Genomic DNA, 279,279 nt, shown 5'->3' with positions numbered 1-279,279 from the left:
TTGGAGACAGTGGGGACTGTCTGAAGGTCTACAGGAAATAGCGGAAGCAGCAAATGGTAATTGACATGAGTGAGCTGTAAACATTTCCACAATGAAATAGAAAGAGGATTATAAACTTTTCTGTTCATTTCTGTTCAGACTTCACCCTCTCTTTCTGTGACCGAGCCTTTTACTTTATCTGTTGCTTGCACTTCTTTCAATGTAACCAGTTATGTCAACTGGCAGTTGCTATTCCCATTATTTCCTCTGGAATTTTGAATAGTTCCCATTATTTCCAATGGTCATTATTATCTTTTAGAGCAGTTGTTTCCAAACTTGTCTCTACAGATGTGTTTGGCCTCCAGGACCCAGTAGTCCTAGCCACCACGGTCAATGGTCAGAATTTTTTTTTTTTTTGAGAGATGTAGTCCAACAGCACCTGGAAATTCAAGTTTGAGAATCAGTGTTTCAGTACATTTCAAGTGCTTATTACTATCTTCCTTCACCAAACAGATTCCCTTCTCTCACACAAACAATGAAGATGCCAGCCACAGATGCTGGCGAAACATCAGGAATAAACTCTTCTAGAACATGGCCACATAACTCGAAAAACCCACAAATTTGGTACCAGAGAAAGAAACAACATGGAAAGAACAGGGATTGGTCCTGTGCCGCAAAAGAGAAGAGCAGCTCAACATGTTTCAGCAAACCTTTTATCAAGAACTAACACTATACATGTGTGAAATGAAACCAACAGACAAGGTAAGCCTTGCAGAAGAAAATGAAATATTTTGAATCTTCTAGAGACCACTAGAAGTCTTCTTCCAAAATATAATCAGGGATTACAGTCGGCCCTTCTTATACACGGATTTTTTATACATGGATTCAAGCATACACGGTTCAAAAATGTTAAAAAAAATATAAATTTCAAATATCAAACCTTGATTTTCCATTTTTTATAAGGGACACCATTTTGCTATGCCATTATATTTAATGGAACTTGAGCATACATGGATTTTGTTATACATGGGGATCTTGGAACCAAACCCCAGCATATAACAAGGGTCCACTGTATTTTACCCCCTTCACCAGGTTCCATTTTTCTTAAGGTTTAGTTGACCAAATTTACATATCTATGCTTTTCAACATACTAGGAGGAGCTGGTGAGCCAAGATAAAAACTTATCCCCTCTCCCCTATTCTTTCTGTTTTGGTGTTCATGTATGATCAATAAGGGATTCTGGAGGCAGCTGCTGTTTTTATTGCCTGTTGCAGAAAGGTACACACAGCTACAGTAGGATTGGCTAGAGCAGAATCCTGTTCTTTCCCAAGTTATTGCATTGCTTACTGCAGACCTAGCACCAAAAGGCTGTGATTCTTCAGGCTTCCATCACCATCTTCGTAATGGTGATACTACTAAAAAACTGAAAACTAAACTTGAGGGCAAGAAATAAAAGGTAGGGACTAGGAAGGCACAAAATACTTTGCAAAAAAAAAGTCTTTGTCAGAGGCTTTGTTAATTGAGGAATGCTGGCAAATAAATCCACACCTAAGCAGAATTTCTATTAATAATAATGATAATAATCATAATATATTTATACCCCGCTCTTTACCCAAAAGTCTATCAGAGCAGCTTACAAATCGTTAATTAGACATTTTATTAGCCAGCTTTCATTCCACAAAAGTATGCAGATTTCTGAATCCTCCAGATCTCTTCAGTCTATATCAGGGGTTGGCAACCTCCGGCCCGTGGGCCGGATGCGGCCCGTGGGCGCCTTTCTGCCGGCCCCCGCTCCCTCCTGCCGCCGAAATCGCCGCCGATTTCGGCCGCTCGGGCCGCCATTTTGCCTTTCAAAATGGCGGCAAAGTCTCGCGCGACCATAAAGGCAGTGCGAGACTTCGCAACCATTTTGAAGGGCAAAATGGCGGCGCCCATTGGGAGGCCCGATGCGGCCTCTGGAGCCCTGAATCGGGGCTCCAGGAGCCGCACCGGGCCTTCAAATGGGCCCCGCCCACCTCCCTCCTATAAATGGAGGGGCGGGGGGGAAGGAGGAGGAGGCCCTCCCTCTGAGAGGGAGGGAGGGGAGGAGGAGAGAGAGAGAGAGTGGGAGGGAGAAAAGAGAGAGGGAGGGAGGGGAGGAGGAGAGAGAGAGAGAGTGGGAGGGAGAGAAGAGAGAGGGAGGGAGGGGAGGAGGAGAGAGAGAGAGAGTGGGAGGGAGAGAAGAGAGAGGGAGGGAGGGGAGGAGAGAGAGAGAGAGAAAGGGTGGGTGGGAGGGAGAGGGTGGGTGGGAGGGGAGAAGAGAGAGAGAAAAGGTGAGAAGGTGGGAGTGATAGGGAGGGAGGAAGGGAGAGAAAGTGGGTTGAGACAGTGGCATGCATTTTTTGCTGTTTTGTGGCCTTGCCTAGTCGCTTCCATTCTTGCAAATATTGCTCTTATTATTGTTGTTGTTCTCCTTTGGTATTCTCTTTGCAAAATCCCTCCATATGGACTTGCTTGCTCTTTTGTGGGTTGAGACAGGGGCATGCATTTTTTGCTGTTTTGTGGCCTTGCCTAGTCGCTTCCATTCTTGCAAATATTGCTCTTATTATTGTTGTTGTTCTCCTTTGGTATTCTCTTTGTAAAATCCCTCCACATGGACTTGCTTGCTCTTTTGTGGGTTGAGACAGTGGCATGCATTTTTTGCTGTTTTGTGGCCTTGCCTAGTCGCTTCCATTCTTGCAAATATTGCTCTTATTATTGTTGTTGTTCTCCTTTGGTATTCTCTTTGCAAAATCCCTCCACATGGACTTGCTTGCTCTTTTGTGGGTTGAGACAGGGGCATGCATTTTTTGCTGTTTTGTGGCCTTGCCTAGTCGCTTCCATTCTTGCAAATATTGCTCTTATTATTGTTGTTGTTCTCCTTTGGTATTCTCATTGTAAAATCCCTCCACATGGACTTGCTTGCTCTTTTGTGGGTTGAGACAGGGGCATGCATTTTTTGCTGTTTTGTGGCCTTGCCTAGTCGCTTCCATTCTTGCAAATATTGCTCTTATTATTGTTGTTGTTCTCCTTTGGTATTCTCATTGTAAAATCCCTCCACATGGACTTGCTTGCTCTTTTGTGGGTTGAGACAGGGGCATGCATTTTTTGCTGTTTTGTGGCCTTGCCTAGTCGCTTCCATTCTTGCAAATATTGCTCTTATTATTGTTGTTGTTCTCCTTTGGTATTCTCATTGTAAAATCCCCCCATATGGACTTGCTTGCTCTTTTGTGGGTTGAGATAGTGTGCATGCGTTTTTCCTGTGTTATGGCATTGCCGGCCCTAGTAGCATCTTGCAAATATTATGCAGCTCCGCCCCTGGAGGGTGGAAACTCCGCCCCTGACATGTGGCTCCACCCCCGGATAGTGGAAGCTCCGCCCTGGCATGTGGCTCCGCCCCAGAGGGTGGAAGCTCCACCCCCATGTGCGGCTCCGCCCCCGGAGGGTGGAGGCTCCGCCCCCGGAGGGTGGAAGCTCCACCCTCCGGCTTCGGCCCCCCAGTTGTCTGAGGGACAGCAACCCGGCCCCCGACTCAAAAAGGTTGCCTACCCCTGGTCTATATGATACAAAATCCAAAGGGTGAGGGAAGAAACAGAAAAGCTGCATAATTTGGGGTTATAGCCATTAGGTCTGATGTTTATAGTCAGTCTAAATTAGTCTAATGCAGCCTGATTTGGTCCTCTTTAATTGTTGCAACTGTCAAATTACACTGTCAGCCAGCCATTACCCATTTATTCCAGAATAAATGATTTGATATCTGTAGCATCTAACAGTGATTTATTCTGCCTCAAGAATTTCAGTCTGAAGCTTCATCTGCGCTACAGTACTAATGCAATTTGACACTGCTTTAACTGCCATGGCAATATGCTATGGAACCCAGGGATTTGTAGTTTGTTGTGGCACCAGAGCTCTCTGAAATGTATTTTATAGATTGTCTCTTTGTATTTGTTTTGTAATATTTTAATGATGTAATCCCGCTTCGATTCTTGGGAGAGGTGGGAAATATAAATAAAAATTATTATTATTACTATTACTATTATTAAAACACCACTACAGAGTCCTTTATCCTGAATTCTTACATCCAAAATACAGTCGCCCCTCCTTTCTCGCAGAGTTAAGATTCGCGTTCTTGATTATACATGGAGGGGCGATTTCCGTTAACCCCAATGGGGAATGCCCCGTGACGTGAGCCCCCACACTGATGGGGGCATGCCCCATTCAAGTCTATGGAGCTTGAATATATGCGAGTCTCCATTTTCACCAGGGAGGGGTCCGGAACAGATCCACGCAAAAACAGGGTCAACTGTACTCCAAAAACCAAATCTTTTTTCATGGGTGGCTGAGATAGTTACACTTTTGCTTTCTAAAGGTTCAATGTATACTGTACAAACTTGATGCATAACGTCCTAAGAGACCGGAAGCTGCGCCAAAACCATGCTCCAGTCCTCCTAAGGACTGGACCACAGCTTTGGCACAGCTTCTGGTCTCTTAAGATGCATGTGTCATTAAACAGCACACCTCCAAAGTAACCCGAAGCAGCTTTATTTTGGCTTGTCTGTTCAGGCCCTTAGTTTCATGCAGAAAATTATTAAAAATATTGTATAAAATTACTCACAGGCTATGTGTATAAGCTATATATGAAACATTAATGAACTTTGTGTTTAAACTTGATCCCATTTCCAATATAGGTCATTATGTACATATAGGCCAATACAGTTATTCCAAAACCCAAGCAAATACAATACATCTCTGATCCCAAGCATTTTGGATAAGGGAGACTCACCTTGTCATTTAAACAATATAAAAGCATTTCATAAACATAAGAATAAAAGTGAGAGCTGGTGTGGTGTAATGTTTTGAGTGCTGGACTATGACTCTGGAGGCCAGAGTTCAAATCCCTGCTTAGTCATGGTCACACTCTCAGCCTCAGAAGAAGGCAATGGCAAACCTGCTGTGAAGAACCTGCCAAGAAAACCTTGTGATAGGGTTGTCTTAGGGTTGCCATAAGTCGGAAATGATTTGAAGGTAAACAACAACAACAAACAATAAAAGTGCACCATATATACTTCATTTATTGGATGATTACACGATGGTCTATCTAATGTTAGCATTTTATTGACTATATTTTTATATTGTATTATTTTATTGATGCAGTCCCGCCTCGATCCACAGGGAGAGGCGGGGAACTATAAATAACAATTATTATTATTATTATTATTATTATTATTATTTTAAACAATCTTTGCAGAGCAGAAAGGAGAGCAGAAAGAGGGGCCAGCCCAGCCCAGCCCAGCCTCCTGTGATGAAGAATTCCACTGCCTGGGAGTAGCCATCAAGAATGTCCTCTGTTTTCTCTGGGCAGTAGTGTGTCACCTCTTTTGCTTTTCCCAATAGAATATAAAGGAAACATTAGAGGGGGAAATAGAAGGGGAATGTGAGCATTGCAAATAGAAAGAGAAATGTGCTGCATATACCCTTATCCAACATTACAGTGCACATAAAAATCGAAGATACCTACAAATCAGTGGCATCCCAAGGGTTGGCATCACCTGGTGGGGTAACTCATGGTGTCACCTCCCCATTTACCTCCTCCCATTTCACACCATACAGAGTCCTTAGCAATGCTTTTTTGCACTAATGTTACTCTAATCGTAATTTCCATATGCCACTGAATGTAATGCTAGTAGTAGTGACATGAACAACTAGCAAAATTAAAATTATACCTTCAAAATACAATATCATACATGAAAGCTAAATGTATTTACATATACATAGTGAAGATTTATTTAAAATGTGATGTTTTTAAAGAAAAATTTAAAAGATTAAAAAGATTAAAAAATATTTTAAAAAATATTTAAATTTTTTTAATTTGAAAATTTAATGTTAAAAAATGCTGGGGCCTCTCTTTTCTCCTCCCTCTGAGCTTCCTCTACTCCCACTATATCTTAAAGCATTTTAAAGAGAAGCCAATGAATGTGACAGCCCATTTATGCCCAATAGTGGGTGCTTGAGAAGCAGGAGTGTCAATGCCCCCCCTTTAGGGTGTCACTTGGTATGGTTTGCACTCCCCTACTGTAGCCACTGCTACACATTAAATGAAATGTGCCACCCTCATGAACTACACTGGTTGAGCAGAACCTCCAAAACACTGTTTAAAAGTCAAGAGGAAAATTTTTGAATGGGGCATTAGAAGAAGAGACATTAAGGCAGTGAAACAGATGGCCCCAAAGGAGCAGCTTGTTGTCGCCCCTTTGAGCAGTGGATCAGGGCTGCAGTAACCGCACGCCATAGCCCCAATCCAGCAATTTGCTGGCCCCAAAAGAAGCGGCAAAAAGCCACTGCTTTTGGAGCCTGCAAAAAGATGCCCTTGCCACGGTGGTGGCGACTTTTTCCCCTTTCTTCGGCACAACATGTCTAAACACTGCTGCAGAAACGTGACACTGCCTGCTGTCTGGTCGGGCAGTCGACATGACGCCAGCTTTGGGGCAGAGCCGGGGTATGTGGCGTGCGGTTGCCATACCCACACTTCACCCCAATGCTGGCATTTCTTGCCAGTCTGTAAATGACAGAGATTGTGAACTATCTGTAGTCCCACAGAAATCACAGTAAAGAATACAGCTATGAGTGCAGTTTGCAATGCATTCATATGCCAGTTATGTTTGTACAAATATCTTTCTATTTCAGAAATACTTCTGTAGAAGTCTCAATTGTGTGCATTTCCATACACAAGGAATTTAGGATGGATTTAGATTACTTTAAATTTAATCTAAATTATTTTCTTTTTAATATGGCTAAAGATTCTTGGAGTTGGGGGACTCTGGCAGCAAAACTGATTTCCCCAAACTTAGGTTAATATTATCTAAAAATCTCCAGACTTAAAATAGAATTAATTAAAAAAAAAGGATTAACAGGATCTATCTGGGATAGTGTTTCACCATTCATTTGTGAGAATTCTGGTAGCTCATTCCTTTCCTTACACCTAGGTTGCTGCCACACTGCAAAGTTAAGGAATCTTGACAGAGCTATAACTCATAGCACCATCCTATGGAATCCTGGGATTTATAGTTTTTGTGGCACTAGAACTCTCTGTCAGAGAAGGCTAAACATCTCACAAAACTACACATTCCAAATTCAATAGCATTGAGCCATGGCAGTTAAAGCAGTGTTAAACTGCATTAATTCTGCAGTGTAGCTGCAGCCTTGGGCAGATGGGGATCTATAACAGTCAGATGTAAGAACTTACTCTCAAGTAAGTGTGCACATGTTTCCAGCCTGGAAAAAAATAAATTCTCTTTTCAACAGCCTAATGAAAAGGGGTAGGTCTTGACACTCAGATGGGCAGGAAGACACAAATTTTAGTTTCCTGGCAGGACAATTAATAGGTGAGAACTGGCTTCAATATACATTCCAGGAAGGAAGAAATAACCTGTGAGCCAGGGAGGGTGAACTTTTGACCTAAGACAAGATTCTTTAGTACAGAATTAATACAGAAAACAGACATTGGTTTAGTATCTTCTCCTCACAATTGCAGACCCCTGGTCTGGTGGTTATCAGAGTGTATGATATAAGTACAACATTTGAACAGATCCTAAAATGTAATTGTTCTGTTATACACACACACACACACAACTTTTGTTTTCTTCTTTAAATCCTATTGATTTGAGGCAAAGGGAATTAAGGGCAAAATGAAACATGCTCTGAAATGCAGCTGATTAGAGTTAAAATGCATCTTTGTTGGTATGGTTAGTTTCAACTCTGTTTTCCCCTTTCTTCACAATAGCCTCTTGTTGGTGAATAAAAAGAGTAGGTACCTTTGACTTAGAGCCCATTCAAAAGTCAGGGCTATCAGTGTAATGACTTCTACAGATGGTTTCAGTTGCCATTCTCTTCCTTGCTGCAAGCAAAAAAAGAGAATTCTTCAGCAGCTGTTCCCAGATGGAGGAGACACATTCAGAGCATGACAGTTCCCCTAAGGAAATGGGTAAAAATCTTAGACAATAATAACAGCAAACAGCAAAACCAGACATTTTACAGCATAATCAGAAATTACCACCAGATCTTTCTATTGCTTAGCAAATAACATTTTTAAAAAATAAGAATAAAATGTTTCATTATTTTTTTAAAAGGAATAATCCAGAGATTTTAGCAGACATATATTACACCCAAACCTCACACGTCTGGCACTGGCAGAAAATAATGTCATAAATCCTTCCCTGCAGAGAACACCACTTTGCAGGGTTCTTGACTGTAAAAGTGATTTTGAGATAGAAATGCATGCATCTCACTTACCATAGGTAAATTTTAATGATGCCAATGGGATTTACCTACAAAAATGTTTTTAGAATTTGGCCTCGACTGTTATTTTAAAGCATTTATTTCAATGTAATGTTTGCTAAAATCAATCAGCATTGCACCTAAGTTAATATATTTTGGAAAGCATGAAGTGGCTTAGAGAAGAACCAAATGCCACTGGAATTTGATATTTGACAACTGAAATTTCAAATCCATACTTTTGCCAATTTTTATGTTTTGTTTTTTATGGTCCAAAACACACTGTAGAAATAATCCAGTTTGAGACCACTTTAACTGCAGCAATAATAACCAAATCCAAACACTGCAAAAGTTTTAAAAATTGATTCTGAAAGTGTTTCTACCTAGTGGTAACTGTGTTTATCTGAAGCTGTATTGAAACATTGCAGAGCAATATTTCAAATCCATGCTCAACCATGGAAACATATTGGGTGATATTGGGTAAGTCATATTCTCTCTGACAAATCATCTGAAAGAGTAGAAAGCTCATGCTGCCAACTCTTTTAGTTAGTCTCAGAAGTGCTACAAGATCTCTCTACATACTGATTTTACATACTAATAGACTATGGAGCTTATTGCATTAACAAATAATCCAGTTCCAGCTTGAATTTAGGATCCAGAACGTCCTTGGATGTTATCATATCTAAATCGCCACTGATCTAGGTGGGATGCTGCTGCCCGGATGCATCCTGGGTCGAAGCCTCGTTCAGCTGGCCAGTTGTTCGAAAAAGTGCTGGCTGAGCAAGGCTTCGACCCGGGTTGCATCTGGTGGTGGCATCCCACCTAGATCAACGGTGATTTAGGTATGATAACATCCGAGGGCATCCTGGATCCTGAATTCAAGCCGGAATTCAAGTTTATTTGTTAACACGATAAGCTCCTAGCATGGCTTTATCTTTGAATTCTCTCAAACAAAGGCAAAGGCAAATCCCATGTGAAATATCTTGCCAAGGAAATCCATTATACATTTTGCCTTAAGGTCAAAACCAACATGAAGGCACACAACACCACAAACAACAAATATACAGGAGATATTGTTGTGGGAAGGTTTTTTTTTACCTAACTACTTCAGAACACAGAAATTTAAGTCTTTCTGGGAATTGATTAAGTAATCTACCTCTGAATTGTAAGAAGATAAACAAAATGCAAGTTACTATATAAAAAATATTTATACATATAATTATTTATACATACAATTTCTAGAACAGGCATGTGGGGACCAGCATATATCCTTGCAGATGAAGCCTCACAAAATGCCACCAGACTGGACAAAACCAAATCAAAACAAACATCCAGGTTCCATTTTCAGCTGCTATTTGTCATTGGGTGAGGCACTGAGGCCTGCAAGAGTAGCAATATATCAATTTGGGGTACTTTCTGCTTCCAATTGGGGAGATGGGTTAGGAGGTTCAGGGTGGGTCTGGCAGGCACAAAAGAAATATTGGGGGCCACATGCAACCTGAATGACACATTTTTCTTGTCCCTGTTCCAAATAGCTTTTGTGGTCACAGGGGAACTGTTCAGATATTTGCCTGAATGTGGAAGGCTATAATTGGTTAGTGTGAAAGGGCACCAGAGGTGATTGATTCATGAGCCAGTTTTCAATCCCTGGGATCTTAGGAAGACTGCATAGACTGCTTAAAATGCCAATTAGTCAGTCAATCAATCAGTCAGTGAAATCCAAATGTAGTTGGAAGTCTGCTTCTGGTTTTAAAAACAATTTTTTCTTCAATGTTAACAGTGCGGGGGGGGGGGGGCGATGTTACTATTTAAACAGCTGATTGTGGAGCTTGGTGGCTTCCAGAATATGCAGTTCAGCTCTTGTTTATTTGTTTGTTCTAGTGAGTTTGAAGTGCCAAAGCAGCAATTTTGAGCCATTTTGGTTTTAGAATAATTTAATATATTTGTTATTTGCTTTGAAGTAATTTCTGACATGGTGACCCTAAGGTGAACCTATCACAGGGTTTTCTTGGCAGGATTTCTTCGGAGGGGGTTGCCATTGCCTTCCCCTGAGGCTGAGAGAGTGTGACTTACCCAAGGTCAGCCAATGGGCTTCCATGGCCAATCAAGGGTTCAAACCATGGTCTCCAGAATCCTAATCCAACACCCAAATCACTACACCATGCTGGTTCTCAATGTAGTATATACTGTAATATATTTATTGTTAATCATGCTGAACACATGCATGTACAGAGAAAAAATATGTTTAGTTAGTTTACCACCCTTTTAAGGCTTTCTTAAACTCATTACATAAATTCTAGTCCCCCCCCCCCTTAATAGTAGTTTTGTGTGTTCATCTTCATTAATAACTTTGCCTTCTTGTGGCCTGGATACATCCTTTTTGACAAGACCCAGACGTTGGTTGGCCATACATGTTCCAGTTTTCATCTGTCAAATGTTGGATGGAATGAAGTAGGCTCCCCAGATGAAGAGCATCCTGGCCCCCAGCATTTCAGGGCCAAACATGGAAAATTAGGGACGGCCCCTAGTGATATCATAGGAGGCAGGCCCACATGAAGTTATGAGGGGCAGTCTGTGGTAATTTCACAGGCAGTGGGTAATGGTGATGTTGCCAAGCCTGACGTGAGCATCAGGAATGTTCTTATTGTTGTTTATATTCTGCCATTTCCCCAGTCCACAGGGCAGTTTACAAAAGTTAATCCAGGTAGAGCATTAAAATTCACATCATACATTAGTTAATATAACTAAACTACCAGTAGAATTAAAAGTGTGATTATTAAAGAGAAAACAACAATTAAGCAGTATAACACATTCTGAAAGCCCTCCCTCCCCCTTTTCCTCTGAGTTACTCAGTATATCATTCAAATAACAGCAACAACAATAGAAGTCGAACAAAGGAGAATATAAATATTTTTAAAAGTGTCCTCTCCCTGAGATTCCTTCCACTGGATAAGAGAGTCTAGCTTAGGCTCTGAAATCTGGGAGACCTAAACCTAAAACCCAGAAGTGCCTTAATCTCTCATAATCTGACAAAAGGGTCCACGTGACTCATAGAAGGTCCAAAAGGATTTGTAAACAAGGAAGGTGGATATGTACGTAGGTGGGTGTGGGGAAGATGCAGCCTTCCCAAGTCCATCAGAAGTGTGTCTGTGTCCCTGGACCTGGAACAGTTGTCATCCCTTTCTTTGAAGGCCTCAATTGCTAAAGACTGAGATCTTCCAAAGTAGGCTTGCCATATCCCGCCTGGGGGCGGGACTTTCCCGGTTTGGGGCGGGTCCACATGGTCCCGCCCCGGTTTGGCCCCGCCCCCGGGACACCCCCCTCCCAGCGAGGGCCTGGAGGCTGGGGCTTGGGAGAAGCTCTCCCCAGGCCCCTTTGGAGGCCTTGGAAGCGGCTCCGCGATCGTGGAGCAGTCCTCCAAGGCTTCTGGGGCTTGGGAGAAGCTCTCCCCAGGCCCCTTTGGAGGCCCTGGAAGCGGCTCCGCGGTCGGAGCTCCGGCTGCGGGGTCCTCCAAGGCCTCTGCGAGGCCGCTTGCCACCGCGGCGATGGCCGTGATGACAGGCGGCCCCCACTCCTTCCCGGCCTGGGAGCAGCCCGAGGCTTCCTCCCAAGCCGGGAAGGAGAAGGAGGACAAGGTTCAAAAATGTAGGACCTTTTTTTTTTTTTTTTTAATTTCCTGGCCAGGAAATTTTTAAAAAAAGGTCCTACATTTTTGAACCTTGTCCTACATTTGTCCCGGTTTGGAGGTCCTCAGCTATGGCAACCCTATTCCAAAGACCATTCCAAAGACCATTCATAGTACTTGTTTATACTATATATTAATCTTTTCAGTAGAGATGCATCTTTAGGTGGTTGTGCTCTTTGGAAAGGAGAAGGCTAAGTACACAAGCAAGTGCTTATTCAGTCTATTCAATGGCACTCTGGTTGTTGAATGTTCACTCCAGAAAAACTCACCTATATCCTATGGTATATTTCACGCACGAGACCCCCCTCCAAATTAATTTTTCCAGCCTCTTAAATTCCCTGTATGTTAATTTTATGCTTCTTGGTGTTTGTTCCACTGACTAGTTTTCATATTCTGGTGTTATAATATTCTTAAATATTTTTGTTTTTAATTTTTTTACAGTAATGGCCACTGTCTGTACACCTGGGAATCTGTTGAAGAATGAGATATAACCCAAATCAAAAAAAGTAGATAATTGTGAGACATCCTTTCAGTAAGAAGATGGGAGGAAGAGTGAGGGGAACCCACGCGGTTTGTAATTTTACTTTTTTGACTACATCTGCTAGTGGCCAGGTTAGCTGAGGCTATTGGGAGAGCTCTTGTAGCACCTTTGACACTAACTGAAAGAAATAAATTGGCAACATAAATTGGCAACATGAGCTTTTGTAGTATATACAGTGGGTCCTTGTTATCCACTGGGGTTTGGTTCGAGGACCTCAATGTATGGTCAAGTCCCATTAAATACAATGGCATTGTAAAATGTCTGTTATATCAAGATTTGTTTTTTGGAATATACTGTGTGTGTGTGTGTGTGTGTGTGTGTGTGTATATATATATATATATATATAGAGAGAGAGAGAGAGAGAATGTCTTGGGTGGTAGAATCTGTGGATAGAGTCCATAAATACAGAAGGCTGATTGTATTGTAAAATAATGACTTTGAATGACTTTAGATTTTAGATATAATGACTATAATCTAAATAGATATAAAATACTGTACTAGAAAAGCATTTGACCAAATGACTTTCACACTGCCTCCTTTATTTTCAAAGTGTTAACTGTTGACAGGAAACAACAAGACGATATGAATTCGACACGTTTATTTAGCAATTCGTTCATTATGCTATCATGATAGTGTCTTGCTTTTTTTAATAGATTAATCAATACAACGTTCTGATGCTTCCACTGCTGGTTTTTCTATCCTTTTTAATGGAGTCTTATCAAACTTGGTAGTTCCAAGGTGTTGCTTAATTTAATTTTTGACTGCAGTAGTTTGAAGGCTGCAAGTCTACCTTATACCAGAAGAGGGGGTACATTACACAGAAAAACTACACTTCTACTGTTGTGTTTATAATGCAACTAAAATATTTGTGTAGGGGAGACTGAAATGACGTGAAAATAGAACTCCATCTTTGAGCAAAGCCTTTATTAGGATCAAACAAAATGCTACCAAAGCACATAGCCTTTGAGTTCTCCAGAAGTCTTAATCAAGCTGGGCAGGAGAAAAAATTACAGTCGGTCCTTCTTATACACGGATTTTTTATACACGGATTTAAGCATACACGGTTTGAAAATGTTCCAAAAAAGTATAAATTTACCTTGATGTTCCATTTTTTATTAGGGACACCATTTTGCTATGTCATTATACTTAATGGGACTTGAGCATACACGGATTTTGTTATACACGGGGGATCTTGGAACCAAACCCCAGCGTATAACAAGGATCCACTGTAGTCTTATAAATCTTGAACATATTAATCAGCAGCTGGATTTCAAAATAATCTAGCATGTCAAAACCCCAGAGAAATGCAATGTAGTGGCTAAGTCTGGAAACACAGACTCACACTGCTTCTTAGACTTAGTTACCACAAACAGTAGTTGAGGAGGTATACTGTACCTGTATATGGATCTCCTTGAACTGCTGGTAAAGACTATGGAGAAGTTACAGCCTAGCTTTTTCTTTTTCTCCATGCTCCTTCTGGAGAAACACATATCCTCAAATGCAAAATGTGTGTATGTGTGTGTGTGCGTGCGCATATGAATGAATGAATTTCATAGGGTTTTCTTAGGTAAGGAATACTCAGATGTGGTTTTGCCAGTTCCTTCCTCTTAAATATAGCCTACAGCGCCAAGTCCAGGTATTTGTTTGTCGTCTTCCAACCAAATACTAACAGGCTGATCTTGATTAGCTTCCAAGATCAGATGAGATCTAGTGCCTTTAGGGTGTTTGTTGTTGTTGATGATGATGATGATGATGTGTGCCTTCAAGTCATTCAGAGTTATGGCGACCCTAAGGTGACCCTGTTGTGGGATTTCCATGTGACTCAATGAACCCTGATCTACAAAGTTTGAGTCCTCAAACCATTCTACCATGCTGGCTATCTTTTAGGATATTTAGGCAAGGCAAAGTAATACAGTCCACAGTCTTTTCTTAAATCCCATATATGCATATATATAATGTATACTTTCATTTTAAATATTAATTGTACAGAAAGTATAATCAGTAAAAAAACACTCCTAAATGTATGCAAATAGTAGGAGTATCCTAAGACACGGCTTAAACATCATATTTATTTAACCTAATAAGGTTGTGATAAAATTTATACTGCAACATGGAGTCAGATATAGTAAACAAAATACATTGCACTAGAAGAGATACTGAAAATGTGTAAAAAGAGAAAATAGTATTCTCTAGTATTCTCTATGTCCCAGTCAGCAGCTTTGATGGCAGATGACATTTCTCCCCTCAGTCAACGTCTTGAGGCAGTAATGGACAGAATGAGGAAAAACAAACTCAAGCTGAATCCAGACAAAATGGAGGTACTTACACTGGGGACCCTCAAACCAGGTATTGGGCTGCAATCTCCAGTCCTGAATGGGGTCACACTCTCCACAAAGGACTGTGTTCCCAGTCTGGGGGTGCTCCTAGATCCATCGCTTCACATAATGAACCAAGTTAATGTGACCATCAGGAGTGCCTGTTATCAGCTTCAGCTGATACACCAGCTGCGCCCTTTCCTGGAAGTAAAGGACCTAGAAACTGTAGTACATGAACTGGTAACTTCATGACTCGATTTTTATAATGTGCTCTACATGGGGCTACCCTTGTGCCTAGTCCGGAAACTTCAACTAGTGCAAAATATGGCAGCCAGGCTGGTCTCCAGAATAACTAGAAGTGACCGAATAACACCTGTTCTAAAATTTCTTCACTGGCTGCCTATCAGTTTCCGGGCACAGTGCAAGGTGTTGGTTATCACCTTTAAAGCCCTACATGGCTTGGGTACAACCTATTTGAGGGATTGCCTACTTCCATATAATCCGCTACGCACATGCAGGTCATCTGGGAGTAGGGTTGCCATAACCTGGCGGCCCCCGTGCCATTCACGGTTTCGGGGGGCCCCTCCCGGTCACGGTCCGGTTTGGGCCCCCACCCGTGCCTTGTTCCCGGTTTGGGGGTCCGCTGCGGCCATTGCCGCTGCCGCTAATGCAGCTGCTGCAGTGCCGACCCACCTCCTCCTCCGGCTCTGCCTTCCTCCTCTTCCTCGGCGGGCAGCAGAAGCGCCGCTGCCACCACGCCCCCACTGGGAGGGCTTGCGTGCCGCCCAGGCCTCAGCAGGGGCAGGGGCAGCGCGCGTGCCTTCCCCACTTCCCTCCCCGCACGCGCGCGCCTCTGCCTCACTTCCCTCCCCGCGCGCGCGCGCCTCTGCCTCACTTTCCTCCCCCCCCCGCACGCGCCTGCCCTGGTTCCCCCTCTTCCTCAACGGGCCGGCAGCAGAAGTGCCGCTGCCACTGCGCCCCCACTGGGAGGGCTTGCGCGCTGCCCAGACCTCAGTAGGGGCCAGTGGCAGCGCGTGCGCCTTCCCCATTTCCTCCGCGCGCGCGTGCGTGCCTGCCCCACTTCCCTTCCTCCCGCGCCAGCCATCCTAAGGAGGAGGAGGGGGGAGAGGAGGAGGTGAAGGAGGAGGAGGAGGAAGGAGCCGGAGGAAGGTTGCCTGAAGGCCAGGGCAGAATTGGGCCACAGAAGGAGGAGGAGGAGGAGGAGGAGGAAGAGGAAAGCTGAGTCAGTGGCCATTAGGTCTGCCTTGGTATTTTGGGGGTTTTTTAATTATTTTTTAAAATATAAAATACTTATTTTATTTTATTTCATTAATTTTTATTATCAAATATATACACCCCTGCCTTGTTTTTTTTTATTATTTTTTATTATTAAATATATGCAAGTGCATTTTCTGTGTATTTATGGCGCTTTGAATGCTAACAAGTCTGCCTTTCTTGGACAATTATAGTGGTGATGATGGTGGTGGTGATATTGATATCAACAAGCCTCTGAGGCACGGCCAATGTAACTTGCTGTGATTTTTACAAACTCATGCGCAGTGAAGAAAAACCACAGTCCCTTGCCCAAGTACACACTTCTGAGAAGTAAAGTTGAACCCGAGGGCAAGTACATTTCTGCCATCTGTCTAGGAATAATGCCAAAATGTCCTCCATTTTGATCATGCCTAAAAACATGCATTTATATTAACATTTTTTTAAAAAAAAAACCTCAATTTTTTGCGCGTCCTCCATTTTTATAAAAATGTGTCCTACATTTGAAAATGTTACCCTACATTTGTCCTACATTTGTCCCGGTTTAGAGGTCCTCACTTATGGCAACCCTATCTGGGAGGAATCTATTGCAGCCTTTAAAAACCAGATTAACTGCTACCTCCCAGAGAGCCTTCTCTGCAATTGCTCCCACACGATGGAACGGCCTGCCAGACAAGATCAAATTGCCAGACAGCTTCAGAAAAGCTGTTAAGATGGCTCTCTTCCAGCAGGCCTTTCCTGAATAGAGGTACCTGGCCACAGAATGATTGCCCCTCACATCATGTGTGAGCCCACCACTTTGCCCTCATTATATTTTTATTGTTATACTTTTTTTTATTAAAAGATATTTTAATCTCTAATTTTAATTGTATTATGTTTAATTCTGTTTTAAGGGGGGAATCTGAGATATAATATTGAATGTGGATATTTTAATATGTTGTGAGCCGCTTTGATTGTCTTGTCACAGAAAAGTGGGATAAAAATAAAAGTTCTATTTATTTAGTACATATCAGTAGAGTGTAGAATAAGCTGGAAAAATATGGGCTAAATACCAATTTATTAATTGATAATCATACAATATACCGTTAAAAACTGGCAATTAGTTGAAGGTGTCTGATTCTGACCAAATCAGATGTAACCCAGATGATAAAATATCTCTTAGGCAACACATCAGCAAAGGGCAATCTTGGCTGCTGGCAGAAGCCAGACAGCATATTCTGGGTATCATGAAAGTGCAAACAAATTGCTAGTTATTTAATTTGTTACTTATATTGCATTTTTACTGATAGATAGAGGGAGAAATGCTTGAGAGATTTTCTGCCCCTGCCAAAAGAAACTTAGTTGAATTTGGTTACTATGCACCTTCATTTGGGAGTATGATTGGGTGCCATTTGCAGTTCTACCTCAAGCAGAAAAATGTCCTGGGTTGGCCTTGATAACAACCCTTATCTAAGGAGACTAGACAAAGCAGACAGGATGGTTCCAAATAGCACAATGGAACTGACTGGAGACACGCTATAAGGAAATTAAACATGACCAGAATTCAAAATTACCCTAGACAATTAGCTGAGTCAAAACTAACAAAATGAATTTCAAGAGGGAGAAATGGAAGATACTACACTTAGGGGGGAAATAATGAAATGCACAGATATAGGATGGGTGACATGTGGCTTAACAACAATGCCTGTTAAACGGATGTAATAGTAAACCACAAGCTGAACGTGACTCAGCAGTGTGATACAGCAACTTAAAAAGTCAATATGTTTCTAGACTGCATCAATAGGAATATGGTGTCAAGATCAAGAACTGAACAGAACCAGTTCTGGGGACCACAATTCAAGAAGGATGTTGACAAGCTGGAATGTGTCCAGAGGAGGATGACTAAAATGGTGAAAGGTATGGATGAAAGCCAGGCTCTATGAGGAGCAGCTTAAAAGCAGGTGGGTATGTTTAGCTGTGGGAAGAGAAGGTTAAGAGGTGACATGATAGCCATATGCAAATATTTGAAGAGATGCTATATTGAGGATGGAGAGCCAGTATATGTAGTGGTTTGAATGTTGGACTATGTCTCTGGAAACAGGGTTCAAATCACTGCTTGGGCATGGGAACCCACTGGGTGACCTTGGGCATGGCACATGCTTTCAGCCCCAGGGAAGGCAATGGCAAACCTCTGAACAAATCTTGCCAAGAAAACCCTAGGATGGGTTCACCTTAGGGTTTGCATAAGTCAGAAATGACTTGAAAGGCAGAGAACAAAACCAACAAATTGAGGATGGAGTAAGCTTGTTTTCTGTTGCTCCAGAGACTAGGATATGGAGCAGTAGATTCAAACTACAGGGGGGGAAATCCCTGCAAAACTTTAGGAAGAATTTATGTTGGTAAGAACTGTTTGACAGTGGAATACACTGTCTTGGAGTATAGTGAAGTCTCCTTCTTTGGAGGTGTTTAAAGAGAAGCAGGATGGCCATATTTCAGGTGTGCTTTGATTATGTATTCCTGCATAGCAAAGGATTGGACTGGATGGTCTTTGTGGTCTCTTTCAGTTCTATGATTAAGGTCTAGCATTTTTTGCATGCTAGAACTGAATGTGCAAAACCAACAGTTGATAGGTCGCAGTGTGAGTTTCTCTGTGTTTGTGCAAGGAGACAAATCCTTTCACTCTGATGCTGGGTCCTGCCTGTGACTTGTACCGAGCTGAGCTTTCTTCTTGTAAAATAGCAAGTGAATAGGCCCACAGTTATATTTTGCGTTTCGGTCGACACTCCTCCAGTATCTCACTGCCAAGAGCCAGTGCCCTGCCGCCACACAGATTAGGAGGAATTCAATTTACTGCATTTTGTAATCTTGCCAAGCATAGTGATTTGTTTTCTATTATTCAGAGGTCATTCTACACAGGGTGAAAATAGAATGCAAACTTTATGCCAGCTAAGCTGTGCTCAATACTTTTTAAGAGTTAATGTGAAAATTACTTTGGTTCTGCTGGAAATCTATTTTAGCTGTCCTAGCCCATTCACAATTTTAAAGGAAGAAAGGAAGGAAGACTCCACTTGCCTCATCTCTGCATGTTTTGCCTTAGTGCCACTTCTGTCATCACTGGTTAGAAAGTGTAAAGTGCTCATTAAGGGTTATAGTCCAATCACAACTATGTTTACTCATAAATCCATCCTATCGAATTCCAAGTAAGTGTATGAATCTCTTGTTTCATCTTCCAGCAAAGTTGAGTTAAGTCTGCTGGTATGTTATATTGATTTTCCAATCAGTCCATTATTGATCACCAATTACACATTGTACCTCTGTCCAGTAAGTGAAATTTTTCAATTTGGCTATTATTCCCCCCAAACAGGAAAAAACAACAACCTAGAAAAATATTTCATCAGTTTCTAAACTTTTTGTCAGAAGTAAATAATGCTTTAGACTCTACAGCTTAGACTTTAGAGGAACTGATCCAATTATAAAATAATCAGTTCAAGTAAATGCAAAAAAGCAAATAAGATTAACAAGACAATGATGAAGGAAATTGAGTTAATCCACTGAATAATAACATCATGGTCCACTACTGATTTCCTGAATGCTCCTGAGTTGGTAATTATTAGTGTCACAAAGACTGCAAATTAGTGGCATTGAATGACACAGGTATTGAATGAGAAGGCTGTCCCATCATTCAACATTGAGCAAAATGAGGGTATTTGCAAATGATGTTTTTGTTCAGTTTGTCTTATGTCAACATCAGTAAAATAAACATGTGAATTCCTTGTTAAGTATCACATCTCCTGGTATTAGACCGGCCACTTAAAAGTGTTTTAAATATTTTGCATTTTTAAAAAAGAGGCATCTGATTCAGACACTGTTTAACATGTAACCCTAGTTTACAAACTGACTGCAAAATCCACTATTATAGGATGATGATTGAAAGTTATTCCATGACTCTGTACTCACTAATAACAAGGGGCTGAATTTCCCATTAAATTCACCACTAAACTGTTTTGTATGGTATCTTTTTGAGTGAGCTCACAGAACAAATTAATGCTGGGGAAACTCTTGTTCAATGTCTTGGGATGCTTTCACACTACACAATTATCACAGGATGATTCCACTTTAACTGCCATAGCACAGGAAATCAACATAGTAAAAGATTTCTTCTATCTTGGCAAACTTATCAGTTCCTTTGGTTTCTCCTACCATCTGTACGCTGATGATACCCAGCTGTACCTTTCCACCCCTAATCTTTCGCCAGAGCTAGAGCAGCAAGTGTCATCCTGTTTAACAGCTGTCTCCCACTGGATGCACCATCGGCGTCTGAAGCTCAATATGTCCAAGACCGAGCTTCTTGTTTTCCCTCCTAAGCCCACCCTTCACTACTTTTCTATTTCTGTCAATAACGTCTCTATCCAGCCGGTCCAGGAAGCCCGCAGTCTTGGTTTCATCTTTGAGTCCTCTTCGTCATTCATCCCCCATATCCAGACTACAGCCAAATCAGAAGACCAGTAATGGCAAGGGCAGCTATGAAAGAACTATACAAGATCTTAAAGTGTAAAGATGTACAACTGAGCATTAAAGTTAGAATATTCCAAGCCATGGTATTCCTCATCATCATGAACTGAGAGCTGCACAGTGAAGAAAGCATATAGGAAGAAAATCAACTCATTTGGTGCTGGAGAAGAGTGCATGCACAACCAAGAAGACAAACAAATGGGTCCTAGAACAGTTCAAGCTTGAAATCGCCTTGGAAGATGAGTAAGTTGAGGCTCTCTTACTTTGGCCACATCATGAGAAGGCATGACTTAAAAAAAAACAATAATGCTAGGAAAAGTGGAGAGATGTAGAAAGAGAAGAAGACTGCATGCCAGATGGATAGGCTCAGTCGGAGGTCACAGGCCTGAATCTACAAGACCTAAGCAGAGCAATGGAGGATAGTAGGGCCTGGAGGTGTCTCATCCATAGGACTGCCATGCCTCAGGGCCAACTCAGGGACAGTTAACAACAAAGAACTCTTATCTGTGAATTGTAAATGTCCCTCCCTAAACTGCTATCACAAAATTTCACATTATGTTGCCATGACAGTTAAAGTGGACTCATAGCAGTGTATAAATGTGTACTGTGAAAGGGCCTTTTGTACTATTTTGTTCTTTCAGAGTTTTATCTTGCTTGCTACATTATTTAACTGTGACACAAAGCTTTCCAGGGAAGGTCTATCATTCAGGGGTTTGGGGATTATGTTTTGAAAACCCGTCTCCTCCCATACAAATTTCTGCACTTATTATAATCTTGAGAGACCTTCTTGTATGTCCCAACAGTCCCAGAAATACAACTACAGTAGTGGGGACTGGGGAAAGGACGTTTTCAGTGGCTGCACCTACAAGATGGAGTTCCCATCCAAGGTGAAACTATTCCATTTCTTTGTTGGTCATATTTTAGAGTCTGATAAAGAGCTTTAAAAAAGAATCTAAAAAAAGCATTGGGCAAGTGATTGTAATTTGATGTTTGGATCTCCATTTAGACAGACAGACAGACAGACATGTAGGCGTTGTAGTGGTGTTATTTTCTGCTACTGTTCTGATGTTTTGTTATATCTTTATTTTATATCTCGCTTTTCATCTAGTGTGGGACCTAAGACAGCTCCCAACATAGATTCAAACAAAATACAACCCAATTGAGCACACCTTATCATGAAGAACTGTCAACATATGTGAAAATACCTACTTTTAAAAACAGCACTATTTTAAAACAAGATTTTAAAATGTATAACATAACAATAAGGATAAAAGTACAGCATACCTTAGTAAAACTGTCATCTTCCGGACCATGAGGGAGGTGACCAGGCAGCCCAGCTCCATCAGGGCTAGCCTGGAAGAAGAGACACCTCCCTCCATAACTGTCATCTTCTGGCTTTTGAGGGAGTTGACCAGGCAGACCCAGCTCCATCAGGGCTAGCCTGGAAGAAGAGACCTCTCCCTCCATAACTATCATCTTCTGGCCTATGAGGGAGTTGACCAGGCAGCCCAGATCCATCAGGGCTAGCCTGGAAGAAGAGACCGCTCCCTCCATAACTGTCATCTTCCAGCCTGTGAGGGAGTTGACCAGGCAGCCCAGCTCCATCAGGGCTAGCCTGGAAGAAGAGACTCCTCCCTCCATAACTGTCATCTTCCGGCCTGTGAAGGAGTTGACCAGGCAGGCCAGCTCCATCAGGGCTAGCCTGGAAGAAGAGATCCCTCCCTCTATAACTGTCATCTTCCGGCCTGTGAGGGAGTTGACCAGGCAGCCCAGCTCCATCAGGGCTAGCCTGGAAGAAGAGACCCCTCCCTCCATAACTGTCATCTTCCGGCCTGCGAGGGAGTTGACCAGGCAGCCCAGCTCCATCAAGGCTAGCCTGGAAGAAGAAACCCCTCCCTCCATAACTGTCATCTTCTGGCTTTTGAGGGAGTTGACCAGGCTGGCCCAGCTCCATCAGGGCTAGCCTGGAAGAAGAGTCTCCTCCCTCCATAACTGTCATCTTCCAGCCTATGAGGGAGTTGACCAGGCCAGCCCAGCTCCATCAGGGCTAGCCTGAAGAAGAAGAGCCCTCCCTACGGTCCATCTGCCTTGGTCCAGGCCTCAGAGGGAGAGAAGAATGCTGGACCTGATCCCCTGCCCCCCTCACCATTCCCTTCTCCTTTTGTGTCATGTCTTTTTAGATTGTAAGCCTGAGGGCAGGGAACCGTCTATTATCCCCTCTGTTGTAAACCGCCCGGATTCCCAGTGATTGGGCGGTATATAAATAAATCCTATTATTATTATTATTATTATTATTAGACCCTTCCACAGCAACCAGTTAATAGCTGTAACCCAGTTTAAATAGAAAGGTCTTTGCCCACTGATGGAAGGAGAAAAGAGGGGGCCAGCCCAGTCTCCCTTAAGAGGGGATTACACAGCTTGGGGACAGTCACAGAGAAGGTCCTCTCACATGTCTTCACCAAACATACCTGTGTTGGTGGCACGAACTAAGAGTCAGCTCTCACCTGAGGATCTCAAAACTCGAGGGGGGGGGCTCATAGATAGGGTTTTTCCAACAGTGTAGAGACCCAAGCTATATAGCACTTTATAAGGCATAACCAGCACTTTGGTATAACATTTTCAATAATTTGTAAATGTGACTGGTGTTGTTATGGCATTTCTTAGTTCCCTTGCAGTTCTTCAAGAAAAGGCAGGAAGGACATAAAATAAAATTTTAAAATACATTTCCTATTGTAATATAAACTCACGCATTCCACTGAGATCAACTTGGGCTTCATCTACAGGTGTATCTGTATTGACAGTGGGGCTCCAAGCTTATACAAATGTTCATAGAAATCAATGGGGCTTAAATCCAAGTTGTGAGGGGGTTCAGAAATCATGTCCAGGTTTACAGATAAAGTCCATGATGCAGAGTGGTGGAGGAGATAAAATGACTGAGTGTCTCTATTCATTCGTTGGTCCTTTCACCCACCCTATTAGAAAAGCTGGTCCTTCTGGGATACTCTATAGAGTGCTACAGGTGAAGTAAGAACTCTATGGTAGAAGTGTATTCAAATCAGTTTGACACAGATCTGTTGTTCCAAGAAGGGATTCATTATGAATAATAATTGACTCACAAACAAGGGCTTATTTATTTGAAAGATAAGGTAAACAGAAAAGGTAAGGAGAACAGGTATTCCATTTTATTAGAGTGCACAGACACAAGCGAGGAGGTAAACACGTCCAAAAAGATACGTGAATAACTTCCGTCCCTTTGACTGTGCTAAAGGGGCGCCGAGATTTGCTTTGAACCACTTGCTCACATAAATGAATTCAAAGATATAGCCGTGTTAGTCTGTAGAATAGCACATAGAGAGATCTTGTAGCACCTTTGAGACTAAAAGAAAGAAATTGGCAGTATGAGCTTTTGTAGACTTCAGTCTACTTCCTCTGCATCTGAGGAAGTAGACTGAAGTCTATGAAAACTCATGTTACCAATTTCTTTCTTTCAGTTAGTCCTCAAAGGTGCTACAAGATCTCTCTACATACTCGCATAAATGAATTAGCTTAGATTCTAGCTACAAGGTGGGAATTTGTTATGCATTACAATACTATAGGACCACAGCCTTCACAATATCTTAAACTCCACCATTTTAAAGGTCCAAACCTGCTTCTTCATACTCTGATAGGTATTTTTTTAAAGACAAAACCCCCTCTTTTAACTAAATCATTGATTCAGCTAGATTAGACTGGCCATCCCATTGGTATTTGACTTTCTGCTTATGTATCTTAGTTTTTACTACCATAAGTCATGGAAAGAACAGGGCACATGTGACATATTCATTTTGACTTGAATAACAATAAAACCAAACAGAACTTAAGGCCTTTGATGCCATTCTGCTCACTGTTACTGGCTGCTCAAATACCAATGATAACTGAGGTTTAAGCAGCACAATTATATCTGTTGCAGCTCTTGCTTCTTTTCAGTCACTGGAAGTTTCTGTATTTTCTCCAAGAATAAAGAATGACTGCATAGTGCTGCTGTGTTCTGCCAGTGTGAGAATGAATCTACACAGTAGAAATAATGCCGTTTGAGACCACTTTAACTGCTGTAGTCCCAGGCTATGGAATCCTGAGGTTTGCAATTTTACAGGGTCTTTAGCCTTTTCTGCCAAAGACTGCTGGTGCCTCACAAAACTACAAATCCCAGGATTCTGTAGGATGGCATCATGGCATTTAAAAGTGGTCTCAAATTGCACTCTTTCTACTGTGTTGATGCATCCTGAAAGAGTAAATAGTACTAGTTGTAGTAGTTTCAAACTGGCATGGGTTAGTTGGTGCATACAAACACTGAGCACAACGAGATTGGTTCTGTATTAAGTACAAGATAATCCCAGAACAGTGGCAATAAGAGTAAATCTCTGGGATATACAAAACAGATCTGAAGGGCCAGTTCAGAACTTCTACAGAGGCTGGGTGGCTGTTGCTGAGAATTGCTTCTGCCTAGACAGCACTCATTCCTTGCTACAGTTTATAAGTTTCACACAGGAATCCTGTCAGAGCTGACAGGTACCTAATTGCAAATACTAGGTTATTTGTGATCAGTTCCTCAATCCAGCAAGGAAATCATAACTAAAATTGTATTATGAATACAATTTATCAAAGAAAAATCACTCCCTCAGTGCTTAAATGGTAATGATTTTGTCAGTTTAGTGTGGCTTCGCTAAATGATGGCAGAGGAATATGGTCTGAGGGGGTAGTCACACTGCAGCATTAAAGTGGTTTGACACCACTTTAACTTCCATGACTCTATCTTACATAGAATTATAGAATCATAGAGTTGGAAGAGACCGCACGGGCCATCCAGTTCAACCCCCTGCCATGCAGGAAATCCAAATCAAAGCATTCCCAACAGATGGCCATCCAGCCTCTGTTTGTAGACTTCTAAGGAAGGAGACTCCACTACACTCCGAGGGAGTGTGTTCCACTGTCGAACAGCCCTTACTGTCAGGACGTTCTTCCTAATGTTGAGGTGGAATCTCTTTTCCTGTAGCTTGCATCCATTGTTCCGGGTTCTGTTCTCTGGAGCAGCAGAAAACAAGTTTGTTCCCTCCTCAATATGACATCCTTTCAAATATTTAAACAGGACTATCATATCACCTCTTAACCTTCTCTTCTCCAGGAAGAGATCCATAATCCTGGAATTGGTGGGGTATTCAGCCTGGTCTGTCAACTCTGGTGCCTCACCAAACTACAAATCCCAGGATAATGTAGGATAGAGTAATGGCAGTTAAAATTGTTTCAAACTGCTTTAAATCTGCAGTGTGGCTACTCCTGAAACACCCGTTTCCTGTGCCCAATGCTGCTGTCTGTTGTGGGTGTTGAGATTGTGACAAGGTGGGTAAGAAGAGAGGACTTCTTAAAAAGCAAATGACAGTGGTAGCATTCATAGATATTTTTTAAAAAACAACTCAAAATACACATTTTTGTTACTGTTGAGAAATATATAAGCAAGGAGTTATTTCTGAAAAATTGTTAACTATGGTGTTATTCAACAAGCAGTTTTGTTGGACCTTGAAGCTATAATATGAATTAATCAATAATTAATAATTAATTAATTAATTAATACTTAGAAGTAACTCTTCAAATCCCCTGGATTCCATAATAAGAACTGATACACCATTCCTTGGAGACCAGTGGCACAGGTGTAGAGACAATTTATAGAAGTTAATATAAAGTTGCACTAATCTATGTAAAGCCACTATGATTCTTGAGCCAGTTAATCGCAAAAGGAATATGTATTTCTTCTTCTTCTTGAAAATTCCAGCTTGGTAGGGAAATAGTTGTCTTGTTATTAATAAGAATCATGCTACAGTGGTATTTGCACTTTATTTTGCACAGGAAAATTATTACATTATTTCAAAACGATTTGAATAATATCACAGCACATTTTTAATCTGGTAATTATTCTGATTACCATACACATCCATTACAGACCAAGCATAATTATGTACAAGAGTTCTTTGTATTTTTCCTATTTTACCATGTTTTGAGAGAAAGTATTTTTCACCATTAGAAATTGAGATTCTCTATGGGATCGCTTCAGCTTTGCTCGACGATTCTGGAACCAAATCTAAAATTTAAAGGAACAATACAGTTGTAACAACAGAAAAAAACATAATGACATATTATTTTTCAGTGTGAAATTATTTCTCAGTGTAAAGTATGGCTGCTAGGCGAAATAGGTGACAGGGCCCCTGTACTGTGGCTATGTAAAAGAGGGTATTTCAGCAAGTGTTTCTTGCATGACAAATGCCACCTGCTAAAATGTCCTCTCTTAGCCACAAAAGGTACAGGGGTCCTGTCCCTTATTTCATCTAAAAACCTAGTGCAGTGATTCTCAAATGGTGGGGTGCAAGAGTTGCTCAAAGGAAGCCTCCTCCTCCTCCTCCTCCTCCCCCCAAAAATTACACTTACCTTGCGTTAAATATTGAATTTATTTAAATAAAACTGTTCTAATTTGAATATTATTTCCTTATAAAATGTTAAAATACAATATGCATGAATGTGCATGAAGACACACTAAATAAACAAAATGTTTTTATTCATATCCTATATTGAACAGGGGGCATGATGTCCCATGTAGATGTAAAAGAGGGGGGGCTCATAAGGGTAAGAAGTTTGAGTACCACTAACCTAGTGTTCAGACATATGCATGTTATGTTGCCTTATACTGAGTCAAACCATTGGTCCTTCTAGCACATTGGTAGATGCACCAACTGGCAACAGCTTTCAAGATTCTTGAGGCTAAAGTGCACACTGCTTTACATGTGTAGCATGCAGCTGAGTTTCATTTTCTTTTGTTGTGTGTGTGTATGCTGTGTGTCTTTGAGTCATTTTTTACTTATGGCAACTGTAATCGCAAATCTATCGCATTGTTGTTGTTTTGGCAGAATTTGTTCAAAGGGTCTTTGTTCCTCCCTTCCTCTGAAGCTGAGAGAGCATGACTAATTTAAAGCCATCAAATAGATTTCCATAGCTGAGTAGATATTCAAACACTGGTCTCCCAATGTCCTAGACCAGTACTCAAATCAGTTACTGTTGTTGTTGTTGTTGTTGTTTGCCTTCAAGTCATTTTCAGTTTATGGCAATCTTCAGTGAATCTATCATAGCATTTCCTGGGGCAGAGAGGGGAAGAGGGGAATTGAACATTGATCTGATCTCCAGAATTAAGTTCAGTGCACAAACCTCAAAACCATGATGGCCTTCTTACACCCAAGTCAACATGCACAAATCACTGTGTATGTGTGTACAAGCATGTGCCTTCAGGTCACGTGTCATCTTATGGTGACCCCATTAATTTCATAGTTTTTTCTTCGGTAAGGAAAAACTCACAGATGGGTTTTTTGCCAGTTCCTTTATCTGCACTTGTAGGAAAGGCTTAAATCTTTCCTCTGCCATTTCCCCTCTCCCTATGTGGGGAACAAAAATTAAAATCAAACTCAATAGGTACCCCAAGAGGTTTTTTTTTTTTTTTTAATTAAACTTACAAGTATGTATGGGGTAGGCCCTAATTACCCTAAAGGCATCAGATCCCATCTAATCTTGGAAGTTAAGCAGGGTCAGCCTTGGTTAGTATTTCAATGGAAGATTACAAACAAATACCAGGTGCTGGAGGCTATATTTCAGAAGAAGGAACTGGCAAAACCAGCTGTGAGAATTCCTTGCCTAAGAAAACCCTATGAATTTCATGGGGTCGCTATAAGTCAACAGATAACTTGAAGGCACATGTGATATTTAAGAATACTGTCAGAACAAGAGAAAAGTCTTCCTCAGTTATGCTCCAGATCAAACCTGAAACATTCATATCTGCATAAGTTCTACTTCTGAACCACTACCACATCTGGATTCTAAATTAAAATTTGTGAGTTTCATCATTAAAAATGGGAAGCTTCCCCCCCATAAGATGGACATTCAAGTGTAGGGTAATTAGCACCTACCTGGATTTGGTAACTGTCTCTGTAAGATTACATTGTATTTTCTCTGAAACCTCTAATCCAGACCTGCCTAGACTTCTGGGGACAGAAAAGACTAGCTCTGGACACCTGACCATGTACTAAAATTCACAGAGACATACTAACATAGACTGCTGTGGAACCTAGCAAGTGAAAATGTTTAGCAGAACTTGGAAAAGTTACCTTTATTATTTATTTGTTTGTTTATTTATTTTAAACAACAACCCTCATAAATCCCCTGGTCACCGTAGCCATATGGCAACATGAGGAGATCAGATTTGGGCCATAAAAATATTGTATAATGTATACTGAATAAACTAAAACATGAATTCAGTTAGCTTGACTTGAGCATAAATAAAAAGAGTACTTTGTAGTAGGCTCAAAGTTCGATTTCAAATACAGATACGAATTCAGAGTTGGCCAATATTCTCATAAAGATAAATTGACTTTCACTATTTTGGAAATGCATAATTTTTTTAATTACATTTTTTTCTGAATAGAGGCTTGAAAAGGTACAGGAAACCCACCACAGAGCAGTGTGACAGAGCTTATTTTGAAACAAGAATGCTCAGTAGGTAACATTTCAGTTTTGCTAATATGAATGCTAGATGCAAGTCCTTAACTTTATCCTCCTAGACTACAATCCTAAATGCACCTGTGTGTATGTGCCTTCAAGTCTCCTAGGGACTTATGCAGACCCCCAAGAATTTCATGAGGTTTTCTTAACTTCTGAGTAAACCCTATTAATTTATAAATAATTCTAAATAATGTATATAGGTTTCTTAACTCATGAGGAAAAAATATAGTTTTCTGGTATGCAAAGAATGCACTTGTTTCATAATATGTATGCATTCAATTAGTATGCATTAAATTATGCAAATCTATAGGATTCAGGGGCTAAAGCGAGAGGGAGAATTTCTCCAATTTTCCTCCTATAAAACCTTCTGAACTCAGTCACATATATAACTACACCAGTAAAAGTTTTATTCTTAAACATTGGCAAAGCATTATTATTTCTATCCTGTGTGACCTCTGGCAAGCAGACATCCTATTAATCATGACAGATATACACAAATAACTATTTTAAAATGTTACCTGGATCCTGTCTTCAGCTAAATCTAGTTTTTGAGCTAGTTCTTCTCTAACATCAATGCCAGGATAAGAGTTCACTCTAAAAACATTTTCCAGTACTTCAATCTAAGTAGAACAAACAGAACCTCTATTATTTACTTATTTTCACTGTAAGTATGTGCAGACATAACATGCACAGACAAATTGGTTCAAACAAAGTTTGAACTTTCTGATAAAAATCTAGGCCAGATCTCAATCTCAAATACATCAGGTGAGTAGAAATCAGTTAAATTGTTTTAGACAAACAACCATGCTGAATATACCATTTGTAGATCTTTTAATGCAGTGAACATGCAATTGTAAAAGGATTTTTGTGAAACAAGATACTTCTGGATTCTTACCAACAAATGCCCTTTTACTAAACAATGTGCTAAGCAAAACATTCATTCTTAGTTTTATGAATAGGTTAAATGTATTAAATCCCTACCTGGTTTCGAGTGAATGCTGTCCTCAGCCTCCTACCTCTGTACCAGCTTAATTCCCTTTTGTATGAAAGCTTTTCATTGACTGCAAAGTAGTTTTCACATTTGAGAACTCTTTCTTCTGCCTCTGGATAGCTTCTTGCATTAAACAAAGGAATCGCATAGGCAATGGAAGGTAGACAAGGGTTGCAATCTGCTCCTGAGAAATCATAATGCAATATTTTAATGTGACATCTGGTTAAATTTTGGGTCATACCTTTTAAAAGCTAAGAGAGACAAACCTGAAGGATAGCCGCCAGATATTTTCTTTACAATTCAAATAACAGATGCACACTATTTGTAATCACACCAGTGAAAACAGGATTTTCAAAGTTTATAGAACAGAGAACTGAAGCTTCAATCTTACCGAAATCATTGCATTTATCCACCCATGGCCTGTGGGGCTTTGCAGCTGGAGTGCCATCTTTCTTCCGCTCTATCCCCAAAATGCTTTCAATGGAAAATGAACATGGTGGGTTTTTATTTTCCCCAAGACTGGGTTTATTCTGATGATTATGAGCAGCTGTGTTATGAGGACATAGTGATCTGCCTGCCATCCCTGTGTCCTCAGCCTAGGTACCAAGCACCCCATAGTTCAGGTTTTTCTTGCAAGTCTTCCTTATAGCTTTGTTGACTAGGGGGTTGGATTTGCCAGGCAACGTCATTAATTAAAATCTTTTATTAGAAAGTTTTAGCATGTCAATGAAGATTCTCCCACCAAGAGGCACTAGAGTTAATTGTTTATTTGTTTGCAAGTAATTAGCAACTAATGGTGACACCAGGGGGGGCACCAAGAGGGACAAAAAGTGTTATCTCCTCTAACCAGAACATCAGACTTAACTTTCTCAAAAGAACCAGTGCACAAATATAACACTTCTTTTATTTAAAACCATTAATGTATAAAATCAGGGTGTTTTTTCTCTAAAAGAAATAAAAAAAATATTCCAATGGACTCCACTTACCTAAACATAACAGCATGATAGGAAACCAGTCAAGTAATAAGTAATCTCATTTAAGTGAATTTTCTTCCAATGAAATTTAAAAAATAATCTCTTAATGCTATTAGGGTAATCCTGATGAAAAAGCTTCTGTTTTTTCATATGCATATGTAATAGTGAACATGGTCAATAAAATAACAATGGTGTTTGGCATAAGGCACACTGCAGTGGGTTGGCAGTGTTGTCAGAGCTCTGTGTAATTGTCTTCCAAGTGTTTGGATTACAGAACAGTTGAACCAAGTATTTCGAAAAGGTAGAAATTTGTTTGCTCCCTCTACCTCCCACCCATACACACTTGCATTATTTGAATGCAGCTTTTCATGCTGCAGTCTCAGAGGAGCCCAGCAAATACTTTGGAGAACAGTCCCATTGAAATGAATAAGAAAAGATCCTTCAATTTCAACAAAGCAGGATTGTACTCTGAGCTGAGGATACTTAAAGAGGCTATTCCAGGGGCAGCCAAGTTGACCATTACACACAATCCAAGTTCTGAAAGACATGCTGGTGATACCTTTAGTAGGCTACACACGCACACACACAATGCCTGCTTTTGAAGACCATTGGCTTCTTGACAAAGATGGTAGGAAGATGTCATATGGGAACACAAAAGTGACATGGATAGAATCAGAGGTCTACAGGTTTGCCTCTTGTGATGTTACAGAGAGTGTTCATGCAGCAAGAAAGCTCAGGTCCTCTCCCCCCCAGCCCCCCAAAAGGAATGACAGACAAGCAACAAGGACAAGGACTGTAAAAGAAGGCCATAAATTTCAGTTTCCCATCACAGCTATAATGTATCTTCCCTTGGCATGGGTTCTGTTCTGAACCTGTCCATTATGAAGCCTGAAGCCCCTATGCAGAATCCAGTGATCCTTCCAGGAGGGAACAAGCTTGTTTTCTGCTGCTCCAGAGAACAGGACCAGGAACAATGGATCCAAGCTCCAGGAAAAGAGATTCCACTCAACATTAGGAGGAACTTCCTGACAGTAAGGGCTGTTCGACCGTGGAACAAACTCCCTCGAAGTGTAGTGGAGTCTCCTTCTTTGGAGGTCTTTATGCAGAGGCTGGATGGCCATCTGTTGGGGATGCTTTGATTTGGATTTCTTGCATGGCAGGGGGTTGGACTGGATGGCCCTTGTGGTCTCTTCCAGCTCTATGATTCTATGATTCTGAGGTGCGTTACAAACCACCGAGAAGCAACTGTTCAGTGACTTGTTCATAGGGACAAAGAAGATTCTTATAATAACCAATACAAAGAGATGGATGAAGACCAGAAAAAGAAGACATCTCTTACGCAAGATCTGAGAAGGGAAATTCAGACCAAGGGTGGGGACACAATGGAACACATTGTATGATAAAGCAAAAATAAAAAGGTGATGGAAGCAATACACAGAAGAACCATAGAAAAAAGAGAAAAAGATGGCATTCAATTAAGGGAGAACCTTTTATCAATTAATCCACCATTTTAGAAAGGGAAGTGGCAGCCACTCAAAGCACAGGAAATAAATAATGAAAAACAGATGGCACATCAATAGAGCTGTTTCAAAGTAGAGAGAGACAGAATCCATTCAAATTCTAATTTTAAAAAAATCTGTCAACAAATATGGAAAACAAAACAGTGGCCCACAGATTGGAAATGTTTATTTTACATTCCAGTCCTAAGAAGGGAGACACCCAGGATTGAAGTAATTATCAACCATGCAAAAAAGTTAAGCTAATTTTTTAAATCAAAGCTTCTTACTTCATATGGAGCAAGAAATAGAAGGTACCCAAACTCAGTTCAGAAAAGGATGAGTTACTAGTGATCATATTGTAAATATACATTGGATAATGTAGCACACCAAACAAATGTGGAAAAAATCAGCCTGTGATTTATAAGCTATAGCAAAGTCTTTGATTGGGTAGATGATGAAAAACTATGGATCACTCTAAAAGAAATGGGTATGTCATAAGGCAGGGGTCGGCAACCTCCGGCCCGCGGGTGCCTTTCCGCCGGCCCCCAGTCCCTCCTGCCGCCGATTTCGGCCGCCATTTTGTCCTTCAAAATGGCGGTGAAGTCTCGCGTGACCAAAAAGGTCGCACGAGACTTCGCCACAATTTTGAAGGGCAAAATGGCGGCGCCCATTAAGAGGCCCGCTGCGGTCTACAGAGCCCTGAAACGGGGCTTCAGGGGCCGCACCGGGCCTCTGGGACGCCCGCTGCGGCCTCTGCAGCCCTGGAACAGGGCTCCAGGGGCCGCACCGGGCCTCTGGGAGGCCCGTTGCCTTCGCTGGGGTCCTCCAGGAGGGTTCCGGCAGCGGCAGCAGGCCCCTGGGAGGCCCGTTGCCTTCGCTGGGGTCCTCCAGGAGGGCTCCGACGGCGGCAGCGGGCCCCTGGGAGGCCAGTTGCTGTCCCTTGGGCCCTCCAGGAGGGCTCCTGCGATGGCAGCGGGCCTCCCAGAGGCCCGTTGCCTTCGCTGGGGTCCTCCAGGAGGGCTCCGGCGGCAGCAGCGGGCCTCTGGGAGGCCCATTGCCTTCGCTGGGGCCCTCCAGGAGGGCTCTGGCGGCGGCAGCGGGCCCCTGGGAGGCCAGTTGCCGTCACAGGGGCCCTCCAGGAGGGCTCCGACAGCAGCAGCGGGCCCCTGGCATCAGGGGCCAGGAAAGACGGGGAGGCCTCCAGCGCTGGCGGTCCCCGCCAGCTCTTTCCTGGCCTCTGACAGGGCCTGGGGCCTTGTCATGGGCTGGCAAAGAGGAGGTGGCCTGGACCCTGGGGGTGGAAGCCCCGCCCCCTGGGGGTGGAAGCTCCACCCCGGCATGCGGCCCCACCCCCGGGGGTGGAAGCTCCACCCCCTCGGCTTCAGCCCCCCAGTTGTCTGAGGGACAGCAACCCGGCCCCCGGCTCAAAAAGGTTGCCTACCCCTGTCATAAGGTTTGGTTGTCCAGATGCATAATCTATACTCAGGACAAGAGACTATTGTCAGGAAAGAACATGGAGAAACACAATGGTTTCCCATTGGCAAGGCAGTCAGAAAAGTCTGAGTTTTATCCACCTATTGGCTTAATTTATAGGCAGAATATATCATACACATTGGTGGATTAGACCAGAGGAAGGAGGTGTAAAAACTGGAAGAGGAAACATCAATTATACCATATAACTTCCAGAAAATAGCAGAAGAAAATCAATTAAGAAAGTAAAAGCTAAACATTAAGAAAACAAAAATAATTATTACAGATGATTTATACAACTCTAAAGCAGATTATGAAGATATTTAAATTGTCAGACTTTCTATACCTTAAGACTGTAATCAAGAAAGAAAAAGACTGGTGCTTAGAAGGACAGTTGTAAAGGAACTAGGTAAGATCTTCAGGTGCAAAAATATATAATTGAACACCAAAGTCAGGAGCATCCATGCCATCATATTTATGATTTCTATATATGGTTGTGAAAATTGGACAGTGAAGAAAGCTGAAAGCTCTAAGAGAGTTCTACAGATACCATGGTCTGCCAAAAATACGAATAAGTAGGTCCACAAGCTAGTCAATACAGAAGTCTCCCTAGAAGCCAAAATTACCAAACAGAGAATATAATATTTTGGTCATATTATAAGACATGACACATTGGAAAAGATGATAATGCTTGGTAAATAGAGAGGCAGTAAGAAAAAAAAGCAGATTGTGTTGCCAATGGCTAGATTGAATTGAAGGAGCCACATCCCTGTGCAGGGCTGTTGATGATAGAGTGTCTTGGAGGTCTCTCATTCGCATAGTCTCAATAAGTTGAAGATGACTTTATGGCAGTTAACAACAAAAATATTGGAAGATATAGCCCTGCCCACTCTTTGCAGATGCAACTTTATGTCCCACCTCAGGGCCAATTCCATTCTTAACTTGAAGCTAATTCCTCACAATGCCATGTGTGTGGAGCTCTGATGTGCAATGTGCCAGGGCTGGGGCAGAGATCAATTGTGTGTATAACAGTGATTGAGGAAAGGGGGCCCTTGCATAGGAAGGAGGTTGGGCAAAGTGCTCCAGTCTCCCCCACACAAAGCTCTGTTCAGTTGATAGCAGCACTTCCTGCTGCTTGCCATTCTGGATCTGTCTGGAGACAATGGGCAATGGACTTCGGAAAGATTTTGTAAAAATACAAAGAGGTTGGTGATTGCACCAAAGAGTAGTCTCAGCTATGCACAACAAATCAAGTGACACCTGCCTCACCACCCAAGTCCTAACGAAAATCATGTGGTTTTTTTCCTCATTATGATGTTTAGTTTTTGAAGAAACGCCAATGCACAATGTTTAAAGGATTTTGATTCTGCTCTGTTGTTGCTCTTGGTGAGATGTTTTAGTCTACACTGACCTCTAGACTGTACTTTAAAAAAAAAACATTTCCAAGCTATGGTCACCATGCAGTTGGTGCAATTGAATGGCAGGGTGGGTATATCCCTTCATCTCAAATCCTGATTGTCTTCTGTTGATTTTCTCTCTCCACCTTTTGATTTATGGATTTCTCTTGCACAGTCTCCTTGATATTTGGCAAACTGATGAGTGCACTGCCAACATTCACTTCCAACAACAACCTCTTCCATGTGTATTAGTAATCAGTCTCCATGTCCCCCAAACCTAAATGCTGGAAGCCAGGTGGAGAGCATCTGGATAAAAATGAAAGGGGAGGGAAACAACAGGGACATTATTGTGGGAGTCTGCCAAAGACCCCCGAGTCAGACTGAAGAATGGGATGATGCCTTTTTAGAATAGATGACCACACACTTAGAAAGAAGAGATGTTGTAGTAGTGGGTGACTTCAACTATCCTGATATTTGCTGGAAGTCAAACTCAGTTAAAACTCAGTTAAGGTTTAGCAAATTCCTCACTACCCTTGAAGACAATTTCGTTGTCCAAAAGGTGGAAGGGGCAACAAGAGGATCAGCTATTTTAGATCTGATCTTAACCAACAGGAATGACTTGGTAAATGGGGTGCAAGTGGTAGATCCTTAGGTGGGAGTGATTGTGTTCTTTTAGAGTTTGTTATACAGTGGAAATGAGAAGCCAGGCATAGTCAGACACGCATTCTAGACTTTAGGAGCGCTGATTTCAGTAAACTTAAGGAAATATAGGGTCTGATCCCATGGTAAGGAATACTAAAAGAGAAGGGAGTTCAGGGCAAATGGGAGTTTCTCAAAAGGGAGATGCTGAAGGCACAATTTCAAACTGTTCCAATGAAGAGGAAAAGTCAGAGGCATTTCAAGAAATCAGGATGGATGACTAAAGAACTAAAGCTAAGTTTTAAATGGGGCATGTATAAGAAATGGAAGAGGGGGGAAATCACCAAAGAATTATTCAAACAAATAGTGAGCATGTGTAGAGATAAAGTCAGAAAAGCTAAAGTGCAGAATGAGCTCAGGCTTGCTAGAGAGATTAAGAACAATAAAAAGAGCTTTTGGGGGTATGTTTGCAGCAAAAAAAGAGAAGGAAATGGTAGGGCCACTACGTGGAGAAGATGGCAAAATGCTAACAGGACCAAGAAAAGGCAGAACTACTCAACATCTTCTTTGCCTCAGTCTTCTCACAAAAAGAAAAGAGTGCTCAGCCTGGGAGAAATGGAGCAGAGGACACAATAGGGGAAATCCAGCACAGAATAAGTAAAGAGGTAGTACAGGAATATCTGGTTAATCTAAATTAATTTAAATCTACAGGGCCAGATGAACTACATTCAAGGGTAATAAAAGCACTGGCAAATGTAATCTCAGCGCCATTGGCAATAATCTTTGAGAACTCCTGGAGAACAGGAGAAATCCCAGCAGACTGGCGGAGGGCAAACATTGTCCCCATCTTCAAAAAGTGGGGAAAAAGAGGATCCCAACAATTATCGTCCAGTTAGTCTGACATCAATACCAGGAAAGATTCTGGAGCAGATCATTAAACAGAGAGTCTGTGAACATTTAGATGGGAATGCCATAATCACAAAAAGTCAACATGGGTTTCAGAGAAACAAGTCATGCCAGACTAATATTTTTTTAAAATAAAATTATCAGTTTGGTAGATGAAAGGGACACTTGGATATAGCATATCTTGATTTCAGTAAGGCCTTTAACAAGATTCCCCATGACATACCTGCAAACAAGCTTGTAAAATGTGGGCTAGACAATGCAACTGTTACATGGATTTGTAATTGGTTGACCGGCCAAACTCAAAGGGTGCTCAACAATGGCTCCTTTTACATTCTGAAGAGAATTGACCAGTGGGGTCCCACAGGGGTCTATCTTGGGCCCAGTGCTATTCAACATCTTCACCAATGATTTAGCTGGATGAACAGAGAGCATGCTTATCAAATTTGCATCTGACACCAAATTAGGAGGGATAGCTAATAACCCAGAGGAGAGGATAGAAATCAAAATGACCTTAATAGATTAGAAAGCTGGGTCAAAACTAACAAAATTAATTTAATTATGGAAAAATGTAAGGTACTGCACTTAGGCAGAAAAAAATGAACTGCATAGATATAGGATGGGGGACACTTGGCTTAACAAGACTATGTGTAAAAGGGATCTAGGAGTCCTGGTAGACAACAAGCTGAATATGAATCAACAGTGTGATATGGCAGCTAAAAAAGGCAATGCTATTCTAAGCTGCATCAATAGAAGTGTCTAGATCAAGGAAAGTAATAGTGCCACTCTATTCTGCCTTGGTCAGGCCTCACCTGGAATACTGTGTTCAGTTCTGGGCACCACAGTTCAAAAAGGATGTTGAGAAGCTGGAGCATGTCCAGAGTAGGGCAACCAAAATTATGAAGGGTCTGGAAACCGTGCCTTATGAGGAGAGACTTAGGAAGCTGGGTATGCTACCCTGGAGAAGAAAAGGTTAAGAGGTGATATAATAGCCTTCTTTAAAAAATTGAAAAAAAATGTCATATTGAGGATGGAGCAAGCTTGTTTTCTGCTGTTCCAGACAATAGGACCCAGTGCAATAGGTTCAAACTACAGAAAAAGAGATTCCACCTAAACATTAGAAGGAACTTCCTGACAGTAAGAGCTGTTTGACAATGGAGCACACTCCCTCTGAGAGTGGGCTTTGATTGTGAATTCCTGCATGGCAGTGGGATGGACTGGATGGCCCTTGTCTCTTCCAGCTCTATGATTCTAAATGCAGACCTTGCTGCTATATCATTTTTAGAAGTTCATTTTCCCTACTCAAAACTAGCAGGCTCCTATTTCTTGTCTTTAACACTGAACGCATACTTGAAACTTAATCTGAGGCTCTGAAACATGATTACTGTACTTTTATAAGAAGTACTAAAGACTTTTTGTGTCTCTTTTTGTAGTTGCTAACATCACTATTGTCAAGCTGTGGATGAACATCACTCTCCTGGTAAAACTGTTGGTTTAAAGGGAAAAAAATCCAAATTCGTGTTTAGACATCTGATAAAATGTAACAGAAATAACATATTAACAGTGCACAGATTAAAAAATTGCATTTGTTTTAAGTATTTTTTGTTATTTACATTGTTGCTAATGGTGTCATTCTGTACAGAACACTGAACAACCGCTCCATAATGCTGCCATCTAGTGTTCTTAATCTTGGTGAAGTTTATCAAAGATTTTATTAAGGACAAAGTACATTCTGTGCTAAATTTAAAGAAAACGGTTCCTTTATTTTCTATTTAAAAGAAATTAAACCTTTAACTAAAATATTAGATGGCAGTAAAATAACAATGAAATTATTTTAAAGTTAATAAACTAACTGTATTGCTTAGGGACTATTTTGTGGGAATCATTTTTGTGGGGAGATTGGGGGGAAGTTTCTCTAAGGTGCTTTCTTTACACAACAGATAGTGGTTCCCAAATTTTGGTCCTCCAGGTGTTTTGGACTTCAACTCCCAGAAGCCCCAGCCAGCTTGGCCAACTGTCAGGAATTCTGGAAGCTGAAGTCCAAAACACCTGGGGGACCAAAGTTTAAGAATCACTGCAATAATAACATTCTATAGACAAACTTGCTTGTTTTCTTTATATTGCTAAGATTAGACCTTTTCTTTCAGTGTCTACTGCTATGACTCTGGTTCATGCCCTGGTTATCTCTCACCTTGACTACTGCAACCTTCTTTTGACAGGGCTTCCTTTGTCCCACGTTGGTCCTTAGGGTTCCATCCAACACTCCACTGCAAGGACTATCTTTTTGGCCCAGCATTTTGATCATATCACCCCGCTGTTGACATCTCTCCATTGGCTCCCCGTTCTTTTCAGGATTCAGTGCAAGCTTCTTCTTTTAACCTTCAAAGCTCTGCAGTTTGCGCCCCCCACCGCAAATTTGTCAGCTCTTATTTCTAACTGTAATACTTTTTGAGTTTTGTGATCCACAGACATGGGGCTCCTGACACAGCCAAGGGTTTCTTCTTCCCAGAACGGATTTGTGCTTTCTCTCTTGCCACATCTTATTGCTGGAACCACTTCCAAAACACTTATGGACTATACTTCCCTAGTTAATTTTAAGTCCAAACTAAAGATTAAATACAATGGCATAGCAAAATGGTGTCCCTTATATAAAATGGAGAATCAAGATTTGCTATTTGGAATTTATACTTTTAAAAAATATTTTCAAGCTGTGGATGCCTGAAACCGTGGATAAAAAATCCGTGGATAAGTAGGGCTGACTGTACACATTAATTAGTTTAATAAATGTGTGTTCAGCATACAAAGTACAGCTCTAATAAGTATTCAGCTGGTAATGTAACTTCAGTATACTGTAATATTACTTATTTTCCTTTTTCTAATTCCCCTTTTTGAAAGAGAAATGGGACTGTTTTGCTCGTGTACTAGAATATCTGGCAGTCCAGCCAGTGTTATCTTTAAAGGAAAAAAGATACTGTGTAAAACATAATGACCTAGTAGCAAGGTTATGGTTAATAATTTGTTTAATTGAAGGTTTTACTTTTTCTATGGAAGTTTATATCACACTTTATAATTGATAGTAGAGTAGTTTACAAACAATATATGTGAACCAAAATCACTACAGTAGCAATGATATATATTTAATTTCAAAAGTATCAGACATATTGCTGAGTAAACAAAATATGCTTCCTAAATTCTGAATAATTTTTGTGTAACTCAAAAACTTGCAGGTAGTATTTAAAATACAAACTTCTATGTACGTCTAAGTTCTGAAACACACTGCAGAAATAATCCAGTTTGAGACCCTGGCTTTAACTGCCCTGGCTCAGTGCTAGGGAATCCTGGGAATTGTAGTTTATTGTGGCATCAGAGCTCTCAGATAGAGAAGGCTAAATGTCTCACAAGAACTACAGTTCACAGAATTCCCTAGCATTGAGCCAGATAATTTCTGCAGTGCAGATACAGCTGGAATCAATGGAATTTGTGTTAAATTTTCCCACTGATTAAATGAGTCTCCACTATTAACAATTGGTTTTATGCCTCTGTCACTGACCATAAACTAAAATCCAAAACACACTGCAGAAATTACTGAGTTTGAGACTGCTTGAACTACCACGGCTCAATGCCATGGAATTCTGGGAATTGTAATTTATCGTGGCACCACAGCTCTCTGACAGAAAAGGTTAAATTCATCACTCCTCCAAAGACTCTCCCCCTGGCCTTGGGATCCTCCAGAGGAAGTCAGAGCAAGTACAACTTTCCGCTCCCTCAGGACCACCTCCTCCCTTCTTTGGACTCTTCCTCAGAAGACCTGAGTTGGCAATAGCCTCTCTAGCTGCTTTATTACCTCAGAAAGAGAGAGCCAACTACAGGTTTTCTTTTTTCTTTCCTGTCTCTGCCATTGTCTCACCTTCTCCCATTGATCACTGAGCAGTGAATTCTCTCCCTCCCATGGCTCCACACATTTCTCCTAACCTGATCCCCATTTGGCCTCTCCCTGTCTCCCTGCTTCCCTTCCTCTGTTCCCTCTGGAACTGCCGCTCTGCTGCCCCTAAAGCAGCAGCAATCCACGACCTTTTTCTCTCCAAATCCTGCTACCTCCGCTGCCCTTTCTTTTGGTGGTCTCTCCTTCACCCACACAAGCCGCCCTGAGGCTAGAGGAGGAGGGGTTGGTATCTTGCTATCTAACTCCTGCCAGTTCCAAGTTCTATCTTTTCCCCCCAGCTATCATTTCTCTTCCTTTGAGTTTCATCCTATTAGACTCTTCTCTCCTCTACAGCTCCGGGTCGCAGTTATCTATCACCCTCCTGGTTCTGCCACCCAGTTCCTATCTGACTTTGAATCATGGCTGACATTCTTTCTTTCAGATTCAGTCCCCACTTTGATCCTAGGTGACTTTAATATCCACATTGACGATTACAATAACCCTACAACATCTCGCTTCAACTCTCTCCTAGCTTCTTTTGGCCTCCAACCACACTCCAACTCTTCAACTCATTCTCTTGGTCACTGTCTTGACCTAGTTGTTGCTGCAAACTGCGCCATTTCTGACTACCTGGCACTTGACTTTCCACTATCTGATCATCATTTAATCTCCTTCACTCTTACCTATACTCCTCCTCCTCGTCACACTGCTCAACGCCTTTTTCGTGATCTTCGGTCTGTTAACTCTAACCATCTTGGTCAAACCCTGGATTCATCTCTCTCTTACCTAAATCTTGGGGATTCTGCTGGCTCAGCAGTATCTTTATTTAACTCCACTCTTTCCTCGACTCTCGACCATTTTGCCCCTGTCTCTGTACGCACTTCTTCCTCTAAGACGAGGCCTCAGCCCTGGCTTACTCCCATCGTTAAGTTTCTCTGGTCCTGCTCTAGAGCGGCCGAGCGTCTTTGGAGAAAGTCCAAAGAGTGGGCTGATTTGATCCATTTCAAATTTGTTCTTTCGTCCTTCTCACGTGCCCTCTCTATGGCAAAACAGAATTATTACAAATCATTGAGAGGCACCCGCAGCGTTTGTTCTCCACCTTCAACTCTTTGCTTAAACCTCCCTCTCCTCCGGTCTCTTCATCAGTCTCTCCTAATGACTTTGCTAATTATTTCATCTCTAAGATTACCACTATTCGTTCTGAGATAGTCCCTCCCGATTCTTCTTCTGCTCTTAATCTTCTATTGCCCTCGCCTAAAAAAAATTCTGTGTTTCCTCCTGCTTCTTTGGATGAACTATCTACACTTCTGTACTCTTGCAAATCTGCAGCCTGTTCTCTTGATCCAATTCCTGCTCGTCTTCTAATTTCTATAGCTCCCTCTTTTCTGCCCTCGCTTCTCCATATCTTCAATCTCTCTCTCTCTACAGGCTCCTTCCCTTCAGACTTCAAACATGCTCTCATTTCTCCAATTCTGGAAAAACCTTCTCTCGACTCCTCCTCTTTGTCTAGCTATCGTCCGATTTCTCTTCTTCCCTTTCTAAGGTTTTGGAACGGGTTGTTTATTCTCGCTGTCTCGAGTTTCTTAAAGCCAACTCCATTCTTGATCCCTTTCAGTCTGGTTTCCACCCAAGGCATTCTACAGAGACAGCTCTCACTAAGATCTCGAATGACCTTTTACAGGCCAAGGCTAATGGCCTTTACTCTGTTCTCATCCTTCTTGATTTGTCTGCAGCCTTTGACACTGTTGATCACTCTTTTCTAGTTGATATACTTTCTGATCTTGGGTGCTCAGACTCTGTTCTCGACTAGTTTAGATCTTATTTGTCAGACAGATCTTTTGCAGTGGTCACAGGTGGTCAGACTTCATCTCCTGTTCCCTTATCTGTTGGAGTTCCCCAGGGCTCTGTTCTGGGTCCCCTTCTGTTTTCTCTCTACACACTGTCCTTAGGAAAACTCATTAGCTCTTTTGGTTTTTCCTACCATCTGTATGCCAATGACACCCAGTTGTATCTTTCCGCCCCTGACCTTTCTCCAAGGCTTGAACAGCAAGTTTTGTCTTGTCTCACAGCTGTCTCGCAGTGGATGCGCCATCGGCGTTTGAAGCTCAACATGTCCAAGACGGAGCTTCTTGTCTTTCCTCCTAAGCCCACCCTTCAACACTCCTTTTGTGTCTCTGTGGACAACATTTCTATTCAACCAGTCCAGAAAGCCCGCAGTCTTGTTTTTATCTTTGATTCTTCTCTGTCGTGTATCCCTTAGATCCAGACCACAGCCAAGGCTTGTAGATTCTTCTTATACAACATTACCAAAATCCAACCATATCTCTCTGCCTCTACTGCCAAGATCCTGGTCCATGCCCTAGTGGTCTCACAACTTGTTTACTGTAACGTCCTCCTGGCTGGGCTTCCTCTTTCTCACCTCTGTCCTTTAATTTCTGTCCAGCATTCAGCTGCATGCATTATCACATCCGCCCACCGCTCTGACCACATCTCTCCTGTGTTGGCATCCCTTCACTGGCTCCCCCTCCCTTTCCGTATTCAGGACAAGCTCCTGCTGTTGACGTTTAAAGCCCTCCATGGACTGGCCCCTCCTTACTTATCAGACCTTCTTTCTCCTCACCTTCCCACTAGGGCCTTCCGTTCTGATAGTCAAGGTCTGCTGTCCCAGCCCAGGATTTCCTCTGCCCCATCTCGGATTCGCCCCTTTTCACTTGCTGCCCCTCACTCCTGGAACCTTCTTCCCCCATGGGCAAGGGCCATCACTTCTTTAACCAGCTTCAAAACGGAGCTGAAGACCATCCTGTTCAGAGAAGCGTTCCCAGGCATTGCATAATTGTCACTTGCTTTTTGTTGTTCTTTTGTCGTCTGTTTTATTGAATCATTTCCTGTTTTGCTATGTATTTTATATGTATTATCCTACTAGAGAGGCCCCTTCCCCACCACCACTCCCTTCTCCTTTTGTGTCGTGTCTTTTTAGATTGTAAGCCTGAGGGCAGGGAACCGTCCAATTAAAAAGATTGTATGTACAGCGCTGTGTAAATTTACAGCGTTTTATAAATAAAGGTTAATAATAATAATAATAATAATAATAATAATAATAACTAATCTATAGTCCCCAGAATTCCCTAGCATTGAGCCAAGGCAGTTAAAGTGGTCCCAAACTGGATTATTTCTGCAGTGTGTTTTGGACCTAACTTGTGAGTCTACAGTAAAGAACTTTGAGAGATTAGAGATTAGAACAAGAGTGCTAATTTGCAATACATTAGGAAGTGCAAGGCTCAGTGATAGTGGATTTTTTAAATCACAGAATAGATTGTTAATAGGCTTAGCTGGTATAGGGATATTTGCAGTAGCAGTGAAAGTTTTGTGAAAGTTTTGGCAACAAGGTCAGTGCCAATGCCTTGTGTGTTTAATTCTACGCCTTCATTACTCATTTGGGTACAGTACTCGTTGTTGTGTGCCTCCAGGTCTTTTGTTGTTTATGGCGATCCTATCATAGGGTTTTCTTTGCAAGTTTCTTGAGGAGATTTGCCATTGCCATCCTCTGAGGCTGAGAGAATGTGGCTTGCCCAAAGTCACCTAGTGGGTTTTTATGCTCAAGCAGGGAATCGAACCCTAATCTTGAGTTGTAGTCCACTACTCCACGCTGGCTCTCATACATAACAGAAATTCTGGATATCACATTGTGTCACATATTGGCATCAGGTGAAGTGGGCTGCCATCCAGAAAAGCTGATGCTATAAAAATCTGTTGGCTTTTAAGGTGCCACAAAAGTCTTTGCAGTAGTGATAACAAAGACCAAGGAAATAGGCCGGCCAGAACTAGACTGGCAAATGTCACCCAGAGGACATTTTCATCTATATCTCTGGCCTCCTAGACTGAAAGAATTTTAGACTGGTATCCTTTAAATTTTAGTTTGGTTGATTTTAATGTGTCCTTGGTTTCACTTAATGTGTTAAAATGGTTTTATGTGTTTTATCTGCCTTAAGCCTTGGGAAGAGGTATGAAGGTTCTCCATTTTGGGTACTTGTCCTCTTTTGAGGTTAGGACATCTGGTCATCCTGGTCATACTCTCTCAGCCTCAGTGGCTCAGGGTGACTAGAGGTCCTCCTCTTTTCCAGGACATGGCCCAATTTCAACCTTCTATCCGGGACGAATTCTACAATGTCCTCCATTTTGAGCACAAATAAAAAGCATGAATTTATATTTATGTGAGTGTTTTTACTTCAGGGTGACCAGAGATGTCACGAAATGGAGGAAATAAAAGGAATAACATAATAATAGTGTCCTCCTTTTCCATTTCAACCTTCAGCCCAAGAGAGAATCCAAAATGTCCTCCATCTTGAGCAGGATAGAATCATAGAGTTGGAAGAGACTGCAAGGGCATCCAGTCCAACCCCCTGCCATGCAGGAAATCTCAATCAAAACATCCTGGCTGAGGAGGAGGAGGAGGAACACAAGTTTACATCTCTGTGTTTCTTGCTTCTGTTTTTATTCCATCCTCCATTTTGTCTCCAAGGCCTTACACTTTTTTGAAGGAGGGAGCCTGTCCTTCCTTTACGCTCAGGGGTTGTTGTGGTGTCCCCTTGGGTGTGTGTGTGTGTGTGTGTGTGTGTGTGTGTATAAGGCTCTGGAAAACAAGACTGCATCCACACTGGAGAAATAACCCGGTTTGGCCCCGCTTTAACTTGTTGTCTGACTCAAGTGCTATGGAAAATCCCAGAATTCCATAGCCTTGAGCCAGGGCAGTTAAAGCGGGGCCAAACCGGGTTATTTCTCCAGTGCGGATGTAGCCCATAGACTAGGCCTCGGTCAAGGCCTAGCGCCTCCTCCTCCTCCTCCTAGTCCCCGCCTCTTCGTCCTCTTGGGCGGCGCAGCCACTAGGAAAGCGGCGCTGCTTCGTTGACGGCCCTCTCCTTCCCGCCCAGAACTAGGCCTCTCTCTCTGACGGCGTGGAAGTACCACCGAGGCGGGATTTCCTGGGCCGAGGGCGGCAGGAGGGAAGGGGCTTGTTGTGGTTGAGGCCCAGGAAGAGGAGGAGGAGAGGAAGGAGGAGGCCGCCGCCATCGCCATGCCTGGGATAGACAAGCTTCCCATCGAGGAGACGCTGGAGGATAGCCCCCAGGTGAAGGGCAAGGGAGGCCTTCCAGATCACTCTGAGCCACCGATAGCCTCTGAGGCTGAGAGTGTGTGGCCAAATTGTGGTGGTGTTGTTGTGTGTGTGTGCGCCTTCATATATGTCTCTATTCTTGATTTCCATATATAACCACAAGGAAAACAAAAAAGTGTGACATAAACATCTATTTATCTGATTAATCTCATATAAAGACTTATGCATATATATATATATATATAAACATGCGTAAGTCTTTATATGAGATTAATCAGTTAAATTGATGTTTATATCACACTTTTTTGTTTTCCTTATATTGTTATAATCCTATATTGACTATGTGTTTTTGTTTAGAGTATAGGGTTTGAGAGTAAAGGAATAACAAAAGAAAAGGAAATCAGGAAAAGATAATACTAATAATAATAATAATAACAACCTGTAAGATATCAGAGGTTAGTAACAATATAAAGCCAAATCTTATTTGCTTAGAGACCTAGGTTAAGTAACAGTAAAAGAAAATCAGGGAATGTAACTTGAGGAAGTTATATTTATAGATAATGAATGATGTACATTTGCACATTATATGGTTTTTGATGGTTTTTGTCTGTAGGTCTATTGAGAATTGGCTTGTTGTGCATGTTTGTGATTTTTTTTTGTAATTCTGTTGTTATATGTCTAGTGTATATTTTAAATTAATACAATTTTTTTTAAAAAATCAGAATTTTCCTTATGCTCAGGAGATTATATATGAACCAAGAGCAAAGGCTTGTTATTCTAAGGTCATGCCCAATGCTCTGTTTAGGAATGTCAGCAACTCTGGAATGGCTCCAGTTTTGAGTTGCTAACCAACACAAAAGGAAGTACAGTATTGCAAGAGACATGTTTTGGGAAACATGTAGGTAATAGTAGGTAATAGTTTTGATTGATGAGTGGTGCACCACGAGGGATAGTGACATATGTTAGGTGTAATATTCAAATATCCAATAAATATATAGGGGTGTAAATGTTTTAATTCAACGTAAACTATTGAAAATACGATTTGTAGTTTTCTTTGTTCAAAATACTTTCTATAAAAACTTGGTTCACTTTGAATTTGGGGGTCCCAGTAATTTGGATGAATTTCCTACTGGGAACAATGCTGCAGCTAAAAATACAAATGCTTCCCTTCCAATCGACTCCTTGGTCTCCCTGCTGATTTCTGGTTAAAATTCTGGGTTTAAAATAATCTATAACACCATGGCCGTAATAATAATAATGCTAATAATAATAATAAATGTATTTCTGAGGCTGACAGAGTGTAGCCACCCCCTCCCCAGTGGGTTTCCATGCTAGGATTCAAACCCTGGTCTCTCAGTGTCCTAGCTCTGCACCACACTGGCTCCCCACTGCACCCCATTGACTACTCTGGAGTGGTCCCCTTCTTCCTCCTCCTCCTCTTCCCTGTCACCTGAGGAGCCTGTTGGAGGCATCTTCTTTCAAGGTTTTTAAACAAAGGCTGGATGACCATCTTTTCGGGGTACTTTGATCGTGAGTTCCTGCATGGCAGAATGGAGTAGGACTGGATGGCCCTTGGAGGCCTCTTCCAACTCTATGATTCTATGAAAATGGGTGCATCTAACAATTGGGGTGCATCTGTGCTGAAAGAGTGAGAGCCAGTGTGTTGTGTGTGATGGACTACTAGGACTTTGGGGACCAAGGTTCGATTACCAATTCGAGTACATAAATCAACTGGTTGGCCTTGGGTGAGTCACACTCTCTCAGCCTCAGAGGAGGGCAGCAGCAAAGGCAACCCCATTCCGAAGAAATCTTGTCAAGAAAACCCTGTGATAAGGGTTGCCAGAACTCAGAAGTGACTTAAATGCAGACAACAACAAAACAAGTCCATTGGGTGACCCTGGGCAAGTCACATTCTCTCAGCCTCAGAGGATGACCATGGCAAACCCCCTCTGAAGAAACTTGCAAAAGAAAACCATATGATAGGTTTGTCTTAGGGTTGCTGGAAGTCCACGACAACTTGGAGACACACAACAACAACAACACTGTAGAAATAATGCACCAATTTTGACTGATGTTGCTCCATCCTGCGTAATCCTGGGATTTGTAGTTTGGTGAGGCTACCAGCACTTCTTCTTTGGCACAGAAGACTGAAGACATAAAACTACACATCCCAAGTTTCCATAGGCTAGAGATGCAGCACTTAAAGGGGTGCCATACTATTATCCCTATAGTATAGATGCACTGGGTTATCTCTAACAGCCCCAACTTGGCTGCTACCAACTGGAGTGGCAGCGTGGCTGTGGTACATATTGGATCTTGTTGTTGTTATTGTGTTGTGTCAAATCATTTTCAATTTATGGTGACTGTAAAGCATCAAGGGGTTTTCTTGGCAAGTTTCTTCAGAGTGGGTTTGCCCTTGCCATCCTCTGAGGCTAAGAGAGCATGTCTTGCCTAGGGTCACCCCAGGTGGGTTTCCATGGCTGAGCTGGGATTTGAACCCTGGTCTCCCGAATCATCAAACCACTATAGCACACTGGGAGTAATAGTGACATGAAATCTGTGATAGAGGTGGGGGTCCTATTTTCAAGTCCTCACTGACAGACACTTAAATAATATCAGTGTGCATTGCTCGCTCTTGTGTGTATGTGGCCTGCAGAATGAAAAGGCCATTTTTGGGGAATTTTGAATGTCTTGAGTAGTAGGAATAAGGTCCACCACATCTCTTACCCGTCTTTGGGCTCCAAGTGGGTTAAGAGGAATGCCTCTTTTATGCAGAAGTGTCAATAAACTTTTGAAGCTCTAATTATTTTTTTCAAGCCCCATGATTTCAGCCAAGGAGAATGAAAAATGGCACTAGATCTAGATGAATTCTATTCCTGGTTTTTTTAAATTGTTGTGCAACCATTTAAATTGCTGCCTCAGTTTCCCTACCGCACCCTTCCTCTTAGGTTAGGTGGATTTGTTTATTGGTTGCTCTGAAACTATAATCTTAAATGCATTGTCAGCTGCATTGCCTTGTAGTGAAACCGGCTCAGAGATTAGGCTTCATATGTATCACTGCCATATATAATATATTTCTTTTTTTAATGATACCCAAATATGCGTATACATTCTTTTGAGGACAGGAATTTTTTTCTACCCTGTTGGTCTGAGAGCATAATATTAAATACTTTAAGTTGAAATTATGTGGAATTGGTATTAACCACATTCTGACTCAGACTGGAACGATGCTGAGGAATATCTTCTGGTTTCTCTGAAGAGTCAACTACATTGTGTCATCTGTTCCTGCATAGAATATTTTAAGTGGGGAGATAGTCTAAATACTTCCTGTGCTGTGATCTACAAAGCTATTTGATCACTGCTTGGCAGTCTGTCCTTTTTGTTCTTAGGCACAGGAATTATGTTAGTATGCAAATGTCATAAAAGATTGTTACAGCTCTGTTAAATTGGCCTTTACACTGCTTTTTGAGTGCAGTGGCGTTATTATAATCCACACTGACATGACAGTGTTACTGCACTGTGTGTATTATTTATATCCTGATCTTATGTATTTTAACTCAGACATAAATGGCAATTGGGATTGCAGATTTAGCTTTTAATTCCACACTTTTTGTATTGCGTATCTCAAAAGTTCTTTTGGAAACAGTTCTTAATAACATGCAGTAAATGATCATTTGTTTATATATTCTGTAGCCAAACATATTGGTAGATTTTTAAGAGATTAATTATAATCTGAGTTATGAGTAAAGGAATCCCAGGTTCATTCTCAAGTTAACTATGAATTTAAGCAAGCCTCTATTAACTGAGGATAACCTTACTAGATGGTTTAATGCTGAACCCCCTCTATATTGCAGTAAGAATGGGCACTGTGCTTATGTATGTTATTACAGTTGTCCCTCCATATTCGCTAAGGTTAGGGGAACAAGACCCCCGTGAATATGGAAAAACCGCAAATAACAAAAACACTGTTTTTACCTGAGAGGACACCTCTCTAGGACTGTCTAGGTCCTCCAGTGCAACTCGGTGCTCAATGTCCAACATACACTGACCATAGAATGACACTGGAGTAGCTACAAATGATCTTTCAGTGCAACTTTTAGTTAAAGTTGACCACAGAGTTGCACTGGAGGACCTAGACAGTCCTAGAGAGAACATATTAATGAAATCCATGAATAATCAAATCCGCAAATTTCAAAGCCGCAAATATGGAGGGATGACTGTACTTCCTTATTTACAGTTTACCATGATTTAGTATAATGGCAAGATATGTCTTTTCCTTGCTCTGAATCCCCCAGCGAAACACTGATCTGTAGGATTCAAAGATATTGCCATGTTAGTCTGTAGAATCAGAATCTAGAGAGATCGTGTAGCACCTTTGAGACTGACTCTTTCAGTTAGTCTCAAAGGTGCAACATGATCTCTCTACATACTGGTCTGTAGGGTTCGATCTGTATTACAGTCTTGGTTCATAGGACAAACACAAGCTATAGTCTGGTACTTCCCGTATTACAGCAACCGATGGTTTACCACAGACCAGGGGTAATTAAGCATAGCCAACAACAGATGAAAGAGATGCAACTTCAGACTTGGATTCTGTAACACTAAACCATAGATTGACATTGCATTTGAATTATCTCCAAGTACAGTGCGCCCACGTTATATGCAGGCAGGCCATACGCGGCTTTCAGCATACACCGAAAGCCGCACGCCAGAAGAAGCAATTGCTCCACCATATGCAGTATTTCTCTTACACGGGGGGGGGGGGGGGGGCATCCGGAACTAAGATACAACTGGGGGGAAAAACCCATATATTGTATGTGAAACATTTCAGAAATATTTAGCAGTATATGTTAAAAGTTATTGCAAAACATTTGACTGCACAGATCACAAAAAGTTATGGATAGCTCTTAAGGTCATGGGAGTACTATTACATTTGATAGTCTTGATGAGAAATCTGTACTTAACCACCGTTAGAATAAAATATGGAGAAACAGAACGGTTCTCGGTCGGCAAAGGGGTCACACAAGGCTGTATTTTATCACACTGTTCAACTCATATGCAGAAAATATCACGAAGAGCAGGTCACCATGCTACTAGCAGAAAACTTCACAGACTTGGAACAGTTACTAAGGAAGGTGAAAGAAGAAAGTGCAAAGGCAGGTTTAATGATGAACATAAACAAAACAAAAATAATGACCATGGAGGAACTACATCAATTCAACCTAGACAGTGAAGAAATCAAAATACTTAAAAGTATTCCTGTACCTTGGCTCAAACATTGATCAGAATGGTGATTTCAGTCAAGAAATCAGAAGAAGACGGGGAATGGGGAGGGCAGCAAGGAAAGAACTAGACAAGATCCTAAAGAGCAAAGATATACAACTGAGCACTAAAGTTAGAATCATCCAAGCCATTGTATTTCCCATCACCATGTACAGATGAAAAAACTGGGACAGTAACAAACGTGGCAGAGAAGAAAACTAATTTGAAATGTGGTGCTGGAGAAGAGTGCTGAGGATACCGTAGACATCCAAAAAGACAAATGAGTCCTTGAACAGATCAGGCCTGAAATGTCCCTGGAAGCCAAGATGGTCAAATTGAGACTGCCATACTTCGGCCACATCATAAGAAGGCATGAATCATTGGAGAGGGCAATCATGCTAGGGAAAGTAGAGGATAGCAGAGAGAGAGGAAGACCCAGTCAGGGAGGATTGGATAGACTCAATCAGAGAAGTCAGAGGCCTGAATCTACAAGACTTAAATGGAGCAGTGGAGGACAAGGGGGTCTTAGAGATGTCTTCTCCACAGGGTTGCCATGAGTCGGGTTGATTCGAGGGGAGTCAACAACAACATTTTGTTTTATCGAGGGAAAGAGAACAGTTTCAGTTAACAGCTATGTATCATTTTAATATGCAGTTTTATATCATCTGTATGGTTAAGCAACATAGATTTGAAAGAAAGCAAGGATTGTGTTTGTGTTGGCTGCTCAGCAAGACCAGTATGTTGTCAAAAATCATTGTTCAAGTGGCTTTCCACAAAGGTATAAGCAGACTGGTAAAATGTCTTTGAGCATTTTGATCTGCAAACTTGAATGAATAGCAGAGCACTGTGATGACAAAATGTTTCCTAGTCACTAATCTCTCAGAAGACCATGAGTAAACTAGATCGCCTATTCAGTATTAGAGAGCTTCCATTATTAACTAAGCGAGACAAACTTTCATAATTTCAAACTGGAATTGCTGGGGTGAAATAATATTTGAGCATAGTGAACATGAGTTGATAAGTGAATGTTTAGATTGAATTTGGAGTGTTTACTCAAATTGTTGGGTTTGGCTAAAATCATCTACTTTCTGGGAAATCTTTCCACACTAATCTTTCTGGTGGAAAAGATGCTGGAGCATCTTTTAGGTCACAACCTAGTAGGCTCACAAAAAAAGGTGCCCAGTACTGTGTGTGTCTGCTATCTCACTGAAAATATATCTTAAAATATGCTAAATAGTTCCCTATTTAGATGTTGAAGTGGGCGGATGACTAGAAGTAAACACATTTGGCCACCATTATTGATAGAGTAGTCCTTATAACTTTTTGAGAAACTTCAAACACATGTAAGAAATGATTACACTAGGACTTGACCAGATCTTGGCAGACCAGACTTGGATCTGATGGAACTGCCCCAATTCCAAGATAAACAGCCCTTAACGCAGGTCAATTAGATCCTTGGTTTGCCATGGAGTTTCCCAGAAACTGCGACACACCCCCTCAGGTGTTTAAATGCCCCACATTTAAACTTTCCCCTGTATCTCCTCTAGTCAGCAGATCGCCCATCACACAGAAATGAGGGACCTGGCTGCACCCACATGGTCAGGCACCCTATTTTCACAGGTGTGGCGACGGTCTGTTCATTAGTGGAAAAGCAGGGGGAATGTAAGGAGCACATGCTGGTGCAGGGACAGACATGTAAACACCCGCTCATCCTCGTGCCAGCCCAGGGACTGACCTGAGTTAGCCCCTCGGCCAGGAACGTATACGCCAAACCCATGCATTCCTGGCCCATCTGCTCAGGGCCTTTTGAAAGGTGAACAGTGACCATCTAAGTCCAATTTGGAAAGAAGACCAGCTGGAAGTAGCAAGTCACTTTATGTGTCAAGGGAAGTAATAGTACCACTCTATTCTGCTCTGGTCAGGCCCCACCTAGAATATTGTGTCCAGTTCTGGGCACCACAATTTAAAAAGAATGTTGAGAAACTGGAGTGTGTCCAAAGGAGGGCAACTAAAATGGTGAAGGGTCTGGAAACCATGCCTTATGAGGAGAGACTTGGGGAACTGGGGATGTTTAGCCTGGAGAAAAGGTTAAAAGGTGATATGATAGCCCTGTTTAAATACTTGAAGGGATGTCATATTGAGGAGGGAGCAAGCTTGTTTTCTTCTGCTCCAGAGACTAGGACCTGGAGCAGTGGATGCAAGCTACAGGAAAAGAGATTCCACCTCAACATTAGGAGGAACTTCCTGACAGTAAGGGCTGTTCGACAGTGGAACACACTCCCTTGGAGTATAGTGGAATCTCCCTTCTTGGAGGTCTTAAACAGAGGCTGGATGGCCATCTGTCGGGGATGCTTTGATTGAGATTTCCTGCATGGCAGGGGGTTGGACTGGATGGCCCTTGCGGTCTCTTCCAACTCTATGATTCTAGTCATCAACACCTAACTGGAATCATAGATCATTTTGAAGATGCTATTTCCACTGTTTGCTTCACACTGATTTTGATTAATATATTCCCCATAAGTATCATGGGCAAAAAAAAATCCATTATGGTAGTTGCTATCCTGTAGCAAATGATTCCAAAAGCAATCTATGCATTGCTAGATGTACTTCCATTCTAAGAGCTCCCTACCAATGTTTACTTCATGGTTTTTTGGTGGGTTTTTCAGCAGCATCCTCAGAGAATGCCAGCCATAGATGCTGGTGAAACATCAGGAATAAATTCTTCTAGAATACGGCCTCATAGCCCAAAAGATCCATAAAAAAACTATGGATGCAGGCCATGAAAGCCTTCAACTTCACAGTTTACTTGATGGGGTTCTGGTATTTTGAGAGGAAACCAATAGTTCATTTCTATACTGTTGCTAATTTTATAAATCTCTATTGCATTCTTCCTGGGACACGGGGGGAAATTGTGTGGCCTTCTAGTGTTGTTGCATTGCAGCTCCCAGAATTCCTTACCATTGGCTATGATGGCTAGGGCTGATGGGAGCTGAAATCCAACACAACTGTATGGCCCCATACAGACAGGCCAAAATAAAGCTGCTTCAGGTCACTTTGGAGGTATGCTGCTTAAATGATGCATGCGTACTAAGAGTCCAGAAGCCATGCCAAAGCCACGATCCAGTCCTAAGGACTGGAGTGCAGCTTTGGCACAACGTCCGGACTCTTAGTACGCATGCATCATTTAAACAGCACACCTCCAAAGTGACTTGAAGCAGCTTTATTTTGGCCTGTCTGTATGGGGCCTTCAATTCCTAACCATACTCTAAGATGTCTAACTTTTACTACGTTATGCTTCCTGCCTCCTTTTGCCTGCTCTGTTTCCTTATGAGGCTTTGGTGATTGACTTTGTCAAATGCTTTTGAACAATCCAATAGAAACGCCATCTAAGTTGCTCAGGTAGCAAGAGAAACATGTCCTAATTTTACCTTAACATAATATAAAATTTAGCATTAAAGTTTATATTTATTCTTGAACTTAATTAAGAACAGAATGTCAAGCCCAGCCTTTGTGGCAGTGACAAATATCCTACCCTTGGTTTAACATTAAAAGTAAAAAATAAACACTAAAAGAGTAGCTGCTTTTACTAAAAACTATTCTGCTACCTTTTCAGCATTTGCTTTGAAGCAGGGCTGGGCAATCGTGGGGGGCTAGTCCTGTAGGAGATCTTGTGGGGCTGCAAACAAACAAACAGGCCTCCCAAATGACCCCCAACCTCCTGTAGGGTCTATGGGGGACATTTCTGCCGTGTTTTTATGGAGCCATTTTTTGATCCATGAGAGGCCTTTCCTCAAAACAGGAAGAGTGCAGACATCATTTCTGATGATGCCTTTTCTGGATTTGAAATGGCCCAAGAGACTCCAAAATGTGGCAAAATGCCCCTCATACTCTCTTGGGGGCTTTTGGGGAAATCTTATTTGTCCCCTTTGGAGCCCTAAGGGCCACAGCTACGTCTCTGTAGGCTGCATCTTGCCCATCCCTGCTTTAAAGGGTGCTTTATGCTTGATGGCTATTGGATATATGCCCAGATTCTGCTGGCATTACATGTCAGTTCTGGATCAGCCATCCATTTGGTGATATTTGAATCTGTCTGCATTACTATAATAGCAGTGTTATGAAAATATGCATTGTCTTTTTCATATTTAGACACGGTCATTGCTGGGTGTGTTTGAAGAAGATGCTGCTGCAATTTCCAGATATGTTAGCCAGTTGTATCAAGCCATGCACCGAATCTATGATGCACAGGTATGGTAGCTGAATGCGAAATCTGGAAATTGGAAAATCTTGAACTGTATTTCCAAATTATATGATTAATACACTGTTTTGTGTATTAGTCTGTGTCATGAAAGCTCAAGGGAAGAGTTTAATTCTCAAAATTTTAGCAGCTTTGTGTGTGTGTTGTGTGTGGATGTGAATGTCAGCGTTTTACTGTAATGTTTCCATGATGCTTGCTGTTTGGTTCTGTCATGGGAAAGATTTGTTTGTTTGAAATTGCATCAAGCATCCTGATTTAGACTTACATTTCCCAGTTAAATATTATGCCTTGCAAATTCTGCAGTAATGTAGCTTTCTTCTCAGCCACTTATCTAGGTTTAGATACTGCATGGTCTAGGTTTAAACATTGTTAATATTCATTAGTTGGCAACGTTTTAAATAATTGTAGATTGTGCTTTTGTGTCTGAAAGAGATACATGTAACAGTACATTGGGTTGACATGTGAAGAAACTTCACCATAAAATTGTTCCATGGAAGTTGAGAAGGAAATCCCTTAAAACCTGGTTGTTACTCTGTAGCCCCTCAGTTGTTGAACTGCAGCTCCAAATAGTATAAAAGCAGCATACCAAATAGTTAGGCATGCCGGGATTTAGAATTCAAGAATATATGGAAGAATACATAATTCCCATCCCATGTTTAAAGTAATTCCTTGCATTTTTTTTCCAGTTCACAATTTTTGCACACTTAAGATAGGAATAAGTCATACTGAACAGGACCAGATTTTCAGTAAACTTACTTCTGGATCTGTATTCACCTTCTACATCATAGGCAAACATTCATTATGGTCTAAAACACATTGCAGAAATAATCCAGTTTGAGACCGCTTTAACTGCTCCAGCTCAATGCTAGGGAATTCTGGGAGCTGTAGTTTTGTGAGACATTGAGTCTTCTCTGTCAGGGAGCTCTGATGTCACAATAAACTACAATTCCCAGGATTCCCTGGCATTGAGCCAGGGCAGTTAAAGCAGTCTCAAACTGGAGTATTTCTGCAGTGCGTTTTGGACCAAGGTCTCTGCTTATGAGAAAGATCCACATTTACAGGGCCATGTACTTCAAGAGGATTAGTGGAGAGTATTTATTTTTTTAAAAGCCATCCCTTCTTTTTAAAACTCATCCATAAAGGCTCTGAAATCTGAAGAGTCTCTTTATTTTCCAATGATTTTTCTGGCATCAGCACTCCTTGGGTGTTTAACCCATTAAGTTGTTGGCTGTTGGTCACACCCACCCATTCCTTTTCTAGTCTTGTTGGTTCACATATCCTGGTAGATTACAAAGCAAGATCAATTCGTTGCTTTCAGAGTTGTTGGGTTGTGATTGAACTGACATATAGCATTGTGTCCCCTTCCCCATGCAAGAGACTACCCATTTATATCCATGATTTTTTTAAAAATGCCTTTTCCCCAGGAATAATTATTTTGAACATCTACTAGCAAATAAGCAACCTTCCTCTGATTTGCAGGTTTGTTTGTTTTTTAATTTCAAACCACTTGATGTGAAATTTTGCTTTCAGAAGGAATAGTGTTGCTTTCATTTCAAATGGTAGCCCAGTCTCTGAGTTTGAAGTGTGCTATTCACAATTTGTATTCTAAAAGTGTGAAATTGGTTATTTTGTGACAAATTACAAATAAACTATACCAAAAGCATATCCAAGCACCACTAATCATGATTATAAATAATTCAAAACATGATGACTTTCCTGGCCATTTGTGGTCTCATTTCATGGTGTATCAGTGTAATATCTGTCTGTTATTAGTGCAAAATTGTCTTTTTCTTTGCCAACCAGAATGAATTGAGTGCAGCAACCCATTTGACTTCAAAGCTTCTAAAAGAATATGAAAAACAGGTATGGTTCAGAGTGAAGTTATGTTTTGTAATGGTCACTTGCCAACTTCTTGCTGTGGGTCAGTTCATATGTGTTTTAGTTGTAGCCTGGCACAAATGAATTAAGAAGATGTGATATTTTCATTTTGTTATTTCCACATCAGACAAAGTTTTGTCTGCTTCATTTAATAATAATAATAATAATAATAATAATAATAATAATAATATTTATTTGTATACCACCCTTTTGTGCATATCACCTGCACTGTTAAAAAAAAGTACAGGAGTTGGATGCTAAATTTGTCATTATCATAGAGATTGCTCTAAATAAACAAATATTTCAGGTTTCTATCAACTTGAAACTATACCTGCTTAATTTAATTACAAATGGTAGATGTTTGGGAGCATGCATGTAGAATATAGGCCAAATACAAATGGCCTTAAAGGGGCTGCAATCTGGCGTTTTTCTGGTGCAAAAAGATGCGGCAAAATGCACCGCAGATGTGTTCCCATACTGCCAATCGTCTGGTTGGCTGGGTGGTGTGACTCTGGCTTGGGGGCAGAATCGGGGCATGCGGCATGCGGTTGCCACACCGTCATGCTGCCCCCAAGCTGGTTTTTATTGCAGGTCTGATTTGCCTCATAGTCTACTAAAATTAACTGACTTAGCCAAGCTAGGGAGGGAAACCCCAGAAATACTTTCTTCCTGGCCCATAATCATCCAAGGTTTTCTTCTTTGAATATGTCAGAACAGCAATGTATTTTTGTTAGTGCAAGAATTTATGGTGACTTTACTATAATAAAATATTGCAGTAAATCTTAATAATATGTTAATTTCTGATTAAAAGCTTTTCTTTTCAATTTGTTTTTGGTAGCGCTTCCCTTTGTGGGGGGATGATGAAGTTATGAATTCTACTCTGCAACAATTTGCAAAAGTGATAGATGAGGTAAGGCTTTATATGTATTGCTTCTAGATATTATTAGTTATTTAATTATTGTAGTCTTTTCAAACAAGCATTTGCCAATGTATTTAAAAATCAGACTTATTGCTTGCAATAGTCCAATTTGTTGGGAGCTTTTTCTTTAACATTGTGGTGGCATTTTCCTTTTCTGCTGTTTTTAATAGATGTTTGAATCTGATTTAGAGCCTTTAAATTAAGCAGGTCTTTTTGTTTTTTCCTGCATTTATCAAAGTTCATTTTGGAGTAGCTTCCTATTTGTCATTCACGCTTAGCCATATCATCCCTCCATATTTGTGGATTTGATATTTGCGGATTTGATTATTCACAGATTTCATTAATATGTTCTCTCTAGGACTGTCTAGGTTCTCCAGTGCAACTCTGTGGTCAACTTTAACTAAAAGTTGCACTGAAAGACCATTTGTAGCTACTCCAGTGCCATTCTATGATCAATGTATGTTGGACATTGACCACAGAGTTGCACTGGAGGACCTAGAGATTCCTGGAGAGGTGTCCTCTCAGGTAAAAACTGTTTTTGTTATTTGCGTTTTTTCCATATTCACGGGGGTCTTGTTCCCCTAACCTTAGCGAATATGGAGGGACAACTGTAATTCTATCAGAGGGCCTGCTTTACGGCTGGTCCCCCATTGTATTAAAATGCTGTAGATAAAATCCAAGGTTTAGGTCTATATAAATTGAAAGATGGAAAGTCTGTTCATTATATTCATGAAATGACATTATTTCACTATTGAAGAAATTAAGGTATAATTGTTGAAAAAGGGGTAGACAGCTATTGAACCACAAAAATCATTGTGGAACAGCTAAGAACTTTCTCACAATCAATTTTAACTAATATTTCAATTTCCTGTATTTATGAATCAAATGAAGGAGCTGTGTTGTTCATGATACAGGTAATTTTAAAAGGACATTAATAACAGATATGCCATGAAATGACTGTTTTCTTCATGATAATGCATGGATTATTGGTAAAAAGTCTTCTTTGCTGCAAAAATTACAAAGAGAAAATCCTTTAAATGACCAGACTTAAACAAAATGAATCATTTGAAGAAAAGGCCCAAATAAATGCTAGTTAGAAGTCTGCTTAATACAAATTAACTTTTTCTGTGTGGCAGTGACTCTAAATCCCATCTGCCTGGTGGTGGCAAGGGCAATGTCACTACAGTGGCAAGCCTCTTCCCCCTCACAAACCAGTTCCATATACAGAAGGAAACTGGGCGATCAGTCTTCATCACTAGAAATGGGGCAAGTGACGTTCCTTGTGCCAAAGGTTTGCAGGCCAGCTTAGGAGGAGCAGAGGATGGCGCAAGACCATTCAGTAGGTGTGATTGGAGGGGTCTGCTTATCAGCATCTGCCACCTGAAGTAATTGCTTCCCCCAGTGGTGTAGTAAAACATTTTTTTTTTCATGGGAGGGGAGCAGAGGAAAAATTGGGGAGGGCAGAAGGGTTTGGGCATCACTCTCCATTAAAGAAATTTCTGTGGTGAAATATTTTAATAGGTAATTACAAAACAGCCCCCCGTTAATGCTTTCTAATTAGAAAGTATAAAGTCATTGTGGTGCAGTGGGAGACCAGGGTTCAAATCTAAGCTTGTTCTTGGAAAACCACCGGTTGACCTTGCACAATTCCCACTCTCTCAGCCTCAGAGGAAGGCCATGGCAAATCCTCTCTAAAGAAGGTTTGACAATAATAATAGCAATCAGTGAACTAACACTCTCTAAGTGGTTTACAATGTGTAAGCTAATTGCCCCCAACAAGCTGGGTACCCATTTTATCAACCTATGAAAGGATGGAAGGGTGAGTCAACCTTGGAGCCCCTGGGATCGAACTCACAACCTTGTGGCTGCAATACCAGCATTTAACCACTGCATCACCAGGACTCCCAATAAAAGCCCATGGTATGGTCACCATAAGTCAGAAACAACTTGAAGGCACAACAACAACAACTAATGTGAAGCATATTCCTTCCCAAAGCAAATCAATTTAAAATGCAGTAACTACCCTAAAGGTACCAGATGTTGTCTTGGAAGCTAAGCATGGTCAGCCCTTGTTACTACTTGGGTGGGAGACTGTCAATGAATACCAGGTTGAGTGGGGAATTGAACTCTGATCTCTATAGAGTTGTAATCCAATGCTCAAAACCACTGCACTATGCTTATTTTTGTATTAGAGATTGAAATGTATTTTTGGCATCACTTATGCAAATTAGTAACTGAAAACCAATAATTATAGGTAGATAAAAAAGTTTGGCAGAACCTCTGAGCATAACCCCCAAATGATAGTTTATTGTGCCCTAAAGCCAGATTCATATAACAGTTTAAAACCAATTATTGTTATTGTGGTTGTGTTATGAATCTTGGCTTTCTTTCCCTTCGCAAAGGAAGGAACAGAATGGAAGTAAGCAAACTGAATGAGCACTCTGCTTGTTAAAGGTGTGGTTTAATAGACAGAACATTTGGCTTGTTGTTTTATGTGAATATGAGCATTGTGAAGCAGGAGAAATCTGTATTTCCATACAAATGTGTGTGGCTTTTCTTTCCATAGCTCAGTTCTTGTCATGCAGTACTGTCTACTCAGTTAGCTGATGCCATGATGTTTCCCATTACCCAGTTCAAGGAAAGAGATCTAAAAGGTACAGTAGCTACTGACACAATTGGGGTGCCGACACAGTAGTTTATTCAATGCCAGCATTGCTATCTTTATGGGCAGTTGTCCATCAGTTGCTCATATATACCAAGATACGGCCCAGATTTATTTATTTATTTATTTATTTATTTATTTATTTATTTATTTATTTATGGTGCCTATACCCTGCCCTTCAGCCCTAAAGGCTATCATAGCGGCTTACAATTATTATTTTTAATTAGACGGTTCCCTGCCCTCAGGCTTACAGTCTAAAAGACATGACACAAAAGGAGAAGAGAATGGTGGTGGGAAAGGGAATGAGGTCCAGTGGTTATTCTCTCCCTCTGAGGCCTGAACCAAGGCAGATGGACTGGAGGGAAGGCTCTTCTTCTTCAGGCTAGCCCTGGTGGAGCTGGGCCTGTCTGTTCACTCCCTCACAGGCTTCAATTAGAAGACTGATTTTTCATTCCTAATGTTGTGTTCAGTGGTTGTACAAATAAAAGCATGCACAACTTCTCTTTCCTTCCACCACCCCTTTAAGACCACCCCATCCCTTGGAAAACCTCTTCAGGAGGTTATGGGTCTCCCCTGAACAGTGAACACCAATCTCATACAGGGCAGTTGTTGTGAAAGGAAATCCCCAAATTGAGCAGATGGGTAAGATTGGTTCTTCCTCATAGTGTCTGTGTGTGTCTCACTGGTGTGAGTTCTGTATCTGTGTAGGGGTTCTGTTATAGAGCCTTCTACAGACTTTTTGCAGTCCTAAAATGAGACCACCAATCAGTTCTACTTTGAGTGCGACCGTGACTGAAGGCATAAGACTTTCTCTCCATGAACTAGAAATCTTTCCTCAGGTTTGGGAACTTTTCTTTGTAAAGATTTTTTCTTCTTTTTCCTTTACTTAGGCTTTCCTACCTTCCTCTGTTTTTTTTCCCCTTTTGCCTCTCTCCCCACCCCTTCACCAGGAGCTGGAGGAGATTCCACATATGGACAGGCACAGCCTCTGTTTTGTCTCCTTGGGGGAAGAACACAGGGCCCAGTTTTTAAAATGTGGGTTCCAATAGGGCTAATCAGCTGATGTCCCTGTCTGTGAGACTGGTTTCTTTGTTGGCTTTGCTAGAGTAATTGTCCTTTGGCCAGGATATTTTGGCCCATTGAACAGTTGTTAGTATTTAGGCTTTAGAACAACTTGTTACAGTTTAGACAGAACCTGTAGCTATGGTTCCTTCAGAGGAAAAGGCATCCCAGCCACCCAAAGAACCACAGATAAGCAACTGGCCTTTGTGCAAATTACCACCTACTTGAACAAACATTGGAGAGAATTCTTTAATCTTAGTGGAACATTATATCCTTTAAAAAGCTTGTTATCACTTAGTTGTTAAAGATTAGTACAAATCAGGTGAACCGAGTCGTGTTTTGTAGTTTACATTAATATTACCATAGAGAGAGTTGCAATAATATGTGTTTGCTTAAAGGCAATATTTTCATTTCAGAGATACTGACTTTAAAAGAAGTTTTTCAGATCTCAAGCAATGGTAAGTAAGACTTAAATGTTAATTTCCTGGTGTGCTCTTTATTTTATGATGTGTGATTGGGCTGTTGTGAATAGCAAGGTTTTGTAAGTCCTTGACATTTCGTGGGCAGGCATTTTCATTCAGTTGGTAAAAAGAGTAAACTCTTATGACATAAGATATATTAAAAGAGCTTTCATAAAACTGATTCCCTCCATATAGGTTAAACTGAAACTGCCATCATCTCCATATATTTTCTGGAGGTGTTGAGGAAGACATTATTAAAGTCAGAAGTTTTTTTACTTGTTTTTCTCAAACTGTGGAAATACTTCTGGAAGAACTGAAATATCAGAAATGTAGTTTTGATTTTGAGTATTTCTAGCAAATCAAGTAGGAATGGGGAGGAAAGAAAACAGCAGCAATTCCTAATTTCTGTGGTATTTTGTTTTATAGTTAATATAATTTTTAATATAATTTTACATTTAATTAAAATGAAACATGACTTCTGTGAAGGTTAATTTCATCTTGAACATGTCACTACAACTTGAATGCAGTGTAACTTTCTTTTTCAGACCATGATGCTGCCATCACCAGATATAGTCGGCTGTCAAAAAAGAGAGAGAATGAGAAGGTTAAACTTTCTATTCAATAGCTTGCTTTTGCCTTCTAAAATGGCTGTAACAGGACTTAAATTGTACTTGGAAGCCAAGAAGGGACAGGCCTAGTTAGTACTTGTATGGGAGATTGTCAATGAATACTAGGTGTTGTAGGCTATACTTCAGAGGATGGAACTGGCAGAACCATCTCTTGAGTATTCCTTGCTTAAAAAATCCCTATGAAATTCATGGGATTGTCATAAGTTGACAGGCCACTTCAAGGCGCATGCACACACATGTAGTCAATAGTTACAAATGGTTATATGCTCTTAACAATTCAGGTGCTATTGTACAGAAAACAAAATTGTTTTCCCATGTGATGTTGCCATGTAGGATATTTTTAAATACTTTACATTTGTGATCATTAAGATCAGAATGAAATACAGAAATTCTTTTTTAAAAAGATGAATGTTTATTTTAGATCTTTCTCAATTCATAAGGGAATTATTGTTCCATAAATTCTATATAATATCTTTTTATGTTAAAATGTTCTGTCATGAGTCAGAAATCCTGTTTTTCTGTTTCTCTTTAGGTCAAATATGAAGTTACGGAAGATGTGTATACGTCCCGAAAGAAACAACATCAGACTATGATGCATTATTTCTGTGCATTAAATACTTTGCAGTATAAGAAGAAAATTGCCATGTTAGAACCCTTATTAGGTTACATGCAAGCTCAGGTGATTATTTGCAGAAATAGGGCATTTGATGTTAAGAGTTACTGGATGTCCCACAGTGACACTGCTCCAGAGACAAATGTGAAAACCCTTTCATTGCATTTTGGATTTTGTAATGTCAAGAATTTCTGTAGTGTCCTTGGCAATGATACAAGGCTGTGTACTGAATTTTCATGGCACCAACATAAATTTTGATTCTATAAGTAAAAGTTAAGGACAAAAGAAGGAACAAAGAAACAGGTTTGACAATATCTGACAGTAGTGCTCTGAACATTCAAGCTTCTTCTGTATCTGCAATCCAGTACATAAACCTGCATCTCTAAATAAACCAGGAAGACTGAAGATTGCTATCCCTGAGTATCTGTTTTAGAGAAAAGTAAGCATATATAAACACAGGTTGAACATGGTTCAGTTTATCCAAAAGTGGCTCTCCCTTCTTCTACACTAGTTGTAAACAGGAAACAAGTAAATATTTTTCTCAAGTTGCCCTTTACTTATGGTCCATCTACACTGTAGAAATAATACAGTTGGACATCATTTTAAGTGCTGTAGCTCCATCCTATGACATCCTGGGATTTATAGTTTTACATGTTCTTTAGCCTTCCCTGCAAAAGAGGGCTGGTGCCTCACAATACCAGGACAGAGCCATGGCAGTCAAAGTGGTGCCAAACTGCATTCTTTTTACAGTGCAGATGTACCTTTAATCACATGCTATGGACATGTGATTAATATGTAAGCACAGTGTATTTTGTGTCTTACCTTAGGTCTAAAACTGAATTATATCTGCATGAATAAAAATATATGTTTTAATATAAATTATGTATTTTAACAATTTAATTGTCTTCTTTTTTTTTTTTTTAAAAAAAAGATAAGCTTCTTTAAGATGGGCTCAGAAAATCTTTCTGAACAGCTGGAAGAATTTTTAACAAATATTGGAACAAGTGTTCAAGAGTAAGTTATGTTTTTCCCTATAGAACCAGTGCATCAACATTTCTTTTTTAAAAGTTGTCTTACAGTTCCTATAACTGAAATTTTAAAACTTCCCCTTGTTTTTAGGGTTCGGAAAGAAATGAATCGTGAAGTAGAGATCATGCAGCAGACTATAGAGGATTTGGAGATAGCCAGTGACCCACTCTATTTGCCTGACCCTGATACTACAAAATTTCCTCCACAAAGGAACCTTACTCGAAAAGCTGGTTATCTTAATGCAAGGAAGTAAGAACCAATATCTTCTGTACAAGAGTTTCAGTAGCTCAGGGGACTAAATCCAGTTTTAGTCCTAACTAAAGTAGACCCATTCAAATAAATAACTACTATGAGCCATATTGATTTCAATGGATCTACTCTAATTGACAATAAAATGGGTTTAACCCTTTGATAGCAGTGGACAAGTTCTTGCAAGCTGTGTTGTAATTTAAAATGAGACAGGTGGATGATTTCTGATGCATTCTAAACAGATGTTATTTATATATATTACAGTTTAAAATCACTCTTTCTGTGGATAACAGATAAACATCACAGGTTTATGTAGCTGGTCTTGTCTGTAAAACCTCATGCCACAGTACTAATTTTTAGGATGCCTCAGGGTTCTCTGGCTGAGATCCAGGGAGGGGTAGGCACACATGGGAAGACACTTGAACCTTCATTTGTTATGCTTGTCACAGCAGCTAGCACTTCACAAAACAAAGACATTATTTAATTTTAAAAGTGGATTGTCTCTTTGGAATTTTATTTTATTTATTTCTTACTTTTCTTCCATGGAGTTCAAAACTAAGTAATGGCCTTCCTTCTTGTACACAATAACTTTGTGAGATGAGTTAGGTTGAGAGTTGATGACTGGCTCAGTGTCACTGAATGAACTTTAGTACTTCCTGATAGTTCTGTATAGACGTTAAATAACAACTTCAAATGAAGCAGTTTCAAAGAGAGAGTTTATGCTGGCATAAAAAGGAAAGTGGGAGGAGGGAATATGACAAACCTGTATCACCTTACAGAAATGTTTGAAGGTTTATGGCAAGTATCACAAATTGCATCTGTTTGTTTGCTATTGTACTGCAATCCCACCCCTACAACTATCTTGAGGGAGAGAGAGGCAGGCTAGCTCCAACTGTCTGCCTGGAAGAAGACAAGCCCTCCCTTCAGCCACCATCTTGAGGGAGAGAGGCAGGCTAGCTCCACCAGGCGAGCCTGGAAGAAGAAGAGCCCTCCCTCCAGTCCATCTGCCTTGGTCCAGGCCTCCGAGGGAGATAAGAACTGTTGGACCTGATCTCCCCCCCTTACCATTCCCTTTTCCTTTTGTGTCGTGTCTTTTAGATTGTAAGCCTGTGGGCAGGGAACCGTCTGTTATCCCCTCTGTTGTAAACCGCTCAGATTCCCAGTGATTGGGCGGTATATAAATAAATCCTATTATTATTATTATAACTATGTAACTGTTAATGTACCTGGATTTGATATTAATTTTGTCAGTATGCCTGATGCAGACTGACATCTATGGAAGTTCAGGTTAAAATGAATCAGTCTTAAAAGTATTTCTAGATTCTTCCCCCCCTTCGCCACCGCCGCTTTTCCTGCATGTGAAATTTGTCTGCAGTTAATCTGACTACTTTTGGAACTTGAGTGTAGGCCATTCTTTCCCCCCATTGATTTATATGGTTGTTTCCTTATCCAGATTGTTTTCTGTACTTGTAGTAGCTTTAATGAGCCTTATCACTTTCCAAATTCAACCTTCTCACTGTCTTTACATAACAAATTCTTTGAATATTTCTGACAATACTGAATTGGAACCACAGTGGGATGGGGCCTGTGACTGATATCTTTCTTGTGGCCATATTCATCTGTAGCTAGTGAACAATTACTTTTCCACTTAATGCACTCCAGGACATGGTTGAATGAGAGAGGATGTGGTAGTTATTGTATGATTGCTTCAAAGCCTTAGATAATATATAAAGCAATACCCTTTAAAATTAGCTATCAGTGATGTACATTTGTAAAAACTCTATTTGATTTTTGTACCATCTTTATGTTTGGTCACTTGGATGCATTTATTTACTCATTGTTTTTACAGTGCGCCCGCGCCATATGTGGGCACACTATACATGGCTTCCTGCTTACATGGAAGCCACACAACGATAAAACAATGGTGCGCGCACTGCACCGCCACCACATGCACATGCCCCATTATTTCCTATGGGGCGCAAGCATACGCAGATTTTCCCTTATGCGGGGGGGGGGGGGAATGGATCCCCTGCATAAGGAGAGGGCCCACTGTATTTTAATACATTTTAGACATTGTATCTAGTAGTCCAGATAAAATTCAGTCTCGTATTTTTAATGATAAATATATTAAGACAATCTACTTTCTTATTTCAGTAAAACAGGACTCGTGTCTTCCAGCTGGGACAGACAGTTTTACTTCACTCAGGGTGGAAATCTAATGAGCCAGGCAAGAGGCGATGTAGCTGGAGGACTTGTTATGGATATAGACAACTGTTCAGTCATGGCTGTGGACTGTGAAGACAGAAGATACTGCTTTCAAATAACATCTTTTGATGGCAAAAAGTATGTATTTATTCCTATTTCTTCTTAGTGTTAGCTAATGTTTCTGTTGAAAAACAGTGTACTTGTTGCTTCTTTGAGAGATTTATTTTTTGAAAGGGCTTAGTGTAGGTGGGTGGGTTAGCAGGCAGAAAGAGGTATGACATGAATTTTTGTTTTTAACTAAACAAAATGGGAAAATAGCCATTGTGTAAAACTGATAGGCTGCTGCCCTGCGTTGGAAGGTGTATGATAGTTTCCTATCCAACCTCCCCCCCGCCACCAACCTTTTCTCAACTGTAGTCCCTTGAACCCAGATATTTGCTTTGGAGGAGTTCTCTGCTCATAATATCGTTGCTGTGCATCTAGCTGTACAGAGAGTTGGATGTTTGTGTGCTGCTCCCACCACTCTCTACCAATTAAGAAAGGACTGGGTTCAAGGGGCAGGTTGGTCATTGTGTGGTAAAGAATTCATGCTCTTCAGTGACTAAAAAAGTGAATTGCAGTGCCATAAGACTGATGCACACTGTGGGTATTCACCAACAGGCTATCATCCAACATTATTAATGAAGTCCAAAGTGTTGTGTGCATAAAATAAGTCAGTTGATTAAGGCTTGACGTTCTGTGTAGGACCAAAGTCTTGTAACAATAGATATCTCATAGTCTGGGACCCTTCCTCACACTTTCATTTATATCCGCGATACTCAAGACCATAGCTCATGGGCACAGCTGGGTATGTATCACCTCTGGCAGCCACCAATGTACTGATGAGTACTCCAAATGTGAAATACACATTTGGACTGTTCCATTCTGAGTTCAGAGAACATTAAATGTTAATTATGTTTTGAATAAAGAAAAATATTGACTAAATGCAAACGATCAAAGGTTAGTTTTTCAAATTGATCAAAGGTTAGTTTTTCTTTCAAGATGCGCAGCTAAATCTTTTTGTATCTTTTTCTGCAAGATCTTCTATTTTGCAAGCAGAGAGCAAAAAGGACTACGAAGAGGTAAGCTGCTCAGCATAATGGATGTTAAATTACAAAGTGTCATGGAGAGCAGGAGAGCAGTAAACAAGCATTCCACTCTTTTAGCAATGTTTCTTAGCTTTTTGGGGGGGAGGGTTCTTCTTTGACAATATGATGAAAGCTGTGGACCTACTCCCCAGGAAAATTGTTGTTATTGTTGCATACCTTCAAATCATTTCCAACTTATGATTATTTATTGATGATGACCCTAATACTAGCCTATCAGAGGAGTTTCTTGGCAAGATTTGTAGAGAGAGGGTTTGCAATTGCCTTCATCTGAGGCTGAGAGAGTGTGATTTGCCCAAGGTCTCCCAGTGGGTTTCCACAGCTTGATCAGGGGACTCAAACCCTGGTCCCCAGAGTTGTAGTACAAGGCTCAAACCATTATTATACCATGCTGGCTCTCCTTTTTATACTTTTAGATACTGTATATTTTTATAAAGTATATAAATAATTTATATTTATAATTTTAAAATAAATATATAATTAAAATATTTTCCCTAGGAAAATAGACAGTATAAACACCAAATTGTATTGGAAATTGATTTCCTTTATGGAGACTAGTGGGGGGAGGGAGGAAATAAAATGAGCACTTAAAAAGATGAAGTTGTTACCTTAAAATTGAATGTAACAGGAAAAACATGAAGTGACTAGGAAAACAAAGAAAATATCGACCCCCCCCCCCCACAATTAATGGATTTCCCTGAAGACCATCCTAGGATCTGCTTAAGAAGCTCTTCTTTAAAGACTGACACATCTGTGTCCACCTTCAAAAGCCTATGTTGCATTTAGCAAGTTAATCTTTTAATGTCCCAATAGATTCCATTATTGTTTTCTATAGCAAAACAATTCAAATGTTCTTTGGAAGGTATAAAAACTGTTACCAAAATCAGATGTCTTTATGTGTGTGCGTGTGTGTGTGCACTTAAGTTCCACTAATAGGAACTGATATAGTAGAACCGAGGAACTTCTAAAAGCAGAGACTGTTTGAAAGGGGAGGAATATATAGAGACTCATAGGACTCCAAATTATTAAAGTTTGTGTGTATGCACCATCAAATTGTCAACAATTTGTTGGCAAATTGAATAAGTGTTCTCAAGTAGTTATATTCAGGTTAGTAACCAAGTATTGTTGACCAAAAAAGTCAATAGCTGATTATCACCTTCCGATTTTTTGGCATCAAAAGGATGTATCAACACATTTTTATCTCTCTCAAAAAATATTTTGAAATGCAACAGACATAGGAGGCATGTTATGTAAAGAAATGAGTTGAAATATATATATATATGTAGAAAATTATTATGAGCTGTTATAGACAGTTGCACTTCTTGACTTTATTTTTCAGTGGATATGCACGATAAACAACATCTCCAAGCAGATATACCTGAGTGAAAACCCAGAGGTAATGTGAATCAGTTATTTTTTAATGTCAAAATAAATGTAAGCATAGATTTATGGCTTCTGTTGTGCCATATAACTGTCAGTAAGAAGTCTTAATGTCCTAGCTAACATTCAGATGTGAGTGAAAGGAAACACTTTATTATAATGTAACATAATGTAAGGCATTTCTTTGTTTTGCTTCCAACAAACAGGAGATGGCTGCACGTGTAAATCAGTCGGCACTGGAAGCTGTCACTCCCTCTCCTTCCTTCCAGCAGAGACATGAGAGCATGAGGCCAACAGCGTAAGTTGCATAACATCAGATCTTTTAAAATTAACATGTCCTTTAAATCATGATTATCCCACTGATAGCAAGTTTCCTTATTTGGAGGATTTGTGAAGGCTATTCTAAAATATTACTGAAGATTAATTTGAGTTTGATATAAATTGATGAGTGGTGTTGTGTAGTCTGTCTTTTGGTTTTGAATTATCGTGATCTTTATGTCAGCATCGCACTTTTAGCACTTGCATTTCTTTTTAGCATATCTTATATACAGACTGTACAGTGTACTTTCTTCTGCCTTCTGTACAGTCTGTCTTACTAGAGAGCAGGGGTAAGCAACCTTTTTGAGCCGGGGGCCGGATTGCTGTCCCTCAGACAATTGGGGGGCCGAAGCCAATAAATAAATAAATAAATAAATAAACAAATTCTTTTTAAAAAAAATTAAATAAATAAATAAACCGGGACAAATGTAGGACAAAAATTTCAAATGGAGGACACTTTTTTAAAAAATGGAGGACACGCTAACAAATTTGCTGATTTTTTTTTAAAAAATGTTAATATAAATGCATGTTTCGGAGGCTTCTATAGACACTTGCCCCCCTTGCCTGCCACTTGCCCCCCATTGCCCGCCTCCTCCTGATAGGCCAAAGGCCCCACGCCCTCACGCAAGAGGCCAAAGGCTCCGGCGGCAATTGGCGGCAGGACCGGGCTGGGGCCGGTCCCAAGGCCTTGTTGGGCCGCATCCGTCCCGCGGGCCGCAGGTTGCCTACCCCTGCTAGAGAGATTTGCCTTCAACAAGGCAGTGATCCTGAAATTATTTATGATTTTTAGAGGACCATTCTACTTACTTCAGATGGAATGTGTTGGAGGTAGATGGCTTCTCTAGTATGTGAGGAGAGAATAATAATTTATGATGAGGACTAGTGGTTTCTGAATTTTCCCTTCTACAGAAAACATTTAAATAGCTGGAGAAATTTCCTTCTGGTCTTTCTTACAGGTTTTCTTCTTTTTGCCTTTCTTTAGGCAGACCCGTCCTCCCACAACTCGTACCAGTAGTACTGGATCTTTAGCATCAGATTCGGCATCTTTATCAGCACTTTCCTTGGATTCCCTTGTTGCACCTGACACACCTATACAATTTGATATCATTTCTCCAGTAAGCGAAGATCAACCCGGTCAAGCCAAAACTTCAGGGCAGGCGGGCAGGTAAGGTAACAGCAGCAGAGGATTTAGAATTGTGAGCCCACAAAAAAATCTCAGAGCAAATGAAACTGACAGACAATCTGCAGTGCCTCCTGTTGATGTCTTTGAAGCTACTCAGAATATCACTCGCAATCCCTTAGCCATGATTAAGTGATTGGGAGCAGGCTTTGTGGATCATGTACTTACTTTCACTCCATGCCTTCCTGTTCACAAATTTGATTTGCCCTTACTTCTTTCATCCATTTTAATGATGGATGAGCCCAAATGCCTTGTTTATAACTAGGATGTAAGACAAGGCTTGAGGCTGATTTTAGGTCTCTGAGAGTGAAGCCTGATTGGGGTTCATGGCTATTAAGTTAGAGAACAGATTCAAAATCAGATCTTTTCACAGTTGGGAAATTGCTTGATGCTTGAGCTTCTCTGTGCAGTGTTATATTTCTTGCAGCAGACATCTTTCACCCTGTTGTGCAAGCTTTTCAACTTTTTGTTTGTTAAAAAGTATATTTTCCTTTCCTATTGCTCACTTGCCCAAGCACCTTGGGTATTTCCTCTTGGAAACTCAAGAGAAATGTGGTAGCCCTGCCTCCAGTTGGTGATGGTACTCTGGTGATTTTCTTCCTAAGTTAAAAAAGGTGAGTGAAAATGATCTAGGCTTCTAGAATAGTATGTATTGGAAAGAAAAATTGTTAGCTGTTTCAAATATCTTTTGCTCACCCACTTCCCAATATTGCTTCTCCCCCCTACATTTAAAGATGATTTTGTTCAAATTTTAATAATAATAATAATAATAATAATAATAATAATAATAATAATAATCTGTTTATTTATAGCCCACTTTTCCTTAATAGATCAAAGCGGGTTACACAGAAGTACAGCGATGTACGAAGTTTTGAACATTCTTGTGAAGTTATTCATAATATTGGAATTTTTTTGTCCTTACAGATTATGTGGTGATATATTTATAAAATAGTGAACAGGCAGTGTGCTTTGGACGCCAGGCAATAGTGCTGACACACTTGTGACTTGGAGCCATGGTTGAAATGCAATGAGAAAGAAACTCAAAACCAAAGTATAGATATGCAGTAATACTTTGTATCCTAGTATTGTGCAAGTGTACCAAGATTTGTAATTTGAATGGGAATGGCAGCACAAGGAGAACCACTGCTTGATATTTGCAAATTCCTGTTACAACTTGCATATCCTCAGTATAGTTAATATGCTGACCATGATACAGAGATTCTGCTCATTGTGGCTGACAGTTGCAAGAGATTCCTATGAACCAAAGAATGGATGAACTTCCTTTTCTCTTAATGAACATTCTTATAACAGGGAGAGGTGTAGGTCAGGAGAGCAAATGTCCATGAGTACTGTTTTTCTTATGAACAATAGTGCTGAGATTCAGTGACCATAATGAAGATGTAAGTCAAGATATTTTTAAGCTTTGCTGTTATGGAGACATAGGCTCTTCCACTGAAAAGGCTGTAACTGAGCCTTGCTGTGCTGAGTCTCATCAGTGGAAAGGACAATAAGTTTGTTTCAGATTTTAATCAGGTAGCTTGTTAGCATTGTGTTGTAACAACTATGATGCCAAAGCTGAAAGGCTAATATGCACCTATATTTAATTCTGTTGAACAGATGCATTCCAGTGAGAACTCAGAATAACACTTACAATTTTTAGTCAGCACATAACTGAAATGTACTTTCTCTGTGGTAGGCTAAAGGAATCCTGTGGCTTCTTGTACAGTGCTTTAAATAAACAGAATAGCTGCACAGATTAGCTGATTAGTTACCAATAATTTGCCTCTTATTTTATTTCTAGAGGTGTAAAATGTGTAAAATTGCCATAGAAGTATGAATTGTTTGACTGTAAAACAGAGTGCTTCAGGATGTGATGAGCTCTCCTTTGCTGGAGGAGTTTAGACAGAGCTGATCAGGCAGCTTGGAGTATATGGGTTTGGAGTATATGACCACTAATATCCCTCCCAACTTCATAGTTCAGTGAAAGATTCACTTTTTTAAACTGTGAAAACAAGAGACAACCAGTGTCAAAATGTCCTGTTTTTACCTTTTTAAAGAGTCTTAGTTATTTATCCATTTTTTTTGTAAAGTCTTTTATTTGTGATGTATACTGGAAGCCTAGAAAATTTTCACTTTAAGTATTATTTGTAAAGTAATGATGTCTCTTCTGAGAGCCAAATGCAGCCATATTTCTCTTGACGAAGACAAAAATTCCATTAATACTTTCAGAAAGTTATGTGTGAAATAATTACTTTGTAAACAAATATATTAATAATAGATTAGTAAGTGGACCTAAATCCAATTGCTAGTCCCAACTAGAGTAGACTCATTGAATCAATCGAGTTTACATAAGTGTGGATTTCCTAATATGCACTCTAACTGAGGCTGGCAGTTATATTTAGTCATGGGCACCATGCAGTTTCATTTAAAGAGAGGATGTTTATTTGGAATGCTTGCCATCAGTGATAGACTTAATCCAGACAAGACAGAGGTGCTTCTGGTCAGTCGAAAAGTAGATCAGGAAGTAGGAATTAAGCCTGTGTTAGATGGGGTTATGCTCTCCTTGAAGACACAGGTTTGCAGTTTGGGGGTACTCTGGGACTCAGCTTTGAACCTGGATCCCAGGCATCCATGGTGACTAGAAGTGCTTTTGCACATTTAAAATTTGTGTGCCAGCTGTGTACATTTCTTGAGATGCTGGATCTGGCCACATGCCTTAATTGCATGCTGTTTGAACTACTGTAACTCACTCTACATGGGCTGTCTTTGAAGAGTGTTTGGAAACTTCCTCTAGTTCAAAGAGCTGCAGTCAGTATGCTAATTGGGGCAGGTTACAGGGACCAAACTACTCCCCTATAAAAACAGCTCCACTGGTTCCCAGTTTGTTTCCAGGCACAATTCAAAGTGCTGGTTCTGACCAGGAGTCCTGGTGGTGCAGTGGCTAAATGCCGGTACTGCAGCCACAGGGTTGTAAGTTCGATCCTAGAGAAGGGCTCCAATGTCCTTCCATCCTTCCTTAGGTTGATAAAATGAATACCCAGCTTGTTGGGGGCAGTTGGCTTACACATCATAAACCACTTATAGAGTTCTAGTTCACTAATAAGCAGTATAGAAATGTACTTGCTACTGCTATTGCTATATGATTCATGTCCACACTATCTGGCAAACTGTATCTCCCTGTATGAGTCTGCCTGGGCTCTGAGATCATCAGGAGATTGGCCTTTCTCAATCCCATCACCATCACAAGCAAAGTTGATGAGTACAAGAGAGGGCCTTCTTGGTGACTGCTCCTTGGCTCTGGAACTCCCTACCCAGGGAATCCAGAACGGCCCCCTTCATGCTGTCCACCATGGGCAAGCAAAACCCTTTTTATCCCAACAAGCTTTTACAACAGAAAGTTTTTAAGGAATGGGCTAGGATGTGCAGTGTAGTATTAAACTATTTTTAAAAATAATTAAAAAACAATTAATTGCATTTTATTCTTTTAACTAGAGATGTGAAGTGTTTTAATACTGTAAGTAGTTTAATTCTATTTTGTTCTCTTTTTCTCTATTTTTAAGTGTATTGCTGTTTGTAAGCTGCCTTGAGTCCCAATTCTGGGAGGAAGACAGGATACTATTTTATTTTATTTCATTTCATTTTATTAGTGTGGTTAGGATTGCCCATTGTATTCTGGCAATACTATATCTTTTCAAAAGGAAAGAAAAATATTCAGAGCACAATAAAGATAGATTCATTTTGTTCTGGGCTGATTTGATCTTCCAGTGAAAGAGGAGGCTATTACTACAAGATAGTGGGTTTCTCACTTGTTTTTGTTTATCTAAGGGAGGATGAGCAGCTTTGGTCCTCCACATGATTGTGGCCTACAACCTCCAACTCGCCTAGTCATCGTAACTCATAGTGAGGGATTATGGGAGTTGCTACTGGAAAACATCTGGAGGACCACAGTTGCCCACACTTATGCAAGATATCCAGTATAATTCTGTATTGTGAGGTCTGTTGGGCTAACCTCCTTAAACTACCACCTAAGAAAATATTGCATGTTTTATTTTAATATATTACTCGGTTTTATTATTGTGAATTCACATTCTGTGGTCACTGATGTGATGATATATTTTGTGTTTTACAGACGTACAAATCCTTTTGGAGAATCTGGAGGAACCAAATCAGAAACAGAAGGTAGAACAGAATTTTAAATACATCTAAAATAGAATTGAAAAGAGTGGTGTATCCATTGTTGAAAATGGCAGGCTGTGTACTTGAACAAGATGAAAAGAGTAGATCAAGTTAGGCATACAGGTTATTAGTTTTGTATGCAAGGCAGCCTAGTTGTTGCATGAGGATCTGATCATACAGTCGGTCCTCCTTATACGCGGATTTGCCATGCGCGGATTTGAGCATACGCGCATGGCAAATCCGGGGATTTTGTCCCCAATGGCGGCGCACATGCACGCGCGCCGCCATTGGGGACAACTTCCCTCCCTCCCCTCTCCTCCCCCCAACTCTTTCCTGTGTAGGTGCTGGACTAGTGTCTGAATGTTGTAATGGGTTAGGTGAGGCTCAGTAACCTGAAGCTGAATCTCATTAAGATGGAGGCTCTGTGGATTGGCAGTTGTTGGGTCTGGGAACTGAGTAAACAACATGTCCTGGAGCAGGTGCATAGATTGGGAGTGCTCCGAGATCCAAACTTGCCACTGGAGGTCCAAGTGGACTCTGTGGCATGGAGTGCTTGGTGCCAGCTTTGAATGTTGCTCCAGCTATGGCCTTTATTGAACAGATATAACCTAGCTACAGTAGTCCATACACCGGGAACCTCCCAGTTAGATTACTGCAATGCACTCTGTGTGGGGCTGCCCTTGAAGAAGACTCAGAAGCTGCAGCTAGGACAAAATGCAGCAGCTCGACTGCTGACTGGAATACCATATAAACACCATATCATGCTAGTCTTGAAAGGATTGCACTGGCTGCCTGTATGTTTACAATCTGAATTCAAGGTACTTTTAGTGACATTTAAAGTCTTGGTACCACAATACTTGAAGGAGTGCCTCTCCCCATATGTGCCTGTATGAGGATTAAGATCTGCTGGGCAGGAAGGCTCCTCTGTGTCCCACCAATGAATCAATACAATGTGTTAGGGACAAAGGAGAGAGCCTTCTCAGCTGTGGCACTCTAACTGTGAAATAATAATAATAAATTTTATTTCTATTACCCGCCTCTCCCAATGGATCAAAGTGGGATTACAAGCATAAAACCACAATAACATCTAGATTACAATAAAATATCATCACTTAAACATACAATTCAGGGCAATAAAAACATATCTAACATGCAGTATTACAGCCAAAGTAGGATTTTTCTTAGGTTCTTCATAGAAGATCAGGTGGGTAGGCCTGCTGGAAGAGATCCGTCTTTAGTGCCTTCTTAAAGGTATCTAAGGTGGTAATAAGACAGCAAGTTGTTCCATAACTTAGGAGCCTTCCCCCTGGAGGCCCAACTGGCTCCAAAACTCATATCATTTAGGTACCAAGTTAAAACCTGGCTGTTCATCAAAGCCTTTAGGTCTTACTAAACCATCTCAAGTACCGTGTACAAATTTTTAATTTTTTAAAAACTTTTAAATTTGTTTTTATTTGTTTATTTAATTATTGCATTATTTTAAATTGTGTGGCTTGTTTCAATGTTTCTTGTAAGCCACCTTGAGATCTTTGACATAAGGCAGGATATAACTATTTTAATTAATAAATAATACATAAAATAGTTCTTTTTTTTTTTTTTTTTTTTTTTTTTTTTTTTTTTTTTTTGCTTAAAATTAGTATAGATTCACATATATAGCAATGCAGCAGATTTTAGATGTATTATGCACTGGTTTTTGTCAATTAATTTTTAATAATGTATGAAAGTCCTGTCTTACAATTACCATGCAATACACGTGACAAATATGTTGTTCGAACAAAATGATTTTTACTGAAAAGATCAAAGGTGTTCACATTGTTTCTTTTTTATATTCTTGATATAGATTCCATCCTCCATCAATTATTTATTGTAAGATTCCTTGGATCCATGGAGGTGAAGTCAGATGAAAGTTCTGATGTTGTTTATGAAACAATGCGCCAAATACTAGCAGCTCGAGCAATACATAACATTTTCAGAATGACAGAATCACATTTGTTAGTCACGTGTGACTGTTTAAAGTAAGTGCTCCCCTTTTAAAGCTAATACACATGTATCAAGTATTCTTAATATGTTTCTCTTTCTTTGTACAATAACATTTAGTTTCCTGAATTATTATTTCTAGGTTAATTGATCCACAGACCCAAGTGACAAGACTCAGGGTAAGTTGCTGAAATCAAAGCAGACAAATATAGGAACTTACTTTGTGATATTTCAACATATTTTCTGCTAAGTTGTACTCAGGGTTATTTTCTATGTGCTGAAAGTTTCCTGTTTATTTTCCAGTTGTGACTTTTCCATTTGTTGAGGAGTCTCAGTTCCAGACATTATGGTTCCCCCGCTTCTAAATTTTCACTGACCAAGTGACTGATGCTAAGCAAATATTAGCTGGTCTGTAAATAAAGAAATGTACAGTGGGTCCTTGGTATACGCGGGGGATCCGTTCCGGACCCCCCCGCGTATACCAAAATCCGCGTATGCTCAAGTCCCATTTGTCCCAATGGCGGCGGCGCGCGTGCACGCGCGCTGGCATTGGGACAAAAGTTCCTTCTCCCTCCCTTCCCTCCCTGCCTCCCTCCCTTCCCTTCCCCTTACTTACCTTCACTCTCTCGGCGCAGCGGCTTGGCCTCTGCCGCCGCTGCTGCGGGGGTAGCCAGGCGGCGGCGGCGGAGGCCAAGCCTCGGCTTCCTCGCCGCTGCCGTGAAAGGGCGTGATGGCGGTGCTGGAGGCCTCTTGGCCCCCAACAGCACCGCCACCGGGCCTTTCCCACAGCGGCGGCGAGGAAGCAGGGCTGCCGCGCCGGAGGCCTTCAAGGCCTCCCGCGCCGGCATCCAGCCTCCTCCAGGATTCCGCCGCCGCGGAAGGGCCGGATAAAGGTGTTGGAGGCCAAGAGGCCCCAGCACCGATACCTGGCCCTTCCGTGGCCACGGAGGCCTGGAGGAGGCCAGGTGCTGGCGCTGGAGGCCTTGAAGGCCTCTGGCGCTGCTGCCCTGCGCGCCTCCTCTTCCAAAAAAAAGGCGCGGAGGTATCCGGCCCTTCTGCAGCGGCGGAGGCCTGGAGGAGGCTGGATGCCAGCGCGGGAGGCCTTGAAGGCCTCCGGTGCGGCAGCCCTGCTTCCTTGCCGCCGCCGTGGGAAAGGCCCGGTGGCGGTGCTGTTGGGGGCCAATTTCCCGATTTGCCATCCACGGATGTTCAAATCCGCGGATGGCAAATCCGCGTATAAGGAGGGCCGACTGTATACTGACTTTAACACTTATAACATCAAAGTCTGTTAGAATCTACAGGAGTGTAACAGAAAGTTAATATTATGAATAACTAAATGGATGAGAATTTAGCTCTGCCAAAAGAGCGGGTGTAACATGGTGGCTAAGAGTTTAAGCTGGGAATTTTCTGTTTCAAAATGTGCCTCAGCCATGAACTTTGTTGGATCTCTTCAGCCTAGTAATGTGGTCCTAATTTGGAGAGTTTCTGTAAAGTGAGGGACGGGGAGGTGCATTCCATGGGCCACATGAGGCCTCCAGACCATTATTATGCCTCCAGATACCCCAAGACTTCCCCAAAGCCTTAGACCCCTGCAATTAAAAAAATAAACCAGAGAAATTACTGTAAAATAGTCCAGACTGCTACATAACTACTTCAATTAAAAATTCTGCTTTTTTTGTTTTAAATTTATTTTCAGCATCAATGTCAGCCACTAGGGGAACTGCAGGGACAAAAATTACTCTATAATTTATAACTTATAACACACACACTGTTATAAAGATTGCTGAGAAGGTATAAATATTGTTGTTGTGTGCCTTTAAGTTGTTTCTGACATATGGTGACCCTAAGGCAAACTTATCATGGGGTTTTCTTGCTAAGTTTCTTCAGTGGGTGTTTACCATTGCCATCTTCTGAGGCTGAAAGAATGACTCATGGCTGAACTGGGATTTGAACCTTGGTCTCCAGAGTCCCAGTCCAACATTCAAACAACTACATCTCATACCAAAATGACTCAAAACTAACTCTAAAAACATATACTAAAAATAAGAGTCTAAAACAGTTTCTGATAATCCTCATGCTTTTATTTTATCAACACTTTTTAAAGAGGGCAAACAAATTCAGTGGAATTTTCACTGTGTAAACCATGTACTGTATTTATTGTAAATTCAGGGTTAAACATGTTATACAGATTTGTTTCATGATTATGTATTTTTACATTTTAAAATACCATTTAGTGTTTGGTCATTTTGTAGTGAAACTGAAGTGATGAGTCATTGGCCAGGTGGAGAAATGAAGATCTATTTTGCATAGGAAGGGGTTCATCCAGGAAATAAAATGACCCACTGTGGCAAATACTAAAAAGGAAGTAACCCAGGGACTTTCACAGATAGCACTGTCCCATTTCCTCCTCCTCCTCTGATTCATCTATCCCAGCCATCAGTTACAGTAGCAAGGAAGATAAGAATTCAGGAACATCAGTAGAAGCTCATCCTTTATCACTTTCCTTCTTTTGAAGTTTTTGACCATGACTCTGTTCATTCTTCTTAACTCCCAAGGAGGAACATTCCTTTGAGAATCCAAAACCACATAGTAGAGCCATTTCTCAAGGACACAGTAGTGACTTGAATATTTCCAATCAGCAATTCCCCCTGCTTCCCACAAGTCCACCCTCAGACCTGGAGGGATTTGGAAGAATGAACACCTGGATTACTTAGTCCCATGAAATCTTTCCAGGCAGCAACCACCACACTAGGTCTTGCCAGTTATTGCATTGACTTTAAAACCTGAACCCAGGAAACTAGCTCAAGCATGGCTATGCAGAACTACTTAAAAGCTAATCAAGACCTCAGCCTTCATTGTAGAATGAGTGAAGTTCTCTGGTTAGCTACTTGCTGTGCTGGGTAGATGCTTTGTAGCCCAAGAAAGAATTAAGGTCACATCATGGATGGAGTAACATTAGACTGTTTAAAAGTGGGGAAATTAGGGGTGAGGGGATAAGCATTGGCCACTTTATTTATAAGATCACATCCAATGATTGGAGTAGTAGATTGCTAATAGTTATTGTAACATACTACCTTCCTCCATCCCCAGAAAATATATTGTGAACAGCAGAGGAGCACAGACACTAATGAATTAGCTACCACTTGATTCTATGAGCAACAGTTTGAATCATGTAGATACATATTGCTTCCTGCGAAACTGTTTGAGTCATACTGATTCCACTGCTGCCCTCCAAGCGGCTTTTTCCATAGCCACTCATCTGGATGCCCTATCGATTAGCATAGCTCTCTTTATATTCTGCAAGAGTAGAGCTATACTCCAAACTGACATTGCTTTCATCCCAAAGTTAGTCTCAACTTCCACAGATCACAAGAACTGGCCTGACCCCTTTTCTATTTCAAGCCAACCCCCACTTTTTAAAAACTGCTGACATATACAGTAGCTCATGTCAGGAGAGCACTCAAGATGTACATGCAACATACAGAGTCATTCAAGGACGCAGACAAGGATTTTGTACCTTTTTACCCCATCTGCATATGGAAGCTATAATCTGATTTCTTCGATAAAAGCTTGTCATCTCTCTCCCTGATGATGATGATGACAACGATGATGATTTCAATTATATTTTGTAGCATTAATAGAAAGAGTGGCTAATTGCTACTCCACCAGAACAATTCCTACATCAGCTGCATGGCCCACGCATGCATCTCTTAAGGAAGACAAGGCTATCTTTTTCTCTGAGGAGTGGTCAACAAAATGATAGAAACAGGAATTCATGGGGTTTCTGCATCAAAACAGCAGGAGGAAATAATATATAGTTGAGTGGCAAATGGAGAGGAATATAATGGGGCGCGCACCACCATTCAAGCCAATGGGGCTTGAATTATGGGCAGTTTTCGAAGGGGGGATCCGGAATGGATTCCCCGCGAAAACAGAGGGGCCACTGTACTGTTAAATGCCACTCTATGCCAAACAAGATAGCATCTCCATTTTATTAATTGGTATGGTAATCCTATTATCATTTGAAATTAAGGTTTGAATTCCTGGTGGAAGCTATGGAAGCTCTACTGTTTGACCATGGGCAAGCCACTCTCTCTGAACCAAATAAGTGACAAAACTGCTTTGAATAAATCTTGTCAAGAAAACGCTAAGATGAGGTTGCCATAAGCTAGAGTCAACATGAAGGCACATGACAATGATCATTTCACCATATTCAAGTGAATGTCTTATAGTTGCTAAATGACCACCAATATGTTACTATCTCTCATGTGTCAGACTTTGAATTTTCATTCTTTTTTCCATTCCTCTTTAATAGTTCCCATTGCCAAATGTAGTTTTGTATGCCACACACCAGGAGAACAAACGCCTTTTTGGATTTGTACTTCAGACATCAACAGGGAGAGCAGATAGCAGACCAACATTTGTCTGCTACATATTTGAATCAAATAATGAAGGGGAAAAGGTATTTATGTCCCAATTAAATTTCTTGAATAAACAAAACCATTCTGAACCATTAAATGATTTAAATGTGTCATTAAATCACAACTCTTTAAAAATAATCACATTTTATTATCTTTACTGCTTTTCCATTTTTTTCCCATTTAGATCTGTGACTCTGTAGGAATTGCAAAACAGATTGCATATCATACTGAATTGGTAAGACTTCAAATTGCAATAAAATCTATAGGCATTTTATAGGCTTCATATAAACAATGAGCTGATGAAAGCTGTAGGGTACCTAATTAGATGTCTGCCATAACACACTGTTCTGCCAGTCCTTTCTCACAGGTGATCTGTTTTTGTGTGTGTGTGTGTGTGTGTGTGTGTGTGTGAGTCAAAAGCAGTTGTAACTACAGTATACTGTGACAGAGGATGCGTGTAAGGAGAAGATAACTTAGCAAAGCAGTCTGCATCCAAACGTAGTAAGAGAAGGCAGAAATTTTCTAGGATAGCTAGCCAGCAGAATATCCAAGCATTTTGAAAATATGATTTTTTTTTTTTACTAGTTCAGTTTCTCATGGACATCCCTTGCCTCTGGGCATGAGTGCTATCAACATAAAACAATAATGCTTTCTTAAGTAATGCTAAACTTGAGTAAAGAAGCTGTGAATTGCAAACTAAGACAACCCCCCCTTTTTTTTAAACTAGAGGTTGTTAGTATTGCTAACATTATCTAGTTGCCAAATTAGTTATTAGAATGGTTAACAGTTTCGTAGTCTGGTGGTGTGGAAGCGAGTGTTTCTTTTAGGTTCATGCAGGTAATTCCCCTGGTATGTGTTGAAGGGAACCAGGATACAGTTTTTGTTGAAATATTTAGTCCCTGGGTCATTATTTTGATGTGAAATTGTTTAAACGGATCATACAAAATATACCAATGTACACCTTCCCTCAGTATTTATTAGTTACTTACACATAATATTAACTTTTCAGGATCGTAGAACATCAGAAAAGCAGAAAGAAATAGAGAAAGTAAAAGAAAAACAGCAAAAGGAACTCAGTAAACAAAAACAAATTGAAAAGGTATGTAATTGATAAATGTTGATTTAATCAGAATACAGACCCAGCCTTACATCTTCTGTGACCTTGGACTTCATAACAGTAGATCAATAAAAGTTATGAATCATCTGAAGAAAATGTACAGTCAGTCTTCTCCCCCACATCACTAGCGCTTGAACTTGCCTATTGAAATTGATTGCCAGTAGATTTGGGGAAGACAAGACAAAGTACTTGCTCACACCACACCCAGATAAGCTTTAGAATTTTCTAATAGAAGGTGTGATGGTGGTCACTGATTTTGATGGCTTTAAAGGGGGAAACTGACAGAGGTGTGTAATCATGGAGTCTACATAGAACCACCAACATTCAGTTGAAAATTCCAGTTGCTGGGAACAGGCCTAGTAACTTTTTCATTGCCCTACTTTTGGACTTCAAGTAAGTCTATAGCTGGTGGTGTTGTTGGAACTGTGATGGCAGACCAGAAGGGCTTTTTTATCTGAATTGTACTCTTCCTGGGCAATTATATCTTGACGTCCTACCCTATGTGATAGATAGCATGCCCTGCTTATTCCTCTGTATCTACATTATCCCAGAATCTCAGAAATGTAAGAGCCGTGATAAATTGTTTCCAAATTTGTACTCTTACTAATAATTTTACTATTTAGTCTGGTACACAGAAAAGACTGAATGTCTAGTACACACAAAAGCCCTTTTGGATCAGACCAAAGACCTAACCATAACTCCTGTTTCCCAGTGGTTTCCCAGGTACCTATGTATTGGCCACAAAAAGCATGTGAGAGCAGTATCAACATTCTGCTGATGTTATCCAGAATCAGATATTCAAAGATATGCTGCTTCTCATCTCAGGGGAAGCCTTACCATGAGTAATAGCCATTAATAGCCTGATTCTCCACAAGTGTGTCTAATCTCAATTTAAAGCCCATCTTAGTTGATGGCCATCACCACATCTTCTGATATGGAGCAGTATAGCTTAACCATGTGCTGTGTGAAAAAGTACTATTTTATTTGTATCCTGGATATCTCACTTAAATTTCATTGGATGACATTGGAATTATAAAAATGGAGACATAACTATTATTTCTTGGTCAGTGAGGGTATGGAGCAGGTAGAGAAAGCTTAATCCAATTCCATAGTAGGCAGGGCAAAGCAACAGAGACTGTGACTGCATCCACACTGCAAAAATCATGCAATTTGACACCACTTTAACTGCCATGGCTAAATGCTATGGAACTATGGGAATTGTAGGGTTTTTTTCGGGGGGGGGGGGATACCAGAGCACTCTGACAGAGAAGGCACTGAAATAAGACGTGGACCTTAAAAAGAACTTGAGAAAGCACCATTGGTGGGAATTAGGAGCCTCAATAAGCCATTGTGGCCCTCCCATGACTGAGTTGTGGGTGGAATGCTGTCCAAACATCTCCTAAGGCCTGTGGGCACGGGACTGTCATTAGGAAAATTATCCAAGTTTCTCAGTGCCTTTTATGTGGTGTTTAAGCCAGTCAGCCTGATTTCTGATAGAAGAAGGATAATTGCCCAGTTGTAGCTTCCTGTCAGGCATCTTGCTACAAGAAAGGTAAGCCAGCAGAGTCTGAGACCACCTGCATGTCACTGTTGTGAATCTGCAGTGATGAAGAAAAAAAGAGCCTCCTTGCAGTCAGTGAGATGACCATCATTATGTGAGTGCACCAACAGTTTTCCCCATATGGTGCTGCTCCTGCTGCCTTGCTGGGCTCCATGGAAGTGGTAAGTAGAATCCAGCAAGAGGCTTTGTCACCTTGTCTCAGGGATAAAGCCATTCTTTCTCAGCCCCATTGTCTTAAAAGTGATGGAAATAGACAGTCCTCAAAGAAATCATCCTTTGGGGGCCTGTTCACACGCTAATATTATAGTACCATGATTCCACTTCAGCTGTCATGACAACATCCTATGGAATCCTGGGATTTGCAGTTTAGGGAAGGGCATTTAGAATGATCAGCCAGAGAGTTTGATAGTTTTAGCAAACTACAAGCCCCAACATTCCATAGTGGAATCATAGTACTATAATTTTGTAGTGTAAATGTTTCTTTTGTCTTAAGAGTTTGTATCTATTGTTCCCATAAGCTGCAGAGGGGCAAGGGTTGTTCCTGGCCTATGGATACATCTTGAGTTGTGCTCTTCAGCTGTGTGCTCTCTTGAGTTATGCTCTCCTTGTCCCCATCTTGTTTTCCTCTCTCCCCATTCAAAACACAAGAGGATCTTATGCTGTCCCCCTGTTTATGATGCTTTGTCCTTGTTTGATTTTGAGCTTGCAGTTGATTCACAGTTTACTAATATTAACTTCTTAGCTTTTGTGTGTCCTGCGAGTGAAGGAGCGGTTTCAGTTGCTTAACCCAGCCCTTCACAGAAGTGGGAATTAGTCTGTTCCTACCTGTTCCATTCCTCACTGACCAGAAGGACACCTCATATTAAGTCCAACTTTTCAAACCACTTTAATCATGTCTTGTATATTTGTATAAACCTCTGTAAAGTCTCTCATTTAATGCTTTTCTTTCACTAAAGTGCCAAAACATTGTAAATTTTCCTCACAGAATAAATTCTCCCAGTTTCCTGATCATTTTGGTTGTCCATTTCTGATCTCTGTCCAGCTCTGTCTCATTTGAGAAACAGTAACCAGAACAGTACACAGTATTGCAGGTGTGGTCATAACATAGATTTGTGTAAGGGCATTTACAATACAAAGTCAGTTTGATATATTGATTAAAAATGAGTGATTTCTTGCAGGATTTAGAAGAGCAAAGTCGACTAATAGCCGCTTCTAGTAGATCCAGCCAGAGTGTTGGTGAAGGACAGTTTGTAGTCCTTAGTAGTAGCCAGTCAGAAGACAGTGATTTAGGAGAAGATGGGAAGAAGAAACGAGAATCTGAAGCATGAGGTGACTTCAGTGCAAGTTTTTGGACCGGTTGTACAAAATAAGCTTGCAAATTACAGAAGAAGCAAAGGTGGAGGGTTTGCTTTATTAAATGGGATTCAATATTCTGACCCATTAAGCTTTGATTTTACTTAAACTGTCTGCTTAATGTAAATGTGGACTCTCTTCCCAGTCATAAGAAACTGTGGTAATAATTACAGCAGAATTGGTACCTTATTTTTCTCTGCAGATGACTTCATGTGGAAAATACTGTCATAAATTAAGCACAAAGATTTTATGCTCTTTATCTTTACTTTCTGTTTGCCGCTTCAGAGGGATAACTGACAAAACAAGATGTCTTATGGCACCTTCAAATACAAACAAATTGAATTTGATCAAGTGGACTCCAGTCCATTAAATTTATGCCATAATACATTTTTTAGTCTTTAAGATGTTATTTTGATACCCAAAGATTACTGAGAACAGAAATAGAAGAATGTTAATTTGCAGTTAAATAAATCTTGGAATAAATTGCCAGTAGGAAAAAGAAGTATTCAGGAAACAAACAACCCTGTATGTAACATTTTGGTTAAATGTGAAATCATTATTTTATATGAGATTGCGTTGGCTGATACTGGTCTTAGCTTCTCTGAATTATACTTCAGAGCAATTATGTAACAAAGACACTAAAGGAGACATTAGAAATTGGTGTGTGAGGTATAACAGTACTGGGCAGAATGCATTCTTTTAGTGGACAGAATGCATTCTTCCATCTCCAGTCCTTCTGTGCACTCTGTGAATCTGCTCTGAAGGACTAGGAATCCCTCTGCAGTAGATTTCTGGTGCTGCAGAGGGATGCAGGAGAGAAGGGGGGAAAAGGCTTGACAGTATGATCGGACACTGTTGGATCAGTAACATACAATTAAATGTACATAAATGAAGCCTTTGCCAGTTGAGATGAAATTGCTTTTTAAATCTATGGTCATAATTAGCCTGATTTCATTAAACTCCTTCCAGAATATCTTTGCCAGTTCCACATGTACCAAAGCATATAGACTGCATAGATCTGTTTAAGTTTTGAAACTAATGGCTGATTATCATCTTCTTAGTGTTTTTAATTGTATTTTAAAAACAATTTTAATTAAATAAATCATGCATTGGTCTTTCCTTCCCCTTTCCCCTCTCCCACCCCCCCACCCCCAAAAGAAAAAGAGAGAATGGTTAATGCAAAACACTGGGTTGGAATCAGGATCCTTCCACAGATTAAGGGTGTCACAAGAATTGGCTCTACTCAATTTCCATCACTGCCCCAGCTCACCCCATTCATCAGGATCTCCTGTGCATTTTCAAGGGGATGGCAGATTTGCTGCAAGGAGAAAGAGATGGAGAAGTGCCTCTCACTGGATCAAACCTGTTGTGTCTGATTTTATACCAGAACTTTTATTTTATGAAGAGTCTTGAGTAAAATTCATTTCATCCCATTGATTCATCAGATTTTTAAAATATAATCTGCCTTTTAATTAAAATTGCTTCTTTTCAAAGCTCAACAGAATGGCTTAGTAGCTGGTAGAAACAAGTTTACAATAGGAGAAATCACTATTATGCCCTCTGACTTCTGACACCAATTTTTCATCATAATATAAAAAATAAAGTTATCTGAAAACTGTATGTGCTGCAAAAGAAAAGATGCCGTAATTCATATGGTGTTTCAGACTGGAAATGGCCCAAACAGTCCAGTCTTTCCAGACATCTGTGTAAGGGACTTCCTTTTAGGACTGTAAAGTGATGCTTGGCTGTGTCTGTGTTACAAAACGTTTTGAAATCTGATTGGAGTGTTCCTTTTCTGGATGATCGGAAAGACACACATAGTACACTCGATAAATTTAAGGAGGGTTTCATCTAATCACCTGAGGAATCTCCTACCTCCTTTAAGGTTTAGATCAGCGTGACATATGAAATGCGATTCATAGGAGTTCGTAATGTTTTTAATAAGGAATACTAATTTTCATTTTGGCAGCAGCTCATTTTAATTGGCAAAAGCTGCCATAGCTACTGCTTTTTTGAGCTTCTTACAGTCACATATAACATTGCAAGAATTTGAATTTTGTGCTGAAGTGAATACTGAATTCATGTCCACAGATGGATTTTGTTCATTATGTTGTAGCTAACCTCCAGCAGCTGTCACCTGCAGTATGGTGTATATATGTGTAAAGATGTATGTTACTTCAATGTATTATAATGTGCATAATATCAAGTTTCCTCACTAATAAAACTGGTCATTTTAATCTTTTGCATATTAAGTCAGATATCAAGTTTAAAGGGGCATATAAGTTTGCTCTTTGTGAAATTGAAAGCTTTCACTTTTGTTTTGCATAACTACCCATTTGTTGTGAAGAAGAATTAATGAAGGAGAGAGTTTACATTTCTACATTTATATGAATGTGTTGAAAAGGGGAGAATCTGTAGATTTTCCATGGTTAAAAGATTGCTTAAATAGGCAACACATGGTAAGCCATGATTTTATACATATTAGCCCTGGTACAGATGTATGCAAAATTTGCTCTGTCAATTTTTAAAAAATGGGTTTACCCAATTTACACTTCTTGGGCTTAATACAGAAATAGTTAGCTTTCGGTTAGAAAGTCATACACATCTGGCCTTGCAGTGCATTTTGTGAAAGAAAGAAAAAAGGTTCCATGCCGAGCACATATTTTTGAAGTGTGCAGAAACCACTCTATCTATTTCTAAAGTCTGCAGAAACATATTTTAGCATGTGGGGCATATGTCCTTTAATGCAACTATTCGTCCACAACAAATATGTACACATTTTGTTGGTTTGTTTTAAATCTACATGAAACTAACTTGGGGAGTAAAGTTAGGAAAAACATTTGACAGATCTGCTCACCCATATTCTAAAATTAGTACGTATTCGTATTATACTTCCCACATGTAGGCTGTATCAGCATAGTGTACTAGGTCCACAAGCAGACCTCTGCCAGTCGTGAGTACCCACCAACTTACTAATCAGCCTCTAAAGCCACTGCCCCCAGCCATTGTGTGCTTTGTGCGGAACAGGCAGGTTTGCAGAATTGTCTGGCTATATCTCTGCAGCCAGATGTGAAACAATTACAGCAGCATTGATACCTCTGGAAGACACTTGACTGGCCTCTATGCCAATATTATCATTTCACATTTTGGTATGGGGATGTAGACACATACTTGGGTGATCCAGCCCACTCCCCAGAAAGCATGGAATGGCCATGCAGATGGCTTCTCATGCTCCTTAGTAATTCAGGAAGAGGAGGAAGGGAATACCTGTGGCACTCCCCAAAATGACATATGCATGTGTAAGGCAAACCTATGTGTGCCTATGTCCCTAAAAAGATCTCAGACCTAATTTGATTGCACAATTTTCCTGGTTATGTAAATATCCCGTAACCCCTTCATTAATTTTTCTTTTACGTTTACATTCTGTATAGAGAACTGTTATTTGGCTGCCTGGTTGATATGTTCATGGTGCAAAAATTGCTCGTGCCCCACTTCTTACCATATGGTAAGCATGTATTTTCCTATAGAGCGATTATTTTCATGTAGGGATATTGTGGTGTACAAAACAGTGCTTTCATAATCATGAAATCAACTTTTCTTTATATATTTAACAATAAAATCAAATTTTCCTCTTGTTTTATGGGGGCTGCAGTTCTGTACTCAATAACCAAGAAGTAAGCCCCACTGAATCTAATAGGGCATACGTTTGAGTAAACATGTATGGGATTGTGCTATCAGGATACAAGAGCTGAACTCTACAAGGTGGGTGGGCTTGGGGACTATGCTTCCTTTCTGCTCTCAAACTGCACATTTTGAAAACAAAATTTAAGAAGGGACTAGATTACAGAATGTTAGAGATGGGTTTCTTTTCCTGAGAAATGTAGAAAAGAATTTTTTTTTTTGCATGTTCCTTTCTTCCTTTGTGAATTGCAGTCTGAAGACATTCTTTGTTTGCAAATTAAGATGGTTTCTTTTTTAAAAAATCAAATAAGAATTCTTCATTGCTTTTTAACTTTTATTCTTCTGGGCATATTTCTTCCTAGCCATTTTTGTGAAATCTCTGCAAATCCATCAGTCAAAAACAGAGATGAGTGCTAGTCCAGGCTCCCCATTGTCATGCCAATGTCCTGGAAGATCCCTCCAGATGCCCCAGTTCCAGGAAGCTAGTGGTGAGTGGTGGGAGATAACAACAGGGTGTATTCCATTGTACCCTGCACACTCAGTTTCACTCCTCTTCCATCTCCACTCATCATGTAGGGAAGGCAGAAAAGAAGCAAAGCTGAGTATCCATCCCTTGTAGGTCATCATTTGGCCTGCAAAGAGGTTGGATTGAAGGGCATGCATCTCCCCTCCCTAGCTAAATGGTTCCACACCCATCACCAAAGAAAACATGATCCAGTTTAGCAGGAAGAATAATCAAGCATGTAACTCTGAAGGAACAATGCTCCATGATAAGATTCGTAAGCAAGCCACAAAGTCTGTACAACAATTTAAGGGATTTTTACAGTATAGTGGATTGGTCAAATTCTTACAAGTAAAGTAATAGTTTGGGCCTATTCCAGTGGATGTGATTTTTGCATTGCTTTAAAGAGTGTAACATAATTTCCCTTAATTCTTGTATTAATAAATAACCAATGATTGTCAACTTGATATTGTCAATTTACAGATTGAAATCTAGATATTAACAATAAAACTGTGTGGAGGATTTCAGTGAAGTCGTCAATTTTAAAGGTGGATTTCTGTAATGATTTCATAAATATTTTGTTTGCTATTGCTCCCCAAAGGTTCATAATGTATCCAAGCATTCAGAATTACTTGAAATCTTTGTCAAATGTATTTTAAGTCTGTCAGTCAACCAAGAATCTTATCCATGCATTTCATAAAGTCAGATAATCATATATTGTACTTAAATTAAAAAAAATTAACAGCTGGAAAAATACCTTTAATTTGCCTGAAAATAAGGAAGAATAGTGTGTTATGCAAAGGCTGATACCCATCTTTGGCTGGCATCTTGTCGAACAGTTGAATGAATGTGTTAAACTGGACAAAAAGGAAAGGGGCAGTAGCTTTAGTGTGCCTAAGTATGTATTTCAGGGAGGAGAGATAGAGTTGCCACAAAAAGCTGTTCAACCACAGGATGTTCCATGTGGGGCCCATTTTTGTGTGTCACAGTGTTCACAAGAATTTACACTAAGCATTCAGTTTGTCAGAAAGAAATGTTCATTTATTGAAATACTTGATATTGCCTACTGCCCCAGATAGAATAAACTGATTATCCAGTGATGGGAGAGACAAACTGTAATTTAATTTCTAGTCTGTAATTTAATTTTGTTCCTTTGTTGTAGTAATGAGCTACTATATAGTTCATGGAAAAGCAGTAGTGTAGTATTTATTCTTTTTAAAGTCACCTGATTAGACGACAATTTTTAATAAATCTTTAAGCCCTCCGCAACACATTATTCAAGAGGAATATATATACTTCTACAGATGATGGAATGTCATGCTTTTTATCCATCAAAATATTTTATTAAAAATTATTCAAATTGCTTGATTTCTCCCACATGATTTCCCCCCACATATTTTTTTCTAACAATTACATAAGCTACAATTTGTATGTATATAAAATGCATATAGGACGCCCTCCACCACATCTGAATTAGTAGATTCCTTCCAGATTTCCTTGTCCATACAGATCATACTCCTTATAGAGTATATATTCTTTCAAACGGTTTGGTAGTGGTAGAAAGGTCAAGAAGACAGGACAGCGTAGACGCAAGCGGCCTAAACATTTCCGGATTCTCAGACGGCAGAGATGTTTCAAAGAACGGGTGTTTGCTGGAAATAAACATAATCTATTATTATACAATTTATCCATCCTTGCACCTCATTTTGAAGCCTAGCTCAGCCTTATGTTCCTAAGGAATGAAGTGGGATACAGCTAGTGTCAAGTCACTGAGCAGCCACAGTGGCAAGTCTTTGTCATTTCATCCTTAGTTTCCTTCTGTAAAATGGGAATAATGATCTTATGGCGAATGAGATAAAAGTCACCTGTCAAAAATGTTCAGGATAGTGAAAGCTCTCAGAATAACAGAGAAATTGAGATTATTTTTGAAATAATATAATGTAAAATGCTACATTAAAAGATTAAGTATATTATTGGTCACAATAAAACAGTTGGCTGCTAGGAGATTTTCCAAGGTATTTGTCTAATCAAGGATGGTTTATACAGTAAAGTAAGAATCAAAACATTGGGTTGGCTTCTGTAATACCTATTGAATGTGTTGTCAAGGGATGAAAAATCCTGTAGATTATGTATGTTTAATATCACATGTAACATGACACACTTGGAGGTCTGTGGTGAATGTGGTTCATGTTCATCATGTTCCTTCAGTACAACATGAGTACAGACATTTCTGGGTTTAGTTGTATGTAGGTTATCACATGTGAAAGGGATCTGGGAGTCCAAGTAGACCACAAGTTCAACATGAGTCAACAGTGTGATGCAGCAGCTAAAAAGACCAATGCAATTTTACGCTGCTTCAATAAAGGTATAGTGTCTAGATCAAGGGAAGTAATAGTGCCACTATATTCTGCTCTGGTCAGGCCCCACCTGGAATATTGTGTTCAATTCTGGGTTCCGCAATTTAAAAAGGATATTGAGAAACAAGCGTGTCCAAAGGAGGGCGAATAAAATGGTGAAAGGTCTGGAAACCATACCCTATGAGGAAAGCCTTAGGGAGCTGGGGATGTTTAGCCTGGAGAAGAGAAGGTTAAGAGGTGATATGATAGCCCTGTTTAAATACTTGAAGGGATGTCATATTGAGGAGGGAGCAAGCTTGTTTTCTGCTGCTCCAGAGACTAGGACCTGGAGCAATGGATGCAAGCTCCAGGAAAAGAGATTCCACCTCAACATTAGGAGGAACTTTCTGACAGTAAGGGCTGTTCGACAGTGGAACACACTCCCTCGGAGTGTTGTGGAATCTCCCTCCTTCGAGGTCTTTACACAGAGGCTGGATGGCCATCTGTCAGGGATGCTTTGATTTGGATTTCCTGCATGGCAGGGGGTTGGACTGGATGGCCCTTGCGGTCTCTTCCAACTCTATGATTGTATGATCACAATACTAAATAAAGGAGAACTCTCAGCATAAAACCAGTGAAGTTTTGGGGTATATAAGGAAGTCCCAAGAGTAGAAAAGCAGAAGTAATGTCAGTCTATAGTTTATATTTAATATAAAGGAACTAAATAATTAGAAAACATTTATTTTGTCTTATACTACTCCATGCTTGGTGATTTTCCATCCCAATTACTAAAAAGTATTCTCCACGAGTTTGTATTTGATGATGACAGCAGCTGCAAGCATGCAGTGTCTATGCTGTTGATGGGAACTGCATATAGAAGCATTATTAATACGTACTTTAAAGGAACTGGATTGGCTGCCAATATAAGTCAATTGGACTTCAAGGTGGTGTTCAAGATATTTCCAACTTATGGTGACTGTATCATGGTGTTTTCTTGGTCTTTTGGCTGTGGCAACCCATAACCTCCCCCATCCCAAGCCTATATGCAGAGTCCCATTTGGGTTTAAATTTGGAATTTGAATTGGCTTTTTTTTTAATGTTGATCTCATGCTAATTATATCCTGCTGAGTTTTATTAGGTTGCATTAAAATATTGTGATAGAATTAAATAAAATATTAAATAGTAAGTTATTTGAAGAGATTGCTGATACTTTTCATTTGGGTATGTACACATCTGTTTTATCTGTAGTAATGTGGTGAAGAGACTGTTATAGATTACCAAAATTATTTAATGCAGAAGTTCCTTCATGACCCAAAATAACAGCAATAATCTTGTCTTTTAGCAAAATCCAGTAACTGTTTAATTACAAAATCCTTATCAGTTTGAGGATTGTAATTTCTTCTTCGTGGTCTCTGCGAATCATACAAATGGGTTGTACTGCGCCTGCGCAGTGCCTTCGGAAACTTCTGGAATCACTAGGCAAAGTACTCTTTGCAACATATAGAAACTTTTTGGCGGTAACTCCGCCCATCCCTTATAAAGCCCCTGCTTTCCCGCTCTTTCCCCAGTTCCTTTTTTCCGCCGCGTTAGCTGCTTAGGGAACTTCGCTCTTGAGAGATCTCAGCTTGGAATCACGGACTTGACCTCGGACTGTTATTTGACCACTCTTTGCTTGCCCCCTTACTGACCACTCGGCTTGACTCTGGACTTCCCTTCTGCTCCTCCTTCTGATTTGGCAATCTTCCCGGACCGGCACTGACCATCGGACTGTCTGACTTCGAGTTGTAAGTGGACCATGCCATCGGTCCCCTTCAAGAAATGTTCCGTTTGCGGGGGTAAGATCCCCGGCCAAGACCCTCACTCCGCTTGTCTTCTCTGTCTGGGCGAGGCACATATCCCCTCATCCTGTGCCTTGTGTAAATCCCTAACACCTCAGGCCAGGAAGAATAGGGAGACTAGGTTGAAGGCCGCCATCTATACGAAGGTCTTCACAGCGGGCACTATGTCCTTATCATCTTCTTCCACGGCTGCCAACCCACTGCCTACCCTACCTGAGACTCCGGCCCAACTTGTGCCCGCCGAATCTGGGGTGCCGGGGGAGGTCGCCACCACTTCAGTTGCGCCCCGAACCTCCCTGCAGGCTCTGGAGTCAGAAGCCCCGGTGGAAGGCGCCCCCCGATCCCTGAAGAAGGACAAGCTGGAGAAGCGTAAGAAGGGCTCGAAGGAGAGCCGCCCTTCAGATAAGGATTCGAGCTCCCATAAGGGTTCTGCCTCGAAGTCCTCTGCCTCTCAGGCCTCTGCTGCCAAGGCTGTGAAATCTCCAGACCCTGCCAAGGCCCAGGCCACCGTGCCACAGGCGCCTTCGGCCTCCAAGAAATCCCGTGCGAGGTCCCCGGACGGAGGACACTCGGCCGCCAAGCGCCATCGCTCCGAAAAACGGGATTCGGATGGGTCGAGACACAAGGAGACCCCCCGAGAGCCATCGGGGGTCGACCGGAGGCCTTCTGATCCCCGCTCCGCGGCGAGAACCCCCTCGGTCCCTGAGGCCATCGACACCCGCCCCGGGCGTCGGAGTTCTTCTCCATCTGGGTCCCGGCCTCTCTCGACATTCCGCCATGCCCCAGAGGACATCATTATGGCCCTCTCCGAGCCAGCCTCACCGACCAGCCCGAGAGACGACAGGCGCTCCCCCACCCCGATGCCCACGTCGGTGGTCCACCGTGCCTTGGTACATCGGGTCGCCTCACCATCTCCTCCGCGTCCTTCGGAGCCCGACTATTTTTATGACGAGGAGACTAACACCTACTACATGGCTGTCTCCCATGACTCCATCAAGTCCCGTTTCGGTGCACCTGTCGAGAGATCTAGGCCACGTGCATCCTCCAGGCCCTCTCGCGCCGCTACAGCTCCGCCTAGCCACATCTCTGCAACCACCGACCTCGACGTCGTTGATCTTGACTCGAGACAGGAGACGTCATCCCAGGCTCGCTACCATCCCGGGGACGACTCGGAGGCCTCGTCGGACGACGACTATCGGCCGTCTAACCAAGAATTCGCCCAGCCGGGTGCAGTGTCCCCTTCGGACGACGTACGCACGTTTGCCGAGCATGTGATCAAGATGGGGAATGCTCTGGACATCCAATTTTCCCAGGCGGAAGATGAGGCCTCGGACCCCATTGAGAGGAGGATTCATGGCAAGCTCCCCACACCGCCCGCCATCCCTCTCCTCCCTTCCTTGGAAAAGCTGGCCAGACGCTCGTGGGCAGCCCCCGCTTCGACAGCTGCTAGTAACAGGAAGATTGAATCCCTGTATAGAGTGGCCCCACACCCGACATGGCTGTTGGAACATCCACGCCAGAACTCGGCCATCGTGGAGGGTTCCCAACGTACCTCCACGCCAAAAGCTTCCCTGATGCCCTCGGACAGAGAGGCTAAAAAGATTGATGCCCTCGCCAAGAAGGCTTATTTCTCTTCGGCTCTGGGGATGAGGGTAGCCAATTACAACGCGTGTATGGGCGCATACATACAATGGCTTATGGAGAAGATCTCCCCCCTCATCCCGGACCTTCCGGACGACTCTCAAGGGATCCTCTCTGAGGTCCGAGATGAGGCACATTCAATTGGAAGCTGGATTATTACATCGGCCAGACATTCCACTGATTGCGCCGCAAGATCCATGGCGGCAGCCATCGCCCTTCGGAGACATGCATGGTTGAGGTCCTCCGACTTGAACCAAAACGCCCGCTCCACCATCGAGGACATGTCCTTCGACGAAGACGGCCTCTTCCACCGTGAGACGGATGAGAAGTTAAACTTCAAGTACAGGATGAGAACCGCAGCCAAGAAACACGGTATGTCGGCCTCCCCTCAAACTTCCCGTAAACGCTTTACGGGCGTCCGTCAGTGGTATGGCCAGGGCCAGAGGCCCTATCAGCAAGACCGTCCATTCCAACGCCAGGACCAGCCCAGACAGCGCTACCCCTCGCAATCCTCTTCTTCCTCGGGTCGTCGCTCTGGTTCTAAATACAAAAAGAACTACAGAAGACAGGACCCCGAACAAACTAAGAAGAGAAACTGAGGGGACGCCGCGTACTCCGTCGCTCCCTCCTTCCCTGCCTTTTTGGATAGACTGAGGCCATTTTCCACCGTCTGGGCCTCAATCTCCACCGATTCTTGGGCACTCACCATCGTCCGTAGGGGTTACGCCCTTGAATTCGAAGAACTCCCTCCAACTGGAGTTTTCCTTTCCACCCTACCCTCGGACACCCTTCTCGACGAAGTACGCACCCTTCTAGCTAAAGGCGCCATCTCTCAGGTCGACGCCAGAGACATTCCTAGATGCTTTTTCTCCCGTTATTTTACGGTCCCCAAAACTGATGGGGGCATCAGGCCTATACTAGACTTGAGAGCCCTTAATGTTTACATGTCCTACAGACGCTTCCGTATGGTAACGCTTGCCTCTATCTTGCCTTTGTTATATCAGGGCTTGTGGTTTGCGACGATCGACTTGAAGGACGCCTACTTCCACGTGAGCATCCGCGAGAGCCACCGCAGGTTCCTAGCCTTCGCCGTCGGGACCGACGCTTACAGATACAACGTCCTCCCATTCGGCCTGTCCACAGCTCCTCGAGTTTTCACCAAATGCATGGCGCCTGTAATATCCCACCTGCATCGCCGCGGCATCAGAGTTTTTCCGTACCTGGACGATTGGCTAATTGCAGCACCTTCAAACCGAGAGCTCAGTCGTCACATTGCCGAAACCCTAGAGCTCCTACACAACCTAGGACTCGTCGTAAACCTCGAGAAGTCCCAACTGCTGCCCACCAAGCGCATAAGGTTCATCGGCTTGACCCTCGACTCAGACGCTTGTGTAGCATCCTTGCCCTCCGACCGCTTCCAAACTCTCGTCCGAGCTATAAGCAGGTGTGTCGGCCGAAGAAGGGTCGTCGCCAGGGACGTCCAGGTAGCCCTAGGACATATGGCATCAACAACCTTCGTCACACAGTGGGCAAGACTTCGGTCTCGACCCCTTCAGTCCTGGTTACTGTCCGTCTTCGATCCGGAGACAGACCATCCATCACGTCGCCTCACGATCCCGAGACCGGTCGTCCACTCCCTCTCTTGGTGGCTCGACTCCCGGAACGTTTGCGCCGGCATGCCTTTTTTGCAACCCCAACCGGAGGTGGTGTTGACCACCGACGCTTCGGAAGACGGATGGGGCGCCCACACCTTGGACCTGTGGGCCAAGGGCCAGTGGTCCCAGGACGAGAAGATGCTTCACATCAATGCCCTAGAGCTAGTGGCAGTACAAAAGGCTCTCAGGGCGTTCGAGTCCTCCCTATCCAACAAGGTTGTTCAGCTCAGGACGGACAACACCACCGTTATGTATTACCTGAACAAACAGGGAGGAACCAGATCGCGCACTCTTCTCGACATCACTCTCGAGGTTTGGGACTGGTGCATAGACCGGAACATCCTACTCCAGGCAGTGCACCTGCCGGGCATCCAGAACGACCTGGCAGATCTTCTCAGCAGATCTCCATCCCAATGCCACGAATGGAGACTACACCCCGACACGGTGCTCGACCTCTTCAGTCGGTGGGGAACCCCACAAATAGACCTGTTCGCGACTGTCCACAACACCCATTGTCCCCAGTTCTGCTCCCGGACGCCGAACGAACACTCCCTCGGGGACGCGTTCGGGTTCCAGTGGTCGGGGGTAATGATTTACGCCTTCCCCCCCTTCCCACTGATCACCAGGACAGTCTCCAAGATGACATCGGATGGTACCAATGCCATCCTGATCACCCCATGGTGGCCGGGTCAGCCTTGGTTCCCTTGCCTCCTCCACCTCTCGCGGTCCATTTTTCTCCGGATCGAACACAGACCGGATCTCCTCACAGTTCAAGAGGGTCGGGTTCGACACCCGGACATCGAGACCCTTTCCCTGGTGGCATGGAGGATCCATCCCTAACTCAACTACCGGCTCCCATACGCAGGGTCATCCTAGCTGCTCACAAGCCAGCTACTCGGAAGTCCTATACTCTAAAATGGAACAAGTTCCTTCGGTTCCTGGCCGACAGACAACTGTCTCCAACCCAAGTCACGACACCGGTGGTCCTGGACTTCTTGATGTCTTTAATCGATTCAGGCCTCTGCCTCACCTCTGTCAAGTGCTACTTGTCGGCCATTTGCTCCTTCTTCCAATTCGATGGGAGGCCCTCCTTTTTCAAGGACCCCTTGGTAAGGAGTTTCCTTAAGGGATGCAACAACCTCCATCCACAGGCTTCTCCACCACCCCCGGCCTGGAGCCTTGATGCGGTACTGGGAACATTGCAATCTAAACCCTTTGAACCTTTAGCTACCACGGACATGAGACTTCTAACTTGGAAGACGGTTTTTCTGGTGGCCATCACCTCTGCCCGCCGTGCGGGCGAGCTTTGTGCCCTCCGCCGGGACCAACCATACCTGAGTTTTCACCGGGACAAGGTAGTTCTCAGAACAGACATTACCTTCCTGCCCAAGGTTGTCTCTATGTTCCACATGTGCCAGGACATTGTTCTCCCCACCCTGGCCCCGAACCCGACTACTGATGCCGAACGGACCCTACACACCCTGGACGTTCGTAGAGCCCTGGCCTTTTACCTTGACAGGACTAGAGACTCTAGCCGCTCCGAGAGACTGTTCCAGTGCTATTCGGAGGCCAAGAAGGGACTGCCGGTGTCGGCTCAGAGACTCTCTAAGTGGGTATCTAACACCATTTGTTTATCCTATGAACTTTTGGGTAAACCTTTGCCAGCTAGGGTTCGTTCTCACTCCACGAGGGCAGTTGCAGCATCCTCTGCTTTTTTGTCAGGTGTGCCCCTGGATGACATCTGCAAGGCTGCAGTATGGTCTCAACCTCTTACCTTTATCAAGCATTACAGGTTGGACGCCAGGGCCAGAAAGGATGCAGCCTTTGGGAGGGCTGTCCTTTTGTCTGGGTTACACTAGTTATGGACTGGGGTGCATTATGTTGTAGTTTATGGCGTCACTTCACACCAAATTATTATTTCTAACTGAAATGTTTCTGAGCTCATGGACCTATTGGTCTCAGTTCGTGGAGCTCTGGTTGGTTTTTACCTCTATTTTATGGTAAAATAATAAGAACAACATTCAGACCACTACCTTGTGTTGGTTTTTTCTCTCTTCACTTTATTGAGATGTCATAACAGTGTTTGGAGACACAGGTGACCTGACACTCCCTCCTCCATCAACCTTAGCTTGCTAGTCTCAACCCATTTGTATGATTCGCAGAGACCACGAAGAAGAAGGACAGGTTGCTCACCTGTAACGGTATTTCTTCGAGTGGTCATCTGCGAATACATACAAATCCCGCCCATCCTCCCCTCAGTGTCCTGCTCTATATTGGCTCACCCTTATCGCCTACTTGGCGGAAAATTGCGGAACTGGGGAAAGAGCGGGAAAGCAGGGGCTTTATAAGGGATGGGCGGAGTTACCGCCAAAAAGTTTCTATATGTTGCAAAGAGTACTTTGCCTAGTGATTCCAGAAGTTTCCGAAGGCACTGCGCAGGCGCAGTACAACCCATTTGTATGTATTCGCAGATGACCACTCGAAGAAATACCGTTACAGGTGAGCAACCTGTCCATACCCATTTTCATTCATCCCTGCAATTCACCTTTCTATAGATACTAACTGTACTTACTCAAAATTGCATGAATTTCTGGCCACAGTTCTTGTTCTTGAAGAACGTCTTGAAGCTTAGCACAGATTTGGATATGATCAACGTAATCTAGCATCACACGCACTACTTTCCCAGATAGGTGCCTTAACCATGATAGAGTAATAACTTCACAGAACTGAGAAAGAAGAACAGAAAAGTGTGAGCCCACAGAATTCAGCATTTTGCATGACTGAAGAGAACGAACCTAGTAGACCTTCAGTCCTTCCCCACAAATCCAATTGCTAATCTACTATACAGCTAATAAAATTAGGCAAAAGCAGCACTAGCTACAAATAGATAAGCAAGCACCTGTAATTTCTTCTATGGAGGACTTTTTTTTAAGAATGGCACTCAGTTCTGCAATCCCGTGATTCCCTTGAAACATCAATGTGTAGATTGTGTATATCTCTCCTTCAATTTGTAGATTCAGCTTCAGTTTTTTAAAAAAGGTCCCAACACCCATTGAGCCTCCCTTCCAGATTTGGAATCTATCAAGGCAGAAAAAGCTTCCCTCCCACAGGAAGTACTTACCATTGTGTCTTTGATAACAGTTGAGGTCCACCCTTCAAATATGTACTGGGCATGCACGTTGTTTCCATGAGGACAGTCAAAGCAGCGGTGAACATTGTATCCATAATTCAGCAACATTCTTAACATGACTTCATCCTTCAGTGTGTACTGCAGAGCTGATGGGAAATGTGTTGTGTTAACCCTGCAGAAGTAGTTCACATTTGCCCCATGGCGAAGTAGGAGACTAATGAGTTCATAGTTGCCCATCCGCAAGGCTAACTGGAGACAGTTAACTGGGTCTTGGTTTGGTAGTGCTCCAGCTTCCAGGAGCAGCTGAGCCGAGGTAATATCCCCATTAGAAACAGCAAAATACAAGGCTGACTTTCTCTCATCATCATAACCTTTGCGAATTCTTTGATGCAACATAAAATTAGCATCGAAACCAGATTTTAGAAGGAACTCGAGGCACTGAGGATGCCCTCCTGCTGCTGCAGAGTGAACTGGACTGATTCCACTTTCCTTTATGGCAGAGTAATGCGTCACTGGAACCAAAATCTGCAAAGCTCTGAGAAGGAAAGGAAAGACATCCAAAATATTCAAGAATAATTCAGTCATGGTGACAAGGCAACAGAGACAAAGCAGGCATGAATAGCGGCTCTTCGTTGTGCACTGTTTACCAGTCCCTTTCCCAGTCAACACTTTAAAAATGAGAGCCAACGAAGAAGGATCACAAGAGCAAAAGGAAAACAAAAATGTTTGGAAGCTCTGAAAGTTGCACTGTGCAGGCACAGAGATCCCATGTTATGTGAGGTCACAGATGATCACTCCAAAAAAGCACAGTTACAGGTAAGCAACCTGTCCGTACATGGGTTGTTTCAATAATTTCTCTTCTTTGCAGTTATTAAAGGTGCAGGGGGCCTTTTTGCATCTGGTCATGGTAACCTGACAAACTACTCACCTCTAAGGTATTGTTGATCTCCACAGACATGTGACGAACTACAGGGCTCATTTTATGACTATTGAGGTACCCCACCACCCCAACTTCATACACCAAGTCAGAATATTCTAACTCACAAGAAGTGTCCTCTGTAAGCAGCTCTGTGGATAGGCAGATGACCTGAATGCTTTGGTACATTGGCATCAGCACCATACTCTAAAAGGAGAGAGACACAATCTGGATTTCCTCCTCCAGCAGCTTCAAATAATATGGATGCACAATCGGATGCCTGGGAAAGAACATTGACACCTGCTTGGGAAAGAGTAATAGAGGTTTAGTGAGATTACACATGCAGCCAAAGACCCAAACGGCACAGTGATATTGCTAATTCTAGCTCTTTCAAGAAGAAATATATTGCAATAAGTTGATTTGTTTGCAAGAATGTGAGACTATAGGCTCAATATTAGTCTATTAATCTCTTATATGATTCTAGTGCAGGGCTTTACTGAGGCTGAAGAATGCTGCACAAGAGAAAGGCTGTCAAAGTCAAAATGGGAGTAGCAGATTACATTTCCCTATATGCACTCATTTGTTGCTACCAAATATCCCAGCAAACTTACTTGTTTCTTACTAAACTGGTATAGTACTATCTACCAACTATGTCAGGGATGTGGTGGCTTAGTGGTTAAGTTGCCAATTCTGATTATTGGAAGACTGGAAGGTTGGCAGTTTGAGGCCCGAGTACTGCATGATGGGGTTTGCTCCTGTCACTAGTCCCAGCTTCTGCCAGCAAATGCAAGTAGATAGGTAGGTACCACTTCGGTGGGAAGGTAACAGCGTTCAGTGCAGTCATGACCACCAGAGCAGTCCTCGGAGAAAACTGACTCTTCAGCTTAGTAATGGGGATGAGCACCACCCCCTACAGTTGCTTACAACTAGACGTTCATGTCAACATTTACCTTTTTACCAACTATGCCACATTTTAAAGTTCTAAGGAAATAAGATTAACTGTTTTACTGATTCCAAGCTCCTCCTTTATAGCAACTTGAGACGAGCTAAGCCAATAGCATTTGTGAACACATCTGCACTGTAAAAGCACGCCAAATATACCAATAAAGAATACTGAACAGGCATCTTTAACCAAACACCCTAACTTACTGAGCCAATATGTACTGTACACTTTATGATCAACCTGAATTGTGTGGACCATGAAAAGATCTGCACTATCACATTAGATATGATTGACTTGCAGATTGACTGCTATGAGTACACTGAGGACTCAGAAAGTATATCCATTTATACCTGGACAAAGCTTTCCCCCCATTCAACATAGTACAGACTATTATATCTCCTCCTCACAGAAGGCAGACTAAACTTCTAATATCCTGCATTAAACATTAGGAAGTGAACATGCACTTAACATGTCACATAAACATTCATCTGCCAGAAAACTAATGGGATTTAAACTGCACATCTAATTTTCAAAGGCCCTGTATACTAGTTCTCACCTTTATGCAGTAAGATTTCCAGAATTTCCGTATGCCCATTCTGTGCTGCCAGGGCTAAAGGTGTCAGTCCATAGGAACTCCGTGGATCTGGGTCTGCTTTCGAGCAAAGCAGAAGCTCCACAATGTCTTTTAAGCCTAGCCTGGCTGCCTCATGTAAAGCTGTCCTCTTATTTATACATTGTAGGTTGACATCAGCACCAAATTGTATCAGCAAGGAAGCAATTTCATAAGAGTTGTGTTTAATAGCTGTAAAAAAATAAAATTGGAAAGAGGAAATTTAAAAGGTTCACTTTAAAAGACACTGAACAGAAATGCTTCTGTCTCCTGTGAAACCATCTCAGGACAAACCTTTTACTTAGCTGTCCCATGGTATTTATATGCAGCAATGAAGGTCACATAGAATGGAAAAGGCTAAAGTTACAATGAAGCTCATTTTTCATTGTAGATTTAAAAAAAAAAAAACATAACACAAATACAGTGGGCCCTTGGTATCAGCTGGGATTTGATTCCAGGACCCCCTATGGACACCAAAATCCATGGATGCTGAAGTCCCACTTCATAAAATAGTATAGTAAAATGGTGTCTCCTACATAAAATGGAAAAATCAAGGTTTGCTTTTTGGAATATATATTTTAAATATATTTTCAATCTGTGGGTAAAAATAATCCGTGTATATGGAGGGGTGATTTTATGAGTCTATTTTTATGCAGGGCTCTCCCGAGGCTAAAGCAGCTCCCCTAATCTCACTCTATTCAGAAGAAGTGATAATGTTGTCCTTCTGGACCCTGCGTGACTCAGAGGAAAATAACCTCATCAAGTGCCATGTGATACTTGATTGCAGCAAGACCCGTAGCTGAACAATCCGCAGACCAATGAGTTCTGCCTCTGGAGGAAGAATGTTCGGTATGAAGAAAAATTCTGAGTCCTCCATTGCCAAAGAGACCAGACCTGAACATAGTTGTATCATACCATTTTTGCCCAAGAGAACAGTGGAGCTCTCCATAGATCATTAAGATTCTCTGAAGCTAATAATGGACTTCCTCTCCAAGTAACCTCATTCTACAGGACACTATCATAACAGGGAGAACAGTGCCTCAGAATAAGTGGAGCCCAGCGAGACTTTCAATCTCAGCCACCAATCTGCATGGGAACACTGCACCCAGAGAAACCAACTGATCTGCTCTAGGCAGGCAACACCCCCAAGCAACCCCCTCTCTTCCAACCCAGGAGGACAGAAGAAGGCAGCAGGCTAAAGTGTTCTGTGGGAACAACAGCTGCATGCTGATGCAGTTTTAGGGTTTCATTCTATGAAAAAAAAACAACTGAAAGAGAACCCCACTGGCTTTTCACATAACTTCTATAGTATATATTCAGAATCATAATTCTATAATTGAGCAAAATCATAATACAGATTGAATGTCCCTTATCCAGAATTCCAAAATTGTCCACATAAGTGGCTGAGTTAGTGACAGCTTTGCTTTCTGATGGTTCGGTGTACACAAACTTTGTTTCATGCGCAAAATTATTTAAAACATTGTGTATAAAATTACCTTCAGGCTATGTGTATAAAGTAAATACAAAATTAAAATTCATGTTTAAACTTGGGTTCAGTCTCCAAGGTTATCTATCTACCTACCTACCTACCTACCTACCTACCTATCTGCAAATATTCCAAAATCCAAAAGATTTCTTGTCCCAAGCATTTCAGATAAGGGACACTCAGCCTGTAAATTGAGAAGCATATGTTCTTCAAAACGTTTTCCAAGTTTACTGTGCCAGAGGCTGTCCATTCACTAGCCGGCTGAGATAACTCAGCCTTAGATTCTGAAGCACCTACATACTTCAGTCTGTTCCTAAAGAGGCAAAAAGAGTAGGAAAGTGCAATTGTGGTAGCAGAGATGGTGGGAAGAGATGGGCTTTGGAAATTGTGAGGCACATTTAGAGTAAGAATGACAGAGCAGAAGCAAGTCCATGGGTCACTGAGCACAAAATAGGCAACTGTATCCCAGATCTTTGTGTGATATGCATGTTCAATATGCACAAACCAATTTAAATATAATAACAGTACTTAAAGACTGGCAGAGAAAAAGTATAATTTGTTTTACCAACGATTAAAGCAGAATCTCCTTCTTCATTTCTAACATCAGGATTAAAGCCATTGAGGAGCAGAAAATGTACATTTTTTGCAAAACACTTGTCCACTGCTAAAAACAGAGGTGTTTCTCCTTTCAGGTTTGTCTGCTGCCATACAATGCAGTGGGAAGCTGAAAGAAAATCATGACAAAGAGACATGTGTTTACATAGCAAAATAATTTACAATCAGCCCTCACCGTATGCGGGCTTTGTTTATGCGGCTTTCAGCTTACGCTGAAGCTGCACTACAATTAAATGAATGGTGTGTGTGCATGAGCATGCATGGTTCCCCCTTACGCTGGGGTGGGTGTATTTGGAACGGATCCCCCACATAAGGGAAGGGCTGACTGTCTTTATATATATATATATATATATATATATATATATATATATATATGCCACCTTTTTCCTAAATTGGACCTGGGGGCTCACAAAAGATTATACAAGTCAACCTTGAGAAAAACCCACAGTGGATTCACCTTTCAGAGTTATTTCTAGAATATTCTTATTTGGTTGTGATGCAGCTTCATGCAAAGGAAGGCAACCTTCTCCGTCTGTCTCCTGAAAAGCAGAGCCATTCCTCATCAGCTTGAGCAGAGCCGCTTCTTCACCTGTTGATATAACAGCCAGAACAATGTATACTGATGTACTTTAAAGTCAAAGAGCCCTGGTGGTGCAGTGGTCACATGCCTGTACTGCAGTCACTCATTCACAAACCAATACCAGCATATTGAGTTCAATACTAGCCAGGGACTCCAGGTCAACTCAACCTGGCATTCTTCCATAGATCTATAAAATGAGTACCCAGCTTGTTGTGGGCAATTAGTTTACATATTGTAAACCACTTAGTATGTCAGTAAGTGGTATAGAAATGTACTTGCTAAGATAATTCTAAATATTGTTAACTTTAATGAACTCTAGTGAAAAGCAGGGCCTGTGTGGACCAGTGGGCACACTGGGAATTTTAACGATGCCATTGGTATGTTCTCAAAATGTCTGCCACTGAACAGTACTTGCTCATTCATAAAATGTTTGTAGTGAGTGGATAAACACTTATTTGCCCACCAGAAAGCAAACTGTAAAAGAAAAATAACCTGCCCTAGATCCTAAGTACAAGGCAGAGGTGGGGTATGCATTGCAAAACAGAGAATCATAACTCGCTATGAAACTGAGGTTTCTTACACCTACACAATGATAGTACTTTTATACCACTTTAACAGCCATGACTGCATCCTAAGTAATCATGGGATCTGTAGTTTTGTGAAGTATTTAGAATTATCTCCCAGAGAACTCTAGAGCCCCATCACACATGGTGCAACCATGGCAATTAAAGTTAAAGCCATAGTGTCTATCATTGTGCAATGGGAAGGAGACCTGAGTACAAACCAGAGAAGGGGCTAACCTCTTTGCAGTTACAAATTATTTATAGTTTTTTGTGGGTTTTTCAGGCTATGTGGCCATGTTCTAGAAGAGTTTTCCTTGACATCTGCCAGCATCTATGGCTGGCATCTTCAGAAACATCAGGAAAAACTCTATGGCCACATAGCCCGAAAAACCCACAAAAAACTATGGAGGCTGGCAGTGAAAGCCTTCGACTTCACAATTACATATTTGTCTGTGCAAAGCACCCATGTAAGAACAGGTAAATTAGAGATACTCAAAGAAAAACATGCACATACAAGTAAAAACATTCACACCCATACAAAACAGCAAAAAACACACACACAAAACACAAATGCTTTAAATCCTGACAAAACACACCAGGCAAAACACAGGGAAACAAGCCCGCATGCTGTCCCACACCAAAACAGCTGGCAAAAGGCACAAACATAGCACCACTCTCCCCCCCCCCCCCCACCACCACCACCATTTCCCTCTTGCCCTCCAAGATGCTCTGGACTACCATCCTAGCTCTTAACATTTTTCCAGGGCAACCAGACATAACCTTTAAAAGGAAGCACTGGGCTGCATCCACACAGCATTTTTATTTTCACAAAATGACTCTGAGAATGCCCAGCAGGATTAACAGACATAAAGGTGACTTCAGGGGCTTTGTAGCAAGCCAGCTTTCCGGTTTTTAAAAAAGATTAAGAAGGACAGGAAGCCTGGAAGGCAAATTATCAACTAAAATTATATGGGCTTCATAGGATCTCTCAGCACACAGTAGTTCATTACGAGTTGGTTAATCTGGTTATTTAAAAGTCTATGTGACATAAAGCAAAGTAAATGCTTTATTTTTCATCTGAAATCCCCCCCCATGCCAAAGCATACTTCATTAAGTAACAAAGACACTTAACTGTCCGAATGGCAGCAATTATCTTCTTGTGATTTTCACTTGTAGCAAAACTAAAGCTACAAAGACAACAAAACAATAACTCAAATTAAAAAACAACACTTCCCCTTATAATTCAAATATTTAGCAGCGTTGGTCTGGAAAATCAGTATGCAAAGAGATCTCGTAGCACCTTTGAGTCCAACTTCTTTCAGTTAGTCTCAAAGGTGCTACAAGATCCCTTTGCATACTGATTCCCCCTTACAAGTGCAGAATGTAAAAATGAATTTAAACGAGAAAAATACAGTTTATATTAAATTGACAAGTTTATTATATAACCATGTTACTAAAGTAATTAGATTTCTACACACACTTATTTTTAAGTTCCCATGGAGGGTCCCAACACAAATCCAAGAGGTTTGTTGCTCTTGTTGTTAACTGCCCCCAAATAGACTTCAACTCATAGCAGCCCTATGAATGAGGCACTTTCAAGACATCCTATCCTCAACTGCTCTGCTCAGTTCCTGCAGACTTAAGGCTGTGTCCTCTTGGATTGAGTCTGGTACGTGGTCTTCCTCTCTCGTTCTACTGCCTTCTACCTTGACCTCTTAATACTGCGTTTTCAGAAACATCTCTATAAAAATAAAAAAAAAAATCAAAGATTGCCACAAATGGGACAGTGGTTACTTTCTCCCAGTCATTACAGACACTTTCCCACCCTCTGTTGTTGTTTTTACATTATTCACCTTCATAATTGCACCATCAATGTACATGGCACTTAAAGTCATTTCCAGCTTATGACAACCCCGAGGCAATCCTATCCCAGGTTTATTTGAATAAGAAATTAATTGAAGGCATACAACAAGTAGTCCAGTTTACAATCTCATGACTACTTAACAGGATGCCAGCCATCACCACCACCACCACTGGAATCTCCTGAGCACTGTCCTATTGTGCCAGTTCTTACTGCACAGTTATGAAGCAGCAGCCCACTATTGAATATGGATGTTATGCATCTTCACAATTGTATTTCCCACACATGTAAGTTTAATCATTAGCACATAACATCCCAATAGGATTCCGGCCTATATTTCAAAATCTGGCTAAAAAGCAATTTTAGTTGTTCCATTTTGGCCTGAAGGACAAGACACACACTTTAGTTACTTGTTTTCTACATCAGGTTCCAAAGCCAAAACCAAAACCAAGATTCTAAATGACAAACGCCACATTCAGACTTTATTGTTAAAAAGTATGGTTATGGTTAGGGACTATAGGCCTCTAACTCTAATAGAAGCCCTTTTGAAAAGCCAAGAGATCACTCAGCTATTCAGATATTCATGTTTGTTGGGTGTCTAAATAGGGGGATTTATTTAGGACTGGACAAAATATCTGTATGTAGTGACATGGATGGACCACAGTGTCTTGCAAATTAGAATCAGGGCTTGTGAGCAGCAAATCAAGAAAGCTTATTGAAAGATGAGGTTTCCATCCTCTATGCCAGACCTGCACAACTTGGCACCAGGAAGGGGCCAAAATTAGAATAGATTAATTTCTTTGGGCCGCAGATAGGTGTTAATTAAATATCAATCAATTAATTAATATTCCATCCTCCTCCTCCTCTGCCTGTCCCTTTCCTCAAAAGAAAGCCGAGCAGCGGAGGCGCATTGGAAGTGTTCACCCATCCTCATTCTCCACCCGGCCTTCTCCTCAGCAGAAAACCAAGCAGCAGAGGAGCCTTGTAGGTCAAGTATTTGCCCAGCCTAGTCCTCCTCCACTGCCCAGCCTCCTCCTCAGGAGAAAGCTGGATGGTAGAGGGACCTTGCTGGGCAAGCATTTGCCCATCCTTCTCCTCTATTGCCTGGCTTTCTCCTCAGGAGAAGGCCTAGCAGCAGAGGAGCCTTGAAGTTGTTCCAGACCCTCGTGGGCCACCCAAAATCCTTTGGTGGGCTGCATGCTGATTGTGTAATGGGCAGCAGCCTTGCCAAACAGGCCAAAATCTTAGTCCTACTGAACACAGTACAACTTACTTCCAAGTAAATATGCCCAGAAATGAGTTGCACAAAAAACTGGATCTACTAATTAGCAGGAAGAAGGTTCATATAAATCAGTGCCTCTTTCGTTTTCAGTTTTTGCAAAAAAGAAAAAAAAGCAAATGTCAAGAAATTTACCTTATGGCCAGATGATGGCAATATCAACACAGACAATGACTAAGGCAATAATGAAATCGAGACAGCTTGTTCAAAAAATGGTTGGCAATTTCGATGAATGCAGTTTACAATTTTTCAATTCCAGTGAAATAGCTGTGCTACACCTATCAATATTTTCTAGCTGTTCTAGAGTTGTTTGGGTTTATACATAAGATTGGACGAAAAACTTTTTTTTGTTTTTCAAGAAAAGGACAGAACAAAACCATACAAAATAAATGTTAGGTTCTCCTCCATCCGCCACACATTAGAATTTAACACTCACCATTTGTATGTCTACATTCACCTTTGGTTTACTAATTTTTCACCATGTATTTTCAGTCCTACTTAGAAGATCAGATTAAATGTGGACTAGTCACTTATTGTTCTTATAACAACCCTCAGTTATATAGAATTCAGCACACAGTGATAGGTAATGGGCAAAAAGGTAAGTACTTTTAAGTCCCATTCATTTCCATGGGAGAATTAAATGAACAAAATTATCTAAATTGCACTGCACAGTCAAAATTAAGCTATTATGCCCTTGGAGATTATCAGAAGGGAGCAAAGCGGCTTGCTCCTGTCCTTAAACTGTGCTAATCACGCAACTGGGGTGAAGATGATCACACCCCGTGTGCTTATCCTGTCCTTCTGCCATCTGTAAAGAATAATGAAGCAGTCATTTGGTATTAATTGGAGTTCTTGTTAATACCAAATGGCAGCTCCATTACTCTTTATGGATGGCAGAAGGCTAGGATAAGCACGCGGGGGTGTGCTAATCTTTGGCCCCCAATCACACGATTAGCACAGTTTAAGGACAGGAGCAACCCACTTTGCTCTCATCTGATAATCTCCTTTGTCAAATTGTCTAATTGTGAAACCTGTCTAAAAACCATGCTACATTTGGACCTTGGTATCCACGGGAAATCTGTTCCAGACCCCACCACACACACTGCAGATACCAAAAAATGTGGGATCTCAAGTCCTGTTGTGCTTAATGGCAGTGTGATGTATGCACCCACTAGCACAACCCCTTGCATGTGCCGCCATAGGGGACAACAGGGTTTGCCAGCTACAGATGCTTAAATAAGGAGGCCCTACTGTATGTAAGAGGAAGAGTAAAAAGGCCTGAATGTGGTTAATTAAAATGTACACTGCTTTACCTTGGCTGGATCACTGCATAAAACTCTACCTTGACCACAGCGTATTTGTCACCATCTCCACTGATGACACCACTGTGAGATGACAAAGCTAGTAAACAGCCCTACTCCCTCCACTTCCATCTCCACCTCCACCTCTGACTCCTGAGGATGAGAAAACAGCAGCTCTTCATCTGTCCTTAAGCCCCACTCAATGACATGCTGAACATACGACTACGATCCTATTTTCCAGCATAATTAAAATGGTAGAAAAGATAGTGGCAAAAACAGAGGAGGAGGGGCAGTGGTAGAGGAAAAGGGGCTAGAAGTGCTGTGATGGATGTGGTGGGGGGGGCAGTAGTGAAAACTACCCCTGTCTGGAGATGAAGCTTGGGATTCAAGAAGGCAACTTTGTCTCCTCACAGAGATGGCTTTTGCTATCGTCTTCCCCACCACTGCTATGCCTTAACCACAAAAAGATTGGATGCCAATGTGACACTTGACAGATGGCATGTGGGGATAAAGCCAGTCATAGTGGATTGATTCTCGTGCCATCCCATGAACATTTACATCCTATCCCATGTCATGATCTCTCAGAGAGGCATCCCATGAAATCAAGTGAAGCAATTTAAAACAATTTAAAACAAACAAACAGGCTAAAAGTATATTAAACAATTTGACAAGTTAAAGCCAGAGATTTTACATCAGGTTAAATCAGTTTAAGACAATTTAAAAGCATTTGGATGTGTAAATTTGGATGAAATCAATTAGGTCCCAAAAACTTTCATAAAAAGCCGTATTTTTCCTTGGTACCAGAATGGAACCAGCATTGGTGCCAACTGAGCATTTAAGGGCCTCTGGTGTAAGTCACCAACTAGATTCCAGTCCCTCTCTACTCAAATCAGTATCTGTTTAGTTTTATAATCAGTAACCTAGTGACAGAGTTTGCCCCTCTCCTCCAATCTTTTCTCTTTTGGGGTCAGGTCCTTGAGACTGCAAGCCTACAGCAAGAACTGCCTCATATTTGATAAATCAGTTTGTAAGTCACTGTGGAGACCTTATGGGATAAAGAATGGACTAAAAATGAAATAAATTATACTGAACATGGAAATAACATGAGCATATTATTATTCTAGAAACAATTCTTAATATTTTGCAAGTCTCAGACTTTTTTACAAATAACTTCATAGTTACTGCTAAAAGAAACATCCAGAAGGTTATACATACCTATCATTCTTTTCTGTATTCACTGTCTTGCTCTTGTGAATATCCTGCAAGCTTTGTTGAATGACATACTGAGTAGGTATGTCATCATCAACATCATCGTTTGTATTCATAATATCATACATATTAAAACCACATATCTCAGATCACTAAACCAGGCGGGACTCAATAGTTGTCCTATGCTGGACTTTCCAGTTCAAAGACTCTTCTGTTTTTCCAGAGGCATCAGTAACTATAGGTATGATGAAAAAATATTAAACGATAAATAGGTTTGCATAGTAATCTTTTTTTACTTTCACTAAATAACAACAAAAGAAAACAGGTCTCAATCTCCCTCTGAGCATTAGTGTAATTTTCTGTCCATTAATGGATGATTCTTAAGATATGAAAAAGCAGTCAAATCCAGATTACATCAAACATGACAGGGAGAAAAGAAGAATTAATATAATGGCAAGCTGAAACCTACAATAACAGAGCATTGGTAGGGCGATATTCTGTGTAATTTTGTAGACAGCTCTAGAGAGAATATTAACATGTCATAATTCTAATTTTCACACACAACCAGTGAGGAAAGTAAGGGAAACATTATGTAATATCACTTTTATCAGTTTTTCATGTGTGATTAGGTTTAGAGCACAGATTCATAATGCTTATGGGACATTCTGGTGACTGGGATAATCTCCATTATTGCTCCTGCTTGTCCCTAGACACGGACGGGGATGACAGCTATTGACTGTATGTCAGAATTCACTTTAATGGTCCTAAAGCAACACTGTGAAGTGCCTCTGAAATATCTACACAGCCTCAACCTGATACTCCTCTCTAGCATACAGGTGCAATCTTTTACCAAAGGAAAACCAGTCACCCTGGCAGGAAGAGGGAGGCCAAGACCTAAATATCTCATGACAGCTGGCCTTAATCATAATCTCATGGTAGATGTTTGCTGAGTAAACCAGTCTTCATAAAAACAAACACACACAATCATTAGGGCTGAGTAAACGTGGCTTTTCCAATATCCTAATGTGGAGTTATGTTTGTGTCGTAGGTGCTTTCACAGGACCTTTCTCTGTGTTACATCATTATGTCAGCTTTTTCACAGTGTTAAAATTTAGCCGCAATTGCACAAATAAAAAAATATAATCTGCATATGTTAAAGATCTGCAATCCATTTGCGTAAAACAGTGCAGAGTAAGTTTTTAAAATGTGTACTAGAAATATTGGTTAAAAAAAATAAGAAAAACTCACAAACATTTGGAAAGACTGGCCCAGAAAAAACATTTCCACAATACTGGTGGATTTTTTTGGGTACTAAGTCAACATCTACATCTGTATTAATTTTTGATTCAGTTTATCAAAATCCAGCAACTGCATAAATCTACTACTATATCAGATCATTACATTGCATAGAAGTAAAAAATGAAGCAAAGACAAGTTAATGTAAGTTTGTATACCATACATTGCTGCAGATCAAGCCAAATCAATCCCAGTGATTCCTATAGGCATGTTGAAATTAACGAGGGAAACAACAGCAACTTTAGATCCCCATGTCACCTTGTTATTTTTTGCTGTGTTACTTAGTGGATGAAGAAGATTTAAAATTAAGTACCTGGATATCATCAAAATGTACATTTAAAATTTAAATCATGTAGAAAACATTTACTGTAATTAGGCAGAACTGATTAAATGGGCAAATTAGATGAAAACCAGAACCCAAAGGTTCCTTATTATTATTTTTTTAGTAGTATTTATTCATTACGTTTTGGAACAGAAATAGGCAGCATTGGAAACCATTATTTATTTATTATTATTTATTTATGGTATTTATACCTTGCCCTTCAGCCCTAAAGGCTATTAGAGCGGCTTACAACTATTATTTTTAATTAGCTATGTTTGCTAAATAATTTTGTACTGGCATTTTTTAAATGTACCTGGAACTATTTAATTTTATGAAGAAAAAAAATGGAAGGAACAAACTATAAATACATGAAGTAACACATTTATGCTGTGTAATGGCAAAATTCCAATTATTATGAATGTACCTGGATTATGCCAGTTTAACAATTTGAAAAAATACTTCTTTGTCACACACTGAAAAGATTCAGGGTAACATTAGCGTTATCTATTACATTAATATGTGAAAAGGTGTTATCCACATTTTCATACTTAGTAGACTATAGAAAATTGGAAACATTAACTATCTACTCATTTACTTGTAGTGAATACTGATAACAAAACCATCAAAGTGTCAAACAAGTAGACTTTTTTGTACTGTCTTTGCAACAAGATTTAACAAAATCCCAGTACTACCTTAAGTCTACAATATTAGTTGTTGCTTTTGGGAAGAAATCACAAAGTTAAAATTATATGGAAATGATTTTAAAACACGACAGTACCACACATTCATCTCACCTTTCTTCCATATTCAAATCAGAAAAGTTCTTGCACTTTAAGCCTGTGTTAAGTCTAAGTGTGATGTTTGATGTATTGAAAAATGATCTGTGCCTCTTGCATAGTCCATATCCATGAATAACTTACTATAAATACCAGTGCATAAGACACTCTGTCATGTCCACAAGTTTCTCCATGAAGATTATATGAGGGTTAGCAGAAGAGACATGAGCCTGGTGTGTGAATAGAAAAAGATCAAATGGCCAGACATTTTTTACCAGAATATCTTAGATGCAGTTAGGTGAGCATGCACATTTCAAGAACTGCAAGGAAAATGGATTTGTTTACTCTGTCAGAATATGCCTAAATGTAATTTTCAACAAAGCAGTTTCAATGATTAATAAATTAAAAGATTTTTAAGAGCCAATAAATTACACTAAAAGTTTCAGATTGTATCTATACCTTCTGTAAATTTGGAAAACAGCGAAGACCATTTTCCAATGAACTGAATGGGAGTGAATAAAACATGTCCTTATCTCGACCACTGAAATAATTATGCCTGTGTGTACGTTTGCTTACCTTTAGCTGGATGACACAAACTATTTTAAATTTAAATTTTCAAAAACGGACGTCCACGTTTATTTATCTTCTGGCCTTAGAGGGAGTGAAAGGACAGGCCCAACGCCATCAGGCCCGGCCTTGATTAAGAAAAAGAGCCATCCCTCCAGTCCATCTGCCTTGGTCCAGGCCTCAGGGGGAGAGAAGAATGCTGAACCTGATCCCCTCCCCCCCACCATTCCCTTCTCCTTTTGTGTTGTGTCTTTTTAGATTTTAAGCCTGAGGGCAGGGAACTGTCTAATTATTATCCCCTCTGTAGTAAGCCACCTGGATTCCCAGTGATTGGGCGGCATTTAAATAAATCCTATTATTATTATTATTATTATTATTATTATTATTATTATTATTATTCAGCTTTCTGAACTGCTATACCAGAGTGAGCTTAACCAGTTTTGCACCATTATATTGTCCTAACCTAGTTCACATTACTGACTTATATGTAAAACAAAAAAAGCCACAAAACTCTTCATTGTTCATAATTTCCCCACCTTCTCAGGCTAGATATTTAGCAGCATTCTTCTCAAAGAGTTTGTCCATACCAGGGGTAGGCTACTGCACAGAGGGCAATTCCCCTTTACCTCTGATCTGCGCCCAGCCAATGATATTTCTAAATGCTTTTTTGTTTTTGTCTTTATACTGGCCCATATGTGACTGGATGTGAAGGCAAGGTGTTAACAATTAACTGTGTACAAAAGTGAGAGCTGAGAGGAAGAAGCAGTAGGAAGATGAGAATTACTCATTTAAACAACAACTATCTTATTTCATGGGTGAGTCCCACTCTGCAAAAACAACACACACATAGACATTTTGGAAGAAAAAGCCACAATTATTTACTGATCACAGCTGCAGATGAGTTGACGAGCACATGGGATCCAGATCCAAGCACTGATCAACCCACCTGTTGGTCAGTGAGCTGACCCACCAGCCATAGTTGGAGTGTCTCCCCCAGCAAGATCCCCTGCTTCCCTGGGGTTTGCTGTAAACACCTCGGCCCATGACTGAACATCTCCATTTCTCCCTCCATACACTCCATCCCATAAGAGGACCTCTGAAAATTACCCTTGACAAGGCACCCAACAAGAAGTCCTGGATCCAGGTCCCAAGTCAACCCATCCCCAAGTTGTGACAAAGTCAATGAGATATATGACAGTAATCATCAAGTGAAAACTTGATTACTGTGAAGGTGCTTACCAAATTGAAAATTCACTTGCTGCTCACCCACCTTGGAAGCGGGGGACAGCTGACTAAATAGCCTGCTGTCTGACCAGAGTGGAGACTGCAGGCTTTCTCCAGCCAGGGCCCTTTAGCCAATAAGATTCAAACCATGTTTGAACCACATTGGCTGAATTTCCTACTTTCTTCCAGGGGAGGCCTGTATTGCCTCCTGGCAAGGAGGAAGCTGATAGTGGCCATGGAGGAGGCCACTCAGTGTCGCAACTACCCCAGACTGCAACTTGACCATAGGGTAAGTCAAGCCCACTATAAAAGAAGAGAAAGACAAACCAATATTTTTACAAGGAAGTAACATTTATTCAATACAAAATATAATCTCTATATGACCTAAATACATCTGTAAAATAGCTGCTTGCTTAAGGAAAACAGAAAAAGAGAACAAACATATACATTCAGTTTAGTAAGTATTTGATCCTGAACTTTACAAAATTAGTCATCCAGTTGACAAAGCAAAGCCACCCCTCTCTTAATCCAATGCTGGACTGGTTTATCAGTTAACAGCATTAGTGCAATGACAAAATTAGTAGAATGCCCAGTTGTTGAAAGTGTTCCTTTACGTTCACTTGTCTTGTAGAGTGGACACATGTAGGCATTTGTTTTCTTTATGTCTGATTTTTTTGCTTTAAAAGAAAAATAAAAAAATTATTATGCTGTAAGGTTAAAAAAAACCCAGAACACCATTTTTAGAATGCTATATAAACTGTGCTTTCTTTTTTATTCAGAAATCTCTTAATGAATTAATCTTTTTCAGTTTAATTTAATTCAAATCTAATTTAAATTAAATTAGATTAATTTAAATTAAATACAATTAAATGTTCAATTTTATTTGAAGAGCTAACAAAATGTTAACACATCATAGTTAGTCTTTAGAGCAAGAATCACATTTGGGTTTTTACAAAGGCTACTTCAGATCTAAAACAGTCCTAGGGCCTTCTCAAATAGCCTTCAAGTGGCTTTAACTGCCCTGGCTCAGTGCTAGAGAATCCTGGGAATTGTAGTTGATTGTGGCACCAGAGCTCTTTGACAGAGAAGGCTAAATGTCTCCCAAAACTATAGTTCCCAGAATTCTGTAGCATTGAGCCAGGGCAGTTCAAGTGGTCTCAGAATGGATTATTTTTTCAGTCTGTTTTGGACCATTAGTCCTCTAAGTAATCTAACTGCTGCATTTTGCACTAGATATAACCTCCTAGGCCCGAAACAAACAGGCCAAATAGAGCCACTTTGGGGCATGGCATTTAGGTGACACATGCCCCCGAAGTGGCTGGAAGCTGTTCCGAGGCTGCCTAAAGCCCAAACCTGCTGGCAAAGCAGCCTGTTGGGCACTGTGGTGTCCATGGTCCCAGAGCAATCGTGGCTGGAGCAGCCTGAGATTGCTCCTTGCAGCCATCTGCTTTGGCCCCTAGTTGTCTTCAAGAGCAGTTCCACATGTATTGCATTGCAGTAGTCTAGTTGAGACATTACTAGTGCATGAACTACTGTGGTCAGGTTACTTCTTGATATTTTCTCTCTGGTCTTTGAATGAAAGGTCCTGGGCTGGAGTGTGGATAACTGGGACAAACTCCAGTTCTGGGCATTACAATTCAAAAAGGATGTTGACAAGTATGTCCAAAGGAGGGCCCACCAAAATGGTGAAGGATCTGGAAACCATGCCTTATAAGGAAAGATTTAGGAAGCTGGGTATGAGCAAACTTTTTTCCTGCTGCTCCAGAGACTAGAACACGGAACAATGGACGCAAGCTACAGGTATAGAGATTCCACCTCAACATTAGGAGGAACTTCCTGACAGGGCTGTTCGACAGTGGAACACACTCCCTCGGAGAATGGTGGGGTCTCCTTCTTTGGAGGTCTTTAAACAGAGGCTGGATGGCCATCTGTCACTGTCAGGGATGCTTTGATTGTGAGTTTCTGCCCTGGGGTTGGACTGAATGGCCCTTGTGGTCTCTTCCAACTCTATGGTCTATGATTCCTTCTGTCCATGAACTGGGCACCATCCTAAGCTTGTGAAAGGGGTTTTGTGTCATAAATAGCATGTTGGCATTTAACATTCCAAGTATGTAGAATTCACCCTTATATAAATGAGTGTTAACTCTCCTATTTGAAGACAAAGGGTGAAACTACACTGTAGAAATAATGTAGTTTGACAGCACATTAAGTGCTGTAGCTCCAATCTATGGAATCCTGGGATCTGTTGGTTTACAAGGCCTTCAGCCTTCTCTGCCAAAGAGTGTTGGTGCCTCACAAAACTACAAATCCCAGGATTATGTAGGAGGGAGCCATGGCAGTTAAAGTGATGCTAAACTGCATTATTTCTAAAATGCAGATGTACCCTAAAATGTAGACCAGCAACAGATTATTTCACATGGGACTGTTTCTTGGCCTTTTGCCTCTGCTACTAAGGGCATACTAGAGGCTTTTGCCAACCTAGTTCAAAAAAATATATAAGAGGTGCTCCTTATGTGAGCAGACCTGCATGCAACACTTGCAGGACCTCAATAAGGTCAACACATAGGTAATAATAAATAAATAAAAAATAAAATTATTTATATACCGCTTTTCTAAAAATCAAAGAGGTTAACAACATGTGCAAATACAAATACAACCTAAAACCATCAAAATACAAAACATCATATAAAACATCAGAACACCAACTACAGCAATAAAACTACATCTCGTGCCAGCTCAACAGTGCTGACGAGGGGGGGGGAGCACATCGGGAGTCAGGAGTCAGGGGTATGCCTGCTCGAAGAGGTGTGTTTTTAACCCCTTCTTAAATTGGTTCAGTGAGGTGCCCGAGCGGAGCTCATCGGGAAGCGAGTTCCAGAGATTGGGGGCCGAGATAGAGAAGGCCCTCCTGGTGGTAGTAACTAATCTGACCTCCAGAACTCTTAATAATATTAATGGTACCCAGAGCATGTCTCTTTCTCCCAACCAACCAGGGCAGGAAAGCAAATTACTTTGTAGTGGAGACAAGCAAATGCTAGAAGAGAAAAAGTATAAATTTGATACATTTCTAGTATCAAATATTAAGTTGAAAAGTACTGGCTAGTAAAGTTTTCAGTATCAAATTTCCAGTATCCAATATTAAGGTGAAAAGTACTGGCTAGCAAAGTTTAAGTAAATGTTACATAGACAGGGAGATATAATTTGTCATCTAAGATGAATGAAATCTGCATATTGTATAAGGGGAAAAAAGGAACCTTTTTAGTAAATCATTTGCCAAGAATGTACTTACTCGGTTTTATCCAAATAATTGGCATTGTGTCAAAGAGTATTTTAGGGTGTTGTTCACTAAGAAGTCCTCTGGTAAGAGAAATAAAGACACATAATCTTATAATAACATGCATAGCAATGGAACAGACATTTGTGCAAAATAATGCAATACACAATAATCTGGGGGAAAAAGAAGTCTAGAAATAAGAAGGAAATGGGAGGATATGACTGGAGAAAGGAATAGAAGAGAGAAAGTTGGGACATCCATTTAGTTTAGCTGTCACAGTTTTGACTTTCATAATAAATTAAAATAATTGTTCAAAAAGAGAGTTCTGTGTGTGCTTTAATGTTGGAAGGGAGCTCAATTAAATGGAGGAAACTGATATGTATGGACAAATGACAGGAAAAGAGTCTCAACCACTGAAGCCTAGATAGTGTTAGATGGAAATTCAGATTAATGTTTTCATAAAATGAGACCTTAAAATAAATTATGGGCTGCTATGGTAATATGCTGTGCAAATATTACTAGTACTGTGAATGCTGTCTAGTATTCCTATATTTTGAACACCAATTTCCCTTTAAATCAACTGAGCAAATAATACATCTGATTATATTTATGAAAAACAATTTTGATGACCAGGGGAAAGCAATAATACTATTTTTTGTATTTAATTTACTAACGTAAGAAAAAATACTGTGGTTTCAATATTAAACTTATTGTATATTTGAAGAAAGATATAAAAACAAGTTGAATATAAGAGATAGGAAATGGGGGCAAGCAATTTAACACATGCCAATAAAATGCAATATATCGAGTTACTGACTTGGTTCTGTCCCAACGAGCCCCATCTAAAAATAATCCACGGATATAAACACCATCTTCTGGAGCAACATTCGAAGTATCCTTAGGAATAACCTGAACAAAATGGAAAGTCTAATAAATTTTTGTAGCACTTTAGCTTCATATACCAGTCTTTAATATGCAGGATATGACCCGTCCCTATCCATGCAAACCATAAGTATGAAAATCACTCCATTGCCCTGTCAGTTTAGATTGCACTGATTATCTGTTCAGAAGATGGAGAAGTGAGATGCTAGGAATCAGATATCCCAGTCTCCCAGTCACTCCTCCATTTGAATGGCTTTCTAGTACAAATATAATTTAAAGATAAAGAACATACAAAGAACTAACCATCAAAAGCAGCTGGACAGTACAGTGAGCAGGCACAGTTGTCCCCACTATGGTGAGATACATTTTATTTCTTTTATATTAAAGTAAATTTGCATATATATATATATATATATATATACAGAAGCATATGTAATATTTTGTTCTTTATGGCCCCATACAGACAGGCCAAAATAAAGCTGCTTTGGGTCATTTTGGAAGTATGCTATTTAAATGATGCATGTGTACTAAGAGTCTGGAAGCCATGCCAAAGGCATGATCCAGTCCTAACAACTGGAGCACAGCTTTGGCGCAGCTTCCAGACTCTTAGGACGCATGCATCATTTAAACAGCATACCTTCAAAGTGACCCGAAGCAGCTTTATTTTGGCCTGTCTGTATGGGGCCTATATTTGTGATACATACGTAGCCATCCCAAATATGTACAGGATGAGAAGCCTCTTTTAGTATTCCAGTCACCCATGGTTTCACAGAAGTTCATTTGAAGAATAAGGCTATCAGTGGCTATTGGTCAAGATGGTATATATTACCTCCAATATCAGAGACAGTATGCTTCTTATGCCCATAATGAAAGGCAGTGTAGTGTAGTGGTTTGAGTGTTGGACTACACCTCTGGAATACCAGGCTTCAAATCCCCACACAGCTGTGCAAACCCACTCAGTGATCTTGGGCAAATTACACTCTCTCAGAGGAAGGAAGTGACATAACTCCTTTGAATAAATTTTGCCTACAAAACCTCGAGTTGCCATAAGTCAACTAGTAGTAAGATTTATTCAGTCGTTGACCAGTATAAAAAATAACTTGATAAAATAATAATTGCAAAATACAATTATTAATAACTGTTAAAAACAATTTCAGATACAAAGTCAGAAATTATTTGAAGGTAAACAACAATAACAGTGGCTCTCAATAGAAGCTGCTATGGAAAACAAGGAGAAGGGGGCTAATGCATTGAGACCCTGCTAGTGGGATTTCTAAATACATCTGGTTAACTGGTTGGCTCAATTTCCTTTATTATCTTATTTTTTCAGAATTTGTGATTTCTTCTTTTGGCAATAAACACAATTTCAGCACCAAGATGGACAAGCAAAGTACTATTAAGATATTTCAGAGTTCCCATACTTTTAAAGTGTCCTGTCTGCTGGTCCTATCCAGATCCTTCTTCCTGTTTATTATGACTGTGATATCATAATTAATCAATAGTATCTTAATTGTCCCAATGATCTCATATGTTATAATTATTTTGTTTTTAAAATGGTCAGGCCCAACTGCTTTCATAGAAAAGCTTCAAAAATAATGCTCAGGAGCAGCCAGGCAAAGAATCTGAATGACCAGAGACAGATGATGTGGGCTGAGATGGAGTACTGGTCATTGCTGGAGGTGGCAGCTGGTGAGGACTAAAAGTGGTGGGTCTCTGCAGAGACTGCTCCCAAGAAAGTGCTAGATCTGAGAGCTGGTTGTGAAGTATGGTGAATTTAGACTGGACAGTTAAGCTATGAATGTTCAGGCTGGCTGGTACTACAGCCTACATAACATTCTTGACCCACAGAACGTAGCCTGCTGAATTCACAGAAGAAGCAGAACACTGATGGTGTAAGAGGTAAAGTCTCATACTAACAGATCCCCTAAACTGAGATTTTCTTATTTATTCCCTACTGTAAAAAAGAATGAAAATAATGCAATAAAACAATTAAAATCTGATCCTCATCTAGAACAGTGAACTGAAACAGCAGGGAAATTTTGAGAGAGCATTTAAAAGAACCTGCAATGTTACTTTTTAAAATAGTCATTCATTCCCTCTGTGACATTATTTGAGAAAGAAAATCCCATAGGATTGATAAAAGAATGGCTTAAAATTATGGAATAATAGACTTGGAAGGGGCCCCATAAGCCACAAAGTCCAAGCCCTTGCTCAGTGCAGAAAAAGCTTAAAGACCCTGTCAAAAATTTCTGTCCAAATGTCTCTTAAAATGTCCTTTAAAACCAACTTTTGAAAACGACCAGAAACATTTACACAATTACTCCAGCAGTAGGAATTGTGTAACTTCCCAGTTCTTGTTGAACAGCCTTGCCCTCTCAGCCACTCACAACAAATGCCTGGAGTTGCAGTTCAACATCTGGAGGACTGCACAACTCCCACGTCTGCACTACTACACCACCAAAATAACTTCACTATTGAATGTTGTGCTACTTTTTAAGGGCAGCTTCACTGCAACCATGACACCTCAAAAAGTAATTAGTTGCTGTCAATTATATTTGTTGTTGTTGTTTTTGTGTGTCCTTAAGTCATTTCTGGCTCATGGACACCCTAAGGCGGACCTATCACAAGTTTTGGGGGGCTGCTACCAAGATGCTAATCACTAAACTGCTTAGCCATGATCAAAAGGAAGGAGTAAAGTGAGGAGGGCCAACAAACAGGAAAAATGTAATTAACATTGGAGGGGAACTTTTCTGAATTGATCTTACTTGTAAATAAACCTTATAGAATTTCCTGGCCACAGGAAAGAACATTCTAGGTCTAGGATATCATAGTGCTATATTACATTATTTGTTTTAATTCATTTTCCAGTCAATCATGTAAAAGCAACAGCTCAGGAATGCTAAGAGGCGTTAGCTGTGAAAGTGAGCACAACTGCATTTGAAAATTTCTTCATTTTCAGAAGTGTCTGACATGTGGCATAGAAGGTGTCTCAGAAAGAAAGGGCCATGGTGTCTTGGGACATATAGAACTAGCTGTGCCATTCTTTGGATCGCCATTAATAAACTTTGCTCCTAAGTGCAGAGATAAACCCGCTACAAATGAAAACAATCATACAATATTACATTATGCTAGCAAATCCATTCTTAAAAAAAAAAGCTGCTGCTGCTTTGTTTTACCTGAAACTCATATCCCAATAGATCAATGGGGATGGTGTACTTCCGGGCATAGTTCTGCATTGCTCCAGTTAAAAATGCTTGTGTGAAAAAGAAGCCTGACAGCCAGAACACACAGGGCTTTCCAGAGTCATACCAGTCCTTGTAAAAGAAATAGAACAGCGTACGTATTTTAAAATCCTAGCTATAGGTTAATCATATTTGATAAAATTATGTTAACAAATTCTGCTACTAAAAATCTCATTTACTTGAAAGATTCTCAAGACAAATGTAAATGTTTATTATTTGTTATTCCCCTAATAATTAGATTCTAATACATTAATTAGAAATTCACAATTATTTGTGAACCATGCTGCTTTACCTGTAAGAATTTCAGTCTAGCTAGAAAATCCAGAATGTAACTCCCCAGTGGTTTCAGGCTCGGGTATGAACGCTTGGCCCAGATTTCTGCAACTTTTCCAACAAGGAGACTGGCACAAAGGGCCTCCAGCTCAGAATCCATTACAACCAATCCTTTAATGGCTTTCTTCAAATTCACCAGAGTTGTACGAATGGTACGTATTAAACTATATATGTTAAAAAGAATCAGGAAGTTCAATAATATGAAATTTCAATGATACTATCTACTTCTTCAAAGCGATACAACAGTGTTGCATGCAGCACTACAAAACAAATTCCACAGTTTCCAGTGAAGGATTAAGAAGACATTTGTTTTCATGTATCTTTCCTACCAGGAAAGATAAAACACACTGTCTAAAAATATTTATTTTAAAAGAAAACAACATCCTTACTTGTTAAAGCGTTCCATTTCTTGTACCAACACAGTATTCATACTTTCTTCATATTTCACAGGATACTTAAGAAGTGCAGCTTCGATATCATAATCACCTGGCAACTAGAATTATTGACATTCTTGTTTTCATTTTGACAGATACAATTTGATTTAACTGAATTGTTCTATTGTAATATAACACCATGTAATGAAAACTCAGACTGCCATCCAAATCGTTGTTGTTATTATTATTATTATTTTATTCATTCATATGTTATCTCTCCCTCATAATAGGACTCAAGGCAGCTTACAAAATGTTAAAACATATACAGATTAAAACACATACAAAACATCAGAAAGAAAGAAATGAATATATTAATGCATTGTTTTAATTCTACAGTTAAGAGAACAACTGTGTTTTCTGTGGTATTTCCAGAGTTTTCTAGGTTTTTTAAAAATATAATAAATAATAATTATTATTTAATTATTTATTATTATAAATAAAAACTTTATTTTTACTCTGCCTCTCTGACAGAATACAATCGAGGCGCCAAAATAGTTTGCTGTTATAGTGCAATAACGTTATGATTGTCAGCTGTTAACCATTGCAATCAGTTGTCTTTTCTGAATGGAGGGTGTTTTCCAAAGATTAATTCACTATTTTCCTGTGACACTACATACTACAGTGTTACTACCACAGTATTATTTTTTTAATTATTTAAAATATTTTAAAGATAATAGCATAATAGAGGTATGATGTCATAATATTATTGCAGCTTAATGAGTACAAATAAAGTGGTTTTGGCACAGGACAAACTGTTTCTCTTCGTGTGTGACTTCTCACAATGTAAGCTCTGGGCAATTGGGTACACTTTTAAATATTTTGTGCTTAAATAGTTTTATAATGGTTTAATGAGTACAATGAAGCAGTTTTGAACATGACAACCTGAAACAATTGAGTAGTCTGATAAGCACTTTTGTTTTTGCAGGAGAAAGACATAAAAATTGCATTGAGAGATTTAGGGAATGATCAGTATACCATTATGATGTGCTGTAATCGTGTTATTACAGCAATGTATTTTTAAAATGTGATTCGTAAACCAATCACAAATCATAAGACAGGGCAAATGGGATGGTGATAATGGAATTCGTACAGATGAAAAAAACTATGTAAATCACATTATTACAGTGCAAATGTGGCAAGGATATGATACACAGTGTCAACAACCAGCTATTGCTGCGAGTATATCTGAAGCAATTTTCTATGGGTATAACCTGGCATAACAGTATGGTATGATAAGGACCTAAGAACCTAGTCTTAGTCTTACCAGATTCTACACCTTCAAACAAACCTTGTTATTTTATTTGATTTTTCCTTACTTTGCTGAGGATGTCATCTGCAATTTCATACAAAGTATTGTCACTGCCACCCGAAGATCCTGTTTGTGTGCTTCCACCTTGTGTTAGTATCAGAGATTCAAAGAGGACTTTTGTTTGTTGGAGATCCTTTGAGATATCTACATTATCATGAAGACCGAACACCTCTGGCTGTTGACTGACAGGGAGATTCTAGACAAAGCAAAATTCATTAAGTAATTCAGTAAAGGTTAAATAGTTGCCAACAATTTTAGGAAATACTGTATTTCTTTTAAGTTGGTATGATGACAATAGGACTAGGAGGCATCTCTGGGGATTTTATGACTTTGCATATAAATATCAGAGGGTACTCCCGTGTGCTAAACAAGACTGTACCATCAAAGGGAATAAAATGACATATGTCTGGTGATGGCATCCAGGTCTGTGTGCCCATTTCCAATTGCTAGTCTTGCTGTCTGGTCATGGATCTTAGAGCTTAATAGTCAGCAGATATTGAAAACTGCTAAGAACAGGAGCACCCATCACAACATGGATGAAGTTTCTTTTTGTGACCTTGATTCAGATGTACACCTGCATACTAGCAGCAAGTTGTAGTCCAATGGCTACAAAAGTAGACTATCAACTTGGAAACTCTTGGTTCAGTTCTAATGTCTTGTTTGAAACCATTAAATAGTCTGAAGCAGTGGCATCACTAGGAGGTGTGGGGTGTGTGGACTGCACCAGGTGACATCCTAAGGGGGGTTGACACTACTGCTCCTCAAATGCCTACCTTTTGGCAGAAACAGGCTGTGGCATTCACCTGCTTCCTTTTAAAATGCTTTAAGAGACAGTGGGAGTGGGGTGACTCTCAATGGGAAGAGAAAGGAGAGGCCCCAGAATTTTTAAAAATTAAAATTTCAAAATTTTAATTTTTTACATTTAAAAAATTGAATGTTTAAAAGAATTTATTCTTTTAAAATTTTCTTTAAAAACATTACATTTTAACCAAATATTCACTACGTATATGTAAATACATCTACATGTGTGTGTATGATATTGTAATTTGAAGGTACAATTTTAATTTTGTTTATGCATTACATTTGTTATGCATTAATAGTTGCTTATATATTACATTCAGTGGTATATGGGAGTTACGATTTATGAGTAACATTAGTGCAAAAAGCATTACTAAAGATTCTGTATGGTCTGAAATGGGAGAAGGTCCATGGGGGGGTGGGGGTGTGACACCATGAGTTACTGCACCGGGTGACACCAACCCTAGGGACGCCACTAGTCTGAAGCAAGCCATCTCCCAAGCTTAGCTCCCAATCTCCAATATGAGTATAAAAAGAATAACTTTCTTTAAAGGTTGCTATGAAAATTACAAAAATAATACATATGAAGCTTTTTCAGCACTCAAAAGAGCACTGCTTGTTGTTGTGTGACTTCAAGTCATTTCTGATTTATGGCAATTCTAAGGCAACTCTCTATCATGAGGTTTTCTGGGGCTGAAAGTGTCTGATTTATGCAAGGTAACCCAGTGGGTTTCCATGGGTGAGTGGAGAATCGAATCCTGGTCCCAGAGTCATAGTCCAGCACTCAAACCAGTAGGCCACACTCTTCTGTTTTGTTATTGTGTATTCCTGCATGGCAGGGGTTGGACTTGATGGTCCTTGAAATTTTCATAATAAAAGACACTCAAAAATGATATGTTGTACCCCCTTCTGTGCAGTACTAACAGGTGTTAGCTATGGTGCCACTGCCATTGTCTCTGAGAAATCCTCTGCCAATGTCACCCCCTCACTAGTGCTGCTGCCCAGTAGCTGTTTGGCACATTTAGTCTGGCACTTCAGCAAAAACCTGTCTGAAATGGGAGATCCTACTAAATGTACAGCTGCCATCAGCATAGCCTCTTACTTCACAGGAGCTAGCAATCACACCATCACAGAAAATTAGGGTTTTGGTGAGAAAACTGGTGTCATGGTGAGATTTTTATTTATTATCAGCACTATTATCAGACTTTTGTATACTTGAAGCTTATGAGAGAGACACGTCCTACGAGCCATTTAGCCCTATACATTTCAATTGTGAACAATTATTTACTGGGTTTTATCCTCTTCTTCTACTGCAGGGGGTGAGTGTTCTCTGGCCCTGCAGATGTTGAACTACAACTCCCCAAACCTCTGACCAGTGTCCATGTTGGCTGAAGCTGTGGGGAGCTGGGCATGTTCATACATTCCTTATCCCCGCTGTACTGTAAGCAGGATGAGATTCCAAACTGTAACTAAGTATCAGTCACATATAGTGACATGAGTCAATGTGGATTGTAGTAGCAGGTTTTGGTGTGGATTCCATTTTGACCCTTTTTTAAGTAGAAAGAGGAAATCTGCTATATGTCTAAAAGAAGAGGAAAAGTTTAACATTAAAAAAAAATCCTGCTAAGTATAATTAACATAAATACAATAACATGTAAAAAGAAAAGACTGTTCCATTTTTATTCTCCTTTTGAATTATACTAAAATAAGCTAAAACATATATGGCCTGGTTAGAGATAAGCAATCAAGTACCTTAATAAATTCAATGTACTCATCATAGGTTCCCTTTGGTGGAGCATAGTAGTTGCCACTAGGAGAAAAGGGGTAACGAGGATTTTCAACTATTTCTGGGTTGTAAAAGTCAGCAAGCATAGTCAATAGCAGGCGTCTGTCCCAATCATCTGTCACTCTTCCTCCATAATTGCACTCACCAGTAAGGTAAGTGATTGCTTCAAATGGAACATTTTCATATTCATTTACAAACAGCTGGAATTGAAAATGAAATGATAGATTTTAGACTTCAAACTATGCAATTCTTTGCTCTTACTGTAGGAGATGAGAAAAGTTTAGGTACTACATATAAATGAAGAAGAAAATAAATTCCTTCTTAATGTTATTTATTAGTTCCAATTCACACTTTTCAAAGTTGTTTTCTGCTCATGTAAATATCAGGAACAAGTATGTAAATATACATGTAAATATCAGGAATAAAGCACTGAGATTCTCAAAATAACGCCTGGCACACTAGAGGGGAATCTGATAGCTTGAGAAGCACAGTACAACATAACAGCAATTATAGTGATATATTAATGACCCTCAGCATCCTCCATAAGGAATGATGACCACAGTCATCTCTGGGTTAGCATAAGGCATTGTATAGTTCTTACTCATGGACAGCTGTGTCACAAAAAGACAGCCAGGCAGAATCAAATAGCTAACACTGCACTAGTGTGAAGACTGACATCAGTTTTGTCTTGTGAGAGGGAGATGGAGAGCACCTCCACCAGCAGAGTTTTGTAAAACTGATATGATTTTGCAGCAGCTAATAGAAGTAGATTATTAGTATCCACAGAGGAATGAGCTTTATAGGGAAATTAGTGTATGGTTATTTGTTACGGCCTTATATTTGTTACAGAAAAAAATAATTCATAAATTTACCTGTAACTGTCTTACACTGATACGCAAGTCTGATTCATTAAACCCGTATGGAATATTCCATCCAAGAGGCCCAAATTTCTTCCTTTCCTGAACAAGGGCATGAAAAAAGCAAACTCCAAAGAGCAGTTTCTCCCATCTCTTTAGGGAAAAAAGAAAAGTATTTAGCACTGCCAATAAGAAATAAGATGAAATATATGGTGTTGAAAAGAGGCTATTTATATATCAGTAAATTATTGGATATATTAGGATTCAAAAAGGATTTTAAACTGTGCAATTTTGAATACTATTTATACATCTTGGAGTATTATTCTGAATACTATTTATACATCTTGGAGGTCCAACCAAGTCTGTAAGCAGTTCATGCCTCTTATATGCAATAATAAAGATACAATTCACTGGAATCTGGATTCCATCCACTGGACATTGCTGTTGCCACCCACTTACAGATATATAGATATAGGGTAGAGGCCAACACAATCATATCAGTAATGGAACTGGTTCTGTCAACAGAAATAGGAGAAGTGATTCCTTCTGCTCCATGTAATTCCCCATGTACCCTCAAAACTGATTCAAAGGGCTGGAACCTCCCTGGAACAAGGTTTGGCTTGCACAGAGAGCTGCATTGGGGAGGAAAGAAAGTCCTACTGTGGTAGCGGTTGTCAATTACTATAATGTTGGATTTAGGCTACAGTGTTTCTGAAAGCTTCTGAAAGCAGTTAGAGGCGGACTGGCCAGGTGAGTAAGGGCAGTAGTGAATGCCTCACTGTAGCAAGGGAGGTTTCCACCCTGAAGCTGTGGTGAAGCTATTACTGAAAAAAATTCCCTGGATCTCACCATTCTAAACAACTATCAGCCAGTTTCAAACATTCCATTCTTGGGCAAGGTTCTGGAGTGAGTGGTGGCCTCCCAGCTCCAAGAGTTTCTGGATGAGACAGATTATCTAGATCCATTTCAATCTGGCTTCAGATCTGGCTATGGGGAGGAGGCAGCTTTGGTCACTTGGTGGATGACCTATGCAGGGAACTGGACAGGGGGAGTGTGTTCCTGTTGGTCCTGTTGGATCTCTCAGCAGCTTTCAATACCATTGATCATGGTATCCTTCTGGACCGCCTCTGTGAGATGGCACTTGGGGGGATTGTTATGCAGCAGTTCCAGTCTTTCCTGGAGGGACAAACCCAGAAAATGGTGTTGGGGGGACTCCTGTTCAATCCCCTGGCCATTGGCCTGTCCCTCAGGGTTCTGTTCTGTCCCCCATGTTATTTAACATCTACATGAAACCACTGGGAGGGGTAATCTGGAGTTTTGGGGTGTGATGTCACCAGTATGCTGATGACACCCAATCTATGTCTCCTTTCCATCTGATTCCAAGGAAGCCGTCTCTGTACTGAACCAATGTCTGCTGTCAGTAATGGACTGAATGAAGACAAACAAATTGAAACTTAATCCAGACAAGACAGAGGTGCTCATGATCAATTATAAAGCAGATCTGGGAATAGGGACCTTGCCTGTGCTAAATGAGGTTTCACTCCCCCTGAAATCTCAGGCTCACAGCTTGGGTGTGCTCCAGGTTTCTGCAGTGGCCAGGAGTGCATTCACACAATTAAAACCTATGTGCCTGTATTCCTTTCTTGAGACACCAGATCTGGCTACGGTGACACTTTCCTTGAATGTATCTTGTTTGGACTTTTGCAATGCATTCTACATGGGGCTGCCTTTGGAAACTGTTCAGAAGCTTCAGCGGATCCAGAATGCTCTGGCTAGAACACTGACTCGGACCAGTTATACAGTGCGTATAACTCTCTTGTTGAAACAGCTTCATTGGCTACCAGTTCATTTCCAGGCACAATTCAAAGCGTTGGTTATGACCTATATAGCCCTATATGGCTTAGGTCCAGATTACCTGAAGATCCATATCTCTCCTTATGAACCTGCCAGAACACTACGTCCTTTGAGGGAAGGCTTTCTCTCTGTCCCATCACCATTACAGGCTCTCTTGGTGAAGACACAAGAGAGAGCCTCCTCAGTGGCTGCTCCCATCTTCTGGAACTCCCTTCCCCAGAAGGCTAGGCTGGCCCCCGCCCTGCTTACTTTTTGTCGGCAAGCCAAGACATTTTTATATATGCAAGCATTTAATATATAATCATACCGGGGGGGGGGGGGGGTTAATGGAGTATGTATGTTTTACTCATGTCTTTTAACTTTTGTATATTTTAATGTAATTTTATACTGTTTTTAGATTATTTTGACTGTTTAAAATTTTATTGTAATGTTTGTGTTTGTTTTTTAAATGGTTTTATCTGTGAGCCACTTTGAGTGGCTTCTGGGAGAAAGGCGGCATACAAATGAAGATGATGATGATGACGATGATGATGATGATGATGATATTGTTTCCCTATGAAGTGGGCATGAAGGAAGCAAAAACAGATTCCGCATGCCACAGTAATGATGCGCCCGGAAAAAGCAGCTGTGAAATGCGGCTCCTTTCTCGGCCGCTGCTGAGGTGCCATTAGTGCCCTGCAATGGTGCGGTGACATCTGTTGTGCGCCGCACAATTTGGACGCAGCACACAACACGTCACTGGCACTGGTAGATCATGGGACAGCTCAGGAGCGTGGGGACTCTCCGCTCTCCCGAGCCCTAAAACTGGCATAGTGCCAGTCTGTATTGGGCCATTGGCATTTAAGTGGTTAAGTGAGTTAGCATCATGGTCAGAATTAGCTAGAAGATGAGTGTTTGAGGCCTAAATACCATAAAGCAGGAGTAGGCAACCTTTTTAAGCCGGGGGCCGGGTTGCTGTCCCTCAGGCGACTGGGGGGCCGAAGCCGGGGGTGGAGCTTCCACCCTCCAGGGCGGGGCCACGTGCCGGGGGTGGAGCTTCCACCCTCTGGGGCGGGGCCGCATGCAGGGGGTGGAGCTTCCACCCTCCAGGGGCGGGGCCGCATGCCGGGGGCGGAGCTTCCACCCTCCAGGGGCCAGGCCTCCCCATCTTTGCTGGCCCCTGATGGAGCACCAGGCCCCGTCAGAGACTGGCAAAAAAGCTGGTGGGGGCTGCCAGCGCTGGAGGACCCCGTGGAGGGCCCCAGCAATGGCACCGGGCCTCCCAGAGGCCCCCTGCCGCCGTCGGAGCCCTCATGGAGGGCCCCAGTGACGGCAAAGGGCCCCCCCAAAGGCCCCCTGCCGCCCTCGGAGCCCGCCTGGAGGGCCCCAGAGATGGCAGTGGGCCTCCTAGAGGCCCGCCGCCACTGCCGCCGCAGCCGCCTATCGCAGGTTTTCGCCGCTTTGGGCGCCGCCATTTTGGGTGGCAAAATGGCGGCGCCCATAGCGGCCTCTGGGGCTATGGGCGGCGCCATTTTTTCGCCCAAAATGGCGGTGCCCAGAGCAGCGAAAAGCTTCCACTCTCCAGGGGCGGGGCCACATGCCGGGGGCGGAGCTTCCACCCTCCGGGGGCCAGGCCTCCCCATCTTTGCTGGCCCCTGGCGGGGCCCCAGGCCCTGTCAGAGACCGGCAAAAAAGCTGGTGGGGGCCGCCAGCGCTGGAGGGCCCCCTGGAGGGCCCCAGCGACGGCAGCGGGCCTCCTAGAGGCCCGCCGCCACTGCCGCCGCGGCCGCCCATCGCAGCTTTTCGCCGCTCTGGGCGCTGCCATTTTGGGCGGCAAAATGGCAGCGAAGTCTTCGCCGCCATTTTGGGCGGCAAAATGGCGGCACCCATAGCGGCCTCTGGGGCTATGGGCGCCACCATTTTTTCGCCCAAAATGGCGTTGCCCAGAGCGGCGAAAAGCTTCCACCCTCCAGGGGCGGGGCCACATGCCGTGGGCGGAGCTTCCACCCTCCGGGGGCCAGGCCTCCTCATCTTTGCTGGCCCCTGACGGGGCCCCAGGCCCCGTCAGAGACCGGCAAAAAAGCTGGTGGGGGCCGCCAGCGCTGGAGGGCCCCCTGGAGGGCCCCAGTGATGGCACCGGGCCTCCCAGAGGCCCCCTGCCACCCTCGGAGCCCTCCTGGAGGGCCCCAGCGACGGCAAAGGGCCCCCCCAGAGGCCCCCTGCCGCCCTCGGAGCCCTCCTGGAGGGCCCCAGAGACGGCAGCGGGCCCCCCAGAGGCCCCCTGCCGCCCTCAGAGCCCTCCTGGAGGGCCCCAGAGATGGCAGCGGGCCCCTCAGAGGCCCCCTGCCTCCCTCAGAGCCCTCCTGGAGGGCCCCAGAGACGGCAGTGGGCCCCCCAGAGGCCGCCTGCCGCCCTCGGAGCCCTCCTGGAGGGCCCGAGACGGTAGCGGGCCTCCTAGAGGCCCGCCACCACTGCCGCCGCGGCCGCCCATCGCGGCTTTTTGCCGCTCTGGGCGCCGCCATTTTGGGCGGCCGCGGCAGTGGTGGCAACAGAAGCCAGGGGCCAGGCGGCAGGCCTCCACGGGCTGCATCCGGCCCGCGGGCCGGAGGTTGCCGACCCCTGCCATAAAGGAACCAGATCCCAACAGAACTTGGGTTGGCCCTGGTTAGTACTTGGATGGGAGACTGCAGATGAATACATGGTGCTGTAGGCTATATTTCAGAGAAAGGGAATGGCAAAACCAACTCTGAGTATTCCTTGCCTAAGTAAGCCCTATGAAATTCTTGGGGGTTGCCATAAGTTGACAGGCAACTTGAAGGCACATACACAAGTACATGAGTGTGAGAGAGATGTGATTTGGGTGGATTAAAAAGTAATCTGTAATGTTAGGTTCAAATTCTGTGTAATAAATAATCTTTTTTTGTATTATATGCTTTTGCCTCCACAAATGCTATAAATTGGAAAGTCGAGTTCTTACACAGTGTCTCTGGTGGTAGCAGTTGAGAATGAATTGTGGTGTCCGGTGGGGTAGAAGATAAATACAGTAGGCTCTTGCCATCCATGAATCTGGACATCCATGGATGGCCCATTCCATTCACTGCAATGGTGGTGCACCAGTAAGGTCACTGCAGGCTAACATTGGAAACAGCAGAACATCAAGTCCTGTGGTTTTTGTTAGCTGGAGGGGGGGAGAACAGAACCCCAGCAGATATGATGGGGTCAACTGTAAAATCTCACACAGAAACCACAAGGGGATCTTGGAGGTCCCCAAAGCTGGTGGCCACAGAAGTGGGATTAAGAAAGTCCTCACATTGGTGGCAGAGATAATAGGAAGCCCTCACATTTGGTGGCAGTGGCTGGGATAACTGGAAGTCCATACAGTTGATGGCAGCAGAGGGATAGGCAGAACCCTTACAATAACACTTCTGTATAGTTTCATGTTTTCTCGCCACCCCATTCAGCTGCCAAGCCTTAGGAAATGTTACTGCAGACCAGTGGGTAGGGGAAAGCAGAGGGAGGTAATTCAGATGAGAAAGAAGCAGCTGGTCTCAGCTGGGGCGGTGGTGGTACAGTGCACCCACAGTTTGTGTCCATCTCCTTTGGAGCCTAGACCAGCTGAACCTTCAGCATCGAGTGCCTCTCTGCCCTCCTTTACCCACTGGCAAGTAGCAGCAGCAGCAGCAGCAGCAACCCCTCCTGCGTCTTCATAGCTGCTAGGGGTAGGAACATCTGGACAGGGTGCAAAGGTTAGAGACATGACTAAGAATACTACCAAAGGAACAATGCATCTTAGGTGATCTTTCTTTAGAGGCACTTCTGAAGGGGCACTTCAATTCCTACCTCTTTATTCGTCATTGTTGCAGAAGTACTCTAGAGGCAAATGCAATCAGGAATGTGTTGCAAGTTCAACGAATTTTCTATTAGCATCTGGATTCCCCCCCCCCCCCCATCCTCCTCCTTATCTCCAAATTTAAGGCCACACTTTAGCTTACAATCATCACCAGGAAAACAATGAGTAGCTTGGCTAATCAAGCAAATCACATAAAAACATTCTGAGAAAATTACCAGTTCCTTTTTAGGACACCCAGCAAAGAAGGCTGGGTCAGAAAGAGGATCAGAGAGGTAGGACTGCAGCAAATTTAACCGAAGACCTGTTGGAGGTTCATTTGTCATCTTTACACCATTCTGTAGAATGGTTACCGGAAACTAGAAAAAACATATATGACAAAACAAATGGATTAGGAGATTTCCATTCTAATTTACCAATGCAACCCTACTATTCAACAAAGAAAACTTCTTTTATGTTTTACATGTTCAATATAGAATATTATCATATGATATTTAATATGTTTTTGTTTCCTGGTTTTTATGTGTATACATCATTTGCTTATTTTCTTTCAATACCAAAATTGGCATGTTATAAAGACTGTGCAAAATTTAGTGACTGCCCACATTCTAAAACGAATCTTGTCAGTCCCAGAGTAATTATGTGAAGGTCAACAGTTACAGTTGTCCACGCAAATCTCTATAGTTAACAGGATCTGCAGTTCACACACCAAAAAAGGTAAGGAGCTGAGAGAAGAAACCACAGGCTGCAAACCTGACCCATTCAGGTCCAAACCATTCTTTCAGATACCCAGTATCATTATTACAATGACAAACCTATAAAAGGACAGCTGGTCCAGAAGGATACTATACTCAATGACAACAATACTATTGAGATATCACACACCACTCTACATCTCCAAGCAAATACCATCCAATCACTAGGCTCAAACCTTGACCAAAGATGTACTGAAAATAAGTTTAGATGTCAGTTTTATCTAGAGGCTATGGAATTGATCCACTGGCACAAACTCTGTAATCTTTCTCAAGTATGACAGTTTTGAAATTGATCAATAATTTGTAATATCTATGGTGATAGAATTCAAAGATACAGCCATGTTAATCTATAGAATCAGGATGTAGAGAGATCTTGTAGCACCCTTGAGACCAACTGAAAGAAAGAAGTTGGCAGTAGATTAAAGCCTACTTACTTTCTTGTAGTACCTAGACAGGGCTTATTCAAAATACATCTCATTATAGCCTATTTTAACAAGCCAACATCTAGCAAAAATGTTTTACTATGACCTGAGTGGAATTAGTCCATAACTTTTAGAAAGCTAAAGTTAGGTCCAAAACACACTGCAGAAATAATCCAGTCTGAAACTGCTTTAGCTGCCCTGGCTCAGTGCTAGAAAATTCTAGGAACTGTAGTTTTGTGAGACATTTAGCCTTCTCTGTCAGAGAGCTCTGGTATAACAATCTACTACAATTTCCAGACTTCCTAGCACAGAACCAGGACAGTTAAAGCAGTCTCAAACTGGATTATTTTTGCAGTGTGTTTTGGGCCATAGTTAATTTTAGTATACTATATTGTACATGCATGCTCCCAAATATCCAATTAAATCATGCTGGTTTATTTCTGCAGTGTGTTTGGGCCTTAGCTAGCACTTCAGGTGACAGGAGAGCTTGGTTGCTCCTTGCTTATTTCAGCTAGGATTCTGGGAGCTCACATTTCAAATCCCTACTCAGCCATTGAGACCCACTTGATGACCTTGGACAAGTCACACTCTCCTATTCTAAAGAAGGCCATGATAAAACCTCCTCCGCAGAAATCTTATCAAGAAATCCCTATGAAAAGGCCATCTTACCTTAGAGTTGACTTGAAAGCACAAAACACACCAAACACAATTACTACATTTCTTATTAAAGAATCCTTGGAACTAAAAATACCTTGGGTGATGGATAACTTGTCAGCCAGAGTCTGAAAATGGGATGGCAAGTTTCACTGTTAAATTCTTCACAGATTTTTTCTAACATTGGCATCCAGGAGACAGCAAGATGGCAATTTTGTAAACAAACCCAGGTCCCTTCCTCCATTCCTTCTCTTATCATTTTTGCTGCTATTGGTCCTTGGCCTTGTCCCAGAGAGATGGACTGAAACTTGTTTCCAATCATATTTTTGTCATTTGCAAACTTCAGAAGGCCTGACATAAAAAGTGCAATATTTTAGTATCTGTTTGCTTGGTGGGAAAAAAAAACTAATTACAAAATGCAAATCTAAAACTATTTGGAAATTATGATCTTTTTATCAAACAGATGACTTCCAATCAAACTTGATAACATTCCAATACCTTTTAAAAAAAGTATCCATAGGTTGCCAAAATAGGTTTGCTTAATATGAGGTAATTTTTTTTTCATTTCCATGATGTTCATATACAGACTTCATCTTGCAGTATAACATTTAGTATGTAAAACACTGACTCTTAATATAGATATCCCTTTACTATGATAATTTTGTATTGTATAGTGGCCCTCAGGTTGCTATAATCAGAAGAGGTACAGGCTGAACAATTACAAGATTCAGTATCTCGTCAGCCTATCCTATTTCCCCATCATCACCACTACTACCACACCACCACCATTCAGGTATGGGAATAACTGAATTTGGAGTGCAGTTTCCAAATTGCAAAAATTGATAAATCAGTTTTTATCCTAAAGTACTGCCCAAAGTGTTTGGAATTTGTGTTGTTGCTTCTCTTCTTTAACTCTTAAGCCTCTGAAGAGAGTAGGGTAACAGTGAACTGTCAGCGCAACGGCTGGGGTCCAACAACCACTGTCAGTGACTCCAACTAGTCCTGGGGTTAAATCAGACCCTTGGAGCAGAGCTGGCAAATTTCCGGAAGCCGAAGCGTGGCTCCAAAGTCCAATTGGGATGACAGCAACTGGATGTCTTCCAGGAACTGCAGCAATGCAGGAACCTCCAGGGACACACAGCAAACCAATGCTATAGCTTCTTCTGATAAACCACCAGAGAAACATAGGTGGGTTACAAACCGCCATTAAAGTACGGACTCAGTCCGTACTAGGGTTAGGAAGGTAGGTGCTTCCGCACCCCCCTAACCCTAGTACGGACTGAGTCCGTACAAAATGGCGGCTCCCCTTCCACAAGGGGGCCGCCATGACGACCGCACCGCCTCAACACGGGGCGGCGCGGACGTGACGTCGTCGGTCCGCGCCAGGGCACCTAGGGTGCCGTTTCCGCGGATCAGGAAGGAGCTCCATTTCGGAGCTCCTTCCTGGTTTGCGGCGGTGCTTTGCTTCGCTGGGTGCAGCCTTCAGACGGCTGCGCCCAGCGAAGCAATGGAGAAAGGGGCCAAGCGGTCCCTTTCTCCTTCTCCCCGCCACCGCGGGGTGTCCTTGGGGCTTGAAGCCCCAAGGACACCCCTTTTCAGGCTGCGGGGAAGCAGTGTTTTGCTGCTTCCCCGCAGCCTGAAAAGCGGCGGATCAGGGCCTCAGCGGCTGCCGTTCTGGCAGCTGAGGCCCCAATACACCGGGGAAAGGGGCGAGTGCAGCCTGCCCCAAATGGGAGGTCTATAACCTGCCCTAGTCTCCCAAAGTGCTCTTTATTCACAGTGCTATTATACAAAACTAGATCTCTAAAACTCCAAAACATACCAATCCAACTCCTACTTCAAACCCACACAACACCCTTGCAACCCCTGGGCTTATATAGTCTCCAGACCATGTGGTCTCTCAAACCCAGTGAGTTCAGGTGTGTAGCCATGTCATGTGTCTCCTGTGCAATCCAGACACATGTTTCATCATCCATGGCTACGTGCACTTGGACACTGAAGAGTCCTTGACACAATGAGCTTCAGCTGTGCTGATCAGCCTTGCCACTCTGCTGAATGCTCATGGCCAAACACACACACATCAAGCATTTCCCTGTGTGCTGTGTTTTAACCCTTCAAATCCCTGACATGAACAGCAATTGCCAGCAAGTAACATGAAATCTAAATAACACTATTTTGTACTGGTAATAAATAACATAAAATTCATGCTCCCACAGTTAGAAACATTGGGTTTAATAAATGTTAATTCTAAACAACAAAAATGTTTAATTCTTCACCCTATTCCAGGATTCAATATCAGGAGAAATATTAGAACAGCTTTTACGGGAGTCTGTTTCCAGGTATCTTGATGACAATGAAGTAGTTAAAAGGAGCCAGCATGGGTTTGTCAAGAACAATCAGGCCAAACTAACCTTATATCTAAGGCTTTCACGGCCAGCATCCATAGTTTTTTGTGGGTTTTTCAGGCTATGAGGCTGTGTTCTTGAAGAGTTTATTCCTGACATTTCGCCAGCAGATCCCAGCCACAGCTGTTTGCAAAACATCAGGAATAAACTCTTCTAGAACACAGCCTCATAGCTTGAAAAACCCACAAAAGCTAGCCTTTAGAAAAACAAACAGGCTAATAGTTTAGTAGATGATGAATATCATTTATTTGGATTTCACCAAAGCTTTATTTCACCAAAGCAAACTGAACAGATATGGAATAGATGGAAACACCATCAGATGGATTCATAATTGGTTGGAAAACTATGCTCAAAGAGTTGTTATTGGTGGTTGTGTTTCAAACGTGAAGGAGGTCTCATGTGGCGTGCCACACGGTTTTGTCCTAGGGCTGACGCTCTTCAATAATTTTAATCAACAATTTAGATTTTATGGTGGAGGAAATTCTTACCAAATTGGTGGATGATACAAATCTGGGAGGGATAGCTAACACATTGGAAGATAGGAAAAGAATTCAAAAGGACCCTGATAAATTAAAAATTGGGTAGAATTCAACAAATGCAATCTTCTATATTTAGGCCACAAAAATCAAATGCACAGGCATAGGATGAGGGATACTTGACTCAGCAGTACTATGTGTGGAAAAGACCTTGGTTTTATTGTTGATCATAACTTGAACATGAGCCAGCTGTGTGATGCTGCAGCAAGGAAGGCGAATATTATCTTAGCCTGCTCTAATAGAACCATAACTGAGGGAAGTACAGTAATAGTCCCACTATATTTTGTGTTGGCCAGACCTCACCTGTATACTTTGTTCAGTTCTGGGTGCTTCATTTACAAAGGATATACAGATTGGAGCAAGTTCAAAGAAAGACAATGATGATAAAAAAGTATGGAGAACGAAGCAGCTGGGTGAAGAGAAGATTGAGACATGATATGATTTCCCTCTTTGAATACTTCAAGGTTTGCCACAAAGTGGAGTGCAGGCTTGTTTTCTGATGCCCCAGAGGATAGAACTAGGTCTAATGGTTTGAAGTTACAGTAAGGTAGATTTCGACTGAACATCAGAAATAATTTCTGGACAGTGAGAGTGGCTAGGCAATGGAATCAACTGTCTAGAGAGGCAGTGGGGTCTCCTTTGGATGTCTTCAAAAAAAGGGTGGACAGCTACTTGCTGGGCATGCTCTAGCTGGAGATCCTTGCACTAAGCGGGGGATTGGACCTTGTGGCTCATAGGGCCTCTTCCACAACAATAACTCTTTGATTCTGTTAGAAAAATCTAATAGAAAAATCTGGTCTTTTACTCAGATTCTTTTTAGCATTCCTATGACAACAAATGGAAACTCAGCTTCTGACTGGATAGCTTGTAAAATATAAATAGAAGCGTTTGATGTTTCTCCTGAAGAGCACAGCCTTTTAAAGACCCATAAAGATCAGATCCTTCATGAGAAAAAGTGGTGAGTATTTTGACAAAAATGGCTGGCATCCTATTAGTGAATTATAATGCTGTAAAATAGACTAATTTTTTTTATTGTTGTGGAGGTGAAATTCTGTTTCTCCCACTTAATGACTCAGTCACCCACAGCCCACCCTGTAAGCAATGCACTCCCCCTCCCCAAACACAGCTGTTTTCATATGGTTGGAAAACAGGGGGGCTCAGCAGGGCCACTGTGTACACAGAATTATGGATGAGAAAGGCCATGATCAAACATGGCACTTTTTATGTGGTTTTTGAAAAAATGTGTTTTTCAATAAATTTTATAATATATAATGAATTATTAGTAATTAATGTTGGCAAATTTTTAATCTGTTGCATATATACATAACATGTTTTTTATTTTTTTATTTTTAAATCCATCAGAAGCCCAAAAGAAAAAGCAAAAACAAATAATGTGAAACTCTCAGGCACTTGACTGTTTGAAAAGAAAACCCTGGCTCTGAAACAGCTACCCGTTATTGCTTTAAGATAGGGGGGAAAAAGAAGAGAAAATGTATTACAATATATGAACTTACTAGCCATGGGATCTGCTCCAGGAGAAAGCACAAAAATCAGTGGGATTGTACTATTTGAATCTAAATAGCTTTTTGTTAGGTCAAATGGTGGTGGCTCAACAAATTTTTTTCCAAGTTTGTCAGTCACAAAGGTGGTTATGGCTGGTGAAATCTGTAAAAAAAAACCTTCAGCATAAAATAGGTTTTTCTTTTGAAATACACAGCGTTTGTTCTAAACCACTCTGCTAGTATTTATTTAGGCACTCACAAGAAGTGTATATCTTATCATGAGTGGGTTTAGCCCACTTATAACATTTTTATTTACAGAGATTTAGATGTGTGGGTTTTTAAAAACACATTTTGAGATTATTTATTTATTTATTTCGTGTATACCCTGGCCAAATGGAAAATGCCTTTGGAGTGGTTTAGAAATGTAAAAATTTGAAACAACTAGTAACATCCCAACCAAAACTAGCCAGTCAATCAATTTAATCTTTGAACAAACATTCAGATGGTAGGATAGTATAAGTCACCAATGTAACTTAATAATAAAAGCAACGAATGAAAGACTAAATGTTGAGTTTTTAAGAACTAAAAGTAACATCCAATTTAATTATCATGCACATTAAAAACAATATTCAAATGACTTTCCTTTGCCATTTCTTTGATTGATAAAGTCTGAATTGCAAGTACAAAGTATAAAACCAAAGGAAGAGGTATGTCTCTTTTAAACAAATAAAAAGGTAATTATAACAACACAAAAATTTGAAAATGAGTAATAAGAAAAACTCTAGCCTTCATAGCTATTACTTCATTCATATGATTTTTGATCATATACGAAATTGAAATGCAAAGTACTATCTCAGTATACAATTTCCAGTGGAATTCTACCCACTGATAAAACTCATAGGGCAAACAGAAACTGCTTATGCAACTGCCTACAGAAATTACATTAACATATTTTACCTTGTCAGGTCTCAGGCATCGGAGAATAATCATCTTTTTTATTTCATTCAGGGATGTATTCCATGGTCTTGGTAAGGTGACATTCTGGGGTTCTTTACTATCATAGATTTTACGCCAATCATTGAGTTGTGCAGCTACATGACTCCTAGAAAAATGTAAACTGGAAATGTTCACACTTCAACTTTACATTTTAACAAGAGCTCTTCTAGATTTCAGCTTTTTCTAATAGTTGTTGTAGATGACCACCACACTAATTTGTGTTCCAGACATCTGCAGGTCAAATATCTATGATGAGCACTACTAGTCCTAGGGTACAGCCTAACATAGCATTTTTATGGTTTGACAGAATACCAGTTCTATGTGTTCCACAATTTCAAGTCTTGATCTCTATGCTAATTATTGCTTATGCAAATGATCCAGCAGGCCCAGTAGAGAAGCAAAGATACTTGCTTAGGGTTCAAATGGCTGCTCTAAAGAGGAAGCACGTCTGGTCTGAAGTACTTTCTGAATGCTTCCTCATTCAGTGCTTTTAGATGCTTATGTCCCAACTATACTATCAGTAGAAGGTGAGCAAAATAATTGTACAAAATCATTCATGAAAATGCAACTGTAATGTTAGCAGATAGTTCTTCCAGAACAAACTTTGTGATTTGCCTCTACATTTGTGACTATCATCACTATGGAAGCACCATTAGTTTAAGAGCAATACAACAGCTCTATCATATGTTGATTCATTATTCCCTTAATTAAACTGCAGAAAACTGAAATAAATGCTTCTATGCAGAAAACAATAAGTTATTTGACTGTAACGGTGATTTGCGTGATCACCTGGGAATTCACACAACTGGGTCTTGCACCTGCACACACCAACAACAGAACATTCCAGAGCTAAGTAGCCTTTTGGCAGGAACTCCGCCTCCCCCACTGCCCAAAGTGCATATCTGAGCATGCTAAGCTACTTTCCTCAACTCCACAACCACTGTGAAAAATGTAACAAGGGAAGGACAAAATAGAGCAGAGAAAAGAAGGGTTGTATGAGTTTTACAGATGGTCACTTGCAGAGCCACACTTACACACAAGAGACCTGTTGTTCTTCATGGTCTCTATGCCTCATACAAGTGGATGATTTTTCTTTAAATTTTAAAAATCATCATTGTTTTGGCACACTTTGTTTTAATCTATCTTGTGAGAATTGCCTTTGAAATCCATGTAGAAAAATGCTGTATATAAACTGGATGGCCTTTCTATGTTTCCCCATTAGTAACAGAAAGTCTAGGAAATGTTCAAAAGGATGAGGTTCAGCTGATATAAAGGAAAGTGCACTGTGGAAAGTACAGCTCTTGAAGCTCCCTTGAAGTGGTTGATTTTTACCCCCAAACACAAAAAATGGTTGAAAACCAGCACAAAATATAGCTGTTTGGCCCCTACAACTTTCCAAGCCCCATGTATCTTTAAAACAAACAAACAAACAATGTCCCCAAATCTGTTGAAAATCAGCCAAAAACAAAATAAGAAGTGATATGCTACTTCATGTCATGTTGGGCACACCAATACAGTCCTGGAAAGCACAAGGATGAAAAATGGCAACTGCCCACCCATGGTTCAAAGCTGCACACCCCTCTGCAGTTTTCCACCCCAGTCCAAGGTATGTAAAGACTCTTTTTTCAGTTAGAATCATAGAATCGTAGAGTTGGAAGAGACCACAAGGGCCATCCAGTCCAACCCCCTGCCATGCAAGAAATCACAATCAAAGCATCCCCGACAGATGACCATCCAACCTCTGTTTGAAGACCTCTAAGGAAGGAGACTCCACTACACTTCGAGGGAGTTTGTTCCACTGTCGAACAGCCCTTACTGTCAGGAAGTTCTTCCTAATGTTGAGGTGGAATCTCTTTTCCTGCAGCTTGCATCCATTGCTCCGGGTCCTAGTCTCTGGAGCAGTAGAAAACAAGCTTGCTCCCTCCTCAATATGACATCCCTTCAAGTATTTAAACAGGACTATCATATCACCTCTTAACCTTCTCTACTCCAGGCTAAACATCCCCAGCTCCCTAAGTCGTTCTTCATAGGGCATGGTTTCCAGACCTTTCACCATTTTAGTCGCTCTCCTTTGGACACGCTCCAGTTTCTCAATGTCCTTTTTTAATTGTGGTGCCCAGAACTGGACACAGTATTCCAGGTGGGGCCTGACAAAAGCAGAATAGAGTGGCACTATTACTTCCCTGGATCTAGACACTATACTTCTATTGATGCAGCCTAAAATCACATTGGCCTTGTTAGCTGCCACATCACACTGTTGACTCATGTTCAACTTGTGGTCTACTTGGACTTCTAGATCCCTTTCACACGTAATTTCATTCAGCCAGTTGTCCCCCATCCTATATCTGTGCTTTTCATTTTTCCACCCTAAGTGCAATACCTTACATTTCTCCGTGTTGAATTTCATTTTGTTAGCTTTGGCCCAGGTTTCTAGTCTGTTCAGGTCATTTTGAATCTTGATCCTGTCCTCTGGAGTATTAGCTACTCCTCCTAATTTGGTGTCATCTGCAAATTTGATAAGTATTCCCCCAATTTTGTCCTCCAAGTCATTGATAAAGATGTTGAATAGAACTGGCCCGAGGACAGAGCCTTGTGGGACCCCACTGGTCACTTCTCTCCAGGATGAAAAGGAGCCATTGTTGAGCACCCTTTGCGTTCGGTCAGTCAACCAATTACAAATCCATGTAACAGTTGCCTTGTCTAGCCCACATTTTACAATGTAGATAGGTAGATAGATAATGCATGAAGGGAGATAGAACAATTCTATGTCACAAATGAAATCCCAACAGCACTTTTGAGAGAAGAGATGATTCTGGTCATAAAGTCACCTTGTCCAGATGAAAAGAAATGTAAGGAGGATTTGACTGAACATAGTTCAGATCCTCTCCTTGCAGAAGCAGCTGCAACCAAAAGGGTCATTTTAAGGGTGAATAACTTGACTGATCACCAACAATTCAGATGGTCTTTCCCCTCAGATGCACTACGGCTGCTTATAAGGACAACACTAACTATGAAAGTGACACAAGTTGGGGACAGACAGATGAGTGAGGCCCTTCAAGCAACCATAACACTAATAGTCTACAAACAATGATAGACCACTGAAATGCCATTGCTGGTTTGCAAAGATGGTAATAGGATAGATGATAATCCAAGAAAACAAATAAGAGATGTAATTGTGTTTTTAAAAACATCTGTCATACCGTAGTCCTTTAAAAGCAGGCATATCACTTGCACGGCATATTTCATCCCAGCTTTTATCTTGTAGCCAAGATGGATCTGGATTCTTGAATTTGCTCTTGAGGCCAACTCCTCCAGTTAATAAAAACATAAATTCTTGATGTTCAATTTCTTTTTTAGCCCTATTTTTAAAAGGAATGAAATCACACAACATTATATTAGGCTGAGACCAAAAATAAAATAAAATTTTAAAAAATCACTCAATAATGCTTCATTTACAGCTTCCATCCCCAGCTTGTTGATCTGGAAATGTGTGTTTCTGCAGCTAAAGTAACATTCTGTTCTTGGCAAGCAGATCAGAGAGCACTCTACATGTTTCTCACTAAAACTCCATGTAACTATAAAGTGATCAGAAATTCTGTGACAGTAAAGGTTCAATGGAAAGCATTCCCCCTCTGTCAATAAGCTTCCACCCTGCCCTTACTAAAGCAGAGGGGTGGTCATGGGGACAAAGACGGGCTAAATGAGGGAGCAGACAAAACAGCTTGATTGACTAATTATTAATCTTATAGCCCAATTCTGTCTCCTGCTTCATTTGGTGTAATGCAACAGTGGCCTTAAGATCTCTGCAATGAGCCATATGTGCAGCACACTGATACTTGGAAGATACTGTATGTTTCCTACATTTTACAATGCTCCAAGCTAAAGAAAGGAACATTTTCTTCATTTATTGAAATATTTCAGAAAACACAGGCTCTTACATCAGGAGATTACAGCACAGTAAAAATGAAAACAGCAGCTTATCCTTCTCAAACAGGGAGCGGCAAACATTGCAATACAAGTTGTACGTGAAATGGTCATTTAGATAGCGTAGCCTTTTTTCCAAGATTTTAGATCGGTTGCTAGAGAAAAGAACAGATATACATTTAGAGAATGCATATTCAACATAGAAAATATTGATCTAAATGTTTATCTATTAACCAATGAAATATTTATGGGGCATTCATACGGTATGCAAGTATAAGCACAAAAAGGTGCCAGAAATACTTACATCTGCAACTGCAAATGTTTGCAAGCTCAAAACAGAAAACCATTTTTTAAACCTGCAATTGCATATATTTAATAATTGGCTTCTGAAATACAGTAAAAATCTAAAAACTGAACTCAGCAATGGCTTACCTGTCATGAATAGAATTGATGTATAGGTTTACAAACCATGAGAGAGAATACTGGTACATAGGGTCAATATTAGCCAGATCAGCAATACTGAAGAACAACACAGAAGAATGTTTTGCAATGGGTCTGTAGCCTTCTCGAGACTGTGCTATTTGAATTTCAGTTTTTTCTGCAATCTAGAGAAAATATATTCCTTAGAAAATCATTAAAATAATGACCAAAACACATAGGGCATGCCACCTTCAAAGGTGAATAGACTGATATATTTGTTGTAAATATTATTTCATTAAATTAGGTCCTGCTATACTGATATAGTGCCAAGATTTGTGATATCACACTAGTGCACTGAATGACACTCTGCTTATTTGCTGGTGTGATAAGTCACATAGACCAATTTTCCATCAAATAAGATAAACAGAGTTAAATGCATTATACCAATGAGTCATTCACACTCAATTCTGCTCTCTGATTCCTCTTTATCATGGTGGAAAGTTCTACTAACATCATCTTGGCTTAACATGAAAATGTTTTGATTATAAACACAAACCAGTGAGGAAAAGGGAAACCATTGTATTTGGGAGTGATTTACTGATATTTTTGGTCATTTTGGGAAATAAATAAATAAATACATAAATAATCAAATCACTTAGACAAATTTTTGAGGGAAAAGAGAGGCCTGGGGCTTTTGAATGTCTAAGGAGCTGCTAAAAAGGGCCTGGGGCCTGCATGAAGTTCACAAACTATATTTTCTCCTGAACAGCCAGTGGTCCTGATGGAATAGAGCAGGGGAGTATGTTTGGCCGATGGGGAGGGCACAGTCTCAGGTGCAGAGGAAAGGGCAGTTTATAGGCCTGTAACTGTGGTTCTTCAGGTGGCCATCTGTGAAATCAAACAAATGGGTTCTTTGTGCCTGCACAGTGCACCATTCACAACTTTCTACAGCTGTTACATAACCTTTTTGGCAGTAACCTTGCCCACCTGTAGGTGCCATACAGCACCCTTCCTGCCAAAAGCCCTCAGTTCCATGGACATTGAAGTAGCACCATCCAATGAAGCTAAGGAAAGGCAAGACATGATGAGGGAAGGATGGGTGGGGTTGTATGATTTCACAGATGATCACTCAAAGAATCATGGTTACAGCTATATAACCTATCCTTATTTGTGGTCTCTGTGAATCACACAAATGGGAGACTACCAAACTACTCACTATAGGAGGTGGGAGTGAACCACCCGCAACTTCCATATCATGACAGATATGAACATAGTATTGTCCTTCCAAAAGCTGCTTCAGTCCTGGATCTGACATCTAGCCTACATCGTGGGATGAAAGGTAAAGGCTACAGCCATGTAGTAGCTCTACATACATCCTCCAGTGAGATGGCTCTCAAGAAGGCAGCTGATGTGGCAATAGCCTGTGTAGAATAGCCTCTTGGCCAGTCCATAAGCCAAAAAGATTGTAGAAACTACCCACTTTGAGAAGTGCTGGGAAGAAACGGTCTATCCTTCTTTGAAGAATAGCTGACAAATATTCCTTGAGGGTCTCGAATACCTGAAGTCCTGTCCACATAGAAAGCAAGGGCCCTCCTCACCATGTGACTACGCCTGACGCATTCTGGAGCAAAACCTCTGGCGTTAGGTATTCTCAGGAGAGGCAAATAGATCCATCTCTGGAGTGTTCTACCACCAAAAGACTAGTTTCAGGGTGTCAATATGGAGTGTCAATTCATGGCACTAATCTGAGGTTCTGCTGAGGGCAGAACTAGGATATTCTCTGCCCTGAAAGGTAGATTACTGAGATGGAGATGTTCTTGCCAATGCACAAATGCTCTGGATGCTGGTGGTGGTACTGAAGATGGTGTTGACTTAGCAGCGGTGGAAGATTACTCCATTGCCACCAAAGCTGCCATTGTCAAATGAACTGTAGCAGAAGATCATAAGGCACTCTTGTAAAAGAGGACCTTGAATCTCAAAGCCCTATTCCACCAGCTTGTGGCATGAACAAATATGTGTGTTTCTCCCAGGCAGAGAAATCTGGGATTTTAGCGTCATAGGATACACACTTTTTGAAAGACACAAGTAGAACAGAAAACCCCAAAGGGTGGACATGGCCTAGACTGTAACACCCTAGCCAAAAATGGGAAAGTCCAAGCTGCTGTCAGACTAGATCAGAAAACTAATGAAGCTACCGTATCCAAAAAGTTCACTAAATCGAAAGGGAAAAACCAGAAAACATAGTCCAAAACAGCCAAGTCAAAACACAGTAGATAAATCAAGCTCTAGCCATGTTCCTGTTAGTGCTGCTGCAGATGCACACAAAAATGAACTGGGGACTTTTGGCTGGGAAGGGTCCTATGTAGCCCCTATGGGTGGATGGGGCTACCACCAAAAAGTTTATATAACAGCTCTAGAAGGTTCTGAACACTGCACTGTACAGGCACACACAACCTATTTGTATGATTCACAGAGACCACAAAGAAGAAGCCATAAATTCTTTAAATGAGATTTTGATTCATAGGAGAGAATTCTGGAACTTTACAAACTTGCCTCCTCTTCTAACTGGGTTTTACAGGCCTCTAAAGATCAGTGCTAATGTGTTTTGAAAAGCAACATCTATAACTTCAAACAACATTCAGCATCAGATCTAATTTAATTACCTCAAACAGCTTCCTGCTATCTAGTGCCTCTATGCAGAATGACACATATGCTTCCCTTTAGCATCAGTCCATCAAACAGGTTGTTCAAACAGCAGTCAGAACTGAACTGAAACATTATGTTTGTGAAGTCCCCACATGCACAAGAGGTTTCAACTTTTCAAACTTTGCACAAGGAGACATCCATAGCTTCTCCTGCAATGTAGGTGCACTAGTGCTCTTGTTCTCCTTGCCACTGACAAGTCCCACACAGTTTCCTCCTCCCCACATGCTACAAAGATCTCAGTCTATGCTCCCTCTTCATTCAGCATCCTTCCATTGTCCAAGAATGAATTCACTGGAAATATGAAACAGCTATGTCAGTGGCATCAGGACACCTCAGAGTGGCTGTGTGCATGGGGATGGTGGGACAAAGTGGAAACAATGGCTTTTGGTGGCTCTTTGAGGAAGGCCAATAAGGCCTACCAAAAGACTGCTTTTCCTGTTGAGCCAGTCAATGCACTGTTGGATGGCTCCATCCTCCCATGATCCAGTGCAAATTGCTGTAGCAAGGGTTTTTGCTCTACCAGAATTATATTGGCTCTCAGGCACCACTTATACAAATGTAAACTGTTCACCTGTTGTTTCTTTGTAATTTCATTAGACATAATTTTGGCAGAGTCCAAGATTGTAATTGCAGACTCATCTTCTAATATATTCCCTTCAGAAGACTGTAGTGTTTCTAAAATTTTATTCTCTATATCCTTCAGTTGTTTCTTATTGGCAGCTGACTGGAGAATAAGAGCATTCCGTTCTTCCTCTAATTCTGGTCTAAAAAAACCATATATACGTCATTTATTTATTTATTTCATTTTTATGCTGCCTTTCTCCAAAAAGGGTCCATGGCAGCTCACAAGATAAAACACCTTAATTTTTTTAACAAAACAATTAAAATAACACAGTTAAAACAGTATAAAATTGAGATTACAAAAATATAAAAGTTAAAACACATAATCTAAAACAGCTAGCTCATATAAAAGCCCTCCTGCCATGATTTTAAAAAGCCCACCAGAATAAAAATGTTTTTACTTGCCAGCAAAATGCCAGCAGGGAGAGGGCCAGCCTAGCCTCCCATGGAAGGGCGTTCCATAGTGTGGGAACAGCCACCAAGGAGGCTCTCTCTCATGTCCTCACCAAGCGAACCTTGATCTTGGCAGGACCGAGAGAAAGCCTTTTCCTGTGGATCCTAGGGCTCTAGCAGGTTCGTATGGGGAGATACAGTCTCTCAAATAGTCTGGACCTAAGCCATGTAGGGCTTTATAGGTCATGACTAGTACTCTGAATTGTGTCTGGAAATGAAGCATATTATTACTTAATTTGTTACAATTATCCTAATAATTACTATGACTCACCAACTATTTGTAGTTTTCCCAGTAAAGACCTATACTAAATTTTATATGAGCAATGAACATGTGCTCTGAAAATGTTTCTTTGGTGCTTATTATAACGTGTGAACTAGTGTTCTTTTGTAGTCTTTTCAGTTTTCAACTGAATCCTCCAGTTTTAGTTGTAATGGGCTGGGGAGGCAGGCAATTATGTATACTTTTTAAGTGCAATACATGTATGAGACAATACTTTAGAGTACAGCTGCCCTTTCCGTCTACAGTTTAGTCAGATGCCCTAGGATTTTTAAAGCATTCTTTGTAACTTCATTTTTCTTTTACTGTTGGACTCTTTCCCACCCTTTACCCGCTACCCTTATTTTCTTATATAAATGTTACATATTATCCAATTTTGCAAAGACTGTATCATGTGAAAGAAGTACTTTTTCTAAAATCCAGTAATTTATTTGCGGCATTTTGGGATAAAATTGATTTTTATTTGCTTCTACAACTTCCTCTGGAGAATTTGAAAACTTACCTCTCCTTTGCAACAACAATACCTAGAAGCTGATCTTCAAGTCCTTCTGGAGTAATCATGAAATTGAGCAAAGACACTTTTGTAGCTAATTCAGGCAAATAATGTGGATTCCTTAATTTGGTAGTAATATAAAATTTGAAATCGAAGGAATATTCAATAATGGTCTCCCCGAGCCGAATGCAATCCATGCCCCCTATTGTTGAAAAGAGAAACACATCGATCTATTTTTTCCTGTGTACACAAAAATATCACTTCTGTAATCAAGAACCAGCAAAATTTAATCTTCAGTGAATTTAACAGTCTGGTGATACAAAGCAAGTTACAGGCAGGCAGTTAAACAGACTATGTTTGGGTTCACACATCACACATATCTATCGTTTCTGAGATGTGAACATTCCTAGCCTCCTCATCATGTTAAGAAGTGCACAAAAAACAAAACAAAAAACCACACACACACACAAACATGCAAAATGGCTTAGCCTGGAGAAGAGACGGTTAAGAGATGACATGATAGTCATGTTTAAATATTTGAAGAGATGCCATACTCATGATGGAGTAAGCTTGTTTTCTGCTGCTCCAGAGACTAGGAAACAGATCAATGGATTCAAACTACAGTATAGGAAAAGAGATTCCATCTAAATAATAGGAAGAACCTCCTGACGATAATAGCTGTTCAACAGTGGAACATGCTGCCTTGGAGAGTTGTGGAATCTCCGTCTTTGGAGGTCTTTAAAAAGAGGCTGTATGGCCATCTATCGGGAGTGCTTTGATTGTGTATTCCTGAATGGCAGGAGAGTGGTTTCTTCAAACTTTATTAATCTAGCTGATGGAAGCAGGTTAAGATATTTTTAGAGAATACTAGGCTTATTTTAATTCAAGGAGACAAAAACTATAGACAATCCATTTTAGTTTTATATAGTTTAACTGGGATGGTAAATTCTGGACAGTCTTGAGGGCAGTTTTTAACTCCCAAGACAATCCATATGGCTAAAAGTTCAATTTCATTTTTAATTTTTTTGGTCAATGGTGGGGAAGTTGGAGAGGAATTGCCCTGCACGTTGTTTACATGCACCATCTCCAACTCCTAGGGCAGAGCACACAGACAGGGAAAACCGGGCTGATCCTGGTTTTTCCCAAACCAGCTAGAAACCCCACTATCTGCACAGCCCACTCTCAAGGTAGACTGAACACCCACGGACAGTCTGCACCATGCAGCGTCAAGCCACATCTATTGTGGGGTTTTTTTGCCTTCCCACCATGCATTTGCACCATCACACAAACACGTCACCTGAAGCCGCCATTTACCTCACTCTTCCCACCCAGCTGCCATCCCATTGGATGCCCTGTGTGACCAGACATATAGTCACATGAGCAATACACCGCCTGTACAGTGCATCAGTGCGCCCAGTGACACACTGGCAAAGTACAAGAATGGAGGCCCCTCAAACACGCCCCCTTCACTCATCTTTACCCCATGCCCCCCTGTTGGACTGTCTGTCTTGTATATGTTGCAATTTCATCCATTGCCTTATTGATAATTGTGTTTTTGCTTTGCTACAGTCCCATACTGATGCCGGGCTGTTTATATATGGGTGCAATTACACTCATTTTCTGCCTTGAGTTGGAGTATCTCAGCTTATTTTTGATCTGGTTTTTATCCCCAGAACGCAGCTCCATTTTGCTTCCCATCCACTTTCACCTCATGTGTCATCTAAACAGCCAGCCTTCAACATGCTTAGAAGCCATTTTATTTGGCCAGTGCGGACTATCCCTATGACTCTGGAGACCAGGTTTCGATTCCCCACTCAGCCAGGGAACCTCATTGGGTGGCCTTCAACAAGTCACACTCTTTTAATCTTAGAGGAAGGCAATACTAAACTCCTTGTGAACAAATCTTGTCAAGAAAACCTAGTGACAGGTTTGCCTTAGGGTCACCATATATCAGAAATGATTTGAAGGCACACAATAAAATAATACTGGACTAAACCAGTGTGATGTAGTACTTTGACTGTTGGACTAGGATTCTGGAAGACCAGGATCTGAATCGAAATCTATTAGGTGGCCTAAGGCAAGTAACACTCTCTGAACCTCAGATACTAAATCCCCTCTAAACAAATCTTGCTAAGAAAAACCTGTATCAGTTTTGCCTTAGGGTAGCCATAAATCAGAAACATCTTGAAGGCACATAACAAGAGCAACAAACAACAGCAACAAAAGCTTTTATATTTAAATCTAACACATCACAAGGCAGGGCATGCAAATTATGTCAGAAATAAAAGATCAAAATCCAACAAGTTGTTTGTTGTACCTTCATCTGTTGCTAGGCAGCAGTATTTAAAGAGAAAAAGGGAAGTATTAACTGATGCAATACATCATCCAAGAATTATTCAAGCATATAATGTGGAGTTTATAAATTTCTTGTACCTTGTTTAAAGGTTTGTCTAAGCAACAGAGGTTCCAGTGAAGGATCTATTTCTTCCCCAACATTTTCAAGCAGAAGTGGAGTTCCAAACTGAATGCAGTTTTCCAGAGTTCGCATGTAATCTGTGTCTGTGAATTTTATGACACTCAGTCTGTTCTCTTTTTCAGAATTTTTTATCCATTTATTTGCTTGACCTTGGGGATCAATCATTAAGGGCCTACAACACATTGGATTTGTTAATAAAAAGAGTGCTTAATAATTAATCGATTATTGTCTAACAAAGCTAATCAAAGAGAATATTACAATGGAATTGACAAAATGGTTATTTAACTCAAGATACTTCTGGATTTATTGAGAACGAGTATTAAAGGCACAGTACCACAGACAAAAGGCAGTGTGGTTTAGTGGTTTGGGGAGGAGGGGTAAATACTTGAAATGGTTTCCTTCTCATTTCCACTGTGGGATTCTTCTGCTTTCTGTAGGTTCAAAGTGGACATGAAGTGGGAAGCAAATCTATTTTTAAACCAGGGGTGAAGTAAACCTGTGGTATGAATGTGACTCCCCAAACTTCTTTTTGCTCCACCACACTCATATGCTGATGCTGAGCAGTATGTCAGTAATCAGTTTTTCTCCTCAAAAAACTATGTTTACCAAGGCAAGATAATTTTCTCACTTCTATCGGCTGATCTAATCTAATCTATTGCCCAGTACTCTGTCAGCTCCCAAGCACCAACTCTTTCTACCAGTGTTTCTGCAAGCATTCATACATGGCACTATCCATCACAAAATATTCACTACTGCTCTACATCTTGGCACAAAATTTGATAAAAAATAATTTATGCAGACTGATTATTTTTATTTAATACACTTGGCATTTAACATCTTGAGAAAAAGAAAGAAATACGTTCCTATTTTCAAGAAGGACTTAAACTCATACATAAGCCATATTGAGGACACTTTAGGTCATTGTGAAGTTGAAGGCTTTCACGGATGGCATCCATAGTTTTTTGTGGTTTTTTCAGGCTATAAGGCCGTGTTCTAGAACAGTTTATTCCTGATGTTTCTCCAGCAGCTGTGGCTGGCATCTTCAGAAAAATCTTTGGGTCTCGTAGCCCAAAAAAACCACAAAAAACTAAGATTTAGGTCATCTTAAAAATACAGACAATAGGGAATAAATGTACAGAAAAACAAAAATGATCAAGAATATAGAAATTATCAGATCTAGCCATTAGTGTGATAAACTGATTATTGTTTAATTTAGTAAAACAACAGAGTTCTGTTACTTACCAACGTCTAGAATTGTTAACAATTACACCATTGTCTATAGAAAACTGGTCTGTTGGAAGACCTGCAATATTCCAGGCTCTGATTTTTATCGGATCACCAAGCGTCTTACTCAGAGAGAAGGTTTCAGAACAAGGGATATTTTTGTCCTACAGGAAAATATAAATCTTTAGATTTCTTAATATTAATATTTATATGTCAAGCTTTAAAAAACCAGTTAACAAACTGCACAACATCTCAATTTTTAGCAAGGCAGCAAGATGACTGTAAAAAGAAAGAACATAATAGGTAACAATAGAAAGAGTTCTCTTAATTACTGCAATGTGTAGGAGCATGTTCTTGCTGTTAGGCTGTTTTGAGTCTATTTCTTGAGTAAAGATAGCTATTATTTATGATTAAGCTATAGCCAAATCCAATTTGAATAGCACAGTCCAACACAAGAATCACAGTACTGTGTTTTTCTATGACTGACCAGAGTACTCCAAAAGTGGGAGTGCCAGCATGCAGGCTTAGCATGTATTTATTGTCTCTCTGTCATATACTACCTGGAGGATCCTCCTCAGGTGAGGAAGGGATGAGCCCAAAAAACAGGCTCCAGTCAGAGCCAGAGGAAGTGGATGCTCTGCCCTGAAAACAGAACCAGGATCATCATATGTTAACCTTAAAGGGGGGGAGCTGGAGGCTTAGCTATTTAATCCTTTGGAGTGTTACAGACTAATGTGACAGGCAAGAGTGGGGCTTAGCTTAAAAGAAAATGTTCAGATAATAAGGCCAACCCTAGTGAGTTAAGAGGCAATAATTCCATAAACAAACAAACAGTTGTCAGCCAGATTCCTCTAGGATGTGCTGAGACACAGCTAGCTATAAATTAAAACAACCAAGACCATGTCTGTGCTGAAGAACAAAAGCTTCATTATCTTTGACACTGTCATTTCCTGCACTTCAGTTTCTTGAACCTTAGCTTATTTTTTTGAACTACTATCTTCAGTTACTCCCTGACTAGCATATGAACCTGCTTCAGCTGCTTTGTGTGCTCAGACCCTGGGCTGCTTAAACCACTCTTATGCTCTCTTGGATCATTTATGTATGACCATGGACTGGCTTGGATTCTCCTTTGTTTCATGAGCTAAAAACTGAGCACCCTTGAGCACTTGCTCCATAGTGACTGATGTTTCGATCTGTTGAGACACCAATCATATTCCATAAAAAATATACCCTGGTACTTTGTTTGATTTATTAGTAAGTAAACTAGAGGACAAAACAGGAGGCAAAGATTCAATCTTGTTTTCCATTATGACATGCAATATTAAAATTATTAAAATTAATTCAACTAGTTGAAGTACCAACAATGCAACAAACACACTACACTTTGTTCTTCTAGATAGGTATATAGACATGAAGTCTGTCTTTCAATAGAAAAAGCAATGCAGAAGACTATGTTCAAGATATTAAAAATAATGATTTTAGCCAACACTACCTTACAAAGTTTGCTCCAATCTTGAGAACACTCTTGTCGAAAACCAGCAGTAAAGGCTCCTAGATATGCAATCACGCCTGCCGATACCAACACATCTCCAGTCAAATTATCATAGGTGTTTTGAAGATCATTTGCAGCATTAGACCACCTGTGGGGAAACACAAGACCAGAGCAAGAAACTTTTCAGCAATGGCACCCCAGTTATGGAAAAGCCATACAAAAAGACTTGACTGGCGTCATCATTAGGTGAAGACCTTTCTGTGCCTTCAATTTCATGGGTAGTGTATTTAACTATCACATTTAAATAACCAGATGACCAATGCAATGTAGGCCCATCAATTTTTTATATCTGTATGTTTAATTTTAGGTTACTGAGAAATTTGTTTTATTGTCATTATTTGTGTTGATTCTGATTGGCTAGTTTTATGTTCTATGCTGTTCAATTTAGATTGCTTTCATGTACTCTAATCTGTCAAGAGAACTTTGTTATGTAATAGTGTAGGAATGCTGTACATTTCTCTTTGTAACCAGCCTCAATCCACAGGGAGAGGCAGGATACAAATTATTTTTAATTTTATTGTTGTTGTTGTTGTTCTTGTTATTATTTTAAAAATATTGGCTATGTATTGACTGAATTTTGCTAAATTTTCTTATTTTAAAACATTTTAATAACAATTAGACAACAAGGATTGTATGTCCTCATGCATAAGTAATAGTGTGTTGTGTGTTGTCTTGTATATGTAACAGGTCTTGTCAAACAATACATAATATTATTTCTGACCTTGATTTTTCTCCCCCAAGTCCTCCAATCAGCTTTTCTGCTCTTTCTAACTTCTTCGCACACAAATCCACTTGAAACTCCAGACGGGCCTTTTCTTCTGTTTTATCGGCAAATGTTTGTTGCAAAGCTTCCAAGCGATCTTCAACAGCTTTAAGTTCATTTCTTTTCTGATTCAGTAATGCTATAGTCTGTGCTAATGACTGCTGTGCTTCTGCTAAACGGGCCTTCTTAGGCGCAACCACCTATTTAATATATTGTAATAAAGGTTTGCTAAATCATTCATATACATAAACACAGATACAGACACAAGCACACACACATTTAAGAACAAATATATAAATTAAAATTTGGGGGAAAACCATTAAATAGATACAATCAGATAAAATGAAGACAAAGTGGGTGGTCAGTTTTTTAGATCCTTTAATCCAACTTCTGCTGAAAAGAGCAATAGCAATAGCAAGTCATTTCTATACTATTCTTCAGTGAATTAGAACTCTCTAAGTAGGTATGTAGCTTGTGGGCATGCTTGGAGCCAGCATAGGGGGAAAAGAGACCGGCAAGATATGGTGTCTTCCCTGCAGCTTGGGGGCGTAGTGTATGCACATGCCCCCAAGATGCTGGGAACACACCATGAAGCCACCCCACTGTCCACATGGCGGCAGATTTTTTGCACTCCAGCAGCACAGCATTTAGATGTTGCATGCTGCTGGAACTCTGAAAAACTGCCGTCACAGCAACAAAGGCACCTTTTTTCCCAGTGCAAAAAGGAGCGGCTTTCTGCTGCTTTTTTCTGCACCACGAAACGTGGCTCTGCAGTGGACCCAATCTGGCAGTTTTGGGCCATCTGTTTTGGCCCACAGTCATTTGAGAACCAGGTGTCCTGGAATGCATCTTACCAGCTTTGGATGGTTTATCAGCTAAGATAATTCTTGGGCAGGGATAGCCATGTTTATCCATGCTTGATCCAGGAGTAAACTCCCAACTGGGTTACTATAATACACTGTATGTTGGATTGATGATCCCAAAGTATCAATTAGTAGAAAATGAGGTTGCCAGAATTCTAACAGTTACAGCCAGATGGGGTTATATTAGATCAATTCTTGAAGTGTTTCATTGGACTGCTGCTTACTGCAAAAGCCCTAAACAGAATGGAACCTAAATAGCTGAGGGAGCTCTTCTTCCTGTCCCAACCTGCATATGTCTTAAGATCATACAAGGAAAGATTTTTCTAGATCAGGGGTAGGCAACCTGCGGCCCGCGGGCCGGATGCGGCCCGGCAAGGCCTTGGGACCAGCCCCAGCCCGGTCCTGCTGCTGATTGCCGCCGGGGCCTTTGGCCTCTCAAGCGCAGGGGCAATTGTCTATAGAAGCCTCAGAAACATGCATGTATATTAACATTTTTGAAAAAATCAGCAAATGTTTTTGCATGTCCTTCACTTTTTTAAAAAAAGTGTCCACATTTGAAAATTTTGTCCTACATTTGTCCTGGTTTATTTATTTATTTAAATTTTAAAAAAATTATTTAATTATTTCTTCTTTGGCTTCGGCCCCCCAGTTATCTGAGGGACAGCAACCCGGCCCCCGGCTGAAAAAGGTTGCCTACCCCTGTTCTAGATTCTCAGACTAAGGTATGTTTGTTGTGTAGGGACAAAGAAAAAAAATCTTCACATGACAGCGCCACATCTCTGGAACATTCTCCTCATGAAAATTTGACTACAACTATAAACAGTCTGTATGTTTTGGTTCCAGGTTACTTGCTCAGGCATTTAAAATTTTAAAGCTGGTTTACACTTTGTCTTCTGCTGTTTTTATGCTTCTGTTTTTTTTTAAATGATGTTGCTTTTCTGTTATTGCATTATGTTTATAGCATGTTAATCTTTTGTATACTGTCCTATAATTCGTTAGGACTAAGGATGGTTTTAAAATATTTTTAATAAATAATAACTTTGGGAGTTCTATTTAAATAATAATTATCCACTGCTTCATTCTTAGAAAACAAACAAGAGCATATCTACACAATACTACCCTCATTCCAATGCAATCAATGATAAATTTGGGTTTGTGACTATAGCAAAATGACTGGGAAGGAGGATTTAAGTGTTTTTAAGTGTTTTATCTGTTTTTAATCATGTTTTTAATAATGTTGATGTTTAATTCCTTTTAAACTTTTGTAAATTAATGTTTCAGTTGAACCTTTTTAAAATTATTGTAAGCTGCCTTGGATCCCATTTTGGGAGAAAAGAGGGATATAAGTGCAATCAATCAATCAATCAAATAAAATAAAATATTTATGTTAGACATTACCCAGCCAAATTCTTTGCTTGGTCTTCAAGGTCTTCAAGGATTTTTGAGTAACCCCCAGAGGGAGAAACACAAAGGGTCTGACAAGAGTTTCAGGAAAAGGAAATGACTTGGCAAAGTTTCAAGATTCTCTGAAGATGCCAGTCACAGATGCTGGTGAAATGTCAGGAATAAAGTCTTCTAGAACATGGCCACAAAGCCCGAAAAACTCACAAAAAACTAAAATTTAAAGACTTTCTTTCTCTTGTTCTAGTGACTTAGATGACTATGGAAGGAGAAAGAGCAGATAGAACAAAAGCAGCAATGATACAATCTCTCCCCATCAAAGCTTTCAAGAATCTGACAGTTAAATCTACATAAATATAATCAATATTTGTTGAATTTCTAAAGTTTTAACCTTGATATACTCCATCTCCAAGGCACAGCACATCTCCTTTCTCTTTGCATTTAATATATGCATATTACTGTGTGCATATCCTCAGTATTCCCTATAGGAATCCTGGTCCAGACAGCAAAGCTAGTTTTGTTTATGCAATAGCAAGTACATTTCTATACTGCTTATGAGTGCACTTAAGCACTCCCTAAGCAGTTTAGAACCGTAAGCTAACTGCCCCCAACAATCTGGGTACTCATTTTAGCGACCTTGGAAAGGTGCAAGTCTGAGTCAAGCTTGAGCCCTTTTGCTGGTATTGAACTCACAACCTTATGGTTTGTGAGTAAGTGGCTGCAGTACAGGCATTTAATCACTGCACCACCAGGGCTCCTTTGCTTATACAAAGAAATACTCAACCTTCATCTTCATGAGTTTTGAAACTCATTTGACTACTTTTCTATGACCAGTTCTCAATAGTGCATTAAGGAACCCTTTCCGCTAATCTTAATGAAACAAACAGTATACATAGTATGCTCTCTCCAAAATCAGAGGCCTCATGCATCTGAATGCCAGTGGTTGGGAAACAACAATGACAAAAGTTTGTTCCCCTAGTGCTCAGCTTGCAAGCATCCCACCAGGCTGGCCACTATGGGAAACAAGATGCTGAACTAAACGGGCCTTTAGTCTGAGTTTGTATTCTTGATAAATTGGGAACGGCTAAATGGCTTGGGTCAGGATATCTGAAAGACCACCTTCTCCCATATGGACTGTCTGAAATCTAAGATCCTCAGCAGAGGCTTTGTTGCATGTCTCACCACCTTGCAAGACTAATTACTGTATAGGTAAACATGACATAGCTTTCTATGTAATAGTGCCCCAACTACAAAACTCCCTCCCAAGAGAGCTCAGTCTGGCTCCATTCATTCTCAGTTTGTAGCAGGCCATAATGACTATCTTTGGTTTTTAAAATTAGCAGAGATGGCTTTGGGCACTGTTAATGGTTTCGTATTGTTTTCTGGTTGTTTAGTTTAGAACTACTTTTAAAGAGAGGTTTCAGTTTGTTTTAGTATGTATCTGCTATTTTAAATATTTTTACCTAAGTATTTCACCTGGGGAATCTAGTGAGTTGAGAGGCAATTAATTCCATAAACAAACAGTTGCCAGCCAGATTCCTCTGGAATGCTCATAAGCAGAACATGAGGGCAGCAGTACTGTACTGCATCTAATATAGCAGTGAGTTCTTCATTGATAATGTTTTGTTTACTGTTCTTGATACAGAGAAAATTAAAGTAAAACCACACCTTTGCTACCCTGTCATAAACTTCCATTGCCATAATCCATTTACATAAGCCTTCTGCTGCTGAAGATGCTTTAGCTACTTTGGGTGGATCAAATTCAGGATTAGTTAGATACTCAGCACGAATCTTCTGCATCACGGATATCTATGTTAAAAAAAAAAAGACAACTTGTTTTACAATATTGTTTAGTAATAATAGTACTATGAACCACTTGCCTCCTATTATCCATGTAATACCCAATATGAGTACCTGTTACTGTTAGCATTTGATTCCCTCTTACAATGTATCCATGTTATTTTGGCAAATGTGTTCACAAACCTTTGTATGCCAAGACAGTCTGAAAATGGTGTTGCACAGCAAGAGAGAACTGGCAAGTGGGAAAGGAAGATGCATAATCCTTCCCTGTGCCTCTTGATTCTCTGTTTAAAAGGCCTACTCTGTAGTTTTCCTTCAGTTTGGTATACATCCAGTATGGTGCCCAGGCAGAAAAAACAGTTTAAAACAGTTTTTGAGGTCCAAAACACACTGCAGAAATAATCAAGTTTGAAATCACTTTAACTGCCCTGGCTCAGTGCTAGGGAATTCTGGGAACTGTAGCTTTGTGAGACATTCAGCCTTCTCTATGAGAGTGCTCTGGTATGACAATAAACTACAATTCCCAGGATTCCCTAGCACTGAGCCAGGGTAGTTAAAGTGGTCTCATACTGGATTATTTCTGCAGTGTGCTTTGGACCGGAGAAGCAATGCAGACAAAATTGCTGATGAGGGAGCTTCCTTCCTGCTGACTTTGTCCTGCAAGTACCTCATCATCTTCTGCATTAAACATTATGTGGGGAAATGGAATTGGGGGCCCTTTGTTTTCTTTACAATATTTAGTTGGTTCCTGGGCTATAACTTCTAGGGATACAGCCTGTCCACTGCTGCTGTCCTCACCTGTGTGACATGTGAGGAACTGGTTCTCCCATCTGAAGAGTGACTGGCATTTAAAGTTTAGACAAAAGAGACATTACACCCTGTTAGATCTAACAGTGTCATAATTTAACTCATTCATTACTGGAAAAGGAACAAAACACTTACTGGAATGTTATCCTTGTCATACTCTTTCAAATCTCTTAGGAAATTCATATCACCCAAAAGTTTTTTGCTAGGTCCCCAATAGTCTAAAATCTATAACAAAAGATAAAAAATATTTTAAAAGAAATATTTTAAAATAAGAGAAAGTATGAATATGTAGAAAGTTCTCTAATTAACACATAGATAAACAGGGGATGAAGATGACAGGAGTTAGAAGAGAAGATGTACAATGTACGGATTCACCCCTTTTCACTTGCTGCCCCTCACTCCTGGAACCTTCTTCCCCCACAAGCAAGAGCCATCACTTCTTTAACCAGCTTCAAAACGGAGTTGAAAACCATCCTGTCCAGAGAAGCCTTCCCAGGCATTGCATAATTGTCGCTTACTATTTGATGTTCTTTTGGTGCCTGTTTATCAAACCATTTCCTGTATTGCTATGTACTGTATATGCATTATCCTACTTGAGAGTGTATTTTCCCTGGAAAATGATTAACCATCCATTATGAAGCCAAGCCCTCCCTCCAGTCCATCTGCCTTGGTCCAGGCCTTGGAGGTAGAGAGGAACTGCTGGACCTCTTACCCTTTCCCTCCACCACTCCCTTCTCCTTCTGTGTCATGGCTTTTTAGATTGTAAGCCCGAGGGCAGGGATCCGTCTAACTAAAAAGATTGCATGTACAGCGCTGTGTAAATTTACACCGCTTCATAAATAAAGGTTAATAATAATAATAATAATAATAATAAAACAAAATAATTGACACTTACTATTTATTCACTACATATATGGTGCTTAATCTGCTCTGTATATTCTGATATAAAATGAAATGTTTCCCAGAAGAATTTCAGTACTTTCCGATAAACAACGGAGCTAGCAGATAAATCTTAAGAAATTGGAGGGAATATATGCAAGGTCTCCTACTATGTCACAGTTGACTATTTTGCACTAAAATTCCAAATGTGAGTCAGGTTATCACGCTATTCAAAATATTTTATTGCTTTTAGTTATAGGCCATTGCAAATAAACAAATAAACAGTGATACAATGCAATAAAAGAAGTCATAAACTATCAAAAAGCCATTTAAAAACACACTTCATTTGAAACTGCATCAAAGCACTTAGCAGCACTTCCCAACTGAAGCCCTCTCAAGCCATCACAGCTTCCTTGCAATTAATGCAATTCAAGGTTTTCATTCTAGTTTCCTTTGCTGCTATTAGAAAAGGTGCAACATGACAGCGTATAAACTGCTGCTCATCAGATAACAAATCTGAATTGGCTAACTACTACACTATTATAAATGAGACAACAAACATGCTCTAGTCTAGGACAACCATACAATGGACAGCACAACAAATAGTGAACCAAATTTTCTATGTAGACTTTTTTTTGGCAGATGCAAAGTCTGTCACCTACCTACAGGGATGTGAAGGCACCTACCTTCCAAAAAGGCAGTTGGCATCTACTGAACTCTTAATTCTGTAAAAATCTTCCACAGAGGTGAATAGAGAAAATTAGAGGAATACCTTGGAGTCTAACAGTAGCAAACCACTCTTTATGACTTTCCTGTCCAGAACAGATAGAATCTCAAGATATTTTCAAGGTAAAGCATACAGAATATGCCTATATCATTGATGTTCAAAATGTTTATTTTATTGTCCTATATGCATATCTTCTGTCTGTTTAAAGAGTACTTTGCAATTAGAAATGTATTGCTTTATAGTTATTGTTTTTTACCTTGCCTCCAATCCCTGAAGGGTCTGCAACTTTTTCAGGTTTTATATCCTTCATTACACAGATGGCAGCCATAACAAGTTTAACACCAGAAGGTGGATTCTTCATTGACTTTACTATTGTAATATCTGAGGGCTAAAATAACACATTTTTAACTTATGAATAATACACATTATCTGAAAATGTTACAGATTAAACAAATGCAGTTTAATATTGTGAGAGGGAAAGCACATAGCAGAGCTACAGCATTTTGAATTTTGAGCTGTTATCTGATTTGGCATACTCTACCAGGGCAGTTGCCACTTCCTGTGCTTTCCTGGCTCATGTTTCAATCAAGGACATTTGAATGGGCAGCTACTTGGTCCCAACCTATGGCTCTTATTTCACATTACAAAGTGGACTCAAGGTCTCTAACTGATATTGTTTGGGAAAGCTGTACTTCATTCCTTAACTGATTATGCTGATTGTACTGAATGAATGTATTGCTGGATATTTTGAATGAAGCCTTATTTCATTACTGTTGAATGCTACCTCTGTATTGCATTGATGAATGCCTCTGAATCCTTATCTTGGTATTGTGTTTTATTGTTTTGGCACTTCTTCAATTTTCTTTTGCTTAGATCATCCTGTATAAATAGGCCTCTAAGCAATGCTTTCAGTGTGCCCCACAATAGTGCCTCAGAAGTGTTTTTAGATCTATTTTCTAAATAGGAAGCCTCTATAGTTTTCTGTATGTTTTTTTTAAAAGGATCATGCAGCATAAGTGCTGGTCTAAACTGCCAAGATTTTGAAGCCTGGGAATGTCATTCTGGTACCCAGTTTAGTTTTACTAGAGAATTGTCTGAATATAGGATTGAGTGAATTGTGCAATCTAAAGTTTTATCTAATAGGGATTTAGAGCCAAGAAATTGTCAGTTCGAGAATATGTTTTATGAGCTGCTGAACAGAAGGTGAATTCCTTTTCTATGGGATGCAGAGTACACCAAGGATCAAGTAGTACCACATCACATTATCTGTGCCAAAGGCGTTGGACCAAATTATGTACAAGGCTTTGATCTGTCGAGATAAAAGTGCAAAACTTCATTAGAGTCACCTCCCAGCAATATGGATCCAACAGTCACTTTGTTGAGTTGATGCAGAAAAGCTGATGTAAATTGGTGCTGACCTGTGTTGGGCGCATAGAAGGTGCCCAGAGTTTAAGTTTGGCCAAGCATTTATCCTGTTAATTTTAGATAGCATCCATAGGTATCCTGAAATTGTTTACCACGAAAGGGCATGATTTGTCTAGGTCCAGGAGAACTGCTACCTGTAATGACTGGGGGTTCTCTCCCCCCAGTCATTTAAAGATTTCTCCCAGACAACAAAGGATTAAAGGTTGAGGGAAGGTCCATGCTAATTGACATTACATTCTAATGAAGTTACATCACAGCTGACGAAATGTCCAGCTGGCCAATCAGCTGAGCAGGACCGCAAACTTTGAGAATCTTCCCATCAGTGGTTTTAAAAGAACTTTCCCACCATGAGGTTTCTGAGTCTTTTGCTTTATTTGCCTCAGGCTGAGATGGCCAGGATGCTGGTTGGAGCTGGGCCAGGGAACTCAAGCTCACAGCTATCCAGAAACATCAAGGACTACAAAGTCCATCTGATCTTGTAAGTAGGACTAGGATTATGTGTTAGCTAGTTGCAACTAGGTTTTGTGTTTATTTTCCTAGCTTGGAGAAAATGGCTGTATTTTCTGTGACTACATTTCTTTGCCTGTGGAACAAGGAGGTTCTACATGTAAATGATACCTTTGCTCTAGAATTCCTTAGTTAGAATAAAAACGTTTTGTTTAAAAAGTACCTTGGCTTTCTGTGATATTCCTTTCACGTGCCTTTAGCTCGGTTGTTGCTTAAGTTAGCAAGTGTAAAAACTACAACTCTCCTAACAAAGTCCTGATGTGTTGTTAGGAGGAAGGGTCATTGTAATTCATCATGTGGTGGCAGCTTGGTATAGAGATGGTCTCAGGAGGTTCCCTTAACTCATCAGGAATGGGAAAAGGTGATCTAGAAGACCAGGGAACTGAGGGATCTGCAGTGGCAGAGGCCAAACCAGGGTGTCTGTGTTTGTTGGCTGGCCCAGAGATCATCACACTACCCCTTTAGCTTTTCCCATGCCCCCAACTACACGATGCTTTCCAAACAATTTTTTGGAATGGGGTCAGATCCCTTACGATGTGTTTCTTGGAAAAATAAGAAATTTCGGCATAATTGCTTGATCTCTTTTAAAACTTTCTCCCCCTTTCTCCCCCTTAACAGGCCGTTAGGATGATAGGAAATGACTCTCAAGGATGTCATGTGACACTATACTGCATTATACAGAAAGACTGGAACTTCGGTTCCTGCTTTTCCATATCCTTCAATTTATGGATTAACATTTGAAGTTCTAAAGCATTCAGATTTGCCTATTCCGGCAAGCCTATCAACCCAATCTTCTGTAACGACATCATTGGATTACTTACACCTTCTTTACTGTACTATCTTCTCTGGAGATATCAAAAACTGAATGTTGGATTTTCTGCCTGTATAGCATGTTATCTGCTACAAAGTTATACGTAATACAGCCTTCCCTTCAATCAACCCATTCTCAAAATAATTCCATCATAGCCCATTTTATAATTTAGATTTTTTTTTGCATACTATTACTGTACTTATTTAGCTTGCCTTCAAAGTGTCCAGTGCAGATAATGCTGCTTCTAATGCTGGAATTGCCTCTGCAAGGTCACTCTCACATTCATTCTTCAGTGCCTGGGCTTCTGCAGTTTTTTCTGTTGCAAGCTCTTCATCTACTTTCACAGTTCTGCTTTTTGCTTCAACTTCTGCAGACTCTTTCTCAATTACCTATAGAAAGAATACATGTATAATGGAATGAGGTGTTGGTAACTTCTGATGGAAACATGTTCTTCTAAAATGCAAAGGAACAGTCCACAAAAGTTACATTCACTGGATCTGTATCAATTATAGCACCCAAGCATTGTATGTAATTACTTCACACATGTGTGCAACTGTCACAATAAACCGTAAGACACATGGGAACTAAATGGGTAATTGTCATATCTTTACCTCTCAACCACACTAGAACCCAGGGAAGGGGAAAAATAGATTTCTGAACCTTGATGGTGGAAAAATTCCTGAATTCCTCACTGTATAGATAACAGGGAAAATTCAGCAAAATATGAGGTAATAGTTTCAATATGTAGGTATGTGAGTGTGTGTGTGTGTGTGTGTGCACGCACATTTACTTCTGTAGTTTCATTCTGAAGCTTGGAATAGTGTAGGATTTGAAAATGGGGTGAGGCCCCATTGGGAATGTAACTGAGGGGTTGTCCACAATGATAAAATAAAACGATTTTAAACCATCTTAAAGTCAACCTATCCAGACAATTTACAATGCGAAACCAGATAGAAACTGACACAAAGCTGCACTCTAGGGCTAAAAACCAGAGCAAAAAGAAGCTCTGTTTTAATGCGTAAAATGCACATCATTGCACTGACATATAAACAGCACAGTGCAAGTATGAAAATGTGGGAAACCTGAGGCAGTGTGTGGAAGCAGTCTGCAGCATGCAGACTGGAGTTGGTGAGATGTAACTGCCAGTGCCACTGCTTTCCATTGTGTCATGTGAGCATACACGCACACAAGTGGGCAACTGCACCATCGACCCATCGCACTATTGAGTTGTCACACACACCATGATGCAAAAGCATGACAAACATGGCAGGTTGCCAATAATGCAATAGATGTCATTAAAACATACACAAAACAGACAATCCAACAGGAGGTCATGAGGTGAAGGGGGGAAGGTGGGCATGTATGGAGGGTATCTATGATTGTGCTTTGCCAATGTGTCACTGGGTGCACTAATGCACTGTAGAAGTAATGTGTCACTCATACTGTCCCGGTTCACCAAACATCTGCACAGGCTGGCTGGAAGGGAACCATCAACTGATAATGCAGGCAGAGGCAGTAAATTACCAGCATCCTTGCCTGTGGAAGTTGGTTATGAGAAAAACGCTGGTCAAGCAGTCCAAGTCAAGGGAGGCAACAAGAATCAAGGTCAACACAGTCCAAGGGTCAAAGAAGCCAGGAAGTTCAAAGTATGAAATGCTGGAGACTGGAAGCATGTATCAGGGATAGAAAAGGTGGTCAGAAAACAGACAAGTTGCTTTCAGCACTCGTCTTAGGCAAACTCAGCTCTCAAATGGCCCAACACCAGCTGGTTCTAATCAGAGCTTGCTTGTTGTTGCTTGACCCACAGCCTGGCTGAGCATCTTTGTTCTATCTTTTGTTGGATCCTTTTGTCCCTCCTCTTTGCTTGAGGACTTAAGGCCCCAGCTGTGTCCTCTGCCTCATCAGCAAACGAGTCTTGCCCTTGTCCTGCTGGCTAAGGCTGCACTTCCAGAGGATGAACCGGCCAAGGCTGCTCTGCAACAGGCTGTGCACTGTCTGGAAGGCATGCCTGGGTCCTTTCTTCAGCCTTCTCATCAGACTCTTTCTCTAGGTCCTAGTCTTGTAGCTCCTGGCCCATGACACAAGCAACTGTGTGGCCAGTCACACGGGGCACAGGGGCACCCAATGGGATGGCAGCTGGGTGGGAAAAGAGAGGTAATTCTGATTTTGGGTGATATTCCTACAATGGTGTGTATGTATGGGGGGAGGTGAGGGGAGGAAATGCAAGAGGTGCTGTTTGATGCCACATGGTGAAGACTGCCTGTGGATGTTTGGCCCTGCTTCAGAGTGGACAATGCCAAAGAAGGCTTTCCAACCGGTTTGGGAAAAACCGGGATCAGCCCGATTTTTCCTGTACATCTGCTCCATGAGATATGCTTGAAAGTCAGAGGCAAATGTGAAAATGAATAAATGTTTGACGATTAAACTATAATTGACAGTGCATTATCTTTGAAACAATATCTGATAACAGCTAAGATTATGATAAAAATGTGTAACAGTGAATGGGGGGTGCCAACATTACTTGTAAAATGACAAATAGTACAGCTGTTAGAGGAATTGCAATTTACCTGAAGAACAGAGGACTGGATTTTTCCCACAGGCCCTTAAAACTACGCCAATGTCAACACTAGTATTATTTGAATCAAGGGTGGCTACACATATTTTAAGGCTCAGGAATTTTACCTTCATCATGTTTGCATTATCCACTTTAGCTTGTTCCAATTTAGGCTGCAAATCAACTAGTTCTTGCTTCATTTCCCCAACCTAAAATCAACAACACTTATTTACAACCTTTTATAGTACATTAAATTGGGAAAAGATAAATTAAGCATTTAAATGTAGCATTAAGTTTTCAGTGCTAAAAAAATTAAAGCCCACTGAACATAAAATTTACCTCTGAGCAAATATGTACTTGAATTTCCAGACTGTGCTGCCAATCATGTATTATACAAAACTAGAAATATATTTTAATTACTTATATTGTCAGAAAAAACTTTACATCATTAATGATAAGAGCTTTTGGAATAGAACAGTGGTTCCCAAATGGTGAGGTGGGCCCCCCAAGAAGGCATAAGAGTTGTTCAAGGGGGGCATGAGATTTGGAGGCTCTGATCATGCTTCCTCCTCCTCCTAATAAACTGTTTTAGGTGTAAAACATGAGTTGAGTTAAATATTGAATTTATTTAAAAAGTGTTAAACCATGAATGTACATGAATGTGTGAATGAAAACACACACTATTAATAAACAACAACAAAAATGATTCATATGCCACTTCAAACGGGAGGGGGGGCAGGCGCGATGTATGCATGTAGGTGTACAAGGAGGTCCCAAGGGTAAATAGTTTGAGTACTACTCATTTAAAATGTAATAAAAATAAATCTCAATGAAACAAGACAAAGGAGATTATTGCACAGCAAAGTCCTACTAGGATAGACACAAGATTTAAAACTCAAAGACGGATCCTATTGCACTACACCATGGATGAGCAGTAGGCAGCCCATATGCAACCAAGGCTTCTCTGGGCTTCTTGCACTACTTTTCAAAAATGGGGAAAATCCAGTTGTGAAAAGCTGAGGAAGCTTTTTTACTCCAAAGTAAAAAAAAAAAAAGACTAAGTGGAAAGATTAGTTTCTGTGATTTAACGCCTAGGAGACAGCTGGTAAACAGCCCTTAAGAGCCACATCTGCTACTGAGGTTTCACAACTAAAAGAGGGATACTGTAGAGTTATTTTCAGTTGCTGAAAAGAGTCTTGTGGCACATAGAAAACAGATGGACAACTGCTGCAATTTAGTGGGCTACATTTGTCCTGCAGGGGACTTTAGAAGCCCACACTCCCCCTGCTGAACTTCCTGAGTGTTTTGCTCCCAGAGACTCCCAAAGGACTTCTAGGAAGCATGGGGGGAAATTTGCTATGCTTTTGGCCATCTCTGGTCCAAAACAGATGGGCAGTAAAGTGTGGCATCCGGCCATTCTGGGGGTGTGGCGTTTAGATGACACATGCCCCCAGAGTGGCCAGATGGCACATGGAGAATGCAGCCAGCCAGGAAAAGCTGGCTGCAAAAAGAACTGGTAAAGTCTGCTCTTTGCCAGCATCTCATTTGGGACAGGGGCAGCAGCCCTGATCAGGACTGGGACCATGTGGATATAGACTAACACATTCACGAACATGAAATTGCAATTCATCAAGATATACATCTTTTGATGTTTGAATAGAAACTTTAAAGAAAAAAAAATACTTTTTGTGAAAATCAGCTCACCAACAGAATGAGTCTTATGTTTTCAGGATGGCCATTATTAAAACAATTTTCAATGTCTATATTTTCCGATTTTCTTTCTTTCTAACCTACAGTTTTGTCCATCCTCTAAATATTTGTCTGTAACATGTACCAACTCTGATAATACAGTATTTCCTGTGTCCAATGAAATGGACAACTTCAGAAAAGCGTACACCACAGTGTATTGATTAGTCTTTAAACAAATTGCTATTTTTATAATTGACTTACCTGAGATTCAGCAAAAGCTAGTTTGTCCAAGCCATTAGTATATCGTTTCTTTGCCTTCATGATAGTATCTCGATTTTGAGTTAAAAGTTGTTGAAAAGAAGCTATAAGTTCAAGATAAGAAGTAGGAGTAACATAGTTATGTCGTCCCAACTCCTGCAAAAACCTGTAGCATGACAAAACAGTTTTTCATTCTAAGTGGAACTCAAAAGAAGTGGAACTCAAAAGCAAGGATCTTTTGTTTGTTTCTGGATACTATTTTTGTCTTGTCTTGTTTTTATTTTTTATACTATTTTTGTATTTTTGGCTGTTTCTGAAGGATTGAGAACTTGCTAATTAGCTATTATCCTCTCCTCAAATTAGAAATTACAATACCTAGTCTTAAGGGCTGGCTATGTAGAAGCCATCCATGTATTAGAATGCCATACATTTATGCAGAACTCTATCATGTGTGGTGATAGGGTGACAGATGATTTAAAGCAAAAAATGAGTTGGCGGTAGAAATCTTAAATATTTCTCACTCACACAATATTCTGAAGGCACCTCCAGTTTGTTATGAAGGTACTGTATATACTCATGTATAAGTCTAGAAATTTTGGTCAAAAAATTGACCCCCAAAACCCAAGTCGACTTATCCATGTGTCAGTGTAGGTACTGTACTTTAACTCTTATTTTAAAAAGGAAACATCACCTGGAGAAAGACAAAAGCATAATCTCCTGGAATCACTGACCTCACTCTATTCTCTCATCCATCCAGCCTTTACTGTGAGCACAAACATGCCTGATGGAATTTTGTAATATTTTTGGCATTGTTTTGTTTTGATTCATCCTTTGTTACATGCCCCTAAGTTTTACCCTCGACTTATCCATGGGTCATGTTAAAATCCTTAATTTTGCCCCCCCAAACCTGCCCTTGACTTATACATGAAGTTGACTTATAGTTGAGTATATACGGTACCTCCAGTCTCACCCTTTTCTCTTACTGGGGTTTGTTCAAAGCAGAAACTAGAGGAATTGCAATATGCCATTTCTACCCAATGATTCTCCAACATTGTTCAAATCTAGCAATTGGCCATTTTCTAACACACAGCTCAGTCACTGTGTGCAGTTAGTTCCCCCTAGGTAACACTGAACTATGGAAATATTCTTACTCAATATAATAAAATACAACAATAAAAAGCTAGAGCATGATAAAACAAAACGAGAATACAAAGTTGGATATAATCAGTATAAGCACCATTTAATAAACAACTTAGAAGTATGAAATCACAAGCAAATATAAAATATAATCAACCATTACTACTGAAGATCCAAAACAATGAAATGCATTTAGTTTATTATATTTTAATTTTGTATACTATACTTATTACCTAATCAGATGTTAGAAGCATTGGTTCCTATTTAATATTTTTTTAATTTTAAATTCTTTACCAAATGTGTTTATATTGATTTATGTATATTTCTCATTGTTCTGTTTTATTGTAAACTCCTCAGATTTCACTCAGCTCAAAAAAACCTAAATTGTTTAAAATTATTGCCTTTGCTTCATTGTAATTCAGACCAGTTATGATGTGGGAGATTTATGGTCAAGATCTCCTGTGTGCCTTTTTAAAAAATTAAAGTTAAAAGTAGCCTGATAAAACTGAAAGTGGTTTGGGATGGGAAGTGAGAACTGCACTTAGCCATTTTCTTGATATAACACAATGGAAAACAAACGAACAACATATGGGTAACTGTATGATTTGTATTTGTGCACATGTGCATGGATGTGTCACAATGCTTCTGCAGTGGTGGATGGTGGTTCCAACTGTAAGCCTCTTATATAGAGTTGATGTAGGGTTGTTGGAGATAGGTGACCCTACCACCAAAATGCCGACATAACATTCTAAAAGGTTCCAAAGGGTGCTTGTGCAGGTGTGAGGCACAGGGACAACAAAGAAGAAGTACAGATTTAAATATGTTTCTAAGGAGAAGTGAAAAAACAAAAAGGTAGGAGACAAGTAAAACCAGGTTTAATGGTTTTAAGTTGCAGGAGTGTTGACTAAACATTATGAGTTGCACATTTTGACTGAACATTACAAGCAACTTATTAATACAAAGAGAAGTTCATCAATGGAACCAATTATTTAGAGTGGTGTTGAAGTCTCCTTTTCTGGATGTCTACCTGCTAGTGATGGGCCAGCTGTAAATCCTGCATTGAGTGGGAGGCTGGACTCGATGGCCCATGGGACACCTTTCAACTCTATAATTCTGTCACTATATGTATATAGAAAGATACCTTTCTGAAAGTGACAACACAGATGTATGGAAATGTTTACAGATAGGAACAACTTCTTGACGTTCGTATTCTGTGAGCTCAAGCTTTTCCAAGAACTTGATAGCCACACGTTCAAGAGCATCTTCAGGCCATGGCTGAAAGCATAAGAATACTTGCAATGACACCTTCATTATTAAACATAATAATAATAATAATAATAATAATAATAATAAATAGGATTTATTTATATGCCACCCAATCGCTGTGAATCCGGGCGGCTTACAACAGAGGGGGTAATAGATGGTTCCTTGCCCTCAGGCTTACAATCTAAAAAGACACGACACAAAAGGAGAAGGGAATGGGGGAGGGAACATAACATAGTTCTTCATGAAATCAGCTAACATACTCAAGTCCATATTCTACATTTTTGCTTCCACTGTGTACTGTGTACTGCTCTGGGATTTCTAGTATGCAGACCTCCTTTTACCATTGCTTCTGTCCAACAATCTTTAAAGAGACTGATGGCTCATGCTGCTGCCTTTCATTTCATCCAGACTGAGGCCCAGACTGACAGAAGCCAGGACATACTGTGCTTGGTCTGAGTTTCCAAATAACTGTGGTCTGTACTTTGCACCCCATCTTTTAAAACCAGAAAATATAATCTGCCCTGGCTTTACTATTTTCTCCAGATATTACACTGCATGTATGCATTCTGCCTCCTGCATGTGACTAAACCTCAAGTCCTCTCTCAAACTCATTTTGCCTTCCTATTCCTTATCTGATAAACTACAGTTCCACAAACTTCTCTTTCTTGCTTTGTCACTGTTAGGAATACTTTGCTGGTTCAGCGCTACAGACTGATGTACTAACCCAGTGGTTCTCAAATGGTAGAGCGGGATGCAGGGGGGGTAGGGGCAAGAGAGCTGCTCAAAGGGGGCGTGAGACTTGGAGGCCCTGATCCCTCCTCCTCCTCCTCTTCCCAAACTTTTTTATGTGTAAAATTTACACATGCACTGAGATAAAATTTGAATTTACTTAAATAAAACTGTTCTAATTTGTACAATGTTATTTCCTTATAAAATGTTAAAATATATAGGAAAATGGAATTTATGGATAAGATAATTTATGGATCTGAGAATTTATGGATAAGACTATACTAAGGATTATAAATATATTGAGCCATAAGTATAAATACTCTTACAAACCTGGAACCAGTCAATAGTACAGCAGTTGATGAGAGATGGGAACTGTCTAAGCCGGTTGCGAAAAGCATCTCCAATTGGACTGAAAGCTACCACAACATGGAGATTGTCTTTGCACCGATTCACAAAAAAGGCAAATAAGGCCAAGGGACCAAGCTCTTCACCTTTGCTGCCTGCCTGGGCTACGGCACGAACGCCCTGGAAAGTAACATATCTGAATAAATACATACATTCTTGGATTTTGGAAACAATATACTAGCGGCTGGAAGGCTGAATGGAATTCAATACATGAGGTGGTTGTTGTGTGCCTTCAAGTCATTTCCAACTAATGGCAATCCTAAGGCAAGCCTATCATTGGATTTTTTTGGCAGGTTTCTTTGGGGGGGGGGGTGCCATTACCATCCTCTGAGGCTGAGACAGGATGAATGTGTAGTTATAAGGACCATGTTATTTCTGCCTTTAGTACCAAAGTTTCTGTTAAAGAAATAATGAGCAGTTAACTTTGTTAACTGATGTATACTATAATAATCAATGCAATTATTGCAAAAAAAGAAATAAAAGGCAACAAAGACGGTAGGACAAGAGACCTCTTCTACAAGATCTGAGAAATCAAAGGGAAAACAAAGGGTGAGGATGCTATATGATCAGAAGGAGAATACACTATATAATTAAGAAGAAATAAAAAGACAATGGAAACAATACACTGAAGAACTATGTAAATGAGATGACAGGATGACAGATTCATTCAAAAAAGAATAATTGAAGATGAAACCACAATTTTAGAAAGTGAAGTGGAAGCTACATTCAAAGCACATGAGAGAAATAAATAATAAGGAACAGATGGCATGCAATAGAGCTGCTTCAAGTTATAGAGACAGAATCCACTAAAATTCTAACCAAAATCTGCCCAAAAATATGGATAACAAAATAATACGTAGATTGAAAATGCTCAATATACATTCCAGTTCTCCAGAAAAGAGGCACCAGAGATTGCATTATCTATTGGGCCATTGCATTAATTTTCCATGCAAGCAAAGTGATGCTCAAAAATTACAACAAGATTTTTACCATATGTGGAAAGAAACTAGAGATCACATTGCAAACATACAGTGAATAATGGGGTGGACTAAAGAATTTCATTAGAAAATCTCTCTGTGCTTTATAGATGATAGCAAAGCCTTTGATTCTGTAGATCATGAAAAACTATGATTGCTCTTAAAGAAATGACTGTGTCACAATGTTTGATTGTCCTGATACATAACCTGTACATCAGGACAGACTATGGAAAAACAGAATGGTTTCCAATTGGCAACAGGGTCAGGCAAGGCTGCATTTTATCACCCTTTCTGTTTAACTGAATGTATCATACGTAAAACTGGATTAGACTTAAAGGAAGTGTGAAAGCTGGAGGAAGGAAAACCAATATTTTAAGATAGGTAGATGACACCATACTAGAAGCAGAAAATAGTAAAGATTTTTGCATGAACTCTGGAAGCCAAGATGACTAAACTGAGAAGTTAGACTTACTGTGAAGATTCATTTTGGGATGACATGTTGAGCAATCATAATTATAATTATCATTGTAATAGGAAAGTCTGTAAAACGATCTGTCAGTATGCTTCTTTTGTAAAGTGGGTATTACTTGTTTCTTTTCTTTGCCCTCTACTAATACATTTTGTAAAGCCTCTTCACCAAATAGAAGACCTCCCTTGAAGGGAACATATGCTAGATTATTTTTGGACGTATGGTTGGCCTCCCAGTATTTTAACCATAGGGAGCGCCTTCCAACTGTAATTGCATTTATGCTTCTGGCTGTAAATACAATGGAATCCTAGCCAGCATCTGCAACAGACTCTTTAGTTTATTAAATGCTCTATATAGTGACACTATACTTATTTCTTGTGCCTCCTCAATTTCCTGTAACTGTAGCAATGCTGCTCTAGCAAGCATTAATGCTTCCATAGATGCTCTCACAGCTATTGCTGATGCCTCGTGTGCCTTTTTAAGTGCTGAATCAGCTATCTTTTCATCAACACCTTTTAGCGTATGTCCTCTTCATGTAGTGCAATTGCCCCTGATATTAAAGCTGCAACTGGTGCATCCATTAAGGGCACTTTTAGTAAATCCATCTCTGATTTCTTAAATCAATACAATTTTTGGCTGTATCCTAAACTTTTTTTTTTTTATTAAGCATTGTTTTCCATTCAGAGTCTCCCAATTCTTTAAACATTTCTGGCATTGGAATTTCATTTCCACTTGTTTTTTTCCCCAAAACTGTAGCTATTTTATTTTTTCCCATTGCTATTTCATCTGATTGAATATTAGTATTGTCATCATATAATCCTAGCATCTGCAGTACTCTTTTTAATATTTTTTGAAATGTGTCACAGAAGAACAACCTGTCAGAACTCATTTCTGTTACTTCTTCCTCACTTATGGAATAACATTCTATTTCACTGCCAGTTTCATGCAAAATTTCCTGATCAGCATCATCATTATCAATATTCTATTTCTATATCTTCTAAATATTTCCTTTGTTGTGTTTTCTTTTTAGGTGTGTTATCTGCCTCTGCTACTTCTTCCTGTTGTTTTGAGTTGTCATACTGTGGGTTTATATGTTGCATCTCACTAATTTTTGTTGTAGTTACTAGCAAATCCAGTAAATTATTTCTATATACATTTTCATTTGATGTTTTTCCCCTTTTAATCCCATTAAATCTTTTATCTCATTGATTTCAGTTTCCTTTATTAAGGTTTTTAAATCTGCCATTTGGTTTAATGTATTACTTATACTGCCTTCTGGTATTTCATTATTGGCAGGATGCTTAGCTGCCTTTTTGCTGCTTTTCCCAGCTGCTGGCAACTGCACTTTTACTTAGAATCATAGAATCGTAGTTGGAAGAGACCACAATTGGCTAATTGCCCTCCTTCCAGAGGGTCTAATCCAGTGAGATGTCAGTGGGCAGGCTTGCTTTCACTGCTGCTTCCCGGATGGTGTCCTGGACTGTTTCCCAACCGTTTGTGTGTGGGAGAAATAGCCATGTATGTATCATTCACCTCCACCACTCCTGCAGCAGTTTTAGGCAGTTTTTAGCAGCTTCTGTTGCTGATTTATTCAATTGCAGCTTTCCTTAGTTGCTGTATAAATTTATTTTAATTTCTTTAGGTGCTACGTCATCTGAATTGGGCCCATGCTTCAACCTGGAGTCCTTGCAGGTATGTTTTTTATATTGCACCTCTATTTCAGAGTCACTATCCATCAATGAAAGGAATAATTTTTGTATTGTTTCCTTCTGTTTGTGAGCAGAGACTTACTGACTTGTGGTCATCTGCCTTTCTGATTCATTAATTTTGTCACTTTCTTCTACTGCTGTTTTCTCATTGTTATCTTTTTTATTCCCCTTTTTATCCATTTTCTGTACTATTTATGTTATCTAAATGGACAAGTATTGAAACATGTCTAGTTGGCAGGGCAGGATATTAAAAACTAACAGAGAAAGGAGCCGTGGCAGTTAAACAGTCAAAAAAGAACATCGGCTCCTGCCATCTTGGGTTGGCACGAAGGGATGAACACAACAGTAATGGATTGCTCCACCTGCCATCTCAAGAATGAGACCACTGTACTTTGGACAAATCATAAGACAGGACTTACTAGAAAAGACAATTATTCTTGGTAAGCTGGAAGGCAGTAGAAAAAGAGAAAGACAGCATTACAGGGTGGATAGAGTCAATCAAGGATGACTGCCTTGAACTGCAAGACTTTAGAAGGGTTGTTGATAACAAGATCTAAGAATAAATATGTCTCTTCCTTTCAACCCATCAAATTATCAACTAGATAGATATAAACAGTGATGGATCATATCACCAAAGGATGATGGAGTAAGACCAGAGCCTGTTAGCCTATCAACAGAAAGGCTACCCACTGCTAAAAAATGCAGATTTATAAGTTAGGAAACTTTTTGTATGGATTTAATAATAATAATAATAATAATAAGTTTTATTTATAAACCGCTTTTCTGCTGTGATCAAAGCGGTGTACAGGTAAAAATTGCAATGACAGAGTAGATAATACAGAATAAAAATTGCAATACATAAATAAAACTTCAATAAAAACATTACAGTTATACAAATTAAAACCATTACATCAAATCCAAGCTAGCTGAGTGCAGTCAATAGTACAGTACATATAGGGGGGAGTCACATGATATCAAGGAACATTGGGGAAGGCTTGCCGAAACAAGAAGGTCTTGAGTCTCTTTTTAAAGAGATCCAGGGAGGTGGTGGAGTGGAGCTCATCGGGAAGGGTGTTCCAGATCCTAGGGGCCGAGATGGAAAAGGCCCTTTGCGGGGTTGACACATATCTCGCCATCGGGATCCTCAGCAAATTCTTCCCGGCTGACCTGAGTGTGCGGGGCGGATTATATGGGGAGAGGCGGTCCTCCAAGTAACCTGGGCCCAAGCCATTTAGGGCTTTATAGGTTATAACCAACACCTTGTATTGTGCCCAGAAGTGAACAGGCAGCCAATGGAGATCTTGCAAAACCGGTGTTATATGGTCAGTCCTGGAACATCCAGTGACCAAACTTGCTGCCATATTCTGCACTAGCTGAAGCTTCCGGGTTTGGTACAAGGGTTGCCCCATGTAGAGCGCATTACAGAAATGCAACCAAGAGGTTACCAGAGCATGTACCACTGTTTCAAGGTTCCCCCGGCCAAGGTAGGATCGCAGCTGGCGTATCAGCCGAAGCTGGTAGCAGGTGCTTCTGACCGTCGCATCCACTTGAGAAGTTAACTGGAGCGACGAGTCCAAAAGCACCCCCAAACTGCGAACTGAGTCCTTCAGGGGGAGCGTGACCCCATTCAGGACAGGTGGGCAAATTTCACCACCTGGACTGGGAGTGCCTATCACTAGTACTTCCGTTTTCTCTGGATTCAAACTGAGTTTGTTTTTCCTCATCTAGCCCATTACCAATTCCAAGCAGGCATTTAGAGGAGAGATGCCATCCCTAGTCACTGCATCAGTCGGAGATACAGAGAAACATATTTAGGTGTCATCAGCGTACTGATAACACCACGCCCCGTGTCTCCAGATGATCTCTCCCAGCGGTTTCATGTAAATGTTGAATAGCATGGGGGACAGAATAGCTCCTTGAGGGACACCAGATGTAAGTTCCCACTTATTGGAGCAAATGACCCCCAGCTGCATCATCTTGAATCTACCCGAGAGGTAAGAACGGAACCACTGGAGCGCAGTGCCTCTGATACCTAACTCCCTCAGGTGTTCCAGAAGGATACCATGGTCAATGGTATCAAAAGCCGCTGAGATGTCCAAAAGCACTAACAGGGACACGCTTCCCCTGTCCATGCCCAGACGGAGATCATCGACTAAAGCGACCATGGCAGTCTCAACTCCATAGCCCGCCTGGAAGCCGGTTTGAAATGAGTCTAGAAAATCTGTTTCTTCCAAGATCCCCTGAGGATCTTGAAAGAAACAGGAGCTCTTTCATACAGATTGTTTGCCCATCGCTAGTCTAAGGATCAGGGCCCTAAAGTAGTGGATAAATTTCAATACTAATCTTCATTTCACATATTTTTAAAATGTCATCGTAATGTTTTTGACAATGCTGGAACAGGTCAAGAAATTAAAATAAACCTCATGTAAAATAAAGTCTTAACAGTAAGTTTGTGTTCTAAAAGTTTGTTATTAACTTCTTTCTCTCAGTTGCTCTCCAAGGTGCTACAACATAACCTTGTATGTTCCAAAACCATTTGTGATGTCTGTCTTAAGTTATCTGTTGTTTTTATGTACAGCCGGCCCTCCACAAGCTTGGGTTTAACATTCGTGGAACTGATTATTCATGAGTTTGACTGTGTTCTCCCCCTCCTGCATGGTCTGGAAGGGCATGTGTGCACTCCTCTTCCTCCTCCTTCTATCCTGGGCTTTCTCCTTCCTGGTGGGAGGGAGAAAAAGCCCAGGGTGAGAGCAGTTTGGAAGGGCATGCGCACTCCTCCTCCTCCTGCCTTCCCAGTGGGAGGAAGCAAAAGCCCCGGACAGGAGCAGTTTGGAAGGATGTGTATGCTCCTCCTCCTCCTGTCTTGGGTTTCTTTCCCCTTCCCAGTGGGAGGGAGCAAAAGATCAGGATGGGGGCAGTTTGGAAGGGTGCACATACCCTCTGTCCTGGGCTTCCAACCCATATTCATGTTTTTTCCACTTTCATGGGGGAAAACCCATGTGAATGTGGATGGCAGACCGTATTCTTATTCTTTATACTTCTTATTCTTTCTAGATTATTAGTGAGTAACACAAGCCAGAAAAAGTTAAGCTTATTACAATTCACTCTTAAATGCCAGGAGATTTTAACTTTCCCATAAAAATAAATTGGAATTGAAACTGCTTAGCTTTAGCTGGACTGCATACTAGCTATACATTTCTGAGTATATTTTTTAATTAGTAAAATTTTGTTTTAAGAAAATTGTAACATTAAAAAACAAAGGATACCTCCATAACTTCTTGTTTTTCATCAGCTGCAAAAAGGTTGGGGACTTCTCCGGTATTAAGCACACTGTCAACATCTTCCAAAAACCCTTCTTCTTTAATTTGTGTGTCTGTGATCAGAAACACAGTTTTCAAGCCCTTCACTCCTGCACTCCTAAAAAGAGTCTAAAAACAATAAAGATATAAGTACATGGTCCAAGAATTTAAGAATCAGTCTTCAAAACTGTTTAAATTCTCTTAAATGATCCCATTCATTTAAATGTATGGATAATTAGGTCCTTTCTAGAAGTTTTGGGGAAAATACTACTTCAAGATATTTTTCCATCTTTCTTGCCTTGTCTGTCTATGAATGGGACCCGAAAGCAAACAGAGATACAGACAGACAAGCAGAAAGACAGAGCACAAACATACATATTTTCTTTTTGTTTTTCAGAGGATTTACTGACCTTTACATCTTCCCTCCATTCATTCATTCCATAGCTCTTGGAGATTTCTGGTTGGAAAATATTCATTTTTGCCATTGATGTAGCCAAACGAGTCATGGATTGGCGCCCACTTCCTCCCATTCCAACAAGTAAGGCATTACCTCCTGACTGCTTTAGCACTCGGCATATGCGAGACAAATGTTCCAGCACATACCTAGCACAAATATAGATGGATTACAATTAAAATGAGTATTAAAAGTTGAATGCCTTAATTTTTACAGTTCCTTTTGTTGGTTTTCCACATAACTAACACATTCCAACTAGAAACCAAGCTGTTGGTCAGTTTGTGCTAGATCCATTCTTTTTTCTTTAATTCAGAATATATAAACAAGCAAACAAGCAAATAGAGAAATCTCAATTTGGCCTGGTGAGAACATCTAATAAATACCTTTGCTTGTCCCCTTCTCTTTTATGCCACAAATGAAAATGTCTGAATAAGTGATCCTGCTTTGATATTTAAGCTTGTACTCTGGGATTAATTCATAGTTTCCTCGTTTGGATGTAACAGAAAATGATGTACTAGGGTTAATCATAAAGACTCATTCTGTGGACATGCAGAGGAGCAATCCACAATCACAAAGGTTATCTCCCCACATGTTCCAGGAGCAAGTGATATGATTATCATACCTTTAAATGCTGATTTGTCTCTCTCTTCCAAATTATTATTATTATTTTTTGCATACCCTTGATGAATTAAAAATTGTTAGCTGTAGGACCTTAAAACAGTTCAGAATAAAAATAGCCATACAATTAGAATTAGAATCCATCTTACGCCTGAACTTAAACTCATATGTTTTTCTGCAGACACATAACATGATTAAGGTTGAATGCTCTTTTTTACTTCAACAGAACAACTAATTATGCGGAATATCATCAGTTAATTTTCTATACAGTGTAGTGGTGCAATCCACAATTATATAGACTATACCCAAGCCTTCAAAACTTTGGATGGCTATGGTTACATAATCTACAGCACAATCTGTAACGCATTTCTGCCAGACTGCTTCTGCACACTGAAATGCACCTATCTTAATGTGACTGATTAAAGTAATCAGTTGTGTTGGGTCTTTTGCAAGGAGAAAGACTGGCTATAAATAAAATAAATAAATTTACTTTCTGCTGCTCTGCAGACATCAAGAGAAGCACTTAAAGCATAAGCACTAGACTAGGACTAGGAAAAGTTCAGCCTATTGTTGCATGTGGCCCTTTGGCCTCCAAAGTGTGCCCCTGAAGCATCACTGAAGCTCCAGAATCCCTCAATTTTTTTAAAAAAATGTGATTTTCTACTCCAATGGCTGTAAGCCATTACAAAACACAGTGATTATACTCCCCCACAAGCTTCTCCCACATGCCTTGAAAAAAAAAAAAAACAGAAGCTAAACAACAACAACAACCAGCCCCCCCCCCCAAAAAAAAAGCCAAAACAGAAACTAGAATTTACATTGCTTCCTTCCTGTTCCTATTTTTTTATTTTTGGCTGATGGGGATGGGGGAATTTGCAGGAGACTATATATGTGGGGGCTTGTTGGGTGGGGAAATTATACTACTGAATTCTGAAGTATTTTTTACCTGTTGGGGAGGGGTTGGGTGAAATAAATCACCTGTTCGTTTTGTTTAAATTAGAGGTCTGAGGCCTCTGACACACTAGTGTGGCAGCCTATTGGAAAGGAATGGAGGTGAATGCTGGCCTTCACCCCCTCCAAAGTTGCCCACCCCTCCTCTAGACATCACCACTGATCTATAGGAATGAACCCATGCCTAATATACCCTGGTTCTGTGTCCACTACGATAGCATAGAGAAACAAACTTCTATCTAGTGAGACAGCATCTGATAGGAACTCAATTTCCCCAAAGTTCTAGGATTAAAAGAAACAAATGTGGCTTCTGTTTGCCTTTGTGCTTCATTTGGGTATAAATACTCCAAATGAAATAAAAATGAATGAAATATGGACGGATGAATAGGCTTTCTTATTCTTCTGGGTTATTTTATTAAGCATAGTAATAAATTTACATATTTGCATTGCCGTCTGGAAGGAACATAGACTTCTCAGTGTCTAGACACTTTGTGTAGCAGTTGACTTTATGTTTGACATAAAGCATTACACAACCTGCACCATACTAGCATCTCATATAATGTTATCATGTAATCTGTATATATCTGCATTTTGTAAAGAATGCTTCATCAGATTCTTTTGTACACATCTTAGCAAAATTCACTATAAGGTTTATCCACTGGTCTCATACTTGTAAGGAACTGAACTTTTATATCATCTGCTTTCTTTCTAGCAGGCATTTGTACTAAACACACAGAGAAACTTAAACATCTTGGTTAAACATAACACCTGTGGATGAAAAAAACAGGCATCTGTGGAAGATAACATCCCTGGATGTTGTTGTACATAGCAACATCTCTCTCTGTGTATCAGTCTCATGTGTAAATCAAGGTTAGATTTTAGGGCCAAATTATGGATTTTGATGTGATTTGTGGATAAGTAGAGGGTATAACTTAGAGGCACATAACATAGGCTGTAAGGGATGAAGCAAAGGAAAAGGATGTCAAAGAACTTATAAAACCCAGAGGCATAACTGGTTGTGATCACCCTGAAGTCTGGATGGATGAGGAGGGAACTATGGTAAATTGTGGCTGAACAACGTGTGGGGAGGTGACCAGGGACAGGTGGGGCTAAAAAGCTCACACATACCAAAAAGGATAAAAAAGAAAAGAAAAGAAAATTCTAACTACATTACCAGCTATTAACTTTCATGTGATAACTTTGCCTGATTTTAAGTCAGAAAAGTTGACAAACATACATGTCTCATTCAAATCCTTCAAAGCCTGCTTTCTCTTGATGCTCCTTTGAAGTGAAGCACCAAAGAACTGCAACTGCTAACACTTTCCTGCCCAGGTATTCAAAAAGTCAAAAGCAGTGCCACAGTGCTATCTATCTATCTATCTATCTATCTATCTATCTATCTATCTATCTCCAGTGCACCCATGGGCACATATCTATTTAGATAAGAACTACACCATGATTATAGGCTATTTATTATATAACCTATAGTTATCAGCTAGGAATAGTGAGGCTGTTATAAACAGTAATTTGGCATCTGGGAGACTGACTTTCAATAAGCCTGGCTTCTCTCTAGAGCTAGTTTTACGGTATTTCCAGCTGCTCTCTGCCCAGTAAAAATTGGTACTCAGTCTGTTATACCATAGCTAGAGTAGTCACCTGATTACTCTGATGTACTTGTGCCTTTTGAAGTGGAGCTTTCTTAAATGCAGGGACACTCTGTGTGAACAAATGCCTAATGTTCATTTTGCACTTTCCAGAATTTCATTGATGCTGCATATTTATGTGGAAAGTAAGGGAATTTGAAGTGATTCCACAAAATTCATTGCCTTTGGAAACAGTGCTCATTAAATTTTGCTGTGCCAAATTCCTTGATTTGGAATTTATATCAATTAGTAATAAATTAATTAACTTGCCATCAACACTTTACCAGCAACCTGAGAATCATTTTTAGACTGTAAATACATTAAATCAGTAAAGTGGGATCTACTTAATTATTTATGTTTTAATGAATTAAAAAATGTAAAGAGTTTAGCTATGTGGCAATTTCAGAATTAATTATGAGCTTAATCATATCTAGTAGCATATATCCCAAGAGATATAAGACTGAGAAGAAATGAACAGGTACTTCTTGGAAAATGTGAGGCAGCTGAGGCTGGACTGAGTTAAAAAAAACCACCTGAATTAAATGTCATCTGAAGAAAAGTGGCTGAGGATGAGCTGGTTAAACTTCATTTGAAGAAAAGCCTTTAATCTATTCCACTTGTTAGCCAATGAATTTGATACAGCAAAACCTAATTAGTATAGTTCTGGTAGCCTATGTGTAAAGGCAGCAAGTGTCAAAGGAAAGTTGTTAATATGAGTCAAGTCAGTCCATGTCATAGACATATTTTGTGCCACAGTCTGCAATTCTGCCTTCCTTGCATTTGCCCAGACCCTGATATAAAATCTTTCTTTTCTTGTTTTTAATGCACTGTAGAACCACATAAATGCTGATCACTAAAGGATCAATTTCAATTGTCTCTTTTTGGGAAGAGAGACATCCATATTTAGTAACTTGAAATTGCAAGAAAATAGTAGGAATATACCTCCATTGGTATATGACTCTAGAGACCAGGATTCAAATCCTGGCTTGGCAGTGTAAACTCACTGGGTGATCTTGGGCAAGTTACACTCTCTCAGTCTCAGAGGATGGCAATGACAACCCCAATCTAAAGATATTTGCAAAGAAAATCCCATGATAGGTTCATTTTAGGGTTGCCATAAGTCAGAAACAACTTGAAGGCCTACAACAACAAATTGGGAACTTGAGGAAACTGCTAGCAGATACATGTGTCTATTGGAGCTGCAATGTTAAAAAGTCTGTTTGGCTGTAATGCACATAGCTCATGTTTCATTCATTTCCAAGATCTTAGTACAACAGAACATACTACTGAACAGGTGACATGTTGCAAGAAATATTAGAAAATGGTTGATGGACAGCCAAATTTGTTCAGCTGTTTGTGAAATCAGTGTAATAAACATCTGGGAGAAAATATCCTCAGAAGAAACAGAAATGCCATAATTCTAAACAGGAACAAACTGTACAATCCTTAAAATAGAATATCATTGAAACAGTGACTGGGGTAAATAATATATAGTGTTTATGCACCTAAAAATGACCAGGTTCATTCTTGTTTTGTGAGTTTGGTTATATTCATCCAAACAGAGATCCACAACGTCATTGAACATCTGTACACTTGGGATTTCAAAATAAATTCTTTCATCTCCTTCAAGATCAGGATTCATGTAGTCCCCAAACAGCAGATTTCTCATATCTTCTTCAGTTACCTTTGGGCAACATAGCACATAGACTATTTTAGTAGCAATTACAAGCACGTACCATATATACTCGTCTATAAGTCGATAAATTCAAGCCCAAGAATGGGCTAAAAATCCTAGGTAGACGTATATACAGGTAAATAGAATAATACTTCTCTGTGAGCCTTAGAAAAGCTGTGGAGAAGGGAGGGAGGAAAGAGAGGGAAGAAATCTGAGGTCTGTGTCCCCCTTTTTGCAAGCCACCAGCCTTGGAGAAAGTTGTGGGGAAGGGAGGGAAATCGGAGGTCTGTGTCCCCCTTTTTACAAGCCATCAGCCACAGGCTACTACCAAGTTGATGGATGAAAATAATGTGAAATAAAGTAGACAGAAAATATACTGACATACACAGAGAAGGGAATGAGCTCCTACCAAAGAAAGGTGGCTCAGCTCTAGAATGTTCGGAATGGTTTTCACAGGCAATGGAAAATTTCATATCCATTCCCTTCTCCTTTTGTGTCGTGTCTTTTTAGATTGCAAGCCTGAGGGCAGAGAACCGTCTATTATCCCCTCTGTTGTAAGCCACCCGGATTCCCAGTGATTGGGCAGCATATAAATAATCCTATTATATCTATGAGTTACACAGACACAAGAAAGAAGAGATGGGTATGAATACTGTGGGGATGGGAAAAAGAGAGTGAGAGAGTACATTGTGTTAAAATGAATAAATTAATACTAACAGGTGCATTTTGTTTTCTCAGATGTTCAAATACTGAATCAAATGATTCTTTGAAATGTTCTTTCACAATCTGTTTTGTTAGTTTGAACAACCAGGCTCTATCGATGTCATCTACAAGGCGATCATAAAATACTCGAAATACTTCATGCACGAAGAGACGAATCATTGTATGCTTGCTTATAACTGAATCCTTCTTAATGAGCAGACAGCCTAGGACAACTCGAGAAAAATCCCGCAGATTAAACGTATAATGTGATTTAGCAGGTGTTGGCAATAGGTTGTCCATGGCTTTCTTATACACCTTGAAGATTGAAAAGCAAAGAAACAAAATAAAAGCATTCAAATTACAGTTTACATATTTAGAGCACTTAGGAGTTTTGTACCCTTTTGGTTCAGTATATGTTGAATAATTCCTTTGAAAACGGTAGAATGTGCATGATCCTATCTCTGCAGTCACTCAGTACAATGAGTTAAAATAGATGGAAGCATTTCAGAAGACTGAATGCTTAGTAAGTGTATCTGATTCATGAAATATCTACCTTTCACTGCCACAGCTCAATGTTATGGAATCCTGGGATTTATAATTTGTTGCAGCACCAGTGTTCTGGTGAAGGCTAAATGTCTCACAAAACTACAGTTCCCAGAATTCCATAGCACTGAGCTATGGAAATTAAAGTTTATAAAACTGGATTATTTCTATGGTGTAGATGCAGCCTTAGAGAGCTTTTATATTGTGAGAAAGGCAGGATATAAGAAAATATTAATGTCAATAATAATAATAATAATAATAATAATTTTACAGTTATGTCATAAGGTTAGCCAAGTATCCTTTGACTGGAACATCAACATCTATATAAAATAGATTTTTTTCAAAAAAATTGATTGCTTCAGATGGTCAGTTTAAGCATTCAGACATCCATAACCACAGGCAGGAGAAGGCAGCTTTACACCGCTTTTTCCTGCATGTCTGTTTCAGGCCCTAGTTATATCTGTTGCTTATCTCTCAAATACTTTTTGCTTTTGCATATTAAATAGTCATATGACTCCTGAGTAGTATGAATAACATGGCTGTGAAACTGTTTCCTAGGCAATAATAGGAATGGGTCTTTGTTTACTGGTTTGTTTACCTAGGAATCACTGTTTTAAATATCTCTTACCTTTTCCTCTTGTTTTGTATATTTCTTCTTCTTTATGACAGTCTGTTAAATGTTCTTTTTTCCAAACCATATAGAACCCCCAACAACCGCATTGCCTACACTCATGCTGGCCCTGATGTGCACGGCCCAACCACATGGCATAGCATTAAGCTGCGCCGCTAGTTTGTGGTATTTTGTCCTCTCCTTACCATCCCTGTTCACTGGCACACAAACACACCACTGCCAGCGATCACCTCCTCCCTAGAAGCCATCCCTCTTCCGATCGGCCACACAGTTGCACATGCGAACCTCCAGCATTATAGGGCATCGGAGTATCCAATCATGCCCTCCCCATGTCCCTTTCAATCCATGCCCTCTCTGGTTTATGTATATTGTAGTTATATCCATTAGAGGTGTCACACTATCACTTTTAGGCACTGCTGCCCCAACACTTGGGTACAGAAGCTCTGTCCATTATTAATGTACTCTTGAATGTTTATATGCACAATTAGAGTTAGGGTTAGGGTTAGGATAAATTGCTTCTTTAGAATCGGTCTGGTGCAGGTACATTTATATGTATGGGTGAAGGTGAGCATTTTCCAGGAAAAGTTGGGAAAATTCAGCTTCTTTTTGCTCTGGTTCTTAGCCTTGGAGCACGGATTGGGCACAGTTTCTGCCTGGTTTTGAGGCGTGAATCATCTAAACATCCTGCCTCAAAACCGGGCGGAAACTGGTTTATTTGGTCCATATGTTTCAGGCCTAGACCTAATTACTCCCCAAATCCTTCACTTCAGAAGCTATTTATCTTCTAAATCAGCTTCATGCCTTTCACGTAATGTGCTTTAGGGGACAATCTGAACTGTCTTGAAAAACACCAGTATTGTTTGTCTATATAACAGAATTACTACAGAACTACTAGAAATGCAATGTGCATATTGGTGTCTTACCTCCATAGTGCCGCTGACAATTTGGTTCCCAATGGTAAAATATTCTGGGAGAAACTCATTTGCTCTTAGGTACAAAGACACAATAGTGGAGAAAATCCGGACCATGGTTTCATCACTAAAGGTATTAATGGTGCAAATATTGAAGTGTCTAAGAAAACGAGGAGTGACTGGATTTCTTCCACCACCTGGTGGACCCATGGCAGCCATTAATTGTATGTCAACAAGGACAATTTTATTTGTATCTTTCAGATCATACCTTCAAAACAAATGTGATATTTAGAAAAATATAAGCATAATAGTACAGAACCCTGGACTTAGACTTAATTCTGAAGATCAGTAATATCAAGTCAATAAATTATTTTTGTCCTGCATTTGTAAACTCATGTTCAATTATGTACTAGATTGTTGAAAAGGTAACTGGAAAATTAAAATTTTCCTTTTAATAATATTATGAAAATAAATGACTTTTAAAAATTCAACGTCAAAATTAAATGTGCTGACAAGATTTGATCACATACGTATCTATTCTACTTAATGGAGTCTTGAATAGTTACCAGATTCCATGGTCAAAAAACTGTCTTAAAAGTTCAATAGGAGGCTGAGCTCCATATTGCTCCAATGCAGGCATATTCATATCATCTACAAAGATGATACATTTCTTTCCCATAGGTGGTCCAAATATTCCTTTCCGTCTTTTGTCCAGCCTGGCCATGATAATATTCTAAAACATAAATGCAGAACATTTTTCTTGTTAAGACTTGATTGATTGATTGATTGAAATTTTATTTATATACCGCCGTTCCTATGATCACGGCGGTTTACAAACAGAATAAGATACAATACAATACAGGTTATAAATATAATATAATAAAAAAATCCCCGTGTCTCCGGATGATCTCTCCCAGTGGCTTCATGTAAATGTTAAATAGCATAGGGGACAAAATCGCTCCCTGAGGGACCCCAGATGTAAGGACCCTCCTATCGGAGCGACAGTCCCCCAGCTCCACCATCTGGAATCTGCCTGAGAGGTAGGAACGGAACCACTGCAAAGCAGTGCCTCCGATGCCCAACTCCCCCAGGCGATCCAGAAGGATACCATGGTCGATGGTATCGAAGGCCGCAGAGATGTCCAAAAGCACTAACAGGGACACGCTACCCCTGTCCATGCCCAGACGGAGGTCATCGACTAAGGCGACCATGGCAGTCTCAACCCCAAAGCCCGTCCGGAAGCCGGTTTGAAATGGGTCCAGATAATCCGTATCTTCCAAGACCCTCTGTAGCTGGGAGACAACCGCTCTCTCGATCACCTTCCCTAAAAATGGCAGCAGAGATACAGGCCGATAATTGTTTCGAATTAGGGGGTCAAGGGAGGGCTTCTTTAGTAAAGGTTTTACGATGGCCGTTTTGAGATTAGATGGAAAAAGGCCCTCCCTGAAGGATGAATTGATAATACGACGCAACATTTCTGTTGTCGCTGTTCCCCCTTGAACTGCCAGCCAAGAAGGACAGGGATCAAGAGAGCAGGTCGTCTTCCTAACGCTACTAAGGATCCTGTCCACATCCTCGGTACTAACAGACTCAAACTGATCCAGTACAACTGAGTCCACGGAAGCTCTGGACGCCTCTACTCTCGATTCTGAACTAATAACAGCGTCGAAATCGGCTCTTAGCCGAGAGATTTTATCCGCGAAGAAGTTGTTAAACTTGTCACAGCAGGCTTTAGATGATACCAATAGTGGGTTCAGGGGGGGAGCCGATTGAGTAAGCTCTCTCACAACCCTGAATAGCTCTGCCGGACGCGACTCCGCGGATGCAATTCGTGCAGCATAGAACGAATTCTTAGCTGCACCAATTGCCACTCCATAATCCTTCAAAAGAGACTCGAGGAGTGTCTTGTCGGATAAGCGCCAATGTCTCCGCCATTTTCGCTCTAGTCGTTGCACAGCCCGCTTCATTGCCCTGAGATCTTCCGTATACCAGGGCTTTTTATTGGAAGCAGGCCGGAAAGGACACTTGGGAGCGATACTGTGTATAGCCCTGGAGAGCACAGTATCCCAGGTGTTAGTCAGGGCATCAACAGAATCGCCGTCAGCTCCAATCAGATAGCCCTCTAAGGCTTCCTGGAACCTATTGGGTTCCATCAGCCTTCGAGGGTGGACCATTCTAATAATAATAATAATAATTCTAATTCTGCTCATGAGAAGAAAAATGCATAACAATATTGTATGGGCTGTTGGTCTTTGATGTGAATTCTAAACTACACCTGCAGAGACTTGAAACACAGCCGAATAGGAGGCAACATGGATGCCATCAAGCCCAAAAGTCTCTGAATTTTGTGAGCAATACAAGAGGGTGATCAATCAACAACTGAGTATATTGTGAAATGTGAGCTCGGTCCCATAAAAGAAAGAGTCTTTCCCCTCAAGAGTATACTACAGCCTAAATGAACTCCATCCTCTGTGCTGGAGTCAATTGGTACTTGTCCAGTTTGACCTGAAAAACACAACTGGTGAGCAGATGATGAGTGTAATACACGTCCTCTTGGATCTTCTCACAGGAGTGAGCCACCAACAGTTAATCATCTATATACAGAAGCACCTCAATGCTTTGCGTCCAGAGAAAGGTAATGAACAAAACCATGTCTTTTATAAAGACTATGGAAGATGCTGAGCTACAAAAGTTTTATGGGTAAGCTTACTTTTGATTCTGACTTCTAAGGATAATCCAACATAAACCCTTAAGATTTATCACATCCATCCTAATAGTGAAAGCCAACAGAATGATTGTTCATAAAGAGAAACTTCATTTGATAACTAAGACTTCTATACAGATTAAACTCCTTAGTAAAATTTTAATAAACTACTCCCCAGAAAACTTAGCACATTTATTCTGTATGAATTCTCCTCTATACTCAGGCTGAGAGAAATTGTCAACATAAGGGAAATATATAATTAATTCAATGTTTAATTAACAAAATACTTTATGTAGTTCTAATTTTTCTTACCAACCTGAGTTTGATTGGCACTGGTTCTAGCTGAAAAATTGACAAAGAATGGGAAGTAGAGGTCCTTTTCTAAATGATTCATTAGCTTGTCTTTCACATATACAGATTTCCCAGTACCTGTTGGTCCTACAAAAAGCAATGCTCTTGGAAAGAAACGAATATGTTTATATCAGATTATTATTAGTGAAGAGGCAAAGTTTGGAAATTATAAACAAATGAATATTAATGATTGCCAGGTTTTTACAGTGACTTATAAACATCTGATTGATTTATATCTTAATTATCTATCCACACAGCTGCAACATCTTGGCTATATAGTACTTGAAAATAATGATGATCCATAATCTTATGTACAACATATTATTATTATATAAACAGCAAGTACTTCAGAGTACTGTACATAACAATGGTTTATATACTGATGTGTGTAGTGGGGCTAGTGCAGAATGTTTCCACCCTCTTGTCATATCAGTTAATACAGAGTATAATGCGGATATCTTGACTTTTAAAGCCCTAAACTATGGTGTCCAAACTACTGCTCATCCCACACAACCATGTCCATCAATTACTATCTTCCCCAGAGCTCTTTCTCTAGGTGCCCCCAGCTCAGGAGTTTCGTAGCTGATTGGTCACCAAAGACAAAGCATTTTTTGATGAGGACACCCATGTAACAAAAACCCCTTCAGAACATTATTTTCTAGCTTTTAAGTGCATTTGAAATCCATTATGTTCTGGTTATAAACACTGGGCAGCAGTAATGGTGGTGGGTGACACTGGTGGAAGATCTGATCCTACAGAGACAAAAGCAGTGGCACCATAGCTAACAAATGTTAGTATTGCACAAACAGAGGCAAACGTGAGCCTCCTTACAAGAGCTTATCACCAAAAAAACCCTATGGTGAGACAAATCAAAATGAATTGAAAGGTAGGTCTAAGGCACAAACAGAGAGTCAAAAGGGAGACTAAGGGATGAAACAGACCGCGTGTTTGCGCCACCTTCTGGGCGGCTTGGGAGTGCAGTGTTTAAAATACTGCACGCCGCCAAAGCTTCATGAACCTGGCTTCCGGCCACGGCACAAGTGGAAAAGCCAGCTTTTTGCCACCCGAAAAAGGAGGAAAATGTTTATGCATTAACCACAGATGCAAAGGAAGAAGAAATTGAGAGATTCGCTGAAGGAGTCCAGGAAGAAATTGACAACACTCCCAAACAGGATTGATTGCTAATAATAGGCTACTGGAATGCTATAGTAGGACGCAAAGAAGAATCAAAAACTGTAAGTAGATTGCAACTAGGAACAAGAAATGAAGCAGTAGATGACTGATAAAAATTTTGTGAGGCCCACAATCTATTTCCTGCAAATACTTTCTTTATATAACCAAAGAGAAGACTATTATACATGGACAACACTAGATGGTTAATACAAAAATCAGAGAGATTACATAATTGGAAGTAAAAGGTGGAGAAGCTCCATTCTTGCAGCCTAGACCACATGTTGACTATGGCACAGATCATGTGATATTTATATCAAAAATAAGAGTAAAACTCTAGAAAAACACAAAATCAGTCATCATTCCAAAATATGATCTGAACAACATTGCAACAGAATTTACAGAAAATGTTAAAAATAGATTGAGAGATTGGATTTACTGTGAAGATTCATTCAGGATGGCAGAAGTTTGGGTTCTCCCCGTGCATCAGCTGGTATTGCAAGAATCCACGTTCTTTTTTTCTCCCCCCCCCCCCCCCCCGCCATCATTCTGGCAGTTACTGCTGTTGGATTCCTGCCCTCCTCAGCCAGTTTGATTATCCACCCCAACCCTCGGTCTATCTTTTAACCTAATCTTGGGTGGGTGTGGATTGATCTTCCCGCCATCCCTGAATGAATCTTCAAAGTAACTCTCATTCACAGTATGGCAGGAGGAGCAATCCACTATAATTGGGACACACCCAAGCCTTTTTCTCTGGGTGGGACTAATTTTGATAAACAACAGACTGCAACAACAATCGGAGGCCATCTATGAGACTTTAGAGTTTTGCTATTTTTTTTTTCTTTCTTGCCCTATTCTTGGCTTAATCATCTTTAGGGAAGCATCATTTGCCTTTTTATTTTCTAATTTCTCTGCTTCCCTATTGTTACTTTCTAATTTCTCTACTTCCCTATTGTTACTTTCATCTCTGTTAATAATGAGAAATCCCTCTTTATCCTTTTTGAATTAACATTCCTAATTAATACCAGTAATAAACTTAAGTTTGGCTGAGAAGTCAAACACGATTGGTCTGGTTGCAGGATTTTAAAAAACTGGCTGAGGAGGGCAGGAGCCCAACGGCAGTAACTGGTGGAATGATGTAAAAGGAAAAAAAAAAAAAAAGGGGGGGGGGAGAATGTGGACTCCTGCAATACAGGCTGACACATGCCGAGAACCCAATCGTAGTGGATTGCTCCTCCTGCCATACTGTGAATGGCATTGTTAAGCATAATTGACCAGGAACCAGAGGAATTATGGCCAGAAGCCAGGGACATAATCAAGGAAGAGTGCAGGAAAACACTACTGATGGCCAAAAAGAAAGAGAAGGAACAATAACAGACCAAACACTTCAAGCAGTAAAAGAAAGACAAGAAGCAAAAGTAAAGGGAGATAACAATAAAATCAGAACCATGAACACAACCGTTCAATGTCTAGTACATAAGGATAAAGAGATCAACCAAAATAATAAATGCAGAGAAATAGAAGATGATAACAACAAAGGATGAATGACAAGATCTCTTCAACAAGATCTGGAAACTCAAAGGGAAGTTCAAACCAAGGGTGAGGATGCTCTCTGATCATAAGATATATGATCAAGTATATATAAAAAGATGGTGGAAGAAGAGCTATATTAAAAGAGATGATAAAGTGACTGACACATGGACTGAAAAACCATACAATGAGGAACCCCAACTCTTAGAAAGTGACGTGGAAACTGCACTAAGAGAAATTGGGAAGAATAAATCACCAGAAACAGATGATGTCCCAATTAAACTGCTACAATCCATAAAGACAGAACTAACTCTGGTGTTAACTAAAATATGCAAACTAATATGGAAAACAAAACAATGGCCAACAGGTTGGAATCTATCAATATATATCCCCATTCACAAAAAAAGAAAAAAATGAGAGTAATAATACTGCAGCACCTATAGGACTACAGCATTAATTTCCTATACAATTTATGACAATTTATTCCAGCCATTAATTTATGGAAAATGAATTCATGGAAATTATCTAGGAAATTTATGGAAAAACTACTAAGGGAATTTAAAGAAAATGCAAAGGCAGGCTTACGGCTCAAACATGAAGAAAATAAAAATAATGACCATAGAGGATCTGCATAAATTCAACCTAGATAATGAGGAAATCAAAATAATAAAAGATTTCCTATAATTTGGATCAAATTGACTAGAACAAAGACTGCAGTCAATAAATCTGAAGAAGATTAGGAATGGGAAGAGCTATGAAAGAACTAGACAAGATCCTAATGTGTAACAATATACAACTGATATAAATCAGAAGATTAGGAATGGGAAGAAGAGCTATGAAAGAGCAAGAAAAGATCCTAATAAGTAACAATATATACCTGAGTACTAAAGTTAGAATCATCCCAGCTATTATATTCCCCATGTGAGAACAGGCAAGTGAAGAAAGTGGACAGGAAGAAAATAAACTCATTTAAGATGTGGTGTCAGAGAAGAGTGCTGAGGATCCTGTGGACAACCAAGAAGACAAACAAATGGGTCCTAGAACAGATCAAACCTGATCTCTCCCTGGAAGCCAAGGTGACAAAACTGAGGCTGCCGTACTTTGGCCACATCATGAGAAGTCATGACTCATTTGTAAAGACAATAATGCTAAGAAAGGTAGAGAGTAAAAGAAAGATAGAAAAACTGCATGACAGATGTCTGGATTCAATCAGGCAGGTAATAATGGGTCTGAATCTGCAGGACCTAAGTGGAGGATAGGGAGTCTTGGAGATGTTTCATCCACGGAGTAGCCATGAGTCACAGTTGACTCAAGGATAGTTAATAATATCAACATGTTCTTTTGGACACCTATGTTTTTGTGGTAGAAATTTTTCTTTACTAAGTAAGTGTTATTAACAACTAAGTATTGCCTATGGTGATGTTGATGGTTTCACTTATGATATGATAGAAATGAAATATGAGAAGTAGTGCCTAAAATACATAAAATTTGTTACACACCAAGTTCGATGAAAAGAGAGAAAATTACTAAAACACTATTCTTTCTGGGGGGAAAAAGATAAAGCTTGCCAACCAGTTTGGAATTTGGATGAGTAAATCTAAAATCTGAAATGCCGATTTAAGTATAAATAGCATATTACATCAGAATTGGTTCATAAATAAATTTACTTTCTTGAGCATAAAAATAATTATAATAATGCAGGAATCTGAAGTGTTTGTTTCAGGAGGCACCTAAAGCAGTTGACAAGTTAACTAAACCCAATGGTCTTACTAGATATCACACTTAAGAGAAGCAGTTTTTCTTACTTTCCATGTTGAATGCACAAATCCATCAAGTAAGTATATCTGACTGTGTCCATTGTTGGAACAATAATGTCCTGAACCTTAATATTTTTATCACCAAGATGGATGGTTTTAAGATGTTCATTCCAATGAGCCCAACGACCTTTGCCTTTCATCTAAGAAGAAATGCAGAAACAGTTTTTGTGGGTGGGAGAAATGGTGCTGTTCATCAAAACTGTTTTCCTAAAACTTGATGTTTTTCACAATTAGCCATTTTTAAATATTTTATTTAGCAATAAATTTAAAATTATTACTGAAGCAATATTAATATTTTGTAATAAATTAAAATGTAAAATTATAACTGAAGCAATAATGTTCAAGTTACAAATATTAGAAAGATATGCCATAGTAATTGCTACATTAATATAAGCACTGCTAGATTTTCATAAAATAAAGCATTTTCTTTATTCCCTCATATGACAGAAAAAAGGAAGAAGTGTTTTCTTTCACTAATACTTCTTGAAAAACCAATGAGAAAGGAAAGAAAACCACACCACACTTTCTTTTCCAAAAAGAAAAAATACATGATATTTTCATTCACTAATTTTTTTCTGTAAAGCAAAAGAATGATGTAATGAAACTTCAGAAACTCAGGCGGGTTACAGACTGCCATTTAGTACGTAATGAATACGTACTAGGGTTAGGAAGGGGCGGTGCTTCCGCACCCCCCTAATCCTAGTACGTATTCTGTACGTACAATATGGCGGTGGCCGTTCCACACGGCCGCCGCCATATTTACGTATCGGACGCACGTCATAGAGGCGCCGCTTAAAGAAGCTCCATTTTGGAGCTTCTTTTTTGCTCCGTAACGGAGCCGCGCGGTTTGGCTGCAGCAGCTCCCTTACGGAGCAAACAGCGGCGGCGGCAGATCGCCGCAAAGTGGCGGTTTATAACCCGCCTCACTTTCTGGACAAGCAACTAATTTCCTTGGTAGAAAGGAAAGGAGAGAAGGTATCTCTTTTGCTAGCTAACTTTCTTAAAGAAAATGAGTGGCTGGTTCTCACCATGAAATGTCATTCTGGGATAGCATGAAGGAGTAATCCACCAACAATGACATGAAGGAGCCATCCACAAAAAATGGCCTTTAGTCCATGTGCCAACCAACAATGCAGAAACCAACATTCTTTTGAGTTATGCTCATTAGGACTGTCCAGTACTGTCCTGCCTACCCTAAACAATGTCCTCAAACTCAGAATACCCTATTAATCACCACCTTTTCTTTCTTCTTCTTCTATTATTATTTCTTCCTACCATTGCAAAATGAGAATTCATACCACCCATTTTCAGGATGGCATGGAGGAGCAATCCATCAGCAATGGGATTTAACCAAGCCCCTGTTTTTCAGGTAGGTCACCTCAACTCTCAATGCACCATTGCTTGCAACACCGTTCTACTGTATGCTGCCCGTGCTGACTTGAATTCGTCTAATTTATAATGTCTTATAAAAGTTGTCTGCTCCGACCATCCAGCTGCATTACATATGTCCTCCAAAAATGTTGACACAGTATATATTATGGTAGTCGACACTGACCTTGTTAAATGAGGCCATACATTCTGTGGTCTTGGCTGCTTTGCATATTTGTAACACAGAAAAGTGTATGCTTTAATCGATCTTGCTATCACCTAGACACGTTTTGACCTAATGCTCTTAGATTAAGTAACACAAACATGGATTCTGTATGTCTGAATGGTAATGTTCTCCCTAGATACATCTTCACCACCCTGCAAACCTCCAAAGTGTGCCATCTTCATTCTAATGTATGTTTTGGCTTTGGGTAGAAATTTGGTAAATAAATAGCCTCTGTAGCATACATTTTGGAAGAAATGCTTGATGCAGTAGTAACACCGTGTCCTCCTCAAACTTATACAACTTTGCATTCACTGACAATGCTGCTAACTCTGACATCCTACATGCTGGAGTAATTGCTGCCAGAAAAACTACCTGAAAAGATAACAATGGCCCAAAACAGATGAGCCAAAAGAAGTGGCTTCCGGCTGCTTCAGGGGCGTGGCATTCAGAAGACGCATGTCCCCCAAATGGCCAGAAGCTGCTTTGAGGCTGCCTTAGGTGGGCCTAAGCTGCGAGAAAAAGAAGCAGATTAAATCCACTCCTAGTGGCAGACCATTTGGGACTGTGGCAGCAGCCTGCTTTGAGAGCAGGCTGTGCAGTTGCCATGGTCCCAGGCTGATTGCAGGCTGACTGTAGCCAGATGCCACTCCTTGCCACCTGTTTGCTTCACCCCAATATCAAAGTAGCTTCGTTTAGTGGCTCAAAATGGGATCTAGTCAACTTACCCAGTGCTAGAGATAGATCCCATGTTGGAAATTTGCGAACTGTAGGAAAAGATTTTAAAGCTGCATCCTTTATATGTGTATGACTAGAAAGTGACTCCCCATCAACTTAATTACTGTAAACAAAGCTGACACCTGTCTCTTCAAAGTATTTAACCTTAGTCCTTTCCTCATGCCATCAACTGTAATATATGCTTAATTTGCACATGCCGAACTTGTAGAGAAAGCTTTATACACCAGTCCCTGAACACTCTATATTTTCTAAATCGAGCTTCGCTTTGAAGTTAGTATCATTTCAGTTACATTACTGGAATAAGTTTGGACCTTCACATATCATTTTTCAATGTTCATACAACCAGATGTAGCCCTCCTGGATCAGGAGGTAACTCTGGTCCTCGTCTGAGAAGATCTTTGTGACCTGGCAAAGTCAACAGCTGCTTTATTGATATCTGCAACAGCAATGGAAACCATGGTCACCTGTTATCAGTACTACTGATGCTTTCTCCTTTCGGATTTTTAAAAGAACTCTTTGAATGATTTTCATTAGTGGAAATGTGTAATGGCATCCTTTTCGACATAACACTGACAGAGCATTATTTGCTTCTGCACCTCCGCTTCCGCTTAAAGAACACAATCATCTTAACTGTGTACTTGCCAGAAGTGAATATGTCTATTTCAAAAGATCTGAATTTCTTGTCCTGCACTTTGAACCTTTCCAGATGTAACCTCCATTCCCCCAGATGTATCCAATTCCTGCTTAGGTAATCCACTTTTACATGTCAAGCCCCTTTCAGATAAACTGCCACCATATATTCCCCATTTCTTTCTGTCCAGCTGAACAGTTTGTTGGATTCTACTATCAGAGGCAGTGAATGCAACCCTCCTTTATTGCAAATGTAAGCTTTTACTGCCATGTTGTCAATGCAGAGTAATACATGCTGTCCCTTGGCATAATCTTCAAAATTTAATACAGCTAACCTTTGTTATTAATATCCACAGGAAAGCAAAAAACAACAACCTTCCCTCCATCAATGCTGCCTTTTTGTCAGTCTTGGGTCTGCCTCGCTTAGAGGCTGAAGATCCTTCTCAGCCTTGCCTCTGTAGGCTATGGTGGTTTTGACTATTGTTAAACGATGCATGGTCTTCCCCACTACGTCTGACAATATAAAAAATCTGTCTGTCTTCCAGATGCCCTTGCTTTACGAAAGAAATAACCACCTCTAAATGACCTGCCCTCAACTTTTCTTTTTGGAAGTGTGGGCATTACCTGCTTCTTTTCCTTTCTGTCAATCAAAACTTTCTATAACACCTGTTCTCCAAAAATCAATTATTCTGTATCCAAGATTAGAGCCATTATTGGCCCATCGGCCAAGGGAACTTGCAGAAATTCTGCCTCTTTTTTAACAAATAAGAATCTCTTTGTATTCAAGGGTGTGTTCCATACAGATTCTACTAGTTCCTTAAACATTTCTGGCATAGGCATTTCCACCCCTTGGGTTGTTTGCCACCTCCTGAACACTGTTGCTACCCTGCTTCCCTAACTTCTTTTGAATTCTGTTCCAACTCTTTCTAAACCGAAAGTCTGCCTTTGAATGCCCACTCTGAAATAACCTATTTGATGACACTTGTTTCTCTTCCTTTTCATTGGAGGAAATATGTCCATCTTTACTGTCCTCAACTACCATTACTTCTTCAAAGAAATCTGTCTGTTGTTCTGAATCATCCTCACTGTGTTTGCATCCTTTGAATGCTTTGATTTCTTTAAACATTTTTTAGATTTTAATCCCTGTGTTGCTTCAGTGTCATTATAATCAATATAATAAATCATGATGATAAATAAATAAATGAAATAAATAAATAAATAAAATGTATTTTCCTCTTCCTATATGTTGAACTATCATCTTGAGGCTGCATCTCTCTCTTTAATGTTTGAGTTGATATAGATTCAGAATGCCCTTGGTTAATTAATTCTTTGTCTTGCATTGCATTAAAACCACTCATCATAATCAATAAATTTAATTGAGTTTGCCAATTGTCTTGATTTAACCTTGCCAATTGGATTATAAAGCACTGCTCCTAATTCATTTGTGATTGTCTCTTTAATAATACTCCTAATGTCTGTCTGCACATAATATGTAGCATTCCATAGTGGCGCTTTACTACCAGTGGGCTGCTGTGCTTCAGGAATTGAATTCAACATTGGTGTTCAGAACCTTCTGGATGCTTGATCAGCACTTTTTTCATTAGTTGTTTACTGTTGTCTAATGAGCCTTGTGCCATTGTAGGCACATCCTCATAAATTCATTGCAAATACTTCCAGAAATCTGGCGTCATTGTAAGTGGAGTTTCAAGTGACTGCTGCCTTGATTCTTGATTTCTCTTAGTAACTGCTGACACATTGACCTGATTTTTTGTGATTGGTTGTTTCAGGTTGCTTGGTAACGAGGAAACCACTCCTCCCATATGGATTTTTCAATATGGCACCCTGAACTGGTCATTTAATATTTCAAAGGTATCGGGGACTGCTTCTTCGAATCCTGAGGGCAAATTTCTACTGTTTTTAAAGTGGTACTCTCCTCCTTTTTAACTTTTACTGTTTTCATCAACCTCTGATCTTTCTGATTTATATCCTGTACTATCTTGCTTCTATTCCTCCATAACTCTTATTTCCTCTCTTTCATTTTTACTCAATGTTAAAAATGGCGTTTTAAAATCTGTTTTCCCTTTGGATGTTGTTTCCCTGCCAGAGATATGCTGGGCAGCCGTCATCTGAGCATTTTTATTACTTGCCCTCTGGCCTCTCCCGATTAGCTAGGTCACTATCAGACAGAAGATAATGATTTTATTTCTTACTGCATTTGTTTTGTTTGTTTTTTTCTCACCCTCTTTCATTACTTGTACTCTGTTTTCTTTAACCTTCCCCTCAAATTGCTTAGAAAATACTGACTCAACATGAAAGGATTTTTTCCTTCTGGTTGGCAGGCAAGAGAATTAAAAACTGATTGGGAAGGGAAGGAGTCCTAATGGACACAACTGCGAAGAATGTTGGTCCGTTGGCACATGGGCTTAAACCCAGTGCTGGTGGATTGCTCTTCCATTCCAAGAATCTCATGCCTCACCACTAGAAAGTATATAGGGAAAGGAAGGGTTGCTAGTGACCACAAAGAATGGATTTGCCAATTAATACAAACTCTATTTTATTGACTACCTTTTGGGGTATTGAAGAATAAAATTCCTTATTATTTGTTGTACTTTTGGAAAATATATGATAAAGAAGTAATTCAAGAAATGACATGGTCTGAAAGCACATAATACAGGAAATGTACTGCAGTTAAGCAGTTCTGGATCTGATTAGTGTTTGAATGGGGACTCACAAGAAAACTATGTATACCATGGAAATCTGAACAATGATGGGACTTAACAACAACCATACAAATGCATAGCTTGTCTACTGGGGAGGGAACGATATATTAAAACATAGCTTTGTATGTTAACATTCTATTTGTATGCTGTCTCACTTGTTTTCAACAGTTACACTGTTGTTGTGCATCTTCAGATTTATGGCAACCCTAAGACAAACATATCCTGGGGCTTTGCCTTTGTTTTCCTCTGAAGCTGAGAGAGTGTGACTTGCTCAAGGACATCCAGTGTACTCTATGGCCCAGCGAGAGTCAAATATTGGTTTCTAGAGTCATAGAGGCCCGAGTTACTTAAGGGAACGCCTCTCCCTACACAATCTGCCCCGCACTCTTAGAACATCAGGGAAGAAACTATTGGAATACATGAAAACTAGACTAGTTACAACTTCCCATAAACCGTTTACAGCCGTGGCCCCTAAACTATGGAACAACTTACCAGAAGAGATCCGTTTTATTACCACATTAGAAGCTTTTAAGAAGGCACTTAAGACAGATCTCTTCCGGTGGCCTATCCATCCGACTTTATATAGCTGATTTTTAAGAACTTTCCTACTTCTGACTTGACAGCATGGGAAACAGATGATGATTTGGATATTTTAATGATTGGTAGCAGTATTGTTGGCTGTTTTATTGTTTTATTGCTGTACTATTGTTGTACTTTTAGATAATACTGTATTTTGTATTTTGCACTGTTGATTCTTTTGTTGTGATCCCGCCTCGATCCGTAGGGAGAGGCAGGAAATATAAATAAAATTTATTATTATTATAGTCTAATGTTCAAACCACTACACCATTCTGGCTCTCTCCAGTAGTTATATACATCTTAATTATAACATCCAATAATAATTCTGTAGTGAATACTTACCTCAAACATGTAATCATACACCAAGCCTTTCTCTTCAAATGGATGTTCCCATTTGCCCACAGATGCTGGTACTGGATGTTGGTCTAACTTCCCCGTGACAATATCCCTTATGAAACCATCAAACACAATCCGACCGTCACCATCACAGGTTGCACCAATGGACCAAATCAGGGAGAATGCAAAACAACCCTTCAAGAAACAACAAAAGCAGTTATTAAATAGTGTTTTCCTGGCATATGCTTATTGACCTATTATTTATTGTAATAGATAATTATGCCCCCACAGTAAATTTCATTTTGAAGCCTTTGGCGTGTATACTATCTTACAGTAATTTATAAACCAATTTCTGAACATTCATTTTTATTATTATTTTTAAAAAGCTAGCTCGGAAGAATAATTGTCCAAAAGAAATATAACCAATTAACTAAATTTCAAATATATATTCAATTCAGACCAACCGTAATCCACTTCTGGATGTTTTTATTGCTAGGATCCTTTTGCACAGTGTCACAAAGCAACATTTCCAAAAGCTGAGTGAGAGATACCACATTATTGCTATTACTTGTTGGAACTAACTCCTGCAAGAGGAAGAGGGGGGGAAAATAAAAGTATATGTATGTCCATGATGGATACAGAGATACAAATTTCATAAATATTTATATTCGTTTTACCTTACCAAAGTAATTTTACCTTTAAATTTTTTATTTCAATTATCAATATAAACCTGTAAGAAATTCTAGTAATTCCTTAGGAGAGAATGGTCTTTGTTTCATATAGAAACTAGCTTCATAGGTTCATTCCAGCACATATTCCTTTCCTTGTAAAATTTACATTATTATACTGATTAAAGTATAGTATGCTTTGTGTAGACCAGAATATCACAATAACATTTAAAAGTTCTGGATACAGAAAGTAAATTCACATCTGCTTTAATGCACAGCTTGAGTTCAAGTCTGCATATACAATGGGAACTTCCCATCATCTCCTTTGATAGGAAATATCCTCTACACTTTGAGGGGATATTTTTAAAAGTCCCAGCCAACAGAAACAGTTCAAAACGATATGATGGCTGATTGTGCTAAAAGCTCTGAAAACTACTAGGATACCATTCCCCACATCCATTCCTCAGTACAAGTCAGCTACAAGGGTAACCAAGATCTCTGTTCCAAATCCAGGCTCAGAGATTGATTGCAATGGATCTAAATAATAAAGGTCCTCCTGCTCTAGGAGCTCTTTTAAACTGTTAGGACCCTGTGTCTTTGTGAGAGATTCTCTGCTTCTGATAGCCACATTATGAGCCCAGCCCTGGCAGATTTCATTAACCATGCTGGACATGGATCTAATGAATATGCATTTGCTCTCACTTCATGCAGCCTGTCCACATCCTCAATCTGTACAAGCTGAAAAGTAGCCATGTTTGAACCAGACACTGCCTTTATCCACTTTTGCTAGATATATTATTTGAGAAAAGTCCCAAATTACTTTGCATTTTTTCTGACGTATTCTTAATGCAGGTGGAATAAACCAGTTGAAAAGATCACTCAAAAGTTCTTGATACTCCTTCTCCTCCAAGGGTTCAGGAAGTTTGTTCAACCAAGATGTTACAAGTGGCTTCCAGCCCAGTTGTAAAGGCTCCAAGTAGATCATTCCACAACGACTGACTGTAGCAGGCTATAGCAGAATAATAAACATATTCTTAAATTTTCATAATATCTCCCATTATAATTCCAGTAAAATAGCTGAACTTTGATTTAACTTACTGAAGCCTGAGAGAGGTCCATAGTTTCAAAGATCAGACTCATCTGAGGTGACATCTGGATGATTTCGCCACTCATCAAACAAAGCTAAAAAAACACCCAGTTTTATACAGATTATTTTATATTTTTGTAAATGTTATAATAAAACAAATCTGTTATAACTATTCATCAGAACTAGCCCAGTTGTTTAACCTCAGCATGAAATGAGTGAGGTGGGGATATTTTACTGGAAAATTTGGAGAATCCAGCCTCAAAAATATTGATATGAAAAAATGATTTCACATATCTGAAAACTTAAGCACAAACACAAAAAATGAAATAAATGACTACAGTATGAGAATCAAGAGCACCAGACACCAGCTCCCGCCTCTACCAGATGCTTCTGAAAAACATGCCTCCAAACAAAAAACAAAACTCTGGCCAATTGCACACAACACACAATCTGTTACTATTTATCAATTTAATTAAACTTTGAGATGATATGGTTACCTTACACATCTGGCATTTTAGATTTAGGTTCATGAATGCATTTTCAACAAGTTTTATTTCTGATTACAGCAAATTATTTCAACAATGTTGCAACTGCTTTTAGTCACATATTCACTTAGATATTACCTTTTTGTTGTCATCCAACACAGTGTTCATGCTCTCTATCCAAAGCGTATCAATAGGACCATCAAAAATAACCCATTTACGGTCAGGTGTGTCAGTTAAAGCAAATTCCCGAAATGTGTTCGCTACTATACCATCTGTCCACTAAAATCAGAAAAGACTTTTTAAAATCAGAACTAAGCAATCTGTATTTGAATATGTTCTCTTATACAGACAGACAAATTCATCCTGCAAATGTTTTCGTGGACATACATTGAATAAGTAAAGTATTATTGATTGATTGATTGATTGATTGATTTAATTTATATCTCGTCTTTCTCCCTGAAGGGACCCAAGGTGGCTTACAATAACAATTCTAAAAACATACTGCAATAAAACTATTAAAACATCAGCTAAAAACAATATAAAATTACCAACATTAAAAGCACAATAAAATCACAACCCATCCCATATAAAACCCATCCCATGACTAGACATTAAAAGCCTGCCTGAACAGAGCCATTTTTCCCTGCCAACGAAAGGCAAGCAAGGAGGGGGCCAGCCTTGCTTCTCATGGAAGGGCATTCCAGAGGGCGGAAGCAGCCACTGAGGAGGCTCTCTCTTGTGTCCTCACCAGGCGAGCTTGTGATGGTGGAGGGAGCGAGAGAAAGCCTTCCCCGGAAGATCTTAGGGCTCTAGCATGTTTGTTCAGGGAGATACGATCTCTCAAATAATCTGGACCTAAGCCGTCATAAATCAGAACTAGCACTTTGAATTGTGCCCAGAAACGAACCTGTAGCCAGTGCAGCTGTTTCAGCAAGGAAGTTATGTGGTCCCTATAACTGGCCCCAGTCAGCATTCTGGCAGTGGCATTTTGCACATGCTGAAATTTCTGAACAGTTCCAAAGGATGCCCTATGTAGAGGGTAATGCAGAAGTCCAAACGGGATGTAATCCAGGCATGTGTCACTGTAGCCAGATCTGACGTCTCAAGGAATGGGCGCAGCTGCCGCACAAGTTTTAACTATGCAAATGCACTCCTGGCCACTGCTGAAACCTGGGAATCCAGGCTCAGAGTGGAGTTCAGGAGCACACCCAGGCTGTGAGCGTGAGATTTCAGGGTGAGCGTAACCCTGTCCAGCACAGGCAAGGCAAATTCCCTGATCTGCCTTACGACTGACCAGGAGAACCTCTGTCTTGTCTGGATTAAGTATCAATTTGTTTGCCCTCATCCAGTCCATTACTGACTGTAGACATTGGTTCAGCATAGAGATAGTTTCCTTGGAATCAGATGGAGAGGAAAGATAGAGTTGGGTGTCATCTGCATACTGGTGACACCTCACCCCAAAACTCCGGATGACCTCTCCCAGTGGTTTCATGTAGATGTTAAATAACATGGGGGACAAAGCAGAACCGCCACAGGCCAGCGGCCAAGGAGTCGAACTGAAGTCACCCAACACTAGGGTTCCCAAATCCTGGGAACTCACGGGACTATCCCGCTTTCTGGGAGGCGGGCATGGTCCCATGCCGCTCTCCCTCAGTTCCCAGGACAGACAAGGCCTTCTCTAGAGGCGGAGGAGCGTCCTTTGCCTCTGAGAAGGTCTTGCCGCCAAGCTGGGCTCGGCGCTTCGGCCTGGGCCTCCCCACGGCTGGAGGATGCCCAGGCCGAAGCGTGAAGCGTTGTGTGGCCTCCGCCAGCCCCAGGGAGGCCTCGGAGGTGGCGGCGCACTCGGCCCTTCGGCCCGGGCCTCCCCGTGGCTGCAGGAGGCCCAGGCCGAAGCGCGGAGCATTGTACGGCCTCCTGGGCCTCCCCGGCGCTGGTGGAGGCCCAGGAGAAAGCACAACGCTCGGCGCTTTGGCCTGGACCTCCCTGCATTTTTTTATTTTAAAAAATATTTATTTATTTATTTATTTATTTAGTCCCGGTTTGGTGGCAGCCAATTATGACAACCCTACCCAACACCACCTTCCGAGTCCACCCCTCCAAGAAGGACTGGAACCACTGCATAACAGTGCCCCTAAGTGCCATCCCAGAGAGGCGGCTCAGAAGGATACCATGGTTAATGGTATCGAAATCCGCTGAGAGTCTAGCCCCTCCCCCCTGAAAAGGCATTTTACAGCCTAGAAGCAACCACCAAGAAAGATTTCCAACGTCTTCACCAAACATGCCTGTAAAGTGACAGAACCAAAAGAAGAGCTTCCCTTGAAGATCTCAGGCCAGAATCATGTCAGTGTACAGACATAACCTGAGGCTAAGGAATGGTGAGGAAGGAGGTATTCAGTAACTCCTTCTATAATGGAATACCTCCTTCCTCACCCTTGTCCACAAGTCAGCCTCTTACAGTTTGCATGTATCCACACAGATGTGTAGTGGCTGGGAAAAGCAAGGGGCACCATGACAGTTTTCTGGTGGCAGCTCTGCAGCCAGGAGAAAGCAGAAGTGAAATAATTGCATCTAGATGCTGCTCATCTATCCTCTATCCTTCTAAATATATGTGGGGATGCATGTCAGAAATGAAAAGTGAAGCTCTGTGGAGGCATGCTTGCAGAGCTTTATGCTCTGCAGTTTTGACACAGAACTTCAACCTCAAAGTCCAGGCTAGCTCACATGCAATAATATAATTCTGTTAAAACGATTTTGATGTTGCGCAACACGTCAGCGTTTGGCACCAGATTTTCCCCCTTTGTGACTGTAGTCAGCAGCTTGTGAGCTGGAGAAACACCTTCCCCTTTCTCAGTGAGCAAAGAGACACTGTAAACTTCTCTCAGATGAGGCTTTTATTCTTAGAAGTTCCACTGTGTGCAACAATATATACATCGACACCATCCACCATCCACACTAGTAACAACCCTCTCTAAGGTGAAATGCTCGTCACTACTCTAGCAAAGGCTCCATGCCTTGCCTCTCCCTCTGGTCTCACAAAGAGTCCAGCCACCCTGCCTGAGTGACTTTTCAGACTGGCAGCAGTCTACAGTACTTTACAGCACTTGTTGACTATCCTTTTGATGTCACTTCCTGTTTAAATGCCTAATCATTATGGCTCACAGTAACCCTTTAATGCCTGGTTACTATTAAAACTCACATTGTACATTTTCCTTCTGGCTCTATATCCCAACAAATTCTTCAAACAGCCTGTACCCAAGCCATATAGAACTTTATAGGCCTTAATCAGCACTTTGAATTGTGCCTGGAAACAGACTACGAGCCAACCATATTCACATTCAACGATTGCAGAGACTGCCCAATAGAAATCGATATATTCCATACTGATTATTGATAATCCTGCATAGGAGATTATCAGACTGGGGGGGGGGGGGGGAGGAAGCCAGGAGTAAAAGGCATACCCCCAGCAGAGTAATGCGATCGTGTTGAAGGTTTTCAGACACATCACGCTTATCCAGGATTTAATCCATGAAGATCCAGGAATACTCCAGCAACAAACTATTCATGGGGAAGTCCTGGATCTTCATGGGTTAAGCCCTGGATAGGCACGATGTTATCTGAAAATCTTCAGCGCGACTTTGCCAGGAGTATGCCTTTTACTCCCAGCTTTTTCCCCTGTCTGATAATCTCCATAATGAATGTTTGAAATTAGGATTCTTGTGAATAGTATATTTTCACCAGTTGTGTACATTCGCCTGGAGGGGGAAGCAGATACGTAAGATTACCTGAATGCAACAGTCCCTACATTTCATTTAGCTAATACCTACTACCAAATGCAAGTATTTTTGGAAGCTGCATAAATATAGCCAAGGGTATATGGTTTATTACTACAATGTATATTTACTATTTTATTGCAAATTAAAGAGTCTTAAATACCTCATGAGATACAGGGTCAAATCGTCCAAAAAGCTGTCCCATAGTAATGGATTTTGGATTTACAGTTCTGTGTACCACTTTTTCTTCATCTCCATAGCTACGCTGATTCATAAGGGAAAGTGTATCTGCCAACACATGCAAAACTTTGGTCTTCCCAGCAAAAGGCTCCCCTACAAGCATAAAACTGAAAAATAAAAAGTTGCTAATCAGTATCTTACACTATGTCATAATACAAGGACTAATTCTAGACACATTTAACCATTTATTCCATCAGAGCTAGAACATGATATTTCTGAAAGGGCTAGAAAAAGGCAAGGAAGATGTATTAGAAATACAGTAAGTTTCTACTATCATACTGTAAAAGAATCTTGCTGAATTTTAAAGTGTTTCAACTGAAGTGGACAATTGGTATAGTTCAAAGACTGGAAAGCTGCCTGTTGTTTGGATGTATGAATAAGAATGTCAGGAATCAAACTGTCACCTGAATCAAGCATGTGTCATTTATGTTACCACCATCAAAAATCTATTAATTACCATAAGTGAAAGAAATATACAATTACCTACTACCAGTTAGCATCTATGATTTATAAGACTGGCCCATTGCTGAGAGTATCCTAGATGGGCCCAAATCTAAAGCAGGTTATCCTTCCCATTTACCTATGAAATTGCTTCTATTTATTAAAAGATAAATCCAGGAAATTCAATGGGAACTTTTCCCCTTGGAAAAAAAGAGAACTTCCTCTTTGCCTAGAATGTGCAACTATTTATGTAGACATTGTTTGACTGTGCCTCCTATCACCCTTCATCATTGGCTAAACTGGCTATGTGTGATAGAAGTTATAGTCCTGCAGCGTCAAATCAGGAGGAGGATATGATTCCCACCTCTGGGTCCCAACGCAGGAAAACTCCAAGCATCAGGTGGGCCTTCCAGCATAAGCCAATTTTCTGCTTGTTCATATATCTTTATTCAAAATGACACATGCTTGATTCCATATTTGGCAATATGATAAACAAACAGACTGTTTGGCAGCTAATTAAATTAGAACTTCCTTGTCATATAATTTCATGGACCAGGTAGAATAGGAAGCATGCTATTCTTATGCTGTTTTACCATTTCAATGTGTGCTTTTTTATTTTTAATGTCATTAAACTTTGATTTTGTTTAGTAAATTCAGGAGTCTCCTTCCTTGGGGGGGGTCTTTAAATAGAGGCTGGATGGCCATCTGTCAGGGATGCTTTGATTGAGAGTTTCTGCATGGCAGGGGATTGGACTGGATGGCCCTTGTGGTCTCTTCCAAATGTACGATTCTATGATTCTATTCTATGATTACTTTTTAAATTATAATTCTGTACTTTGGCTGTTTCATAGCATGCCTACTCATATTACTTCTACATTATTAGCTATAAAAGTATCAAACACTCTCTCAACCAAGGTGGGAGTCAAGGGGCCTTTCCTATTCTGGAGAAATGTTGGTGGTGTATTTGGGTAGTATTTGCAGTGTTAGATCTTGATTTTATCTTAATATACAAATGTTATGCAAATTGATAACTTAAATTCTTAGGATTCTCCACCATTGTCTATACTCTCTTGGACTGATGGGAACTGTAGTAGAATGACAATATCTGAAGGGATGCATGATCCCTACCCTTGCCTTAAATACTTTGGTATTCTACATGTGGGAGGGAATCATTTTGTTATATATAAGAAATCTCAATAGCCTGATTGAAACAATTATGATAATGGTATTGAACATTTTAAAAAAGTTTGAGTGGGGACATGGGGCTCTATGGCAGGAAAGAAAGGAACCAGAGCCTACAAAATATATCTGCATCCCCAATTCATCACACTTAGAAAGGTGGTTGAAACTTTCTGCCATTAACATTTTACAAAGGAAGACTACAACTGAAAACAAGTAACTTCCCCTTGGTTTTTATGAAGTAAAATGTTCTTGCACCTAGAAAACTGATACAGGAAGTGTCTTCAGTACTGATGGAAATATCCCATAATCCCTTCAAGTCATTTCCAATTTATGGAGACCCTAAGACAAACCTGTCACAGCGTTTTCTTGGCGAGATATAATCAGAGTGGGTTTGTGTTTACCCTCCAGGCCCTATGAGGAACAACTTAGGGAGCTGGGGATGTTTAGCCTGGAGAAGAGAAGGTTAAGAGGTGATTATGATAGCCCTGTTTAAATATTTGAAGGGATGTCATATTGAGGAGGGAGCAAGCTTGTTTTCTGCTGCTCCAGAGAACAGGACCCAGAACACTGGATACAAGCTACAGGAAAAGAGATTCCACCTCAACATAGGAACTTCCTGACAGTAAGGGCTGTTCGACAGTGGAACACTCTTCCTCAGAGTGTAGTGGAGTCTCCTTCCTTGGAGGTCTTTAAGCAGAGGCTGGATGGCCATCCGTCCGGGATGCTTTGATTGAGAGTTCCTGCATGGCAGGGGGTTGGACAGAATGGCCCTTGTGGTCTCTTCCAACTCCACACTTCTATGATTCCACAATGTCTGAAAGTACGTGACTTGCCCAAGGTCACCTTGTAGGTTACAATGGCTAAGTGGTGATTTGAATCTTGATCTCCAGAGATGCAGCACTCAAACTACTACACCAAACTGGCTCTATCACACCAAGTACAGTACCAAGTCCCAATGTCTAGAATCCCTCTTTGCACTAAAAATATATGGACTAAATTATAGCCACATTTATGAGGGCCATTTCCCTAAATATACTTACCCATGTCTCACTATCATCATTTCATACGTCTGTATCATTTTCTCAATAAAAACTTTGACAGGTTGGACATTATGCTCTTTACAACATTCATGTGCACATTCCAAAAAATCCTGAAATATAGTTTTAAAAAGTAACTTTTTATTATTTCTGTTTGACAAGCTCATACTCATACAATTGCTCTTTCCTACACTCTAAATTATAAATCATACTTCAAAGCACTGTCCACTAAGTCAATTGAATTTTACAGTGCTATAGGATAATAATCTGGATTTAATAAACCACTGACGTATTTTTAAACTAGCAAAGCTGGTGAATGTAAAGTTGAAGGCTTTCATGGCCGGCATCCATAGTTTTTTGTGGGTTTTTCAGGCTATGTGGCCATGTTCTAGCAGAGTTTCTTCCTGACGTTTCGCCAGCATCTGTGGCTGGCATCTTCAAAGAATGAAGATGCCAGCCACAGATGCTGAAGATGCCACCAGCCACAGATGCTGGCGAAACATCAGGAAGAAACTCTGCTAGAACATGGCCACATAGCCCAAAAAACCCACAAAAAACTAAAGCTGGTGAGGTTCTGCAGAAAAAGTATCTTGTAATATTGCTTTAGAGAAATTAACAGTTTTATAATGTACTCACAGAATCTCATCTAACAAAAGAAAATATACTGTATAATTATTAGGGGTGTTTTTTTTTAAGCAAAGTCTTAGAAGGATGCCTTCAACAAATCATGTTACAAGCCTATGCAAAATATCTGGGAACCAGTCCCTTTGGACATAACAGGACTTATTTTTGAATATTTTATGTATGGGAAGGACTGACTTGCAGAAATCTCAATAGTCTGATTGAAACAACTATGACAATGGTATTGAGGATTAAAAAAAAAATTGAGTGGGGACACGGGGCTCATTATCAGTTCCCAGAATTTCCTAGCACTAAACCAGGGCAGTTAAAGCCATCTCAAACTAGATTATTTATGTGTGATGTCAAAGGCTTCCACGGCTGGCATCCAGATTTTCGTGGGTTTTTCGAGCTATGTGGCCGTGTTCTGGAAGCATTTATTCCTGATGTTTCGTCTGCATCTGTGGCCGGCATCTTCAGAGGGTGATGGCATAGAAGTGAGTGGCGTATATATACTGTGCTGGAAGGAAGGCTTGAAAATATTCCAAAAATGCATACATTCCAAAAAATACATACATTCCAAATACTGATTTTGCTGTTTTTATATAAGGAACATGAGTTAACTATCCATTGTATATAGTGGGACTTGAGCATCCATGGATTTTGGTATCCACATGGGAGTCTTGAAGCCAAACCCCAGCAGATACCAAGGGCCCACAGCACATACATTTTGGTACATTTTAATTTGTAATTTGTAATGTTTTGTAATTTTTTTAAAATTGTTTATTTCTTTTTTTAAAACTCTGTATCTACATTTTAATGTTTTTTGTATTGTTTTTAACTTGTACTATTTTAAAGTTGTTGTTTAGCCACCTTGAGTCCCTATGTCAGGAGAAATGGGGGATGGTGGATTCGGTACCGAAATGGCTGGATATCATACCAGAACCAGGGGTTGGGGATGTGAAGAGGTCATGGTATCTGGCTAGTGCAGACATGGCCTAGATTGCTTCCAAGATCTTTTTAAGTCTCTGTGTATATAATCTTTAACTGAACAAAATGAAAGGGAATTACTGCACAATCCTATGCATATTTGTTGTTGTGTGCTTTCAAGTTGATTCTGATATTGTGACCCTAAGGCGAATCTATCATGGGGTCTTAAGTCCTATTATGATTAATTGGATTTAGTCCCAAGAAAGTTTGCATAGAGCTGTTGTGCAGCAATGCAATGAGCAATTTTTTGGTTATCTGGAGTAGTCCACACAAAGGAAAAAAACAACAGCAACAAACCTTTTTGATGACAATAAAAAAAAGCTTTGCTAAACAGGTCGAATTCTGGTGTAAATCAAACATGTTGCTAGCAGAGCAAAACAAAAGTAAAAAAAAAATTGCCAGTACAAGTGCACTGAATTTAACCACTGTGCAAGTAGTAGCACAAAAGACAGTACATACATGAAGTTGGAAAACTGGGACACAATCCTTCCCATGTGCTAACTCCAGAAATTTGTTCTCAAATTTCTGGGTAAGTGTTAGTGGAATGATACCAATGTATTCAGGCTTCTAATGCAATGTTTGGGTTCAAAGCACTTTGGACACTTGCTGGCAAAAGTTGCAAATAAAAAACAAAAATGAACCTTTGTCACAGAAACATGCCTCATAAGTTTTAAGGTGGAACCATAGTCTATAAATGTACTCACATTGTAGTCAGCTTCAGGAAGCTTAACACCAGGGAATAAATCACTAGTGATACCCATGAAAAGAGGAATGTCATGTGATAAAAATTTTGGCTCATTTACATCTTTGATTGATCGAAGGAGCTGAATAAAAACAGGAAAACAGCAGCAGAACACAAATTATGTTCTAGTTTACATCATAAATATTAATGTAAACAAATAAAGAATAAAAAGTTTGCACACTGCATCATGTGCTTTACATATATATATATTCTTCCTTTTAGTATAATTTTACAAGTGAAATTTTAATTATTAACTATTGTATGTTGATTGTTGTTTGTTGATGTTCGATCAGTTGATCATAATAAAAATCTCCCTCTCACTCAGTTTATGTATTTGTCATTAAAACAAGAACAGGTAACATGTGCCCCCTGGGACTTCCCCCTTGTGTGCTTTGTTTATAAGTAGCACTGTCCTCCTGATTAACTCCAGGAAGTGTGATTCTCCTTAAAAACTAATGGCTGTTCCCCCCAGTCTAGCATCATCATGCCCCACGCCAGCATCAGCCAGTCCAAATTCCAATCCAGCAGTTCTGGACCAAGCCTGGACCAAAGAGTCCTTAAAACAGTCTTAAAAGCCCAGCCATTTGCAGTGGTGTTTCCTGGAAACTCTGTCACAACAGGAAGCAAACCACATGGGCCCTGCACCTCTTTACCTGCCACCACCATTGTGTCCACTCTGAAGGCCTCCATCACAGTTTATGACATTGGAAGGGGGTGTCTGACCATGTCAGTGTAGCCAGGCAGGCCATGGTAGGGGCCTTCAGGTTGGATGCAATGGTGGCAGCAAGTAAGGGGTGTGCAATGTCAGCAAGCCTGTTATGTTAGATTTCATGTTGTGTTCCAGCATCATGAACTAGTAAATTAGGTCTTAGGTCTAGTAACTATCTTTTTTTCTTAGCAGACTTGCTAAGAGGTCCCACATTTCCGTTGACCAAAACCACATCAAGAGCTTGCATAAGGCATTCTCTTTATCGGAAAATTCTCTCATAATCCACTAATGTCATGTAACTGATGGCAACATTCTATGGGTATAGTGTTATTACAGCTAGTACCATGCCCAGGCTTATGTGAAGAAACTCAAGCAGAGTTCAAACATTCAACCCTGCCTACAGTATACAGTATAAAAATAGTGCACTGGTTTCTTTCACTGAGCACAGCTTTGGGAGGGATACATCTGGGGTAGTCAGGATGGAAGGGGACATCCAGCTAGTCAGATCAGTCGAATCATCCTTGGTGACCAGTGAGATAATGAATGTTATAGTCAGACTGTTCTCAAATCCCATTAAACAAACAAACGAGACAAATTAGCAAAACAATCTTATGGTCATTGGGACAAAACTCCCATTAAAATCTTGTGCTTATGCCCAGGTAAGTGTATACTGTATTATAGCCTTTGATTTGTAAAATCATGAAATGTCAATGAACACACTAGAAATGAAATGAGACTAAGTTGAAATGAGACTAAAATGAAATGTAAACATACAGTTAAGTAAACTTTCAAATTTAACAAATAGAAAAAATACACCCAAGAGGATACAAACTAAGGTACTAAAAAAACTGAGGCCTAGACACTCATGATTGCCCCTAAGGTCAAGTTTCTAATTTATTATTATTCATTTTAACAATTTCTAGCCTATGCTTCATCTTGACAAATTAATATAATTTGGCACTTACAAGTATATCTTCATTCTCTGATGGGAATTTCAGCTTTAGGTTACCAGCAGCTATTAGTACAGCTTTCACAGCACGCATACCATAGTCATAATGAAACTGAGATGAAAGCTGTTCTGAGCACAATCTGTAGGTCATCACTATTTTCACTGATAGTGGCTTAGCATTCAGAAATCCATAGGAGTAGAGAGAGATTTCAGCAATGAGGGCATAATTAGGAACCATCATGGCTACTGTTCGGAAAAGGACCTGAAAAACATATCAAAGAATGACAATTGTGTTTTGCTACTCTGATAATAATTTATTTTTCTTCTTTAGAGGTTCCTGTATATATATATGTAGCTTTGTATATACTTGATTTTAATATTCAGTCACACATATGCACATGTATTTTCACCTTAACAGAAACAGACCTTTAATAAACTTTCATAAAACTGCTTTAGGGGCTGGCTCAGGCTGCATCTACACTGCAGAAGTAATGCAGTTTGACACCACTTTAACTATCATCGCTCAATGCTATAAAATTCTGGGATTTGTAGCTTTGTGAGATATTTAGCCTTCTCTGTCAGATGCCAGAATAAACTAAGGCGGGTTACAGACCACCGAAAAGCGGCAGTCTGCTGCCGCCGCTGGTTGCAGCGTCCGGGAACCGCAGCAGCCAAACGGCACGGTTCCCGGATGCTGCAAAGAAGGAGCGTGATAATCGTGCTCCTTCCTGCACCCCGGAAGAGACACTGCAAGTGCCGAAGTGCGCACTCGTGGCGTCATTTCCAGGGAGCGACGTGTGCCCGCAGTGCGTCCGCTACGTCAAGATGGCGGCAGCCATGTGGAACAGCCGCCGCCATTTCGTACGGACTCAGTCCGTAATAGGGTTAGGGGCGTCTGGAAGAGACGCCCCTTTCTAACCCTAGTACAGACTGAGTCCGTGCTAGGGTGCCCGTTTGTAACGGGCCTATAAATCCCAGGACTCCATAGCATTGAGCCATGGCAGTCAACATACTGTCAAACGGCATTATTTCTGATGCAGATAACAGCCAGAGATAGGTGTATCTGTGATGTTTGCTAGTCAGCAAATACTTTATTGCTGAAGAAAAAGTGCATTCAAATGCAAAGTAAAATTTTAAGAAATGAGCAGGTTGCCTAGCTGTTACTGTGGTTCCTCAAGTAGTTACCTGTGAATTCACACATTTGGGTCTTGGTGCTTATTCAGTAGCTCTCTCCAGAAGCTTCTATAGTTGAACAATCTCTGACAGAAACCCTCCCCCCCAGCATGTATCATCACACCTTTTGTGATGTCCACCACAAAACAACAGACATGAGAAGAGGGGAGGAGGGAGGGTTGTGTGAATTCATAGGTGACCACTCAAAAAACCACAGTTACAAGTAAGCACCACCTCCTCCTCCTCCTTCTAGATCTCTGTGAATCACACAATTAGGCAAATGATCAGCTTGCCAGGCAAGTGAGATCTATGTAAGGCTAACAAAAGGGCTGAACAGACCACCCCAAAAGGGTGGCCTACAGCTGCCGTTTTTGCCCCACCTGGAGACCACATCAGCCACATGGCATGGCCTCCACGAGGCATAAAAAGAACCCATGCATACGTCATCATGGTGTGGGTGAGCCATGATGGCGCCCAAATGGCACAGAAGGGCTCGGAACCAAGCGGACGCTCCACTCTCCTGAGCCCTAAAACCAGGCTGTACCGGGCCAAAGATACAAAACAGCTCAACCAAAGAAGGACCAACCTTTGCTCAAGCATCTAGTCTATAGTGGCAGATAAAGTCAAAAGGCTGAGACCTAGTAGCAGCTCAGCAAAGCTGAGAGAGAGGTATATCTCTAAGGAAAGAAGTGGAATTTGGTACTATTCTAGAAGAATGAGAACAGAACCTCTCAGGTTCAGCTAAATAAGCCCTTTAATATTAAGCAAGAGCTGTTCGCATAACCCACTTTTACAAGCTTCTGGAGGATATGGCAAGATTTTTACAAAAGTCAACATGTGCTACAAAAAGTTTCTGTTTCTCTGTAATGGACACAGGTCTACAAACGTAAGTAAAGAGCAATCATATTGAGACTCATTTGCACCAGATGTGGGCCAGATCCACTGCATCCAGTTTGCTGGATCTGGGCCCAATCCCAGCCTGGAGCTAACGGCCTGTGTCATCCAAACAGGATGATGGGAGGCCAGGAGGAACACGCCTTTTGACACATGTGGGCCCCATTCCCACTGGGCATATAAAGCGACATATATCGCTGCGAGTCTGGATCGGATCAAGTTTCCGAGTCGTATTTGAATCAAGTCCATCATTCCCATTATAAAAGGGAGCAAACGGACTCGGTTTTTCTTGACCCATGTTCTCGTTCCCATTGATATTTCTCCGTTGTATTTTGACGCGGGTTTTTTTGTTCCCCGTTCCCATTGCCTGTCTGGAACCGTTTTTTTTAAGCTATCAATCAAGTGCTTAGGCGATTAGATGTCACAGTGACGTCTAATCCCCCCTACTTCTCCTTATCTCCCCCTTCTTCTTCTTCAAACCACTCCAATATGCAGCAGCCAGCCACCCCTTTTCTGTCTCAAAAAAGGAAACAAGGCTGGATGCAGGAGCCACATTCAGGGTTTTGGGTTTTTTCCCTTTCTCTCTTTTTCCTTTCTGCTCACAAAAAGTTTTCTCCAACCTCCCTTCCTCCATATCCCTTCTCCTCTTTCTTTTCTCCCTCTCCAAAAAACCCAGTTTAGCGTTCTTTTTTTTAAAAAAGTTGTACACACTTGAATATTTGTTGTTATTATTATTATTTGCAAAGAGAGGGAGAGAAGGATGGCTCTGTGGGGAATTTGAAGAGAAAAAAAGTTGGGGGGTTGGATAGGTACATAAAGAGAGAGGGAGTTGTATTTCTTAGCGTTACTCCCTTTAATTTTTTGGGGGGGTGCTTAGGCAGCCTAAGGCCCTTTTATTACAATTGGGAGCCCCGGGGTTTTCCAAGGCGGAAAGAGGAAAGAGGTGCCCACTTGCAACCCAATGGGGCTCCTCGCGAGCAAGAGCTTCAGGTCCAGCATTCCTGTCTCAGGAGGATTTGGGGGAAGGCATTTCCTTCCCAGTAAGCCCCTACAAAGCTGAGGAGAGCCTGAGTGAAGAGGCTCCTGGCCTCCATAGGTCTTCTCCTGAGCAGGGGGACCCTTCTTCTTCAAACCACCTCAATATGCAGCAGCCAGCCACCCCTTTTCTGTCTCAAAAAAGCAAACAAGACTGGATGCAGGAGTCACATTCAGGGTTTTTTCCCCCCTCTGTCTCTTTTTCCTTTCCGCTCACAAAAAGTTTTCGCCAGCCTCGCTTTCTCCATTTCCCTTCTCTTCTTTCCTTACTTTCCCCCTCCCTCTCCAAAAAACCCAGTTTAACTTTCTTCTTTTTTTTTTTTTTTTAAGTTTTACACACCACCGGGAAAAGGCTACACGAAAAAGGAAAAATGGCACTGGGAATGTCAGGAAAGAACAAAGCTGGTGACATCCCTGGGACAGCCCCTTGAACATTGCTCCTCCCTCAATTCGGACACCCTTGTCGTTCCCATTAATTTGTTGCATATACAACATGGCAGCTGCAAAAAAAAACCTCTGGAAAAGTGGTGTCAGGATAACCTGGGTTATCCACCGCTGATTCGGGTTGTAGCTAGGGAAATCGATCAAAGTTGGTTCGAACGCAGATTCAAATGGGAACAATGTCCCTATAATCTAATTCTTGATTCGATTTATAGCCCAGTTGGAATGGGTCTGAAGACCCTGAAAACTGAGGTTTCTCTCAGAGTTTTGCCCTAGAAAGACAGACAGGGTAGGAAAGCCCTTCCGAGACTATAATCTCTACCATTCTCAGAAAATTCGATCTATTCTCACTGCTACTAGTTTGTTTTGTTAATTTATACAGGATAATTTCATTTTCAATGAAACATATTTATCGTTGTTAACTGCCCTTGAGTCAATTCATATTTATGCACCTTTTACAAACAGTTATCTTATATGATTATTTATTTTGCTGTTTTACCTTGAGATTGTCTGGCAATTCAGAGCGACCTGCATAACCTGGATTCATGGTAATCGCAACAAAACAGTTGGGATTAAGTTTCAGTTCTGTGCCTTCAAAATTAAATATTTCCAGCCTCATCTGTATAGCTCTCTGTATGCAAAGGATCTGTTGAGCCACCACAGATAGCACTTCCAGTTCAATGCGATTGAATTCATCAAAGCAGGCCCAAGCTCCAGAAGAAGCCAAACCTTTGAAAAACTAAGATCCAAATGGTGAACCATTTACTAGAGAACTCTATGATCTTTCAAGGATTTAAAAGAAAGCATATCACCCACTACATTAAGAGAACCATAAATTAACCTAGCTGCATTAAGGTAAAGAAAATGTCTGTATTAGGAGATGAGATATAATTGGAAAAACTTTGTAAAACCTATTGTTTAGTCTTTTAAAAGCAACACGTGAAATTAAAAGAATTGAATAATTATGCAGAGCAACAAACATATTTCCCCTTTCTATGCCAGTAGTCCTGATTCAACATTGGTAGCTTACCAGGTGCACAAATATCTGAAATGTGTGGTGAAATTTACAGAGGACAAGTCAGTTCTCTACTTTTTCCTATGTCCTAGCTTCTAAATGGCAGCAATTTATTCAGGGCTCATAGAAAATTATGCAGTTCAGATTTGGTCTAGCTTCTATTTATCTACATATTCAAGAAGCCCTTAAGCATAAAACCAGATAGCTCTTAAGGATTTCATGAATATGCAAACACAAACTCTTACACACAAAAAAGTCAATTGCATACCAGCATTTTAAAACTGGTTCAAACACTGCTTTGATCATACAGAAGCATGTTACACATCCTGGGAGCTATTTAACAGATAGCCACAAGAATCAAGTGTACTTATGAAAGCACCATTAGTTATGCTTCTGGGGGTTAGTTTTTCCATAGCACAATGTGAACTGCATTTTTAAAGCCCTGAAAAAACACTGTGAACACATTAGTGGTAGATCTAATTTGTCTACCACTCAGGTAAGATTTACAGAGCTTTGAATAGCACAGTGTATTACCCACACAGCATGATCCCATATGTGCTTACTCAGAACTCAATCGGAGAGTGTAAAAGGAGCGACCATGGGCAGCTCCTGCCCCAACTGCTGCAGGACTATGGTGGCCCCACATGCCCGGCCCTGATCTGGGCTGCTACTGTGGTCCTAGACCAGGCTCTTGAAAAGGAGTGGGTTTTTTCCACTCCTTTTTGGCCCAGCCCTTCTGGATTGGGGCCGGGTTTGGCACAGCTTCCAGCCACATTTGGGGCATGCATCATTTAAACGCCACACTCCCAACACAGACCGATAGAGGCTCTTTTGGCCCATCTGTTTGAGGCCTTAGACGGCAAAGCCATTGTACATGAGGACCATAGCCTAAATATCTAAGTGCATAACACTATAGAAATAATCTGAACAGATCAATGAAATTACGGTATGTGAAATTAACAATATGGTATGTGAAGTTAACAAAATTTTGTGTACCACTATTCTCTCTTGTTAAAACTGGGAATCTTTAAAAATATGAAAAACAATGAAACCTTTCTAAATAGTAAACAACACTATTAGAATTAGCTTCAGTTTACCTTTCCCATAGCTAGGTAATCAAGGCCATCAGAACAGTTGAAGACAACACATTGGACAGCAAGAGCTTTAGCCAAATCCTTGGTCGTCTCTGTTTTACCTGTCCCAGCTGGGCCCTCTGGAGCACCCCCAAGGTTTAAATAAAATGCTCCAATCTAAAAATAAAAATAGTTAAGAAAAATATTACAAAAGTTTAAACTATCACTTGTTTGGATACTATCAAAATTACATCAAGTTGTAACTGGTAGAGTGAAAATACAGGAGAAAGTATGAATTGCTCTCGTTTTCTTGCACATTCTCACCTTTCATCAAATCCTTCTTTTCTTATTCTCATACTTCTTGTCTCCCCGCCCCCTTCTCTTTCTCTTTAATCTACTGGTATATACATGTCCTACCATGAGATGCATTTATCCCAGGGCTTGGCACAGCATGGCCTGCAGACTCAGTGCAGCCTCCCAAGCCAGTTTTTAGATCCTTGCTTTGTTGATCTCCCCATCTCCCCCTTGGCCAAAAATATTTTTGTGCATGAGAAAAGTGATCTTTTTCTGTTCCTTTAGGCTTTCAGTAGCACTGTTGTTTGGTTAAGGTGCTGTGGAAGGTCTCACAAACAAAATAAAATCAGAAGCAGAATTGTAGAAACCAGAAGTACTGTAACTGTTGACATTTTGTGGTCAGGCATAGACTGGCAAATCTTGGGTATAGAAAATTGTTTTCCAGATTCTCCAAGGCTGTTCACTCTGATTCAACCATCTTTCCATTGCGATGCTTCGAACAATCAGAAAAATTACCATTGCACAAAGCAATTTTTGGAAAGCAAAAAACCAAAATTATCCATTGGCATGCTTCCAGCAGCCAAAAAAATTATCACTACACAAAGCAATTTTTTCAAAGCAAATAAAAGTAATTACCATATATACTCGACTATAAGTTGAGAAATTTATGCCCCATTATGGGTCAACTTATATATGGGGCAATAAGTTAATACTGCTTATAGAGTTCCTAAAAGAAGTGCCCAGCCTTCCTTCATAGCCAGGGATCTTTAAACAGATTCCTGTTTGAGTTCCCGCTCGCTTTCCTCTCTCTCTCTCTCTCTCTGTTATCCCTCAGCCTTTCTTCTTAGCCAGAGCTAACAAACAGCTGCTGAGACAAGGGAGAGATAAAGAGAGAGAGTATGCCCGGGCTTGTACCCCGTTTTGCAAGTCATGAACCTTGGAAATGCTGGTGGTAAGGGAAGAGGGAAAGAGAGATAGAGGTTTCTACCCCATTCTGCAAGCCATGAGCCTTGGAAATGCTAGTGGTAAGGGAAGAGAGGGGGGTTCTACCCCATTTTGCAAGCTATGAGCCTTGGAAATCCTGGTGGTAAAGGGAGGGGGAGAGAGAGAGAGAGTATGTATGTGTGTGCCAAGGTTTGTTTCCCCATTTTCCATGCCAAGACTGTGACCTTTCGGAGAGGTCCAGAGAGGAGATGTAGGGAGGGAAGTGGTGCTTTGTTTCCCCCTTTAGATCTTTTGTAACATGCCCCAGTGTTTGACCCTCGACTTATCCATGGGTCATATCAAAATCCATGATTTTGGCCCAAAAAACTGCCCTCAACTTATACATGAGGTCGACTTATACACGAGTATATACGGTATGTTTGTTTCAAAATCCACTTTTCTATTTCTTTTCTTTGTTCATATACCAAACCCCCTCATATTCTATTTTTATTTTCATAATCCTGATGAATAGCCTACAAGACAGCACAGGTATCATTTTCTGTTGAATCAGTAATAAATTGGAAAATGACCATCCCATTTCACTGGTAAGTGATCCCCAGTCTAGAACAAAAGCATCTATATTTGCTCTTTTTCAACATCCTATCTGTGATTAATCAAAACCAATCTTGAAATTTGGATTTACATGCCTCTGAAGACTGTGCCCTCAATCAAGAAATAATTAGTCATGCTTAAATCCCACATAAATTAATAGACCTGTTATTGGGGACTGTGTTTAATGCAAAAATTAAACCTCAGTAAAATGAAAATATCTCAAAGTTACTATCAGAAATGCAAGAGGCAAATATGCCTTTCTTGTAGTTATCTGAATTCCTTATCATTCTTATTGAAAGCTCAGTTTTAAAAAGCATACCAGAGTACGGTAGCATCTGTCTGTAAGAGGTGTTATGACAAGTCGAGGAGAGTTGCCAAGATACTCATAAGCATATTTTACATTGCAATTGATGATGCGCACTCTGACATTCTCATGCTCCCAATAATACCGCAACTGAGCAAGCCACTGAAAATCTGTTTCACGCAACACACCTAGTAATAATATAAACATGGAAAATGTCTTAGGTTACTGTCCTCAACATAAACAGAGAATCAAGAAACAGGGAAATAGGAAGGGGATATTTAATTTTTAAAAAATATATTTTCCTACTCCAGTTTTCCTTTACCTTATAGTCATGAATACATGTGTTGTTTTTGTGTGCGCCTTCAAGTCATTTCTGACTTATGGCAATCCTAAAGCAAACCTATCACAGGGTTTTCTTGGCAATTATTTGTTCAGAGCGGGTTTGCCATTGTCTTCCTCTGAGTGGGTTTCCATGGCTGAATGGGGATTTGAACCCTAGTTTCCAGAGTTATTTTCCAAGGAGATTATCAGACGGGAAAATCGGGGAAGAAAAAGGCATACTCCCAGCAAAGTTGCCCCATTGTGCTGACGATTTGCAGACAACATCATGCTTATTCAGGACTTAACCCATGAAGATCCAGGAATGCTCTAGCAACAACCATTCTCGGGACATCCCCATGAATGGTTTGTTGCTGGAGCATTCCTGGATCTTCATGGGTTAAGTCCTGGATAAGTGCAACATGTCTGAAAATCTTCAGTGCAACTTTGCTGGGAGTATGCCTTTTCCCCCATCTGATAATCTCCCAACTCTCAAACCACTAGACCACTGCAAAGAACAAAAATATTATTTTAACAATGAGAGAATAAGTTTTAAAAGTAGTCATTTCTGAAATCAAATAAGAGGATAGTACATAACACACAATGAGCAATATACAATATCTCATTCTTATTAAATATCTAATTCAATATATCTCCATTCTTATTTATTTTATGACAGTGAAGAAAAATGACTAATTACATACCACTTTCAATCATTTCCATGACAACATCCCGGGCATGCACATCAATAGTGACTAGTGCACCCAGTGTAGTTCTTGTTTGTTTAGACAATTTCCCTCTTACCAGCTCTACAATATCATTTAACTGGTGCTGAAGGGTATTGTAATAATTCTGTAAGCCCTGCAAAATGAAAACAGATTCTGAAAATATTTATTGTGCTATTAAACACATCTTGCCAGAGAATTATTAGTAGCCTATCTGACTATATCTGTACTGTAATAATAATGCAGTTTAATAATAATAATAATAATAAATTTTATTTATATACCGCCCTGTGGTGAACCAATCCGGGCGGTTTACAACATTAAAATAACATACAGCATAAAAACAATATATTTCCCTCCCCCTTAAAAAGTTATTAAACTGCATATCTAAATTTAAAACCACAATAACTAGTTAAAACAACAATAAATTAAACAAAATAATACCAACCGATAAACCACTGCAACCAGTTCTAAAGAAAAGAAAAGGGGGCTTTGGAGACATTACTGAGGAGGGGGGAGATCCTAAGATCCTGAGGCCGGGATATTTTAGTCTGGGAAGGCCTGCCTGAAGAGATCCATCTTGACTGCCTTTTTGAAGCTGTTGAAAGATGTTAATTGACGGATCTCGTCTGGCAGGTCGTTCCAGAGCCTGGGGGCGACAGCAGAAAAAGCCTTCCGGGAGGTTGCCACAAGCCTCGATTTTTGAGGCTGCAACAAGTTTGATACTATTTTAACTGCCATGGCTCAATGCTATGGGATTCTGTGATTTTTAGTTTTGTGAAATATTTAGCCTTCTTTGTCAAAGAGCTCTGGCACCACAGAAAACTACAAATCCTAGGATTCCATAGGATGAAGCCATGGTAGTTAAAGTGGCGTCAAACTACATTATTTCTGCAGTGCAGATGCAGTCCCTGTTTTATGATCCTGCAGTTCATTTGTTCATCAGCTTCATTGTGTTTGATCTACTCACCAACTTCATTTTGTTAATTTGTCAAGCATTATGTATTGCAAGAATTACACACACACACATAAGCACAAAAGCACAACATGATTACAAACATCTCTCTTGTATCTTTTGTTTCCAGATCATAATCAGTAGATGAAATTCATGCACACATTAAGATTTGACCTTGCTTCCAACATATCATACATTCTTAATTCAAGGAATGAGTTTTAACAACATAAACATTCTAAAAACATCTAATAACTTAATGTAAGCAAAATAGAATATGCAACATTAAAAGAAAATATGAAAACAATGTGGCATAATACCTCTGAGCCACTGACTATGGCTTCATGTACTTCACTTGTCCAGAACATTTGTGAGACACAGAGAACTACTTGACCAGGCCATTCTCTCACCCAATCTTTTCTTTGTCTATCTGGATATGCCTAAGAAAATTAATGACATTGCCTGTGAATATAATTACTAACACCTGATGACACTGCAGAATAATTTATAGAACGTATATTGCTTTGTGATAAAAGGGTGGTATAAAATGTCATATGAGCAGACATCTGCCTTAAGCAATGGAACATTCTCTCCTTCCCCTTTGCCCCTTTCAAAGCTGTTCCAGACAATCCTCCAGCGGCTAGTCTAGCCAAACATCCAGAGATTTTGAGTGTGTATGGAGAGGATTGGAGTTGAATTGGAAAATGGGTAATAACAAGTAGCTTTGCAGGAGGAAAACATCCTTCCCCATTTAGCAGGCGGAAATTTTTCTGTCAGTGGGAGGAGCTAATTGGATATAACTCTTAACTTTCAGAATTCCAGGAGACGTCTATGCTTGTATGATTAAATTCTAACAGTTTCTCTATTTGGTCATAAATCAGGATACAGTTTATGTTCTTGAAATATCCCAAACAGAGTCCTGTTGCAAGGATTCAACCTACCCAAAGTTATGTATCCAATATTGGCCATCTAGAGTCATTTCAGAAGCTCACAAACAGTGGCTAATGGCAATGGTTCTCTCTACTGTTTATCCTAGGCCCTATGCCCTTGCTAATCAAAGGCATTCTGGCTGAGTTTAGATGTAAGTCTACGGTCAGCCAAAGGCACTTTGCTGTCTCAGGCAAAGGACAAAAATGGCATCCTATCTACTCCACATAGAAAAAAACAACCAGAGTAGCAGATAAATTATATTTCAAATCTATTTCAACACTGGTGATAAGACATATCTGTTCCACCATATCTAAGAGAAGCAGGGTAGCTTAGGGGCACACAGTAAGACATATGACACACACACAATTTTTCATACAACACCATGTCATCATTCTCAATCCCAAAGCAATTGCCTCCTGAGGCAGCTATCTCACTCTGCCTAATGACAGGGACAGTTCTTCATAACATTAAACAATAGTTACAAGAACAAGTCTAAAGGAGGCTCAAGCTCAGCAACTCATTTGTTCCTTCTGTTGTGTAGCCACAAAATAGAAATGAAAAACTATCATTTATGTTTTAAATTAATCCTGGCTTTGTGTGTTCATCATCCCTAAATCTTGGTTAATCCTAACAGTGGCCACTGAAAACAAGTCAGCTTCATTCAATTTGAAGCTGGTTTTATTTCCACTAACCTCAGTTAGAATTAACCACAGTTTATTTATGCTGGTGTATCCTTTGGTAGAGACTATATCATGGAGTCCAAAGAACCTACAGGTTCCTCTGACTCCAGCTGTATTACAGGCACGCCTGACATCTCTGGAAAGATTACACAAAACCTGGAAGGAACTTTCAGAGGATATGAAGTGCCTCTCAATTTATGCCATGAGTTCTCCTTTGCCTGCTGGTTAAAGCCAAGACACAACTAAACAGTGGATGTCACCTGTCAAAGGAGAGAGCTTCTCCTTTACCCTCTCCCTGTTACTGAGGAAGCTTTGCCAGTCAGCTTTCATCAGTTTCCTTATTCTTGCTGCAAGAAACTTGGAGCATTTCAGCAAGATACATATCCATTTAATGAAAACATACCAGTCTTGATCTTGTAATGACATCATGTATACTCTTCAGCATTATGTCTTCTACTTGTATTAGCCACTTCTCTACAGCCCCTCGAGCTTCAGAAGTTGAAATCGTAGAAATAAGTTCCACACGTTCCCCCTCTGTACTGTACATTGACTTAATGTCCAGGTTAGAAAGAAATTCCAGCTTAGCAATGCCCTCAAAACACTTTTTCAAGTGAGGCTGGACTCTAAGAGGGTCTTTAGTCTCTGAAAGGATCTCTAACATTTCATCATTAGACAAGAAGAAAAATCTGAAATACATTTTTTTAGAAAAGGTAAATGCACTAAGTTAGTATGGTTTTGTTTTTCCACTTGTACCCAACATATCAAGGTGGCATAAACTTTCCTTATTCTAGTTTAATCAAGAGCAACACAAAGCATACCGGGGAAAGAACAGTCGCTTCTTTTCAAGATAGGCATTCAGACCTTTCATTATTTTGTCCAAAAGTTCATTACAGTTCTGAAGCTTTTCCAACAAGCCTGTCAATGAAGTGGCAGCAAGAACCTACAAAACAGTAAGAAAACCTACAGTAAGAAACAGTTAAGGCTCAGTAAGTACACCAACAGAGGTGTCCCTTCAGACATTCAAATACACTGTTTATACAGTTGCGGTGCTTGGGGAGGGGGGGGAAGAGGGCTGAAAAGAGAGCATCTTCCCATCTCTTCTTCCCCATTTCACCCATTCCTTCCTAAACAATGCCACTGTTTCTCTTTTTTCCCCTTTCCTCACCCCACCACTCCATCCTCCCTCTCTTTGTTTTTTCTTTTGCCCTTCCCGGGGCTGCACCTGGTAAAGCAGCTGCACATCATCAACAAAAAATACCATCACCATGCTTGTTGGACATGGTATTTGTCTAATATTTTAAACTAACTTCAGAGTAAAGTCACTCCTCCATCATGAAGTCTGTGTCCCTTGCCTGTTCATGGGTGGCAAATAGAGGGGGGGGGATGAGGCATGCTCCCATGGGTGCCTGCGGAAGCATGCTGCCATTCAAGCCACTGGGGCTTGAATATAGGCGGATTTCCATTTTTGGGATGTGTGTGTGTGTGTGGAACAGATCCCCTGCAAAAACAAAGGGGTGACTATACATTTTCTGAATTTTTAAATATGACTAGGATACAAAGAATGATAATGCTGTGGCAGATGTCTCTCTTATATCTTTCAGGATTGGCTTTGATGGGGGAACTGCTGTAGAAAAAGAGGAAACTTTAAAGTCTCCATGAACCATTTCAGGCACATGTGGTATGTTGCCTCATCTGCTGAATAGCTGCAAACTAATAATTACTATTTTACCTTGGGGTCTTTGGCACAGTATCTCATAATGTCTTTCCAGTATCTATCAACAGTCTGGAATTGACGTCCCTCCTCTGGCATCTGTTGCATAATGTCTTCAGAAGAAAAGATTGGTTCCAAGTAGAGCCACTGAGCTTGGACTTTCAACCACTCATCAATAGTCTCCTGAATTCTAACCAAGCGTTCTTCCCATTCCTTAAAATATACAATAAAGCTCTTAGAAAAAGACATTTGTATTTATGCAGATTAAAGGCAAAAAACAAATTCCAGCAAACACAGAACTAGAAATCACTCTATTCACTCCATGTCTGTGCCATTTTAGTGTAAGTGCTCCTCATCTAGAGTTCTCTTTACTTGTAATTGAAAGCAGGCAATTGCTCCTTCCATTCACAAGTCAGCTTTTGTCATGGTTAAAAATATATTAGTACTGTCATTAACCATTATCAGTGCTTCCCAGAATATGCCAAACAACTTCAGATACATCATATTTTAGCCACAGTGATATAAACTTCATAAAATTGTGACAAATGTTATTTAAAATGTTGGGTGTTATGGCAAGCTATGAAGATCTATGGATTGATTAGATGGAATATGAAGGAATGAAATGAAGGAATAAAATTTTAAATAAATACATTGCACAAAACAGAAGATTTAGTAGCTTCCTTTTGGATGGGTTAGGCAACTGCCAGGAGCTGAATAGCCACATTGGTCCCTTGCAAGACCCTGAAAGATGCCCACTGCTGTTATGCCTCTGTTGATTTTTTTAAGTTTAGACTTAAAGCATCTCTGCACCTAGTAAGTGTACGATTAAGTTTCTCTGCATTTTTGGGTTGGGCCTGGGCTGCTTTAAGCCCAGGAAAGGTTTTCATTTAACAAGAAAGCAAGGCAGCCAGTGGGTCCATTACCAAAGGGGCAATGAATCCACCTGGATTTTATGGCTACTACTCCTGAAGCTGGTTCAGACCATGGGATCTGTCTGTTTTGAACTTCTGTCAGAAAGAAGGTCCACCAGCAGCTGGATGTCTAGAGCAGCCACAGGAGGAGCAAGAGTGGATTTGTTTCAGCCATGGTAACAGATGCACTGGCTACAGCAAGGACAAAAAACAGAACCCAGGTTCTGGTTTACTTGCTAAATACAGACCTCATCTGGGCCTAAAACAACCCAGGGGATCCAAAGTGGGCAAAATTGCCACCCACACTTTAGATGGTATTTAGTGTGTGTTAAGTTTGTTTTTTTTAATGGAGGGTTTTGGGGAGGATCGGAGGGGCACCATACTGCCTGGGAGCCATACATTCCTCATCTCATCCCTGCTTTAGGATATTCAAATGCACCTACTTGGGGAGTTTCCTGTAAATTAAATTAAATAGTTATCAGAATCAATTAAAATATAAAACTATTTGAATGTCTTATTGCTATCTGACAAATTATGAGATAGATCATAATTAAGCTGCTTTCTGAATCTCAACATACATAAAATTCTAACAGCAAAGCAACAATACTGTAAGGCTGCAATATCCTATGTATGTTTACCAAGAGGTATGTCCCACTGGGAACACTGATTTAATTTTCATTAAATATGTACATTTGAATACACTAAATTAAAGAGAAAACGATTTACAAAACAATGTTTATACATACCGTGATTTGTTTTTCAAATGGCTTGATAAAAGGTGATCCCTTCATAGTCTGGGTTTTTACAATCTGGTCATCAAGAATAGTCTGAATTTCATCAACTGCACACAGAATATTAACTCCAGTCTCACGATATAAGCTTATTTGGAAGGAAATCGACTCCCAGACCTCCATCATAGTGTGCATTGCTTTTTCTAATGAAAATTCCTGAAGCACAGTAGGGAGGGATTATTGTCTCACTAGAGTCATACAGATTCTGTGGGCCTATATAGAACAGTTAGTGTTTGTTCTTACCTTGCTTGCTCCCATACTTATGGTTTCAAATTGCTCCAAATATGGGGTAAGGTTCTGCTTTAAAACTTTTCTTAAGGTAGTTCCAGAATCTGGTGTTAAATCATAACCAACAATTTCTGACATCTGTTTCCAATGACGAGTCCTTATTCCTGGGTTACAGAGGATACTAACTAATGGGATATTTTCCTAATTAGAAAAAAAAATTAGCATGTTTCAAAAATGAAATTAACATAATCATACTTCATTCATGCACATACTATTCTTTGATATTGTCTAAAAGACTTCTAAGATGTCTTGTTATCTAGTACTATGAATGTGGCTGAGAATATTTCTAAGTTCAGATCAGACAAAATCTATTAAAAAGTGTCCATATGAAACCTTATTGTCTGAATATTTGTGGAACACACTCTCATATATTCACTGCTGCACATACAGATAAAAATGTAAATAATTTTCTATTACAGGTATTTACATTATTATAAATTTAGATCCTTATAAATATCTACTTACTTTGAAATCTTTTATCTGCTCCATAACTGCAGAACACATTGAAATAGTTGGACTGTCCTTCTTTTCTTCTTCCACTCTCTCTTCTACAACTGCTCTGCGCATTGATTTTTTTCTTTCTATTTCAGCTTTCTTTAGCTTTTGTTGAAAGAACCTGAGTGTCTTATAAATATCTCGAAAAAATTCATCCACCTCAGTTTCCATCTTTTCCCCATTGAGGTCTAAAAAAGCACCATCCATCCAGCTAGAAAAAGAAAAGCTAAAATGAATAAAAAGCTAAAATAATTACAAATTTAAAACATATATTAAAATATATGTTTTAAAAGTATCTTTCTAAAATGGCTACAAATAAATAAAATACAAGAAACATGGCTCATTATGCTCTGATAGTTTTGAAAATACAGTCTTATTATACACATAGTATTTATCAACTGAGAGCGCCAGCGTGGTGTAGTGGTTTGAGCACTGGACTATGATTCTGGAGATCAGAGTTTGATTCCACGCTTGAGCATAAAAATTCAGTTGGTGACCTTGGGAAAGTCACATTCTCTCAGCCTCAGAGGAAGGCAATGACAAAAAAAACCCCTCTGAAGTAACTTGACATGAAAATCCTATCATAGGCTCACCTTAACATTCTTCTCTGTCGTGTATCCCTGAGATCCAGACCACAGCCAAGGCTTGTAGATTCTTTTTGTACATTATTGCCAAAATCCGACCTTATCTCTCTGCCTCTACTGCCAAGATCCTGGTCCATGCCCTAGTGGTCTCATGACTTGATTACTGTAATGCCCTCCTGGCTGGGCTTCCTCTTTCTCACCTCCGTCCTTTAATTTCTGTCTAGCATTCAGCTGCACGCATTATCACATCCGCCCACTGCTCTGATCATATCTCTCCTGTGTTGGCATCCCTTCACTGGCTCCCCCTCCCTTTCCGCATTCAGTATAAGCTCCTGCTGTCGACGTTTAAAGCCCTCCATGGGCTGGCCCCTCCTTACTTATCAGACCTTATTTCTCCTCACCTTCCCACTAGGGCCCTCCGTTCTGGTAGTCAAGGTCTGCTGTCCCAGCCCAGGATTTCCTCTGCCCCATCTCGGATTTGCCCCTTTTCACTTGCTGCCCCTCACTCCTGGAACCTTCTTCCCCCGTGAGCAAGAGCCATCACTTCTTTAACCAGCTTCAAAACGGAGTTGAAGACCATCCTGTTCAGGGCAGCGTTCCCAGGCATTGCATAATTGTCACTTGCTATTTGATGTTCTTTTGTTGCCTGTTTTATTGAATCATTTCCTGTATTGCTATGTATTTTATATGTATTATCCTACTAGAGAGGCCCCTTCCCCACTACCACTCCCTTTGTGTCGTGTCTTTTTAGATTGTAAGCCTGAGGGCAGGGAACCGTCCAATTAAAAAGATTGTATGTACAGCGCTGTGTAAATTTACAGCGCTTTATAAATAAAGGTTAATAATAATAATAATAATAATAATAATAATAATAACAACAACAACAATAACATCACCAAAAGTAAAAAAATGACTTGGAAGCACACAAAAACAACAAATTTATCAACTAGAGCTCTTTGGCTAAGAATTTTTTTAAAAAAAATTAACAAAATGACACACAAAGTCTTAATAGTATAATAGGACAGATGAGCTGTTCTTGGGGAACAAACTGGAACTAAGATATTATTTATGAAGTATGACTTAGGCCTGAAGCAGATGGATGGCAAGGACTGGCCTCTAGCCACTCAGGCCACGATCCAGCCACAATCCAATGCTGGCAGGCTCCAAAGAAGGCTCTGCTAGGTGCTGAAACCATCCTACAACGATTGGTTCATGAATACAGAACTCAGCTGACTGTTTTACACAGCAAAATGTAGCAGGTTCCTCATTAATATTTCTGATGGTGCTATTTGAGGGTGCACACCCACAAGGAGCAACAACACACTGTGCTGTTAACAGAAGAATAGAGCTGGCTCAGAATGTTTGTTCTGAGATGAAAACAGAAGTTCCCTGATGAAAAGGAAAGGGCCCCTCCTCCATTCCACATAGAGGATTAAATTTTATTTCAATACTGGTGGTAGAATTGCACACCCTACCACACTTAATCACAATAAGACAGTTCAAGAGATCAGGACGGATCATATAGCTCTTTCTTCCAAGTGTCTCATGGCATGGCTGTTTCAATAAGGAATATGGAGGGGTACCTTGCCCCTCTTCTTCCTTTCAAAAATCTGCACATACATGCCCCCCCCCTTTACACAGACATACAGGGAATGTCAAAATCTTCACATATTTTCTTTGTAATTATGTAGCAAAAACTGTCTGCAGTAGATGGGAGAGATGCAAACGCACTCTATACCATAGGCACTCTATACCACATGATTCCAAAACTTCATAGCTAAGTACTATCTTTTTGTTACTTGTCACAATTTAAATAAATAAATTGTATAGAAGAACTTGTATCTCAACATGTACTAAAATACAGCCTAAAATATAAATCATGGAAGAATAAAAAATAGCAGCCTCAGTTGATAAACAGGATTTAATGCTAAATACCTGAGAAGTGAAGAAAAGGTTTGACCTTTTTTTTAACAAACAGGAGCATTCTAAACATTTCAAGCACTCTTTCATTTAAATAACTCTGTATTTCATTACCGTTTTTCAGTCCGCTGCCATTTCAGTATAAAAACAAAAAGTTTTTGATAGGGCTCAATGTTAACCTTTAAGGTTTCCAAATCTGGGTATTCCGTCACTTCCCAATTTAAAAGCTTCTCTTCTTTATTAATAAAGACAACAGCTTCATCAGCATCTTGTATGCGTTTCTGCAGTGTTCTCATGTCTGTTACATACTGAAATCAGATTTAATTTTCTTGAGAAAAACTTAGGCAACAATTATTCATGTATTAATCAATAAAACTAGAAATCAATACCTGTTAAAAATATAAGTATCAAATTAAAAATAAAGGCAAGGTGAGTGCTTTTTTTCGTGGTGTCAGCTACGAAGATATATGCTTTGTAAAACTCAATGAAGATCTTCTAAAAGGTCTTGGCATCTAAATTTTGAAAACACTGAGTGTTTCTCACCAGCATCTTTCCAAGACGCATACTCTTTCTTGAAGGCTAGACCTCCCGACAAAAGACTAGTAATGGGTGTATTCATCAGGGATTTATGAAGTCGTTCATAGTTTGGAGTGTGTACAGTTGTGCAATGTTAACACATTTCCTAGCATATAAGGAGATCCCTTCTCTGTCTTTACCAATTTACAAGAGGTTGGGTGGAAAGGGGACATAGCTGATGGAGACTTTGGACTTGGGAAACATCATTGGTCCCCACACTGTTATTACAGAAGAAATTAAGAAAGAAGGCTGTTGTTCAAGAATTTTTACTGCAGCGTAGAGGTCCAGTCACCAATACTTCAGAAAGAAGAGGAAGAAATTCATCAATACAAGTTATTCCTTCACCTTGTCCAAATCACTCTCCTCCCCTTCTTCTCTATCAAGCCAGTCACTTGTGGAGATGAGTAGAAGAGCTAATCTAGCTCATTTTTCCCATCAGGAAGGCTAGAGCCCAAGGGCTCTAGGATTTGGGGCTGCAACTGTCTTCCTTGAAAAATGCTGTGAGAAGAAGATGCAGGATTCCTGTCCTGCAGATAACAAACGCTTTAAAAAAATCTTTCTGACTGAGAGGATCAATGCCCTGTGAAATCACTTTTTATGGCTTGTCCTGATGGTTTCTCATACTAGAGGCTTTTAGAAGAATTCATCAAATAAGCCAATATTAGAGAAAGGGGGAGGGAGGTTCAAGAGTCTGTTTTATTACTGGTAGGAAGCTAGATTGCTTGTATTTTCTCTACTCTCACTGATTTTAATTTTTAATAAAATCAAAACTGAAAACTAATGTGTCAGATGCAATTCCTGGCTTTTGATGAATCTAAAAGGCACTGGGTAAGGAGGAAGAAGAATGAAGAAATCTTAGAATGGCTGCCTACATGTTGAAGGGGGTGTGTGAATTATTTCCTTTACAAAAATGGGAGGGAAATGCCCTTTCCCAATTAATATCCAATTAATTTAAACCAATTAATGTTTTTTGGTGTGATGTTTGGTCTGAATTTAAAATGATCATCCTCATCACCTCCAAATCCATCAGACTCCTGCTCCAGAGACCTTTGTTGTTCCTTCCTTGCCTGAGCCATATCTAAAGGTTCATTTAGTTGTCCCACTGAGCTGCCAGGCATAGGGGTTGTGAGATTTCCCAGCTTGTTAAAACCATCATGCTCCTACATATTGAACAGAGGGAGTGTTGTGATAATGGAGAAATTCAGGGGTGCTGAGTTTGAAATTGCCAGGAAGACAGCTGTAGCAATTGAAAGAAAAAATAGGTTTCACGGTTCCAAGTGGCTCCCAGAAGACAGTAAGAGCAGTGTACATGGTGAACTGGCAATGTTTGAACCTTCTCCAATTATGCACCTGCTGACGTGGAGAAGAATAAGGGGAAAGGCTGGCAGCAGGCATGGAAGTAAAAAAAAAAAAAATACCAGTAGTAAGAAAGGTAAAAGGAGAAATTGAGGGCCCATTCATGATACAGAATTATAGCATTATCATACTTTAATTGCACAATCCCATCCTATGGAATCCTGGGGCTGATAGTCTGGCAAGGAACTAGAGCTCTTTGGCTAAGATATTTTTTTAAAAAAATCATTAACAAAATCGTGACATTTACATATACAGAAATTCATCCTATCTCCATACATATATTCAATATATTCACAAATATATTTCTTAACAACAACATTCCTCTCATTCATCTCACTTATATGCTTTGCACTAGAATAATTCCCTCTTTTATTTTTCCTTTACCTTCCTTATATAGGGTACCCGCATCATACGCGGGCACACTTTACATGGCTTTCAGCATATGCTTAAAGCCATGCTGGGAGAAGGGGCGGTGTATCCCATAAGGAATAATGGGGTTCGCGCCCGTGGTGTGTGCACCACTGCGCCGCCATGCCATCGCATGCACAAACCCGATTCATTTAAATGGGGCTCGAGCATAGGTGGAATTCCCTTTACACGGGGGGGGGGGGGGGTCCGGAACAGATCCCCTGTGTAAAGGAAGGGCAGACTGCACTCCATTCCTTTATCTTTCATCTTACTTTCCTTTGCCTTTCTCTTCACATATTCTTATTTACTTTATTTCATCCTCTCACATACCTCACCATCCAGAGACTTCCTTCTTGCCAGAATTGGCTGCGAATTCTAAATGCCCCCTCCCTAAACTGCAAATTCCAGGATTAGAATCATAGAATCGTAGAGTTGGAAGAAACCACAAGGACCATCCAGTCCAACCCCCTGCCATGCAGGAAATCTCAGTCAAAGCATCCCCCACAGATGGCCATCCAGCCTCTGCTTAAAGACCTCCAAAGAAGGAGACTCCACTACACTCCGAGGGAGTGTGTTCAACTGTTGAATAGCCCTTACTGTTAGGAAGTTCCTCCTAATGTTGAGTGGAATCTCTTTTCCTGTAGCTTGCATCCATTGTTCCGGGTCTTGTTCTCTGGAGCAGCAGAAAACAAGCTTGCTCCCTCAATATGACATCCCTTCAAATATTTAAATAGGGCTATCATATCACTTCTTAACCTTCTCTTCTCCAGGCTAAACATCGCCAGCTCCCTAAGTCGTTCCTCATAGGGCATGGTTTCCAGACCCTTCACCATTTTAGTGGCCCTCCTTTGGACACGCTCCAGTTTCTCAATGTCCTTTTTGAATTGTGATGCCCAGAATTGGACACAATATTCCAGATGGGGCCTGACCAAAGCAGAATATAGTGGCACTATTACTTCTCTTGATCTAGACACTATACTTTTATTAATGCAGCCTAAAATTGCATTGGCCTTTTTAGCTGCCGCATCACACTGTTCACTCATATTCAACCTGTGGTCTACTTGGACTCCTAGATCCCTTTCACATGTAGTTTCATTCAGCCAGGTGTCCCCCATCCTATATCTGTGCATTTTATTTTTCCGCCCTAAGTGCAGTACCTTACATTTCTCCGTGTTGAATTTCATTTTGTTAGCTTTGGCCCGGCTTTCTAGGATTACACTCCGTGTTGCCAATTTCCAGGGAATTCCCTGGTTTCTGGCTAATAAAAAACCCTTTCCAGGTAATTTCTGGGTATAAAAAAAATATGGGGAATTTCCAGGGAATTAAACCTTCCCATTGGGTAATCCTTTTCGTTTATGGGGAATTAACCCTTCCCGTTCAATCCTGCCCCTTTAGGCCCCCGTTCCGGTTGGATCTTCCAAGAGGCTGATGGGAATCGTAGTCCTGTCTATCTGTTTGCCCATCCGAAGTAGAAGAACTTAGAACTACATCCCCCAGCCAGGCCATGCATGAGGCCAGGCCCAGACTGTCTGTCGTCGTCACCCACCCCGTCCCCCAATCCAATCTATCACACTAAGCAGTCTTAACCAATCGCTGCTCGCCTCCTCCTGATTGGCCAAAAAATTTGCTTGTGGATGGAAAAATGACAATTAAAGTAGAACAGTAGTTCTATAATTCTGTGTTATTAATAGATCCCAAGTAAAGTAAAGATAGCGATGATACTACAGGCTTCTTGTTGTTGTTGAATAAAAACTGAAAAAAGAGATGACACAAAGAAAACAAGACAGATATAGAGATAAGGAAGAAGACCCTCTTCAGAAGACAAAACAGCAGAAAGAATCAGGAGAGGGGATAAACTGTAATAATGGGCAGCCATTCTAGCAGCCTGCAGCAGATGAGCTGGGAAGCAGGAAGGTTTCACTTGCCCTACTGAACATCTATTTTCTTTTCTCTGTTCTCCCCATCCCTTTTCTTTTATGTTGTTTCTTTTGAGATTGTCACCCTTTGGACAAGGACCGATTTTTGGCTTTTTGAGGAGTGGACAGAATCACTATAAATAACAAATAAACGGATAAATTTCACCAGTGTAATTCTTCCTCCAGACATGCATCTACAGCTATTGCAATTCCTGCATGCAATATAACTATGCAAGTGTCACAAGCCTATTAAGTACTGTTTCTATCATCATTAGTAATATGCTACACTGCACAGATGAGATTCTCATGATTATAGAACTCTGCCTACAATTCTAAAGTGTACTTACTGTTTATATCATTGACGGTGGCCCTAAGCTTGCAGCATAAAGATGGGAGCCATGGGGCCTTCATGTTTTACTGGATGGTAACTCTCATCAGTTCTATCCAGTATAGCTGATGGTGATGAGAGCTACAGAGTACAACAGTTAGAGGATCAAATGTTCCTCATCCTTGTTTTAATGTAATTATCTAAACATCCAAAAATTTCTATTATAGTAAGATTGTCAGCAATAAAGTGCCAAACTTAACCAGCTTAGTATTGTGTGAACATTCAATTTCTGTTTTTGCCAACTTAATCATGTATTATGTCAAAAATGCATATACTTATTATGAAAAACACAACCCTCTATCCAGCATTCATCACAGACCTGTTGCATACGATCCAAATCAGAGTATTCTGTGAACTCCTGCATACGGCGAGTCTGCCTTTCTATTTCCAGTATCAATTTCTCACGTTTGGCCAATAATTCATTTTCACTTTTACGTTTAGATTGTTCAATAATCTACAAGGAACAGAAGTTACTCATACTTGTGATCTAAGAAGCATAAGGAGAATCACTTTACAATGAATAAGAGCATATTACCAGGCTAATGGCCAATTTTCTGGTGGAGGCAACAAGATAATGGCTTAAATTTTAATAACAATCCTGAACTTTTATTGTAAATGTATGTTGTTGTTGTTGTATGCCTAATAAAGGTTGACTGACTGACTGACTGACTGAATAAGAGCAAATGCACCATGCATGACTTTTATTCGCCACTGATGGTAAACTTCACTAACAGCCTTCAAAAGTAACAAAAGTCTTTCCTGCCCTGTAATCCAAGCATTTTTGAAACATGCATGTTAGAATGGAAATCAGAACAGATATATTTACATCATCATTTTCATCGAAGATGGGATTAATATTGTGAGGCCATAATAAAACATCTGCATTCAGAGCCAAATCTTCTCCCTCAAATATATACACATCAAGGAGATAATTCATTCGCCGTTGGCTATCCTATAAAAGATAGTACATTGTTTATTTCTATCTTTTAAACAAACAGAAACCTGGCAATATTTTTAAAAAAACAGAAATGCCAATTTTGAAGAGCTGTTTAAGCAGTAGCATCATTAGGGGGTTGCGAGGGGTACGGACCACACCAGGTTACACCCCAGAGAGGGTGACACCGGGTCACCCCCTGCCCCGCCCCTCCTTGCCACTGCCTGGTTTTCCTCAGAGGAGAGTTTGGCAGTAGCAAGGAGCCAGGGTGAGTGCATGTATGCTCCCCACACCTCCTCGCAAGCAGAAAGGGTGGAGCTTCCACAAGGAGGTGCAGGGAGGCAGGGCAACATTGCCGATTGCTCACGCACCGCCCCCAACCTTCCTTGCTCTGGCCTGACTTTCCTCAGAAGAAAACCAGGCCAGAGCAAGGAGGTGGGAGGGGTGCATATGTGTGCACTCAGCAAGGCTCCTTGCTGTGGCCTGGTTTTCCTCAGAGGAAAACCAGGCTACAGCAAGGAGGGGGTGGTCGCTTGTGCACATGCTCAGCAAGGCTAAGCCTAGCATTCTCACACCTCCTTGTGGAAGCACCAACCCTTCCACTTTGGAAGTCACCACCCCCCATACCAGGTGACACTAAAGGTAGGCATGCCACTGTGTTCAAGTATCATTTCCTTTTAGAATCATCTCTAGAGAAATCCTAGCAGCATATTTCAGGTCTGGTTATGTGCCTTTATCCTACTCTTCATACTACAGGGAAAAGTGAACACTTGGTGGGCAATTGTTTAACTTTTTAAAGTACCTTTCAAGGAGATACCCATATTAATCTGTTTTAGCATAAACAGGAAAGGAGAGAGGAAAAAAGATTTAGTAGCACCTTTGAGACTAATTGATATTTCCGCATAAGCTTCTGATGAAATGGACTCAAGACCATGAAAGCTTATGCTGAAATATCTCTCTCTGAAATATATCTCAAGTGCTACTAGATTCCCCTCTCTTCTTTTTCCTTCTTATGTTAACTTTTTAAAAACACTCAAAGAAAAACCTACATCAACATAATAGGATTCTCTTCCAGAACTGGCTATAGTTCCAGGTCTCCCCAAGACTTCAATCAATGATGAACACATTACTGTTATAAGATAAACTTCATATGTAGTAAATTAAACAGAAGATGGCCTACAGCAGAAAAGCATTCTACCCCTTTTGCTGATGGGGTTCACCATCCCCTCACATCCAATTACATAACTGTGTAAAGTAATTCCTCAATAGCTACATGAGGTCCTTGGGTTTGGGTGCACCTCCTGAGCAAAGCCGATGAAAGTGGGGCTCCAAGAGTTATATAGTCCAGAAGCAAGAAAAACAAAGTGTACAAGCATAATCCATCTTCCTCCAAACAGCTATGAGAACTAAACAGGCAAGTTAGTTAAAAATCTTACGGGGACAACATTTACAGCTAGCCACTGATGCTTCCTCACTAACATGTCTGTTAAAATTTATGCAACAAAATTGCAAAATTATACAGAATACAAGATAAATACAGCATAGCAAATATAATATGTTGTTGCTCTTGTGATTTAAACACATGTACAGTGAAGAATAGCTGGGAACTAAATTAAACCAAAAAGAAATATTTGAGGAGGGGGGTACAAGTGAGAGTGGATTGAAACTTATGGTGTTATACTACAGGTGCCTGGAAAAATTACCATGACAAGATATTAATTAATTTTTGCATGTGTTCTCTTAGTAGTACAGTAATAGTACTCAAACCTGGATTTAAATCATCATTCCATTTCTTATTAGTTAGTTTTTAAAAATTCAAACCTAAAACAATTTCTACCTTGATCCTTTCATATAACTTCTGGATACCTATGGTTTTAGCCTTTTCTATATAGGCTATGCTTTCCATCATTTCTTCAGTTGTCTCAGGAACTTTCAGTGCCCGCTTTCTAATAGTTTCAAATTCATTACATATCCTAAAAATAAACATATAAATTGAACGACTGATTGATATGTGTCAATATTTAGAAAGGTTATAATGTGTTCCGATATATGTCTGCTGAAAAGTAAGCTCTACTCGGTTCTGTCAGGCTTACTTCCCAAACCAATGCATACAGAAATGTAGCCTTATTTAGGTTATACTCTGAAGCAAAAATATATTATTTCTTTCTTTCCATATCTTTACATTGCTAACTAAAAAAAATCTTGTTCTTGTACAATACAGCCACTTAAAGTACTTTATTCATAAAGTGCTATAAAGTCAGTGTAACAGTACAATATAAAACCCAGAACAAAACAATTATAATACCACTATAAATACAAAGGAGAAATAAGACAGAATTATTTCTCGGTCTTATACAGTATAATCCCTGAAAGGTCAAATGAGAACTGACTGCTAGATTTGCTAGATTTTGAAAAACAAAAGAGTGACCTGGTCTGGTGAGAGAATTCTTTAGCACTGAAATGATTTAATTGGAAATTGTTTGACTGTTTAATTATTATGAAGGCAAGGTATCCAAAGAGAACAAAGGTGACATATTTAGATGGGAAAACCCTCATGACTATGCCTGTCAACTGAGGATTGTTAGGCTAGATCCAAGAGTATCCCCCGAACTATACACTTAATTCAGATGTAGTGCAAGTCCTTTCAGAGTAGGTCATCCACCAACAGAAGAAATGTTTGACAGTGCTATTTAGATCCATCCCACTTTTCCTTAGACCTCAGTCAGTTCCACTGAGATTCTAGGGCATGGGACACTTCTGTTATCTTCATAGTGTAGATTTAGGAATCATAAGCAACACTGTTTCCATTTACATAACAGATAAGCAACTTGGTACCCTCCAAATATTGAAGTTGGTGGATGGCCTACTTGCATAGTTTGTTGTATGGTACAAAGTTTTGGTACTACAGCTGATGATACACTCCAGTGAGTGGCAAGGCTATCCCTTAATGCCAGAATTGAGATGACTACTGTATTAGCCCTAGAGACCCTAGCAATAAATCCCATTCTGTGCAGATATTATATGGTAGAGAGCCAGTGTGGTGAAGTGATTTGAACCTTTGACTGGCTCTGGAGATCAAGGTTCAAATCCCTGCTTGCTCATCAAAATCCACTGGGTGACCTTGGGCAAGTCCCATTCTCTCAGCCTCAGAGGAAGGCAAAAGCAAACCTCCTCTGAAAAGATATGGTCAAGAAAACCCTGTTACAGTGTCGCCATATGGTCACCATAAATCAGAACTGAGCTGAAGGCACACATCAATCACAAGAACTCAGTACCAGGCTGTCAATGTGCAACAATAAAGCGACATCAGACATTATTTTTAAAGAAAGAAATTAGTTATAGAAAGAAATTTACTCACAATTCATTTTCGCTTTTGTGATTTAGTGCTATTATGTTCAATAGCTGATATGCAAAGTTTTTTGCTTTGTCACACAATCCTTGCTTGAGGTCTTCACACTCTAAACGCACCAAGGGGAAATGAGCTATCATTGGCAAGCTCATTATTTCCTTTGCAAGAGTGAAGAATTCATCTATAAACTGCAAAGCAAAATTATATTTCTTAATGTAGGGTTCAATCTTTAAAATTTGTGCACTCTTGTAATCCTCTACACACTTACCTGAGAATAAGTCCTACTGAACTCAGTGGGTCTTACCTGTGAGCAGAATTCTTAAATTATTTATATTAAACTGGTTAATGTATATAACCAGATTAATGTACGTACATTCAGAAGCTGCCTTAACAGAACATCTATTTTCATGTCATTTTAAAAATTCAAGGTCTTACAACAATGGGTAACATGTACCATTTTATGGGCAGTCTCCTTTCATGTAAGTGACAGAAAAATTATTATTATTATTATTAACCTTTATTTATGAAGCGCTGTAAATTTACACAGTGCTGTACATGCAATCTTTTTAGTTAGATGGTTCCCTGCCCTCGGGCTTACAATCTAAAAAGACATGACACAGAAGGAGAAGGGAGTGGTGGAGGGAGAGGGTAAGAGGTCCAGCAGTTCCTCTCTACCTCCGAGGCCTGGACCAAGGCAGATGGACTGGAGGGAGGGCTTGGCTTCAAAATGGAAGGTTAATCTTCATCCAGGGAAAATATATACTCTCAAGTAGGATAATACAAATACAATACATAGCAATACAGGAAATGGTTTGATAAACAGGCACTAAAAGAACATCAGATGGTAAGCGACAATTATGCAATGCCTGGGAAGGCTTCTCTGAACAGGATGGTTTTCAACTCCGTTTTGAAGCTAGTTAAAGAAGTGATGGCTCTTGCTTGTGGGGGAAGAAGGTTCCAGGAGTGAGGGGCAGCAAGTGAAAAGGGGCGAATCCGGGATGGGGCAGAGGAAATCCTGGGCTGGGACAGCCGACCTTGACTACCAGAACTCTGCATGCTATGACATGAAGTACAGACCCTGAGATATCATTTTGGATACAGTAAGTAGCATATTGATTGATTAAATAAAAATAAACAGTCTAAAAGCAAAAAACCTTATTTTCCCCAAAAATATTTATTGTTTTCATCCTATGTATATTTATGCATTAACTGCTCATAAAATTAATCAGCTATTATTTTAAATTAAGAGCTATATAATGACCATAACCTATAAAATAATTTAGCTACAAATATAAAAATCCCCAAATATTGAAAATAGTAGTCATAACTGACAGATATGTGGTTTGGTTAAAAAAAAGAAATGGGGGGGGGAGGCTATCACAAAACTGACACATATAACATTGTGTTTAGAGAAGGCAATACGAAGAATGAGGAGGCTTGACAGACCGTCCCGAAAGGGCAGGCTGGAGCAGCCCATTTTTGCTCCTGAGGGAACCCACAGAAACCAAACCGTGCGGGCTCCCTCTGCATTCAAAGGAACCTGCTAAAAGCAGGTTCTTCTTGGTGTGTGTGGCTGCCACACCAGGAAACGTGTCTTCCTAACAAAGCTTCAATTCTCCCTCAACGCATGCAAACACTGTTTCTTATGCTACTTTTTCTTCTGTTACCTTTTTTCTCAGCCTGTCCAATAAAAGAAAGCAGCAGCACGGATCCAACCTGCCAGTCAAACCTCAGTAAAGCTTACAAAGCTTAAGCAGAGGCCCGTATCTGAAAGCTCATTTTTACAGCTGCTTCTCTTGTGCTTGCACATGCTCCAGTCAGTCAGCCTGTGCCAAAATGGTGCTGCTCTGAGCTACAGAAGCAATACCCTGCACCAAAGCTATGTGAGAGTTTCCCAGCCACCACTGCCACTACATTTGGTCACCACATCCAAGACCTGTATACCCGAATTGCTAGATATCTGAAAATATTTTTTTTAGTTTTAACAGTAAAAAGAACTCAATAAATTACACTTCTCTCCTAAAAGAATCAAGCACTGAATGCGCCAAAACACAATTAAAACAGAACATGGTACTGTAGAGATTTTGCACTGTCCTTAATCTCAATTAAGCTTGCAATGTGGAGGGAACAGGACTCAAAGAGTAGCCAAGAGATTTTATGCATGGTTCTGTGATGCTTGCCAGATTTACTTGAACATTATACTTGAAAATTACCTCTGCATATTCATCAAAGCTGTGCTCTTCTGCTACAAATGTTCTTATTCGGTCATCTGCAGCACCATCTACAAGCCAGCCATACTTCTCTACTGCAAGTCAACAATCACAACAGAAGTTCACCAATGTTAGATACTTGTCAACATTATTCAAGAAGGTTATCTTGGAAAGCTACTTTAAACACTTGGAAAGCTTTTAAACTACTCACCATAAAAATCAAAATGTGCTTTTGGACCTTTCAAGTTTTCTTGAACGGCTTTCTTCAGTACAGATGATGCCCATGCTATAACATGTTCAGGAAGTTCAGTATCAATAGCCGTGACTGTAGTTGTACCTCCTAGCCAAGAATGTATAGTCTGGACATGCTATTCAAAACACACAGAAGTTACCCATATCTTTAAGATCTCATAACAAATAATAACATATATATTTTCCTGAGATTCCTAAAAACAAATTTGACAGGAAAAATAACCAGCTCTGTGAAACTTTATTGTGCCTTGTTCTGATTAATGTGTTACTTCTCTGACTCAGGATTTCTCCCTCTCTGCAATCCTATGTACACCAAATGAATACAGTTGAACTGCTACTAAGGAAGCATGCATAAGATTGTTTTGTGTATCTTTTATTTTTAAGAAATTATCCTCCTCTAATTTGCTTTGGAATTATTACAATTTGTTTGGGATCTGACTCAGTCAATTATTTTACTTTCTCTACCAATTCTACCATTTCCCCCTTATTCTCTTTCTTGTGGATATATTCAACTGTGGAGTTCCAAATCAGTCCTCTGAAGATTCAGTTATGAGTAACGAATTTAACTACTTCCTAATAGCTATTACACATCGAAATACTCTGGGATGGATCCATCCTCCTCTGTATACTTCATACCAATATCATCATCATTCCACCCAGCACCAAGACCAGAATGTGTCCTACAAAATAAGGGGTGCCAGGTATCACTTCAGGGTTGTTAGGGAGGACATGAACAACTAAACCACTCTCATACTGCATGTGAAAAGTACTTTCATGAATGGATAAAGTACAACGTATTCTTCCAGTAGCCACTGCACCTCATGCAATCTTGTTCTGAAGAGGCATCTAGCAATGGAAGGAGGGAACTTTCAAACTCTTCTAGAACATGGCCACATAGCCTGAAAACCCCACAAAAAGCTATGGATGCCGGCCATGAAAGCCTGTGACTTCAAATGGATGAAATACCTTTAGGACTGGTACATAAGAGTCATCTGCATACAATCCGCTAATTTAACTGAAGATTATGGGAGTTATTAAGATTTTGATATAAGTAAATTAACATCTAGCATTCTGAAACAATTTATGAAATAAATGAGTAGACTAAATTGAACCTGCAGAGTCTGTGCAATCAAAGTAACTATATACAAAATAGAATCTTCCAGATCTTGAAAGCTTGGATAGAAGTCCATCTTCTCATCATCAAAAGTCAGTTCCATCTTAAACAAAAGTAGCCATCGTTGGTCATCAAAATCAAATAGCTGAACATAGGCCTCAACAGTTCTTTTCAATAAATCTTTCAGCTAAAAAAGAGATCAAAGGTAGAGTTCATTACACATGATAAAAGAAATTCTTAAAATCATAGCGTACCTGTGCATATGCTTATGTTCATGCTTCATTAACTCTAGATACATTTTCTACTGCCCTAGGCTTAATATCTCTTCCCTGACATCATCCTAGCATAATATGGAGTATGGACAGGTTGCTTACCTGTAACAGTATTTCTTTGAGTGGTTATCTGCAAATTCACACAAATGGGTTAATCTGTGCCTGCGCAGTAAAGCTCGTAAACTTCTAGAATCTCTGGGCAAACTTTAGATTGCAACTTTAGATTGCAACTTCCGATGTGGAGGTAGGCATCTTTGAGATTGAGTCACAAACCAGTAGCCCTTCTGTAAAAGTGGCAGAATGGAAGTAAGGGTTACCATTTGGAAGCAACGGTAACTAATAAAAGTGTTTAACTGTCTTAAGTCCAGGATAGGTCTAAGACCAGAGTCCCATTTAGGGATGGTGAAGTATCATGAAAAGAAACAATATCGGACCCGTGAGGGATCTACGGGCTTGATGGCGCCCTTCGGTAATAGGGTGTGCACTTTGTCAAGTAGGGTGTCTGAGCGGATGGTGGAAAAATGCCTCTGGCAGTAGGGAGCTCCTCGAACTCAAGGGCATAACAAAAGTAGCCAGCGCTGGTCATCAGACGATGCCTAAGACCCAAGAGTTGGAAGTGATGGAGGCCCAGGTGTTAAAATAGGGCCGCAATCTATCCCCAAAGGGGATTAGGACAAAACCCTCAGTGCCTCCACTTGCCCTGCTGGGGTTCCTTTTTCTTGTAACCTTGGCCGTAGCGTGGTTGGGGTGCAGAGCGACGGCCAGATGAAGAGGAGGAAGATTGGGATGGACGGCATTGCCTCTGTTGGTTGGGCTGGAAGCGCTGGTCCTGTGCCTGGTAGGGCCTCTGTTAATACAGAGGAAACCAGGGACGGTGGGCACTGTACCGACGCCTCGGGGATTGCAAAGTGGAGGAAAACATGCTGTGTTTCTTGGCTGTGGCATTCATGCAGTAACAAAAGTTCAACTTCTCATCTGTCTCCTTATTAAAGAAACTGGAATCATGTCTTTGATTGCGGATCTAGCATGGCGAGTTTGATCTGAGCACTGCAACCAGGCATGTCTCCTCAAGGCTACCGAACCAGACAAGACATTGGAGGCACAGTCCGTGGAGTGGCAGGCTGACAGAATTTGTTGGGCACTGATGGAGTGGTCCTCCATAGGGATAGCAGCAGCCAGTTTCTTCCTATCCTCAGGCAGTTCATTAATGAAGGGCTCCAAGGGCTCCATTAGATGCTGGATGTATACACGCTGTGTAATTGGCCACCTGCCAATCCAGAACAGCCAATGCATAATTTTTTTTAGCAAGGCCATCTATCTTCTCGTTTTCATTATCAGAAGGCGAAGAAGAGGTTCTTGGAGTGAAGGAGAGCTGGGAGCCTTCAACAAATGCCAAGTTGGGCTTTGGGTGCTCAAAGAGCCAGCTCGGTACTGAGAAAGGGATCCTATAGAGGCTCTCGATCTTCCTCACAGTGGACGCAATAGTGGCCAGAGTCGCCCAGAAGCACTTGGATATCTTCCCCAACGATGGTAGGTAGCCAATAGACGGCAGAGTCGGTAGTGAACCATGGACCTGACATTTGATAGGGTCCAGAGCCTCATCATAGTTCTGGTTGATTTCGAGCTAGAGAGCGCTTGCCATCCAAACCACACAGTCTGAGAAGGGGCGTACATCGTCCGTGGATGAGGTAGGTTCCAACTCAGCAAGACGCTGAGATGATGGAGGATCCTCAACATCAGAGGTAGGCGACTGGGAATGGACCGGGAGTAGTCGGAGTGTGGGGATCCCTCTGGGCACCTCAGAAGAAGCTTATCATAGAGGGAATCCTGACGAGCTGAAACTGGTGGAGGTTGAGGAGTTGAGGCCCTGTTGACCTGAGCCTAAGTGGTGACTGTTGCAGCCACCTGAAGAAGCTTCTGATGGAGGGAGTCTGGATTCACAGGCAAGAAATAAAAGACGACTGCACATCCACAATCCAGGCTCATCACCCTCGGCCCCTAGGCAAGCACAATCACATTGGAGTGGGGGCGTCATGGCCCATGGGCCAGGCTCCTCCACTCTCGGGGCCCGGTATGGTGGCAAAGACCAAGAGGAGACTTGTTCCTCGGGCTCAGAATCAGTTTCTAATTGGATGACATGGGACAAATCAATGGCCAGCACTGTCCCGAGAGCAGTTGGGCCCGACGATGAGACTTTTGGGTTGATGCCAATCGGAACAGATGGGGCCTTGGCCAACATCAAGGGGTCCTTCTGACCAGATCTCATGGCTGGAGAGGCTGAATGAGCCCTTTTAGGAGAAGATAGTTCAGGATGTTTGTCCCTTCCAGAACGAGAAGATTTCTCACCATGGGCAGACTTATCCTTGGAATAATAATAATAATAATAATTTTTATTTGTATTTTCCCACTTCTCCCGATGGATCGAAGCGGGATTACATCAGGGAATGCTTGCGTTTAGAGGATTTCTTTTCTCCATCCTTGTCAGATCTCTTGTCCCCATCTTTATCACATCTCTTTTCCTTATCAGACCAAGACGAACGATCTTTTGAAGATTTTTCTTTGGCCTTTGGATTTTTCCTTACTGGAGGTAGAGAAGCAGGACGTGGTAGAGCCATGCAAGGCAGAGGCAGAGGAGCCTTCAGGAGCCAGTGCAGAAGCAAGCCTCAAGGCCTGTTCATATAGAGAAGCCTTCAATTTAAGGTTTCTATTTTTCAGTGCCTGAATCGTTATCAACTTGCAGAATGGATAAGCATTGAGGATATGGGACTCCCCCAGACACAACACAGATGACTAGTGTTGGTCAGATGTGGGGATCTTGGCCCCACACTTAACACAATCATTTTCCAAATTCAAACAGGTCAAAACAGTAAGAAGTAGAATGGTCAAAAACAGTCTTGAGGTCAAGCGATTCACAAACAAAGTCCGAGGGACGATCCAAGAATAGTCAAAGCCAAACCATAAGTCAAAAACGCTATAGGTCAAAATTGAAAGCAAGAGACTCTAGAGCCGAAGTTCCTTCGGGCTGCTAAGCGCGGCAGAATAAAGGAACTGAGGAAGAGCAGGACCAATAGGGGCAATATATAGGGTAGGCAGAGCTACTGCCAAAAAGTTGCAATCTAAAGTTTGCCCAGAGATTCTAGAAGTTTCCAAGCTCTACTGTGCAGGCACTTTGTGTGATTCGCAGAGACCACGAAGAAGACATGTAATTACATTAAAATGCACATTCTGAAAATATGCATAAAAATGAAACTTTAGAGGAGCAACAGATGCACAGTAGAGCAGATCTTGTTGGTCTACACAGTCAGTGGTGTGAGAGGATTAGAGTTCCATTCTAGCAACACTGGTGGGTCATGTTTAGTACATGCACAATGAAAACTATCCCATAACCCTTTGGGGTAAATGTTTATATAAACAAGGAAATGTCAATGGAACTGTCTTCCCTGTTGCTCTGGGAGATCTCCAGCCTCTAAGTTGTGGCTGGGTATCACTAGATCACAGCTACATTTATCAATTTACAGTAAATCATTTACAACCTGCTTATCAACAATGTTCAAATTTTTAAAAATCCTGATTTATTTAATGAAAAATACTGATAATTGTATCTAAGTAATGTAATTGAATAGTATATTTTACGAACAATTATTGGGGGAAGATTTCTACATAAAATTTACTTCCAGTTGAAGGATAGTTAATGTGCTCTATAACAAGCGTTTCTTAGGCCCAATACACACCACCAGGACATTATGTCCTGGTGATGATAGTAGGGCTCAGGACCGTGCACCAACTGCACGCTCTCGAGCTCTATGATGTGCAGGTGGTGCCATTATAGAATGGAACTGCCCACATGGGGGGCGTAGGGATGATGTGTGGGTGTCTGAGCACCCATACATCTCAGCAAGGAAACAGTGTGCAGCCCTTACAACACCACAAAAAAGGAGCCGCTCTAGGTGATTCCTTTTTTGCTGCGTTACCCCTTTGTTTGGTTGCTGTGGTAACGCTGCTCAGCCAAAAGCGGCAGCGTTTAAACACCAGTCTGTAGCGCCCCATATTTATACATAAGCCTCTACTTACTACTTATTTCAATACACTGTACCACAAACAACACATTTCTTTGTATATGTCCAAAATTACTTTTCCCTTGAAATGTCTGGACAAGGCAAGCATCTCACAATAATTTGAAAATTTGAAAAGTGTTACCTGGTTAGACATAAGTGTAGCCACACAGTTATAGAATGAGTCAATTTGGTCAGACTTTACACCTTCCAATGCTTCTTTTCTTGTAAAGAGATTAATAACCCTTGGGTACCATGTGTTCAGTATCTTTTCTTCTGTTTTTAAGCAGATTATAGACACATCATTTTGAAGTGATTCATATTCAAGTGGACCTTTTGATCTAAAGTATAAAATTGATGTTATTGATATTTAATACATTTAAATAAATATGTTACCATGTTTTTAAATATGTATATTTTAATACATTTTACTGTACATGGCTTTGGAGCCCTGGGCAGGTAGAACAGCAATTAAAAGAGAATGGGGTAATATGAAAGATGAAACTGTTTTAAACAAAACTAATTATATAACTTGTAAGAAAAAAATGGCAATTAAGAAAATTAACATTTCAACACATAAGCATTAAAATGTTAGACATATATCTTATTTATATAAAAGAAAGCTGAAGATGTTTAGGCACATTTGTTGAAAAACATTAAAACTCAAATTTAAAAAGTAAAATGCTACAATGTCAAATGTTCTCCTCAGGATTCCTTTCCAGACTGCCAGATAGCAACACCCTCTTCCAGTATACTACATATTACATTCACTCTGCTCCCTTGTTTTCTATTTTTCTCCCGGTTGGTTTGTCAACGTTCTCGACCCACTTAGCATGCTCATTCTTTACTAAGCACATTCTATCTTTACTAAGCACACTCAGAGTGTGAAATAAAGCAGTTTGACACTATTTTAACAGCCATGACTCTATCCTACAGAAACCTGGGATCTGTAGTTTGGTGAGGCATCAGAGTTCTGACAGACCAGACTGAATCCCTCACCAAACTACAGGATGGAGCCATGATAGTTAAAGTGGTGCCAGACTGCTTTATTTCTGCAGTGTGGAAGAGTTGTAAGACTTCACTACACAATTTTGTAAATCTTTCCTCCATTTTTCTGAAGTTTTATTTGGTACTTCTGCAAAAATCAGTGGGATGTGTGTGTGTGTGTATGTGTGTGTGTGTGTGTGTGTGTGTGTGTAGTACGTTTTAGGTTATGTAAGGATCCCTACCTGGAAAATGTGTTCACTGTAGGTATATAGAATAATGTGAATAGGATATAAGCAAATAAATCTTTTATTGTGGTTCCTTTATGCCTAGCTTGTTAAGAAATTAGGCTGCAAATCTTAAACTCATTTATAAAGAAGTAAAATCTCAGAAAAACATAAGGATGGAAACTATAAGAAAATAAATCTCAGCAAACTATAAGAAAGTAAATTGCAGCAAACTCACTTGGAATTACTTACAAGTAAACACACAAAGAACTCTGCTGTCATGCGACACAATTATGTGAATGTTTGTTACATAAAATTACAAAGAAAGCTAACATTTAAGTACACAACACACCTGTTTAGAATTACACATACAGTATATATTTAGGATATTAACTCAATAATTAAAATTTTACCTGAAACCTGATAGATCTACAATAAGTAACTTAGAAAAGGTTTTGTAACCAATATCCAGTAAAATTCTTAGAGTTGGGTGAAGAATATGTAAATTTTCAAGAATCTGTTTTCTTGCTTGTAAAAAGCTTGTGTGCCAAGGCCTGGAAAAATCTAGTCCACTGGAAAAAGTAATTAAATTAAGATATTAAATATATACATAAATGATTTCATACTTCTGATTAACTCATCATAGACTTACTTCCCCGTATTAATAGCAGACAAAATTTTATGTTTATGCTTCAGGAGAATATTTATTTGTTTGTTTGTTTCATTTTATTTCATTTTTTACGCTGCCTTTCTCCCAAAAAGGGACAGAAGGCGGCTCGCAAGATAAAAGCACTTTTAAAACTTTACAATGTTTTAAAATCCAATTTCCTTCCAAGATATGCTCTATATCAGGAGTGGGCAAGTGCAGCATACACACATAAGGCTAAACTATGTACAGTTCTCAGAGCGAACCAGCTCAAAGTCAATGATCATCCACAGCACAGTGGTGTACCCCGACTTGGTGTCACCTGGTGGGGGGGGGGGGGCTTCTGGGGGCAGAATTTCTGATGTGCATGCTGCACAAGAGCGTACATGCAAGCATGTGCACCGGAAAAATGTTTTTGCAGCCCTGCGGCAGCCCAGAAAACCTCACAGAAGCCAGGAGAGCAGGCCCTGCACTCCCCTGTGGCTGCTGGAGAGCAGGTCCTGCACTCCCCTGGTGGCCCAGAAAGACCAGCGGTAGCCGGGAGAATTGGCCCAAGGCACCCCCCCCCCCCGTGACTTTACTACCACAGCAGCAGGATGCCTCAGATTTTGCATACATTCAACAGATGCCTTCATTAGCTCCTGAAATGTTAATTAAGATAATTTACTCACACAGGTTCAACGGGCAAAGGTCCTTCTTTCTCATATTCAAGCAACTTTACATTGGGCTTCACAAGAACACTTCGCACTAGAGTTTGTAACAATATTATAAATCAGGAGACATGACTTCAGATTAGTACTTCAAAAACATCTCGCTTTTGTTATTTTCCAATTGAGTGAGAATATCTGATTTTTTACAGTTTAAGAGGGAAACTATGGGCCTATTCAGTCCATAAGAGAGCTCAATCCAGATCTCAAAGAGTCCTGGGACACCCATTTTCTGCAAAGCTCCATCGCTGGGCATTCTAATCAATCTATTCACTCTCCCCTTTCGGAAGGAGGAATCCCAATGTTATCTTCAAACAGAAATTGGAGATAACAATGGGGATTCCCCTGTACCTGCTCCCTCAACCTTCATTGGGAAGACCAACAACACATGGTGAAAATTCTCTTTGGGTTTTCCCCCAGACTAGAAGCAATAGTGGGGTGCATTCTTCACTAGGGTCTGCACGTAGCTTTGCTCTCACCTCCTTACCTTCTTCTGCATTAAAAGGTTGAAGACAGAGCAAGGCCAGGTCCCCAGTCACGGTACCAGCTGGAACCACATTTATTCCCATTACATATGGAACATGGCTGTACCTCTTAATATCATCTGGCACACACAGGGTCAGAGAGTTGGGGATCCCAGTAGTTAAAACCACCTCCCTACTTATTTTAAAGAATTCCCTCATGTATTATTGGGAAATGACTGATATACTTTAGATAATTATACCTCTGGTATACAAAGAGATCTATTTTAAAGAAAAATCCTTCAATTCTAGTAAACACTTTTCATATACAGTCTGCCCTTCCTTTACGCGGGGGATGATCCATTCTGGACTTCCCCGCCTAAAGGGAATTCTGCCTATGCCTGAGCCCCATTACTCCTTATGGGACACCATTATTCCTTATGGGATTCCTTATCTCCCAACATGGCTTGCAGCATATGCTGTACTTTGAATAAAATTAGTAGTAAAATGGTTATCTTGTTTTTGAAAACCTGGCATGTGTCAGGAACTGGCATTGTCCAAAGGCTAAATGTGTTAGTGATTTTAAGCACAGAAATGTAAAGCAGAGCTTTGCTTGATTAAACTAGTATTCCATCTAATCTAGCATCCTTGTTACAATGGCCATCTAGTACCTCTGTAAATCCCACAAACATGCAAGTCAGTTTATCTGAGCCTCAGACCTTCCTACAATAAAAGGACAATAATACTGATCTATTTTGTAAGGTAGTTGTAAATATTGAGATGATTACATGAAGTGCTTTATTAAAATAGAGACAATTGACACATTAGTATGCTTTGAGAAAATTAAAATAATGTTGAACCTATCTTGTTACATAGTTAGATAGCAGTGTTGTTATTAGATTTTGTGTAGTACAAAACTATGCTTTAAGCTATACAAAAATGCTTGTAAAACTATATATAGAAAATAATGCTAGAGGATGTGTCACAGTATCAGTGGTAGAATTCAAAGATACAGTTGTGTTAGTCTGTAGAATCAGTGCGCAGACTGAAGTCTGCAAAAGCTCATACTGCCAACTTCTTTATTTCGGTAAGTCTCAAAGGTACTACAAGATCTCTCTACATATGCACAGTATCAGTGTATATATAGTATGGAATATACAACTGACAAATCAAATCTCAAAAGCAACAATCATCTTTTCTCCTCTTTCATGTATAAATTGAAGGAACTGTTTATTCTTCCAAATTAATGGTAGAAGTACACATTACATTTGGGTGGTTAAGTGAAATGATGCCTGGCTACTACATTGACACCAATTTTGGGAATGTGAGGAACAAAGTTTATGTTTAATGTTCCTTAATGTGGGTTTGGGGTGCATTTTAGATTTAATTAGATACAAATATTTATAGGATGGTTTGTATTTTTTATGTTTGTATATTGCTGGATTTGTATTGGGGGATATTTATAGTGATATGTTTATGTGTTATATATGTGTATTCCAGCTTGGGTGTTTGTTATTAATCATATATCAATTAAAACGATGATGATGATGATGATGATGATGATGATGATGATGATGATGATGATATAACTAGTACAGCCATGATACAGTACTACCAGTAGAACTTACCCATATATCTCTTCATGCTCATTTCGTAATCATTTGTTACCTCATCTAAGAGCTCTTCCACAAGTTTCTCTCTGTCCTTGCCTTCCATTAGATGCTGTGGTACCAAAGTGAGCATGGAGTGTAACCATTCTTGCTGAATAGGCACCACTGGATTACTTTCTACACATTTCTTCAGAAAGAGGTAGTTGGTCTGAAAAAGCACCATGATCAAAGTATATGTGTTACATGACATCAAACAATGGATTTTCCATTGTTCTGCTACTAAAAAGTTGGCTTCTTATTACACTTGTTTTCCTGGGGTCTTTAAAAATGTATGCAGAAAACTTTGCTTTAGCTCAAATTAATATTCATATTAAATGCAGCAAATATGATATAATGCATTTTCCAGTGTATAAGACGACTTTTTAACCCAGGAAAATCTTCTCAAAAGTCGGGGGTCGTCTTATACGCCAGGTGTCATTCTGAGCCGGACTGGAGAATCTGCGGTCGCTGCATATGGTGGGGGGAGCTCAAAAACATTTCCCTGGCTCCCTGCCCACTGTTGAGGCACATTGGGGCTTCCTCTCTCTCTCTCCTAGGCATTTGACGGCAGCTTCCCTTGCCTCCGTTTGGCACCGTGGGCTCTCTGCCCTGCTTTGGCTGCATTGAGGGGCCTTTCTCCCTCCCTCCCTCAAGCACTCGGGCACCATTTTCGGGGCTCCGTTGGGCTCCATGGGCTCCCTGCCCCATTTTGGCCGCTTTGAGGAGCTTTTCCACATTTAGTTGCCTCTCTCCCTCTCCCTCACAGGCGCTGGGGCTAAATTTTCCCTGCTTCCATTCGCCTGAGAGACTTTGGGAGTTCCTCTTAAATAAAAATAACCCCTTTACCGTATAAGAGGGGTAGTCTTATACAGTGAGTATATCCCAAACTCTATATTTTAACGGGAAAATTTGGAGGTCGCCTTATATGCCCAGTCATCTTATACGCTGGAAAATATGGTACATCAAGAAGTCTGACAAGCTATAGTTCTCAATATTGAAGTGTAATGCAAAAGTATGGAAATCAAGTTACTTTTTGTACTGACACACAGGCACACACACACAAACCCGAATTGAATAAAAAAGGCCAGTGGTTCAAGATATGATTTCATGATGCCTTTAAAAAGAATGTTAGACAATATAATTCCACAGGACAGCACTGTCTGTATAATGCAGGCTTGATCAACTTGAGCCCACAAAGCCAACTTCTCCCAAACAAACAAAAATGTTCATCACAATTGCAGAAAAACAAACCAAGGGCTCATTCCCACTTACATTTAAACCGGTTTGCCATTCACCTTTGCTCCATGTTGCTAAATCAATTCCAAAAGGTCCATCATTCCCACTATGAAAGCTGATATTTTCATTATCCCCTTGTAATCACTTCTTTTTTTGACACAATTGCCATCCCCACTAGTTTGCACTGCTTCAAAATGTACGTCAGTCATTGGTGCATCATCAGGGATGTAAGCAGCAGCCCGGGTAGCCTGACTTGAGAACGATATATATAAATTGATAGAAGATTCGATTCACTGGTTTTGCACTACTTGCCTCACTATGAGCTGCTGTCGGATCTCCTGGGTAATTGCAAATAGTTGCAAAACCAATAAATTGAATCTTCTATCAATTTTTTTAATTGATAGAAGATTTGAGTCATTGGTTTTGCAATTACTTCCCTCACTGATTACAAGAAGTAGTTGCTAAATCAACTAATCGAATCTTCTATCAGTTTTATTTTTTAAAAAAATCATGCACCCATAGGTCACACCACAAGCACAAAGGCAGCGCTGGGGGGGGGGGGGGGAATAGTGGATCTACCAAAAACTGAGGAGGGATGTAAACATCCCTCTGCCATTAGTCCCTCCCCCCTCCACAATGATGCGATTCAGATCTGTCATTCCCACTTGTTGAACATGCTTTGGAATTGATTCTTTTCAAAAGAATCACCAAACAACTAGTGTCAGGAAAGAGCAGGGTTTTTGCATTTGCCTTGCTTCATCACAATTGAAACCAATCACAGTAGCTCGGAACCAGTTTCAAATAGGAACGACAGTCATATAACGTGATCAGCAATTCGCTTTAAATCACAGTGGGAATGCAGCCCAAGTCAAGTCAAACCAATCTGTGTAAAAAGCCAATTGAAAAGCCATGTCTTAGGGGTTTTCCACACAGGCTGAAAGAAACAGCCCTGCCTGGTTTCAGAACTCACTGTTTAGATGACACAAAACAGGAGGAAAATGAACCCAAGCCACACTCTGGGGCTTTACACGGAATCAAAATACATTACAGTTTGCTCCAGTTCAAGCTGGAAAGAGTGAACTGGTGTGTGGACTTACTGTCCATATTTGTTTGTTTGTTTGTTGCCTGTCTGCAAATAAATTGCACAAGTGCATGAGTGGTCAGCTGCACCATCAACCCATTGCACACGCAGTGGAGCAAAATGGGAACAAACATATCAGGTTACCAACAATACAATTTATTTAATAAAAACATTAACAAACTCGCTGGTCCAGTTTTTCGCAAATGCTCCATTATGGCATGCCCTTCCTTACAGTGGACAACACTCCTAGAGGGCAAATCTGCGTTTTATTAGGCAGTGCTACTTGCCCTCTCTTGGATACATATCAACTACATGGTCTGACCAGCTAATATACAAAAGAGTGAGGAAACACTACAGGGCTGGCTTTTTTAATTGGTTCAGAGGGCTGCAAGGAGAAAGAGGAAATAAGTATTTGACAACCTAGCAGGCACTACTAGCACACATGAAGATACTTCCACCCAGATCGCTGGATAACCTCATTCAACACTTCCAAGTTAGTATTTAAAAGCTATAGGGCAGTGGTTCTCAAACTGTGCTCCTTAAGGGATTTTGAACTTCAGCTCCCAGAATTCGAGACTATTGGCCAACAAGGATGAGGCTTCCAGGATCTCTTAAAGGGCACCATTTGGGAACCACTGCTATAGGGCAAGATGAAATCTTGCACAACTCCAAGACCATAACCAGAGCAGTAGCCCACAAAAACTTATTTAAAAGGGGTGGGGAAATTTCAGGAGAAAATTCTAAAATCTACCCTCCCAACAATAGAGGCCTTCCAATTTTTGCAGTGTGTCCCACAAGGAAAGAGGTTTAGCCTGAGCAATATATAGAACAATCCACAACCACAGAAATAAAAATAAAATAAATTTCCTATCTCAATCTGCTGAGGGATTAACCCAATGGTGGTGGATTGCTCCTTCAGTCATCCAAAGAAAGACTTAAGCAATTTACAAGCTGACAGAGGTTATATATCAGACTTCCAGCTCTTCTCAACATTAATTGGCATCTCTGAGTTAATCCAGTGTACAAACTTCAAAATTAATAGTAATGCTTTTTCAAATAGGAATAAGTCCAAGATATTCCGCAAAATATTTTAAATCCCATATTTTTTTAAAAAAATACAACACTAATGGTCATAGATCTTTTTCATGCTATTAGGCAAAGAATTTTTTTAAATTTCAGAACATTATATAAATTATTAAAGGTTTTCACAAAATATATTAGTTCTAGACCCATGAACAAGAACCTAAGGATTTCTGTTATTTGAGAATATAAAAACCAACAAATAAACCCTGGCCAGATTTTTAAACTTCCAATTCCTTATCCACATATACTTCAGGCAGCATTTTACCATAAGAACCATGAAACAGGTATTTAAAAAATACTTAAATGCTTCACTTACTCTTATTTGTTTCTGCTCACTGTTCATCTGTTGAAAAATTACAATAAATATTAAGATCACAAAAGCAGGTGAGGAATAATTTGTTTGCAGCGGTAGTCATTAAGAGTTCATGGTACTAGGCAATTGGTGGTAGGGAGAAACAGACATAACTGTGACTGATGTTTTCACAGAGTCATTTCAGTCAGCCCCATGCTACTATGCAGTTGTTGACTGACTCACAGAACAAGGGGAGATGTTGAATGCTGATGTTAACAGGGGCTTCTAGCAGTCACTAACTGCATGCTAACAACATACTGACTGAGACATTATGTGCCTCCATTGCCATTTATCAATAATGGTTTCTCTTCCACCCTTGATTGCCCCACAATGGCACTGAGAAGTTTCTGCCAGGGACTTCACAGGAAGTGCTATTTTGTTTATAATCCAAACCTTTAAAGTTAAATATGAGGCTGTACAGATGGGCTGCTGGATGCCGACTCTTTTAGCCCTGAGTGCTGCAGCAGTCGCACACAGCAGCACTGCTCTGCTCCCTGAAAGGGGCGTCATAAGCACCACAGAGCGGCATCATGATGCCCCTTCCGTCCAGAGTCGTTTGGGCGCTGCGCCCAGTGTGTGTCATCATGACAGATGCTGTGTGGATGGGCAGGTGTTATAATGGCGGCCAGGAGGCGCAGTAAGGACTTGGAGCATGTGTACGCTCAGCCCTCACCATGCGTACAGGCTGGCACAAAGGCCGGCACAACTTCCTACTCTAACTGTGCAACTGTGAATACCCCTGATGTTTCCCACTACTTGTTAACTCTGCATCACTGTATTTAATTCAGACAGTATGGTTCTGCAAAGAGAAAAGGGCCTAAGCAAATTTAGTAAGATCAAGCAAGAACAAAGAAGGAGAAGGGATTGGGGCTGGGGGGAGAATACCAATTCAGTGCAGCAAGTCCCTAGATAATTTTACTATGAAAGTATTACTTTAATTTTATCTAAAATTACTATAGATCTTGCAGTGACTCCATAAGAATTATTTTAAGGGGCAGAAAGCATATAGAAACAACAAGCTAATGCTTTTCCATAAAAGAGACAGTGGTTCATTTTTACTGCAAACTAGACACATAAGTGTAGCCAAAACTAAATCTCCAGAGGCAAAAAACATCAGTTGCCTATTTAAAAAAAAAATAACTCAGCCAGATACAATTAAAATACGATACAAACATATATATGGTGGGACTGAGTACTCATCTGTGGCCAAAGTTGCCATCTAGGGTGGACAGCTGGAGACAGGCAGCCTCCTTCATGGGAAGATGGAGCTGGCAGGTAGCCAGCCAATGAGGTCTGGCCTGACCAGAACGAAGACTGTATGCCTGCAGTCTTCACTTAGTCAGGCATGGCAGCATATACTACCAAATGTTTCACAAGCCAGGGCCAGTTTGTCTCAGGCTCTGGCCCACCATCCCACACTTCATTCCTTGGTACTGTCTGATTCTGCATGGTTCTGTCACACCTATGTAAGGTAAGGCATTGGCTTGGGATCTGAGGTTTTCAGAATCTTGGAAAGGGTATAGACAGGGGGGGTCTCCTTATGGGAACTGGGGTGGGGTCTGCAGTGGAAATGGCGAGCCCAGGCATGTGCTGACATATTTCCAGCACCCCACCCCTCAAGGTGAGGCTTAGGGGTTTTCACTGTGCAGATGAGTCCCCACTGCACCACTTTCATTATCTGGCAGAGGCTGAAGGTTTGGTCTCATGGGGCAGTAGGCGGGATGGCCAATGCCCATGCATATGCCAACTAACTGTAGGTATAATCAATAAATAGTTGTGGCTACTTTCATCCCAAAAGCCTGTGTAAGTGTCTTTATTTGGTGTAACGGACTTGTCCCTGGATGCGCAAATTAAATCCCTTCAACACACAGCAGTCATGATTCAGCAACAACTGTTTGTGCTAGTATGATTACTATGCTCTTCTTGCTGTAACCTCTGGTTCCCTCATAAGAGAACTATATAGTCAAGTTGCCTGAGACTGTGTGAATTTTGCAAACTACTCTGAGGCCACCCAGTCACTTTGAACAAGGACTGATTCTGACAATGTGTGTTTATCATGCAATTCTGTCCTGCTCTGAATTGGATTGTGGGTTGCCTCTTGAAATTTGCCTACATAATTTAGGCTCATGACAAGTGTTAATAATTTAGCTTATGAACAACTCCTTGGCAAGGTTCTTAATGCAGGCCTACCATATGGCTTTCTTAGTACAGAAGAAGAGGGGAAGTTGAAAGTTTGAAGCCTATGTTTTGCTCAAGGGGATAGTGAAGTTAATTCACTGTTCTGAATATAACACAGTTTGGGCAATAACAATCTCAAAAAAAGCCTGTCAAAGAACAGAAAATGAATTATACCCTAAAATAGATTAGAAACTTACAGTATAAGGCAATTGTGGAATAGGAGGTTGACTCTCTCTTCTAGCAAATTCTTCTAGGGCATCTGAGTACTCTTTTGTGGCTGTGTTCACTCTGAAGTAAAATTTATCATTAGAAAGGATACTACGAACAATAACTTGAAAAGAAATATAAGATACAGCAGGAAAAAGGGTCTCTAAACTTTTAGTCTCTAGCCCTCCAAAATTGTTTTCTCAGCAATCATCAAGTGCAGGCATTGCCTTGTTCTTAAAAGAGACCTTCCCATTAAGTCCGAGCAATGCACCAACTTGTGATACAACTGTTCATAGTTTAGGCTGTTGTATTTACATTACCCTCTTTAAATCTAATAGCTTTATATGCTAAGAGCAAGATATACTGTATGCCCTATATTCAGAACACTGATCGTCAGGAGGCATCCCTCTTTTAAAACTGAGGGTGCCCAAAACAAAACCCACAGCCAGCCTCACTTTCATCTTTATCACTTAATTAAGCATGGAGGAGGAGGTGTGGTACAGATGCAAGCCTTAACCATTGTAGTCTTAATGGAACACATACAACACCACACAGACTCCTGAGTAAGGCTTTTTGTACTAATGTTATTCATAAATCACAATTCCCATATATCAATGAATGTAATGGTAACAGTTGCGATATAAATTATACTTTTAAACTACAACATCATACACACAATCTAAATGTATTAACATGTACATAGTTTAATGTGGTTAAAGTAAAAATTTGGTAAGTTGTGATTTTTTAAAAAAGAAAATTTTAAAGGGATTAAAAATGTAATAGTTTTTTAAAAAAATTTAAATGTTAATTTTTTTTAAACCTGGGGCCTCTCCTTTCTCCTCCCACTGAACCTTGCCCAACTCACACCATTTATTCAGTGTTTTAAAGGGATGCAGGTGAATTTCACAGCCCATTTCTGCCAAAAGGCAGATGTTTGAGCAGTAGTGGTCACCCCCTTTAGGGTGTCACCTGGTGCAGCCTGCACCCCCACATCCCCTAGTGACACGCATGCCTAGGCCCAGAAGCAGATGAAGAACCATCCATCCATTCCAATTTCCACTGCTGTAACCTTGGAAGGAGAGAAGAAGAGGTAGTATCTGCTGGACTTAATCCCTCTCCCCCACTGCCATCAACTTTTTATTTTGTGTCATTCTGAATTAGATTGAAAGCCTGAGGGCAGGGTACTGTTCTGTTATTCTTTTACTTGTAAAGTGCCATGTACATAGATGGCATTATATAAATAATTATAATGATAATACAGTCACCCCTTCGTTTAGTGGACTTGGAATCTGTGTCCCTTGCTAGTTCGTGAACGGCAAATGGAGGTGGACAAAATGGGGCACGTCCGGACCGCCATTCAAGCCAATGGGGCTTTTGAATATTGGCAATTTCCCATTTTTGCAGGGTGGATGGGTCTGGAACAGATCCCCTGCAAAAACAGCCGGGCGACTGTAATAACAACAAAGACAAAATAGTTTACTTATATAGCATCATCATCATCATCATCTCCCATATCTTGAAGTCATCATAAAAGTCAATGAATTTCTCCAGAGGTACATGGCTATCAAGGAAGATTAGTTAATATAGTACACTGAGCATGGAAACTTTACACATTATTTCAATAGTTTAAGAACTTATGAACCATATGTTAATAGCTGTTCTACTTCATCTCCTTAATCTTAAACTAGTAAGAAGATGGAGCTTCTTCAAAACAGTAAATTTGGATGATAAGTACATTTCTAGTGAATTTGTGAGTGGGGGAGGGAACAGTGCTAGCTTGTTTTGATTTTTTGCTTTCAACAGAAATCTGTAAGTAAAGCATTTCACAATACAGATTTTCCCCTGCTGATATCTGCATAGCCTGCTACTACTAGCGACAGTGGTTACTTCAAATCTGGTAGCCCTGTCAGTAGGAGAGTACCACTAGCACATGTGGATGATGAATACTTCTCTCTGACCCTGTAGAGAATAATGTGTTACCTGATAGAAAATACTTACGAAGATTGCACAGGAATACCACCACTGTCCTTTCTTGATGTTTTTAGTACATAATGTATAAGAGACAGAGAAAGGACTCTTACATGATCTTATTAAGCATCTTTTGCTGTTCCTTGACTCTTCTGTATTTCATCAGTTTTTTCTGCTTTTCCGTCAGCTCCTTGGATGTGGAAGGCACAGCAATAGGTGGTAATCGAATGCCTTGTGCATCATCATCAGGAGGATCTGACGATTTACTAGGAGCTGACATCTAAAATAACAATCAAACAATTCTAAGTAGAAAGAAAAATGGCCAGATTATGAAAATGTACTACACAAAAAATAATCATATGGCATCATAGATGTCTTCAATGGAAAGCACTATCATTTTATGTCAGTATAAATAAATGTGTGTTGTATACCTTCAAGTCGTTTCCAACCTATGACGACCCCAAAGCAAATCTACTATGGGTTTTTCCTGGCAAGATTTGTTGAAAGTATTGCCATGGCCTCCCCCTGAGGCTGAGGGCATGTGACTTGTGCAAGATGACCCAGTGGGTTTCATGGCCAAGCAAGAATCCAACCCTGGTCTCCAGAATCGTAGTCCAACGCTAAAATCACTACGCCACACTGGCTCTCTATAGAAGGACTAGAATGTATTATGTATCAAGAAGTATATTTAGAAGGCTCTCTAAATAAGGACTATTGTGCATTTAGAAGGCTTTCTAAATAAGGACTATTATGTATTGAGAAGTGAATCAAAGGCATCACTTAATTTAAGAGCATAGAGATCTAAAGTATGAGGAAGGCCTGAGATTTCTTGCCTGTGAAAACAAAGGAAACTGATCTTGATTGATTGTAAAAGCCAGTTCCTATCATTCCATCACTCTCTAGACATAGGGCCAAGACAAAGTGCCATTATGTGAAGAAGGGATAGCCTGGCTCTCCGTGCCTCCTGCTGAGTCTGGGGAAAAAGGAGATATACTTCAGCCTGGGGTAGACCACACTGGAGATCTGAATTGTTATTATTTCACCAAGAAATGGATCCTTGTGTTGATGTAGATAAAACTGAAAGTAAAACTGTCAACATTCTTGCATCGTCATACAGAGATACACTGCCTTCTCCTTCTATTGGTTGCATTCATGTCCTACTCTGGGACAACCCAAAAGCAATTGGTAGTAGGCTACCAAGTGAACAAAAAGTGCAATGTTCCAGCTGCACTGGGGCTTGAGTGCAAAACACACTGCAGAAATAATCCAGTTGGAGAACGCTTTAACTGCCCTGGCGCAATGCTAGGGGATCCTGGGAATTGTAACGTATTGTGGCCCCAGAGCTCTCTGACAGAGGCGGCTAAATGTCTCACAAAACCAGAGTTCCCAGAATTCCCTAGCATTGAGCCAGGGCAGGCAAAACATTCTCAGACTGGATTATTTCTGCCCTGTGTTTTGGACCTCAGTCCCAGAACCTGGTCTTGGTTAGTGCCACTCCGGCGACACACAGGTATTAATTAATATTAATACAAAGTCTTCCAGTTGAAGAATTACACTCCGCACTGAGAAGACTGTCAGAGCTGCGAGGCCAGGGTTGGCCCTTTTACTAAATGAAAGCCGCTTAAAACCATCCCTGGGTGCCTCTACAATGCAGTTTGACACCATTTTAACCGCCATTGCTTTGGACTCCTGGGATGTGTAGGTTTGTGAGGCATCTTTTTGGCAAAGAGTACTCAACACTTTGTAAGACTACAGATCCCAGGAGTCCACAGGAGGAGCACTAGTTAAAGGTGGTGGTGTCACACTGGTCCAAAACACACTGCAGGAAGGAATAATCCAGTTTGAGACCGCTTTAACTGCCCTAGCTCAATGCTAGGGAATTCTGGGGACTGTAGTTTTGTGAGACTTCTCTGTCAGAGAGAGAGAGAGAGAGAGAGAGAGCGTGCCACAATAAACTACAATTCTCAGGACTCCCTAGCACTGAGCCAGGGCAGTTAAAGCGGTCGCAAAGTGGATTATTTCTACAGTGTGTTTTGAACCCAAGGCTGCATCCACACTGGAGGAATAACTCGGTTTGGCACTGCTTTAACTGCCTTGGCTCAAGGCTGCTATGGAATTCTGGGAGTTGGAGTTTGTTGTGGGGTCCAGAGAGGACCCACAACAAACTCCAACTCCCAGAATTCCATAGCAACCTTGATCCAGAAAAAGAGTTAAAGCGGTGCCAGACCTAGTTATTTCTCCAGTGTGGATGCAGCCTTAAGAAGCATTCGTTTAGTAAAACCCAGGAATAGTTTATTTAAAATGAAAACCTAAGTTCCTACTCCTGAGGGACCCCTTCAGGGCCATCCTCTCACCTCTCCCAGGGACAGACGGGGGCAGAGGGACCCTCCTGGAAGAGAAAGGGACGCAGGCAGAAGGTCTCAAAGCGGGAGGAGGACCCAGGAGGAACTGCCGCGGAGTCAACAACCTCCGTTGCCATGGCCACCGGGAACATGGCGGGCGGCTGGGCCTCTCGCCAGCGCCCCCGCCGCCCCCGCCGCCGCCGCCTTTGGGCTTTGAACTGGCCAGGCTGCACCCGGCTCAGTGTTTGTTTACTATGAAGACTGTCCCTGACCTTCCACAGCCCCAGGCCAAGGCCTTTCCATAGCCCTTCTGGCTGGGACAATTATGGGCTGCTACTTGATTGCAAGAGTTCCCTCAAGCAGCGGTCCCCAAACAGTGCCCTTTCAGAGATTTTGGACTTCATTCCCAGGAGCCTCAGCCATGTTGGCAATAGTCTGGGATGCTGGGAGCTGAAGCCCAAATCCCCTTAAAGGGCACCGTTTGGGGACCACTGCCCTAAAGGCACCAGATCCAGCCTGATCTTGGGGACTAGGCAGGGTCAGCCCTGGTGGGTACTTGGGAGAGACTGCCAAGGAACACCAGGCGCTGCTGAAGGCCGTCTTTCAGAGGAAGGAACTGAGAAAACCACTTGAATGTTCCTTCCTAAGAAGACCCTGATCATGGGTTTCATTAAATTCATGGGGTTGCCTAAGTGAACAGGTGATTTGAAGACAGACACACACACAGACTACTGCTACTTAGAGCTGGCAAAGACTGAGCCTGGGAATTTTAACATGATATAACCATCTACATCTACACTGAGTTCCTGTCATTGTCAGCTTGAACAGAAGCACACAAAAACAATGTAGCCAGAGAGCGCTTCTAGTGGCTCCCCAAACTGCAACCCTAGGAATCCTAGGATGTTGCAGTGGCAGTTAAAAGTGCAATTGTAGTGCTATAACTGTGTGGTGCGTAGGAGCCCAGGGTTTGGGGGATCCGCTATGGCTCTTAGTCCAATAACTGTTTTATATGATTATTGTGATGTAGGGAAACACTCGAGGGGCGGGCAAAAGAGTCCAACCAGGAACGATCACCCTCAGTACTGGGCAATATCGCACTGCACCCTTATAGTGCTACCCTTCCACTTTAGCTGCTCTGGTCGCCTCCTGTGGAATTCTGGGATTTACAGTTTAGGGAAAGACATTGAGAATTCTCAGCCAGAGAGAGAGCTCTGAGGCTTCTTCACTAAACCACAAACCCCAGGATTCCACAGAAGGCAGCCATAGCAGTTAAAGCGGAATGGTAGCACTATAACAGCGTAGCGTGATAACAGTCACAGCAACACTGGCTGAGTGCTGGAGGGGGAAATGAGTGGTGGGTGTCTGCTGGAAAAGTTAACTGCAGATCCCTCAAGCCCTGGATGCACTGCAATATCCGATTCTGCTGGAATTTGCTAAATACTGCTCCGGTGGTGAAAACCCAACCAGACTATTGTCTAGTTTACGATATGCAATGTGCTGCCCCTTCCGGACCCAGGCTGGGCTCGCATCAATAGTCAGCTTCCTTGATTCCATTGCTCTAGTTTCTTGATCTTAAAAAAGATAGCAAGGGATACTGGGGACCTTTTGAAGAAAAGTAAGTGTATTCCACTTTTACCACACGCTCGGCATGGAGGCTGCTGACCAGGGGTCCCCCCTTTCCCTACACCCCAGCCTTCCATCCAGGAGGGATCCCAAAAGGCTTGCCGTTTTGAGCAAGACTCAGAAGCATGAACTTGTACTTATGAGTGTTTTGAACTCTTATTTTGACCTCCATTTTGCAGTGCCTAGCTGCCCTCCTTTGAGCTGAGGGTGACCAGAGGTCCTCTTTTTCCAAGGCCTGTCCATTTCAGCCTTTAGTCCAGAATGCCGAAAGGCCCTCCATTTCGAGCCTGGCTAAGGAGCGTGAATTCACATGGATACGAGCTTTTCTTGGGTCACGTCCTCCATGTCTAGGTAAGAAGAGCGCGAAGGCCAACAGAAACCCAACTTGATTTGTGGAGACTTCGTTTAGGCCCTGACCCTTCAAACGGCGCGAACTTCACTTCCCAGCAGGCCTTGCGCTCTTCCCCAAGCCTCCATTTCCCTCCCGCACCACATTTATTCATCCCCCCCTTTCCCAGCTTTTCCCATCGGCCCTTGCGAGCGAGGCCTCAGTCCCAACTGCGGCTGAGAGGAGGAAGTGATGAATGGCGGGTGGCGACCACATGTTTTCCCGTCGGCCCTTGCGGCTGGGCGAGGCCTCCCAACTGACGCTGAATGAAAAGGGAGGGAGGGAGGCCAGGATGAATAGTGGCGGCCATGTTTTCCCATCGGCCCTTGCGCCTGGGCGAGGCCACCAATTGCCGCTGAGACTGGGAGGAGGGATGAATGGAGGTGGCTGCGGCGGCCATTTTCTCCCGTCGTGCCTCGCGGGGGCCGTCCCTCCCAACCGCCGCGGAGCGAGAGGGAGGCGAGGGATGAGCGCTGCCGGCGCGGCCTCCTTGGGTTCATGTGGCGCTGGCTGCGGGGCGCGCTGAGAGGCGTCCCCGGCCTGAGGCGGAGGCCCCGGCGCGGGCCCAAGGGCGGCGCCATGGAGCGCTCGGCCGTGGTGCGTTGCGTGCCGGCGGAGGCGAAGCTGAGCGTGTCGTTCGTGCTGGGCGACGGCAGCGCCCGCCACATGCAGCGCGACCAGTCGGAGCCCCTGGGCCGGGCCTTGGCCCGCATCGCCAACAACGCCGGCAAGGGCCACGGCAAGGCGGCCGCCAAGAAGAGCAAGAAGGCCAGGGCCGAGGCCGAGGCGGCAGCGGCGGGGACCACCGCCCCGACTCCCCCGCCTCCTCCTCCCCCTCCGCCTCCGCCGCCGGTGCGTCTGTTCTCGCGGGAGGGGCTGGCGGTGCCGGAGGACGTGCCCAACGCCGAGGCCTGGCAGGACGGCGCGGTGCTCCAGATCGGCGAGGCCCGCTACCGAGTGGAGCGCAACCCGCCGGCGCTGACGGAGCTGCAGCTGCCGCGCTCGCTGCTGGCCGGCTTCCCGGTGTGCCCCAAGGTCCGCACGGAGTTCGGGGCGCCGGGGCAGTGCCTCTTCCGCTGGTTCCAGGAGGAGGCGGAGGAGGGGGAGTCGGGCGGGGGGTGGTCGGAGGTTCCCGGCGGGACGGAGCGGGTGCTGACGCCGAGCAACGCGCAGGTGGGGCGGCGTCTGAAGCTGTGGTGCCGCCCGGGGGACGGAGCGGGGCGGCTGGGGGCGGCGCGGGAGGCGGAGAGCGCGGTCCCCGTGGAGGCCGGGCCCGGCGCCTGCACCTTCGACGGGCGCCACCTCTACACGCAGCGCGTCTCCGGGGAAGGGCTGCTCCGCGCCGTCACCTACAACGTCTTGGCCGACGCCTACGCGCAGACGGAGCTCTCCCGCACCGTCCTCTACCCCTACTGCGCCCCCTACTCCCTGGAGCTGGACTACCGGCAGAACCTGCTCAAGAAGGAGCTGGCCGGCTACAACGCCGACGTGGTCTGCCTGCAGGAGGTGGACAAGGGCGTCTTCGGGGAGAGCCTGGCCCCGGCCCTGGAGGCCTTTGGGCTGGAGGGGCTCTTCCGCCTCAAGGAGAAGCAGCACGAGGGGCTGGCCACCTTCTACCGCAGGGACAAGCTGGGCCTCCTCGCCCGCCACGACCTGGCCCTGGGGCGCGCCCTCCAGGAGGACCCCCGGCACGCGGCCCTCAGGGAGAGGCTGGACGCCTGCCCCCGGCTCCGGGAGAAGGTCCTCCAGCGCTCCTCCGTCCTCCAGGTGGGCCACGCTTCTCACCCTGCCTCACAAACACACCCTAGTTGGGGCGGTTTTATTAATACGTTCTCCCTAAGAACATCTGGGTCCTCCTCCAGCGCTAAAAGTTGCACCGAAAGGCCTAGAGAGGATGCTCTACTGGGCATCTCTATCTCCTCCAGGGCAGTGCTGTGCTCAGTGTCTCTTGGACGTTGGCCACAGAGTTGCCCTGGAGGACCTAGAGATTCCTAGGGAATGGCCTCTTGGCTAAAAACATGGTGTTTTTGTTGTTTGTGGTTTTTCCATATGCACAGAATTCTTGTGCCCCTAACCCTAGCAAATATGGAAGGACAAGTGTACTAACCTAGTTTCAGATTTGCCCCACCAACTAGTGCCAAGGGGTCCAGGGAATTGTAATGTATTGTGGCTCCAGAGCTCTCTGTACTCAGTGATGGGAAACGCAATGACTTGTAAACGTCTCAGCTTGAGTGCTCATATCATAGAATCATAGAGTAGGAAGAGACCACAAGGGCCATCCAGTCCAACCCCATCCTGCCATGCAGGAATCCAGATCAAAGCATCCCCAACAGATGGCCATCCAGCCTCTGCTTAAAGACCTCCAGAGAAGGAGACTCCACTACACTTCAAGGGAGTGTGTTCCACTGTCAAACAGCCCTTATTGCCAGGAAGTTCTTCCTAATGTTGAGTGGAATCTCTTTTCATGGAGCTTGCATCCATTGTTCTGCGTTCTAGTCTCTGGAGCAGCAGAAAACAAGCTTGTTCCCTCCTCAATTTGACATCCCTTCAAGTATTTAAACAGGGCTATCATATCACCTCTCAACCTTCTCCAGGCTAAACATCCCCAGCTCCCTGAGTTGTTCCTCATAGGACATGGTTTCCAGACCTTTCACCATTTTAGTGGCCCTCCTTTGGACATGCTCCAGTTTCTCAATGTCCTTTCTGAATTGTGGCGCCCAGAACTGGACACAATATTCCAGGTGGGGCCTGACCAAAGCAGAATACAGTGGCACTGTTACTTCTCTTGATCTAGACACTATACTTTTATTGATGCAGCCTAAAATTGCATTAGCCTTTTTAGCTGCTGCATCACACTGTTGACTCAGGTTCATGCTCAGTTGTGCATCTTAGGGATTCAGTGGCTTAGTGGTTAAGATGCCAGTTCTGACAATCAGGAGATCAGCTGGTTGGCAGTTCAAGACCCAGGTGCCGCATGGATGGTGAGCTCCCATCACTAGTCCCAGCTTCTGCCAAACTAGCAATTCAAAAGCATGCAAATGCAAGTAGATAAATATGTACCACTCCGGTGGGAAGGTAAACAGTGTTCTGTGCAGTCATGCTGACCACATGATCACAAAGGAGTTTCTGACAACACTGGCTCTTTGGCTTAGTAACAGAGATCCTTTACAGTCGGTTACAACTAGACATTCATGTCAAGAGACCACCTTTACCTTTTTAAATCTTTACACTTTAGCACCTTTTCTAGCTCTTTCGTGGCTGCCCTTCCCATTCCTAGTCTTCTGATTTCTTGACTTCAGGTCCAAAACACTGCAGAAATAACCCAGTTTGAGACCGCTTTAACTGTCCAGGCTTAATGTTAAGGAATTCCAGGAACTGTAATTTTGTGAGACATTTAGCCTTCTCTGGGGCCACAATAAACTGCAATTCCCAGGATTCCCTAGCACTGAACTAGGACAATTAAAGTGGTCTCAAACTGGATTATTTCTGCAGAGTTCAATTCCCCACTCGACCACAAAACCCATTGGGTAGCCTTGGGTGAGTCACATGTTCTCAGCCTCTGGGAAAGGCATTGGCAAACTTCATCTGAACAGATCTGGCCAGGAAAACCCCAGGATAGGTTCACCTTGTGTGTGTTGTGTGCCTTCGAGTCTATTCCATTTTATGGCAACCCTAAAGCAAGGTTTTCACACAGTTTTCTTGGCAAGATTTGGTCAGGTGAGGATTGTTTTTGCTTTCCTCTGAGGTTAAGAGAGTGTGACTTGCCCAGGGTCACCCAGTGGGTTTCATTGCTAAGTTGGGATTGAACCTTGCTCTCCTGAGTGGTATTCCAGCACTCAAACCACTCTAGCTCTTGAATCGCCATAGGGTCACCCTTAAATTGGAACAACTTTGCATCTATCTTCAGATGGATGTAGTGTTTCCCCACTTGACATAATAAATAAGTAAAAATGTTTTTAGTGTACATATTTTCACCTGCAATGCAGATACATGTACATTCATATTTTTTTCACATTTTGTAAGGGAATAGCATTGTTCAAAGTAGAAGAGTTTTATTTAAGTAAATTCAATATTTAACTCAACTCATGTGTAAAATGTACACATAAAATAGTTTGGAAAGAGGAGGGGGGATTTGGATCTCCCAAGACTCGCTCCTCCCTGAGCTGCACTCATGTCCTCCCTGGGGGTCCCTCTCCACCACTTGAGGACCACCGCCTTAAGGGAATAGTGATGCAGACTTTAATGAGAGGCAGGTGGAAAGAAGTTAAAGTGAATACATGACCAGATGCTGAGAGAGAGAGAGAGGACTTCTGTATCTTTGATCGAAATATAGCCAACAGGTACTTTCCTCTTAAAGGTACAAGGGTCTTACTTTACAAAGGATTCTACAGCTACTTAGGAGTGAAACAGAAAAAAAGACAAACACAAAAGGTGGTTTGTTAAGTGCATGTTACAACTTTCCAGGATGAAGTAGTCTTATTTGCCAGTCTGTCAAACAAAGAATTGGTCTTCTACTTGATTTAGAGCCGAAGTGTTTTTTTTTAAAGAGAGCTTTAAATTGATGCCAGGATGAGAGAATAGTATCATTTGTTACAAGATGTTCAGCAGTGGGGGGGGAAAGATGACATGCAGCCTCAGTTGGTGTAGTTTTACAATACTAGTTCATCCATAAAGGATCACAGATTGGTTCATGGAAGTCTCTTTTTACTTTTGATACTATATGAGAATTCATAAGAGTGTTTCTTCCAGGTTTCTGTTCTTCAGTCTATAAATGACCCTTCAAGAAAGATCTGTGTTGCCAACACTCATCTATACTGGCATCCAAAAGGTAATTTTCTTACTAATTTCTGTGTTTTAGGATACTGGGGCTGAATAAAAACCCAGTAGTAGTAGTAGTAGTAGTAATATAGTAGAGTAATGTAATTTTATAACATTGTGTGACTTCTGCCATAAGAAATAGCCAGTTATATTATTGCTGAATGAAGAAGTGGATAGTGCCAGTGAGGAAAGAACCTTCCTCGGCTAGTGCTGGAACCTGGGTGCTTCTTCAAAGAGAAGAAATACTATGGCTGCTGGTGCACTGTATAATTAATGCTGTTTGACACCGCTTTAACCTTCATGACTACATCCTATGCAGTTCTGGGATTTGTAGTTTATTGTGGCACCAGAGCTCTGATGGAAAAGGCTGAATATCTTACTAAATTACAGTTCCAGGAATTGCATAGCATTGAGCCATGGCAGTTAAAGCTGTGTCAAACAACATTAATTATGCAGTGTAAAGAGGACCCATTTGTGGGAGAAAAGCCATTCTTAGCACCAATTGGGTTAAAAGCCTGTTAGGAGACAGGATACAGTACATTAAAAGTAAGCCTTAGACAGTGAATGAAATAACTGTTTTGTTTATTGGAGTTGCCTGTTGCACTTAAAGGTGGGAAGGAAAGAATTCCAGGTATAGTTAAACACTGAATAAGCAGATTGTTAAGTTTTTCTACTTTTCAATGTATTGGTGGAACACAACAGCAAAAGCAGTTGTTTTTTTGTCTTGCTGTCCTCAGGTGGAAACATCCGTCTAATCCAAGTTGCAATAGCTTTATCACATATTAGGCATGTAACACATGACCTGTATCCTGGTACACCTCTTGTATTCTGTGGTGATTTTAATAGCACACCATCTACTGGAACATACAGTTTTATCAATAGTGGCAGTATTGCTGAAGATCATGAGGACTGGAGATCAGATGGAGAAGAACCGTACTGCACTATATCTCTAACTCATCCATTCAGACTTAAAAGTGCCTGTGGAGAGCCAGCCTATACTAATTATGTTGGAGGTTTTCATGGATGTTTGGACTACATATTCATTGATGCAAATGCTTTGGAGGTTGAACAAGTAATTCCACTGCCAAGTCATGAAGAGGTAACTACTCATCAAGCCTTACCGAGTGTTTCACATCCCTCTGATCACATAGCACTAATATGTGATTTAAAATGGAAGTAGACTTTAAAGTGGGGGGAGATGGCATCTGTAACTTGCCTTTATGCAAGACATTTTGGTTATTTTTTGGATATTTGGTCGCAACGTTTTACAAAGAATAAATATAAGAAGTGTTCATGTGTCCATCAGTAACTTTATGCCAGATTCTAAGTTCTTTGTAATTTCTCATGCTTCTCATGGCTGGAACGCTTTTAGCGAATACTTCATTTTTCTATTCTGATAAGAAAAGGTGTCAACAGTGAAATCTCTCCTGAAAGTGAAGTATACCATTCCCATTTTAGGTGGTTTTTAAATGATGATTAGAAGTATTCTGTTTAAACTAAATTTATTTTAAAAATTGAATAACTGGAATGGTTTTGACAACTCAGTTTTGGCACAAAATGTACTCTGTCAATGTGTTGATAATTGCCTTCTGGAATGAAGGTGTTCCTTGACAAGCTGCCAAAATATATGCTTCCCCCCAAAAAATATCCATATTAATTTAGCATTCCAAAAATTATTTGGCAGATTTACCTGCACTCAGGTGATATGTGGAAGGTGGGGTGGGAGTGGGGAATCTTGTCCATGTAAACCAAATTCATTGTGCTTAAATAAAAATCATGACTATGTTTGAGCAGTGGTTTTTTCTGAATAAGGAGCTGTGATCTGCAAATATTGGTAAAGAACTGAGCCTGGCTTTTGGCAGAGTACAGTAGCGTAAACCAAAATTTTAAAATACAGTGCTTGCTTAGTTTTTTCTAGCTCTCAGATTTAAAACAGCAGTGGGTAACTTTAAAGGCTCTGGGACTTAATTTTTGCCCAACTGTACGTCACACTGCCATCTCTCAATGAAACCAGTAGTGGCTGGAAGGCCATTTTATTTTTATGATGATATTGATTATCTTTAAATTACACTAAAAAGTTTCCAGGGATCAGCACAATATGATTTGGGGTTGATGCATACTTCCTACAGGTTGATTATTTTTATGTTGAAAGAAAATCAGGGGTGTATGGAGGCTTCGGAGATCACAAGCTGGTGGTAGGTGCTGTATACCATCCATATACTTGCTTTAAGACAATCAGTTTTTGAATTTCTGAACGCAAAGCAGTATGTATGTCTCACAGGATAAAAATGAGCCTATATCATAGTGCTTAAAAATTGGTTTGTTCCAACAATTTATTATTTATTTATTTCATTTTTATCCCACCTTTCTCCCAAAAAGGGACCCGGGGAGGCTCACAATATTTATTTACTTATAAAAGAAGGTACAGAAATCATCACCTTTATTTTCTTTCAAATGAGCAAGTTGTCTGCAAGGACTTTTGTAGTTGATTTAATGGGTATGTTCTAGGTCAGCCTGGCAACTAGATTTAGGCCTAGGTTTTTACAAGAGGGAAGATAAGAACATATGCTAGCATAGAAATAGTGGAGCTCTTAAAAGGAGAATCCTGTCTTCAGATTAAAAAGCATATGAAACATAATCTTACTATCCCTGCCTCTCTTCTTCCATGTTCAATGAATGTCTGGGGAAGGTACATCTAAAAATATATTTGTATTCATTCTTCTATCAACTATTGTGTGTTTACAAATGAAAACCACCTTCTGTTGCTTGTTAAGTGACAAAGCTGTAGCATTTTGGCTATTATTATTGGGTTATGATTTTGAATACCAAAGCAAAGATGTGGCAATCAACATGGAAGATTTGCACTTTAGCATACAAAGTTCCTATTTTTAAGCCTCCGTGTTTATATCCGCTTCCATTCATTCACCTACTGATAAAAGCTGCCTAATCACCTATTTAAACCAGGGCAATTTCATCTTGCTGACCTTCTGCCATGTTGTTTTCTTACTGTATAAGCCTATGACACTTACACACATTACAAAAATGGTAACCATTTTGGTCCATAGGAACCAAACAAAATGTTAAATCTACAGGTAAACACTTACTTTAATAGGACTAACTACAGTTCCACTATGCAGTACAATACTCTAAAACCATCAAAATACACTCATTCAAGTACATATACAAATTTAAAAGTCATGATTTTAAATTGACCAGGGCCTGGGACACATGAGCTAAAAGAAGTGGCTTCCAGTTGCTTTTGAGGGTGTGGTGTTCAGATGACGCACACCCCCAACGCTGCCAGAAGCCTTGCTGTGCCCACATACTGGTCTAAAGGACTGGGTCAAAAAAAGGAATCAGTTTAAACAGACTCCTGGTGGGTGCGGCTTGGGACCTGTGGCTTTGTGGTTGCTGTGGTCCCAGTTTGATGGTGTCAGTTTCACACCTAGGTAGGCCTGGCCCAGTCTTTAATGCTGTTTTAAATGCAGTCAGCATTTTCAGCAGGTCATTCCACAGTCAGGGCAGCAGACGAAAAAGTCCTCTGGTAAACTACCAGTCTAATCCTGGCAGGTTAGAACAAACATTTCCCAGAGGACCTGAGTGCACAGGGCAGAATGGTAGAAGGCAATCCTTTAGGTATCCTGAACCCAAACCATGTAGAGAGATTTAATGGTAATAACCAATACTTTGTACTTTGACTAGAAACTAATTGGTAGCCAGTAGAGTGGATCTCTGTAATGTAATCACTCCTGGATATACCAATAATCAGTCTGGCTGCCATATTCTGAACCAGGTGGAGTTTCTGGATTTGGTACAAAGGTAGCCCTATGTATACTGCATTGCAGAGGTTACTAGCACAATATGTTTTAGCCACTAAGGTCCAAAATACATTGCAGAAATAATCCAGTTTGAGACCACTTTAAGTGCCCTGACTCGGTGGTAGGGAATTCTGGGAACTAGTTTTGTGAGACATTTAGGCGGGTTACAGACCGCCTGTTTGGGGCGGGCTGCACCCGCCCCTTTCCCCGTTGTATCGGGGCCTCAGCTGCCAGACCGGCAGCCTCCGAGGCCCCAATCCGCCGCTTTGCAGGCTGTGGGGAAGTGGCAAAAGGCTGCTTCCCCGCAGCCTGAAAAGGGGTGTCCTTGGGGCTTCAAGCCCCAAGGACACCCCGCGGCGGCGGGGAGGAGGAGAAAGGGGCCACTAGGCCCCTTTCTCACTTGCTTTGCTGGGCGCAGCCGTCTGAATGCTGCGCCCAGCAACGCAAAGCAGCACCGCAAACCAGGAAGGAGCTCCGAAACGGAGCTCCTTCCTGGTCCGCGCAAAGGGCGCGCTAAGCACCCTGGTGCGGACCGACGACGTCACATCTACGCCGCCCCATATAGAGGTGGCGCGGTCGTGACGTTGTCATGGCGGCCCCCATGTGGAAGGGGAGCCGCCATTTTGTACGGACTCAGTCCGTACTAGGGTTAGGGGGGTACGGAAGCACCGCACCTTCCTAACCCTAGTATGGACTGACTCCGTACTTTCATGGTGGTCTATAACCCGCCTTAGTCTTCTCTGTCAGAGAGCTCTGGAGTCACAGCAAACTACAATTCTCAGGATTCCCTAGCACTAGGCCAGGACAGTTAAAGCTATCTCAAACTGAATTATTTCTACAGTGCGTTTTGGACCTATGTTTACAGTAACTCACTGTGTGGAGTGCAGGCTTACTGAGTCACTGATAACTGGTTATGCTCAGTAGGCCCTTCTAGAATGGATAGAGGACTGGTCCCCCTTGGTTATGATGCATAAGCACATACAGGTTTTGCTGTTTTGAAGCTCACTGATCTGATTACATTGCCCACATGTTTTACCTGTGAGACCTGTGTCTTGCACAACAGGCCATGCCAACTCAGGGTGGGATAGATCTTCCCGTTCATTAATCAGATTGCTTCTCTCTTCATGACCTCCTTTGGCTGCTTTCATCTTCATTACTTTCTTTGACAATTTGTTAAAATGTGAAGTCAAAGGCTTTCATGGCTGGCATCCATAGGTTTTGTGGGTTTTTTGGGCTATGTGGCCATGTTCTAGAAGAGTTTATTCCTGACATTTCGCCAGCATCTGTGGCTGGCATCTTCAGAGTATGCTAACCTGGAAGAGAGTAGGTGTGTGTGTGTGTGTGTGTGTGTGTATATGCATGCATGCATGCATGCATGCATGCTGTGTGAGGAGGAGTGATTCCCGTGTTAATCTGTGTATTGTTCTGTTGTTGATTGCCTCCTCAGGGTAGGAGGATATGCAAAAGAGGATTAATGTCTGCTAATTGGTGATCATTGTCTGCTGAGAGAGCCTCTCACCCTGAGTGGTTAAATCATCCTGGGCACAAAATGCTGTTTGAAAACACTGACATTCCGGACCATGCCAACAATTATCAGGTCAGAATGAACAGGGAAGCCATTGAAATCCACAAACACTTGGACAACTTCAACAGGAAAGAAGAAACCCTCAAAGTAAATAAAGTTTGGTTACCAGTCCTGAAGAACACCAAAACCAGGACTCAGCAAATGCAAATGAGAAACCACCCAGGGTCAGGGGCTTTCCCATCAGACAATGATCACCAATTAGCAGACTTTAATCCTCTTTTGCATATCCTCCTACCCTGAGGAGGCAATCAACAACAGAACAATACACAGATTAACATGGGAATCACTCCTCACCCAAAGTCACACAGTATATATATATATACCCTCTCTTCCAGGTCAGCATTCTCTGAAGATGCCAGCCACAGATGCTGGCGAAAAGTCAGGAATAAACTCTTCTAGAGCATGGCCACATAGCCCCCCCAAAAAAACCACAAAAAATTCTTTAAAGTTTTTTTACCACCCAGTTCTTCATTCTTTAGTCTTGCTACTTACTGCCAGTTTCCTATTAGTACCAAGCTTTGTATTGCTTGTAAATTCTTTCTGATGTGATGCTTTTTGTCTTGTTTGTGATACTTAACTATACAGTGTTGGTGGATAATAAATAACAAAGCACTGTAATGCAAAAAACAAAACATAACAAGCCACCAACCCTACAAAGACTTCTTATTGCATGCTTTCCAAGTAGTTTGCGACTTATTGTGACCTAAGGCAAATCTATCAAGGAATTTCCTTGGTAAGATTTTTCGGAGGAGGTTTGCCTTGGCATTCCTCTGTGACTGAGAACACGTGACTTGCCCAAAGACACCTAGTGGGTTTCGATGGCTGTATTATTCAAACCCTGGTCTCCAGAGGCATAGTCCAGTGGTTAAACCACTACACCACACTGGCTCCTACAAAAACTATTTACATTCTTCATCAATCAGAACACAGCTGTCTTCCCATTTCAGCTGTACTGCAAAATCTATATTGAATGAAGAAAAGTGTGAAATAACCTATTACTCCTGTAATATATGTGCAAAGGCATCTAGTAGCACCTTTGAGACTAACTGAAAGACCCAGTGTACTTCCTCAGATGCAGAGAATCCACGCCATCCGAGGAA

The 279,279-nt window shown here is 40.8% G+C and overlaps 5 protein-coding genes across 8 annotated transcripts; 2 read left to right on the top strand and 3 right to left on the bottom strand.

Annotated features, from left to right (window-relative positions):
• Positions 1-26,545: 26,545 nt before the first annotated feature.
• On the bottom strand, positions 26,546-30,750 carry HESX1 (HESX homeobox 1). The gene is made up of 4 exons (XM_089498001.1): positions 30,526-30,750; positions 30,125-30,318; positions 29,662-29,763; positions 26,546-26,684 (listed from the first exon to the last, which is right to left on the bottom strand). The coding sequence occupies exons 1-4, from the start codon at positions 30,713-30,715 to the stop codon at positions 26,586-26,588; spliced, it is 585 nt and encodes a 194-aa protein (XP_089354127.1). The 5' UTR covers positions 30,716-30,750; the 3' UTR covers positions 26,546-26,585.
• A 15,112-nt stretch (positions 30,751-45,862) lies between these two features.
• On the top strand, positions 45,863-91,564 carry APPL1 (adaptor protein, phosphotyrosine interacting with PH domain and leucine zipper 1). 2 transcript variants are annotated; one of them, XM_089522243.1, is made up of 22 exons: positions 45,863-46,063; positions 55,457-55,555; positions 57,369-57,428; positions 58,282-58,353; positions 60,929-61,016; positions 62,503-62,544; positions 63,093-63,151; positions 63,709-63,855; positions 64,721-64,803; positions 64,909-65,067; positions 67,222-67,410; positions 68,351-68,393; positions 69,757-69,813; positions 70,004-70,095; positions 71,098-71,280; positions 75,425-75,474; positions 77,312-77,486; positions 77,591-77,627; positions 81,764-81,910; positions 82,054-82,104; positions 82,879-82,968; positions 85,726-91,564. In XM_089522243.1, exons 1-22 carry the CDS (start codon positions 46,010-46,012, stop codon positions 85,873-85,875), a joined length of 2,127 nt encoding a protein of 708 aa, XP_089378369.1. In that variant the 5' UTR covers positions 45,863-46,009; the 3' UTR covers positions 85,876-91,564. The 2 variants fall into 2 exon arrangements, with proteins under 2 accessions (XP_089378369.1, XP_089378378.1); XM_089522252.1 differs by lacking the exon at positions 57,369-57,428.
• ASB14 (ankyrin repeat and SOCS box containing 14) lies at positions 91,557-114,528 on the bottom strand. 3 transcript variants are annotated; one of them, XM_089522283.1, is made up of 11 exons: positions 114,459-114,528; positions 112,053-112,281; positions 107,529-107,583; positions 107,099-107,105; positions 105,711-105,836; positions 105,204-105,362; positions 103,099-103,344; positions 101,728-101,899; positions 100,675-101,218; positions 100,126-100,279; positions 91,557-91,735 (listed from the first exon to the last, which is right to left on the bottom strand). In XM_089522283.1, exons 2-11 carry the CDS (start codon positions 112,172-112,174, stop codon positions 91,557-91,559), a joined length of 1,764 nt encoding a protein of 587 aa, XP_089378409.1. In that variant the 5' UTR covers positions 112,175-112,281; positions 114,459-114,528. The 3 variants fall into 3 exon arrangements, with proteins under 3 accessions (XP_089378409.1, XP_089378391.1, XP_089378400.1); XM_089522265.1 differs by lacking the exons at positions 107,099-107,105; positions 112,053-112,281; positions 114,459-114,528 and having other exon boundaries at positions 101,728-101,902; positions 105,711-105,842; positions 107,529-107,569; XM_089522274.1 differs by lacking the exons at positions 107,099-107,105; positions 112,053-112,281; positions 114,459-114,528 and having other exon boundaries at positions 105,711-105,842; positions 107,529-107,569.
• Positions 114,529-116,610: 2,082 nt separating this feature from the next.
• On the bottom strand, positions 116,611-266,014 carry DNAH12 (dynein axonemal heavy chain 12). The gene is made up of 74 exons (XM_089522232.1): positions 265,960-266,014; positions 263,719-263,885; positions 261,628-261,718; positions 259,217-259,243; positions 255,480-255,669; positions 253,355-253,430; positions 252,451-252,609; positions 250,972-251,167; positions 246,501-246,689; positions 245,348-245,504; positions 245,140-245,231; positions 242,936-243,114; positions 241,415-241,550; positions 239,470-239,595; positions 238,963-239,097; positions 234,114-234,307; positions 231,466-231,706; positions 230,956-231,141; positions 230,668-230,868; positions 229,029-229,223; positions 228,118-228,239; positions 227,703-227,985; positions 226,010-226,129; positions 224,717-224,873; positions 223,710-223,882; positions 221,585-221,737; positions 219,972-220,211; positions 215,946-216,191; positions 214,234-214,353; positions 211,925-212,034; positions 209,185-209,368; positions 205,390-205,530; positions 204,778-204,861; positions 204,500-204,688; positions 203,476-203,595; positions 203,018-203,206; positions 196,406-196,557; positions 191,866-192,004; positions 189,412-189,578; positions 188,858-189,113; positions 186,776-187,075; positions 185,889-186,067; positions 181,128-181,320; positions 180,685-180,846; positions 174,189-174,383; positions 173,005-173,138; positions 170,730-170,892; positions 168,908-168,988; positions 166,438-166,614; positions 163,739-163,870; positions 162,012-162,101; positions 160,938-161,078; positions 156,964-157,205; positions 156,183-156,330; positions 154,709-154,854; positions 153,424-153,638; positions 151,000-151,192; positions 149,718-149,910; positions 146,453-146,625; positions 146,035-146,175; positions 145,297-145,455; positions 142,058-142,202; positions 141,113-141,263; positions 136,755-137,008; positions 135,045-135,185; positions 129,162-129,299; positions 128,256-128,489; positions 125,713-125,901; positions 124,352-124,455; positions 123,922-124,126; positions 123,564-123,701; positions 120,323-120,414; positions 119,521-119,588; positions 116,611-116,908 (listed from the first exon to the last, which is right to left on the bottom strand). The coding sequence occupies exons 2-74, from the start codon at positions 263,883-263,885 to the stop codon at positions 116,718-116,720; spliced, it is 11,889 nt and encodes a 3,962-aa protein (XP_089378358.1). The 5' UTR covers positions 265,960-266,014; the 3' UTR covers positions 116,611-116,717.
• A 2,329-nt stretch (positions 266,015-268,343) lies between these two features.
• On the top strand, positions 268,344-274,561 carry PDE12 (phosphodiesterase 12). Its single transcript, XM_089522219.1, has 3 exons — positions 268,344-269,725; positions 272,708-272,786; positions 273,514-274,561. The coding sequence occupies exons 1-3, from the start codon at positions 268,457-268,459 to the stop codon at positions 273,954-273,956; spliced, it is 1,791 nt and encodes a 596-aa protein (XP_089378345.1). The 5' UTR covers positions 268,344-268,456; the 3' UTR covers positions 273,957-274,561.
• The last annotated feature ends 4,718 nt before the right edge of the window (positions 274,562-279,279 follow it).

Source organism: Sceloporus occidentalis, unplaced genomic scaffold (assembly GCF_023333645.1).
Source record: "Sceloporus occidentalis isolate IW3139 unplaced genomic scaffold, rSceOcc1.0.p SCAF_1, whole genome shotgun sequence".
NCBI lineage: Eukaryota > Metazoa > Chordata > Lepidosauria > Squamata > Phrynosomatidae > Sceloporus > Sceloporus occidentalis.
This window is presented reverse-complemented; position numbering and strand designations above follow the sequence as displayed.

What these genes read in the sequence shown, in the direction of transcription:
- ASB14 (XM_089522283.1), bottom strand. Translation starts at nt 112,174, where the DNA reads ATGTATGATATTATGAATACAAACGATGATGTTGATGATGACATACCT. An exon ending in AATACAGAAAAGAATGATAG is followed by an intron (nt 107,584 to 112,052) that starts GTATGTATAACC and finishes TTGTCTTTGTAG; the next exon opens with CTTTAGTTTTGCTACAAGTG. An exon ending in AGAAATTCATGCAATTTTGA is followed by an intron (nt 91,736 to 100,125) that starts GTAAGTACAGTT and finishes GTTTATTTCCAG; the next exon opens with CAAACACCCGTTCTTTGAAA.
- HESX1 (XM_089498001.1), bottom strand. Translation starts at nt 30,715, where the DNA reads ATGGCAGGCAGATCACTATGTCCTCATAACACAGCTGCTCATAATCAT. An exon ending in CAGCATTCACTCGAAACCAG is followed by an intron (nt 29,764 to 30,124) that starts GTAGGGATTTAA and finishes TGTTCTACTTAG; the next exon opens with ATTGAAGTACTGGAAAATGT. An exon ending in TAGCTGAAGACAGGATCCAG is followed by an intron (nt 26,685 to 29,661) that starts GTAACATTTTAA and finishes TTTAAATTTTAG; the next exon opens with ATTTGGTTCCAGAATCGTCG.
- DNAH12 (XM_089522232.1), bottom strand. Translation starts at nt 263,885, where the DNA reads ATGTCAGCTCCTAGTAAATCGTCAGATCCTCCTGATGATGATGCACAA. An exon ending in TGATTGCACAGACTCTGCAG is followed by an intron (nt 245,505 to 246,500) that starts GTTCAATTTAGT and finishes TGTTTTGAATAG; the next exon opens with CATGTCCAGACTATACATTC. An exon ending in AATGGAGGGAAGATGTAAAG is followed by an intron (nt 180,847 to 181,127) that starts GTCAGTAAATCC and finishes TATTGTTTTTAG; the next exon opens with ACTCTTTTTAGGAGTGCAGG.
- APPL1 (XM_089522243.1), top strand. Translation starts at nt 46,010, where the DNA reads ATGCCTGGGATAGACAAGCTTCCCATCGAGGAGACGCTGGAGGATAGC. An exon ending in TAGGTTACATGCAAGCTCAG is followed by an intron (nt 63,856 to 64,720) that starts GTGATTATTTGC and finishes TTTAAAAAAAAG; the next exon opens with ATAAGCTTCTTTAAGATGGG. An exon ending in TTGCATATCATACTGAATTG is followed by an intron (nt 82,105 to 82,878) that starts GTAAGACTTCAA and finishes TTAACTTTTCAG; the next exon opens with GATCGTAGAACATCAGAAAA.
- PDE12 (XM_089522219.1), top strand. Translation starts at nt 268,457, where the DNA reads ATGTGGCGCTGGCTGCGGGGCGCGCTGAGAGGCGTCCCCGGCCTGAGG. An exon ending in AGCGCTCCTCCGTCCTCCAG is followed by an intron (nt 269,726 to 272,707) that starts GTGGGCCACGCT and finishes TGTTTCTTCCAG; the next exon opens with GTTTCTGTTCTTCAGTCTAT. An exon ending in TCTATACTGGCATCCAAAAG is followed by an intron (nt 272,787 to 273,513) that starts GTAATTTTCTTA and finishes TGCTGTCCTCAG; the next exon opens with GTGGAAACATCCGTCTAATC.